The sequence below is a fragment of the Nicotiana sylvestris genome, chromosome 10, assembly GCF_000393655.2.
Source record: "Nicotiana sylvestris chromosome 10, ASM39365v2, whole genome shotgun sequence".
In the NCBI taxonomy this organism is placed as follows: domain Eukaryota; kingdom Viridiplantae; phylum Streptophyta; class Magnoliopsida; order Solanales; family Solanaceae; genus Nicotiana; species Nicotiana sylvestris.
The window spans coordinates 93,359,836-93,648,193 of record NC_091066.1 but is presented as its reverse complement, the minus strand read 5'-3'; the positions used below and the strand labels follow the sequence as shown (position 1 = coordinate 93,648,193).

The 288,358-nt window shown below is 38.9% G+C and overlaps 2 long non-coding RNA genes across 3 annotated transcripts; one reads left to right on the top strand and one right to left on the bottom strand.

Annotated features, from left to right (window-relative positions):
* Nucleotides 1-75,216: 75,216 nt before the first annotated feature.
* On the bottom strand, nt 75,217-245,237 carry LOC138880503 (uncharacterized). 2 transcript variants are annotated; one of them, XR_011403207.1, is made up of 3 exons: nt 245,191-245,237; nt 238,066-238,133; nt 75,217-75,496 (listed from the first exon to the last, which is right to left on the bottom strand). It is a non-coding gene; the product is annotated as an uncharacterized lncRNA (long non-coding RNA). The 2 variants fall into 2 exon arrangements; XR_011403208.1 differs by lacking the exon at nt 75,217-75,496 and adding an exon at nt 227,520-227,585.
* Nucleotides 245,238-272,085: 26,848 nt separating this feature from the next.
* Nucleotides 272,086-273,620, top strand: LOC104215529 (uncharacterized). Its single transcript, XR_708217.2, has 2 exons — nt 272,086-273,138; nt 273,294-273,620. It is a non-coding gene; the product is annotated as an uncharacterized lncRNA (long non-coding RNA).
* The last annotated feature ends 14,738 nt before the right edge of the window (nt 273,621-288,358 follow it).

Genomic DNA, 288,358 nt, shown 5'->3' with positions numbered 1-288,358 from the left:
AATAATCTTTCACAGGTCCATAACCCAATAAACAGAGTGCCCTCCAGGCATAAATTCTCAAATGGATGATATTACCAAAATCCTCATACTTGGTTTAAATTTCTAATTAATCAAGTGACTACATGTCACACTTATACAATATTCCTATGGGACAAGCTCCCACCATCTTCCGAAATAATTAACGGGTCTGCACATCCAAACCACCAGCTGCACTAACGCTGAAAAGTGATCAAGAATCCCTAACCAGGATGCAAAGCCTTTCTCACAGAACACCGACCTCAGGTGATACTGACGTCAATACCCATCTTACTCAAATTACTGAAACTCATATACAGCTCATCTGAGATCGTGACATCACAGTCATTGACCAAACTGCAACCTTGGTCCTTACTTCAAATTCCATACCACTCACTGCACCTCATGTGCCAATATACGATAGACGCGATTTCCATCACAACTATGGAACCGCCGATAGGCTAATACTTCATCACATAAGACTTTCCATTTAACTCACTTCAGGAGAACTATAGTAGCCTACAGGCGAATTTTCATAATCGTCGAATATGCCAATCTCTAAGTAGTTATCCAAGCCACCATAACACTTTCTGGGATCCGCCTACTCATAATAGGCCCTAACAAAAGAATGCTTCAGAATAACATCAATCACTGCGGCCGACAAGCCTCACATTCATAACTCGATTACGCTAAACGAACCGATCACTGGCACCAGTATACCAACTCAACTATGGCTAATCAGTCTACTTCCTTCCAATTTATCCTTGATTGCCTTAGAAATAATAATATCTCCCTTCAACACCTAACTTATTCCAACCGCACTCACCCCGAGTGACCTTAAATCATGAGACCATGCTGTCTCAAAAACCATGACCATTTCATGTCTCTCAATGCTACACCGCAAGTCAAAACATCATAGAACATTCTGTGTCTTTCTTCATAAGCTGCTTCAAAAGCTTGACTCTTAACTGTACTTATAGACTCAGAATCATCAGGCACCACACTTTGCCTCTTGAATTCACTAGGACCGCTATTGAGAGCCACCCAACTCTGACTTGGCCCCGAATGCAACCAACTCTACTGAATTTTATAACATATGAATACCCTCTCGATAAAGCACCCAGAGGGATCACTTCCCTCGAAGCCTGCACCTATACGAGGCATAAATCATGAATCTTCCCTCAAGTCTGAACATGAGCCAATAAGGCTAACCATAGCATGCATCCAACAATTCATTTACTCAAATTACCACTCATGGTCCTTTTCCGTAGCTGCAATAACCCACCAATACGCCAATAACCAGAATTCACGCAGGTAATAAACCGTGCAATCAGCTAATTAACAGCAAGCTCCCCAACTTGGCTCGAAGCCATAAATCACAACACATATACTCTATTGCTGTCGTAATATCATGGTGAGATTAAACTCACTCCATCATAAGCTCGTGGAAACGCGAATCATCTGGAATTTTAACTCTTCTGCAATTCTTGCATTTACTCACACAACAGTTAAGCCCACTCTCTAGGCGACTAATTTTTTTTTTTACTAAGTCCTAAATTTTTCAAAAATTTCGGCAAAGCCTCCTTTGTAATTGGTCTTATCCACCTGCCAGAGAATCACCAAAACCATCCTAACAACACATCCACAACTTGACAAAGCATCACAATGCATATCAATTACATAAATCTAAATTGATACATGGACATGCGTTGCACCTATTTGAATCATAACACATAGAAAATACCCTTCAACCCTCCATTATTGGGCTATTCAACCAAGTAGGAACATATTCTTCCTTTAATATTTTCGACCTTCAAGGTGGTCTCCTTGACTCAACGATTTCGTCATAATACATTTACGGAAGCGATCTCAGCTCCCAGACTTATCTAACTAGGAGACACGAAAAATATTCTTCACGCGCCCATAACTCGGGCTACTCAACAAATCACAATAAGAAACGAATCACTTAACAGTTCATCTACTATCCAGTAGGCTTCTTCGCCACTACCAAGTCGTACAAATACACCTCGCAACACTAACATACTCATCACGTGGATATCCAACCTCCATTCCGGCTAACAAGGACAATAATGAACATATGAGTTCAAAACACTTGCTTACAAAATCAGCACCTCGGTGCTCAAGCCATTGGCAAAGATTTGGCCTCAAGTCCTCCTGACTGGTCTAACTTCAAACTCACATAGATTACACCTCGCCCCTCGATCGGGGAATCAAAAGCCATCGAGACACATCTGATACTGAGCGCCCGTTGGTGCATACGATCACGCGGAATGAATTTCAAAAGTTTCTTTTCAAGCTGAATCGAGGACGCACGATAAGAATTCAAGAATGTGAAGTTTTCCTAAAGGTTCTGCAGCCTCCCGAGGATAAGTACAGACGTCTCCGTACCGATCCGCGAGACTCTACTAAACCGGCTCATGACTCGTGAGACCAAGTAACCTAGGCTCTGATACAAACTTGTCACGCCCCAAAATCCCAACCCGGTCGTGATGGCGCCTCTCGTGGAGACAAAGCCAGCCAACAACAAAACAATACATCTCTTTATAATTACTTAGCAGGAATAAGTCTAATTCGCAGATAATATAATCACAAGTGCGAAGTAAACATGATAGAATAATGGAAACCATCCCGACTCAACCCGAAATCGGGGTGTCACAAGCCACGAGCATCTAAAGATCTAAATACTAATACAAGACCAGCAATATACAGAATGGAATTTAGAATCAATGAAGAAATACGGTGTCGTGAACGCTGACGGTCACCTTGCTCAGCTACAATAGTATACCTTCAGTCCGCTAATAACCCGCTACCGGGTGAACAGTACCTGCAACTGCACGCGAGGTGCAGGGAGTAAAGTGAGTACTTCCAACTCAGTGGTAATAAGAGTAAATAATAACTGAGCGATAAGAAATCACGTAATAACACTTCATCATGCTATCTAAGACGGTACAACCCTTTTTGAAAACAGTAATTCCATGAAAATCCTTTATAAAATATCTGACTCAGTTTTAAACCTCTTTTGAAAATAATCTTTTTAACAGTTGCAAAATAATTCCAGCCATCGGTGTCACTATGCACAGAAACCCGCCCCTCGGGCAATATCTTCGTTCCTGGTCAGCCACTCGGGCCCCAACACTCAAGGATCAGATAGCACCAGCAAAAGCAGATAAATATCTCCAGAAATATCACAACGACAAATAATGAACAAATGCATGAATGCAATGCAATGCATATGATGGTACATTCCAGTACCCACTGCGGCGTGCAGCCCGAGCCATCCATATTTATTTATCGTCGACGGCGCTCACTGGGGGTGTGTACAGACTCCGGAGGGGCTCATACAGCCCAAGCGCAATATACTGGTCAGTCAATGTTACCTGACCGGTCAGCCAATGTTACCTGACCAATTTATATCCTACAGTGCCATTGTTACCACTGTTCCAAGTATATATTTCAGTGTCATTGTTACCACTGTTTCAAGTATATACAGCCCAAGCGCAATATACTGGTCAGTCAATGTTACCTGACTAGTTTATATCCTACAGTGCCATTGTTACCACTGTTCCAAGTATATATTTCAGTGTCATTGTTACCACTGTTTCAAGTATAACATACAGTGCCATTGTTATCACTGTTTCAGGTATATATATTACAGTGTCATTGTTACCACTGTTTCAAGTATATATATTACAGTGTCATTGTTACCACTATTTCAAGTATATATATTACAATGTCATTGTTACCACTGTTTCAAGTCACTTTATTATCAGTCCAGAAAATAATATAGTAAGCCCCTTGGGCATTTACAAAATCGAAATTTCCAGCCCGAAATGCATTTAAAATGTCATTTAAGTTTTCAAAACTTAGAAATACGGCTGCGTTTGCAAAACAGCATTTAAAACCTTGGACTGAAGTTAGATGATATGCAAATCATGCTAAGCATTAATATCAATCCTCGAAGGATTTTAAAAGTCGGCACAAGGCCCCAAACATGGCAATCAACCCAAATTATGATGATAACAAGAAATTTTAGTCAAATACGCAGTAAAATCAACAACCGGGACGGACCAAGTCACAATCCCCAATGGTGCTCTACCCCACGCTCATATCTGGCATGCAAGTCACCTCAATACAACACTATGATGTGCAAATCTGGAGTTTCAAACCCTCAGGATATCATTTACAAGTATTACTCACCTCTAACCGGCCGTAGACTAGTCCCCAATGCCCTTTCCTCTTGAATCGACCTCTTCGCGCATCGAATCTAGTCAAAACCACAACAAATACGTTACAATAGGCTAAGGGAATATAACCCAATCGAAAAGACTCGAAAAATGTCGAAAATCCCGAAATTAGCAGAACCCGAGCCCGGGACCACGTCTCAAAATTCAGAAATTTTTACATCAATACGACCCTTATCTCGCCACGAGTCTATACATACCAAATTCACAAAAATCGGCGTTCATTTGACCCCTCAAATCACCATTTAATTCTCTTAAGTTTCAAGCCCTAAACCACCATTTTTGTCCATAATTTACTTGAGTTTTCCGCTCTAATCCATGTATTTAACTTGGAAATAAGTAGAAACAATTCACCTTTGATGCTTGATGAAATCCCCCTTGAAATTCTCTCCAAAATAATCCAAGCCAAATGAAAGAAATGAAAGAAATAAGCCAAATTCGTGTTTAAAAGAATCTGCCCGTGCTTCGTCGAGTTGTACCTTGCACTTGTGCTATACAAGTTGTACATCCTATTAAAAATTTTCCTTGTCGGACACCTTTTGTTTAAACACCCATAACGTCTTGTATAAGTATCGAAATGACAAACGGATTGAAGATTTAGAAACTACACTCAAAGATCTTTAATTTGATAGGTTGTACACCATATAACTCTTTATATATCCCGATATATGATCTTCTAAAGTAGGCTTCCCGAATAAGAAAATTGCAGCAGAAATTTCTGCAGCTTTTTCTTTTCTTTTTGGTCCGAATTTCATTCCGTTAACCTTCCGAAATCCACCCGAGGCCCTCGGGACCTTAACCAATTATATCAACATGTCCCACAATATCATTCAAACTTGTCCCAACCTTCGAAACACCCAAAATAACATCAAAACATCAAATCATCATCGAATTCAAGCCTAAGTTTCCAAAAACTTCCGAAAATACACTTTCGATCAAAAACCCGACCAAACGATGTCCGAATGACCTGAAATTTTGCACACACATCACAAATAACATAAAACAGCTACAACAATTCTCGTAATTCCATTCTGACTCCCGGATCAAAATCTCACCTATCAACCGGAATTCGCCAAAATACTAATTTCGCCAATTCAAGCTAAATTCTACACCGGTCATCACAAAAATATTCCGGACACACTCCTAAGTCCCAAATCACCTAACGAAGCTATCCGAACCATAAAATTCACATTTCGAGCCCTCTAACACATAAGCCAATATCCGGTTGACTTTTCCAACTTAAGCTTCCTTAAAAGAGACTAAGTGTCTCAAACCTTACCAAAACTAGTCCGAATGACTTCAAATTTTGCACACAAGTCATATTCGACATTACGGACTTGCACCAACTTTCGGAATCGCATTCCGACCCCGATATCAAAATTTCCACTTCCGGTCGAATTTTCTCTAAAACCTTCAAATTTCTATATTTAGCCAAATGACTTCAAAATGACCTCCGGACATTCGAATTCACTTCCGATCGCGCTCCCAACTCCAGAATCACCATACGGAACTATTCCCAGACTCGGAATCCCAAACACACATCTATAACTCTGAAATGCCTTCCAACCCAAATTTATGAAATTCTTCTAAAATACTAACTTCCACAATATACGCCGAAATGCTCACGGGTTATCCAAAACCAAATCCGGACACACGCCCAAGTCCGAAATCATCATACGAACATGCTGGAACTTTCAGATCTCAATTCCGAGGTCGTTTACTCAAAATTCTAATCCTAGTTCATTTCTTCAATTTTAAGCTTTCAAAATGAGAATTTCCATTTAGATTTGACTCCAAACTTCCTGAATTTTAATTCTGACCATACACACAAGTCAATATACCTGAGATGAAGCCGCTCATGGCCTCAAACTGCTGAATGACGCGCCGGACACAGTGTCATTGTTACCACTGTTTCAAGTCACTTTATAATCAGTCCAGAAAATAATATAATAAGCCCCTTGGGCATTTACAAAACAGAAGTTCCCAGCCCGGAATACATTTAAAAATATCATTTAAGTTTTCAACACTTAGAATTATGGCTGAGTTTGCAAAACAGCATTTAAAACCTTGGACTGAAATTAAATGATATGCAAATCATGTTAAGCAGTAATATCAATCCTCGAAGGATTTTACAAATCGGCACAAGGCCCCAAACATGACATCAAGCCCAGTAATATTAATGAAGGATGTGTATCAATCACCAGTATAGTATAAACATCACACGGGGTGGACCAAGTCACAATCCCCAGTAGTATCCGACCCCGCACTCGCCTGGAGTTCGTGTCACGCCTCAATATAGCGTTACGATGTGAAAGTCCGGGGTTTCAAACCCTCAGAATAGCATTTACATCTATTACTCACCTCGAACCGGCTACTTCTTTAGCTGGCGACGCCTTTGCTCCTCGAATTGGCCTCCACGTGCGTCGAATCTCCAATCACTTCCCGTCAAAACCCCTTCAATTCCCGTCAAAAAGCTCTCAAGGTTGCTCAAAAATGGTGGAAAAATGGGTTGGGTTCGCGGATGAAATGTTAATATTTCGGGAGTACTGTTCACGGGTCACTATTCAGGACACTGTTCACCTGTCACTGTTAACGGGTCACTATTCACGATACTGTTCACTGGTCACTGTTCACCCGCGCGGTTACTGTTCACTGCTGCAGAAAATACAACAGCTTTTTATGAAATTTGCAGCACAGCCATTTTTTTCCTAAAATGTCTCTAACTCCATCATACGAACTCGTAATTAGACGATTCTTGTTCATATGAGTCACAAATAATAATACGAACACAACCCTTCAATCAAAACTCAATTCGGAGCTCGTTTGACCAGTTCAATACCCATTTCGCTCGTTAAACAATTAACTCACATTTCACGTCAAAAACCCAATCGCGACTTGATGAAATTAAACCAAAATTTCCATATCAGTCCTATAATTCATGATTTAAATTCTGGAAGTCTCGAAATCAAATTTGGATCTCTATAACTACAAATGAACCTTTAGATCAGTACATATATGCTCAAAACGGCAAAAATCTACCAAAAATGACCCGTTGGGCATCCGAAACACACCCGAGGCCAGTGGGACCTTAACCAATCATTCCCACATAATTCATAACATCATTAAGACCTGCTCCAATCATCAAAACACCTCAAACAATATCAAATTATCCAAAACTCATCGAATTCAAGCCTAAGTTTCCAAAACTTTCTGAACATACACTTTCAATCAAAAACCCGACCAAACGATGTCCGAATAACCTAAAATTTTGTACACACATCACAAATGACATAACAAAGCTACAACAACTCTCGAATTCCATTCCGACTCCCGGATCAAAATCTCACCTATCAACTCGAATCCGCCAAAATACTAACTTTGCCAATTCAAGCTTAATTCTACCTCAATCATCACAAAAATATTCCGGACACACTCCTAAGTCCCAAATCACCTAACGAAGCTATCCGAACCATAAAATTTACATTTCGAGCCCTCTAACACAAAAGTCAATATCCGATTGACTTTTCCAACTTATACTTCCTTAAGAGAGATTAAGTGTCTCAAACCTTACCAAAACTAGTCCGAATGACTTCAAATTTTGCACGCAAGTCACATTCGATATTACGGACTTGCACCAACTTTCAGAATCACATTCTGACCCCGATATCAAAATTTTCACTTCCGGTCGAATTTTCTCAAAAACCTTCAAATTCCTATATTTAGCCAAATGATTTCAAAATGACCTCCGGACATCCGAATTCACTTCCAATTGCGCTCCCAACTCCAGAATCACCATACAGAGCTATTCCCAGACTCGGAATCCCAAACGGACATCTATAACCCTGAAATGCCTTCCAACCCAAGTTTATGAAATTCTTCTAAAATACTAACTTCCACAATATATGCCGAAATGCTCATGGGTTATCCAAAACCAAATCCGTACATACGCCCAAGTCCAAAATCATCATTCGAAAATGCTGGAACTTTCAGATCCCAATTCCGAGGTCGTTTACTCAAAATTCCAATCTTAGCCATTTTCTTCAACTTAAGGTTGCCGCAACGAAAAGTTTCTTTCCAATTTGACTCCGAATTTCTTGAAATTCAATTCTGACCATAGGCACAAGTCAATATACCTAAAATGAAGTTGTTCATGACTTCCAACTACTGAACGATGCGCTAGAGCTTAAAACGACCGGTCGGGTCATTACACAAAAAATTCAATTTATATCCTAAAGGTTCAACTCAGATCCACAAAAGTTCAAGACAAATCCTAAAATATCAATTTATAAACTAAAATTCCAATACATTAACCTAAAGTTCAATTCATATCCTAAAGGTTCAACTTATATCCACAAAAGTTCAAGTCATATCCTAAAATTTCAATTTATATACTAAAATTCCAATACGTAAACCAAAATTTCAATTCATATCCTAAAGGTTCAACTCATATCCACAGAAGTTCAAGTCAAATCCTAAAATTTTAATTTATAAACTAAAATTCCAATACATAAACCAAAATTTCAATTCATATCCTAAAGGTTCAACTCATATCCACAAAAGTTCAAGTCAAATCCTAAAATTTCAATTTATAAACTAAACTTCCAATACATAAACAAAAATTTCAATTCATATCCGAAAGGTTCAACTCATATCCACAAAAGTTCAAGTCAAATCCTAAAATTTCAATTTATAAACTAAAATTTCAATAGAAAAACCAAAATTTCAATTCATATCCTAAAGGTTCAACTCATATCCACAAAAGTTCAAATCAAATCCTAAAATTTCAATTTATAATCTAAAATTCCAATACATAAACCAAAATTTCAATTCATATCCTAAAGGTTCAACTTATATCCACAAAAGTTCAAGTCATATCCTAAAATTTCAATTTATAAACTAAAATTCAAATACATAAACCAAAATTTTAATTCATATCCTAAAGGTTCAACTCATATCCACAAAAGTTCAAATCAAATCCTAAAATTTCAATTTATAAACTAAAATTCCAATACATAAACCAAAATTTCAATTCATATCCACAAAAGTTCAAGTCAAATCCTAAAATTTCAATTTATAAACTAAAATTCCAATACATAAACCAAAATTTCAATTCATATCTTAAAGGTTCAACTCATATCCACAAAAGTTCAAGTCATATCCTAAAATTTCAATTTATAAACTACAATTCCAATACACAAACTAAAATTCCATTACATAAACCAAAATTTCAATTCATATCCACAAAAGTTCAAGTCAAATCCTAAAATTTCAATTTATAAAGTAAAATTCCAATACATAAACCAAAATTTCAATTCATATCTTAAAGGTTCAACTCATATCCACAAAAGTTCAAGTCATATCCTAAAATTTCAATATATAAACTACAATTCCAATACACAAACCAAAATTTCAATTCATATCCTAAAGGTTCAACAAATATCCACAAAAGTTCAAGTCAAATTCTAAAATTCTAAAACTTCAATTTATAAACTAAAATTCCAAGACATAAACCAAAATTTCAATTCATATACTAAAGGTTCAACTCATATCCACAAAAATTCAAGTCAAATCCTATAATTTCAATTTAGAACCTAAAATTCCAATACATAAATTAAAATTTTAATTCATATCCTAAAGTTTCAACTCATATCTACAAAAGTTCAAGTCAAATCCTAAAATTTCAATTTATAAACTAAAATTCCAATACATAAACCAAAATTTCAATTCATATCCTAAAGGTTCAACTCATATCCACAAAAGTTCAAGTCAAATCCTAAAATTTCAATTTATAAACTAAAATTCCAATACATAAACCAAAATTTCAATTCATATCCTAAAGGTTCAACTCATATCCACAAAAGTTCAAGTCATATCCTAAAATTTCAATTTATAAACTAAAATTCCAATACATAAACCAAAATTTCAATTCATATCCTAAAGGTTCAACTCATATCCACAAAAGTTCAAGTCAAATCCTAAAATTTCAATTTATAAACTAAAATTCCAATACATAAACCAAAATTTCAATTCATATCCTAAAGGTTCAACTCATATCCACAAAAGTTCAAGTCAAATCCTAAAATTTCAATTTATAAACTAAAATTCCAATACATAAACCAAAATTTCAATTCATATCCTAAAGGTTCAACTCATATCCACAAAAGTTCAAGTCAAATCCTAAAATTTCAATTTATAAACTAAAATTCCAATACATAAACCAAAATTTCAATTCATATCCTAAAGGTTCAACTCATATCCACAAAAGTTCAAGTCAAATCCTAAAATTTCAATTTATAAACTAAAATTCCAATACATAAACCAAAATTTCAATTCATATCCTAAAGGTTCAACTCATATCCACAAAAGTTCAAGTCATATCCTAAAATTTCAATTTATAAACTAAAATTAGATAACGTGATTTCACGAAATATAACCCAATTCGACCCAAACCGGGGTGTCATAAGTCACGAGCATCTAAAGAGTTTAAATATGACTAAAAATCTAGTAATATATAGGATGGAATTTAGAATCCAAGGAATAGGTATGGTGCCACAAACGCAGGCGGCCACCTTGCTCAGCTATGATAGCAAAACATCAAATCAGCTAATATCCTGCTACCGGGTGATCAGTATCTGCAGCTGCACGCGAGGTGCAGGGAGTAAAGTGAGTACTCCAACTCAGTGAGTAATAAAAGTAAATAATAACTGAAAGCAAGAAATCACGTAAGACACTCCATCATGCTATATAGAACAGTACAACCCCTCTTTAGAAAAACAGTAAAACCGTAAAATCCTTTGGAAAACATCTGGGCTCAGTTAGAAACCTCTTTTGAAATTGATCTTTCAACAGTTGCCAAAAATACTTTCAAAACAATTTGTGACACTATGCACCGAAATACGCCCCTCGGTAAATATCTTCGTTCCTGGTCAGCCACTCGGGCTCAGTATCTCAGAACAGTATCAGCCTCTTGGGCTCAGAACAGTATGAAGAAACCAGTCAATGAAATAAGAGCACATAATTATTATGGTAGATAATGCAGATGAGGAATAAATGCATGAGTGCAATGCAATGCATATGATGGTACCCTCTGGTACCCACTGCGGCGTGCAGCTCGAGTCATCCATATTTATTTATCATCGACGGCGCTCACTGGGAGTGTGTACAGACTCCGGAGGGGCTCCTACAGCCCAAGCACAATATCTTGGTCAGTCATTGTTACCTGACCAGTCAGCCATTGTTACCTGACCAATTTACATCATACAGTGCCATTGTTACCACTATTTCAAGTCACATCATACAATGTCATTGCTACCACTGTTTCAAGTTACAACATACAGTGTCATTGTTACCACTGTTCAAGTTACATCACACAGTGTCATTGTTATCACTGTTTCAAGTTACAACATACAGTGTCATTGTTACCACTGTTCAAGTTACATCACACAGTGTCATTGTTATCACTGTTTCAAGTTACATCATACAATGTCATTGTTACCACTGTTCAAGTTACATCACACAATGTCATTGTTATCATTGTTTCAAATTTCTGCTCGGTCCAGAAAAACAATATAAGCCCCTTGGGCATTTATAAAACAGTAGTCCTCAGCCCGAAACAACACTAAAAATATCTTTTGAGTTTTCAAAACTTAGAGATATGGCTGAGTTCGCAAAACAGTATTCGAAACCTTGGTTTGAGACCGTATGATATGCAAATTATGCTAAAACAGTAATATCAAACCCCGAAGGATTCTACAAGTCGGCACAAGGACCCAAACATGGCAATCAGCCCAAATTATGATGATAACAAGTAATTTCAGTTAAATACGCAGTAAAATCAACAACCGGGACGGACCAAGTCACAATCCCCAATGGTGCTCTACCCCATGCTCATATCCGGCGTGCAAGTCACCTCAATACAGCACTATGATGTGCAAATCCGGGGTTTCAAACCCTCGGGATATCATTTACAAGTATTACTCACCTCTAGCTCGTTATGCCCTTGCCTCTCAAATTGGCCTCCTCGTGTGACGAATCTGCCAAAAATACACAAACATCGATGAAGTTCGATTTCTAAAAGACGGGGTTTTAACCCTACATATCTGAAATTCGCCCCTTAATGATATTATAATGATCCCATACAGTTATGTAACTTCAATCTACAATACAACACTCAATAGGGCCAATATTAGTACTAGATCCCATAAATTATGCCATTTAGGCATATTATCAAACATCTTGTAAGCATAAATATTTACACCTCTTAACTATAGCATTGGTTCCTCCAACTATCACCATCAACCAACAATTCATCCCACTATTATTCTTTAACAATTTATACTCCTAACATCACATGTGAGATCAACCATTCACTCCAAACCAACAAAAATTCCATCCAATAAACACCTTTGAATCCCTACCATATTCATGTATTTAAATTGGGAATTTATGGCTTCCAACCACCATACAATAAGTTGTAATACTTGATTCATACTCATATTCCCATAATATATCCATATATGTGAGTCTAAGGTGTAGGATTTACCTTTTGGAAGAAATCTTGCAAAACCCTTCTTTGAGTTCTTGAAGGAATTTCTTGAAAATCTAAGGATTTTCAAGATCAATCCATGTTAATATAAGTGTTTAGGAGTAGTAATCAACTCAAAGTACTCCAAAAATCTTACCTTGGATCATAGAAATAAAGAGTGGGACGAAATCCACTTGAGAGAGCAAGCCCTTGCTCCAAAAATGGCTTGGGAACTCTCTATTCCTGGTCTTGGGGTATTTAGGGGCCTGCTACTAGCGCGGCCGCGCATCTGGGCGTGCTAGTTTGCCCAGTGTTCTGTCTTGGGCGCGCATATTTTAGCGCGGGCGCACATCTGGGCGCGCTAGTGACACATGCCCAGTAAAATGGTGATAACTTTCTGTATACACCTCCAAATGACAAACGGTTTATTGCGTTGGAAAGTAGACTCAAAGGGAGTTAATTTGATAGGTTGTGAGTCACACAACTCCTTATATAGCGGGAGATATTATCGTCCAAAGTGAGGTCTTACGTGCACTCATTTACAACTTTCGTCTATTATGAAATTTTTCCAACTTCAAAAGTTTCCATTAGCCATTCGAAATCGCTCCGAAGCCCCCGGGACCTCAATCAAACACGCCAACATATCCCATACATTATTCGAACTTGTTCCAATCAACAAAACACCTAAAACAACATCAAAACCATCAATTCACATCGAATTCAAGCCTAAGGTTTTTCCAAAAACTTTCGAAACACGCATTGGATCAAAAACTCAACCTAACCACCTCCGAATGAAATAAAATTTTGCACACACACATCCCAAATCACATAACGAAGCTACAGCAACTCTTGGAATTCCATTCCGACTCCCGGATCAAAATATCACCTATCAACCGGAAATCGCCAAAATACTAACTTTGTCAATTCAAGCCTAATTCTACACCGGACCTCCAAAACCACTTCCGATCACGCTCCTAATTCACAATTCATCTCCCGGAGCTAACGGAGCCATCAAAATTTACATCCGAACCCTCTAACTCATAAGTCAATGCCCGGTTGAGTTTTCCAACTTAAGTCTTCTTAAAAGAGACTAAATGTCTCATTTCTTATCAAAATTGCTCCAAATAAATTATAATGCATCCAATACCAATAATGAAACATGAGGAAGCAGAAAATGGGAAGAACGGGGCAGTAACTCACGAGACGACGGGTCGGGTCATTACATTTATAATCTAAAATTCCAATACATAATCCAAAATTTTAATTCATATCCTAAAGGTTCAACTCATATCCACAAAAGTTCAAGTCAAATCCTAAACTTTCAATTTATAAACTAAAATATCAATACATAAACCAAAATTTCAATTCATATCCACAAAAGTTCAAGTCAAATCCTAAAGTTTCAATTTATAAACTAAAATTCCAATACATAAACCAAAATTTCAATTCATATCTAAAAGGTTCAACTCATATCCACAAAAATTCAAGTCATATCCTAAAATTTCAATTTATAAACTACAATTCCAATATACAAACCAAAATTTCAATTCATATCCTAAAGGTTCAACTCATATCCACAAAAGTTCAAGTCAAATTTTAAAATTCTAAAACTTCAATTTATAAACTAAAATTCCAAGACATAAACCAAAATTTCAATTCATATACTAAAGGTTCAACTCATATCCACAAAAATTCAAGTCAAATCCTATAATTTCAATTTAGAACCTAAAATTCCAATACATAAACCAAAATTTAAATTCGTATCCTAAAGGTTCAACTCATATCCACAAAAGTTCAAGTCAAATCTTAAAATTTCAATTTATCAACTAAAATTCCAATATACAAACCAAAATTTCAATTTATATCCTAAAGGTTCAACTCATATCCATAAAAGTTCAAGTCATATCCTAAAATTTCAATTTATAAACTAAAATTCCAATACATAAACAAAAATTTCAATTCATATCCTAAAGGTTCAACTCATATCCACAAAAGTTCAAGTCAAATCCTAAAATTTCAATTTATAAACTAAAATTCCAATACATTAACCAAAACTTCAATTCATATCCTAAAGGTTCAACTTATATGTCACGACCCAATTTTCTAACCCGGTCGTGATGGCGCCTCTCGTGAAGACAAGGCCAGCCAACTAACCCAAATCATATCTTTAACAATTATTAAACATAAATGAATAAATAAATACAGCTTAACGACAATAATAACCAGTGTTTAAAGCCCAACATAACCCGACCGGGGTGTCACAAGTCACGAGCATCTAAAGAAATCCTGAACACAACTACAGGGCCAATAATATACAAAATTAAATTTTGAAATTCTAAAGACAATGTCCGGTGCCGCGAACACTGGCGGTAACCTTGCTCAGTTACAATAGTAATACCTTCAACGAGCTAGTATCCCGCTACCGGGTGATCAATACCTGCAGCTGCACGCGAGATGCAGGGAGTAAAGTGAGTACTCCGATCCAGTGAGTAATAAAATTAACTACAGTCTGAAGATAAGAAATTCAGTAAATACACAAAGTAAGCTAAAATCCAAATATACAGCAACATGTGGAACTGAGCAACTAAACAACAGTATAAATACAAATACATGAATGCAATGCAATGCATATGATGGTATATTCCAGTACCCACTACGGCGTGCAGCCCGAGCCATCCATATTTATTTATCGTCAACGGCGCTCACTGGGGGTGTGTACAGACTCCGGAGGGGCTCCTACAGCCCAAGCACAATATCTTGGTCAGTCATTGTTACCTGACCGGTCAGCCCATTGTTACCTGACCAATTTACATAATACAGTGTCATTGTTACCACTGTTTCAAGTATATCATACAATGTCATTGTTACCACTATTTCAAGTATATCATACAGTGTCATTGGACTCCGGAGGGGCACCTACAGCCCAAGTGCAATATCTTGGTCAGTCATTGTTACCTGACTAGTCAGCCCATTGTTACCTGACCAATTTACATAATACAGTGCCATTGTTACCACTGTTTCAAGTCACTTTATAATCAGTCCAGAAAATAATATAATAAGCCCCTTGGGCATTTACAAAATAGAAGCTTCCAGCCCGAAATACATTTAAAATATCATTTGAGTTTTCAACACTTAGAATTACGGCTAAGTTTGCAAAACAGTAATTAAAACCTTGGGCTGAAATTAAATGTTATTAATTCCCGAAGGATTCTACAAGTCGGCACAAGGCCCCCAAACATGGCATTAAGACCAAATATCATCAATACATGTGCGTATCAGTCGCCAACATAATATAAGTATCAATACAATGTGCGAATCAGTCGCCAATATACTATAATTATCACTCGGGATGGACCAAGTCACAATCTCCAATCAGATACGACCCTGCACCTGCCATGGGATGCGTGTCATGCCTCAATATAGCGTTACGATGTGAAAGTCCGGGGTTTCAAACCCTCAGAACAACAGTTGCATCAATTACACAACTCGAACCGGCTACTTCTTTAGCTCGTGACGCCTTTGCCCCTCGAATTGGCCTCCACGTGCGTCGAATCTGCCCAAAATCGCAACGAATATGTCGCTTTATGCTAAAGGGACAATACCCAATCGAAAGCAATCGAAAAATATCGAAATTCACGAAAATTGCAAAAACCGAGCCCCGGGCCCACTTCTCAAAATGCAGAAATTTTTACATCAAAATGTTCCTTATATCGCCATGAGTCTATACATACCAAATTCACAAGAATCGGAATCTATTTGACCCCTCAAATCCCAAATTAAGAATTTCAATTTCAAGCCCTATTTTCTTACAATTTGGCTATATTTTCATGAATTGCAAGGATGATTGCACAATATAATCTTGTATTTAGTTCATAGGACTTACCTCCAATCACTTTCCGTCAAAACCCCTTCAATTCCCGTCCAAAAGCTCTCAAGGTTACTCAAAAATGGTGGAAAAATGGGTTGGGTTCGCGGATGAAATGTTAATATTTCGGAAGTACTGTTCACGGGTCACTATTCATGACATTGTTCACGGGTCACTATTCACCCGTCACTGTTCACCTCAAGCCAAAGTTAGAATAAACCCTTACCTCGAATGCTCCAAACTCAACTCACGCTTCTAGTATAGCTTTACCTCTTGATTCCTCCACCAATCTGCTCGAATCTAGTCATAAGTTACTTAATCACATTAATAATTACTAAATGAATCACTCCCCATGCATGAAAATAAATTTTACAAGGTTTTTCCCAAAATGGTCAAAAACACCCCCGGACCCACGTGGTCGAAACTCAAGGTTCGGACCAAAACCCGGTTACCCATTCTCCCACGAATCCAAATATATGATTTGTTTTGAAATCGGACCTCAAATTGAGGTCCAACTTCTCAGTTTGTAGAAAACCTAGGTTCTACCCAAAACACCCAATTTCCCCCATGAAAATCTTTGATTTGAATTTGAAATCATGCTAAAAGATGTCAAGGAATAAAGAAATTAAGTTAGAAATCACTCACCAATCGTTTTGGAGAAGAAAAGTTGTTTGGAAAAGCGCCTCTTAGGTTTTGGGTTTTTGAAAAGTGGAAAAAATGACTGAAAATCCCGAATTTATATATTTTTGCTGGGGGCTGGCGTGGACCGCGCAGAAATACACCGCTGCCGCGTGGCTGCCAGCGCGGACCGCACGGAAATGTACCGCGGCCGCGCCGAGGGAGGGAAGAAGTGGGCTCTCTGAACCCACCCAGCGCGGACCGCACTGATTGGTGTGCGGCCGCGCTGGTCGACTTGGCTACCGACCCTCTGAACCCCCACCACGCGGACCGCACAGAAAAGCACTGTGGCCGTGTGGCTGCCAGGGCGGACAGCGCGAAAATGGCCGCAGCCGCGCTAGGCCTGCAACACCTGAACATGCATTTTTTTAAGTCTAAGACCTCCCGGGCCCCACTCAAAACTCACCCGAGCCCTCGGGGCTCCAAACCAAACATACATATGATCTTAAAAACATCTTACGGTCTCATTTGTGCGATCAAATCGCCAAAATAACATCATATACATAGAATCAAGCCTCAAAACACATGATTTTCTTTCAACTTTCATAAAACTCAAATTCCCCATTTTAAGTCCGAAACACGTCACATGACGTCCGTTTTTAGCCAAACTTTACAGATAGTGCTTAAAACATATTTAAGACTCGTACCGGGCGTCGGAACAAAAATACGAGCCCGATACCATAGTGTTCTGATTAATTTCCTTCTTCATTTTCCTTAATTAATTTCAGAAAACAATTTCACACAAAATTTCATTTCTCGGGCTTGGGACCTAGGAATTTAATTCTGGGCACACGCCCAAGTCTCATATTTTTTTACGGACCCTCCAGGACCGTCGAATCACAGGTCCGGGTCCGTTTACCCAAAAATATTGACCGAAGTCAATATTATGCATGTTAATATAAAAATCCATCAAATTTTTCATATGATTCACATATTCTAACATAAAAACTTTCCGGCTACGCGCCCGAACTGCGCACACATCGAGGCAACTAAAAGCGAGGTTTTCAAGGCCTCGGAAGCGCGGAACAAGGAAGAACTACGGTGATGACCCTTTGGGTCGTCACATTCTCCACCTATAAAACAACCGTTCGTCCTCGAACGGACAAAATAAAGAAGTACCTAAGTCGGGAAATAGATTAGGATAACGGCCCCACATATCGAACTTGGACTCCCAGGTCGATGCCTCAGGAGGCTGACCTCTCCACTGAACACGCACCGAAGAAAAACTCTTCGACCTCAACTATCGAACCTGCCGGTCTAGAATAGCCACCGGCTCCTCCTCATATGACAGATCCTTGTCCAATTGGACAGTGCTGAAATCTAACACGTGCGATAGAACTCCGCGATACTTCCAGAGCATAGATACATGAAACACGGGATGCACAACTGACAAGCTAGGTGTGATGACCAGACCCGTTGTCTCATGAGTTACTGTCTCGTTCGTCCCATTTTCTTCTCCTCATGTTTCATTATCGGTATTGGGTGCATTAGAATTTATGTGGAGCGATTTTGATAAGAAATGAGACATTTAGTCTCTTTTAAGAAGGTTTAAGTTGGAAAAGTCAACCGAACGTTGACTTATGAGTTAAAGGGCTCGGATGTGAATTTCGACGGTTTGGTTAGTTTCGGCAGGTGATTTGTGACTTAGGAGCAGGACCGGAAGTAATTTTGGAGGTCCGGTGTTGAATTAGGCTTCAATTGGCGAAGTTAGTATTTTGGCGAATTCCGGTTGATAGGTGAGATTTTGATCCGGGTGTCGGAAAGAAATTTCGAGAGTTGTTGTAGCTTCATTGTGTCATTTGGGATATGTGTGCAAAATTTCAGGTCATTCGGACATCGATTGGTCCGGTTTTTGATCTAATGTGTGTTTTAGAAGTTTTAAAAGAACTTAGGCTTGAATTCGATATAATTTGATGATTTTGGCATTAGTTGAGGTGTTTTGACGATTGGAGCAAGTTTGGATAATGTTTTAAGACATGTTGGTGCTTTCACCCGCGCGGTTACTGTTCACTGCTGCAGAAAATACAGCAGCTTTTTATGAAATTTGCAGCACAACCATTTTTCACTTAAATGGCTCTAACTCCATCATACGAACTCAGAATTAGATGATTCTTGTTTATATGAGTCACAAATAATAATACGAACACAACCCTTCAATCGAAACTCAATTCAGAGCTCGTTTGCCCAGCTCTATACCCATTTCGCTTATTAAACAATTAACTCACATTTCACGTCAAAAACCCAATCGCGACTTGATGAAATTAAACCAAAATTTCTAGATTAGTCCTATAAGTCATGATTTAAATTCTGGAAGTCTTGAAATCAAATTTGGATCTCTAGAACTAAAAATGAACCTTTAGATCATTACATTTATGCTCAAAACGGCAAAAATCTTCCAAAAATGACCCGTTGGGCATCCGAAACACACCCGAGGCCAGTGGGACCTCAACCAATCATTCCCACATAATTCATAACATCATTAAGACCTGCTCCAACCATCAAAACACATCAAACAATATCAAATTATCCAGAACTCATCGAATTCAAGCCTAAGTTTCCAAAAATTTCCGAACATACACTTTCGATCAAAACCCTGACCAAACGATGTCCGAATAATCTGAAATTTTGTACACACATCACAAATGACATAACAAAGCTATAGAAACTCTCGGAATTCCATTCCGACTCCCGGATCAAAATCTCACCGATGAACCCGAATTCGCCAAAATACTAACTTTGCCAATTCAAGCTTAATTCTACCCCGGTCATCACAAAAATATTCCGGACACACTCCTAAGTCCCAAATCACCTAACGAAGCTATCCGAACCATAAAATTTGCATTTCGAGCCCTCTAACACATAAGTCAATATCCGGTTGACTTTTCTAACTTATGCTTCCTTAAGAGAGACTAAGTGTCTCAAACCTTACCAAAACTAGTCCGAATGACTTCAAATTTTGCACACAAGTCACATTCGATATTATGGACTTGCACCAACTTTCAAAATCGCATTCCGACCCCGATATCAAAATTTTTCACTTCCGGTCGAATTTTCTCAAAAACCTTCAAATTCCTATATTTAGCCAAATGACTTCAAAATGATCCCCGGACATCCGAATTCACTTTCGATTGCGCTCCCAACTCCAGAATCACCATACAGAGCTATTCCCAGACTCGGAATCCCAAACGGACATCTATAACTCTGAAATGCCTTCCAACCCAAGTTTATGAAATTCTTCTAACATACTAACTTCCACAATATACGCCGAAATGCTCACGGGTTATCCAAAGCCAAATCCGGACATACGCCCAAGTCCGAAATCATCATTCGAACATGCTGGAACTTTCAGATCCCAATTCCGAGGTCGTTTACTCAAAATTCCGATCTTAGCCATTTTCTTCAATTTAAGGTTGCCGCAATGAAAAGTTTCTTTCCAATTAGACTCCGAATTTGTTCAACTCATATCCACAAAAGTTCAAGTCATATCCTAAAATTTCAATTTATAAACTAAAATTCCAATACATAAACCAAAATTTCAATTCATATCCTAAAGGTTCAACTCATATCCACAAAAGTTCAAGTCATATCCTAAAATTTCAATTTATAAACTAAAATTCCAATACATAAACCAAAATTTCAATTCATATCCTAAAGGTTCAACTCATATCCACAAAAGTTCAAGTCAAATCCTAAAATTTCAATTTATAAACTAAAATTCCAATACATAAACCAAAATTTCAATTCATATCCTAAAGGTTCAACTCATATCCACAAAAGTTCAAGTCAAATCCTAAAATTTCAATTTATAAACTAAAATTCCAATACATAAACCAAAATTTCAATTCATATCCTAAAGGTTCAACTCATATCCACAAAAGTTCAAGTCAAATCCTAAAATTTCAATTTATAAACTAAAATTCCAATACATAAACCAAAATTTCAATTCATATCCTAAAGGTTCAACTCATATCCACAAAAGTTCAAGTCATATCCTAAAATTTCAATTTATAAACTAAAATTCCAATACATAAACCAAAATTTCAATTCATATCCTAAAGGTTCAACTCATATCCACAAAAGTTCAAGTCAAATCCTAAAATTTCAATTTATAAACTAAAATTCCAATACATAAACCAAAATTTCAATTCATATCCTAAAGGTTCAACTCATATCCACAAAAGTTCAAGTCAAATCCTAAAATTTCAATTTATAAACTAAAATTCCAATACATAAACCAAAATTTCAATTCATATCCTAAAGGTTCAACTCATATCCACAAAAGTTCAAGTCAAATCCTAAAATTTCAATTTATAAACTAAAATTCCAATACATAAACCAAAATTTCAATTCATATCCTAAAGGTTCAACTCATATCCACAAAAGTTCAAGTCATATCCTAAAATTTCAATTTATAAACTAAAATTCCAATACATAAACCAAAATTTCAATTCATATCCTAAAGGTTCAACTCATATCCACAAAATTTCAAGTCCAATCCTAAAATGTCAATTTATAAACTAAAATTTCAATACATAAACCAAAATTTCAATTCATATCCTAAAGGTTCAACTCATATCCACAAAATTTCAAGTCATATCCTAAAATTTCAAATTTATAAACTAAAATTCCAATACATAAGCCAAAATTTCAATTCATATCCTAAAGGTTCAACTCATATCCACAAAAGTTCAAGTCAAATCCTAAAATTTCAATTTATAAACTAAAATTCCAATACATAAACCAAAATTTCAATTCATATCCACAAAAGTTCAAGTCAAATCCTAAAATTTCAATTTATAAACTACAATTCCAATACACAAACCAAAATTTCAATTCATATCCTAAAGGTTCAACTCATATCCACAAAAGTTCAAGTCAAATCCTAAAATTTCAATTTATAAACTAAAATTCCAATATATAAACCAAAATTTCAATTCATATCCTAAAGGTTCAACTCATATCCACAAAATTTCAAGTCATATTGTGACGACCCGACCCGTCGTCTCATGAATTACTACTCCGTTTTCCCCATTTTCAGCTTCCTTATGCTTCATTATCCATATCTTGTGTAATCGAGTTGATTTGAAGTGGTTTTAATAAGAAATGAGACACTTCGTCTCTTTTAAGAAGCCGTAAGTTGGAAAAGTCAACCGGACGCTGACTTATGAGTTAGAGTGCTCGGAGGTGAATTCCGATGGTTCGGTTAGCTTCCGGAGATGATTTGTGATTTAGGAGCGTGATCGGAAGTGAGTTTGGAGGTTCGGTGTAGAAGTTAGCCTATTTTGGCGAAGTTAGGATTTTGGCGAAATCTAGTTGGTATGCGAGATTTTGATCGGAGGGTCGGAATGGAATTCCGAGAGTTTCTGTAGCTTCGTTATGTCATTTTGGACTTGTCTGCAAAATTTGAGGTCATTCGGACTAGTTTTCATGTGTTTTGGCATCGGTTGTGAAATTTTAAAATTAAATAAGTTCTTAGGCTTGAATCCATGCATAATTGGTGATTTTGATGATATGTGATGTGATTTGAGGCTTCGACTAAGTCCGTGATGTGTTTTCAGACTTGTTGGTGCTTTTGGTTGAGGTCCCGGGGGTCTCGGGTGTGTTTCGGGTGAGTTTTGAGCGAGTACGGACACCCCAGAACTTAGAAAAATGGAAAGGGGCAACAGTGGCGGCGCGGACCGCGCTCCTTCTCGCGCTGGGCGCGCGGCCGCGCAGGGGAAGAATCTGCAGGTCACTGGTCCTACTTCGAAGGTGTAACGACCCGAACCGTTGTTTCCTGTATTTACATCCCGTATTCCCCGTTAAATGCTTATTCATGTTTCAATATGTGTACTTGGTGAATTTGAGTCAATTCGGATCGAGTTTGGTATGAAATGGGACAATTAGCCTCTTTAAGGAAGAATTAGTTTGGAAAAAGTCAACCATACGTTGACTTATGAGTTAGAGGGCTCGGAATTGAATTCTGATGATTCGGTTAGTTTCGGGGGATGATTTAAGGCCTAGGAGCGCAATCAGAATTAATTTTGGAGGTCCGGTGAAGAAATTAGCTCATTTTAGCGAAGTTAGTATTTTGGCGATTTCCGGTTGATCGGTGAAATTTTTATCCGACGGTCGGAATGGAGTTCCAAGAATTTCTGTAGCTTCGTTATGCCATTTTGGATATGTGTGCAAAATTTCAAGTCATTCGGATATATTTTGGTCGAGTTTTGAATCGAAAGCGCGTTTTGGAAGTTTTAAAGGAACTTAGACTTGAATTCGGTGTAATTCGATAATTTTGGTATTAGTCGAGGTGTTTTGATAATTGGAACAAGTTTGAATAATATTATAAGATGTATTGGTATTTTTGGTTGAGGTCCCGAGGACCTCGGGATGATTTCGGATGGCTAACGGGAACTTTTGAAGTTGGAAATTTCATAATAGACGAAAGTTGTAAATGAGTGCGCACAAGGTCTCACTTTGAACGATAATATCTCTCGTTATATAAGGGGTTGTGTGAGCTACAACCTATTAAATTAAAGACTTTTGAGTCAAGTTTCTAACACAACAAACCGTTCGTCATTTGGAAGTGTATACAGGAAGTTATGACCATTTGACGGGTCAGGTGTCAGATCGCAAGAAGTATCGCGCGAAGTTGCGCGTTTCACGCGTCTGAGGCAGAATGCTCAGCAAAACGCACGAACAAACGCACGAACAACGCGCGAACTACGCGACTGAAGGTTTTTAAGTGCTCTAAAGACCGGAAATGAGAGGAATTGAGTCATTCTCAAGCCTAGGGCTTCCCCAACACCCCCAATTCGACCAAGGCACCCAATTGCACTCCTAAGGTAAGATTTTTGGAGTATTTTGAGTTGATTACTACTCCCAAACACTTATATTAACATGGATTGATCTTAAAAATCCTTAGATTTTCAAGAAATTCCTTCAAGAACTCAAAGAAGGGTTTTGCAAGATTTCTTCCAAAAGGTAAATCCTACACCTTAGACTCACATATATGGATATATTATGGAAATATGAGTATGAGTCAAGTATTACAACTTATTGTATGGTGGTTGGAAGCCATAAATTCCCTATTTAAATACATGAACATGGTAGGGATTTAGAGGTGTTTATTTGATGGAATTTTTGTTGGTTTGGGTGTGAATGGTTGATCACACATGTGATGTTAGGAGTATAAATTGTTAAAGAATAATAGTGTGATGAATTGTTGGTTAATGGTGATAGTTGGAGGAACCAATGCTATAGTTAAGAGGTGTAAATATTTATACCTACAAGATGTTTGATAATATGCCTAAATGGCATAATTTATGGGATCTAGTACTAATATTGGCCATATTGAGTGTTATATTGTAGATTGAAGTTACATAACTGTATGGGATCATTATAGTATCATTAAGGGGCGAATTTCAGATATGTATGGTTAAAACCCCGTCTTTTAGAAATCGAACTTCATCGAGGTTTGTGTGATTTTTGGCAGATTCGTCACACGAGGAGGCCAATTAGAGAGGCAAGGGCATAGCGAGCTAGAGGTGAGTAATAGATGTAAATGCTGTTCTGAGGGTTTGAAACCCCGGACTTTCACATCGTAACGCTATATTGAGGCGTGACACGCACTCCATGGCGAGTGCGGGGTCGGATACTATTGGGGATTGTGACTTGGTCCATCCCGTGTGATGTTTATACTATACTGGTGATTGATACACATACTTCATTGATATTACTGGGCTTGATGCCATGTTTGGGGCCTTGTGCCGATTTGTAAAATCCTTCGAGGATTGATATTACTGCTTAGCATGATTTGCATATCATTTAATTTCAGTCCAAGGTTTTAAATGTTGTTTTGTAAACTCAGCCATAATTCTAAGTGTTGAAAACTTAAATGATATTTTTAAATGTATTCCGGGCTGGGAACTTCTGTTTTGTAAATGCCCAAGGGGCTTATTATATTATTTTCTGGACTGATTATAAAGTGACTTGAAACAGTGGTAACAATGACACTGTGTGATATACTTGAAACAGTGGTAACAATGACACTGTGTGATATACTTGAAATAGTGGTAACAATGACACTGGATGATATACTTGAACGGTGGTAACAATGGCACTATATGATATAAATTGGTCAGGTAACAATGGCTGACCGATCAGGTAACAATAATTGACCAAGATATTGCGCTTGGGATATAGGAGCCCCTCCGGAGTCTGTACACACCCCCAGTGAGCGTCGTCGACGATAAATAAATAGGGATGGCTCGGGCTGCACGCCGCAGTGGGTACGGGAATGTACCATCATATGCATTGCATTGTATTCATATATTTGTATCTATACTATTGTTTAGCTGCTCAGTTCCATATGTTGCTGCATATTTGGATTTTAACTTACTTTGTGTATTTACTGGGTTTTCTTATCTTCGGACTATAGTTACTTTTATTACTCACTGGGTCGGAGTACTCACTTTACTCCCTGCACCTTGTGTGCAGATCTAGGGCAGTCTCAGGCACAGTAGATCCAGTTGATCAACGAATCCAGCATTTTGGGGAGTATCAACGTAGTTGTACGACGTTCGCAGCATTGATTTCTTTTGTCCTATCCTATCCTATCTTTTTTTTTCTTCCGCATTATCAGACTTTGGATACACTATGTATTAGAATGATATTCTGTACTCTAGAGGCTCAGATTCGTGACACCGGGTCCTAGTGAGATTATGTTGTGTATTTTGTTAAACTCTTCAGTACTTTGATCTTGAATTAATTAATATTTCCATCCGCTATTTTTGATAAATTGGGTTAAGTGTTGAATAATGGTCAGACTTGCCTAGTAGTGTGTTGGACGCCATCACGACCTGGATTTGGGTCGTGACAAGTTGGTATCAGAGCCTAGGTTACTTGGTCTCACGAGTCATGACCCGGTTTAGTAGAGTCTCACAGATCGGTATGGAGACGTCTGTATTTATCCTTGAGAGGCTGCAGAACCTTTAGGAAAACTTCATATTCTTAGAATTCTTGTCGTGCAACTTTGTTGATCCGAACACTAAAAAATTTCTATCATTCTATTTTCTCGCAGATGGCGAGGACTCGTGCTACTGGACGAGAGGGACGACCACCAGTGCCACCCACTGATGCCACCAGAGGCCGTGGATGCGGTCGTGGGCGTGACAGAGGTAGAGTAGCGCGGGCAGCACCCGTTAATCCACCAGCTGCCCCAGTTCCAGATCAGGCTCCAGCAGCTGTACCAGTTCACGCACCAGCTATGCCTATTGTGATTCCGGGTCTTTAGGAGACCTTGGCTCAGATTTTGACAGTTTGCACTGGCCTAGCTTAGGCGGTCTCAGCCACTACAGCCGCAACTACTTCACAGGCCAGGGAAGGCACCTAGACTCCTGTTAATCGCACAGCTAAGCAGGTTGTGCAGGGATTGCAGACACTGGAAGCTGTTCCAGCTCAGCCAGTTGCACCAGTTCAGAACATTGTGGTCCCAGCTATGCTAGACGATGAGTAGCGTCGTCTTGAGAGATTCAGCAGACTTGCACCTCCTCCTTTCAGTGGGGCTCAGGGCGAGGATGCCTAAGGTTTTCTTGACAAGTGTAGACGCATGCTACGGACAACAGGGATCTTGGAGACTAGCGGTGTATCCTTTACTACTTTTCAGTTCTCAGGTGCATCCTTCACTTGGTGGGAGGCATATGAGCGGCGTAGGCCGGTAGGTTCAGCGCCCTTGTCATGGAAGGAGTTCTGCACTCTCTTTCTGGAGAAGTGGGTACCGCGATCTCAGAGAGAGGAGTGGCGCAGGTAGTTTGAGTATCTTCGTCAGAGAGATATGACCGTATCTCAGTACGAGGTGAGGTTATCAGAGTTAGCTCGTTATGCTCCATGGATGGTCCCGACTGATCGGGAAAGGATTAGGAGGTTCGTGGATGGGCTCATTTATCCCATCCGTATCCTGATGGCTCGAGAGAGGATTCTGAGCCATACTTTTGAGGATGTAGTCGATATTGCCCGAGATATTGAGGCAGATCGTCGTCAGGAGAGAGAGGAGCGGGAGACAAAGAGGCCTCGTGGATCAGGTAGTTTTAGTGGTGCTCCGTCTAGGAGCCAGTTTCAGCAGAGCATGGGTCGTTCTTATAGGCCTCATCAGTCGGCTCGTTCCGAGTATCGAGGGGCATCTTCAGGCCGTGGTCATCAGGGATTTCAGCAAGGTCAATCTTCTTTGGGTGCCCTTCCAGCACATAGTTCATCACATGCTCCTTCAGTCCAGGGTTCTTCGGCACCGAGTGCATTAACTAGTCACTTTGGTGCGAGGGGTTCCCATCAGTTCCCTTATCCAGCGTCGGGTAGTTGTTACGAGTGTGGAGAGTTTGGTCACATGAAGAGGCATTGTCCTCGGCTTCGTGGCAGTCCGTCTCATCAGAGGGGCCAATCATCATCTTCTGCACCATTTACTTCAGCACCCACTCAGTCAGCTAGGGGTGAGGGTCAGACAGCTAGAGGTCGCCCCAGAGGGGGAGGTCGATCGGGCGGTGGTCAGGCTCGGTTTTATGCTATCCCAGACAGGTCATATGCTCTTGCATGAGATGCTGTTATCACAGGTATTATCTCAGTCTGCCACACAGATGACTCTGTCTTATTTGATCCCGGATCCACCTATTCTTATGTGTCTTCATATTTTGCTCGTCATTTGAGTATACCCCGGGAGTCTCTTGCTTTACCTGTTCATGTGTATACCCTGGTGGGCGATACTGTTATTGTGGATCATGTGTATCAGTCGTGTATTGTGAATATTAGGGGTCTGGAGACCCGAGTTGATCTATTGCTGTTGAGAATGGTAGATTTTGATATTATTCTGGGCATGGACTGGCTATCTGCGTGTCATGCTATTCTAGACTATCATGCTAAGACAGTTACTTTGGCTATTCCGGGTGTTCCGAGGATCGAGTGGCATGGTATGACTGATTATGTTCCTAGTAGAGTAATTTCTTTCTTGAAAGCCCAATGTATGGTTGGGAAAGGCTATTTATCATATTTGGCCTTCGTGCATGATGTGGGAGCTGAGACTTCCAGTATTGATTCTGTCCCAGTTGTGAGGGACTTTCCTGATGTATTTCCTGCAAACCTGCCGGGCATGCCGCCGGACCGGGATATTGATTTTGGTATTGACCTGGTGCCGGGCACTAAGCCCATTTCTATTCCGCCATACCGCATGGCACCAGCGGAGCTAAAAGAATTGAAAGAGTAGCTTCAGGAACTCTTAGAAAAGGGGTTTATTCGGCCTAGTGTGTCCCCGTGGGGTGCACCTGTGTTATTTGTGAAAAAGAAAGATGGCACAATGAGAATGTGCATTGATTATAGGCAGTTGAACAAGGTAACAGTGAAAAAAAGTATCCTTTGCCTCGCATTGATGACTTATTTGATCAGCTTCAGGGAGAGAGGGTGTTTTCTAAGATCGACCTTCATTCGGGTTATCACCAGTTGAAGATCAGGGATTCAGATATTCCTAAGACTACCTTCAGGACTAGATATGGCCACTATGAGTTTCTAGTCATGTCTTTTGGGCTGACCAATGCCCCAGCAACGTTCATGCATCTAATGAACAATGTATTTTGGCCGTATTTGGATTCGTTTGTCATTGTATTCATTGATGATATTCTGGTATACTCGCATAGCCAGGGGAGCACGCCCGACATTTGCGTATAGTGTTGTAGAGATTGAGGGAGGAGAAACTTTATGCTAAATTCTCCAAGTGTGAGTTTTGGCTAAGTTCTGTGGCATTCTTGGAACATATAGTGTCCAGCGAGGGTATTCAGGTTGATCCAAGGAAGATAGAAGCAGTGCAGAGTTGGTCTAGACCGTCCTCAGCCACAGAGATCCGGAGTTTTCTTGGGCTGGCAGGCTATTATCGCCGGTTTGTTCAGGGATTTTCATCCATCGCATCGCCCTTGACCAAGTTGACTCAGAAAGGTGCTCCATTTGTATGGTCAGACGAGTGCGAGGAGAGCTTTCAGAAGCTCAAGTCACTTTTGACCACAGCTCTAGTGGTTGTGTTACCATCAGCTGCAGGTTCATACATGATATATTGCGATGCTTCCAGAGTTGGGATTGGTTATGTGCTAATGCAGGAGGGTAGAGTTATTGCTTATGCTTCTCGTCAGTTGAAGCCCCATGAGAAGAACTATCCTGTTCATGATTTAGATTTGACTGCTATAGTTCATGCCTTGAAGATTTGAGGCACTATTTGTACGGCGTATCTTTTGAGGTATTCACTAATCATCGCAGTCTTCAGCATTTATTTAAGCAAAAAGATCTTAATTTGAGGCATCGGAGATGGCTTGAGTTACTTAAAGACTATGATATTACTATTCTGTATCATCCGGGTAAGGCCAATGTAGTGGCTGATGCTTTGAGCCGAAAGGCAATCAGTATGGGGAGTTTGGCTTACATTCCAGTTGGGGAGAGACCTCTTGCAGTTGATGTTTAGGCTTTGGCCAATTAGATGGTGCGGCTAGATATTTCTGAGCCTAGCTGAGTGTTGGCGAGTGTAATTTCTCGATCTTCCTTATATGATCGCATCAGAGAGCACCAGTATGATGATCCACATTTGCTTGACCTTAGAGATTGGCTTCAGCGAGGTGATGCCAGATATGTGGATATAGGTGATGATGGTGTATTGAGGATGCAGGGCCGTATTTGTGTGCCCGATATTGATGGGCTTAGGGATTTGATTCTTGAGGAGGCCCATAGTTCGTGGTATTCCATCCATCCGGGTGCCATGAAGATGTATCAGGACTTGAGACAACATTACTGGTGGAGGAGAATGAAGAAAGACATTGTGGGATATGTGGCTCAGTGTCTCAACTATCAACAGGTGAAATATGAGCATCAGAGGCCGGGCGGTTTGCTACAACAGATGGTTATTCCTGAGTGGAAATGGGAAAGAGTTACTATGGACTTCGTGACTGGTCTTCCTCGGACTTTGAAGAAGTTTGATTCGATTTGGGTCGTTGTGGATCGACTGACTAAGTCAGCGCATTTCATTCCAGTATGTACTACATACTGCTCGGAGCGGCTGGCGAGAATCTTTATTCAGGAGATTGTGCGGTTGCATGGTGTTTCAGCTTCCATCGTTTCGGATAGAGGTACTCAGTTCGCTTCTCAGTTTTGGAGGACTTTTCATCACGAGTTGGGTACTCAGGTGGAGCTGAGTTCAGCATTTCATCCTCAGACGGACGGACAATCCGAGCGTACTATTCAGATATTGGAGGATATGTTGAGTGCTTGTGTGATTGATTTTGGAGGTTCTTGGGTTGAATTTTTACCACTTGCAGAGTTTGCCTACAACAACAGCTATCAGTCCAGTATTCAGATGGCACCGTATGAGGCCTTATATGGGAGGCGGTGTAGATCTCCAGTTGGTTGGTTCGAGCCCGGCGAGGCTAGGTTGTTGGGGACGGATTTAGTCCAGGATGACTTAGAAAAGGTGAAGGTGATTCAGGAAAGACTTCGCACAGCTCAGTCGCGTCAGAAGAGTTATGCGGACCGGAAGGTCCGGGATGTGTCATTCATGGCGGGTGAGAAGGTTTTGCTAAAGGTTTCACCCATGAAGGGTGTTATGAGATTTGGAGAGAAAGGAAAGCTAAGTCCGCGATTTATTGGACCTTTTGAAATACTTAGGAAGGTTTGAGAGGTGGCCTATATACTTGCCTTGCCACCTAGTTTGTCGGGTGTTCACCCGGTATTCCATGTTTCTATCCTACGAAAGTATGTTGGGGACCCATCTCATATATTGGATTTCAGTACAGTACCGTTAGATGAAAATTTGACTTATAATGTGGAGCCAGTGGCTATTTTGAGTCAACAGGTTCAAAAATTGAGATCAAAAGATATAGCATCAGTAAAAGTACAGTGGAGAGGTCATCCCGTGGAGGAGGCTACTTGGGAGACCAAGCAGGAGATGTGGAGCAGGTACCCGCACCTATTTGAAACTCCAGGTATGTTTCTTAACTCGCTCGAGGACGAGCGTTTGTTTTAGTTGGGGAGAATGTAACGACCCGAACCGTCGTTTCCTGTATTTACGTCCCGTATTCCCCGTTAAATGCTTATTCATGTTTCAATATGTGTACTTGGTGAATTTGAGTCAATTCGGATCGAGTTTGGTATGAAATGGGATAATTAGTCTCTTTAAGGAAGAATTAGTTTGGAAAACGTCAACCGGACGTTGACTTGTGAGTTAGAGGGCTCGGAATTGAATTTCGATGATTCGGTTAGTTTCAGGGGATGATTTAAGGCCTAGGAGCGCAATCGGAATTAATTTTGGAGGTCCGGTGAAGAAATTAGCTCATTTTGGCGAAGTTAGTATTTTGGCGATTTCCGGTTGATAGGTGAAATTTTGATCCGATGGTCGGAATGGAGTTCCGAGAATTTCTGTAGCTTCGTTATGCCATTTTGGATATGTGTGCAAAATTTCAAGTCATTCGGACATATTTTGGTCGAGTTTTGATCGAAAGCGCGTTTTGGAAGTTTTAAAGGAACTTAGACTTGAATTCGGTGTAATTCGATAATTTTGGTATTAGTCGAGGTGTTTTGATAATTGGAACAAGTTTGAATAATATTATAAGATGTATTGGTATTTTTGGTTGAGGTCCCGATGGACCTCGGGATGATTTCGGATGGCTAACGGGAACTTTTGAAGTTGGAAATTTCATAATAGACGAAAGTTGTAAATGAGTGCGCACAAGGTCTCACTTTGAACGATAATATCTCTCGTTATATAAGGAGTTATGTGAGCTAAAACCTATTAAATTAAAGCCCTTTGAGTCTAGTTTCCAACGCAACAAACTGTTTGTCATTTGGAAGTGTATACAGGATGTTATGACCATTTCACGGGTCAGGTGTCAGAGCGCGCGAAGTATCACGCGAAGTCGCGTGTTTCGTGCCGAGGCAGAATGCTCAGCAAAACGTGCGAAAAAACGCGCGAACAATGCGCGAACTACGCGACTGAAGGTTTTTAAGTACTCTAAAGACCGGAAATGAGAGGAATTGAGTCATTCTCAAGCCTAGGGCTTCCCCAACACCCCCAATTCGACTAAGGCACCCAATTGCACTCCTAAGGTAAGATTTTTGGAGTATTTTGAGTTGATTACTATTCCCAAACACTTATATTAACATGGATTGATCTTAAAAATCCTTAGATTTTCAAGAAATTCCTTCAAGAACTCAAAGAAGGGTTTTGCAAGATTTCTTCCAAAAGGTAAATCCTACACCTTAGACTCACATATATGGATATATTATGGAAATATGAGTATGAGTCAAGTATTACAACTTATTGTATGGTGGTTGGAAGCCATAAATTCCCTATTTAAATACATGAACATGGTAGGGATTTAGAGGTGTTTATTTGATGGAATTTTTGTTGGTTTGGGTGTGAATGGTTGATCACACATGTGATGTTAGGAGTATAAATTGTTAAAGAATAATAGTGTGATGAATTGTTGGTTAATGGTGATAGTTGGAGGAACCAATGCTATAGTTAAGAGGTGTAAATATTTATACCTACAAGATGTTTGATAATATGCCTAAATGGCATAATTTATGGGATCTAGTACTAATATTGGCCATATTGAGTGTTATATTGTAGATTGAAGTTACATAACTGTATGGGATCATTATAGTATCATTAAGGGGCGAATTTCAGATACGTATGGTTAAAACCCCGTCTTTTAAAAATCGAACTTCATCGAGGTTTGTGTGATTTTTGGCAGATTCGTCACACGAGGAGGCCAATTAGAGAGGCAAGGGGTAGAGCACCGTTGGGGATTATGACTTGGTCCATCCCGGTTGTTGATTTTACTGCATATTTGACTGAAATTACTTGTTATAATCATAATTTGGGCTGATTGCCATGTTTGGGGCCTTGTGCCAACTTGTAGAATCCTTCGGGGATTGATATTACCGTTTTAGCATAATTTTCATATCATACGGTGTCTGACCAAGGTTTTGAATACTGTTTTGCAAACTCAGCCATATTTCTAAGTTTTGAAAACTCAAATGATATTTTAAGTGTTATTTCGAGTTGAGGACTACTGTTTTATAAATGCCCATGGGGCTTATGATGATTTTTGAATTGTGCATGGATTGGGCTGCGCGCCACAGCAGTATTTATACTGAGATGAGCATGGATCGGGCTGCACGCCGCAGCAGTGTATATATATTGGATCGGGCTGCACGTCGCAACAATGTATATATATTGGATCGGGCTGCACGTCGCAACAGTGTATATATATTGGATCGGGCTGCACGCCGCAACAGTGTATATATATTGGATCGGACTGCACGCCGCAGTAACATTGCGCTTGGGCTGTAGGAGCCCCTCCGGAGTCTGTACACACCCCCAGTGAGCGTCGTCGATGTTAAATGGATCGGACTGCATGCCGCGGTGGGTACCTAAGTGTACCGTCATATGCATTGCATTGCATTCATACATTTGTGCATTATTTGTTGTTTATGTCATTTCTTGAGATATTTATTTGTTGTTCTGAGATTGCCTAATCACTTTCAAAGTGGATAAGTTTGAGACAATGGTAACAATGACACTGTATAATGTATATGGGTCAGTTAACAGTGGCTGACCAGCGGTAAGAATATTGCCTGAAGGGCGAGTTATGAGTTCAATTAGACATACTTGCTTGTGCCCGAGAGGCTGACTTTTGTGCTAACTTGCACTACCTGTCCTGCATTTACTGGCTTAAATTGTTGGAAAAATGATATTTTCGAAAGTGATTTTAAACTGAGGCAGATATTTTCTAAGGAATTTTCCAGGACTTACTGTTTTCTCAAATGGTTGTGTTGCCCCATATTGCATGGTGGAGTGCTCTTACGTGGTTTCTTGCCTTCAGTTATTATTTACTCTTATTACTACTGAGTTGGAAGTACTCACTTTACTCCCTGCATCTCGCGTGCAGTTGCAGTATTGTTCGCCCGGTAGCGGCTTATTAGCGGATTGAAGATTTGTTATTGTAGCTGAGCCAGGTGACCGCTAGCATCCGTGGCACCGGATCTTCTCCCTTATTTTATGTTGTTCATATTAATTTCAGACTTTGTTTCCCATTTCCGGACTTGTAGTTCTTTAGTGAATTCTGTAGTAGCTCATGACTAGTGACACCCCGATGTCGTGCTGTGACGGGATGGTTCCCAGCTGTTATCGTTGTTTTCCGTGCTTTTGATTATGCTAATCATGTTTTAGCTTTATAGATGTTAAATAACTGTTAAAAAGAAGCGTTTGTTTTGTTGGTTGGCCTTGTCTTCACGAGAGGCGCCATCACGATCGGGTTTAGGATTTGGGTCATGACAAGTTGGTATCAGAGCCTAGGTTACTAGGTCTCATGAGTCATGAGTAGGTTTAGTAGAGTCTCGTGGATCGGTACGGAGACGTCTGTATTTATCCTCGAGAGGCAGCAGAACCTTTAGGAAAACTTCACATTCTTGAATTTTTATCGTGTGTTCTTGATTCAGCTTGAAAAGTAATTCTTGAAATTCCTTCCATGCGTTTGTATGCGCAAACGAGCGCTCAGTATCAGATGAGCCTTGATGGCTTGTGATTCCCTGATTGAGGGGCGAGACGTGATCGCTTTGAGTTTGATGTTGGGCAAGTCTGGACGACTTGAGGCCGGATCTTTGCTTATGGCTTGAGCACCAAGGTGCTGATTGTGCGAACTAGTGTTATAAACTTATATGTTCAGTATTGTCCATATTAGTGGGAATGATGGCTGGATAGTTACCTGAGGAGTATGATAGTACTGCGAGATCTATCTATATGGCTTGGAAGTGACGAGGAAGGTCTACTGGATGATAGATGAACTATTGAGTGTATGATTTCCATTGTGATAGGATGTGTAGTCCCAAGTTATGGGTGCGTGAAGAATCTTTTTATGTCTCCTATTTGGAGTGAAGTAAATTTCATGTTACAGTATGAGTTTAGACTCAGGAAGATTAAGTGATTGTGTAATGTGTATGGCAGTGGAAGGTATACAAAAAATATTAACTAAAGGTAAAGCTAGTGGGTAATTGGCTTATGAGGGGAATCTATTTGTCATACTAGTTAGATAAGTCTGGGAGCTGAGATCGCTTCTGTAAATGTATTATGACGAAATCGTTGAGTCCAGGAGACCACCTTGAAAGTCGAAAACATTAAAGAAAGAATATGTTCTTACTCGGTTGAATAGCCCAATAATGGAGGATTGAAAGGTATTTCTATGTGTTATGATTCAAATAGGTGCAACGCATGTCCATATATCAATTTTGATGGTATAATACATGTAATATTGGGATTAGTGTTGTTGATATACATTGTGATGCTTTGTCAAGTTGTGGACGTGTTGTTAGGATGGTTTTGGTGATTCTCTGGCAGGTGGATAGGCCCAATTACAAAGAAAACTCTGCCAAAATTTTTGAAATATTTGGGACTTAGTAAAATTTTGGTCGCCTAGAGAGTAGGCTTGACTGTTATGTGAGTGAATGCCAGAAAATGCAGAAGAGTTAAAATTCCAGATGATTTGTGTTTCCACAAGCTTATGAAAGAGTGAGTTTAATCTCACTATGGTATTATGACAGCAATGGAGTATATGCGTTATGAGTATAGTGTGTTGTGATATATGGCTTCGAGCCAAGTTGGGGAGCTTGCTATTGGTTAGTGGATTGTACGGTTATGTACTATGTTAGTTCCAATTTGATGCATGCTGGTGAATCAGTTCTGGTTGTGGAAATTGGGCCGAGAATGGCTAGAGTAAAAGAAAATTTTGACAAAGGTTATATTATGTTTCATGGGGTATGAGATTCACGAAATGTTTAGAGTTGCGGTTGGTAGAGAATGCTCGGTGCATGGAGCAAGAAGATGTTTGGTTGTATTGGAGTGAGGTCATACCCTGCAGTGTCAGAGTGCTAATGAGGCACGGGTGGTTTTGTTCGTTGGATCAGGTAAATTGCAGTTTGAATAAGAAGTAAATGACTCTAGAGAATGGTTTTATTATGTTCAAGATTCTACATGTAACAATAAGATGTCTTAAGGTTGTGTATGTGGTCAGAGACTGTGTTTTCACTAGAAAAGGTCAAGACTTGTGGTATTTTCATGTTAATTATGGGATCCTATGTATTAGTATCTGGAAAGTAAGGGTAACACACTTAGATTCGCAGGAAGTCCTTCATAGTAGAGTATTTTGGAATGTGGTGTTTCTTGGAATAATTGATAGAAGATTCAGTGGCTTATGGGTATTAGACAGTGTGGTCTTGTTCTCGGGTCTCGTTGTCATGACCTGAATTTTCCACCATCGGGTGTCGTGATGGCGCCTACTATCGGAGCTAAGCAAGCCAAATATATAAAATATTTTTCCTGCTTTCTTCCAAACAATATAATAAACCAGACAAAAATCTAAGCAGAAGACTTTAAATTTAAAGCAACTGAAAACCAAAAGTGCGGAAGTTTGAACCAAAATGCTACCCAGAGTCTGGTGTCACTAGCGCACGGACTACTACAGAATACTACAATCAATGTCTGAAGGGAAAATACATCATGTTTGTCTGATACAAGATAAACAAACAAAAAAAACATGGAAAAGGGACTTCGGCCTGTGAACGCCAGCTAGGCTACCTCGAGAGTCCCTGGACTGAAGATAGCTCCCAGAAGTCCTACTGCTGCGGTCCGTAAGCTGCTCCCTGATCTGTGCACAAAAATGCACAGAGTGTAGTATTAGCACAACCGACCCCATGTGCTGGTAAGTGCCTAGCCTAACCCTGGCGAAATAGTGACGAGGCTAGACAATACCTACCACAATTAACCTGTACAGATATATATATACAACAAGTGCAAGAAAACAAATAACAAGACAATACAAAGTAAAACTGGGAGGGGACATGCTATCGGGGAGTAACAGATAAAAATGAAATATCGGAAATAAACAGAAGAAACTTCGGTTTCCATGATATATATATATATATATAAATACATATATATATATATATATATACATAGTGGACGGCGTGCCACACGATCCCATAATATCATACATAAGTGGACGGCGTGCCACACGATCCCATAGTATAGTATATAAGTGGACGGCGTGCCACACGATTCCATAATATTATATATAAGTGGACGGCGTGCCACACGATCCCATAATATCATATATAAGTGGACGGCGTGCCACACGATCCCATAATATCATATATAAGTGGACGGCGTGCCACACGATCCCATAATATCATATATAAGTGGACGGCGTGCCACACGATCCCATAATATAGTTCATAATATCTGACTTCATATAGTAGACCCCTTCAGGGGAGAATAACAACTCAATACCTTTAACCCGGCAAGGGTACAGCTAACAGCCCAAAATATCCCGACAAGGGAGAATATATATATCAGTCTACACATCCCGGCAAGGGAGTATTCACAACACATTCTCCTTTTAAATCATTCTTCCTCAACCGTTCACATTATATGAAACTTATCAAATAAACAAGGAGCTTGTGTCACATTATTCGAATTAAAAGCAATCAAGACTCACGGTCATGCTAGACTCCGGTGCATAGATAACCGTCACCATGCCTATACACCGTACTCCACATTAGCAAGTAGCAAATATCATCCTAATCCTATTCCCTCAAGCCAAAGTTAGAACAAACACTTACCTCGAATGCTCCAAACTCAACTCACGCTTCTAGTATAGCTTTACCTCTTGATTCCACCACCAATCCGCTCGAATCTAGTCATAAGTTACTTAATCACATTAATAATTACTAAATGAATCATCCCCAATGCATGAAAATAGATTTTTCAAGGTTTTTCCCAAAAAGGTCAAAAATACCCCCGGACCCACGTGGTCGAAACTCGAGGTTCGGACCAAAACCCGGTTACCCATTCCCCCATGAATCCAAATATATGATTTGTTTTTAAATCGGACCCCAAATTGAGGTCCAACTTCTCAATTTGTAGAAAACCTAGGTTCTACCCAAAACACCCAATTTTCCCCATGAAAATCTTTGATTTGAAGTTGAAATTATGTTAAAAGATGTTAAGGAATAAAGAAATTAAGTTAGAAATCACTTACCAATCGTTTTGGAGAAGAAAAGTTGTTTGGAAAATCGCCTCTTAGGTTTTGGGTTTTTGAAAAGTGAAAAATGACTGAGATTTTCCGAACTTGTATACCTTTCTGAGGACCTGATGCGGACCGCACAAAAATGAGTTGCGGCCGCGCCGAGTGGGAGAAAAATTGGGGCTTCTCTGAACCCTTCCAGCGCGGACCGCACTGTTTTGGTGCACGGCCGTGCTGGTTGACCTGAAACCTAGCCCTCAGACTCATCCACGCGGACCGCACAGAGAGGCATCGCGGCCGCGCGAAAATGACAGCGGCCGCGCTGGTGTCTGCAACACCTGAACCTGCATTTTCTTAAGTCCAAGACCTCCCGGGCCCAATTCAAAACTCACCCGAGCCCTCGGGGCTCCAAACCAAATATGCACACAACCTTAAAGATATCCTACGGACTTACTCGTGCGATCAAATCGCCAAAATAACATCATATACATAGGATCAAGCCTCAAACACATGATTTTCTTTCTTCAATTTTCATAACTCAAATTCTCCATTTTTAGTACGAAACACGTCATATGACGTACGTTTTTAGCCAAACTTTACAGATAGTTCTTAACACATATTTAAGACTTGTACCGGGCGTCGTAACCAAAATACGAGCCCGATACCTATATTTTCTAACCCCTTTTTCATTTCAAATTTTCATATCAAATTTCGGAAAAACAATTTCTTTCAAAAATTCATTTCTCGGGCTTGGGACCTCAGAATTTGATTCTGGGAACACGCCCAAGTCCCATATTTTTCTACAGACCCTCCGGGACCGTCGAATCACAGGTCCGGGTCCGTTTACCCAAAATGTTGACCGAAGTCAATATTATGCATATTAATACCAAAATTCATCAAATGTTTCACATAATTCACATATTTAACATAAAAACTTTCCAGCTACGCGCCCGAACTGCGCACGCCAATCGAGGCAACTTAAAGCGAGGTTTTCAAGACCTCGAAAGTGCGGAACAAGGAAGAACTACGGTGATGACCCTTCGGGTCGTCACATTCTCCACCTCTAAAACAATCGTTCGTCCTCGAACGGACAAAAGAAAGAAGTACTTGAGTCGCGAAATAAATGGGGATAACGGATCCGCATATCGGACTCGGACTCCCAGGTCGATGCCTCAGGAGGCTGACCTCTCCACTGAACACGCACCAAAGGAAAACTCTTCGACCTCAACTGTCGAACCTGCCGGTCTAGAATAGACACTGGCTCCTCCTCGTATAATAGATCCTTGTCAAATTGGATAGTGCTGAAATCCAACACGTGCGATGGATCTCCGCGATACTTCCGGAGCATAGATACATGAAACACGGGATGCACAAATGACAAGCTAGGTGGCAAGGCAAGTCTATAAGCCACCTCTCCCACACGATCAAGAATCTCAAATGGACCGATGAACCTAGGTCTGAGCTTGCCCTTCTTCCCAAATCTCATCACGCCCTTCATAGGCAATACACGGAGCAATACCCGCTCACCGACCATGAAAGCAACATCTCTAACCTTGGGGGTCTGCATAACTCTTCTGTCTGGACTGAGCTGTACGAAGTCTATCCTGAATAATCCTGACCTTGTCCAAGGCCTCCTGAACCAGATCCGTACCCAATAATCGAGCCTCTCCCGGCTCAAACCATCCAACTGGAGACCGACATCGCCTACCATACAACGCCTCATACGGAGCCATCTAAATGTTGGACTGGTAGCTGTTGTTGTAGGCGAACTCTGCTAAAGGCAAAAACTGGTCCCACGATCCTCCAAAATCAATGACATAGGCTCGGAGCATGTCCTCAAGAATCTGAATAGTCCTCTCGGACTGACCGTCCGTATGGGGATGAAATGTTGTACTCAACTCAACCTGGGTGCCCAACTCTCGCTGAACCGCTCTCTAGAAATGCGAGATAAACTGCGTACCCCGATCCGAAATGATAGATAGCGGCACCCCATGAAGGCGAACAATCTCCCTGATATAAATCTCGGCTAACCTTTCGGACGAATAGGTGGCTGCAACAGGAACAAAATGCGCTGACTTGGTCAGCCTATCAACAATGACCCAAACTGCATCAAACTTTTTCCGAGTCATCGAGAGTCCAGTAACGAAATCCATCGTAATCCTCCCCCACTTCTACTCGGGAAGTGCAATCCTCTGAAATAGACCACCGGGTCTTTGATGCTCGTACTTAACCTGCTAACAATTCAAACACCGAGCCACGTGCGCAATGATGTCTTTCTTCATCTTACGCCACCAATAGTGCTGCCTCAGATCCTAATACATCTTTGCAGCGCCCGGGTGAATAGAATACTGAGAACTGTGGGCCTCCGCTAAGATCAACTCTCGAATCCCATCAACATTGGGCACACAAACTCGCCCCTGCAATCTCAATACACCATCATCATCTAAGGTTACTTTCTTGGCACCTCCACGTTGCACCGTGTCTCTCAAGACACACAAATGGGGGTCCTCAAACTGCCGCTCACGGATACACTCTAATAGCGAGGAATGAGCAACCGTGCAAGCTAACACTCTGTTAGGCTCAGAAATATCCAACCTCACAAGACGATTGGCCAAGTCTTGAACATCCAAAGCAAGCGATCTCTGGCTGACTGGAAGATAAGCAAGACTACCCATGCTGGCGGACTTCCTACTCAATGCATCAGCCACCACATTGGCCTTCCCCGGGTGGTATAAGATAGCAACATCATAATCCTTTAGCAACTCTAACCACCTCCTCTACCTCAAATTCAACTCTTTCTGCTTGAACAGATACTGAAGACTCTTGTGATCAGTGTAAACCTCACACGTCACGCCATATAAGTAATGCCTCCAGATCTTCAGGGCATGAACAATGGCTTCCAACTCGAGATCATGAACCGGGTAATTATTCTCGTGCATCTCAACTGCCTCGAAGCATAAGCAATGACCTTGCCTTCCTGCATCAACACTGCACCAAGCCCAATACGAGATGCATCACAATAGACCGTATATGGCCCTGAACCTGTGGGCAGAACCAATACCGGTGCCGTAGTCAAAGCCATCTTGAGCTTCTGGAAGCTCGCCTCACACTCGTCCGACCATCTGAACTGGGCACCCTTCTGGGTTAATCTGGTCATAGGGGCTGCAATGGATGAAAACCCCTCCACGAACCGATGGTAGTCACCTGCTAACCCCAGGAAACTCCGAATATCCGTAGCTGAAGCTGGTCGAGGCCAGTTCTTGACTGCCTCTATCTTCTTCGGGTCTACCTGAATACCTACTGCTGATACGACATGACCCAGGAATGCGACCGAACTCAACCAAAACTCGCACTTTGAGAACTTAGCATACAACTGACTATCCTTTAGGGTCTGAAGGACCATTCTGAGGTGCTGCTCATGCCCCTACTGACTGCGGGAGTATATAAGAATATCGTCAATGAAGACTATCACGAACAAGTCCAAATAAGGTCTGAACACTCGGTTCATCAACTCCATGAACTTTGCTGGGGCAAATGACATGAACAAAAACTCATAGTGCCCATACCGAGTGCGAAATGTTGTCTTAGGGACATCAGACACCCTAATCCTCAGCTGGTGGTAGCCAGATCTCAAATCTATCTTTGAAAACACCCTCGCACCCTGAAGCCGGTCGAATAAATCGTCAATCCTCGGCAGTGGATACTTATTCTTAATTGTAACCTTGTTCAATTGCTGGTAATCGATGCACATTCTCATCGAACCATCCTTTTTCTTAACAAACAACACTGACGCACCCCAAGGAGAAACACTAGGTCTAATGAAACCTTTCTCAAGCAAATCCTGCCGCTGTTCCTTTAACTCTTTCAACTCCGGCGGGGCCATACGATATGGCGGGATAGAAATGGGTTGAGTGCCCAGAGCCAAATCAATACAAAAGTCGATATCCCTATCGGGCTGCATACCCGGCAGGTCTAAAGGGAAAACCACAGAAAACTCCCGAACAATGGGCACAGAATCAATAGAAGGGGCCTTCGCGCTAAAATTGCGAACATACGCCAAGTAGGACAAACATCCCTTCTCGACCATACGCCGAGCTTTCACATACGAGATAACACTGCGGGTACAATGAACAAAAGTCCCTCTCCACTCTAAGCGGGGTAAACCCAGTAAGGATAAGGTCACGGTCTTGGCATGACAATCCAAGATCGCATGATACGGGGATAACCAATCCATCCCCAATATGACGTCGAAATCCACCATATCCAAGAGCAACAAGTCAACACGGGTCCCAAGACCCCTGAATACCACAACACATGAATGATGAACCCGGTCCACCACTATAGAATTCCCCACTGGCGTAGACACATATATAGGAATACTCAAGGCCTCACTAGGCATAACCAAATAGGGTGCAAAATAGGATGACACATATGAATACGTAGATCCGGGATCAAATAGCACAGAAGCATCCCTATCACATACCAGAATAGTACCTGTAATCACAACATCTGATGACTCAGCCTCTGGCCTGGCTGGCAAGGCATAACAACGGGGCTAGGCCCCACCTCCTTGAATCATATCCCTGGGACGATCTGCTGCTGGCTGACCCCTACCTCTAGCGGTCTGAGCTCCACCTTTAAGACCTCTACTTCCACCTCTATGTCCTCTACCGCCACTATTAGCTGGCTGGGCAGGCTGTGGGGCAACTGGTGCCTCGATCATCAGGCGAGAACCCTACTGTTGCGAGCTGCTAGAAGCTCGAGGGCAATATCTGGCAATTTGACTCATATCGCCGCAAGTATAACAAGCCCTCGGCTGCTAAGAATAACGAAGTAGTGGTGCACTGATCGGTGCTGACGGTGAACTGAAGAGCTGCTGGTCAGAATACTGCGGCTGAGAACCATGACCACCTGGTGTACCATGAGAAGCCTGGAGAGCTGACTGAAAGGGCCTCGAAGGATGGCCTCTACCATAAGAATCCCTACCTCCAGACGAGGTACCACTGAATCTACCCGAATGACGGGGCCTTTTATCAGACCCATGACCACCTCCCTAAGCAAGTGCCATCTCTATCCGGCGGGCACCATCTGCCGCTTCCTGAAATGAAATCTCACTACCGACACTCATGTCCATCTGAACACGGATCGGCTGGGCCAACCCATCAATAAACCTCCACACCCTCTCTCTATCGGTGGGGAGTATCACAATGGCATGACGAGCAAGATCAATGAACCGGGTCTCATACTGGGTGACCGCCATAGGACCCTGCTGGAGACGCTCAAACTGCCTGCGAAGAGCATCTCGCTGAGTAACTGGAAGAAACTTCCCCAGAAATAACTCTGAAAACTGATCCCAGGTCAATGATGGCGACCCTGCTGGCCTGGCTAAACAGAAATCCCTCCACCAAGTCTTGGCGGATCCTGCCAGGCGAAAAGTGGCGAAGTCGACCCCATTGGTCTCTACAATTCCCTAGAACCTTATGACAGCTGAATATGAAATCCTGAGCATTCTCTGAGGGGGTGCCACTATATGTGGTTGTGAAGAGCTTGGTGAAATGATCAAGCCTCCACAAAGCATCCGCGGACATAGCTGCACCATCGCTGGACTGAGCCGCAATACCTGGCTGGGCTGCCACAACTGGCTGAACTGCCACGGCTGGCTGAACTGCTGGAACCTGAGCCTGAGGAGCTACCGGCTCTGGAGTACGAGTATTGGGAGTCTGAATTCCTCCCCTAGCTTGAGATGTGGCTGGAGCTACGGGAAGCAAACCTGCTCTAGAAATGCCCTCCATAAAGCCTACTAGTCGGACCAAAGCGTCCTGAAGCACTGGAGTGGCTATAAAACCCTCTGGGACCTGATCTGGGCCCACTAGAACAGCTGGAGTCGGAACCTCCTCCTCAAAATCGACTTGAGGCTCCGTCGCCGGAAATGCTGCTCGGGGCTGAGCTCTGTCCCGGCCTCGACCTCTGGCACGGCCTTGGCCTCGCCCTGTGCCCCTAATAGGGGTTGTTGCTGGGGGCTCAGGCTGTTGCGCGGTAGAAGAGGAAGCACGTGTCCTCGCCATCTGCGAAACAATAGAGTGGAAAGACAATCAGTACTTGAGAAACAGAATCGCACGACAAGAATGAACAAGGTGAAGTTTTCCTAACTTAGTAGCCTCTGCGGGATAAATACAGACGTCTCCATACCGATCCCTCAGACTCTACTGAGCTTGTCCGTGAGTTGTGAGACCTAAGTAACCTAGGGCTCTGATACCAACATGTCACGACCCGAATTTCCCACCATCTGGTGTCGTGATGGCGCCTACTATCGGAGCTAAGCAAGCCAAATATATAAAACATTTTTCCTGCTTTCTTCCAAACAATATAATAAACCAGACAAAAATCTAAGCGGAAGACTTTAAATTTAAAGCAACTGAAAACCAAAAGTGCGGAAGTTTGAACCAAAATGCTACCCAGAGTCTGGTGTCACTAGCTCACGGACTACTACAAAATACTACAATCAATGTCTGAAGGGAAAATACATCATGTTTGTCTGATACAAGATAAACAAACAAAAAAAACATGGAAAAGGGACTTCGGCCTACGAACGCCAGCTAGGCTACCTCGAGAGTCCCTGGACTGAAGATAGCTCCCAGAAGTCCTACTGCTGCGGTCCGTAAGCTGCTCTCTGATCTGTGCACAAAAATGCACAGAGTGTAGCATCAGCACAACCGACCCCATGTGCTGGTAAGGGCCTGGCCTAACCCCGGCGAAGTAGTGACGAGGCTAGACAGTACCTACCACAATTAACCTGTACAGATATATATACAACAAGTGCAAGAAAACAAATAACAAGATAACACAAAGTAAAACTGGGAGGGGACATGCTATCGGGGAGTAACAGATAAAAATGAAATATCGGAAATAAACAGAAGAAACTTCGGTTTCCATGATATATATATATATATATAAATACATATATATATATATATATATATACATAGTGGACGGTGTGCCACACGATCCCATAATATCATACATAAGTGCATGGCGTGCCACACTATCCCATAGTATAGTATATAAGTGGACGGCGTGCCACACAATCCCATAATATTATATATAAGTGGACGGCGTGCCACACGATCCCATAATATCATATATAAGTGGACGGCATGCCACGCGAACTCATAATATCATATATAGGTGGACGGTGTGCCACACGATCCCATAATATCATATATAAGTGGATGGCATGCCACACGATCCCATGATATCATATATAAAGTGGACGGCGTGCCACACGATCCCATAATATCATATATAAGTGGACGACGTGCCACACGATCCCATAATATCATATATAAGTGCACGACGTGCCATACGATCCCATAATATCATATATAAGTGGACGGCGTGCCACACGATCCCATAATATCATATATAAGTGGACGGCGTGCCACACGATCCCATAATATAGTTCATAATATCTGACTTCATATAGTAGACCCCTTCAGGGGAGAATAACAACTCAATACCTTTAACCTGGCAAGGGGTACAGCTAACAACCCAAAATATCCCGACAAGGGAGAATATATATATCAGTCTACACATCCCGGCAAGGGAGTATTCACAACACATTCTCCTTTTAAATCATTCTTCCTCAACCGTTCACATTATATGAAACTTATCAAATAAACAAGGAGCTTGTGTCACATTATTCGAATTAAAAGCAATCAAGACTCACGGTCATGCTAGACTCCGGTGCATAGATAACCGTCACCATGCCTATACACCGTACTCCACATTAGCAAGTAGCAAATATCATCCTAATCCTATTCCCTCAAGCCAAAGTTAGAACAAACACTTACCTCGAATGCTCCAAACTCAACTCACGCTTCTAGTATAGCTTTACCTCTTGATTCCACCACCAATCCGCTATAATCTAGTCATAAGTTACTTAATCGCATTAATAATTACTAAATGAATCATCCCCAATGCATGAAAATAGATTTTTCAAGGTTTTTCCCAAAAAGGTCAAAAATACCCCCAGACCCACGTGGTCGAAACTCGATGTTCAGACAAAAACCCGGTTACCCATTCCCCCATGAATCCCAATATATGATTTGTTTTTAAATCAGACCCCAAATTGAGGTCCAACTTCTCAATTTGTAGAAAACCTAGGTTCTCCCCAAAACACCCAATTTTTCCCATGAAATTTTTTGATTTGAAGTTGAAATTATGTTAAAAGATGTTAAGGAATAAAGAAATTAAGTTAGGAATCACTTACCATTCGTTTTGGAGAAAAACAGTTGTTTGGAAAATCGCCTCTTAGGTTTTGGGTTTTTGAAAAATGAAAAAAATGACTGAGATTTTCCAAACTTGTATACCTTTCTGAGGACCTGGCGCGGACTGCACAAAAATGAGTTGCGGCCGCGCCGTGTGGGAGAAGAATTGGGGCTTCTCTGAACCGTTCCAGCGCGGACCGCACTGTTTTGGTGCGCGGCCGCGCTGGTTGACCTGAAACCCTAGCCCTCAGACTCAGCCACGCGGACCACACAGAAAGGCATCGCGACCGCACGGCTCCAGCGCGGACCGCGCGGAAATGACCGCGGCCACACTAGTGTCTGCAACACTTGAACCTGCATTTTCTTAAGTCCAAGACCTCCCGGGCCCCATTCAAAACTCAACCGAGCCCTCGGGGCTCCAAACCAAACATGCACACAACCTTAAACCCATCTTACGGACTTACTTGTAACGACCCGATCAGTCGTTTTGAGCTCCGGCGCGTCATTTAGCAGTTTGAGGCCATGAGCAGCTTCATCTTAGGTATATTGACTTGAGTGTATGGTCAGAATTAAAATTCTGGAAGTTTGGAGTCAAATCTAAATGGAAATTCTCATTTTGAAAGCTTAAAATTGAAGAAATGAACTAGGATTGGAATTTTGAGTAAAAGACCTCAGAATTGGGATCCGAAGGTTCCAGCAGGTTCGTATGATGATTTCGTACTTGGGCATATGCCCGGATCGGGTTTTGGATAACCCGAGAGCGTTTTGGCAACTATTGTGGAAGATAGCATTTTAGAAGAAATTGCATCACTTTGGCTTAAAATGCATTTCAGTGTTATTGATGTCCGTTTGGAATTCTGAGACTGGGAGTAGCTCCGTATGGTGATTCTGGATTTGGGAGCGTGATCGGAAGTGAATTCGGAGGTCCGTAGGTCATTTTGGAGTCGTTTGGCTAAATATAGAAATTTGAAGGTTTTTGAGAAAAATTCGACCGGAAGTGAAAATTTTGATATCGGGGTCGGAATGCGATTCCGAAAGTTGGGGCAAGTCCGTAATGTCGAATGTGACTTGTGTGCAAAATTTGAAGTCATTCCTGAATGATTTTGGTAAGGTTTGAGACACTTAGTCTCTTTTAAGGAAGCTTAAGTTGGAAAAGTCAACCGGATATTGACTTATGTGTTAGAGCGCTCGAAATGCGAATTTTATGATTCGGATAGCTTTGTTAGGTGATTTGGGACTTAGGAGTGTGTCCGGAATATTTTTGTGATGACCGGTGTAGAATTAAGCTTGAATCGGCAAAGTTAGTATTTTGGCGAATTCCGGTTGATAGGTAAGATTTTGATCCGAGGCTCGAAATGGAATTCCAAGAGTTTCTGTAGCTTCGTTATGTCATTTTGGACTTGTTTGCAAAATTTGAGATCATTCGGACTAGTTTTGACGTGTTTCGACATCGGATGTGAAAATTTGAAGTTTCAAAGATGATAGCTTTTGGGTCATTTTCCACCATTTTCAGTCATTTTGAGAGCTTTTGGACGGGGGTTGAAGGGAGTTTCAACTGAGATCGATTGGAGATAAGTTTTATGAGTTAAATACATGATTTTATTGAAGAATCATCCTTGAAATCCATAAAAACATAGCCAAATTATAAGAAATTAGGGCTTGAGATTGAAATTCTAAAATGAAGATTTGAGAGGTCATTTGAACTCCGATTTTGGTAAATTTTATATGTACGGACTCGTGGCGAGACGAGGAATCCGGTGATGTGACTTTTTGTAATTTTTCGAGAAGTGGGCCCGGGACTCGGGTTTTGCAAATTTCGTGATTTTCGATATTTTTCGAGTCTTTTCGATTGAGTTATATTTCCTTAGCCTAATGTAATATATTCCTTGTGGTTTTGGCAAGATTCGATGCGCGAGAAGGTCGATTCGAAAGGAAAGGGCATCGCGGAGTAGACTTTTGGCCGTCTTGAGGTGAGTAATAGATGTAAATAATGTTCTGAGGGTTTGAAACCCCGGGCTTTCACATCGTAACGCTATATTGAGGCATGACACGCCCTCTATGGAGAGTGCGGGGTCGGATACTATTGGGGATTGTGACTTGGTCCATTCCGTGTGATGTTTATACTATACTGGTGATTGATACACATACTTCATTGATATTACGGGGCTTGATGCCATGTTTGGGGCCTTGTGGCGATTTGTAAAATCCTTCGAGGATTGATATTACTGCTTAGCATGATTTGCATATCATTTAATTTCAGTCCAAGGTTTTAAATGCTGTTTTGCAAACTCAGCCATAATTCTAAGTTTTGAAATCTTAAATGATATTTTTAAATGTATTCTGGGCTGGGAACTTCTGTTTTGTAAATGCCCAAGGGGCTTATTATATTATTTTCTGGACTGATTATAAAGTGACTTGAAACAGTGGTAACAATGACACTGTTTGATATACTTGAAACAGTGGTAACAATGACACAGTGTGATATACTTGAAATAGTGGTAACAATGACACTGGATGATATACTTGAACAGTGGTAACAATGGCACTGTATGATATAAATTGGTCAGGTAGCAATGGATGACCGGTCAGGTAACAATGACTGACCAAGATATTGTGCTTGGACTGTAGGAGCCCCTCCGGAGTCTGTACACACCCCAGGTGAGCGCCGTCGACGATAAATAAATATGGATGGCTCTGGATGCACGCCGTAGTGGGTAATGGAATGTACCATCATATGCATTGCATTGCATTCATGTATTTCTATTTATACTGTTGTTTAGCTGCTCAGTTCCATATTTTGCTGTATATTTGGATTTTAGCTTACTTTGTGTATTTGCTGGATTTTCTTATCTTTGGACTGTAGTTACTTTTATTACTCACTGGGTCGGAGTACTCACTTTACTCCCTGCACCTTGTGTGCAGATCAAAGGCAGTCTCAGGCTCAGTAGATCTAGTTGATCAGCAGATCCAGCTTCTAGGAGTATCGAGGTAGCTGCACGGCATTCGCAGCCATTGATCTTCTCCCTCATATCCTATCTCTTTATTTCCGCATTATCAGACTTTTGATATACCGTGTATTAGGATGATATTCTGTATTCTAGAGGCTCAGATTCGTGACACCGGGTCCTAGTAAGATTATATTGTGTATTTTGTTAAATTCTTCAGTACTTTAATCTTGCTTAATTGATATTTCTTTCCGCTATTTTTGATAAATTGGGTTATGTGTTGAATAATGGTCGGGCTTGCCTAGTAGTGTGTTGGACGCCATCACGATCGGGATTTGGGTTGTGACAAGTTGGTATCAGAGCTTAGGTTACTTGGTCTCACGAGTCATGAGCCGGTTTAGTAGAGTCTCACGGATCGGTACAGAGATGTCTGTACTTATCCTCGAGAGGCTGCCGAACCTTTAAGAAAACTTCACATTCTTGAATTCTTATCGTGCGTCCTTGATTCAGCTTGAAAAGAAACTTTTGAAATTCCTTCCGCGTGATCGTATGCACCAACGGGCACTCAGTATCAGATGTGTCTCGATGGCTTTGATTCCCCGATCGAGGGGCGATGTGTAATCTCTGTGAGTTTGAAGTTAGACCAGTCTGGAGGACTTGAGGCCAAATCTTTGCCAATGGCTTGAGCACCGAGGTGCTGATTTTGTGAGCAAGTGTTTTGAACTCATATGTTCATTATTGTCCTTGTTAGCCGGAATGGCGGTTGGATATCCACGTGATGAGTATGTTAGTGTTGCGAGGTGTATTTGTACGACTTGGTAGTGGCGAAGAAGCCTACTGGATAGTAGATGAACTGTTAAGTGATTCGTTTCTTATTGTGATTTGTTGAGTAGCCCGAGTTATGGGCGCGTGAAGAATATTTTTCGTGTCTCCTAGTTAGATAAGTCTGGGAGCTGAGATCGCTTCCGTAAATGTATTATGACGAAATCGTTGAGTCAAGGAGACCACCTTGAAGGTCGAAAATATTAAAGGAAGAATATGTTCCTACTTGGTTGAATAGCCCAATAATGGAGGGTTGAAGGGTATTTTCTATGTGTTATGATTCAAATAGGTGCAACGCATGTCCATGTATCAATTTAGATTTATGTAATTGATATGCATTGTGATGCTTTGTCAAGTTGTGGATGTGTTGTTAGGATGGTTTTGGTGATTCTCTGGCAGGTGGATAGGACCAATTACAAAGGAGGCTCTGCCGAAATTTTTGAAAAATTTAGGACTTAAAAAAAAAAAATTGGTCGCCTAGAGAGTGGGCTTAACTGTTGTGTGAGTAAATGCAAGAATTGCAGAAGAGTTAAAATTCCAGATGATTCGTGTTTCCACGAGCTTATGATGGAGTGAGTTTAATCTCACCATGATATTACGACAACAATAGAGTATATGTGTTGTGATCCATGGCTTCGAGCCAAGTTGGGGAGCTTGCGGTTGATTAGCTGATTGAACGGTTTATTACCTGCGTGAATTCTAGTTATTGGCGTATTGGTGGGTTATTGCAGCTACGGAAAAGGACCATGAGTGGTAATTTGAGTAAATGAATTGTTGGATGCATGCTATGGTTAGCCTTATTGGCTCATATTTAGACTTGAGGGAAGATTCATGCTTTATGCCTCGTATAGGTGCAGGCTTCGAGGGAAGTGATTCCGTTGGGTGCTTTATCGAGATGGTATTCATATGTTATAAAATTCAGTAGAGTTGGTTGCATTCGGGGCCAAGTCAGAGCCGGGTGGCTCTCAATAGCGATCCTAGTGAATTCAAGAGGCAAAGTGTGGTGCCTCATGATTCTGAGTCTATAAGTACAGTTAAGAGTCAAGCTTTTGAAGCAGCTTATGAAGAAAGACACAGAATGTTCTATGATGTTTTGACTTGCGGTGTAGCATTGAGAGACATGAAATGGTCATGGTTTTTGAGACAGCATGGTCTCATGATTTAAGGTCACTCGGGGTGAGTGCGGTTGGAATAAGTTAGGTGTTGAAGGGAGATATTATTATTTCTAAGGCAATCAAGGATAAACTGGAAGGAAGTAGATTGATTAGCCATAGTTGAGTTGGCATATTAGTGTCAGTGATCGGTTCGTTCAGCGTGATCGAGTTATGCATGTGATTTGTGGCGGTGCGTGTGAGGCTTGTCGGCCGTAGTGATTGATGTTATTCTGAATCATTCTTCTATTAGGGCCTGTTATGAGTAGGCGGATCCCGGAAAGGGTTATGGCGGCTTGGACCACTACTTAGAGATTGGCATATTTGACGGTTATGAGAATTTGCCTGTATGTTGCTATAGTTCTCCTGAAGTGAGTTAAATGGAAGGTCTTATGTGATGAAGTATTAGCCTATCGTCGGTTCCAGAGTTGTGATGGAGATCGTGTCTATCGTATATCGGCACATGAGGTGCAGTGAGTGGTATGGAATTTGAAGTAAGGACCAAGGTCGCAGTTTGGTCAATGAATGTGATGTCAAGAGCTCGGATGAGCAGGAAAGGAGTTTCAGTGTTTTGAGTAAGATGGGTATTGGCGTCAGTATCACCTGAGATCGGTGTTCTGTGAGAAAGGCCTTGCATCCTGGTTAGGGATTCCTGATCGCTTTTCAGTGTTAGTGCAGCCGGTGGTTTGAATGTGTAGGCCTGTTAATTTTATTTCGGAAGATGGTGGGAGCTTGTCCCGCGAGAAGATTGTATAAGTGTGACATGTAGTCACTTGATTAATTAAAAATTTAAACCAAGTATGAGGATTTTGGTAATATCATCCATTTGAGAATTTATGCCTGGAGGGCACTCTGCTTATTGGGTTATAGACCTGTGAAATATTATTGGCCTAGCTTGGCACGATCAGGATCGACTTGAGGTCGGGGGATAGATTTAAATGTGGAAGTGAGCCTTACGTCAGGCCAGTTGTGTTTATTTCAGCAATGCGCTCTTTATGGAAGGATAGTCACGGTCTTATTTCGTGGTCAGATAATTCATGTAAAGATATATTGCGATGTATGAGTTGTGAGACGGCTTGGTAAATTCCTTATGTGTTGAGGTTCCGCTCAACGGTGATGTTATATGAGCAGGATGGCTCTTGAGACTTAGATCATGTATCGCACCTCAGTTGTGCTTGAGTTGTAACCTATAACGCTCTATGTTTCCTTGGGAATTGTATTATGCACCTTAGTGTGTTTATGACCGATATTCGGTATTTGGATGTGGTGAGCTATTCAGCTCGACGTGTATCTCCTTATGTGAGTCCTATATATGGATCGGGTGGCACGCCGCCATGGGTATGTTGTTTGGATCGGGTTACGCTCCGCAACAATGTGATGTTCAATTCATTTCCCATATTTGCTTTTATGTGTTCTGTTTCCCTATTTTCCGAGGAAGTCCATGTTAGTGTGCGAGTTGAGTAGTTCCTCCCAGAGTTCGCCTTCCTTTTGTATCGCGTTCGAATTGGTAGCCCACTGGCACATTGTGGCGTCTTGTGGGATTTTTGATTATGTCCGAGGTGACTTATTGCCTGAGCAGTTCGTACTGGGTGAGACGAGGTTACTAGATTTGGGGTCAGTGCAAACTGATTATATGAAGTATATTATAGAGCAAAGATCATTCTTTGGTTTGAGACAAGGTAATGGAACTTGTCAGGAGTATAGATCCAATGAATTGTTGATTCAACAGTTGATTATGAATTTTGCACATCTCTTCAGTCGTATCGGTGTTGTAAAAACTAGAGCAAGACCTATGTAGGTCATGAGATGCAATGGGAGCATCAAATTTGTGGAATTTCGACTATTATGTTTAAAGAATGTTATTGTGGTCCTATGAGTAAAGTGATGCAAAGTGTGAATTCAGCAAAGTTATGCAGCCATGTTGGGTACAACGTGTGGAGATTGATATGGTGGTCGTATGATGGAAACATGCTTAGCAGGAAATTCAGGATGTTGGAATTGGACCAAATGGCTTATTTGCTTGAATAAGGGAGTATACCTACAGAGTTGTCGAGCTAATGTGCTCAACTGAGTGGTGGTAGAACGGGAAGGTGCATGAGGTGTTAAACAAGTGATTTCAGACTACTTTAGTGTAGTTCTCAGCACGTTCGAGGACGAATGTATGTTTAAGTGGGGGAGATTGTAACGACCCGATCGGTCGTTTTGAGCTCTGGCGCGTCATTCAGCAGTTTGAGGCCATGAGCAGCTTCATCTCAGGTATATTGACTTGAGTGTATGGTCAAAATTGAAATTCAGGAAGTTTGGAGTCAAATCTAAATGGAAATTCTCATTTTGAAAGCTTAAAATTGAAGAAATGAACTAGGATTGGAATTTTGAGTAAAAGACCTCGGAATTGGGATCCGAAGGTTCCAGCAGGTTCGTATGATGATTTCGTACTTGGGCGTATGCCCGGATCGGGTTTTGGATAACCCGGGAGCGTTTTGGCAACTATTGTGGAAGATAGCATTTTAGAAGAAATTGCATCACTTTGGCTTAAAATGCATTTCAGTGTTATTGATGTCCGTTTGGAATTTTGAGACTGGGAGTAGCTCCGTATGGTGATTCTGGATTTGGGAGCGTGATCGGAAGTGAATTCGGAGGTCCGTAGGTCATTTTGGAGTCGTTTGGCTAAATATAGAAATTTGAAGGTTTTTGAGAAAATTCGACCGGAAGTGAAAATTTTGATATCGGGGTCTGAATGCGATTCCGAAAGTTGGGGCAAGTCTGTAATGTCGAATGTGACTTGTGTGCAAAATTTGAAGTCATTCCTGAATGATTTTGGTAAGGTTTGAGACAATTAGTCTCTTTTAAGGAAGCATAAGTTGGAAAAGTCAACCGGATATTGACTTATGTGTTAGAGCGCTCGAAATGCGAATTTTATGATTCGGATAGCTTTGTTAGGTGATTTGGGACTTAGGAGTGTGTCCGGAATATTTTTGTGATGACCGGTGTAGAATTAAGCTTGAATCGGCAAAGTTAGTATTTTGGCGAATTCCGGTTGATAGGTAAGATTTTGATCCGAGGCTCGAAATGGAATTCCAAGAGTTTCTGTAGCTTCGTTATGTCATTTTGGACTTGTCTGTAAAATTTGAGATCATTCGGACTAGTTTTGACGTGTTTCGACATCGGATGTGAAAATTTGAAGTTTCAAAGTTCATAGGCTTGAATCCGTGGTGAATTTAGTATTTTTGCGTTGTTTTTGGTGATTCGAAGGAACAACTAAGTTTGTGTCATATTATGGGACTTGTTAGTATACTTTGTTGGGATCCCATGAGGCTCAGACAAATTTTGGAAGAGTTTTTGGAAGATTTTTACCGTTTGAGCATAAATGTAATAATCTAAAGGTTCATTTTTAGTTCTAGAGATCCAAATTTTATTCCGAGACTTCCGAAATTTTGATAATGAATTATAGGACTGATCTGGAAATTTTGGTCTAATTTCATCAAGCCGCGATTAGGTTTTTGACGCGAAACATGAGTAATTGTTTAACGAGCGAAATGGATATCGTACTGGGCAAATAAGCTCCGAATTGAGTTTCGATTGAAGGGTTCTGTTCGTATTATTATTTGTGACTCATAGGAACAATAATCGTCTAATTCCGAGTTCGTATGATGGAGTTAGAGCCATTTTAGTGAAAAATGGTTGTGCTGCAATTTAAATTGGCTCCTGGTGCATTTTTTTAGTAGCAGTGAACAGTAACCCGCGCGTGAACAGTACCGCGCGGGTGAACAGTAATTGCGAAAAATCTAGGCAGTGAGTTTATATCCGATTTTGGGTCATTTTTCCACCATTTTCAGACATTTTGAGAGCTTTTGGACGGGGATTGAAGGGAGTTTCAACTGAGATCGATTGGAGGTAAGTTTTATGAGTTAAATACATGATTTTATTGAAGAATCATCCTTGAAATCCATGAAAACATAGCCAAATTATAAGAAATTAGGGTTTGAGATTGAAATTCTAAAATGAAGATTTGAGGGGTCATTTGAACTCCGATTTTGGTAAATTTTATATGTACGGACTCGTGGCGAGACGAGGAATCTGGTGATGTGACTTTCGTAATTTTTCGAGAAGTGGGCCCGGGGCTCGGGTTTTGCAAATTTCGTGATTTTCGATATTTTTCGAGTCTTTGCGATTGAGTTATATTCCCTTAGCCTAATGTAATATATTCCTTGTGGTTTTGGCAAGATTTGATGCGCGAGGAGGTCGATTCGAAAGGAAAGGGCATCGCGGAGTAGACTTTTGGCCGTCTTGAGGTGAGTAATAGATGTAAATACTGTTCTGAGGGTTTGAAACCCCGGACTTTCACATTGTAACGCTATATTGAGGCGTGACACGCCCTCCATGGCGAGTGCGGGGTCGGATACTATTGGGGATTGTGACTTGGTCCATCCCGTGTGATGTTTATACTATACTGGTGATTGATACACATACTTCATTGATATTACGGGGCTTGATGCCATGTTTGGGGCCTTGTGCCGATTTGTAAAATCCTTCGAGGATTGATATTACTGCTTAGCATGATTTGCATATCATTTAATTTCAGTCCAAGGTTTTAAATGCTGTTTTGCAAACTCAGCCATAATTCTAAGTGTTGAAAACTTAAATGATATTTTTAAATGTATTCCGGGCTGGGAACTTCTGTTTTGTAAATGCCCAAGGGGCTTATTATATTATTTTCTGGACTGATTATAAAGTGACTTGAAACAGTGGTAACAATGACACTGTGTGATATACTTGAAATAGTGGTAACAATGACACTGGATGATATACTTGAACAGTGGTAACAATGGCACTGTATGATATAAATTGGTCAGGTAACAATGGCTGACCGGTCAGGTAACAATGACTGACCAAGATATTGCGCTTGGGCTGTAGGAGCCCCTCCGGAGTCTGTACACACCCCCAGTGAGCGCCGTCGACGATAAATAAATATGGATGGCTCGGGCTGCACGCCGCAGTGGGTACTGGAATGTACCATCATATGCATTGCATTGCATTCATGTATTTCTATTTATACTGTTGTTTAGCTGCTCAGTTCCATATGTTGCTGTAGAATTAGATTTTAGCTTACTTTGTGTATTTGCTGGATTTTCTTATCTTCGGACTGTAGTTACTTTTATTACTCACTGGGTCGGAGTACTCACTTTACTCCCTGCACCTTGTGCGCAGATCCAGGGCAGTCTCAGGCTCAGTAGATCCAGTTGATCAGCAGATCCAGCTTCTGGGAGTATCGAGGTAGTTGCACGGCGTTCGCAGCCATTGATCTTCTCCCTCCTATCCTATCTCTTTATTTCCGCATTATCAGACTTTGGATATACCATGTATTAGGATGATATTCTGTATTCTAGAGGCTCAGATTCGTGACACCGGGTCCTAGTGAGATTATATTGTGTATTTTGTTAAATTCTTCAGTACTTTAATCTTGCTTAATTGATATTTCTTTTCGCTATTTTTGATAAATTGGGTTAAGTGTTGAATAATGGTCGGGCTTGCCTAGTAGTGTGCAACCTTAAAAACATCTTACGGACTTACTCGTGCGATCAAATCGCCAAAATAACATCATATACATAGGATCAAGCCTCAAACACATGATTTTCTTTCTTCAACTTTCATAACTCAAATTCTCCATTTTTAGTCCGAAACACGTCATATGACGTCCGTTTTTAGCCAAACTTTACAGATAGTGCTTAACACATATTTAAGACTTGTACCGGGCGTCGGAACCAAAATACGAGCCCGATACCTATATTTTCTAACCCCTTTTTCATTTCAAATTTTCATATCAAATTTCAGAAAAACAATTTCTTTCAAAAATTCATTTCTCGGGCTTGGGACCTCAGAATTTGATTCCGGGCACACGCCCAAGTCCCATATTTTTCTACGGACCCTCCGGGACCGTCGAATCACAGGTCCGGGTCCGTTTACCCAAAATGTTGACCGAAGTCAACATTATGCATATTAATACCAAAATTCATCAAATGTTTCACATAATTCACATATTGTCACGACCCAAAATCCCAACCCGATCGTGATGGCGTCTCTCGTGAGGACAAGGCCAGCCAATCAACAAAACAGTACATCTCTTTTATAATTACTTAGCAGGAATAAGTCTAAATCATGGGCAATAAAATCTTAAATGCGAAATAGACGTGATAGAACAAGGAAAATCATCCCAACTCAGCCCGAAATCGGGGTGTCACAAGTCATGAGCTACTACAGAATTTACTAATAGTTTACAAAATCTGGAATTATCATAAATAACAAAGATAAGGGAGAAAACGGGGTTGCGGACGTCAACAACTACCTCGTTACTCCTAGTCACCGCCTGGTCTGGAAAGAATCAGCGCTCAGGAGCGAACTCAGCTCTGCCTGTATCTGCACACATGGTGCAGGGAGTAATGTGAGTACTCCGACCCAGTGAGTAATAAAAATAAATAACGACTGAAAACATGAAATCTCATAACGGCACAATATAGCGCTATCCCAAGCAGTAAAATCAGTTATACAGTAAAATAGTGAGTATCAGATAATTCTTCTTTTAAAACAGTAAAGACAAATAATTTCCACAGTAAGGATAAATCAAAAGCTTGCCCCTCGGGCTCAATATGTAAATCTCAGTATAGTATCAGCCCCTCGGGCTCAGCCATTGTTACCTGACCAATTTATATCATACAGTGCCATTGTTACCACTGTTCAAGTATATCATCCAGTGTCATTGTTACCACTATTTCAAGTATATCACACAGTGTCATTGTTACCACTGTTTCAAGTATATCACACAGTGTCATTGTTACCACTGTTTCAAGTCACTTTATAATCAGTCCAGAAAATAATATAATAAGCCCCTTGGGCATTTACAAAACAGAAGTTCCCAGCCCGGAATACATTTAAAAATATCATTTAAGTTTTCAACACTTAGAATTATGGCTGAGTTTGCAAAACAGCATTTAAAACCTTGGACTGAAATTAAATGATATGCAAATCATGCTAAGCAGTAATATCAATCCTCGAAGGATTTTACAAATCGGCACAAGGCCCCAAACATGGCATCAAGCCCAGTAATATCAATGAAGTATGTGTATCAATCACCAGTATAGTATAAACATCACACAGGGTGGACCAAGTTACAATCCCCAGTAGTATCCGACCCCGTACTCGCCATGGAGTGCGTGTCACACCCCAATATAGCGTTACGATGTGAAAGTCCGGGGTTTTAAACCCTCAGAACAGCATTTACATCTATTACTCACCTCTAGCTCGCTATGCCCTTGCCTCTCTAATTGGCCTCCTCGTGTGACGAATCTGCCAAAAATCACACAAACCTCGATGAAGTTCGATTTCTAAAAGACGGGGTTTTAACCATACATATCTGAAATTCGCCCCTTAATGATACTATAATGATCCCATACAGTTATGTAACTTCAATCTACAATATAACACTCAATATGGCCAATATTAGTACTAGATCCCATAAATTATGCCATTTAGGCATATTATCAAACATCTTGTAGGTATAAATATTTACACCTCTTAACTATAGCATTGGTTCCTCCAACTATCACCATTAACCAACAATTCATCACACTATTATTCTTTAACAATTTATACTCCTAACATCACATGTGTGATCAACCATTCACACCCAAACCAACAAAAATTCCATCAAATAAACACCTCTAAATCCCTACCATGTTCATGTATTTAAATAGGGAATTTATGGCTTCCAACCACCATACAATAAGTTGTAATACTTGACTCATACTCATATTTCCATAATATATCCATATATGTGAGTCTAAGGTGTAGGATTTACCTTTTGGAAGAAATCTTGCAAAACCCTTCTTTGAGTTCTTGAAGGAATTTCTTGAAAATCTAAGGATTTTTAAGATCAATCCATGTTAATATAAGTGTTTGGGAGTAGTAATCAACTCAAAATACTCCAAAAATCTTACCTTAGGAGTGGAATTGGGTGCCTTGGTCGAATTGGGGGTGTTGGGGAAGCCCTAGGCTTGAGAATGACTCAATTCCTCTCATTTCCGGTCTTTAGAGTACTTAAAAACCTTCAGTCGCGTAGTTCGCCCGTTTGTTCGCGCGTTTTGCTGAGCATTCTGCCTCAGACGCGCGAAATGTGCGACTTCGCGCGATACTTCGCGCGATATTTCGCGCGCTCTGACACCTGACTCATGAAATGGTCATAACTTCCTGTATACACTTTCAAATGATGAACGGTTTGTTGCGTTGGAAACTAGACTTAAAGAGCTTTAATTTAATAGGTTGTAGCTCACACAACCCCTTATATAACGAGAGATATTATCGTTCAAAGTGAGGCCTTGTGCGCACTCATTTACAACTTTCGTCTATTATGAAATTTCCAACTTCAAAAGTTCCCGTTAGCCATCCGAAATCATCCCGAGGTCCTCGGGACCTCAACCAAAAATACTAATACATCTTATAATATTATTCAAACTTGGTCCAATTATCAAAACACCTCGACTATTACCAAAATTATCGAATTACACCGAATTCAAGTCTAAGTTCCTTTAAAACTTCCAAAACGTGCTTTCGATCAAAACTCAACCAAAATATGTCCGAATGACTTGAAATTTTGCACACATAGACAAAATGGCATAACGAAGCTACAGAAATTCTCGGATCTCCATTCCTACCGTCGGATCAAAATTTCACCTATCAACCGGAAATCGTCAAACTACTAACTTCGCCAAAATGAGCTAATTTCTTCACCGGGCCTCCAAAATTAATTCCGATGCGCTCCTAGGACTTAAATCATCCCCCGAAACTAACCGAATTATCAGAATTCAATTCCGAGCCCTCTAACTCACAAGTCAACGTCCGGTTAACTTTTCCAAACTAATTCTTCCTTAAAGAGACTAATTGTCTCATTTCATACCAAACTCAATCCTAATTGACTCAAATTCACCAAGTACACATATTGAAACATGAATAATCATTTAACGAGGAATACGGGATGTAAATACAGGAAACGACGGTTCGGGTCGTTACATTCTCCCCAACTAGAACGAACGCTCGCCCTCGAGCGAGTTAAGAAACATACCTGGAGTTTCAAATAGGTGCGGGTACCTGCTCCACATCTCCTGCTCGGTCTCCCAAGTAGCCTTCTCCATGGGACGACCTCTCCACTCTACTTTTACTGATGCTATATCTTTTGATCTCAATTTTTGAACCTGTCGACTCAAAATAGCCACTGGCTCCACATTATAAGTCAAATTTTCATCTAACGGTACTGTACTAAAATCCAATATATGAGATGGGTCCCCAACATACTTTCGGAGAATAGAAACATGGAATACTGGGTGAACACCCGACAAACTAGGTGGCAAGGAAAGCATATAGGCCACCTCTCCAACCTTCCTAAGTATTTCAAAAGGTCCAATAAATCGCGGACTTAGCTTTCCTTTTTTTCCAAATCTCATAACACCCTTCATGGGTGAAACCTCAGCAAAACCTTCTCACCCGCCATGAATGACACATCCCGGACCTTCCGGTCCGCATAACTCTTCTGACGTGACTGAGTTGTGCGAAGTCTTTCCTGAATCACCTTCACCTTTTCTAAGGCATCCTGGACCAAATCCGTCCCCAACAACCTAGCCTCGCCGGGCTCGAACCAACCAACTGGAGATCTACACCGCCTCCCATATAAGGCCTCATACGGTGTCATCTTAATATTGGACTGATAGCTGTTGTTGTAGGCAAACTCTGCAAGTGGTAAAAATTCAACCCAAGAACCTCCAAAATCAATCACACAAGCACGCAACATATCCTCCAATATCTGAATAGTACGCTCGGACTGTCCGTCCGTCTGAGGATGAAATGCTGAACTCAACTCCACCTGAGTGCCCAACTCGTGCTGAAAAGTCCTCCAAAACTGAGAAGTGAACTGAGTACCTCTATCCGAAATAATAGTAACTGTAATACCATGCAACCGCACAATCTCCTGAATAAAGATCCTAGCCAGCCACTCCGCAGAATATGTGGTACACACCAGAATGAAATGCGCTAACTTGGTCAGCCTATCCACAACGACCCAAATCGAATAAAAATTCTTCAAAGTCCGAGGAAGGCCACTCACGAAATCCATAGTAACTCTATCCCATTTCCACTCAGGAATAATCATCTGTTGAAGCAAACCGCCCGGTCTCTGATGCTCATATTTCACCTGCTGACAGTTGAGACACCGAGCCACATATCCCACAATGTCTTTCCTCATTCTCCTCCACCAGTAATGTTGTCTCAAGTCCTGATATATCTTCGCAACACCTGGATGGATGGAATACTGCGAACTGTGGGCCTCCTCAAGAATCAAATCTCTAAGACCATCAACATCGGGCACACAAATACGGCCCTACATCCTCAATACGCCATCATCACGTATAGTCACATCTTTGGCATTATCATGCTGAACTCTATCCTTAAGGACAAGCAAATGTGGATCATCATACTGGTGCTCTCTGATGTGATCATATAAGGAAGATCGAGAAACCACACTAGCCAATACCCGGCTAGGCTCAGAAATATCTAACCGCACCAACTGATTGGCCAAGGTCTGAACATCAACTGCAAGAGGCCTCTCCCCAACTGGGATGTAAGCCAAACTCCCCATATTGACTGCCTTTCGGCTCAATGCATCGGCCACTACATTGGCCTTTCCCGGATGATATAGAATGGTAATATCATAGTCTTTAAGTAACTCAAGCCATCTCCACTGCCTCAAATTAAGATCTTTTTGTTTAAATAAATGTTGAAGACTGCGATGATCAGTGAATACCTCACAAGATACGCCATATAAATAGTGCCTCCAAATTTTTAAGGCATGAACTATAACAACCACTCCAAATCATGAACAGGGTAGTTCTTCTCATGGGGCTTCAACTGACGAGAAACATAAACAATAACTCTACCCTCCTGCATTAGCACACAACCAATCCCAACTCTGGAAGCATCACAATATATTGTGTATGAACCTGTAGCTGATGGTAACACCAACACTGGAGTTGTGGTCAGAAGTGCCTTGAGCTTCTGAAAGCTCTCCTCACACTCGCCGGACCATACAAATGGGGCACCTTTCTGAGTCAACTTGGTCAAAGGCGATGCAATAGAAGAAAACCCCTGAACAAATCGGCGATAATAGCCTGCTAGCCCAAGAAAACTCCGAATCTCTGTGACTGAGGACGGTCTAGACCAACTCTGCACTACTTCTATCTTCCTTGGATCAACCTGTATACCCTCGCTGGACACTATGTGACCCAAAAATGCCACAGAACTTAGCCAAAATTCACATTTAGAGAATTTTGCATAAAACTTCTTCTCTCTCAATCTCTGCAACACCACACGCAAATGTTAGGCATGCTCCTTCTGGCTACGTGAATACACCAGGATATCATCAATGAATACAATAACAAATGCATCCAGATAAGGCTGAAATACATTGTTCATCAAATGCATGAACGCTGCTGGGGCATTGGTCAGCACGAAAGACATAACCAAAAATTCATAGTGACCATATCTAGACCTGAAAGCAGTCTTGGGAATATCCGACTCCTTGATTTTCAACTGGTGATAGCTCAAACGGAGATCAATCTTAGAAAATACCCTCGCTCCCTGAAGCTGATCAAATAAGTCATCAATGCGAGGCAAATGATACTTGTTCTTCACTGTTACCTTATTCAACTGCCTATAATCAATGCACATTCTCATTGTGCCATCTTTCTTCTTCACAAATAAAATAGGTGCACCCCACGGGGACACACTACGCCGAATGAACCCCTTATCTAAGAGTTCCTGAAGCTGCTTCTTCAATTCTTTCAGCTCTATTGGTGACATACGATATGGCGGAATAGAAATGGGTTGAGTGCCCGGCACTAAGTCAATGCCAAAATCAATATCCCTGTCCGGCGGCATGCCCGACAGGTCTGCAGGAAATACATCAGGAAAGTCCCTCACAACTGGGATAGAATCAATACTAAGAGTCTCAGCTCCAACATCCCGCACAAAAACCAAATATGATAGATAACCCTTCCCAACCATACGCTGGGCTTTCAAGAAAGAAATTACTCTGCTAGAGTCATAATCAGTCATGCCACGCCACTCGATCCTCGGAACACCCGGAATAGCCAAAGTAACTGTCTTAGCATGACAATATAGAATAGCATGATATGGAGATAGCCAATCCATGCCCAGAATAATATCAAAATCTACCATGCTCAACAGCAGTAGGTCAACTCGGGTCTCAAGACCCCCAATAATCACAGCACATGACCGATACACACGGTCCACAACAATAGTATCTCCCACCGGGGTAGACACATGAACAGGTAAAGTAAGAGACTCCCAGGGCATACCCAAATGACGGAAAAATATGAAGACACATAAGAATAGGTGGATCCCGGATAAAATAAGACAGAGGCATCTATGTGGCAGACTGAGATAATACCATAGTGAGATTAAACTCACTCCTTCATAATCTTATGGAAACACAATTCATCTAAAATTTTAACTCTTCCGTGTTTTCTTGCATTCACTCACCTAATAGTTAAGCCTACTCTATAGGGGACCAAATTTTACTAAGTACCAAATTTTTCAAAAATTTTGGCAAAGTCTCCTTTGTAATTGGGCCTATCCACCTGCCAGAGAATCACCAAAACCATCCTAACAACACATCCACAACTTGACAAAACATCATAACGTATATCAATTACATTAATATCAATATTACATGTATTATACTATCAAAATTGATACATGGATATGTATTGCACCTATTTGAATCATAACACATAGAAAATACCTTTCAATCCTCCATTATTGGGCTAGTCAACCGAGTAAGAACATATTCTTTCTTTAATGTTTTAGACCTTCGAGGTGGTCTCCTTGACTTAACGATTTCGTCATAATACATTTACAGAAGCGATCTCAGCTCCCAGACTTATCTAACTAGTATGACAAATAGCTTCCCCTCATAAGCCAATTACCCACTAGCTTTACCTTTGGTTAATATTTTTGTATACCTTCCACTGCCATACACATTACACCATCACTTAATATTTCTGAGTCTAAACTCATACCGTAACATGAAATTTACTTCACTTCAAATAGGAGGCATAAAAAGATCCTTCACGCACCCATAACTTGGGACTACACATCCTATCACAATGGAAATCATACACTCAATAGTTCATCTCTCATCCAATAGACCTTCTTCGTCACTTCCAAGTCATATAGATACATATCGCAGTACTATAATACTCCTCACGTAGCTATCCAACCATGATTCCCACTAATAGAGGTAATATCGAACATATAAGTTCAAAATACTTGCTCACACAATAAGCACCTCGGTGCTAAAGCCATTGGCAAAGATCCAGCCTCAAGCCCTCCAGACTGGCCTAACATCAAACTCAAAACGACCACGTCTCGCCCTTCGATCGGGGAATTACAAGCCATCAAGGCACATCTAATACTGAGCATTCGTTCGCGTATACGAATACGTGGAAGAAATTGTAAAAGTTACTTTTTCAAGCTGAATCAAGGACGCACGATAAGAATTCAAGAATATGAAGTTTTTCCTAAAGGTTCTGCAGCATCTCGAGGATAAATACAAACGTCTCCGTACCAATCCGCGAGACTCTACTAAACCAGCTCATGACTCGCGAGACCTAGTAACCTAGGCTCTGATACCAACTTGTCACGACCCAAAATCCCAACCCGGTCGTGATGGCGTCTCTCGTGAGGATAAGGCCAGCCAATCAACAAAACAGTACATCTCTTTATAATTACTTAGCAGGAATAAGTCTAAATCATGGGCAATAAAATCTTAAATGCGAAATAAACGTGATAGAACAAGGAAAATCATCCCAACTCAGCCCGAAATCGGGGTGTCACGAGTCATGAGCTACTACAGAGTTTACTAATATTTTACAAAGTCTGGAATTATCATAAATAACAAAGATAAGGGAGAAAATGGGGTTGCGGACGTCAACAACTACCTTGTTACTCCTAGTCACCACCTGGTCTGGAAAGAATCAGCGCTCAGGAGCGAACTCAGCTCTGCCTGTATCTGCACACATGGTGCAGAGAGTAATGTGAGTACTCCGACCCATTGAGTAATAAAAATAACTACAGTCCGAAGATAAGAAAATCCAGTAAATACACAAAGTAAGCTAAAATCTAAATATACAGCAACATATGGAACTGAACAGCTAAACAACAGTATAAAGGAAAATACATGAATGCAATGCAATGCATATGATGGTACAATCCAGTACCCACTGCGGCGTGCAGCCCGAGCTATCCATATTTATTTATTGTCGACGACGCTCACTGGGGGTGTGTACAGACTCCGGAGGGGCTCCTACAGCCCAAGCGCAATATCTTGGTCAGTCATTGTTACCTGACCGGACAGCCATTATTACCTGACCAATTTATATCATACAGTGCCATTGTTACCACCGTTCAAGTATATCATCCAGTGTCATTGTTACCACTATTTCAAGTATATCACACAGTGTCATTATTACCACTGTTTCAAGTATATCATACAGTGTTATTGTTACCACTGTTTCAAGTCACTTTATAATCAGTCCAGAAAATAATATAATAAGCCCCTTGGGCATTTACAAAACAGAAGTTCCCATCCCAGAATACATTTCAAAATATCATTTAAATTTTCAACACTTAGAATTATGGCTTAGTTTGCAAAACAGCATTTAAAACCTTGGATTGAAATTAAATGATATGCAAATCATGCTTAGCAGTAATATCAATCCTCGAAGGATTTTACAAATTGGCACAAGGCCCCAAACATGGCATCAAGCCCAGTAATATCAATGAAGTATGTGTATCAATCACCAGTATAGTATAAACATCACACGGGGTGGACCAAGTCACAATCCTCAGTAGTATCCGACCCCGCACTAGCCATGGAGTGCGTGTCACGCCTCAATATAGCGTTACGATGTGATAGTCCGGGGTTTCAAACCATCAGAACAGCATTTACATCTATTACTCACCTCTAGCTCGCTATGCCCTTGCCTCTCTAATTGGCCTCCTCGTGTGACGAATCTGCCAAAAATCACATAAACCTCGATGAAGTTCGATTTCTAAAAGACGGGGTTTTAACCATACATATCTGAAATTTGCCCCTTAATGATACTATAATGATCCCATACAGTTATGTAACTTCAATCTACAATATAACACTCAATATGGCCAATATTAGTACTAGATCCCATAAATTATGCCATTTAGGCATATTATCAAACATCTTGTAGGTATAAATATTTACACCTCTTAACTATAGCATTGGTTCCTCCAACTATCACCATTAACCAACAATTCATCACACTATTATTCTTTAACAATTTATACTCCTAACATCACATGTGTGATCAACCATTCACACCCAAACCAACAAAAATTCCATCAAATAAACACCTCTAAATCCCTACCATGTTCATGTATTTAAATAGGGAATTTATGGCTTCCAACCACCATACAATAAGTTGTAATACTTGACTCATACTCATATTTCCATAATATATCCATATATGTGAGTCTAAGGTGTAGGATTTACCTTTTGGAAGAAATCTTGCAAAACCCTTCTTTGAGTTCTTGAAGGAATTTCTTGAAAATCTAAGGATTTTTAAGATCAATCCATGTTAATATAAGTGTTTGGGAGTAGTAATCAACTCAAAATACTCCAAAAATCTTACCTTAGGAGTGGAATTGGGTGCCTTGGTCGAATTGGGGGTGTTGGGGAAGCCTTAGGCTTGAGAATGACTCAATTCCTCTCATTTCCGGTCTTTAGAGTACTTAAAAACCTTCAGTCGCGTAGTTCGCGCGTTGTTCACGCGTTTTGCTGAGCATTCTGCCTCAGACGCGCGAAATGCGTGACTTCGCGAGATACTTCGCGCGCTCTGACACCTGACCCGTGAAATGGTCATAACTTCCTGTATACACTTCCAAATGACGAATGGTTTGTTGCGTTGGAAACTAAACTCAAAGGGATTTAATTTAATTGGTTGTAGCTCACACAACTCCTTATATAACGAGAGATACTATCGTTCAAAATGAGGCCTTGTGCGCACTCATTTACAACTTTCGTCTATTATGAAATTTCCAACTTCAAAAGTGCCCGTTAGCCATCCGAAATTATCCCGAGGTCCTCCGGACCTCAACCAAAAATACTAATACATCTTATAATATTATTCAAACTTGTTCCAATTATCAAAACACCTCGACTAATACCAAAATTATCGAATTACACCGAATTCAAGTCTAAGTTCCTTTAAAACTTCCAAAACGCGCTTTCGATCAAAACTCGACCAAAATATGTCCGGATGACTTGAAATTTAGCACACATATCCAAAATGGCATAACGAAGCTACAAAAATTCTCGGAACTCCATTCCGACCGTCGGATCAAAATTTCACCTATCAACCGGAAATCGCCAAAATACTAACTTCGCCAAAATGAGCTAATTTCTTCACCGGACCTCCAAAATCAATTTCGATTGCGCTCCTAGGCCTTAAATCATCCCCCGAAACTAACCGAATCATTGGAATTCAATTCCGAGCCCTCTAACTCACAAGTCAACATCCGGTTGACTTTTCCAAACTAATTCTTCCTTAAAGAGACTAATTGTCCCATTTCATACCAAACTCGATCCGAACTGACTCAAATTCACCAAGTACACATATTGAAACATGAATAAGCATTTAATGGGGAATACAGGACATAAATTCAGGAAACGATGGTTCGGGTCGTTACACATATTCTAACATAAAAACTTTCCGGCTACGCGCCCAAACTGCCACGCCAATCGAGGCAACTAAAAGCGAGGTTTTCAAGGCCTCGAAAGTGCGGAACAAGGAAGAACTACGGTGATGACCCTTCGGGTCGTCACACTCGTGTAGTGAGCTTGGGTTGAGGAACTGAGGTTCTATAACAAGAGGGAATATCAAGTCACTGATGGATTAGAAGGGAAATTAGATAGATGAAATAGCTTGATAGTAGACTGAATCAGTATGGTAAGTATATGATTAATTCTTCGTATGTGTTCGAGGTAATGAGCCCTTACAAGTATTTTTGCAGCGATGCTCTTGGGTTTTGATGGCTTGCTTAGCTTGGTCGAGTTAGAAGGATTCAGTCCTGGCAGGTCTGATTTGTGCAAAGGGAAAATCGGAGAGTTCTTGATGGTTTCTATCGTGGTTGAAGAGGTGCCTTTTCTATGGATATGAGAGACATGTGATGTGTAGTGATTTTTTTCTTCTAGATAGGATCAATGGAAGTTCTTGACTAGTTGAGTGCATAAACGTTCCTGGTTCGGAAGGGAGGTGAAGTCCTCATGTTACCTTAGGATGATATGGTATATGCGATATGTTGTGAAGGATTGAGAATTGCATGTGTAAGGTTATGGTTCAGTTCTAAATGGAAATTCATAACATTCTTAGGTGGTACGGGCAACTTTGGGGTGAATGATCTTCAGATGATTGAGGAAATTGTATTTCTAATCATAGTGATTTGTAGAGGGTACATGTTTCAGAAAAAGAGCAATGTGATTAAGTTGATGGCACTTCAATAGTATTATGGCACTTTTAAGGCTGGATCTTTACTTGTTGGTATGTTAGATTTTGTATGTGATGTCAGAATTTAGACTGGTTGTCTTAGCGTCGGGAAATTTGTGAACTATTGTGCCATGGGCTATGCCGGAAATGCCACGGGTTAAGTGGCGAGGTGAGTTGGATTATGTTCTATCAGGTTTGCGTGGTATGTGTTTTTTGATTCACCGTGGGTGTAATGATTTGCTCTGGCTCCGGACATCAATTGATCGTGGTTGTCGATTTCAAGCATAGTCACTTGAGGCGTTTCATGTGGAGTAGTACATAGATAGGATTGTGCGTTGCAGCAAAGCTTTGTAAAAAAACATGACCTTGTCGGTCAAATCTGTGTGTCCTATTTCTATGATGTGAGACAGGGTCTCAGCCTTGTGTTGTGGCAGTACTAGTGAGTTTGAGGTACAACTCTCTCAGTTGAGTCATTTCCATGCTTTGGGTATGTTCGGACCGTTTCTTATGGGTGCGCGTATTACGCAAGTTGAGGCTTAGGCCTGTATTGAGGTGTCATATAACCAGAGAGGTGTGTTGGATTCGAGGTGATCGTTGGGGTCATTGATGAACACGAACAGATTTGATTTCGGCTTGTTAGAATAATAATATTGAGGTTCGACTCGAAAATCTGTTGTGGTATTAGTCAAAAGGGAAGTAGTTTCATAAGTGGTTGATCTGAGAGATGGTTATGGTTTGATGCGTGTCTCATTTATCGTTGGCAGTATATGAAAGTGTTGGAATAAGACTTCTGCTAATAAGGGATTTTCTATCGGTATTTGGTTGTTGTGGGCAACTGCTGTGAATAGAAGTCATCGTTTCGACTGCTTGGATTACACAGTAGAACATATGATTTCACTCGAGGATGCAGGTATGGTTTATCACAGCTGGTTCGAGACTATTCAAGGTATAGGTGTGATGTTTTGATCATATCGATGGTTTCAGAAGTAAAAAGGTAGTTCTATGATTTATGGGCTAGACTGGATTGTGTAATTTCGATTTAAATGTGTTATCGGAACTATATGAGATATAGTGATGTGGGATCACCCCCGGGTATATGCTTAGTAAGGTTACTCAGCTTTTGGTTGGCTTCTAGGGCAACTCTGGGTACGCTCGATGACGAGCATTTGTTTAAGTTAGGGAGAATGTGACGACCCGACCCGTCGTCTCATGAATTACTACTCCGTTTTCCCCATTTTCAGCTTCCTTATGCTTTATTATCCATATCTTGTGTAATCGAGTTGATTTGAAGTGGTTTTAATAAGAAATAAGACACTTAGTCTCTTTTAAGAAGTCTTAAGTTGGAAAAGTCAACCGGACGCTGACTTATGAGTTAGAGTGCTCGGAGGTGAATTCCGATGGTTCGGTTAGCTCCGGGAGATGATTTGTGATTTAGGAGCGTGATCGGAAGTGATTTTGGAGGTTCGGTGTAGAAGTTAGCCTATTTTGGCGAAGTTAGGATTTTGGCGAAATCCAGTTGGTATGCGAGATTTTGATCCGAGGGTCGGAATGGAATTCCGAGAGTTTCTGTAGCTTCGTTATGTCATTTTGGACTTGTCTGCAAAATTTGAGGTCATTCGGACTAGTTTTCATGTGTTTCGGCATCGGTTGTGAAATTTAAAAATTAAATAAGTTCTTAGGCTTGAATCCATGCATAATTGGTGATTTTGATGATATGTGATGTGATTTGAGGCCTCGACTAAGTCCGTGATGTGTTTTCAGACTTGTTGGTGCTTTTGGTTGAGGTCCTGGGGGCCTCGGGTTTGTTTTGGGTGAGTTTTGAGCGAGTACGGACACCCCGGAACTTAGAAAAATGGAGAGGGCAGCAGTGGCGGCGCGGACCGTGCTCCTTCTCGCGCTGGGCGCACGACCGCGCAGGGGAAGAATCTGCAGGTCACTGCTCCTATTTCGGAGGTTCATATCTTTTGATCTAGAAGTAAATTTGAGGTGATTTAAAAACAAAAGTTGTAGAGCTTTGAATCTAGTTTTCAGAAACATATTATAATAGGCATTTGGACATTTGTAGAGAAAGTTACGGCCTAAATAGTGAAGCCTGTCACTGCAGTCAAATTGCTGCACGGCCGCGACCATTTTTGTGCGGTCAGCACTCCCTGGGCGAGGACCGCGGTCATTTTTGTGCGGTCAGCACTGTCGGAATCCGAGGGGTACTCTATAAATATGAGATTTTGGGTTTTATTTGATATTTTGACCTATAGAGCTCGGATTTTAGCGATTTTTCGAAGGTTTATCAAGAAATTCATCGGGGTAAGTGATTCTAACTCAGATTTGGTTAGAGTACATGAATATACCATTGAATTCATCATTTAATAAGTGATTTGAGATGGAATTTGGGAAGAACTAGGGCTTGAGTTTTGAGATTCTAAATTGAGGATTTGAGGGATCATTTGAACTCCGATTTTTACATTCTTGTTATGTATGAACTCGTGGAAAGATGAGGAATCTAAATATGTAAAAATTTCTGAATTTCGAGAAGTGGGCCCGGGGCTCGGGTTTTGGTAATTTCGGAATTTGTGCCCGAATTTGATTGTTTTCTCTTGGGCTTTGTTCCCTTAGCATATTGTGATATATTCTCTCTATTTTTGGTTAGATACGACGCGCGTGGAGGCCGGGTTGAGGGGCAAAGGCGTTGCGGGCTAGAGATCTCACCGGTTCGAGGTGAGTAAATGATATCCTGAGGGTTTAAAACCCCGAATTTGCACATTATAGTGCTGTATTGAGGTGACTTGCACGCCGGATATGAGAGTGGGGTAGAGCACCGTTGGGGATTGTGACTTGGTCCGTCTGGTTGTTGATTTTACTGCATATTTGACTGAAATTACTTGTTATCATCATAATTTGGGCTGATTGCCATGTTTGGGGCCTTGTGCCAACTTGTAGAATCCTTCGGGGATTGATATTACTGTTTTAGCATAATTTGCATATCATACGGTCTCATACCAAGGTTTTGAATACTGTTTTGCAAACTCAGCCATATTTCTAAGTTTTGAAACTCAAATGATATTTTAAGTGTTATTTCGGGCTGAAGACTACTGTTTTATAAATGCCCATGGGGCTTATGAAGATTTTTGAATTGTGCATGGATCAGGCTGCGCGCCGCAGCAGTGTATATTTATTGGATCGGGCTGCGCGCCACAGCAATGTATATATATTAGATCGGGCTGCGCGCCGCAGCAGTGTATATATATTGGATCGGACTGCACCCTGCAGTAACATTGCGCTTGGACTGTAGGAGCCCATCCGGAGTCTGTACACGCCCCTAGTGAGCGCCATCGACGTTAAATGGATCGGATTGCACGCCGCAGTGGGTACCGAAGTGTACCGTCATATGCATTGCATTGCATTCATACATTTGTGCACTATTTGTTATTTATGTCATTTCTTGAGATATTTATTTGTTGTTCTGAGATTGTCTGATCACTTTCAAAGTGGATAAGTTTGAGACAGTAGTAACAGTGACACTGTATAATGTATATGTGTAACGACCCGAACGGTCGTTTTAAGCTCTAGCGCGTCGTTCAGCAGTTGGAAGTCATGAACAACTTCATTTTAGGTATATTGACTTGTACGTATGGTCAGAATTGAATTTCAAGAAATTCGTAGTCAAATTGGAAAGAAACTTTTCATTGCGGCAACCTTAAGTTGAAGAAAATGGCTAAGATCGGAATTTTGAGTAAACGACCTCGGAATTGGGATCTGAAAGTTCTAGCATGTTTGAATGATGATTTCGGACTTGGGCGTATGTCCGGATTTGGTTTTGGATAACCCGTGAGCATTCCGGCGTATATTGTGGAAGTTAGTATTTTAGAAGAATTTCATAAACTTGGGTTGGAAGGCATTTCAGAGTTATAGATGTCCGTTTGGGATTCCGAGTCTGGGAATAGCTCTGTATGGTGATTCTGGAGTTGGGAGCGCGATCGGAAGTGAATTCGGATGTCCGGAGGTCATTTTGAAGTCATTTGGCTAAATATAGGAATTTGAAGGTTTTTGAGAAAATTCGACCGGAAGTGAAAATTTTGATATCGGGGTCAGAATGCGATTCTGAAAGTTGGTGCAAGTCCGTAATATCGAATGTGACTTGTGTGCAAAATTTGAAGTCATTCGGACTAGTTTTGGTAAGGTTTGAGACACTTAGTCTCTCTTAAGGAAGCATAAGTTGGAAAAGTCAACCGGATATTGACTTATGTGTTAGAGGGCTCGAAATGCAAATTTTATGGTTCGGATAGCTTCGTTAGGTGATTTGGGACTTAGGAGTGTGTCCGGAATATTTTTGTGATGACCGGGGTAGAATTAAGCTTGAATTGGCAAAATTAGTATTTTGGCGAATTCCGGTTGATAGGTGAAGATTTAGATCTGGGAGTTGGAATGGAATTCCGAGAGTTGTTGTAGCTTTGTTATGTCATTTGTGATGTGTGTGCAAAATTTCAGGTTATTCGGACATTGTTTGGTCGGGTTTTTGATCGAAAGTGTATTTTCTGAAGTTTTTGGAAACTTAGGCTTGAATTCGATGAGTTTTGGATAATTTGATATTGTTTGAGGTGTTTTGATGATTGGAGCAGGTTTTAATGATGTTATGAATTATGTGGGCATGATTGGTTGAGGTCCCACTGGCCTCGGGTGTGTTTCGGATGCCCAACGGGTCATTTTTGGTAGATTTTTGTCGTTTTGAGCATAAATATAATGATCTAAAGGTTCATTTGTAGTTCTAGAGATCCAAATTTGATTTCGAGACTTCCAGAATTTAAATCATGAATTATAGGACTGATCTGGAAATTTTGGTTTAATTTCATCAAGTCGCGATTGAGTTTTTGATGTGAAATGTGAGTTAATTGTTTAACGAGCAAAATGGGTATTGAACTGGTCAAACGAGCTCCGAATTGAGTTTCGATAGAAGGGTTGTGTTCATATTATTATTTGTGACTCATAGGAACAAGAATCGTCTAATTACGAGTTTGTATGATGGAGTTAGAGCTATTTTAGTAAAAAAAATGGTTTTGCTGCAAATTTCCTAAAAAGCTGCTGTATTTTTTGTAGCAGTGAACAGTAACCGTGCGGGTGAACAGTGACCAGTACTTCCAAAATATTAACATTTCATCAGCGAACCCAACCCATTTTTCCACCATTTTTGAGCAACCTTGAGAGCTTTTGGACGGGAATTGAAGGGGTTTTGACGGGAAGTGATTGAAGGTAAGTCCTATGAACTAAATACATGATTATATTGTGCAATCATCCTTGAAATTCATGAAAATATAGCCAAATTGTAAGAAAATAGGGCTTAAAATTGAAATTCTAAATTTGGGATTTGAGGGGTCAAATGGACTCTGATTCTTGTGAATTTGGTATGTATAGACTCGTGGCGATATAAGGAACATTTTGATGTAAAAATTTCTATTGGGTATTGTCCCTTTAGCATATTGCGACATATTCGTTGGGCAGATTCGACGCACGTGGAGGCCAATTCGAGGGGCAAAGGTGTCGCGAGCTAAAGAAGTAGCCGGTTCGAGGTGAGTAATTGATGCAACTGTTGTTCTGAGGGTTTGAAACCCCGGATTTTCACATAGTAACGCTATATTGAGGCGTGACACACATCCCATGGCAAGTGCAGGGTGGTATATGATTGAGGATTGTGACTTGGTCCATCCCGAGTGATAATTATAGTATATTGGCGACTGATTCGCACATTGTATTGATACTTATAATATGTTGGCGACTGATACACACATGTATTGATGACATTTGGGCTCAATGCCACGTTTGGGGGCCTTGTGCCGACTTGTAGAGTCCTTAGTGGATTAATATCATTTAATTTCAGTCCAAGGTTTTTGTCACGACCCAAATCCCGGTCGTGATGGCGCCCAACACACTACTAGGCAAGTCCGACCATTATTCAACACTTAACCCAATATATCAAAAATAGCGGAAAGAAATATCAATTAAACAAGATTAAAGTACTGAAGAATTTAACAAAATACACAATATAATCTCACTGGGACCCGGTGTCACGAATTTGAGCCTCTAGAATACAGAATATCATCCTAATACATGGTATATCCAAAGTCTGATAATGCGGAAATAAAGAGATAGGATAGGAGGGAGAAGATCAATGGCTGCGAACGCCGTGCAGCTACCTCGATACTCCCAGAAGCTGGATCTGCTGATCAACTGGATCTACTGAGCCTGAGACTGCCTTGGATCTGCACACAAGGTGCAGGGAGTAAAGTGAGTACTCCGACCCAGTGAGTAATAAAAATAACTACAGTTCGAAGATAAGAAAATCCAGTAAATACACAAAGTAAGCTAAAATCCAAATATACATCAACATATGGAGCTGAGCAGCTAAACAACAGTATAAATAGAAATCCATGAATGCAATGCAATGTATATGATGGTACATTCCAGTACCCACTGCGGCATGCAGCCCGAGCCATCCATATTTATTTATCATCGACGGCGCTCACTGGGGGTGTGTACAGACTCCGGAGGGGCTCCTACAGCCCAAACGCAATATCTTGGTCAGTCATTGTTACCTGACCGGTCAGCCATTGTTACCTGACCAATTTATATCATACAGTGTCATTGTTACCACTGTTCAAGTATATCATCCAGTGTCATTGTTACCACTATTTCAAGTATATCACACAGTGTCATTGTTACCACTGTTTCAAGTATATCACACAGTGTCATTGTTACCACTGTTTCAAGTATATCACACAGTGTCATTGTTACCACTGTTTCAAGTCACTTTATAATCAGTCCAGAAAATAATATAATAAGCCCCTTGGGCATTTACAAAACAGAAGTTCCCAGCCCGGAATACATTTAAAAATATCATTTAAGTTTTCAACACTTAGAATTATGGCTGAGTTTGCAAAACAGCATTTAAAACCTTGGACTGAAATTAAATGATATGCAAATCATGCTAAGCAGTAATATCAATCCTCGAAGGATTTTACAAATCAGCACAAGGCCCCAAACATGGCATCAAGCCCCGTAATATCAATGAAGTATGTGTATCAGTCACCAGTATAGTATAAACATCACACGGGATGGACCAAGTCACAATCCCCAATAGTATCCGACCCCGTACTCTCCATGGAGTGCGTGTCACACCTCAATATAGTGTTACGATGTGAAAGTCCAGGGTTTTAAACCCTCAGAACAACATTTACATCTATTACTCACCTCTAACCGGCCGTAGACTAGTCCGCAATGCCCTTTCCTCTTGAATCGACCTCTTCGCGCGTCGAATCTAGTCAAAACCACAATGAATACGTCACAATAGGCTAAGGGAATATAACCCAATTGAAAAGACTCGAAAAATGTCGAAAATCCGGAAATTAGCAAACCCGAGCCCCGGGCCCACTTCTCGAAAAATTACGAAAGTCACATCACCGGATTCATCGTCTCGCCACGAGTCCGTACATATAAAATTTACCAAAATCGGAGTTCATTTGACCCCTCAAATCACCAAATCTTATTTTCAAATCCCTAGGCCTAAATCCTCAATTTTTCTACAATTTTCATGCTCAAATCCATACATAATTGATGTACTTAACTCAAAATAGGTGGGGATAACTTACCTTCACATTGATGATGAAAATCCCCTCTTGAAGCTCCCCAAAAATCGTCCATACTTTGAAGAAATGAAGAAAAGTGAGCTAAATCCGTGTATAAAAGAATCTGTCTGTGCTTCGTCGAGTTGTACCTTGCACTTGTGTTATACAAGTTGTACATCCTATTAAAATTGTTCCTTATCGGACACTTTCGGTTTAAACACCCATAACGTCTTGTATAAATATCCAAATGACAAACGGTTTGATTATTTAGAAACTAGACTCAAAGAGCTTTATTTTGATAGGTTGTATACCACATAACTCTTTATATATCCCGAGATATGAGCTTCTAAAGTGCATCGTAAATTCTGCCGAAATTGCTCCAGCAGCCCTTTTCGATCCATCGTAACTTTCTGAGATGATATCCAAATCGCAAATGGTTTAACTTCCCTAAAACTAGAATGTATGGGCTACAACTTTTGTGTTTTGCACTTTTTCAGATTTCTTATAGATTACAAGATATAAGCTTCCAAACTGGACTACTTGCAGTAGAATTTCTGCAATTTTCTGCAATTTTTCCTAAGTCCGAAATCACTTCGAGACACCTCTGAAACATTCCCAAGCCCTCGGGGCTCCAAACCAAATATTAACACTAACTCTAAAACATCACACAAACTTTCTCGAGCGATCAAATCGCCAAAATAACATCAAAATCAATGATTTGAGCCTTAAATTCAAGAATTCTTTCAAATTTCATAAACTTTCAAATTTTCCAATTTAAGGCCGATACCCGTCAAACAACGTCCGTTTGTAACCAAACTTTACAGGAAGCGCTTAACTAACATATATGACCTGTACCGGGCGTCGGAACCAAAATACGAGCCCGATACCATTACTTTCTGATCAAATTTCATTTTTATTTTCCTTAAACATTTTCAGAAAATAATTTCACGAAAAAATTCATTTCTCGGGCCTGGGACCTCGAAATTCGATTCCGGAAACATGTTCAACTCCCATATTTTTCTATGGACCTTTTAAGACCGAAAAATCACGGGTCCGGGTCCGTTTACCAAAAATGTTGACCAAAGTCAACTTTAACAATATTAAATATCAAAATTCTTCAAATTTTTCACATAATTCATATATTTCAACACAAAAATATTCCGGACACACTCCTAAGTCCCAAATAACCTAACGAAGCTATCCAAACCATAAAATTCGCATTTCGAATCCGATATCAAAATTTCCACTTCCGGCCAAATTTTCTCAAAAACCTTCAATTTTCCCTCTTTAGCCGAACGACTCCAAAATGACCTACGGACCTCCGAATTCACTTCTGATCACGCTCCCAAATCCAGAATCACCATAAGGAGCTACTCCCAATCTCAGAATCCCAAACGGACATCAATAACACTGAAATGTATTTTAAACCAAACTGATGCAATTTCTTCTAAAATGCTATCCTCTACAATAGGCGCCAAAACTCTCCCGGGTTATCCAAAACCCGATCCGGGTATACGCCCAAGTCCAAAATCATCATACGAACCTGCTGAAACCTTCAGATCCCAATTCCGAGGTCATTTACTCAAAATTCCAATCCTAGTTCATTTCTTCAATTTTAAGCTTTCAAAATGAGAATTTCCATTTAGATTTGACTCCAAACTTCCTGAATTTTAATTCTGACCATACACACAAGTCAATATACCTAAGATGAAGCCGCTCATGGCCTCAAATTGCTGAATGACGTACCGGAGCTCAAAAACGAACGGTCAGGTCGTTATAATCTCCCCCACTTAAACATACGTTCGTCCTCGAACGTGCTGAGAACTACACTGAAGTAGTCTGAAATCACTTGTTTAACACATCATGCACCTTCCCATGCTACCACTACTCCGTTGAGCACATTAGCTCGATAATTCTGTAGATATACTTATTTATTCAAGCAAATAAGCCATTAGGCCCAATTCCAACATCCTGAATTTCCCTGCCAAGCCTGTTTCCATCATACGACCACCATATCAATCTCCACACGCTGTACCCAAACATGACTGCATAACTTTGCTGAATTCACACTTTGCATCACTTTACTCATAGAACCACAATAACATTCTTTAAACATAATAGTCGGAATTTCATGAATCTGATGCTCCCATTGCATCTCATGATCTACACAGGTCTTGCTCTAGTTTATTTTATTATTATTATTATTATTATTATTATTTTTTACACCGATACGACTGAAGAGATGTGTCGAAATTCACAACCAACTACTGAATCAACAATTCATTAGATCTACACTTCTGACAAGTTCCATTACCTTGTCCCAAACCAAAGAATGATCTTTGCTCTATAATATACTTCATATAATCAGTTTGCACTGACCCCAAATCTAGTAACCTGGTCTCACCCAGTACGAACTAATCAGGCAATAAGCTACCTCAGACATAATCAAAAATCCCACAAGACGCCACAATGTGCCAGTATGCTATCAATTCGAACGCGATACAAAAGGAAGGCGAACTCTAGAAGGAACTACTCAACTCGCACACTAACATAGACTTCCTCAGAAAACAGGGAAACAAAACACACAAAAGCAAATATGGGCACTGAACTGAACATCGCATTGTTGCGGCGTGCAACCCGATCCAAACAACATACCCATGGCGGTGTGCCACCCGATCCACATATAGAACTCACATAAGGAGATATATGTTGAGCTAAAAAGTTCATCACATCAAAACACCGGATATCGGTCATAAACACACTAAGGTGCATAATACCATTCCCAAGGAAACATATAGCTCTATAGGCTACAAACTCAAGCACAACTGAGGTATGATACATGATCTAAGTCTCAAGAGCCATCTTGCTCATATAATATCACCGCTGAGCGGAACCTCAACACAAAAGGAATTTACCAAGCCGTCTCACAACTCATACGGCGCAATATATCTTTACATAAATTAGCTGACCACGAAATAAGACTGTGACTATCCTTTCATAAAGAGCGCATTGCTGAAATAAACACAACTGGCTTGACGTAAGGCTCACTTCTACATTTAAATCTATCCACCGACCTCAAGTCGATCCTGATCGTGCCAAGCTAGGCCAATAATCTTTCACAGGTCCATAACCCAATAAACAGAGTGCCCTCCAGGCATAAATTCTCAAATGGATGATATTACCAAAATCCTCATACTTGGTTTAAATTTCTAATTAATCAAGTGACTACATGTCACACTTATACAATATTCCTGTGGGACAAGCTCCCACCATCTTCCGAAATAATTAACGGGTCTGCACATCCAAACCACCGGCTGCACTAACGCTGAAAAGCGATCAAGAATCCCTAACCAGGATGCAAAGCCTTTCTCACAGAACACCGACCTCAGGTGATACTGACGTCAATACCCATCTTACTCAAAACACTGAAACTCATATACTGCTCATCCGAGATCGTGACATTATAGTCATTAACCAAACTGCAACCTTGGTCCTTACTTCAAATTCCATACCACTCACTGCACCTCACATGCCAATATACGATAGACGCGATTTCCATCACAACTCTTGAACCGCTGATAGGCTAATACTTCATCACATAAGACCTTCCATTTAACTCACTTAAGGAGAACTATAGCAACATACAGGCGAATTCTCATAACCGTCGAATATGCCAATCTCTAAGTAGTGGTCCAAGCCGCCATAACCCTTTCCGGGATCCGCCTACTCATAACAGGCCCTAACAGAAGAATGATTCAGAATAACATCAATCACTGCGGCCGACAAACATCAATCACTGCGGCCGACAAGCCTCACATGCATAACTCGATCACGCTGAACGAACCGATCACTGACACCAGTATACCAACTCAACTATGGCTAATCAATCTACTTCCTTCCAATTTATCCTTGATTGCCTTAGAAATAATAATATCTCCCTTTAACACCTAACTTATTTCAACCAAACTCACCCCGAGTGACCTTAAATCACGAGACCATGCTGTCTCAAATACCATGACCATTTCATGTCTCTCAAATGCTACACCGCAAGTCAAAACATCATAGAACATTCTGTGCCTTTCTTCATAAGCTGCTTCAAAAGCTTGACTCTTAACCGTACTTATAGACTCAAAATCATTAGGCACCACACTTTACCTCTTGAATTAACTAGGACCGCTATTGAGAGCCACCCAGCTCTGACTTGGCCCCGAATGCAACCAACTCTACTGAATTTTATAACATATGAATACCCTCTCGATAAAGCACCTAGAGGGATCACTTCCCTCGAAGCCTGCACCTATACGAGGCATAAATCATGAATCTTCCCTCAAGTCTGAACATGAGCCAATAAGGCTAACCATAGCATGCATCCAACAATTCATTTACTCAAATTACCACTCATGGTCCTTTTCCGTAGCTGCAATAACCCACCAATACGCCAATAACCAGAATTCACGCAGGTAATAAACCGTGCAATCAGCTAATCAACAGCAAGCTCCCCAACTTGGCTCGAAGCCATAGATCACAACACATATACTCTATTGTTGTCGTAATATCATGGTGAGATTAAACTCACTCCATCATAAGCTCGTGGAAACACGAATCATCTGGAATTTTAACTCTTCTGCAATTCTTGCATTTACTCACACAACAGTTAAGCCCACTCTCTAGGCGACCAATTTTTTTTTTTTTACTAAGTCCTAAATTTTTCAAAAATTTTGGCAGAGCCTCCTTTGTAATTGGTCCTATCCACCTGCCAGAGAATCACCAAAACCATCCTAACAACACATCCACAACTTGACAAAGCATCACAATGCATATCAATTACATAAATCTAAATTGATACATGGACATGCGTTGCACCTATTTGAATCATAACACATAGAAAATACCCTTCAACCCTCCATTATTGGGCTATTCAACCAAGTAGGAACATATTCTTTCTTTAATATTTTCGACCTTCAAGGTGGTCTCCTTGACTCAACGATTTCGTCATAATACATTTACGGAAGCGATCTCAGCTCCCAGACTTATCTAACTAGGAGACACGAAAAAATATTCTTCACGCGCCCATAACTCGGGCTACTCAACAGATCACAATAAGAAACGAATCACTTAACAGTTCATCTACTATCCAGTAGGCTTCTTCGCCACTACCAAGTCGTACAAATACACCTCGCAACACTAACATACTCATCACGTGGATATCCAACCGCCATTCCGGCTAACAAGGACAATAATGAACATATGAGTTCAAAACACTTGCTCACAAAATCAGCACCTCGGTGCTCAAGCCATTGGCAAAGATTTGGCCTCAAGTCCTCCAGACTGGTCTAACTTCAAACTCACAGAGATTACACCTCGCCCCTCGATCGGGGAATCAAAGCCATCGAGACACATCTGATACTGAGCGCCCGTTGGTGCATACGATCACGCGGAAGGAATTTCAAAAGTTTCTTTTCAAGCTGAATCAAGGACGCACGATAAGAATTCAAGAATGTGAAGTTTTCCTAAAGGTTCGGCAGCCTCTCGAGGATAAGTACAGACGTCTCCGTACCGATCCGCGAGACTCTACTAAACCGGCTCATGACTCGCCAGACCAAGTAACCTAGGCTCTGATACCAACTTGTCACGACCCAAATCCCGGTCGTGATGGCACCCAGCACACTACTAGGCAAGCCCGACCATTATTCAACACTTAACCCAATTTATCAAAAATAGCGGAAAGAAATATCAATTAAGCAAGATTAAAGTACTGAAGAATTTAACAAAATACACAATATAATCTCACTGGGACCCGGTGTCACGAATTTGAGCCTCTAGAATACAGAATATCATCCTAATACATGGTATATCCAAAGTCTGATAATGCGGAAATAAAGAGATAGGATAGGAGGGAGAAGATCAATATCTTGGTCAGTCATTGTTACCTGACCGGTCAGCCATTGTTACCTGACCAATTTATATCATACAGTGCCATTGTTACCACTGTTCAAGTATATCATCCAGTGTCATTGTTACCACTATTTCAAGTATATCACACAGTGTCATTGTTACCACTGTTTCAAGTCACTTTATAATCAGTCCAGAAAATAATATAATAAGCCCCTTGGGCATTTACAAAACAGAAGTTCCCAGCCCGGAATACATTTAAAAATATCATTTAAGTTTTCAACACTTAGAATTATGGCTGAGTTTGCAAAACAACATTTAAAACCTTGGACTGAAATTAAATGATATGCAAATCATGCTAAGCAGTAATATCAATCCTCGAAGGATTTTACAAATCGGCACAAGGCCCCAAACATGGCATCAAGCCCCGTAATATCAATGAAGTATGTGTATTAATCACTAGTATAGTATAAACATCACACGAGATGGACCAAGTCACAATCCCCAATAGTATCCGACCCCGTACTCGCCATGGAGTGCGTGTCACGCCTCAATATAGCGTTACAATGTGAAAGTCCGGGGATTCAAATCCTCATAACAGCATTTATATCTATTACTCACCTCTAACCGGCCGTAGACTAGTCCGCAATGCCCTTTCCTCTTGAATCGACCTCTTCACGCATCGAATCTAGTCAAAAGCACAACGAATGCGTCACAATAGGCTAAGAGAATATAACCCAATCGAAAATACTCGAAAAATGTCGAAAATCCCGAAATTAGCAAAACCCGAGCCCCGGGCCCACTTCTTGAAAAATTACGAAAGTCACATCACCGGATTCCTCGTCTCGCCACGAGTCCATACATATAAAATTTACCAAAATCGGAGTTCATTTGACCCCTCAAATCACCAAATCTTATTTTCAAATCCCTAGGCCAAAATCCTCAATTTTTCTACAATTTTCATGCTCAAATCCATACATAATTGATGTACCTAACTCAAAATAGGTGGGGATAACTTACCTTCACATTGATGATGAAAATCCCCTCTTGAAGCTCCCCAAAAATCGTCCATCCTTTGAAGAAATGAAGAAAAGTGAGCTAAATCCGTGTATAAAAGAATCTGTCTGTGCTTCGTCGAGTTGTACCTTGCACTTGTGCTATACAGGTTGTACATCCTATTAAAATTGTTCCTTGTCGGACACCTTCTGTTTAAACACCCATAACGTCTTGTATAAATATTCAAATGACAAACGGTTTGATGATTTAGAAACTAGACTCAAAGAGATTTAATTTGATAGGTTGCACACCACATAACTCTTTATATATCCCGAGATATGAGCTTCTAAAGTGCATCGTAAATTCTGCCGAAATTGCTCCAGCAGCCCTTTTCGATCCATCGTAACTTTCTAAGATGATATCCAAATCGAAAATGGTTTAACTTTCCGAAACCTAGAATGTATGGGCTACAACTTTTGTGTTTTGCACTTTTTCTGATTTCTTATAGATTACAAGATATGAGCTTCCAAACTGGACTACTCGTAGCCGAATTTCTGCAATTTTCTGCAATTTTTCCTAAGTCCGAAATCACTCCGAGACACCTCCGAAACACTCCCGAGCCCTCGGGGCTCCAAACCAAATATGAACACTAACTCTAAAACATCACACAAACTTGCTCGAGCGATCAAATCGCCAAAATAACATCAAAATCAATGATTTGAGCCTTAAATCCAAGAATTCTTTCAAATTTCATAAACTTTTAAATTTTCCAATTTAAGGCCGAAACCCGTCAAACAACGTCCGTTTGTAACCAAACTTTACAGGAAGTGCTTAACCAACATATATGACCTTTACCGGACATCGGAACCAAAATACGAGCCCGATACCATTACTTTCTGATCAAATTTCATTTTCATTTTCCTTAAACATTTTCAGAAAACAATTTCACATAAAAATTCATTTCTCGGGCCTGGGACCTCGAAATTCGATTCCGGAAACATGTTCAACTCCCATATTTTTCTATGGACCTTTCAAGACCAAAAAATCACGGGTCCGGGTACGTTTACCAAAAATGTTGACCAAAGTCAACTTTAACAATATTAAATATCAAAATTCTTCAAATTTTTCACATAATTCATATATTTCAACACAAAAATATTCCGGACACACTCCTATGTCCCAAATAACCTAACGAAGCTATCCAAACCATAAAATTCGCATTTCGAATCCGATATCAAAATTTCCACTTCCGGCCAAATTTTCTCAAAAACCTTCAATTTTCCCTCTTTAGCCGAACGACTCCAAAATGACCTACGGACCTCCGAATTCACTTCCGATCATGCTCCCAAATCCAAAATCACCATACGGAGCTACTCCCAATCTCGGAATCCCAAACGGACATCAAACTGAAATGCTATCTTTTAAACCAAACTGATGCAATTTCTTCTAAAATGCTATCTTCCACAATAGGCGCCAAAACGCTCCCGGGTTATCCAAAACCCGATACGGGCATACGCCCAAGTCCGAAATCATCATACGAACTTGCTGAAACCTTCGGATCCCATTTCCGAGGTCATTTACTCAAAATTCCAATCCTAGTTCATTTCTTCAATTTTAAGCTTTCAAAATGAGAATTTCAATTTAGATTTGAGTCCAAACTTCCTGAATTTTAATTCTGACCATACACACAAGTAAATATACCTGAGATGAAGCCGCTCATGGCCTCAAACTACTGAATGACGCGCCGGAGCTCAAAACAACCGGTCAGGTCGTTACAGTTTTAATTACTGTTTTGCAAACTTAGCCGTAATTCTAAGTGTTGAAAACTCAAATGACATTTTAAATGTGTTTCGGGCGGGAAACTTCTATTTTGTAAATGCCCAAGGGGCTTATTATATTATTTTCTGGACTGATTATAAAGTGACTTGAAACAATGGTAACAATGACACTGTATGATATACTCGAAACAGTGGTAACAATGACACTGTATGATATACTTGAAACAGTGGTAACAATGACACTGTATGATATACTTGAAACAGTGGTAACAATGAAACTGTATGATATACTTGAAACAGTTGTAACAATGGCACTGTATTATGTAAATTGGTCAGGTAACAATGGGTTGACCGGTCAGGTAACAATGACTGACCAAGATATTGCTCTTGGGCTGTACGAGTCCCTTCGGAGTCCAATGACACTGTATGATATACTTGAAACAGTGGTAAAAATGACACTGTATGATATACTTGAAACAGTGGTAACAATGGCACTGTATGATATACTTGAAACAGTGGTAACAATGGCACTGCATGATATATACTTGAAACAGTGGTAACAATGGCACTGTATGATGTAAATTGGTCAGGTAACAATGGGCTGACCGGTCAGGTAACAATGACTGACCAAGATATTGCGCTTGGGCTGTAGGATCCCCCCCGGAGTCTGTACACACCCCCAGTGAGCACCGTCGACGATATATAAATATGGATGGCTCGGGCTGCATGCCGCAGTGGGTACTGGAATGTACCATCATATGCATTGCATTGCATTCATGTATTTGTATTTATACTGTTGTTTAGCTGCTCAGTTCCATATGTTGCTGTATATTTGGATTTTAGCTTACTTTGTGTATTTACTGGATTTTCTTATCTTCGGACTGTAGTTACTTTTATTACTCACTGGGTCGGAGTACTCACTTTATTCCCTGCACCTCGCGTGCAGCTGCAGGTATTGATCACCCGGTAGCAGGATATTAGCTCATTGAAGGTATTACTATTGTAGCTGAGCAAGGTTACCGCCAGCGTTCGCGGCACCGGACATTGTCTTTAGAATTTCAGAATTTAATTTTGTATATTATTGGCCCTGTATTTGTGTTCAGGATATCTTTAGATGCTCGTGACTTGTGACACCCCGGTCGGGTTATGTTGGGCTTTAAACACTGGTTATTATTGTCGTTAAGCTGTATTTATTTATTCATTTAAGTTTAATAATTGTTAAAGATATGATTTGGGTTAGTTGGCTGGCCTTGTCTTCACGAGAGGCGCCATCACGACCGGGTTAGAAAATTGGGTCGTGACAATATGGGTCAGGTAACAGTGGCTGACCAGCGGTAAGAATATTGCCTGAAGGGCGAGTTATGAGTTCAATTAGACATACTTACTTGTGCCCGAGAGGTTGACTTTTGTGCTAACTTGCACTACCTGTCCTGCATTTACTGGCTTAAATTGTTGGAAAAATGATATTTTCGAAAGTGATTTTAAACCGAGGCAGATATTTTCTAAGGAATTTTCCAGGACTTATTGTTTTCTCAAATGGTTGTGTTGCCCCATATTGCATGGTGGAGTGCTCTTACGTGGTTTCTTGCCTTCAGTTATTATTTACTCTTATTACCACTGAGTTGGAAGTACTCACTTTACTCCCTGCATCTCGCGTGCAGTTGCAGGTATTGTTCACTCGGTAGCGGCTTATTAGAGGATTGAAGATTTGTTATTGTAGTTGAGCCAGGTGACCGCTAGCGTCCGTGGCACCAGATCTTCTCCCTTATTTTATGTTGTTCATATTAATTTCAGACTTTTTTTCCCATTTCCCGACTTGTAGTTCTTTAGTGAATTCTGTAGTAGCTCATGACTAGTGACACCCCGATGTCGGGCTGTGACGGGATGGTTCCCAGTTGTTATCGTTGTTTTCCGCACTTTTGATTATGCTAATCATGTTTTAGCTTTATAGATGTTAAATAACTGTTAAAAGAAGCGTTTGTTTTGTTGGCTGGCCTTGTCTTCACGAGAGTCGCCATCACGATCGGGTTTGGGATTTGGGTCGTGACACATATCCTAAAATTTCAAATTTATAAACTAAAATTCCAATACATAAGCAAAAAATTCAATTCATATCCTAAATGTTCAACTCATATCCACAAAAGTTCAAGTCAAATCCTAAAATTTCAATTTATAAACTAAAATTCCATTACATAAACCAAAATTTCAATTCATATCCACAAAAGTTCAAGCCAAATACTAAAATTTCAATTTATAAACTAAAATTTCAATACATAAACCAAAATTTCAATTCATATCTTAAAGGTTCCACTCATATCCAAAAAATTTCAAGTCATATCCAAAAATTTCAATTTATAAACTACAATTCCAATACACAAACTAAAATTCCATTACATAAACCAAAATTTCAATTCATATCCACAAAAGTTCAAGTCAAATCCTAAAATTTCAATTTATAAACTAAAATTCCAATACATAAACCAAAATTTCAATTCATATCTTAAAGGTTCAACTCATATCCACAAAAGTTCAAGTTATATCCTAAAATTTCAATTTATAAACTACAATTCCAATACACAAAAAAAAATTTCAATTCATATCCTAAAGGTTCAACTCATATCCACAAAAGTTCAAGTCAAATTCTAAAATTCTAAAACTTCAATTTATAAACTAAAATTCCAAGACATAAACCAAAATTTCAATTCATATACTAAAGGTTCAACTCATATCCACAAAAATTCAAGTCAAATCCTATAATTTCAATTTAGAAACTAAAATTCCAATACATAAATTAAAATTTCAATTCATATCCTAAAGGTTCAACTTGTATCCACAAAAGTTCAAGTCAAATCCTAAAATTTCAATTTATAAACTAAAATTCCAATACATAAACCAAAATTTAAATTCATATCCTAAATGTTCAACTCATATCTACAAAAGTTCAAGTCAAATCCTAAAAATTCAATTTATCAACTAAAATTCCAATACACAAACCAAAATTTCAATTTATATCCTAAAGGTTCAACTCATATCCACAAAAGTTCAAGTCAAATACTAAAATTTCAATTTATAAACTAAAACTCCAATACATTAACCAAAAGTTCAATTCATATCCTAAAGGTTCAACTCATATCCGCAAAAGTTCAAGTCATATCCTAAAAGTTCAATTTATATACTAAAATTCCAATACCTAAACCAAAATTTCAATTCATATCCTAAAGGTTCAACTCATATCCACAAAAGTTCAAGTCAAATCCTAAAATTTCAATTTATAAACTAAACTTCCAATACATAAACCAAAATTTCAATTCATATCTTAAAGGTTCAACTCATATCCACAAAAGTTCAAGTTATATCCTAAAATTTCAATTTATAAACTACAATTCCAATACACAAAAAAAAATTTCAATTCATATCCTAAAGGTTCAACTCATATCCACAAAAGTTCAAGTCAAATTCTAAAATTCTAAAACTTCAATTTATAAACTAAAATTCCAAGACATAAACCAAAATTTCAATTCATATACTAAAGGTTCAACTCATATCCACAAAAATTCAAGTCAAATCCTATAATTTCAATTTAGAAACTAAAATTCCAATACATAAATTAAAATTTCAATTCATATCCTAAAGGTTCAACTTGTATCCACAAAAGTTCAAGTCAAATCCTAAAATTTCAATTTATAAACTAAAATTCCAATACATAAACCAAAATTTAAATTCATATCCTAAATGTTCAACTCATATCTACAAAAGTTCAAGTCAAATCTTAAAAATTCAATTTATCAACTAAAATTCCAATACACAAACCAAAATTTCAATTTATATCCTAAAGGTTCAACTCATATCCACAAAAGTTCAAGTCAAATACTAAAATTTCAATTTATAAACTAAAACTCCAATACATTAACCAAAAGTTCAATTCATATCCTAAAGGTTCAACTCATATCCACAAAAGTTCAAGTCATATCCTAAAATTTCAATTTATATACTAAAATTCCAATACATAAACCAAAATTTCAATTCATATCCTAAAGGTTCAACTCATATCCACAAAAGTTCAAATCAAATCCTAAAATTTCAATTTATAAACTAAACTTCCAATACATAAACAAAAATTTCAATTCATATCCTAAAGGTTCAACTCATATCCACAAAAGTTCAAATCAAATCCTAAAATTTCAATTTATAAACTAAAATTCCAATACATAAACCAAAATTTCAATTCATATCCTAAAGGTTCAACTCATATCCACAAAAGTTCAAGTCAAATCCTAAAATTTCAATTTATAAACTAAAATTCCAATACATAAACCAAAATTTCAATTCATATCCTAAAGGTTCAACTCATATCCACAAAAGTTCAAGTCATATCCTAAAATTTCAATTTATAAACTAAAATTCCAATACATAAACCAAAATTTCAATTCATATCCTAAAGGTTCAACTCATATCCACAAAAGTTCAAGTCAAATCCTAAAATTTCAATTTATAAACTAAAATTTCAATACATAAACCAAAATTTCAATTCATATCCTAAAGGTTCAACTCATATCCACAAAAGTTCAAGTCATATTCTAAAATTTCAATTTATAAACTAAAATCCAATACATAAACCAAAATTTCAATTCATATCCTAAAGGTTCAACTCATATCCACAAAAGTTCAAGTCAAATCCTAAAATTTCAATTTATAAACTAAAATTCCAATATATAAACCAAAATTTCAATTCATATCCTAAAGGTTCAACTCATATCCACAAAAGTTCAAGTCAAATCCTAAAATATAAATTTATCAATCAATTCTAATACACAAACCAAAATTTCAATTCATTTCCTAAAGGTTCAACTCATATCCACAAAAGTTCAAGTCAAATCCTAAAATTTCAATTTATAAACTAAATTTCCAATATATAAAGTAAAATTTCAAGTCATATCCTAAAGGTTCAACTCATATCCACAAAAGTTCAACTCAAATCCTAAAATTTCAATTTATAAACTAAAATTCCAATAAAAACCCAAAATTTCAATTCATATCTTAAAGGTTCAACTCATATCCACAAAAGTTCAAGTTATATCCTAAAATTTCAATTTATAAACTACAATTCCAATACACAAACCAAAATTTCAATTCATATCCTATAGGTTCAACTCATATCCACAAATGTTCAAGTCAAATTCTAAAATTCTAAAACTTCAATTTATAAACTAAAATTCCAAGACATAAACCAAAATTTCAATTCATATACTAATGGTTCAACTCATATCCACAAAAATTCAAGTCAAATCCTATAATTTCAATTTAGAAACTAAAATTCCAATACATAAATTAAAATTTCAATTCATATCCTAAAGGTTCAACTTGTATCCACAAAAGTTCAAGTCAAATCCTAAAATTTCAATTTATAAACTAATATTCCAATACATAAACCAAAATTTAAATTCATATCCTAAATGTTCAACTCGTATCTACAAAAGTTCAAGTCAAATCCTAAAAATTCAATTTATCAACTAAAATTCCAATACACAAACCAAAATTTCAATTTATATCCTAAAGGTTCAACTCATATCCACAAAAGTTCAAGTCAAATACTAAAATTTCAATTTATAAACTAAAACTCCAATACATTAACCAAAAGTTCAATTCATATCCTAAAGGTTCAACTTATATCCACAAAAGTTCAAGTCATATCCTAAAAGTTCAATTTTTATACTAAAATTCCAATACATAAACCAAAATTTCAATTCATATCCTAAAGGTTCAACTTATATCCGCAAAAGTTCAAGTCATATCCTAAAAGTTCAATTTATATACTAAAATTCCAATACCTAAACCAAAATTTCAATTCATATCCTAAAGGTTCAACTCATATCCACAAAAGTTCAAGTCAAATCCTAAAATTTCAATTTATAAACTAAACTTCCAATACATAAACCAAAATTTCAATTCATATCCTAAAGGTTCAACTCATATCCACAAAAGTTAAAATCAAATCCTAAAATATCAATTTATAAACTAAAATTCCAATACATAAACAAAAATTTCAATTCATATCCTAAAGGTTCAACTTATATCCACCAAAGTACAAGTCATATCCTAAAATTTCAATTTATAAACTAAAATTCCAATACATAATCCAAAATTTCAATTCATATCTTAAAGGTTCAACTCATATCCATAAATGTTCAAGTCAAATCCTAAAATTTCAATTTATAAACTAAAATTTCAATACATAAACCAAAATTTCAATTCATATCATAAAGGTTCACTCATATCCACAAAAGTTCAAGTCAAATCCAAAAATTTCAATTTATAAACTAAAATTCCAATACATAAACCAAAATTTCAATTCATATCCTAAAGGTTCAACTCGTATCCATAAAAGTTCCAGTCAAATCCTAAAATTTCAATTTATAAACTAAAATTCCAATACATAAACCAAAATTTCAATTCATATCCACAAAAGTTCAAGTCAAATCCTAAAATTTCAAATTATAAACTACAATTCCAATACACAAACCAAAATTTCAATTGATATCCTAAAGGTTCAACTCATATCCACAAAAGTTCAAGTCAAATCCTAAAATTTCAATTTATAAACTAAAATTCCAATATATAAACCAAAATTTCAATTCATATCCTAAAGGTTCAACTCATATCCACAAAAGTTCAAGTCAAATCCTAAAATTTCAATTTATCAAACAATTCTAATACACAAACCAAAATTTCAATTCATATCCTAAAGGTTCAACTCATATCCACAAAAGTTCAAGTCAAATCCTAAAATTTCAATTTATAAACTAAATTTCCAATATATAAATTAAAATTTCAAGTCATATCCTAAAGGTTCAACTCATATCCACAAAAGTTCAACTCAAATCTTAAAATTTCAATTTATAAACTAAAATTCCAATACAAAAACCAAAATTTCAATTCTTTTCTTAAAGGTTCAACTCATATTCACAAAAGTTCAAGTTATATCCTAAAATTTCAATTTATAAACTACAATTCTAATACACAAACCAAAATTTCAATTCATATCCTAAAGGTTCAACTCATATCCACAAATGTTTAAGTCAAATTCTAAAATTCTAAAACTTCAATTTATAAACTAAAATTCCAAGACATAAACCAAAATTTTAATTCATATACCAAAGGTTCAACTCATATCCACAAAAATTCAAGTCAAATCCTAAAATTTCAATTTATAAACTAAAATTCCAATACATAAACCAAAATTTCAATTCATATCCTAAAGGTTCAACTCATATCCACAAAAGTTCAAGTCAAATCCTAAAATTTCAATTTATAAACTAAAATTCCAATACATAAACCAAAATTTCAATTCATATCCTAAAGGTTCAACTCATATCCACAAAAGTTCAAGTCAAATCCTAAAATTTCAATTTATAAACTAAAATTCCAATACATAAACCAAAATTTCAATTCATATCCTAAAGGTTCAACTCATATCCACAAAAGTTCAAGTCAAATCCTAAAATTTCAATTTATAAACTAAAATTCCAATACATAAACCAAAATTTCAATTCATATCCTAAAGGTTCAACTCATATCCACAAAAGTTCAAGTCATATCCTAAAATTTCAATTTATAAACTAAAATTCCAATACATAAACCAAAATTTCAATTCATATCCTAAAGGTTCAACTCATATCCACAAAAGTTCAAGTCAAATCCTAAAATTTCAATTTATAAACTAAAATTCCAATACATAAACCAAAATTTCAATTCATATCCTAAAGGTTCAACTCATATCCACAAAAGTTCAAGTCAAATCCTAAAATTTCAATTTATAAACTAAAATTCCAATACATAAACCAAAATTTCAATTCATATCCTAAAGGTTCAACTCATATCCACAAAAGTTCAAGTCAAATCCTAAAATTTCAATTTATAAACTAAAATTCCAATACATAAACCAAAATTTCAATTCATATCCTAAAGGTTCAACTCATATCCACAAAAGTTCAAGTCAAATCCTAAAATTTCAATTTATAAACTAAAATTCCAATACATAAACAAAAATTTCAATTCATATCCTAAAGGTTCAACTTATATCCACAAAAGTACAAGTCATATCCTAAAATTTCAATTTATAAACTAAAATTCCAATACATAATCCAAAATTTCAATTCATATCTTAAAGGTTCAACTCATATCCATAAATGTTCAAGTCAAATCCTAAAATTTCAATTTATAAACTAAAATTTCAATACATAAACCAAAATTTCAATTCATATCCTAAAGGTTCACTCATATCCACAAAAGTTCAAGTCATATCCTAAAATTTCAATTTATAAACTAAAATTCCAATACATAAACCAAAATTTCAATTCATATCCTAAAGGTTCAACTCGTATCCATAAAAGTTCCAGTCAAATCCTAAAATTTCAATTTATAAACTAAAATTCCAATACATAAACCAAAATTTCAATTCATATCCACAAAAGTTCAAGTCAAATCCTAAAATTTCAAATTATAAACTACAATTCCAATACACAAACCAAAATTTCAATTGATATCCTAAAGGTTCAACTCATATCCACAAAAGTTCAAGTCAAATCCTAAAATTTCAATTTATAAACTAAAATTCCAATATATAAACCAAAATTTCAATTCATATCCTAAAGGTTCAACTCATATCCACAAAAGTTCAAGTCAAATCCTAAAATTTCAATTTATCAATCAATTCTAATACACAAACCAAAATTTCAATTCATATCCTAAAGGTTCAACTCATATCCACAAAAGTTCAAGTCAAATCTTAAAATTTCAATTTATAAACTAAATTTCCAATATATAAATTAAAATTTCAAGTCATATCCTAAAGGTTCAACTCATATCCACAAAAGTTCAACTCAAATCCTATAATTTCAATTTATAAACTAAAATTCCAATACATAAACCAAAATTTCAATTCATATCCACAAAAGTTCATGTCAAATCCTAAAATTTCAATTTATAAACTACAATTACAATACACAAACCAAAATTTCAATTCATATCCTAAAGGTTCAACTCATATCCACAAAAGTTCAAGTCAAATCCTAAAATTTCAATTTATAAACTAAAATTCCAATATATAAACCAAAATTTCAATTCATATCCTAAAGGTTCAACTCATATCCATAAAAGTTCAAGTTAAATCCTAAAATTTTAATTTATCAAATAAATTCTAATACAAAAACCAAAATTTCAATTCATATCCTAAAGGTTCAACTCATATCCACAAAAGTTCAAGTCGAATTGTGACGACCCAGCCCGTCGTCTCATGAGTTACCGCTCCGTTTTTCCCATTTTCAGCTTCCTTATGTTTCATTATCCATATCTTGTGTAATCGAGTTGATTTGAAGTGATTTTAATAAGAAATAAGACATTTAGTCTCTTTTAAGAAGGCTTAAGTTGGAGAAATCAACCGGATGTTGACTTATGTGTTAGAAGGTTCGGATGTGAGTTCCGATGGTTCAGTTAGCTTCGGGAGGTGATTTGTGACTTAGGAGGGTGATCAAACATGGTTTTGGAGGTACGATGTAGAATTAGGCTTGAATTGGCGAAGTTAGTATTTTGGCGAATTCCGGTTTATAGGTGAGATTTTGATCCAAGGGTCGGAATGGAATTCCGAGAGTTTCTGTAGTTTCGTTATGTCATTTGGACTTGTCTGCAAAATTTGAGGTCATTCGGATGTGGTTTGGTTGGGTTTTTGATCAAAAATGGAATTTGGAAGTTCTTGAGATTCATAGGCTTGAATTCGATGTGATTTGATGATATTTGGTGTTAGTCGAAGTGTTTTGATGATTGGAACGAGATTGAATAATGTTTAGGATGCGTTAGTACTTTTGGTTGAGGTCCCGGGGACCTCGGGTATGTTTCGGGTGAGTTTTGAGCGAGTACGGACACCCCGGAACTTAGAAAAATGGAGGGAGCAACAGTTGTGGCGTGGACCGTGCTCCTTTTCGCGCTGGGCGTGCTGACCAGCGCTGACCGCGTCAAAATGGCCGCGCCCGCGGTCACTGAAGACTGCAGGTTGCTGGTTCTACTTCGGAAGCTCATATCTTTTGATCCACAAGGGATGTTGAGGTGATTCAAAAACGAAAGTTGTAGCCCTTCGTGTCTAGTTTCCAGAAAGTTATGGCCAAAAATACTGAAGCCTGTCACTGCAGTCAAAAAGCTGCGCGGCCGCAGTCATTTTTGCGCGGACCCCGCTGATTTTGCGCGGACCGCGGTCATTTGTATGCGGTCAGCGGTGTCGGAATCCGAAGGGTACTATATATATACGAGGTTTTGAGTTTTATTTAATGTTTTGACCTAGAGAGCTCGGATTTTGGTGATTTTTCGAATGTTTTTCAAGGAACTCATCGGGGTAAGTGATTTTAACTCAGATTTGGCTAGAATACATGAATCTATCACTGAATTCATCATCTAATTCGTGATTTGAGATGGAATTTGGGAAGAAAAATTGTGAAACCTTTCAAAAGTGTAAAATGATGATTTGATGGACCAAATGGTATCGGAATTGGATAATTTTGGTATGGTTAGACTCGTAAGGCATGAGGATTCTAAAAATGTAAATTTTACCCGATTCCAAGACGTGGGCCCGGGGTTCGGGTTTTGCTAATTTCGAGATTCTTGATATTTTTTGATTGTTTTCGATTGGGTATTGTCCCCTTAGCATATTGTGATGTATTCTCTCTGATTTTGGTTAGATTCGACACGCGTGGAGGCCGATTGGAGGGGAAAAGGCGTCGCGAGCTAGAGATTTCACCGGTTCGAGGTGAGTAATGATTGTAAATAATGTCCTGAGGGTTTGAAACTCCGGATTGCACATCGTAGTGCTATATTGAGGCAAGATATGCGCTGGATGTTGAGCGTGGTGTCTTTTACTACTGGGTGTTGTGACTTGGTCCATCCCGATTGATGATTTTACCGAATATTTGGCTGAAATTTATTTGTTATCATCATGATTTGGGCTGATTGCCATATTTGGGCTTCGTGCCAGCTAATTGAACCCTTCAGAGATTTTTTTTATCATTGTTTCCTCATTGTTTGACTTATTACTTGAACTCAGTCCTGTTTATATATGTTGTTTTACAAACTCAGCCACATTTACTCAAACTTGAAACTTAAATGATATTTCTAAATGATGTTTTGGCTGAGAACTACTGTTTTACTAATGCCCGAGGGGCTTGTGATGAGTTTCGGACTGAGTGAGGCCGAGGGCCATATGTGAGGATATATTGAGAGACATGAGGCCGAGGGCCTGAGATACTTTATATGCTGATGTGAGGATATGCTGAGTGATGATGCCACGAGGTGGCTTGATCTAGCGCTTGGGCCGTAAGGGGCCCCTCCAGAGTCTGCACACCCGTAGTGAGTGCGGGTACCCATGTGATGTGAAACAGTGGTAACAATGACACTGTATGATGCAATTTGGTCAGGTAACAATGGCTGACCATTATGCTGAGTGATGATTTGAAACAGTGGTAACAATGACACTATATGATGCAATTGGGTCAGGTAACAATGGCTGATACTATGCCGAGCGATTGATACTGTGCCCGAGGGGCAGATTTTTTTACTTGTTATTTACCTACTAAATCGCCTGTTTTACTTGTTTTCAAAAGGAATACCATTTGATTTCTTCACTGACTTGCTACTTTAAGTGATTTTTACTGCTCGATATGGAATTGCTTTGTGCCTTTATGTATTTTCATACTTTCAGCCATTATTTGTAATTATTACTCACTGAGTCGGAGTACTCACATTACTCCCTGCACCATGTGTGCAGATTCGGGCATCGCAGAGTCCATTCCTGAGCGTTGATTTCTTCCAGGCTAGGCAGTGATTTGGGGTTACGAGGTAGCTGTTGACGTCCGCAGCCCCTTGTCTCTCTTTATCCTCTATCATTTATGTTTCCTTTAGACTGTTATATCGGACTTCATACTTTCTAGACCTATAGCAGATTCTGTAGTAGCTGATGACTTGTGACACCCCGGTTTGGGCTGTGTCGGGATGGTTTCTACCGCTATTTTCGTTAAATTCCGCAATTTATGAAGATTATAATATATGTTATTACTGTTTATGAAACTTAACTGTTTACAAAAGGTGTTTTGTTTGGTCTGGCTGGCCTTGTCTTTACGAGAGGCGCCATCACGACCGGGTTTGGAAATTGGGTCGTGACAAGTTGGTATCAGAGCCTAGGTTACTTAGGTCTCACGAGTCATGAGCAGGTTTAGTAGAGTCTTGCGGATCGGTACAGAGACGTCTGTATTTATCCTCGAGAGGCTGCAGAACCTTTAGGAAAAAAAAAATCATATTCTTGAAACTCTTGTCGTGCGAACTTATTGGTCCGAGTACTAAACTTCTGATATCCCATTCTCTCACAGATGGTGAGGACGCGAGCTACCGGACGAGGTGGACGAACCGCAATGCCACCCACTGAGGCCACCAGAGGCCGTGGGCACGGTCGTGGATGTGGTAGAGGTAGAGCAGTGAGGGCAGCACCTATTGATGCACTGGCTGCCCCGGCTCCGGGTCAGGCTCCCACTATGGATGCTCCAGCAGCACCAGTTCAGGCACCAGTTATGCCTATCATGGTTCCGGGTCTTCAGGAGGCCTTGGCACAGATCTTGTCAGTTTGCACTGGCCTGGCTCAGGTAGTTTCAGCCACTACAGCAGAAGCTACTTCACAGGCTGGGGGAGGCAATCAAATCCCCGCTGCTCGCACACCTGAGCAGGTAGTGCAGGGACTACAGACACCGGGGGCACCTCCAGCTCAGCCGGTTACACCAGCTCAGGAGTTTAATGTGCCAGTTATGCCGGATGACGAGCAGCGTCGTCTTGAGAGGTTTGGTAGACTCCAGCCTCCGTCATTCAGTGGTACCGAGGGCGAGGATGCCCAGGGTTTTCTTGATAAGTGTCAGCAGATGCTCCGTACAGCCGGGATTCTTGAGACTAATGGTGTGGCATTTACCACATTTCAGTTTACTGGGGCTGCCTTCACATGGTGGGAGGCGTATGAGAGACGTAGGCCTGTTGGAGCAGCGCCCCTTACTTGGCAGTAGTTCTCCACTCTTTTCTTGGAGAAGTATATGCCGCAGTCCCGCAGAGAGGAGCTGCGTAGACAGTTTGAGTGGTTGCGACTGGGGGATATGATTGTGTCACAGTATGAGTCGAGGTTTTCTGAGTTGGCTCGTCATGCCATCTGGATGGTTCCGACAGATCATGAGAGGATCAGGAGATTTGTTGATGGCCTCAACTATCACCTCCGTATTCTTATGACCCGAGAGAGGGTGTTGGGTACTATATTCGAGGAGGTGGTCGATATCGCTTGTAAGATTGAGACGGTTCGCCGTCAGGATTGGGAGGAGAGGGAGGCCAAGAGTCCTCGAGGATCTGGAAGTTACAGTGGTGCTTCTTCGAGGGGCCAGTTTCAACATGGTAGAGGCCGTTCTTTCAGGCATGCTCAGTCAGCCCGCCCAGAGTATCGCGGGGCATCTTCGGGTCATGGTCATCATGGATTTCAGCGGCGCCAGTCATCACTCAGTGCCCTTCCAGCCTAGAGTTCGTCTCATGCCCCGTTAGCTCAGGGTTCTTCTATGCCGAGTGCATCAGCTGGTCACTCCGGTGCGAGGGGTTCCCTTCAGTCCCCTTCTCCAGCACCTAGGAGTTGTTATGAGTGTGGAGAGTTTGGACATGTATGGAGGCAGTGTCCTCATCGTATGGCTAGTTCATCTCAGCAGAGGGGTCAGCCCTCGACTTCTGCTCCAGTTACTTCACCACTCGCCCAGCCAGCTAGGGATGGAGGTCAGGCAGCCAGGGGTCGCCCCAGAGGGGGAGGTCGATCAGGGGGCGGTCATTCTATGCACTTCCTGGCAGACCAGATGCTATTGCTTTAGATGCTGTCATTACAGGTATTGTTTCAGTCTGCCACAGAGATGCCTCTGTATTATTTGATCCTGGTTCCACCTTTTCTTATGTGTCATCATACTTTGCTCATTATTTAGGTACGCCCCGTGAGCTTCTTGCTTTACCTGTTCATGTATCTACCCTAGTGGGCGATACCGTTGTTGTAAACCGTGTGTACCGGTCATGTGTGGTGACTATTGGGGGTCTGGAGACCCGAGTGGATCTATTGCTATTGAGCATTGTGGATGTTGATGTCATTTTGGGCATGGATTGGCTATCTCCGTGTCGTGCTATTCTAGACTGTCATGCTAAGACTGTCACATTGGCTATACCGGGTGTACCGCGAATCGAGTGGCATGGTGTGACTGATTATATCCCTAGTAGAGTGATCTCTTTCTTGAAGTCCCAGCGTATGGTTGAGAAGGGTTGTCTTTCATATCTAGCATTGGTGAGGGATGTTGGAGCTGAGACTCCTAGTCTTGATTCTGTCCCAGTCGTGAGGGATTTTCCCAATGTTTTTCCTGTAGACCTACCGGGCGTGCCACCGGACAGGGATATTGATTTTTGTATTGGCCTGGTGCCGTACACTCAGCCAATTTCTATTCCGCCGTATCGTATCGCTGCATCAGAGTTGAAGGAATTGAAAGAACAACTCCAGGAACTCCTAGATAAGGGGTTCATTCGGCCTAGTGTGTCCCCTTGGGGTGCACCGGTTTTGTTTGTAAAGAAGAAGCATGGCACAATGAGAATGTGCATTGATTATTGGTAATTGAACAAAGTAACGATCAAGAACAAGTATCCTTTGCCTCGCATTGATGATTTATTTGATCAGCTTCAAGGAGCGAGGGTGTTCTCCAAGATTGATCTCCGTTCGGGATATCACCAGTTGAAGATCAGAGATTCAGATATTCTTAAGACAGCTTTCAGGACCAGATATGGTCATTATGAGTTTCTCGTTATGTCCTTCGGGCTAACCAATGCCCCAGCAGCATTCATGCATAGTGTATTTCGGCCTTATCTGGATTCGTTCGTTATTGTATTCATTGATAATGTTCTGGTGTACTCGCGTAGTCAGGAGGAGCACGCGGAGCATTTGAGAGTTGTGTTGCAGAGATTGAGGGAGGAGAAACTTTATGCAAAATTCTCCAAGTGTGAGTTCTGGCTCAATTCAGTGGCTTTCTTGGGGCACGTGGTGTCCAGTGAGGGTATACAGGTTGATTCGAAGAAGATAGAGGCGGTTCAGAGTTGGCCTAGACCGTCCTCAGCCACAGAGATTCGTAGCTTTCTTGGGTTAGCAGGCTATTATCGCCGGTTTGTTCAGGGATTTTCATCCATTGCATCGCCCTTGACCAAGTTGACTCAAAAGGGTGTTCCATTCGTATGGTCGGACGAGTGTGAGGAGAGCTTTCAGAAGCTCAAGACAGCCTTGACCACAGCTCCAGTACTGGTTTTGCCATCAGCTTCGGGTTCATATACTGTGTATTGTGATGCTTCAAGAGTTGGGATTGGCTGTGTGTTGATGCAGGAGGGTAGGGTTATTGCTTATGCTTCTCGGCAGTTGAAGCCCCATGAGAAGAACTACCCCGTTATTGATTTGGAGTTGGCTGCCATAGTTCACGCATTGAAGATTTGGAGGCATTACTTGTATGGCGTATCTTGTGAGGTGTTCACTGATCATCGCAGTCTTCAGCATTTGTTCAAGCAGAAGGACCTTAATTTGAGGCAACCGAGATGGTTGGAATTGCTTAAGGATTATGATATCACTATTTTGTACCATCCGGGAAAGGCCAATGTAGTGGCCGATGCTTTGAGCCAAAAGGCAGTGAGTATGGGGAGTTTGGAATATATTCCAGTTGGGGAGAGACCTCTTGCAGTTGATGTTCAAGCCTTGGCCAATCGGTTCGTGAGGTTGGATATTTCAGAGCCCAATCGGGTGTTGGCTTGTGTGGTTTCTCGGTCTTCTTTATATGATCGCATCAGAGAGCGCCAGTATGATGATCCGCATTTGCTTGTCCTTAGGGATAGAGTCCAGCACGATGATGCTAGAGATGTGACCGTCGGTGATGATGGTGTGTTGAGGATGCAGGGCCGGATTTGTGTGCCCAATCTGGATGGGCTTAGAGAGCTGATTCTGGAGGAGGCCCATAGCTCGCGGTATTCCATTCATCCGGGTGCCGCGAAGATGTATCAAGATTTGAGGCAACACTACTGGTGGAGAAGAATGAAGAAAGATATTGTGGGATTTGTAGCTCGGTGTCTCAACTGTCAGCAGGTGAAGTATGAGCATCAGAGATCGGGCGACTTGTTTCAACAGATGGTTATTCCCGAGTGGAAGTGGGAGAGAATCACTATGGACTTTGTGGTTGGACTTCCTCGGACTTTGAAGAAGTTCGATGCTATTTGGGTGATTGTGGATCGGCTGACCAAGTCTGCGCACTTCATTCCTGTGTGTACTACCTATTCTTCAGAGCGGTTGGCAGGGATTTTTATCTAGGAGATTGTTCGGTTGCATGGCGTTCCTGTTTCCATCATCTCAGATAGAGGTACTCAGTTTACTTCGCAGTTTTGGAGAGCCGTGCAGAGAGAGTTGGGTACTCAGGTGGAGTTGAGCACCGCGTTTCATCCTCAGACGGACGGGCAGTCCGAGCGTACTATTCAAATATTGGAGGACATGTTGCGTGCTTGTGTTATTGACTTTGGAGGTTCATGAGATAAGTTTCTACCACTTGCAGAGTTTGCCTACAACAACAACTACCAGTCGAGTATTCAGATGGCTCCATATGAGGCTTTGTACGGGAGGCAGTGTAGATCTCCGGTTGGTTGGTTCGAGCCCGGCGAGGCTAGACTATTGGGGACAAATTTGGTTCAGGATGCCATAGAGAAGGTGAAGGTGATCCAGGAGAGGCTTCGTACAGCGCAGTCACGTCAGAAGAGTTATGCGGACCGAAAGGTTCGAGATGTGTCCTACATGGTCGGTGAGAAGGTCTTGCTGAAGGTTTCACCCATGAAGGGTGTTATGAGATTTGGGAAGAAAGGCAAGTTGAGTCCTCGGTACATTGGGCCTTTCGAGGTGCTTTGGAGGATTGGGGAGGTGGCTTATGAGCTTGCTTTGCCACCTAGCCTGTCGAGTGTGCATCCGGTATTTCATGTTTCTATACTCCGGAAGTATATTGGGGATCCGTTTCATGTTTTGGACTATAATAGGTTCAGTTGGATGATGATTTGTCCTTTGATGTGGAGCCAGTAGCTATTTTGGGCCGGGTTCGGAAGTTGAGGTCAAAGGATATAGCTTCAGTGAAGGTGGAGTGGAGAGGTCGGCCCGTGGAGGGGGCTACCTGGGAGGCCGAGCGGGAGATACGGAGCAGATATCCTCATTTGTTTGAGGCTTCAGGTATGTTTCTTGACTCGTTCGAGGACGAACGTTTGTTTAAGTTGGGGAGGATGTGACGACCCCGCCCGTCGTCTCGTGAGTTACCGCTCCGTTTTCCCCATTTTCAGCTTCCTTATGTTTCATTATCCATATCTTGTGTAATCTAGTTGATTTGAAGTGATTTTAATAAGAAATAAGACATTTAGTCTCTTTTAAGAAGGCTTAAGTTGGAGAAATCAACCGGATGTTGACATTAGAGGGTTAGGATGTGAGTTCTGATGGTTCAGTTAGCTTCGGGAGGTGATTTGTGACTTAGGAGGGTGATCAAACGTGGTTTTGGAGGTACGGTGTAGAATTAGGCTTGAATTGGCGAAGTTAGTATTTTGGCGAATTCCGGTTGATAGGTGAGATTTTGATCCAAGGGTCAGAATGGAATTCCGAGAGTTTTTGTAGTTTCGTTATATCATTTTGGACTTGTCTGCAAAATTTGATGTCATTCGGACGTGGTTTGGTTGGGTTTTTGATCAAAAATGGAATTTGGAAGTTCTTGAGATTCATAGGCTTGAATTCGATGTGATTTGATGATTTTTGGTGTTAGTCGAGGTGTTTTGATGATTGGAACGAGATTGAATAATGTTTAGGATGCGTTAGTACTTTTGGTTGAGGTCTCGGGGACCTCGAGTATGTTTCGGGTGAGTTTTGAGCGAGTACGGACACCCCGGAACTTAGAAAAATGGAGGGAGCAGCAGTTGTGGCGCGGACCGCGCTCCTTTTCGCGCTGGGCGCGCTGACCAGTGCTGACCGCATCAAAATGGCCGCGCCCACGGTCACTGAAGACTACAGGTTGCTAGTTCTACTTCGGAAGCTCATATCTTTTAATCCACAAGGAAAGTTGAGGTGATATAAAAACGAAAGTTTTAGCCCTCTGTGTCTAGTTTCCAGAAAGGTAAAGATATCGCAATTTGGACACTTGTAGAGAAAGTTATTGCCAAAATACTGAAGCCTGTCACTGCAGTCAAAAAGCTGCGCGGCCGCAGCCATTTTTGCGCGGACCCCGCTGATTTTGCGCGGACCGTGGTCATTTGTATGCGGTCAGCGGTGTCGGAATCCAAAGGGTACTATATAAATACGAGGTTTTGAGTTTTATTTAATGTTTTGACCTAGAGAGCTCGGATTTTGGTGATTTTTCGAAGGTTTTTCAAGGAACTCATCGGGGTAAGTGATTTTAACTCAGATTTGGCTAGAATACATGAATCTATCACTGAATTCATCATTTAATTCGTGATTTGAGATGGAATTTGGGAAGAAAAATTGTGAAACCTTTCAAAAGTGTAAAATGATGATTTGAAGGACCAAATGGTATCGGAATTGGATAATTTTGGTATGGTTAGACTCGTGAGGGCATGAGGATTCTAAAAATGTAAATTTTACCCGATTCCAAGACGTGGGCCCGGGGCTCAGGTTTTGCTAATTTCGAGATTCTTGATATTTTTCGATTGTTTTCGATTGGGTATTGTCCCCTTAGCATATTGTGATGTATTCGCTTTGATTTTGGTTAGATTCGACACGCGTGGAGGCCGATTGGAGGGGCAAAGGCGTCGCGAGCTAGAGATTTCACCGGTTCGAGGTGAGTAATGATTGTAAATGATGTCCTGAGGGTTTGAAACCCCGGATTGCACATCGTAGTGCTATATTGAGGCAAGATACGCGCTGTATGATGAGCGTGGTGTCTTTTACTACTGGGTGTTGTGACTTGGTCCATCCCGATTGATGATTTTACCGAATATTTGACTGAAATTTATTTGTTATCATCATGATTTGGGCTGATTGCCATATTTGGGCTTCGTGCCAGCTAATTGAACCCTTCGGATATTTTTTTTATCATTGTTTCCTCACTGTTTGACTTATTACTTGAACTCAATCCTGTTTATATCTACTGTTTTACAAACTCAGCCACTTTTACTCAGACTTGAAACTTAAATGATATTTCTAAATGATGTTTTGGCTGAGAACTACTGTTTTACTAATGCCCGAGGGGCTTGTGATGAGTTTCGGACTGAGTGAGGCCGAGGGCCATATGTGAGGATATATTGAGAGACATGAGGCCGAGGGCCTGAGATACTTCATATGCTGATGTGAGGATATGCTGAGTGATGATGCCATGAGGTGGCTTGATCTAGCGCTTGGGCCGTAAGGGGCCCCTCCGGAGTTTGCACACCCACAGTGAGCGCGGGTACCCATTTGATGTGAAACAGTGATAACAATGACACTGTATGATGCAATTTGGTCAGGTAACAATGGCTGACCATTATGCTGAGTGATGATTTGAAATAGTGGTAACAATGACACTGTATGATGCAATTGGGTCAGGTAACAATGGCTGATACTATGCTGAGCGATTGATACTGTGCCCGAGGGGCGGATTTTTTTTTACTTATTATTTACCTGTTAAATCGCCTGTTTTACTTGTTTTCAAAAGGAATACCATTTGATTTCTTCACTGACTTGCTGCTTTAAGTGATTTTTACTGCTCGATATGGAATTGCTTTGTGCCTTTATGTGTTTTCATACTTTCAGCCATTATTTGTAATTATTACTCACTGAGTCGGAGTACTCATATTACTCCCTGCACCATGTGTGCAGATTCAAGCATCGCAGAGTCCATTCCTGAGCGTTGATTCCTTCAAGGCTAGGCAGTGATTTGGGGTTACGAGGTAGCTGTTGACGCCCGCAGCCCCTTGTCTCTCTTATCCTCTATCATTTATGTTTCCTTCAGACTATTGTATCGGACTTCGTACTTTGTAGACCTATAGCAGATTCTGTAGTAGCTCATGACTTGTGACACAGCGGTTTGGGCTGTGTCGGGATGGTTTCTACCGCTATTTTTGTTAAATTCCGCAATTTATGAAGATTATAATATATGTTATTACTGTTTATGAAACTTAACTGTTTACAAAAGGTGTTTTGTTTGGTCTGGCTGGCCTTGTCTTCGCGAGAGGCGCCATCACGGCCGGGTTTGGAAATTGGGTCGTGACACAAATCCTAAAATTTCAATTTATAAACAAAAATTCCAATACATTAACCAAAATTTCAATTCAAATCCTAAAGGTTCAACTTATATCCACAAAAGTTCAACTCATATACTAAAATTTTAATTTATAAACTACAATTCCAATACACAAACCAAAATTTCAATTCATATTCTAAAGGTTCAACTCATATCCACAAAAGTTCAAGTCAAATCCTAAAATTTCAATTTATAAACTAAAATTCCAATATATAAACCAAAATTTCAATTAGTATATTAAAGGTTCAACTCATATCCACGAAAGTTCAAGTCATATCCTAAAATTTCAATTTATAGACTAAAATTCCAATACATAAACCAAAATTTCAATTCATATCCTAAAGATTCAACTCACATCCACAAAAGTTCAAGTCAAATCCTAAAATTTCAATTTATAAACAAAAATTCCAATGCATAAACAAAAATTTCAATTCATATCCTAAAGGTTCAACTCATATCCACAAAAGTTCAAGTCAAATCCTAAAATTTCAATTTATAAACTAAAATTCCAATACATAAACCAAAATTTCAATTCATATCCTAAAGGTTCAACTCATATCCACAAAAGTTCAAGTCAAATCCTAAAATTTCAATTTATAAACTAAAATTCCAATACATAAACCAAAATTTCAATTCATATCCTAAAGGTTCAACTCATATCCACAAAAGTTCAAGTCAAATCCTAAAATTTCAATTTATAAACTAAAATTCCAATACATAAACCAAAATTTCAATTCATATCCTAAAGGTTCAACTCATATCCACAAAAGTTCAAGTCAAATCCTAAAATTTCAATTTATAAACTAAAATTCCAATACATAAACCAAAATTTCAATTCATATCCTAAAGGTTCAACTCATATCCACAAAAGTTCAAGTCATATCCTAAAATTTCAATTTATAAACTAAAATTCCAATACATAAACCAAAATTTCAATTCATATCCTAAAGGTTCAACTCATATCCACAAAAGTTCAAGTCAAATCCTAAAATTTCAATTTATAAACTAAAATTCCAATACATAAACCAAAATTTCAATTCATATCCTAAAGGTTCAACTCATATCCACAAAAGTTCAAGTCAAATCCTAAAATTTGAATTTACAAACTAAAATTCCAATACATGAACCAAAATTTCAATTCATATCCTAAAGGTTCAACTCATTGTAATGACCCGACCGGTCGTTTTGAGCTCCGACGCGTCATTCAGCAGTTTGAGGCCATGAGCGGCTTCATCTCAGGTATATTGACTTGTGTGTATGGTCAGAATTAAAATTCAGGAAGTTTGGAGTCAAATCTAAATGGAAATTCTCATTTTGAAAGCTTAAAATTGAAGAAATGAACTAGGATTGGAATTTTGAGTAAAGGACCTCGGAATTGGGATCCGAAGGTTCCAACAGGTTCGTATGATGATTTTGGACTTGGGCGTATGCCCTGATCGGATTTTGGATAACCCGGAAGCGTTTTGGCGCCTATTGTGGAAGATAGCATTTTAGAAGAAATTGCATCAGTTTGGCTTAAAATGCATTTCAGTGTAATTGTTGTCCGTTTGGGATTCCGAGACTGGGAGTAGCTCCGTATGGTGATTCTGGATTTGGGAGCGCGATCGGAAGTGAATTCGGAGGTCCGTAGGTCATTTTGGAGTCGTTCAGCTAAAGATAGAAAATTGAAGGTTTTTGAGAAAATTTGGCCGGAATTGGAAATTTTGATATCGGATTCGAAATGCGAATTTTATGGTTTGTATAGCTTCGTTAGGTTATTTGGGACTTAGGAGTGTGTCCGGAATATCTTTGTGTTGAAATATATGAATTATGGGAAAAATTTGAAAACTTTTGATATTTAATATTGTTAAAGTTGACTATGGTCAACATTTTTGGTAAACGGACCCGGACCCGTGATTTTTCCGTCTCGAAAGGTCCATAGAAAAATATGGGAGTTGAACGTGTTTCCGGAATCGAATTCCGAGGTCCCAGGCCCGAGAAATGAATTTTTTCGTGAAATTGTTTTCTGAAATGTTTAAGAAAAATGAAAATGAAATTTGATCAGAAAGTAATGGTATCGGGCTCGTATTTTGGTTCTGATGCCCGGTACAGGTCATATATGTTGGTTAAGCGCTTTCTGTAAAGTTTGGTTACAAACGGACGTTGTTTGACGGGTTTCGGCCTTAAATTGGAAAATTTGAAAGTTTATGAAATTTGAAAGAATTCTTGGATTTAAGGCTCAAATCATTGATTTTGATGTTATTTTGGCGATTTGATCACTCGAGCAAGTTCGTGTGATGTTTTAGAGTCAGTGTTCATATTTGGTTTGGAGCCCCGAGGGTTCGGGAGTGTTTCAGAGGTGTCTCAGAGTGATTTCGGACTTAGGAAAAATTGCAGAAAATTCTGCTGTGCCCAGAAAATTTTAGGTGCGAGTAGTCTAGTTTTGAAGCTCATATATTGTAATCTATAAGAAATCTGAAAAAGTGCAAAACACGAAAGTTGTAGCCCATACATTCTAGTTTTCGGAAAGTTAAACCATTCGCGATTTGGATATGATCTCAGAAAGTTACGATGGATCGAATAGGGCTGCTGGAGCAATTTTGGAAAAATTACGATGCAATTTAGAAGCTCATATCTCGGGATATATAAAGGGTTATATGGTTTACAACCTATCAAATTAAAGATCTTTGAGTCTAGTTTCTAAATCTTCAAACCGTTTGTCATTTGGATATTTATACAAGACGTTATGGGTGTTTAAACAGAAGGTGTCCGACAAAGAACAATTTTAATAGGAGGTACAACTTTTATAGCACAAGTGCAAGGTACAACTCGACGAAGCACAGACAGATTCTTTTATACACGGATTTAGCTCACTTTTCTTCATTTCTTCAAAGTATGGACGATTTTTGGGGAGCTTCAAGAGGATATTTTGCATCATCAATGTGAAGGTAAGTTATCCCCACCTATTTTGAGTTAAGTACATCAATTATATATGGATTTGAGCATGAAAATTGTAGAAAAATTGAGGATTTAGGCATAGGGATTTGAAAATAAGATTTGGTGATTTGAGGGGTCAAATGAACTCCGATTTTGGTAAATTTTATGTGTACGGACTCGTGGCGAGACGAGGAATCTGGTGATGTTACTTTCGTAAATTTTCGAGAACTGGGCCCGAGGCTCGGGTTTTGCAAATTTCGTGATTTTCGATATTTTTCGAGTCTTTTCGATTGGGTTATATTCCCTTAGCCTATTGTAATATATTCCTTGTGGTTTTGGCAAGATTCGATGAGCGAGGAGGTCGATTCGAAAGGAAAGGGCATCGCGGAGTAGACTTTTGGCCATCTTGAGGTGAGTAATAGATGTAAATGCTGTTCTGAGGGTTTGAAACCCCGGACTTTCACATCGTAACGCTATATTGAGGCGTGACACGCACTCCATGGCGAGTGCGGGGTCGGATACTATTGTATATTTACTGGATTTTCTTATCTATGGACTGTAGTTACTTTTATTACTCACTGGGTCGAAGTACTCACTTTACTCCCTGCACCTTATGTACAGATCTAGGGCAGTCTCAGGCTCAGTAGATCCAGTTGATCAGCAGATCCAGCCTCTGGGAGAATCGAGGTAGCTGCACGGCATTCGCAACCATTGATCTTTTCCCTCCTATCCTATCTCTTTATTTCCGCATTATCGGACTTTGGATATACCGTGCATTAGGATGATATTCTGTATTCTAGAGGCTTAGATTCGTGACACCGGGTCCTAGTGAGATTATATTGTGTATTTTGTTAAAATCTTCAGTACTTTAATCTTGCTTAATTTATATTTCTTTCCGCTATTTTTGATAAATTGGGTTAAGTGTTGAATAATGGTCGGACTTGCCTAGTAATGTGCTGGGCGCCATCACGACCGGGATTTGGGTCGCGACACTCATATCCACAAAAGTTAAAGTCAAATCCTAAAATTTTAATTTATAAACTAAAATTCCAATACATAAACCAAAACTTCAATTCATATCCTAAAGGTTCAACTTATATCCACAAAGTTCAAGTCATATCCTAAAATTTCAATTTATATACTAAAATTCCAATACATAAACCAAAATTTCAACTCATATCCTAAAGGTTCAACTCATATCCACAAAAGTTCAAGTCAAATCCTAAAATTTCAATTTATAAACTAAAATTCCATTACATAACCCAAAATTTCAATTCATATCCACAAAAGTTCAAGTCAAATCCTAAAATTTCAATTTATAAACTAAAATTCCAATACATAAACCAAAATTTCAATTCATATCCTAAAGGTTCAACTCATATCCACAAAAGTTCAAGTCAAATCCTAAAATTTCAATTTATAAACTAAAATTCCAATACATAAACCAAAATTTCAATTCATATCCTAAAGGTTCAACTCATATCCACAAAAGTTCAAGTCAAATCCTAAAATTTCAATTTATAAACTAAAATTCCAATACATAAACCAAAATTTCAATTCATATCCTAAAGGTTCAACTCATATCCACAAAAGTTCAAGTCATATCCTAAAATTTCAATTTATAAACTAAAATTCCAATACATAAACCAAAATTTCAATTCATATCCTAAAGGTTCAACTCATATCCACAAAAGTTCAAGTCAAATCCTAAAATTTCAATTTATAAACTAAAATTCCAATACATAAACCAAAATTTCAATTCATATCCTAAAGGTTCAACTCATATCCACAAAAGTTCAAGTCATATCCTAAAATTTCAATTTATAAACTAAAATTCCAATACATAAACCAAAATTTCAATTCATATCCTAAAGGTTCAACTCATATCCACAAAAGTTCAAGTCAAATCCTAAAATTTCAATTTATAAACTAAAATTCCAATACATAAACCAAAATTTCAATTCATATCCTAAAGGTTCAACTCATATCCACAAAAGTTCAAGTCAAATCCTAAAATTTCAATTTATAAACTAAAATTCCAATACATAAACCAAAATTTCAATTCATATCCTAAAGGTTCAACTCATATCCACAAAAGTTCAAGTCAAATCCTAAAATTTCAATTTATAAACTAAAATTCCAATACATAAACCAAAATTTCAATTCATATCCTAAAGGTTCAACTCATATCCACAAAAGTTCAAGTCAAATCCTAAAATTTCAATTTATAAACTAAAATTCCAATACATAAACCAAAATTTCAATTCATATCCTAAAGGTTCAACTCATATCCACAAAAGTTCAAGTCATATCCTAAAATTTCAATTTATAAACTAAAATTCCAATACATAAACCAAAATTTCAATTCATATCCTAAAGGTTCAACTCATATCCACAAAAGTTCAAGTCAAATCCTAAAATTTCAATTTATAAACTAAAATTCCAATACATAAACCAAAATTTCAATTCATATCCTAAAGGTTCAACTCATATCCACAAAAGTTCAAGTCATATCCTAAAATTTCAATTTATAAACTAAAATTCCAATACATAAACCAAAATTTCAATTAATATCCTAAAGGTTCAACTCATATCCACAAAAGTTCATGTCAAATCCTAAAATTTCAATTTATAAACTAAAATTCCAATACATAAACCAAAATTTCAACTCATATCTACAAAAGTTCAAGTCAAATCCTAAAATTTCAATACATAAACCAAAATTTCAATTCATATCCTAAAGGTTCAACTCATATCCACAAAAGTTCAAGTCATATCTTAAAATTTCAATTTATAAACTAAAATTCCAATACAAAAACCAAAAATTTCAATTCATTTCCTAAAGGTTCAACTCATTTCCACAAAAGTTCAAGTCAAATCCTAAAATTTCAATTTATAAACTAAAATTCCAATACATAAACCAAAATTTCAATTCATATCCACAAAAGTTCAAGTCAAATCCTAAAATTTCAATTTATAAACTAAAATTCCAATACATAAACCAAAATTTCAATTCATATCCTAAAGGTTCAACTCATATCCACAAAATTTCAAGTCAAATCCTAAAATTTCAATTTATAAACTAAAATTCCAATACATATGCCAAAATTTCAATTCATATCCTAAAGGTTCAACTCATATCCACAAAAGTTTAAGTCAAATCCTAAAATTTCAATTTATTAACTAAAATTCCATTACATAAATCAAAATTTCAATTCATATCCACAAAAGTTCAAATCAAATCCTAAAGTTTCAATTTATAAACTAAAATTCCAAAACATAAACCAAAATTTCAATTCATATCTTAAAGGTTCAACTCATATCCACAAAAGTTCAAGTCATATCCTAAAATTTCAATTTATAGACTAAAATTCCAATATATAAACCAAATATTCAATTCATATCCTAAAGGTTCAACTCATATCCACAAAAGTTCAAGTTAAATTCTAAAATTTCAATTTATAAACTACAATTCCATTACACAAACCAAAATTCAATTCATATCCTAAAGGTTCAACTCATATCCACAAAAGATCAAGTCAAATCCTAAAATTTCAATTTATAAACTAAAATTCCAATATATAAACCAAAATTTCAATTCATATCCTAAAGGTTCAACTCATATCCACAAAATTTCAAGTCATATCCTAATATTTCAAAATTATAAACTAAAATTCCAATACATAAGCCAAAATTTCAATTCAGATCCTAAAGGTTCAACTCATATCCACAAAAGTTCAAGTCAAATCCTAAAATTTCAATTTATAAACTAAAATTCCATTACATAAACCAAAATTTCAATTCATATCCACAAAGGTTCAAGTGAAATCCTAAAATTTCAATTTATAAACTAAAATTCCAATACATAAACCATAATATCAATTCATATCTTAAAGGTTCAACTCATATCCACAAAAGTTCAAGTCATATCCTAAAATTTTAATTTATAGACTAAAATTCCAATACATAAACCAAAAATTCAATTCAAATCCTAAAGGTTCAACTCATATCCACAAAAGTTCAAGTCAAATCCTAAAATTTCAATTTATAAACTAAAATTCCAATATATAAATTAAAATTTCAAGTCATATCCTAAAGGTTCAACTCATATCCACAAAAGTTCAAGTCCAATCTTAAAATTTCAATTTATAAACTACAATAACAATACACAAACAAAAATTTCAATTCATATCCTAAAAGTTCTATCTTATCCACAAAAGTTCAAGTCAAATCCTAAAATTTCAATTTATAAACTAAAATTCCAATATATAAACCAAAATTTCAATTCATATCTTAAAGGTTCAACTCATATCTACAAAAGTTCATGTCATATCCTAAAATTTCAATTTATAAACTAAAACTCCAATTTATTAACTAAAATTCCATTACATAAACCAAAATTTCAATTCATATCCACAAAAGTTCAAGTCAAATCCTAAAGTTTCAATTTATAAACTAAAATTCCAAAACATAAACCAAAATTTCAATTCATATCCTAAAGGTTCAACTCATATCCACAAAAGTTCAAGTCAAATCCTAAAATTTCAATTTTTAAATTAAAATTCCAATACATAAACCAAAATTTCAATTCATATCCTAAAGGTTCAACTCATATCCACAAAAGTTCAAGTCACATCCTAAAATTTCAATTTATAAACTAAAATAACAATACATAAACCAAAATTCCAATTCATATCCTAAAGGTGCAACTTTTAGGGTTTCTGCTCTTCAAAAAATTTCTTCCCCAAATTAGTATGTACATGTCACGCCCCGAACTTGGGTCCTGGACATAACACGGCACTCGGTGCCTGACTACATGTGACCGAGCGAACCAACTGGCTGGCTGAATCAATATGTGGTATCATAACATACTGAATGCGGAAGATAAACTAACACATGCTGATATACTGAAAGTTTGGATGATATAAATCAAAATGCGGAAATACTAATAAAATTCTAAAACATATTTGTAGCCAACATAGCTTAATTGAAAAGCCCGTGACTTTGTCTAACTGTTACTCTAGTCTATGAAGCCTCTATAAAGTACTGAAAACACTGACTGTAACAAAAAGTACTAAAGACTGTAAGGTAATGAAAATGCCCCGAAAGAATTGGGATCACCAAATAGCTGGTACGAGAATCCTAGCGCTCGGAATCATCAACCTGTAAATCATTACCTGCATTGTGAAATGCAGGCCCCGGGCAAAAGGGACGTCAATACATTTGAATTGTACTGGTATGTAAAGCAACTGAAAGAAAGAATTATAAATGCTGAAACTGAAATTAAGCTGATAACTGAGATTTTATAATTGATAACTGAAATGATAACTATTGAAACTGAAATTGAAATGATAACTGATAACTGAACTGATATCTGATAGCTGAACTGGTAACTGATAACTAATAGCTGAACTGATAACTGATAACTAAACTGATAACTAGCAACTAAAATGGTAACTAATAAGTGAACTGAACAAAGGAAATAAGGATATGAATACTCCCTCTCCTGAATGATGAACAACCTGTTTATCTGAATAATAAACTGTGACCTCAGACCCAATATATATATGTGTGCACAAACTGCGGCCTCGGGCCCAAGTATACGTATACATAACTGCGACCTCAGGTCTAAAATGCATAAAGAATAAACTGCGGCCTCTGGCCCAAAGATGCATAAATCATAAACTGCGGCCTCAGGCCCAAAGATGCATAAAGCATTGGCTGCGGCCTCAGGCCCAAATACAGGTGTTCAACATTCAGGGATTTTATCAGGAACTGAGAATCATACTGCAATACATAATAGTGAAATACTGAATCACGCTGAGTTACATGATACTGGAATACTGGGTCATACTGAGTACATAATACTGGAATACTGAATCATACTAAGCTACATAATACAGGAATACTGAATAGGACTTGAATGAGATATGTATTCTTGAACTGATTATGAACACCGAAACTTCAACTGTTTATGACATGTTGAGTAAGCCATACTGAGACTTAGGGACATCAAACCCAAGTCTATATTGAATACGAACTGAGCTCACAACGTTCGGAATGAAAGTCATGAACGAGTTATGAAGCTAGAGAATAGAAGCTCTACAACTATTCAAGGAACTAGGCTTAACTATATTTCTGAGGCAATTGATACGTCGTAAAAGAAACGTAGTGTAGGGAGGATCATTAACATTCCCAAACATAAGAAGTTAGCCTCACATACCTCAATGTTGCCCCTTAGTGATACTACAATGATCCACAACACTAAGAACCTTCAATCTACAATAGCAATATCCAATGGAACCAATATTAGTAACAAATTCCATAACTTAAGCCATTTAGGCATATTATCAAACACCTTGTAGGCATAAACCTCTACATCTCATCACCATATAATTAGTTCATCTAATTACCACCATTCATCAACAATTTATCCTACCATCATGATTAACCAATTTATAACTTTCAACATCACGTATATGACCATCCATTCACACCCAACCAACAAATCCTATCAAATAATCACCCTTAAATCCCTACCATGATCATGTATTTAAATTGGAAATTTATGGCTTCCAATCACCATACCATAAGTTGTAATACTTGATTTATACTCATGATTCCATAATAACACCATATATGTAAGTCTAAGGGTGTAGGATTACCTCTTGTAGACCAAATCTTGAAAGACAACTTTTGGGGTGTTCTTGAGATTTTGAAGAAATCCTATGAAACCCAATCAAAATCATGTTGTAACTAGTGATTGAGAAGTGAAATCACCATGAAAACACACTTAAAAACTCACCTTAGGTGTGCAATTGGATGTCTTGGTCGAGTTGGGGTGTAGAGGAAACCCTAAGCTTGAGAAGTGACTCAATTTTTATTTTTTCCGGCCTTTAAAGTATTTAAAACCTTCAGTCGCATAGTTCGCTCGTTGTTCGCACGTTTGTTCGCGCGTTTTGCTGAGCATTCTGCCTCAGACGGGCGAAATGCGGGACTTCACGCGATACTTCGCGCGCTCTGACATCTGACCAGTGAAATGGTCATAACTTTCTGTATACACCTCCAAATGACAAACGGTTTGTTGTGTTGGAAACTAGACTCAAAGGGTTTTAATTTGATAGGTTATTCATCACACAACTCGTTATAGAACCGGAGATATGATCGTTCAAAGTGAGGTCATGTGCGTATTCATTCACAGCTTTAGTCCATTTTGAAATTTTCCAACTTGGCTTAGACTTAGGCCTCTCCTTAGACCCCAATTCACCTCTAACATAACTTATACACTTATTAACATAACCACTCAATTACCATCATGCTAATACTCGTTTAATGCATCCACAACCGATTCAAATTACGGGGTATTACATAAATAGTCCTTGTCCGTACACAGCTGATTCAGATTTACTGAGTATTACATTACCCATACTCATCCCGATAGGGCTTCACATGTCTAAAAGATCACATTAATAGTCATCTAACACATCCACAACTAATCCAGATTTATGGGGTGTTACATTATCTCCCCCTTGGGATCATTCGTCCTCGAATGATTATTCTGGTTGTATCTTAGATAACCCTGGACCATAAATGGGTCTAGTGGGAACATGAACTTTCCTTAACACGTGCATACTAAACTGAATGAATACACGATCACTGAACTGATGAGGTACTGAATTGAATAGGTACTAGAATAAATGACTACTAAACTTACTAAACACTGAAAGACATGGAGATTTTAATATAAGGCATGAATGAGAAGGTTAGATAACTTCGACATTTCTCCAAAATACCTACCAGCTAACCAAGCATAACACTAGCTCCATAGGGCATAATAATATGCATAACATGAAACATATACATGAATACTGAACTGGCACGAATAATCGAGTGCTGAACTGACGTGAATATCTACTCACTGAACTCACATCAATACCTGAGTATTAAGCTGTCATGTAACGACCCGACCGGTCGTTTTGAGCTCCGGCGCGTCATTCAGCAGTTTGAGGCCATGAGCGGCTTCATCTCAGGTATATTGACTTGTGTGTATGGTCAGAATTAAAATTCAGGAAGTTTGGAGTCAAATCTAAATGGAAATTCTCATTTTGAAAGCTTAAAATTGAAGAAATGAACTAGGATTAGAATTTTGAGTAAACGACCTTGGAATTGGGATCTGAAAGTTTCAGCATATTCGTATGATGATTTCGGACTTGGGCGTATGTCCGGATTTGGTTTTGGGTAACCCATGAGCATTTCAGCGTATATTATGAAAGTTAGTACTTTAGAAGAATTTCATAAATTTGGGTTGGAAGGCATTTCAGTGTTATAGATGTCCGTTTGGGATTTCGAGTCTGGGAATAGCTCCGTATGGTGATTCTGGAGATGGGAGCGCGATCGGAAGTGAATTCGGATGTCCGGAGGTCATTTTGAAGTCATTTGGCTAAATATAGAAATTTGAAGGTTTTTGAGAAAATTCGACCGGAAGTGGAAATTTTGATATCGGGGTCGGAATGCGGTTCCGAAAGATGGGGCAAGTCCATAATGTCGAATGTGACTTGTGTGCAAAATTTGAAGTCATTCCGGAATGATTTTGGTAAGGTTTGAGACACTTAGTCTCTTTTAAGGAAGCTCAAGTTGGAAAAGTCAACCGAATATTGACTTATGTGTTAGAGAGCTCGAAATGCGAATTTTATGGTTCGGATAGCTTCGTTAGGTAATTTGGGACTTAGGAGTGTATCCGGAATTGTAACGACACGACTTGTCGTTTTAAGAATTAACGCCTCGTTCAACGACTTAAGATCTCGACCAGCTTCGTAATATGTATTATGACTCGCATGTGAGGTCGAGTTTAGTTTTCAGAAGATTCGGAGTTAAATATAAAGAATATTTTGAGGCTTAAGTTGGAAAAAAGTCAACCGGATGTTGACTTATGTGTTAGAGGGTTCGGATGTGAGTTCTGATGGTTTGGTTAGCTTCGGAAGGTGATTTGTGACTTAGGAGAGTGATCGGAAGTGGTTTTGGAGGTACGGTATAGAATTAGGCTTGAATTGGCGAAGTTAGTATTTTGGCGAATTCCGGTTGATAGGTGAGATTTTGATCCGAGGGTCGGAATGGAATTCTGAGAGTTTCTATAGCTTCGTTATGTGATTTTGGACTCGTCTGCAAAACTTGAGGTCATTCGGACTAGTTTTCATGTGTTTCGGCATCGGTTGTGAAAATTGAAAATTAAATAAGTTCTTAGGCTTGAATCCATGCATAATTGGTGATTTTGATGATATGTGATGTGATTTGAGGCCTCGACTAAGTCCGTTATGTGTTTTCAGACTTGTTGGTGCTTTTGGTTAAGGTCCCGGGGGCCTCGGGTGAGTTTTGAGCGAGTACGGACACCCTGGAACTTAGAAAATGGAGAGGGAAGCAGTGTCGGCGCGGACCGCACTCCTTCTCGCGCTGGGCGCACGACCGCGCAGGGGAAGAATCTGTAGGTCACTGGTCCTACTTCGTAAGCTCATATCTTTTGATCTACAAGGAATTTTGAGGTGATTCAAAAACGAAAGTTGTAGAGCTTTGAATCTAGTTTTCAGAAACATATTATAATAGGATTTGGACATTTGTAGAGAAAGTTACGGCCTAAATAGTGAAGCCTGTCACTGCAGTCAAATTGCTGCATGGCCGCGACCATTATTGTGCGGTCAGCACTCCCTGGGCGCGGACCGCGGTCATTTTTGTGTGGTCAGCACTGTCGGAATCCGAGGGGTACTCTATAAATACGAGATTTTGGGTTTTATTTGATATTTTGACCTATAGAGCTCGGATTTTGGTGATTTTTCGAAGGTTTTTTAAGAAATTGGTCGGGGTAAGTGATTCTAACTCAGATTTGGTTAGAGTACATGAATCTATCACTGAATTCATCATTTAATTCGTGATTTGAGATGGAATTTGGGAAGAAAATTTTGGAACCTTTCATAAATGTAAAATGATGATATGAAGGACCAAATGGTATCGGAATTGGATAATTTTGGTATGGTTGGACTCGTGGTTGAATGGGTGTTCATATTTTGCTACTTTCGTCGGATTCTGAGACATGGGCCCCATGGGCAATTTTGAGTTAAATTTCGGATTTTAATGGAAAATGTAGAAATTCATATGTAATTAATTCTTATAATTTTTATTGACTGGATTGAATTGTTTATGACTAGATTTGAGAATTTCGGACACGAATTCGCGAGGCAAAGGCTTGAGTTGGCCGTGAAAGTTCAAGGTAAGTGTTTGTTCTAACTTTGGCTTGAGGGAATAGGATTAGGATGTTATTTGCTACTTGCTAATGTGGAGTACGGTGTATAGGCATGGTAACAGTTATCTATGCACCGGAGTCTAGCATGACGGTGGGTCTTAATTGCTTTTAATTCGAATAATGTGACACAATCTCCTTGTCTACTTGATGAGTTTCATATAATGTGAACGATTGAGGTAGAATTGTGATTGGTGTACTTTTGGAGCGTTAGCTCGAACATGAATGTGTTAGTTGAGGAAGGAGTGATTTAAAAAGAGAATGTGTTGTGAGTACTCCCTTGCCGGGATGTGTAGACTGATATATGTACTCTCCCTTGTCGGGATATTTTGGGCTGTTAGTTGTACCCTTGTTGGGTTAAAGGTATTGAGTTGTTATCCTCCCCTGAAGGGGCCTACTATATAAAGTCAGATATTATATATGATATTATGGGATCGTGTGGCACGTCGTCCACTTATATATGCTATTATGGGATCGTGTGGCACGCCGTCCACTTATATATGATATTATGGGATCGTGTGGCACGTCGTCCACTTATATATGATATTATGGGATCGTGTGGCACGCCGTCCACTTATATATGATATTATGGGATCGTGTGGCACGCCGTCCACTTATATATGATATTATGGGATCGTGCACGAAGGGTGATGACGTGTACTTTCTGTTTGTTGTGTTTACTTGTTATTGACAATTCAAGTGTATTAACTGTTTAGGTCACTTTACTGTTGTAATCCGTTGTGTTGGAATCCATAGTGTTTACAATACTTTGCCTTACTATTTTAATATGTTCAATACTTCAAATTTCAAGAATTGTTACATTCTTAGCTCAATTGATTTCTCGACTAAAGTTTCCTTAAACCGTTTGAGGTTGTACTTTACTTAAAAAGGAATTTCTACTATGTTTTGATTTATTAATTTTTCGTATTAAAGGTAATGATTCCTTCGATATTGTACTTTAATTGAAAATGGTATTTTCTTTATCAAATGATTTCTAAAAATAACTTCATCTTTTCTTGTTGATTTCCTAATTGGGTTGGAAGTTGTACTCCACTTTATGTTAAGTGAATGAGGCTCCTTGAACATTCTTAATTGTACTGGGTTATGGAACCTATGAGCTGAGTAACATGAGAATATTGTTGTGCAATGTGAGACAGAAATATGTGGGCACAAGGTGCCGGGGAAAATATTATGGTTTTATTTAATAGCACGTGAGCTGTCCGTGCGGTTGTGACATAAATGTGGGCACGAGGTGCTGTGAAATTTCGAAAGTGGGCGGAGACCTATATTATTTATGATAATGATATGAGGTGTCACAAGGTGACCTTTACTCGAAAGAGTTATATTCGAAAGATGCTTATATGAAAGATATCTATTTGAAGGAAATATATTCAAAATATATTTATTGAAAAACATATTATCTCAGAGATTATTACTTGAAGGATTTATAGGCGAAAGATTTATATTTGAAGGACTTGATTAATTGATTGCACTTGTATTTATTATTGGTTGAGAAACATTTATGGTGTTCTTGTTGCCTGCTATTTATCTCATTGGTTGATCATTGTTGCCATTGTTGTTACTTGCTTCCTATTATTTTTGTACGCTATATGGCACATGTTTATTCGGTAGTCTGGTCCTAGCCTCGTCACTACTTCGCTGAGGTTAGGCTAGGCACTTACCAGCACATGGGGCCGGTTGTGCTGATACTACACTTCTGTACATTTTTTTGTACAGATCCAGGTATTTGATCAATAGTAGTTGTTCGTTGCAGTGGAGACTCGAGATAAACCCACTACAGCCTTCGCGGTCCTCGGAGTCACCTTCAATTGTACTTATTTCCATATGTTCCTTTTGTTCAGAACAATGATGTACTTATTGTGTATAACTCTTAGAAAAAAAACTTATGACTTGTACTACTGGTTTTGAGAATTGTATTTTGTTCAGAGTAATTTAATTTAAAGTTAATGAATACCCATATTATTACAGTAAATGTTAGGCTTACCTAGTTTAGAAACTAGGTGCCATCACGACTTCTTTGGAGGGATTTTTGGGTCGTGACAAGTTGGTATCAGAGCTCTAGGTTCATAGGTGATACAAGTCATAAGCGAGTTTAGTATAGTCTTGTAGATCGGTACGGAGACGTCTGTACTTATCTTCGAGAGGCTACAGAACTAGTAGGAAAAATTTCCACTTCATTCATTCCTTATCGTGCAACATTTATTCAGCTTAAAACATATATCTTATGTTCTTTTGCATCCACTCATGTATGGAATTGCGCACTACGCCAATGGTTTGTGATACCGTAAAAGGTTATAAGAGAGCCAGGGGTACTCAACCATTGTTACCACGTGTCGTTCAGAATTGAAGATATGGAAGCGCAAAAAGATCTTTCAGTTGTGCGCATGGGGGTGCATCAGATTCTGACATTTGGTTGATAAGTAATATCTTAAGAGGGCTTAATTAGTTGCCTAATCATCATAATCGTGGCATGGTCACGAGGTGGATGTAGATCCGAAGATAGTTGGTGGTATTAGAGATAATGTGGTTTGTATGGGATTTCTATTTGGCGGAGGGTACGTATTAGCAAGCCAAGACACTGGAGGAAGCAAGTTTAATTGTCATGAGGATGACATGCGCCAAATAAATAGCTTGAGGTGTCTTATGACCGGTGTCGTACGAGCGATAAAGGTTAGTATTGTGAATCATCGGAATGTTTCATATGGCTTCGTGCTAAGTGAAGGGAGTCCACTATCAACGATCAAATTGTGGGGTCATGTGTCATATCAGTTTTGGCCTGAGATGTATTTATGTGGTATTCAAAGGTTCTCTGAAACTTGTATATGAGTAAGAGCTGAGATTTGTATAGGAAGATGTTGGGACTTTCGATATTCCTGTGTCCATAATAATTCTACATTTTGGTATTAGCAGGAACATGGAAACAATTTCAGAATACTCGTAGTGCTCCAATTAATCAGGGCACTCTCATGGGACAGTCATCTTTTAATGCACCACTGGCATATAATTCCTTCAATGGTTATCCTAGTTATCCGACACAGACTCAGAATGAGAAGCCAAACTGTAGATGAGTTGTTATGAATGTGGTGATACTAGGAACATCATGAGAAATTGTCCCAGACTTGGGAGAAACCTACTTTAGTAGAACAGTCAATCCACACACTCCATTATAGTTACTAATCTACATACACTACAAGTTAGAGATAGAGGACGAGCGGGTAGATGGCGCCTAAGAGGTGGAGGCCCGACCCATTGATATAATTGTTATGGTATGGCTGAGGCCACTACACCAAATGGTGTCGTTACAGGTACGATTTCGATTGTTATAAAAAGGATACTTTTCCTTAATTTGATTTGGTTCTAAAAATTAAGGCGAGTCCTCCTATTATGCTCCACTTATGGGTGAGCTTCGTAATTTTGTGACCCACTTTTAAGTTTATTCCTGTTGGGAGATTTGATGATGTTGGCCCGTGTATATCATTTTATTTCGTACACTATTAAGCGCTATAAGTCCAAGAAAAAAAATTACTTTCTATTACTCATTACAGTGGATTTGATGTGATTTCGGAATAATTGATTTCAATTTTTATGAATTGTACGCCCTATTGGTATGGGGGTTCATTCTGTGTTGTGATGTTTATCGGAATTTATGAGAAGAAAGAAAAGATATGGAAAAAATTCAGTTGGCACAATGTGCAATTACTTGTGATGCAGAGTTGAGGACGAGATCCTCACAATTTTTTTTATATGATGTGAAATATTTAAAACGGGCTACAAGCTACGGTGGAAGTTATATAAGGACGAGGTCCTTGTGGTGAAAAATTTATATGTTTAAATTCTCCCTTTGTGAAATTTAAATTTGTACTATAGTATTAACAGGTAGTCATGCCTGTTGGGCTTATTTGATAAAAAAAATTTATGTGATTCTAAGCACATTTAGCCATAATTGTGTTGTAACTATTGAGTTTTGACCTACGAGGTGAGTGCCCAGGTGGCGTTAAATGTGATTCGTTGATTTGGATAAATAATGATGAGGTTTTCATGCCTCGCGATTGGTTGTCAGTGTTGTGGAAAAAAAATTGAATTGAAATGAGATTTTGGTTAACATGAGGTTAATTGACGATTTTGTAATTGATTGTGAACAACTAATGAGATCAGAGATGTGGTTAAGGTCATACATATGATGCGTTTTATGTCAAAATATCATTGTGATAATGTCATGCTTGTAATGCTGAGATTAGTGTTATTGATATATACATTGTGGTGCTTTGTTGTGTTGTAGATGTGTTGTTAGGAGTTGTTTTGGTGTTACTCTGACAGGTGGATAGGCCCAATTACAGGGGAGGCTCTGCCGAAATTTCTGAAAATTTTGGGAGTTAGAAACATTTGGGACATTAAGATATGCGAAGAAAGGGATAAGTTACATTATGTGTTTGAGAGCGGACTCTACTTAGGGTGAATGACCCGAAGTGGTGGAGTGTGGAACAACCGTTAAGCGCTATTAAAAGGTTGATGCGTGCGTAGGCACGAGTTGCTATAGCCAGGTAAGACTAAGATCGTGTGATGATGTGAAAAAAAATCGGACCTTTTTGAAAATGTTCGGAGTGTAAGAAATTTGCTCTTAAAGTTTACAAATACGAGTAAGAGAAATAGCCTCAATTGAAATGGTATTGTCAAACTTATTTGAATGTGGTAATGTGGTATCAACAACGAGCATATGTATAAAAGTAGAAACATCAATTTAATGTCCTCAGAATAATTCTTGGCACGTTCGAGGACGAACGTCTGTTTTAAGAGGGGGAGAATGTAACGACCCGACTTGTCGTTTTAAGAATTAATGCCTCGTTCAACGACTTAAGATCTCGACCAGCTTCGTAATATGTATTATGACTCGCATGTGAGGTCGAGTTTGGTTTTCGGAAGATTCGGAGTTAAATATAAAGAATATTTTGAGGCTTAAGTTGGAAAAAGTCAACCGGATGTTGACTTATGTGTTAGAGGGTTCGGATGTAAGTTCTGATGGTTTGGTTAGCTTCGGAAGGTGATTTGTGACTTAGGAGAGTGATCGGAAGTGGTTTTGGAGGTACGGTATAGAATTAGGCTTGAATTGGCGAAGTTAGTATTTTGGCGAATTCCGGTTGATAGGTGAGATTTTGATCCGAGGGTCGGAATGGAATTCTGAGAGTTTCTGTAGCTTCGTTATGTCATTTTGGACTCGTCTGCAAAACTTGAGGTCATTCGGACTAGTTTTCATGTGTTTCGGCATCAGTTGTGAAATTTAAAAATTAAATAAGTTCTTAGGCTTGAATCCATGCATAATAGATGATTTTGATGATATGTGATGTGATTTGAGGTCTCGACTAAGTCCGTGATGTGTTTTCAGACTCGTTGGTGCTTTTGGTTGAGGTCCCGGGGGTCTCGGGTGAGTTTTGAGCGAGTACGGACACTCCGGAACTTAGAAAAATGGAGAGGGCAGCAGTGGCGGCGCGAACCGCGCTCCTTATCGCGCTGGGCGCGCGGCCGCGTAGGGGAAGAATCTGCAGGTCACTGGTCCTACTTCGGTATCTCATATCTTTTGATCTACAAGGAATTTTGAGGTGATTCAAAAAAGAAAGTTGTAGAGCTTTGAATCTAGTTTTCAGAAACATATTATAATAGGCATTTGGACATTTGTAGAGAAAGTTACGGCCTAAATAGTGAAGCCTGTCACTGCAGTCAAATTGCTGCGCGGCCGCGACCATTTTTGTGCGGTGAGCACTCCCTGGGCGCGGACCGCGGTCATTTTTGTGCGGTAAGCACTGTCGGAATCCAAGGGGTACTCTATAAATACGAGATTTTGGGTTTTATTTGATATTTTGACCTATAGAGCTCGGATTTTGGCGATTTTTCAAAGGTTTTTTAAGAAATTGGTCGGGGTAAGTGATTCTAACTCAGATTTGGTTAGAGTACATGAATCTATTACTGAATTCATCATTTAATTCGTGATTTGAGATGGAATTTGGGAAGAAAATTTTGGAACCTTTCAAAAATGTAAAATGATGATATGAAGGACCAAATGGTATCGGAATTGGATAATTTTGGTATGGTTGGACTCGTGGTTGAATGGGTGTTCATATTTTTCTACTTTCGTCGGATTCTGAGACGTGGGCCCCACGGGCAATTTTGAGTTAAATTTCGGATTTTAATGGAAAATGTAGAAATTCATATGTAATTAATTCTTATAATTTTTATTGACTGGATTGAATTGTTTATGACTAGATTTGAGAATTTCGGACACGAATTCGCGAGGCAAAGGCTTGAGTTGGCCGTGAAAATTCGAGGTAAGTGTTTGTTCTAACTTTCGCTTGAGGGAATAGGATTAGGATGTTATTTGCTACTTGCTAATGTGGAGTACGGTGTATAGGCATAGTGACAGTTATCTATGCACCGGAGTCTAGCATGACTGTGGGTCTTAATTGCTTATAATTCGAATAATATGACACAATCTCCTTGTTTACTTGATGAGTTTCATATAATGTGAACGATTGAGGTAGAATCGTGATTGGTGTACCTTTGGAGTGTTAGCTCGAACATGAATGTGTTAGTTGAGGAAGAAGTGATTTAAAAAGAGAATGTGTTGTGAGTACTCCCTTGCCGGGATGTGTAGACTGATATATGTACTCTCCCTTGTCGGGATATTTTGGGCTGTTAGCTGTACCCTTGTCGGGTTAAAGGTATTGAGTTGTTATCCTCCTCTGAAGGGGCCTACTATATAAAGTCAGATATTATATATGATATTATGGGATCGTGTGGCACGCCGTCCACTTATATATGATATTATGGGATCGTGTGGCACGCCGTCCACTTATATATGATATTATGGGATCGTGTGGCACGCCGTCCACTTATATATGATATTATGGGATCGTGTGGCACGCCGTCCACTTATATATGATATTATGGGATCGTGTGGCACGCCGTCCACTTATATATGATATTATGGGATCGTGTGGCACGCCGTCCACTTATATATGATATTATGGGATCGTGTGGCACGCCGTCCACTTATATATGATATTATGGGATCGTGCACGAAGGGTGATGACGTGTACTTTCTGTTTGCTGTGTTTACTTGTTATTGACAATTCAAGTGTATTAACTGTTTAGATCACTTTACTGTTGTAATCCGTTGTGTTGGAATCCATAGTGTTTACAATACTTTGCCTTATTATTTTAATATGTTCAATACTTCAAATTTCAAGAATTGTTACATTCTTAGCTCAATTGATTTCTCGACTAAAGTTTCCTTAAACCGTTTGAGGTTGTACTTTACTTAAAAAGGAATTTCTACTATGTTTTGATTTATTAATTTTTCGTATTAAAGGTAATGATTCCTTCGATATTGTACTTTAATTGAAAATGGTATTTTCTTTATCAAATGATTTCTAAAAATAACTTCATCTTTTCTTGTTGATTTCCTAATTGGGTTGGAAGTTGTACTCTACTTTATGTTAAGTGAATGAGGCTCCTTGAACATTCTTAATTGTACTGGGTTATGGAACCTATGAGCTGAGTAACATGAGAATATTGTTGTGCAATGTGAGACAGAAATATGTGGGCACAAGGTGCCGGGGACAATATTATGGTTTTATTTAATGACAAGGGAGCTGTCCGTGCGGTTGTGACATAAATGTGGGCACGAGGTACTGTGAAATTTCGAAAGTGGGCTGAGACCTATATTATTTATGATAATGATATGAGGTGTCACAAGGTGACCTTTACTCGAAAGAGTTATATTCGAAAGATGCTTATATGAAATATATCTATTTGAAGGAAATATATTCAAAATATATTTATTGAAAAACATATTATCTTAGAGATTATTACTTGAAGGATTTATAGGCGAAAGATTTATATTTGAAGGACTTGATTAATTGATTGCACTTATATTTATTATTGGTTGAGAAATATTTATGGTGTTCTTGTTGCCTGCTATTTATCTCATTGGTTGATCATTGTTGCCATCGTTGTTACTTGCTCCTATTATTTTTGTACGCTATATGGCACAGGTTTATTCGGTAGTCTGGTCCTAGTCTCGTCACTACTTCGCTGAGGTTAGGCTAGGCACTTACCAGCACATGGGGTCGGTTGTGCTGATACTACACTTCTGTGCTTTTTGTGTATAGATCCAGGTATTTGATCAATAGTAGCTGTTCATTGCAGTGGAGACTCGAGATAAACCCACTACAGCCTTCGCGGTCCTCGGAGTCACCTTCAATTATACTTATTTCCATATGTTCCTTTTGTTCGGAACAGTGATGTACTTATTGTGTATAACTCTTAGAAAAAAAAAACTTATGACTTGTACTACCAGTTTTGGGAATTGTATTTTGTTCAGAGTAATTTAATTTAAAGTTAATGAATACCCATATTATTACAGTAAATGTTAGGCTTACCTAGTTTAGAAACTAGGTGCCATCACGACTTCTTTGGAGGGATTTTTGGGTTGTGACAGGAATATTTTTGTGATGACCGGTGTAGAATTAAGCTTGAATTGGCAAAAAGAGTTGATGTAGCTTCGTTATGTCATTTTGGACTTGTCTGCAAAATTTGAGGTCATTCGGACGTGGTTTGGGTAAGTTTTTGATCAAAAAATGGAATTTGGAAGTTCGTGAGATTCATAGGCTTGAATCCGATGATGATTTGATGTTTTGATGTTATTTTGGGTGTTTCGAAGGTTGGGACAAGTTTGAATGATATTGTGGGACATGTTGATATAATTGGTTAAGGTCCCGAGGGCCTCGGGTGGATTTCGAAAGGTTAACGGAATGAAATTCGGACCAAAAAGAAAAGAAAAAGCTGCAGAAATTTCTGCTGCAATTTTCTGCAGAAGGTCTTTGGACTGCAATCGTAGAGCGTATTTCGGAAGCCTATATCTTTTGATATACAAGGAATTTTGAAATGATTCAAAAACAAAATTTGTATCCCTTAGTATCTAGTTTCCATAAAGCTAAATAAATAGTAATTTGGACATTCTTAGAGAAAGTTATGATTGATTAAAGATGACTGGTGGAGCAGTTTCTCCAGAAATTTTCTGATTTCATGGAGCCGATTTAGAAGCTCATATCTCGGGATATATAAAGAGTTATATGGTATACAACCTATCAAATTAAAGATCTTTGAGTCTAGTTTCTAGATCTTCAAACCGTTTGTCATTTGAATATTTATACAAGACGTTATGGGTGTTTAAACAGAAGGTGTCCGACAAGGAACAATTTTAATAGGATGTACAACTTGTATAGCACAAGTGCAGGGTACAACACGACGAAGCACGGGCAGATTCTTTTAAACACGGATTTGGCTTATTTCTTTCATTCCTTTCATTTGGCTTGGATTATTTTGGAGAGAATTTCAAGGGGGATTTCATCAAGCATCAAAGGTGAGTTGTTTCTACTTATTTTCAAGTTATATACATGGATTAGAGCTGAAAACTCAAGTAATTTATGGACAAAAATGGTGGTTTAGGGCTTGAAACTTAAGAGAATTAAATGGTGATTTGAGGGGTCAAATGAACTCTGATTTTTGTGAATTTGGTATGTATTGACTCGTGGCGAGATAAGGGTCGTATTGATGTAAAAATTCCTGAATTTCGAGATGTGGGCCCGGGACTCGGGTTTTGCTAATTTCGGGATTTTCGACATTTTTCAAGTCTTTTCGATTGGGTTATATTCCCTTAGCCTATTGTAACATATTCGTTGTGGTTTTGACTAGATTCGACGCGCGAAGAGATCGATTCAAGAGGAAAGGGCATTGCGGACTAGTCTACGGCTGGTTAAAGGTGAGTAATAGATGTAAATGCTATTCTGAGGTTTTGAAACCCCGGACTTTCACATCGTAACGCTATATTGAGGCGTGAAACGCACTTCATGGTGAGTGCGGGGTCGGATACTATTGGGGATTGTGACTTGGTCCATCCCGTGTGATGTTTATACTATACTGGTGATTGATACACACACTTTATTAATAATACTGGGCTTGATGCCATGTTTGGGGCCTTGTGCCGATTTGTAAAATCCTTCGAGGATTGATATTACTGCTTAGCATGATTTGCATATCATTTAATTTCAGTCCAAGGTTTTAAATGCTGTTTTGCAAACTCAGCCATAATTCTAAGTGTTGAAAACTTAAATGATATTTTTAAATGTATTCCGGGCTGGGAACTTCTGTTTTGTAAATGCCCAAGGGGCTTATTATATTATTTTCTGGACTGATTATAAAGTGACTTGAAACAGTGGTAACAATGACACTGTGTGATATACTTGAAATAGTGGTAACAATGACACTGTGTGATATACTTGAAATAGTGGTAACAATGACACTGGATGATATACTTGAACAGTGGTAACAATGGCACTGTATGATATAAATTGGTCAGGTAACAATGGCTGACCGGTCAGGTAACAATGACTGACCAAGATATTGTGCTTGGGGTGTAGGAGCCCCTCCGGATTCTGTACACAACCCCAGTGAGCGCCGTCGACGATAAATAAATATGGATGGCTCGGGCTGTACGCCGTAGTGGGTACTGGAATGTACCATCATATGCATTGCATTGCATTCATGTATTTGTATTTATACTGGTGTTTAGCTGCTCAGTTCTATATGTTGTTGTATATTTGGATTTTAGCTTACTTTGTGTATTTACTGGATTTTCTTATCTTCGGACTGTAGTTACTTTTATTACTCACTGGGTCGGGGTACTCACTTTACTCCCTGCACCTTGTGTGCAGATCCAGGGCAGTCTCAGGCTCAGTAGATCCAGTTGATCAGCAGATCCAGCCTCTGGGAGTATCGAGGTTGATCCAGTTTATCAGACTTTGGATATACCATGTATTAGGATGATATTCTGTATTCTAGAGGCTCAGATTCGTGACACCGGGTCCTAGTGAGATTATAATGTGTATTTTGTTAAAATCTTCAGTACTTTAATCTTGTTTAGTTGATATTTTTTTCCGCTATTTTTGATAAATTGGGTTAAGTGTTGAATATGGTCGGGCTTGCCTAGTAGTGTGTTGGGCGCCATCACGACCGGGATTTGGGTCGTGACAAAGTTGGTATCAGAGCCTAGGTTACTTGGTCTCACGAGTCATGAGCCAGTTTAGTAGTCTCGCGGATCGGTACGGAGACGTCTGTACTTATCCTCGGGAGGCTGCAGAACCTTTAAGAAAACTTCACATTCTTGAATTCTTATCGTGCGTCCTCGATTCAGCTTGAAAAGAAACTTTTGAAATTCCTTCCGCGTGATCGTATGCACCAACATGCGCTCAGTGTCAGATGTGTCTCGATGGATTTTGATTCCCCGATCGAGGGGCGAGGTGTAATCTCTGTGAGTTTGAAGTTAGACCAGTCAGGAGGACTTGAGGCCAAATCTTTGCCAATGGCTTGAGCACCGAGGTGCTGATTTTGTGAGCAAGTGTTTTGAACTCATATGTTCATTATTGTCCTTATTAGCCGGAATGGCAGTTGGATATCCACGTGATGAGTATGTTAGTGTTGCGAGGTGTATTTGTACAACTTAGTAGTGGCGAAGAAGCCTACTGGATAGTAGATGAACTGTTAAGTGATTCGTTTCTTATTGTGATTTGTTGAGTAGCTCGAGTTATGGGCACGTGAAGAATATTTTTCGTGTCTCCTAGTTAGATAAGTCTGAGAGCTGAGATCGCTTCCGTAAATGTATTATGACGAAATCGTTGAGTCAAGGAGACCACCTCGAAGGTCGAAAATATTAAAGGAAGAATATGTTCCTACTTGATTGAATAGCCCAATAATGGAGGGTTGAAGGGTATTTTCTATGTGTTATGATTCAAATAGGTGCAACGCATGTCCATGTATCAATTTAGATTTATGTAATTGATATGCATTGTGATGCTTTGTCAAGTTGTGGATGTGTTGTTAGGATGGTTTTGGTGATTCTCTGGCAGGTGGATAGGACCAATTACAAAGGAGGCTCTGCCGAAAATTTTGAAAAATTTAGGACTTAGTAAGTAGGCTTAGCTGTTGTATGAGTAAATGCAAGAATTGTAGAAGAGTTAAAATTCCAGATGATTCGTGTTTCCACGAGCTTATGATGGAGTGAGTTTAATCTCACCATGATATTACGACAGCAATAGAGTATGTGTTGTGATCTATGGCTTCGAGCCAAGTTGGGGAGCTTGTTGTTGATTAGCTGATTGCATGGTTTATTACCTGCGTGAATTCTGGTTATTGGCGTATTGGTGGGTTATTACAGCTACGAAAAAGGACCATGAGTGGTAATTTGAGTAAATGAATTGTTGGATGCATGCTATGGTTAGCCTTATTGGCTCATGTTCAGACTTGAGGGAAGATTCATGATTTATGCCTCGTATAGGTGCAGGCTTCGAGGGAAGTGATCCCTCTGGGTGCTTTATCGAGAGGGTATTCATATGTTATAAAATTCAGTAGAGTTGGTTGCATTCGGGGCCAAGTCAGAGCTGGGTGGCTCTCAATAGCGGTCCTAGTTAATTCAAGAGGTAAAGTGTGGTGCCTAATGATTTTGAGTCTATAAGTACGGTTAAGAGTCAAGCTTTTGAAGCAGCTTATGAAGAAAGGCACAGAATGTTCTATGATGTTTTGACTTGCGGTGTAGCATTTGAGAGACATGAAATGGTCATGGTATTTGAGACAGCATGGTCTCGTGATTTAAGGTCACTCGGGGTGAGTTTGGTTGAAATAAGTTAGGTGTTAAAGGGAGATATTATTATTTCTAAGGCAATCAAGGATAAATTGGAAGGAAGTAGATTGATTAGCCATAGTTGAGTTGGTATACTGGTGTCAGTGATCGGTTCGTTCAGCGTGATCGAGTTATGCATGTGAGGCTTGTCGGCCGCAGTGATTGATGTTATTCTGAAGCATTCTTTTGTTAGGGCCTATTATGAGTAGGCGGATCCCAGAAAGTGTTATGGTGGCTTGGACAACTACTTAGAGATTGGCATATTCGACGATTATGAGGATTCGCCTGTATGCTGCTATAGTTCTCCTGAAGTGAGTTAAATGGAAAGTCTTATGTGATGAAGTATTAGCCTATCGGCGGTTCCAGAGTTGTGATGGAAATCGCGTCTATCGTATATTGGCACGTGAGGTGCAGTGAGTGGTATGGAATTTGAAGTAAGGACCAAGGTTGCAGTTTGGTCAATGACTGTGATGTCACGATCTCGGATGAGCAGTATATGAGTTTCAGTGTTTTGAGTAAGATGGGTATTGACGTCAGTATCACCTGAGGTCGGTGTTCTGTGAGAAAGGCTTTGCATCCTGGTTAGGGATTCTTGATCGCTTTTCAGCGTTAGTGCAGCCGGTGGTTTGGATGTGCAGACCCGTTAATTATTTCGGAAGATGGTGGGAGCTTGTCCCACAGGAATATTGTATAAGTGTGACATGTAGTCACTTGATTAATTAGAAATTTAAACCAAGTATGAGGATTTTGGTAATATCATCCATTTGAGAATTTATGCCTGGAGGGCACTCTGTTTATTGGGTTATGGACCTGTGAAAGATTATTGGCCTAGCTTGGCACGATCAGGATCGACTTGAGGTCGGTGGATAGATTTAAATGTGGAAGTGAGCCTTACGTCAGGCCAGTTGTGTTTATTTCAGCAATGCGCTCTTTATGGAAGGATAGTCGCAGTCTTATTTCGTGGTCAGTTAATTCATGTAAAGATATATTGCACCGTATGAGTTGTGAGACGGCTTGGTAAATTCCTTATGTGTTGAGGTTCCGCTCAGCGGTGATGTTATATGAGCAGGATGAGACTTAGATCATGTATCGCACCTCAGTTGTGCTTGAGTTTGTAGCCTATAGCGCTATATGTTTCCTTGGGAATGATATTATGCACCTTAGTGTGTTTATGACCGATGTTCGGTATTTTGATATGATGAGCTATTCAACTCGACGTATATCTCCTTATGTGAGTTCTATATGTGGATCGGGTAGCACACCGCCATGGGTATGTTGTTTGGATCGGGTTGCACGCCGCAACAGTGTGATGTTCAGTTTAGTGCCCATATTTGCTTTTGTGTGTTCTGTTTCCCTGTTTTCTGAGGAAGTCTATGTTAGTGTGCGAGTTGAGTAGTTCCTTCTAGAGTTCGCCTTCCTTTTGTATCGCGTTCGAATTGATAGCATACTGGCACATTGTGGCGTCTTGTGGGATTTTTGATTATGTCTGAGGTGGCTTATTGCCTGAGCAGTTCGTACTGGGTGAGACGAGGTTACTAGATTTGGGGTCAGTGCAAACTGATTATATGAAGTATATTATAGAGCAAAGATCATTCTTTGGTTTGGGACAAGGTAATGGAACTTGTCAGGAGTGTAGATCCAATGAATTATTGATTCAGCAGTTGGTTGTGAATTTCGGCACATCTCTTTAGTCGTATCGGTGTTGAAAAAAAATATATAAAATAAAAAAACTAGAGCAAGACCTGTGTAGATCATGAGATGTAATGGGAGCATCAGATTCGTGGAATTTCGACCATTATGTTTAAAAAATGTTATTGTGGTTCTATGAGTAAGTGATGCAAAGTGTGAATTCAGCAAAGTTATGCAGTCATGTTTGGGTACAGCGTGTGGAGATTGATATGGTGGTCGTATGATGGAAACACGCTTGGCAGGGAAATTCAGCAAAGTTATTTGCTTGTATATCTACAGAATTATCGAGCTAATGTGCTCAACGGAGTAGTGGTAGCATGGGAAGGTGCATGATGTGTTAAACAAGTGATTTTGGACTACTTCAGTGTAGTTCTCAACAAGTTCGAGGATGAACGTATGTTTAAGTGGGGGAGATTGTAACGATCCGACCGGTCGTTTTGAGCTCCGGCGTGTCATTCAGCAGTTTGAGGCCATGAGCGGCTTCATCTCATGTATATTGACTTGTGTGTATGGTCAGAATTAAAATTCAGGAAGTTTGGAGTCAAATCTAAATGAAAATTCTCATTTTGAAAGCTTAAAATTGAAGAAATGAACTAGGATTAGAATTTTGAGTAAACGACCTTGGAATTAGGATCTGAAAGTTCCAGCATGTTCGTATGATGATTTCGGACTTGGGCGTATATCCGGATTTGGTTTTGGGTAACCCATGAGCATTTCAGCGTATATTATGAAAGTTAGTACTTTAAAAGAATTTCATAAATTTGGGTTGGAAGGCATTTCAGTGTTATAGATGTCCGTTTGGGATTTCGAGTCTAGGAATAGCTCCGTATGGTGATTCTGGAGTTGGGAGCGCGATCGGAAGTGAATTCGGATGTCCGGAGGTCATTTTGAAGTCATTTGCTAAATATAGAAATTTGAAGGTTTTTGAGAAAATTCGACCGGAAGTGGAAATTTTGATATCGGGGTCAGAATGCTGTTCCGAAAGATGGGGCAAGTCCATAATGTCGAATGTGACTTGTGTGCAAAATTTGAAGTCATTCCGGAATGATTTTGGTAAGGTTTGAGACACTTAGTCTCTTTTAAGGAAGCTCAAGTTGGAAAAGTCAACTGATTATTGACTTATGTGTTAGAGAGCTCGAAATGCGAATTTTATGGTTCGGATAGCTTCGTTAGGTGATTTGGGACTTAGGAGTGTATCCGGAATATTTTTGTGATGACCGGTGTAGAATTAAGCTTGAATTGGCAAAGTTAGTATTTTGGCGAATTCCGGTTGATAGGTGAGATTTTTGATCCGAGGGTAGGAATGGAATTCCGAGAGTTGCTATAGCTTCGTTATGTCATTTTGGACTTGTCTGCAAAATTTGAGGTCATTCAGTCGTGGTTTGGTTGAGTTTTTGATCAAAAAATAGAATTTGGAAGTTCGTGAGATTCATAGGCTTGAATCCGATGATGATTTGATGTTTTGATGTTATTTTGGGTGTTTCGAAGGTTGGGACAAGTTTGAATGATATTGTGGGACATGTTGATATAATTGGTTAAGGTCCCGAGGGCCTCGGGTGGATTTCGGAAGGTTAACGGAATGAAATTCGGACCAAAAAGAAAAGAAAAAGCTGCAGAAATTTCTGCTGCAATTTTCTGCAGAAGGTCTTTGGACTGCAATCGTAGAGCGTACTTCGGAGGCCTATATCTTTTGATATACAAGGAATTGTGAGATGATTCAAAAACAAAATTTGTATCCCTTTGTATCTAGTTTCCAGAAAGCTAAAGAAATAGTAATTTAGACATATGTAGAGAAAGTTATGATTGATTAAAGATAACAGGTGGAGCAGTTTCTCCAAAAATTTTCTGATTTTATGGAGCCGATTTAGAAGCTCATATCTCGGGATATATAAAGAGTTATATGGTGTACAACCTATCAAATTAAAGATCTTTGAGTCTAGTTTCTAAATCTTCAAACCGTTTGTCATTTGGATATTTATACAAGACGTTATGGGTGTTTAAACAGAAGGTGTCCGACAAGGAACAATTTTAATAGGATGTACAACTTGTATAGCACAAGTGCAAGGTACAACTCGACGAAGCACAGGCAGATTCTTTTATACACGGATTTAGCTTATTTCTTTCATTTCTTTCATTTGGCTTGGATTATTTTGGAGAGAATTTCAAGGGGGATTTCATCAAGCATCAAAGGTGAGTTGTTTCTACTTATTTCCAAGTTAAATACATGGATTAGAGCTGAAAACTCAAGTAATTTATGGACAAAAATGGTGGTTTAGGGCTTGAAACTTAAGAGAATTAAATGGTGATTTGAGGGGTCAAATGAACTCCGATTTTTGTGAATTTGGTATGTATAGACTCGTGGCGAGATAAGGGTCGTATTGATGTAAAAATTTCTGAATTTCGAGACGTGGGCCCGGGGCTCGGGTTTTGCTAATTTCGGGATTTTCGACATTTTTCGAGTCTTTTCGATTGGGTTATATTCCCTTAGCCTATTGTAAAATATTCGTTGCAGTTTTGACTAGATTCGACGCGCGAAGAGATCGATTCAAGAGGAAAGGGCATTGCGGACTAGTCTACGGCCGGTAAAAGGTGAGTCATAGATGTAAATGCTATTCTGAGGATTTGAAACCCCGGACTTTCACATAGTAACACTATATTGAGGCGTGAAATGCACTCCATGGTGAGTGCAGGGTCGAAAACTATTGGGGATTGTGACTTGGTCCATCCCGTGTGATGTTTATACTATACTGGTGATTGATACACACACTTTATTGATATTACCGGGCTCGATGCCATGTTTGGGGCCTTGTGCCAATTTGTAAAATCCTTCGAGGATTGATATTACTGCTTAGCATGATTTGCATATCATTTAATTTCAGTCCAAGGTTTTAAATGCTGTTTTGCAAACTCAACCATAATTCTAAGTGTTGAAAACTTAAATGATATTTTTAAATGTATTCCAGGCTGGGAACTTCTGTTTTGTAAATGCCCAAGGGGCTTATTATATTATTTTCTGGACTGATTATAAAGTGACTTGAAACAGTGGTAACAATGACACTGTGTGATATACTTGAAATAGTGGTAACAATGACACTGTGTGATATACTTGAAACAGTGGTAACAATGACACTGTGTGATATACTTGAAATAGTGGTAACAATGACACTGGATGATATACTTGAACAGTGGTAACAATGGCACTGTATGATATAAATTGGTCAGGTAACAATGGCTGACCGGTCAGGTAACAATGACTGACCAAGATATTGCGCTTGGGCTGTAGGAGCCCCTCCGGAGTCTGTACACACCCCCAGTGAGCGCCGTCGACGATAAATAAATATGGATGGCTCGGGCTGCACGCCGCAGTGGGTACTGGAATGTACCATCATATGCATTGCATTGCATTCATGTATTTGTATTTATACTGGTGTTTAGCTGCTCAGTTCCATATGTTGATGTATATTTGGATTTTAGCTTACTTTGTGTATTTACTGGATTTTCTTATCTTCGGACTGTAGTTACTTTTATTACTCACTGGGTCGGAGTGCTCACTTTACTCCCTGCACCTTGTGTGCAGATCCAGGGCAGTCTCAGGCTCAGTAGATCCAGTTGATCAGCAGATCCAGCCTCTGGGAGTATCGAGGTAGCTGCACGGCATTCGCAACCATTGATCTTCTCCCCCCTATCCTATCTCTTTATTTCCGCATTATCAGACTTTGGATATACCATGTATTAGGATGATATTCTGTATTCTAGAGGCTCAGATTCGTGACATCGGGTCCTAGTGAGATTATATTGTGTATTTTGTTAAAATCTTCAGTACTTTAATCTTGCTTAATTGATATTTTTTTTCCCGCTATTTTTGATAAATTGGGTTAAGTGTTGAATATGGTCGGGCTTGCCTAGTAGTGTGTTGGGCGCCATCACGACCGGGATTTGGGTTGTGACATGTCATGAATATCTGAGTACTGGACTGACATGAGTATCTGAGTACTGAACTGACTTGAATGTTCTAACGTGAGATCTGAATACTGAAAACATAAATGTCGTGACATGAGATTTGAATACTTCGAAACTTGAATATTATAACATGAAACGTGAAATACTGGTGTACAACCGCTAATTATGGTTGAAATTCTAACTCATAAGCTACTTACACGATCCTTCATAGGATCCTATATGGGCTGATGTATGTGGGATTGAGCTTTCCTTTCTTTCCAAATCTTATAACACCTTTCATAGGCGAAACTTTTAGAAACACCCAATCATCAACTTGAAACTCTAGGTCTCTATGTTGCATATTCAAATAGGACCTTTGACAACTCTGAGCTGTCTACAAATGCTATTGAATCAACTTGACTTTCTCCATAGACAGATACACCAAATCTGGTCCCCGCAACTCTGCTTCGCCAACTTCGAACCAACTAATTGGCAATCTACACCTTCGCCCATAAAAATCATACTTTCAAAATGAGCGAGATAATCCTATTATAAGGTCCATATTTACCATCTCCACTAATGGATGTGTGTGTTCTGAACTTGGTTTTCTGTTTCTCGACTTTCACTTGCTGACAATTTAAACACTTGGCCACAAGGTCTGCAACTTTCTTTTTCATGTCATTCCACCAATAAATCTTCTTAAGATCATGATACATCTTTTGGAAGCCTAGGTGGATAGAATACCTGAAAAATTGGGCTTATAACATCTTCCTCCCTCGCTAAGTCCATCTGTGGTTGGAACACACAATTTATCTTGGTACCTCAAAGTGCCATCATCTCCCCCTTGTTCAAAAGCCATCATCTTAAGCATGTGAATCCTCTATTTCAGCTACAACAAGTAGGGATCATCAAACCATTTATACTTCACTTCGGCTACTAAGGAGGAATAGGTCATGTTCTAGACAATAACTCCACTATCTTTGGTGTCTGAAAGTCGAACTCCTACCTTGGCTAAGCAGTGAACTTCTTTCAACATAGTTCTCTTGTCTACCTTATTCTTGAGCACTTCCTGAAAACACTTATAGAATTGTTGTGAGCTAAGTCTATACTCCGAAAATTAGAGTCTCATGCGATGGCACTACCCTCGTGATACATAACTGGGCATGATTTTTTTTATAGCCTTTCTGTGATCACTTTATCATCAATAACTAAGCTCGGTGATCATTCTACTCACTTTGTGTTTCTTACACATGCTAGACATAATTCCTGTGGTAATTATACAGTTTTCCCTCATTACCGAACTGATTTTCTTTTTCATATCCCATGCTAACTATTCGAGTTTCAGATCTCCAACTGGACTTACTGAAAATTTTCACATCACCCCTTAGACCACATGTCTTATACTTGTGGATCCTTCTCTTTTTGCTGGGATCCAAATAACTTTCCTTATTTTCTGCAATTCTTTGCACTCTACGTCAATGACGACTCATCTTCCAACTTACTTCTGAAAAATCTTTCTTACTAGGAAAAACTAAATTATTCACTTAATGGAAAGCTAATGTATTCACAGCTATCATATACAATGTTAATAATTTAATGCTCACACTGTCAATCCTGGAGAAACCACATTACGATAATTCCTAAAGGCTATTCTTCTATAGTTTGTGCTCTCACTGCTAGCTAATATTTTTTTCTCACTGCTGCTGAATTTCGAGTTTAACTTAAACTCTTTGGTTTCTAATACACGTTCGGTATTTCAAACTGTCATCCACTCACTAGAGTAAACCTGGCTAAGTGAATCAAATTGTACCCCTACTAGCTCTGCTGAAAGTGCTAATTCACTGTATCAACTCAAAACTTACTTACTATTCTTTTACTAACCACCTGCTAGCATCATATTTTCTTCTCCTGCTTTGAATAACTAAAGTGAAGCATAAGGTTACTCCTAAATTCCCTCATCATCTGACCATATTCTTTTGCCGCATACTATCATTCTTTTTGAACTATGTACATGGATCACACTTAGGGAAATTCATCTGTCTTAAACAAAATTAGAATATGTAACCCCAAACTTTCTATATAATATAAAATCATATCATACTATAAACATCCCGGGTAATCACTTAGTCACATAACTTAAGGGGAATTGTCATATCCTTTATCTCACAATAATAGCTGCTTCTTATAGCAATTCACTAACGTGGTACTTTCTAATTCTGATTTGAATAAATTTAAACAACTTAAAATCATTCCCTGAAATTCACTATTGGCTGCTCTTAGTTCTCATTGCATACATCATATCTTATAGTCATTTGCATGAGTTGTACGAAATCACATCTTTGGTAATAACAAACGTTTCTGACTCCTAGGTATTTTACCCTTAGACTCTTTTCTGTCCAAAACTATAGTGACCAATGTTGGGGTCTAACATCCAAACTATCAGCATCCAACTTGTGGCTCCATTTCCAAGAATTAAAAGAAATTGTTCTCTAAGGTAAAACGCATACGAATACACTACCATGCACAAACTTATCCTTCAAAGTATACCATCATTTGATAAATCACTTCTTGCACCATCCGATGAGTCTTGGTCGTAATCCAGACCTAAAGTATGCAAAGGTTTCGCTATAATCACTATTACTTATATTTTCTTTGAGCATCCATATGCATCACCGTATACTCACAAGTCTCCAGAATTTGATACACTGAAAATTGGATATTTGGTAAACATATAACTGAATACTAGCATACTGAATAACCATAAATTTGCTAACTGAAAGACTGTTAACTGGTAACTGAGGTAAACTAATAGCCATGAGACATGATAACTGCTTTGGTACTTTCTGATAAGGTTATGCTATAATCTGTACTTCTATCCATTGCATCCCACTTTCAACATCTCCTCAAATCTCATTTGTTACCTACATGTATTCCATAGTAATACCACAATAGGCAAATCATCCTTTCTAGAACCTTATACCTTTCTTGCGCGTCGCTTGGGTATAATATGTTTGGAATTCGATAGGAAAAGAAGGTTAACTATTGCTCTAAGCTTCATGGCACGATCTAGAGTAGAAAGAGATGAGACAATCCTGAATGTCTTGGTAGTTAACCATTTATATGAGTGGCCGGCACACACATATAAAGGAAACTCCACTAGACACGGCTTTATAGACTCCCTAGGACACTTGAACCTAGTGCTCTGATACCAAGCTTTGTCACGCCCCGAACCTGGGCCTAGACATAACACGACACTCGGTGCCTGACTACATGTGACCGAGCGAACCAACTGGATGGCTGAATCAACATGTGGTATCATAACATACTAAATGCGGAAGATAAACTAACACATGCTGATATACTGAAAGTCTGGATGATATAAATCAAAGTGCGGAAATACTAATACAATTCTAAAACATATTTGTAGCCAACATAGCTTAATATGAAAAGCCTGTGACTTTTTCTAACTGTTACTCTAGTCTATGAAGCCTCTAAAAAGTACTGAAAACACTGACTGTAACAAAAAAATATTGAAGACTGTAAGGTAATGAAAATGCCCCGAAAGAACTGGGATCACCAAATAGCTGGTACGAGAATCCTAGCGCTCGGAATCATCAACCTGTAAATCATTACCTGCATTGTGAAATGCAGGCCCCGGGCAAAAGGGACGTCAGTACATTTGAATTGTACTGGTATGTAAAGCAACTGAAAGAAAGAATTATAAATGCTGAAACTATAATTAGTTCATCTAATTACCACCATTGATCAACAATTTATCCTACCATCATGATTAACCAATTTATAACTTTCAACATCACGTATATGACCGGATCCCTACCATGATCATGTAACATCACCCAACCAACAAATCCTATCAAGTAATCACCCTTAAATCCCTACCATGATCATGTATTTAAATTGGAAATTTATAGCTTCCAATCACCATACCATAAGTTGTAATACTTGATTTATACTCATGATTCCATAATAACACCATATATGTAAGTCTAAGGGTGTAGGATTACCTCTTGTAGACCAAATCTTGAAAGACAACTTTTGGGGTGTTCTTGAGATTTTGAAGAAATCCTATGAAACCCAATCAAAATCATGTTGTAACTAGTGATTGAGAAGTGAAATCACCATGAAAACACACTTAAAAACTCACCTTAGGTGTGCAATTGGATGTCTTGGTCGAGTTGGGGTGTAGAGGAAACCCTAAGCTTGAGAAGTGACTCAATTTCTATTATTTCCGGCTTTTAAAGTATTTAAAACCTTCAGTTACATAGTTTGCGCGTTGTTCACGCGTTTGTTCGCGCGTTTTGCTGAGCATTCTGCCTCAGACGCGCGAAATGCGCGACTTCGCGCGATACTTCGCGCGCTCTGACACCTGACCAGTGAAATGGTCATAACTTTCTGTATACATCTCCAAAGGGCTTTAATTTGATTGGTTATTCATCACACAACTCGTTATATAACCGGAGATATGATCGTCCAAAATGAGGTCATATGCGTATTCATTCACAGCTTTAGTTCATTTTGAAATTTTCCAACTTGGCTTAGACTTAGGCCTCTCCTTAGACCCCAATTCACCTCTAACATAACTTATACACTTATTAACATAACCACTCAATTACCATCATGCTAATACTCGTTTAATACATCCACAACCGATTCAAATTACGGGGTATTACATAAATAGTCCTTGTCCGTACACCGCTGATTCATATTTACGGAGTATTACATTACCCATACTCATCTCGATAGGGCTTCACATGTCTAAAAGATCACATTAATATTCATCTAACACATCCACAACTAATCCGAATTTATGGGGTGTTACAGTACAACTAAATATTTTGGACTAAATGTATTAACGAAAGCCGTTGCTTGTTCCATAATTTGCTGGGATGGGAAGTATAGATAGAAAGGTAGAAAAGGAGGCGTCGGCTCTGAAATGATGGAAGATTGAATCATTCCTTCTAAGAACCCTAAAAATTGCAAATAATATATAACTGTGAACCCTAACATAGTTGAGCTAACTTTGAACCCTAACATGGCGAAATTAACTTTGAACCCTAACATGGAGAAATTAACTTTGAACTCTAACATGGTTGAACAAATAATATTTAACTTTGAACCCTAACATGGAGAAATTAAACAAAATTAGTGTATTTCGAAAAAAAACAAAGAAAAGAGAGAGAAACCTACATTGGGAATAGAGGTCGCCGGCGGTGGAGCTACTGCCGTCGGTGGTCGTCAGTGGCGTGGGTGGCGTCGTTGCTGCTGGGAGTCGGAGGGGGGGAGGGTTTGAGTGTGCGAGAGAAAAGAGAGATTTTGGGGAAATTTTTTGAAAGAATGGGAGAGGAAACCCGGTTTTGACACTAGAATTAAAAATAGCGACCAACTTTGGTCGCTAATTTGGTAGCTAAATAAGTTTTGACTTTTTTACCAAAATAGCGACCAAAGTTTGTCTCTATCTTTTGACCGTTTGACCAAAATAGCGACCAAAGTTGGTCGCTGTTTCTAAAAAAAATTAAATTACTTTTAATTCAATTTAAAATTATGTACATATATGTGACGACCCGACCCGTCGTCTCGTGAGTTACCGCCCCATTTTACCCATTTCCTATTTCTTTATGCTTCATTATCAGTGTTGGGTGTGAACGAGTTGATTCGAAAAGGTTTTGAAAGGAATTGAGACACTTAGTCTCTTTTAAGAAGGCTTAAGTTGAAAAAGTCAACCGAACGTTGACTTATGAGTTAGAGGGATCGGATGTGAATTCTGACGGTTCGGTTAGCTCCGTGAGATGATTTGTGACTTAGGAGTGTGATCGGAAGTAATTTTGGAGTCCGGTAGAATTAGGCTTGAATTGGCGAAATTAGTATTTTGGCGAATTCCGGTTGATAGGTGAGATTTTGATCTGAGGGTCGGAACTGCTGTAGCTTCGTTATGTCATTTGTGATGTGTGTGCAAAATTTCAGGTCATTCGGACATGGTTTGGTTGGGTTTTTGATCGAATGCGTGTTTTGGAAGTTTTAAAAGAACTTAGGCTTGAATTCGATGTAATTCGATTACTTTTGTGATGATCTCTTCCTTGTTCCGCGCTTTTGAGGCCTTGAAAACCACGCTTTTAGTTGCCTCGATTGGCATGCGCAGTTCGGGCGCGTAGCCGGAGAGTTTTTATGTTAGAATATGTGAATTATGTGAAACATTTGATGAATTTTGGTATTAATATGCAAAATGTTGACTTCGGTCATTTAGGTATACAAGTTCGGAAAATCTCAGTCATTTTTCACTTTTCAAAAACCCAAAACCTAAGAGGCGATTTTCCAAACAACTTTTCTTCTCCAAAATGATTGGTAAGTTATTTCTAACTTAATTTCTTTATTCCTTAACATCTTTTAACATAATTTCAACTTCAAATCAAAGATTTTCAGGGGTGAAATTGGGTGTTTTGGGTAAAACCTAGGTTTTCTACAAATTGAGAAGTTGGACCTCAATTTGGGGTCCGATTTAAAAAAAATCATATATTTGGATTCATGGGGGAATAGGTAACCGGGTTTTGGTCCGAACCTCGAGTTTCGACCACGTGGGTCCTGGGGTATTTTTGACCTTTTTGGGAAAAACCTTGAAAAATCTATTTTCATGCATTGGGGATGATTCATTTAGTAATTATTAATGTGATTAAGTAACTTATGACTAGACTCGAGCGGATTGGTGGTGAATTAAGAGGTAAAGCTATACTAGAAGCGTGAGTTGAGTTTGGAGCATTCGAGGTAAGTGTTTGTTCTAACTTTGGCTTGAGGGAATAGGATTAAAGTGTTGTTTGCTATTTGCTAATTGTTGAGTACGGTGTATAGGCATGGTGACGAGTATCTATACACCGGAGTCTAGCAAGACCGTGAGTCTTATTTGTGTTTATTCGGATTTTGTGATATCTCTTCCTTGTTAAATTGATAAATTTCATATGATGTGAAGAGTTTGAGGAAGAATTATGATTTGTACATTATTGGAGCATTGGCTCGAGTATATTATAAAGCGTGAAAGTATATGAAATGATTGAACCCATTTGGAGCGTTGGCTCAGGTGGTAAAGTGAGATAAGAGGCAAAAGTGAAAGAAAGAGAAAGAATTAACGAATTGTTCCCTAGCCGGGATGTTTGCCCTTTTGTTGATTATCTCCCTTGCCGGGATGCTGAGATTATTGATATTGTTACCTTGCTGGGCTTTGAATGTTTAATTGTGCTCCCTTGCCGGGATTTAGCTGTTTAATTGCATTCCCTTGCCGGGATTTCCTATAATTATTTGTTCACTCCCTTGCCCCTTTGTTTGTGATTGTTGTTAGGTGATGAAGAGCGATAGAACACGAAGGGTGATGCCGTGCATTGTTTGTTATTGTGAGGAAAGAGTGTAAAAGCACGAAGGGTCATTCCGTGCCATGTTTTGAATAATTATGCACGAAGGGTCATTCCGTGCCATGTTTTGAATAATTATGCACGAAGGGTCATTCCGTGCCATGTTTTGAATGATTATGCACGAAGGGTCATTTCGTGCCATGTTTTGAATATTATGCACGAAGGGTCATTCCGTGCCATGTTTTGAATATTATGCACGAAGGGTCATTCCGTGCCATGTTTTGAACATATATGCACGAAGGGTCATTCCGTGCTTTGATATGAGAGTTTATGTGAGGAAGAGCGCGAAGGTTAATGTCGTGTACCTTATATGATTGTTTTGGTGAGAACGAGAGTAAAAGCACGAAGGTTAATGCCGTGCAACTGTCGATTAACCTGTTCTCCTTAACTGTTGCTATTGTACAATTTCACTTCTCTATTTGTTGACTTTATATCTGAACTGCTACACCCCCATAGCATGTTCCCTCCTCTCTCTTAGCTGTTTAAATTCTGTGTATTCCCTTTTATTGCATATATCTGCACAAGTTGTTTTTGGTAGGCTCCGTCTAGCCTCGTCACTACTTCGCTGGGGTTAGGTCGGACACTTACCAGCACATGGGGTCGGTTGTGCTGATGCTACACTCTGTGCATCTTTTTGCACAGATCCAGGAGCAGCTTTTGGATCTCAGCAGTAGGATTTGATCGGGAGCTGACTTCAGTCCAGGGACTTTTGAGGTAGCCTATCTGACGTCCGCAGGCCGGAGTCCCTTCCTATTTTACTTAGATTGTTTCCTTTTTGTATCGTAACAAAGCATTGTATCTTTTATTCAAACCTTGTTTGTAGTACTCTCTAGTAGTTCGTGAGTTAGTAACACCAGACTCTGGGTAGAGATGTATTTAGACTTTCGCATTCGATTTTCGTTATCTAAGTTTAAAGACTTCCGCTTTTATTTAATTGTCTTGTTTTATTTATATTGTTGCGAAAGTTATCACCAATGTATTAATACTTGGCTGGCCTAGTTCCAATAGTAGGCGCTATCACGACTCCCGATGGTGGAAAATCCGGGTTGTGACAATTTTAGTGTTAGTTGAGGTGTTTTGATGATTGGAGCAAGTTTGGATGATGTTTTAAGACAAGTTGGCATATTTGGTTTGAGTCCCGAGGGGCTCGGATGAGTTTCGAAATGGTTTCGGGCCATTTTTAGGCCAATTTAACTTGCTGGATTTTTGACAGCAAGGTTTGAAAAATTTGATGCGAGGAGCATAATTTGGAAGCTTATATTCCGTAATCTATAAGGAATCAGAAAATATATAAAACATGAAAGTTGTAGCCTTGTATTCTAGTTTCCAGAAATATAAACTATTTGTCATTTGGATATTTGTACAGAAAGTTATGATCGATTGAATAAGGGGTGGTAAAGCTATTTTGAAATTTCCCAGAAATTTCTGATGCGAGGAGGCTAATTTGGAAGCTTATATCTCGAAATATATATGGAATCGGAAAACGTATAAAACGGGAAAGGTGTAGCCCTTGCATTCTAGTTTCCATAATTATAAACGATTTGTCATTCGGACATTTGTACAGAAAGTTATAATCAATTGAATAAGGGTTAGTAAAGCTGTTTTGAAATTTCCTAGAAATTTCTGATGCGAGGAGGCTAATTTGGAAGCTTATATCTCGAAATATATATGGAATCGGAAAATATACAAAACACGAAAGTTGTAGCCCTTATATTCTAGTTTCCAGAAATTTAAACCATTTGTCATTCAGACATTTGTACAGAAAGTTATGATCGATTGAATATGGCTGGTAAAGCTGTCTCTGGTGGACTTTTAGTGACAAAACTGGACTTTTAGTGACGGGCGGACAGAAACTTAAGGACCAAAAATGCTGATTTCTTCATTTTCATTTTGGGATTTTTGGAGCTCGGTTCTTGGGCGATTTTGAGGTGTTCTTCACGATTTTAACTCAAGTAAGTGTCCTATACTCGAAAGTGTTTATATTACACAAATCCATGGTTATTTTCATCGTTTAATTCGGATTTAAATGGAAGAAATCAAGATTTTTGCAAAATCTTCCAAAAATGAAAAATTAAGATTTGGAGGTCGAGTTGTTGTCGGAATTTGATAATTTTGGTATGGCTGAACTCATATCGGAATGGGTTGTCGGATTTTATAAGTTTCGACAGATTCCGAGATGCGGGCCCCACATGCGAATTTTGAGTGCAATTTCGGATTTTTAATGAAAAGTGTAAAATTTCATATGGAATTAATTCCTATAATTTTTATTGATTGAATTGAATTATTGTGGCTAGATTCGAGGCATTCGGAGGTCGATTTGAGAGGGAAAGGCATTGTGGAGTAGTATTTTGCTCGGGTTTTTGTTAATTTCGAGAATTTTGGTATATTTTGATTGTTTTGATTGGGCTTTGTTCCCTTATCATATTATGACATATTCGTTCTGATTTTGGATAGATTCGACGCATGTGGAGGCCAATTCGAGGGGCAAAGGCGTCGCGAGCTAAAGAAGTAGCCGGTTCGAGGTGAGTAATTGATGTAAATGATGTCCCGAGGGTTTGAAACCCCGGAATTTCACATCGTAACGCTATATTGAGGTGAGTTGCACACCGGATAACAGGCGTGGGGTAGAGCACCATTGGGGATTGTGACTTGGTCCGTCACGAGAGATGTTTTTACCGTGTTTTCTACTTGAACAAAATTGAGAATCATCCTTACTTGGATTTAACTGTTACATTTGGGCTTCTTGCCAACTATTTGAATCCTTCAGGGATTGACATCACTGTTTTCGCATACATGCATATCATTTGATCTCAGTCCAAGGTTTTTAAATACTGTTTTGCAAACTCAGCCATCTTTCTAAGATTTGAAAACTTAAATGGTATTTTTAGATGATATTTCGGGCTGAGAACTACTGTTTTACAAATGCCCAAGGGGCTTATGATGATTTCTAGACTGAGCATGGATCGGGCTGCGCGCCGCAGCAGTGTTATATTGATATTGAGGCCGAGAGCCTAGTTGATTACATTGATATTGAGGCCGAGAGCCTGGGTGATTATACTGAGATTGATATGAGGCCGAGGGCCTAGATTTGATGCCACGAGATGGCTTGATATTGCGCTTGGGCTGTAGGAGCCCCTCTAGAGTCTTTACACACCCCCAGTGAGTGTCGTCGACGATAAATAAATGGATGGCTCGGGCTGCACGCCGCAGTGGGTACTAGAGTGTACCATCATATTCATTGCATTGCACTCATGCATTTGTTTTTATCTGTTATACCTGTCTCAGTATTTGGTACTCTGACTTAAATGACTTGTTGTTTCACTATTTGTTGTTCTAAACATTCAGTTATAGTTTACTTTGTATTTTTCCATGATTTCTTATTCTCAGCCTTTATTTATGTTTATTACTCACTGGCTCGGAGTAATCACATTACTCCCTGCACCTTGTGTGCAGATCCAGGTACACTACAGGCTGAGTAAGGATTTGTTTAGTTGAGCAGCAGTATTCGGGAGTATCGAGGTAGCTGCATGGCGTTCGCAGCCTTGATCTCTCCCATCTATCTCTATCTTTTATTCCGTATTTTTCCTAGACAGACTTGTAATAGGTGGATATTCTGTATTTGAGGCTCATATTTATGACACCGGATTCTATTGGGCTATGGTGTGGTATTTTAGTTGAATTTCCGCAGATTTTATTATTAATTATACAATTGAAAGTGATGACTTAGTAAATTCTCTGTGATATTTATCTATAATCTGAATAAGAATTTGGGATAATGTTGTTGAATGGTCGGGCTTGCCTAGCAGTGTGTTGGGCGTCATCATGACCGGGGTTGGGGTCGTGACAATATATATATATGGATATGAGTAGGTTATAAGTTGATGAATCAATTTACAAGTGTATCAATACCTAAAAGAACCCGTCCCTGTATTCCAAGCGCTTCATGTTCTTATATATATATATATATAGAGAGAGAGAGAGATTATATACTATATACTATATTATACTATATATATCGAATATACCTTGATATATAATACATTATACTATATATATAGTATAGAGTATTATATAATACACTATACTATACACTTAGTATATTGTAACAACCCGACCGGTCGTTTTGAGCTGTTGCACTTCGCTCGCTAGTTCTTGGGCATTACTTGCCCCATGTGGTGTATTATGACTTATTTAAATCATTGGTGTTGGGTTTCAGGTTAATCAGAATGAATTTGGACGAACAGTTCTCAGTTGAAGCTTGAAATTTGAAAGGTTTGACCAAAATTTGACTTATGTGTATTTGATCTCGGATTGGAATTTTTATGATTTGGTTATCTCCATTAGGTGATTTGTGACTTAGGAGTGTGATCGGAATTGGTTTTGGAGGTCCGGTGTAGAATTAGGCTTGAATTGGCGAAGTTAGTATTTCGGCGAATTCCGGTTGATAGGCGAGATTTTGATATAGTAGTCAGAATGAAATTCCGAGAGTTACTGTAGCTTTATTATGTCATTTGTAATGTGTGTGCGAAATTTCAGGTTATTCGGACATCGTTTGGTTAGGTTTTTGATCGAAAGAGTATTTCGGAAGTTTTTTGAAAACTTAGGCTTGAATTCGATCAGTTTTGGGTAATTTGGTGTTGTTTGAGGTGTTTTGATGATTTGAGCAGGTTTGAATGATGTTATGAATTATGTTGGCATTTTTAGTCGGGGTCCCATGAGGCTCGGATAAGTTTTGGAAGATTTTTTGGAAGATTTTGTCGTTTTGAGCATAAGCATGTAATGATCCAAAGGTCCTTATTTAGTTCTAGAGATCGAAATTTGATTTCGAGACTTCCAGAATTTTGATAATGAATTATAGGATTGATCTGGAAAGTTTGGTCTAATTTCATCAAGTCGCGATTGGGTTTTTGACACGAAACATGAGTTAATTATTTAACGTCTAAAATGGGTATTGAACTAACCAAATTAGCTTCGAATTGAGTTTCGACTGAAGGGATATGTTCTTATCATTATTTGTGACTCATAGGAACAAGAATCATCGAATTCTGAGGTCTCAGGCCCGAGAAATGAATTTTTGAGTAAAATTGTTTTCTGAAAATTTTAAGGAAAATGGAAATGAAATTTAATTAGAAAGTGATGATATCGGGCCCGTATTTTGGTTCCGGCGCCTGGTACAGGTCTTATATATGGTTTAAGCACTTTTTGTAAATTTTTGTTGAAACTGGACGTCGTTTGATGTGTTTCGGACTCAAAATGGGAAAATTGATGTTTTATGAAATTTGAAAGAATTCTTGGATTTTAAAGCTTAATTCATGGTATATGACATTATTTTGGCGATTTGATCGCACGGTTAAGTTCGTAGGATGTTGTTGAGTTAGTGTATATGTTTGGTTAGGAGCCCCGAGAGCTCGGGAGTGTTTCAGAGGTGTCTCGGAGTTATTTCGGACTTAGGGAAAATTGCAGAAACAGTACCGTGTATAGTACCCCATGAACAGTACCGTATACAGTACCGTGAATAGTACCTCGTGAACAATACCGTGTACAGTACCCCGTGAACAGTACCGTACGCATGAACAGTGTCACACGACATTTTCTGGACAGATTCAAGCTCTGAAAATGGGACTCGTCCCATTTTTCATTTTTACCAACTTGGAGCTGGGGGAGAGGCGATTTTCGGGAGATTTTCAGAGAAATCAACGGGGTAAGTGTTCTTAACTTAATTTTAGTTAGATTACCCGAATCTATTACTAGTTTTGGCATTTAATTGGTGATTTTAGTTAGGAAAATCTTGAAAACCCTCTTGGTTTAATTTGAAGATTTGAGGGTCGAGTTGATGTCAGATTTTAGTAAAATTTGTATAGTTGGACTCGTGGTTGGATGAGGTTTCATATTTCATAACTTTTGTTGGGTTCCGAGATGTGGGCCCCACGGGCGAATTCTAAGTGCAATTTCGGATTTTTAATGGAAAATGTAGAATTTCATATGGAATTAATTCCTATAATTTTTATTAACTGAATCAAATTATTGTGGCTAGATTCGAGGCAATCAGAGGTCGATTTGAGAGACAAAGGCATCGCGAGCTAGAGGATTAGCCGGTTCGAGGTGAGCAACGATTGTCAATGATGTCCTGAGGGTTTGAAACCCTGGATTGCACATCGTAGTGCTATATTGAGGTGAAACACGCGCTGGATGATGAGTGCGGGGTCCTTTACTACAGGGGATTGTGACTTGGTCCATCCCATATTGATGATTTTACTGCATATTTGATTGAAACTGATTTGTTATCATCATGATTTGGGCTGATTGCCGTATTTGGGCTTCGAGCCAATTATTTGAACCCTTCGGGGATATTTATCACTATTTCCTCACTGTTTTGACTTATATTTAAACTCAGTCCTATTGATGATTATTGTTTTACAAACTCAGCCACTTTTATACAGATTTGAAACTCAAATGATATTTCTAAATGATATTTTGGGCTGAGAACTACTGTTTTACAAATGCCCAAGGGGCTTGTGATGATTTGTAGACTGAGTGAGGCCGAGGGCCATATGTGAGGATATGCTGAGTGATATGAGGCCAAGGGCCTGAGTTACTATTTATGCCACGCGGTGGCTTGAGTGATGCGAGGCCGAGTGATATGAGGCCGAGGGCCTGAGATACATTATATGCCACGTGGTGGCTTGAGTGATGTGAGGATATGCTGATTGATGATGCTACGAGGTGGCTTGATATAGCGATTTGGCCGTAAGGGGCCCCTCCGGAGTCTGCACACCCACAATGAGCGCCGGTACCCATTGTTTTAAGTGATTGATACTATGCCAGAGGGGCTGATATGAGTGATTGTGAGGTAGCCCGAGGGGCTGATACTATTCTGAGAGTGAGCCCGAGGGGCTGTTACTATTCTGGTATTGATCCTGAGGGCCTGGCACTAAACTGATATTGAGCCCGAGGGGCTGGTTCTGTTGATATTATGACCGAGGGGCAGTTTGTTGTACATGTTTTTCCCAAGGGGCTGTTTACATTTCTATCATTTTTGTTACTCACTTGTAAACTACTTGCTTTACTTGTTGGAAAAAAAGAAGGGATTTTCACTTGATTTCTCACTACTTTACTGTTTAAAGTAATTTTTCATCTTCAGTATGGAATGCCTTGTGTTTTTGCGTGATTTCTTACCTTCAGTCTTTATTTATTATTATTACTTATAGAGTCGGAGTACTCACATTACTCCCTGCACCTTGTATGCAGAATCAGGTATGTTTTTGCTGATCGGAGGCAGAGTCATCAGGGTTTAGCAAGGTAGTTACTGGCGTTCGCAGCACTACTTTTCTCTCTCCTTATTTCATTAGTTTGCATTTGTACACTCCATGTTTTTAGTTGTATTTATACCCTAGTAGATGCTTGTGACTTGTGAAACCCCGGTTAGGGCTGTGTCGGGCTGGGTTTTTGCATTTATCTATATTTTCCGCTATTTGGTATTATTAAACCATGTTGTACTATAATTTTGTTAAATAACTGTTTAAAAGGATGAATTGGGTTAGACTGGCTGGCCTTGTCTTCAAGAGAGGCTCCATCACGACCAGGTTCGGGATTTGGGTTGTGACAAGTTGGTATCAGAGCCTAGGTTACATAGGTCTCACGAGTCATGAGCAGGTTTAGTAGAGTCTCGCGGATAGGTACGGAGACATCTATATTTATCCTCGAGAGGCTGCAGAACCTTTAGGAAAACTTCACATTCTTGAATTCTTATCGTGCGTCCTTTGATTCAGCTTGAAATGTAACTCTTTGAAATCCTTCCACGCGTTCGTATGCTCGCATGAGCGCTCAGTATCAGATGTGCCTTGATGGTTTGTGATTTCCAGATCGAGGGGCGAGGTGTGATCTCTGTAAGTCGATGTTGGGCCAGTCTGAAGGACTTGAGGCCAGATCTTTTCCTGTGGCTTGAGCACCGAGGTGCTGATTGTGTGAGCAAGTGGTTTGAACTTATATGTTCGGTATTGTCCCTATTAGTGGAAGTGACGGTTGAGTAACAATGTGATGAGTATGTTAGTACTGTGAGATGTATTCATTTGGAAACGACAAGAAGGGTCTGCTGGAGGATAGAAGAGCTATTAGGTGCTTGAATTCCATCTTGATTCGAGGTATAGCCCCGAGTTATAGGCGTGTGAAGAATCTTTTCATGTTTCCTAGTTGTGAGTGAATTAAAAAAAAAATCATGTTGCGGTATGAGTTCAGACTCAAGAAGACTAAGTGACTGCGTATAGTTTATGATGGTGGAAGGTATACATAAATGTTAGTTAAGGGGAAGCAGGTGGGTTATCTCCTGCAAAATGTTCTAGAGTTGTGTGATCTTTATGTTGTCTGTTAGAAGATCCCATTTACAAGTGAAATATATATGTGAATTTAATTTGGGTCGCTTAAGAGAGTGGGTTTAATTGTTATGAGAGTAAATACGAGATTTGTAGAAGATCTGAAGTACCAGATGGTCTGTGTTTCACGAGCTTATGAAGGATTGAGTTAATCTCACTATGGTATTATGGAAGCAATAAAGCGTATGTGTTATGATTTATGGTGCGTGATTGACCTATGGCTTTGAGCCAAGTGGGGTAGTCCGCTATGGAATAGTTGATTGCATGGTTATGTGCTCTAATGGTCCCAGTTCGAGGCGTATTTGTAAATCAGTTGTGGCTCGAGTAAAGGAAATTTCAATAAAGGCTATGTTATGCTTTATGGGTGTACGAGCATCGGAGAATGACTTGAGTTGTGGTTGGTAACGAATGCCCGGTGCATAGAGCAGGAAGTTGCTTGGTTATATTGGAATGAGGTCACATGTTGCAGTGTCGGAGTGCAAATGAAGCACAGGTTGTTCGGTTCGTTTAATCAATCTAACTGCGGTTTGAGTAGAGTGGATGCCTCTAGAGAATGGTCTTATTGTGTTCAAAATTGTACATGCATTAATTGGAGGCTTTCAAGTTGTACTTATGGATATAAACTGAGATTTCCTTGGAAGATGTCAAGACTTCTGGTGTTTTCCATATTAATTGTGGGATTCTATGTATCAGTATCAGGAGGTAATGGATTTAGATCCGCAGGAAGTTTTTCAGAGCAAATTATTTCGAATGTGGTGCTTTTGGGAATATTTAAGAGAGAATATCAAGTTGAATCGATATAGTAAGGATATGATTAATTCCTGGTGTGTGTTCGAGGTAATAAGTTCTTTCAAGTATTTTGCGGCGATGCTCTTAGGTTTTGATGGCTTTTTTAGCTTGATTGAGTTAAGAGGATTCAGTCCTGACAGGTCTGATTTGTGCAAAGGGAATTCGGAGAGTTCTTGATGGTTTCATTGCGGTTTGGAGATGTATATTTTCTATGGGCATGTGTAGCATGGGATGTATAGTGATTTTCTTCTAGATGGGACCAATGGAAAGCTCTTGACTGATTGAGTATGTAGATGTTTGTGGCTCGGAAAGGATATGAATTTCTCATGGTTATCCTAGAGTGGTACAGTTTATACGGTATGTTGGGTAAGACTGAGATTTGCATGTGTAATGCCACAGTTCAGATTTGAATGGAAGGTCATAAATTCTTAGGCAGCACGGGCAATTTCAGATAATTAGAGAAATAAACTTCAGATGATTTGAGAAGGGATCTCCAGGTGATTAAGGAAATGGTAATGCTAATTAAGGTGATTTGACGAGGGTATATGTTACAGAAAGAGTCAATGTGATTGAGTTGATGGTACCTCGGTAGTATTGCAGTACTTCTCGTCAAGTTAGCTGCTAATTTTCGGGCTTTCTTGGCAGCACTAAAGAATCTTAGAGTATCTCTCGTGGGGTGATTGGGTACTAGAGGTGAGTTATATATGAGAGTGGCGAAATTGGGATCAGATATGGTAATTCATGTATTTTATGGACTTGGAGATTAGGAGTTCTCATATACAGGTTAGATTGTGGTTGTGGATGGCAAAATGTGGGTAAGTTAGTCAGATATTAGTATATGCTATGATTCAGTCATTGTGGACTTTCGAAGGATTATTTATCTGTTGTTTGTAACTGGAGTTGATGTATGGTCCATTGGTAGACCTATATGGGATATGTGTCCGGCATCGAGACGGTTTTGTTGACTTCGAGTTGCTGTTGGTGAAGGATGTGTTGATTTGGTTGTTTTGAGCTATTAGCAATTATGGGGATCTATGCGTTACCTTTTAGTATTGTGAGACATAACGGTCTGTTGGTTATAGGTACCTATGGTGCGGTTCTATCGGAGTTTCATAATGGAAGTCGAGCGGGAAGAGTAATTGTGTTGGATTAGATTAGATCGTTGGGATCATCAATGAATACAACAGATTCGATTTCAGCATGTTGGAAGGATAATATCGAGGTTTGGCTCAGAAATTTGCTTTGGTATTTGCCAAAAAAAAAGTGGCTTCATGAATGGTTGATCAGGGAAGTGGTTATGGCTTATTGCGTGTTTCATTATCATTTGCAGTATATGGAAGTGCTGGAATGAGACTTTAGTTGATAAGAGGTTGTCTACCTGTATTCGGCTGTTGCGTACAACTGCTATGAATGTAATTTATCTCTACATATGTTTGAGTTATGTGGTATGTCATATAATTGCACCTGATGATGCAGGTATGGGTGAATACAGCTTGTTCGGACTTATTCAAAGTATAGATGTGAGATTCTGATCTTATAGATGATTTCATAAGTGGAAATGTGGTTCTAAGGTTTATGTGCTAGGTTGGATTGTGAAAGTTCAGTTACATTGTGTTATCGAACCTATATGAGATAGGGTGATGTAGGATCACCCCTGGGTATATGCATGGTAAAGTTATTTAGCTATTGGTTGGCTTTTAGAACAACTCTGAGTACGTTTGAGGACGAACGTATATTTAAGTGGGGGAGGATGTAACAACCCGACCGGTTGTTTTGAGCTGTTGCACTTCGCTCGCTAGTTCTTGGGCATTACTTGCCCCATGTGGTGTATTATGACTTATGTAAATCATTGGTGTTGGGTTTCAGGTTAATCAAAATGAATTTGGAAGAACAGTTCTCATTTGAAGCTTGAAATTTGAAAGGTTTGAAAAAAATTTGACTTATGTGTATTTGATCTCGGATTGGAATTTTTATGATTTGGTTAGCTCCGTTAGGTGATTTGTGACTTAGGAGTGTGATCAGAATTGGTTTTGGAGGTCCGGTATAGAATTAGGCTTGTATTGGCGAAGTTAGTATTTCGGCGAATTCCGGTTGATAGGAGAGATTTTGATATATTAGTCAGAATGGAATTCCGAGAGTTACTGCAGCTTCATTATGTCATTTGTGATGTGTGTGCGAAATTTCAGGTTATTCGGACATCGTTTGGTCGGGTTTTTTTATCGAAAGAGTATTTCGGAAATTTTTGAAAACTTAGGCTTGAATTCGATGAGTTTTGGGTAATTTGATGTTGTTTGAGGTGTTTTGATGATTTGAGCAGGTTTGAATGGTATTATGAATTATGTTGGCATTTTTGGTATGGGTCCCATGAGGCTCGGATAAGTTTTGGAAGAGATTTTGGAAGATTTTGCCGTTTTGAGCATAAGCATGTAATGATCCAAAGGTCCATTTTTAGTTCTAGAGATCAAAATTTAATTTCGAGACTTCCAGAATTTTGATAATGAATTATAGGACTGATATGGAAAGTTTGGTCTAATTTCATCAAGTCGCAATTGGGTTTTTGACACGAAACATGAGTTAATTATTTAACGACTGAAATGGGTATTGAAGTAACCAAATGAGCTTCGAATTGAGTTTCGACTGAAGGGCTATGTTCTTATCATTATTTGTGACTCATAGGAACAAGAATCATCGAATTCTGAGGTCCCAGGTCCGAGAAATGAATTTTTGAGTAAAATTGTTTTCTGAAAATATTTAAGGAAAATGGAAATGAAATTTGATTAGAAAGTGATGATATCGGGCTCGTATTTTGGTTCCGGCGCCCGGTACAAGTCTTATATATGGTTTAAGCACTTTATGTAATTTTTGGTTGAAAACAGACGTCGTTTGATGTGTTTTGGACTCAAAATGGAAAAATTGATGTTTTATGAAATTTGAAAGAATTCTTGGATTTTAAAGCTTAATTCATGGTATATGACGATTTGATCGCACGGTTAAGTTCGTAGGATGTTGTTGAGTTAGTGTATGTGTTTGTTTAGGAGCCCCGAGGGCTCGGGAGTGTTTCAGAGGTGTCTCGAAGTGATTCCAGACTTAGGGAAAATTGCAGAAAATTGCAGAAACAGTACCGTGTACAGTACCCTATGAATAGTACCTTATACAGTACCATGAATAGTACCTCGTGAATAGTACAGTGAACAGTACCGTACACGTGAACAACACGACATTTTCTGGACAGATTCAAGCTCTGATTTTTCATTTTTACCAAATTGGAGCTCGGGGAGAGGTGATTTTCGGGAGATTTTCAGAGAAAACAATGGGGTAAGTGTTCTTAACTTAATTTTGGTTAGATTACCCGAATCTATTACTAGTTTTGGCATTTAATTGGTGATTTTAGTTGGGAAAATCTTGAAAACCCTCTAAGTTTAATTTGAATATTTGAGGGTCGAGTTGATGTCAGATTTTAGTAAAATTTGTATGGTTGGACTCGTGGTTGGATGAGGTTTCATATTTCGTAACTTTTGTCAGGTTCCGAGATGTGGGCCCCACGGGCGAATTTTAAGTGCAATTTCGGATTTTTAATGGAAAATGTAGAATTTCATATGGAATTAATTCCTATAATTTTTATTAACTGAATCGAATTATTGTGGCTAGATTCGAGGCAATCGGAGGTCGATTTGAGAGACAAAGTCATCGCGAGCTAGAGGATTAGCCGGTTCGAGGTGAGTAATGATTGTAAATAATGTCCTGAGGGTTTGAAACCCTGGATTGCACATCGTAGTGCTATATTGAGGTGAAACACGCGTTGGATGATGAGTGCAGAGTCTTTTACTACTGGGGATTGTGACTTGGTCCATCCCATATTGATGATTTTACTGCATATTTGATTGGAACTGATTTGTTATCATAATGATTTGGGCTGATTGCCGTATTTGGGCTTCGAGCCAATTATTTGAACCCTTTGGGGATTTTTATCACTATTTCCTCATTGTTTTGACTTATATTTAAACTCAGTCATATTGATGATTATTGTTTTACAAACTCAGCCACTTTTATACAGATTTGAAACTCAAATGATATTTCTAAATGATATTTTGGGCTGAGAACTACTGTTTTACAAATGCCCAAGGGGCTTGTGATGATTTGTAGACTGAGTGAGCCCGAGGGCCATATGTGAGGATATGCTGAGTGATATGAGGCCGAGGGCCTGAGTTACTATTTATGCCACACGGTGGCTTGAGTTGTGAGGCCGAGTGATATGAGGCCGAGGGCCTGAGATACTTTATATGCCACGCGGTGGCTTGAGTGATGTGAGGATATGCAGAGTGATGATGCCGTGAGGTGGCTTGATATAGCGCTTGGGCTGTAAGGGGCCCATCCGGAGTCTGCACACCCACAGTGAGCGCGGGTACCCATTGTTCTGAGTGATTGATACTATGCCCGATGGGTTGATATAAGTGATTGTGAGGTAGCCCGAGGGGTTGATACTATTCTGAGGGTGAGCCCGAGGGGTTGTTATTATTCTGGTATTGAGCCCGAGGGCCTGACACTAAACTGATATTGAGCTCGAGGGGCTAGTTCTATTGATATTATGACCGAGGGGTGGTTTGTTGTACATGTTTTTCCCGAGGGACTGTTTACATTTCTATCATTTTTGTTACTCACTAGTAAACTACTTGCTTTACTTGTTGGAAAAAAAAGAAGGGATTTTCACTTGATTTCTCACTACTTTACTGTTTAAAGTGATTTTACTGCTTCAGTATGGAATACCTTGTGTTTTTGCGTGATTTCTTGCCTTCAGTCTTTATTTATTATTATTACTCACTGAGTCGGAGTACTCACATTACTCCCTGCACCTTGTGTGCAGATTCAGGTATGTTTTGGCTGATCGGAGGCAGAGTCATCAGGGTTTAGCAAGGTAGCTGCCGGCGTTCGCAGCACTGCTTTTCTCTCTCCTTATTTCATTAGTCTGTATTTGTACACTCCAGGCTTTTAGTTGTATTTATACCCTAGTAGATGCTCGTGACTTGTGACTCCCCGGTTAGGGCTGTGTCTGGCTGGGTTTCTGCATTTTATCTATATTTTCCGCTATTTGGTATTATTAAACCACGTTGTACTCTAATTGTGTTAAATAACTGTTTAAAAGGATGAATTGGGTTAGACTGGCTGGCCTTGTCTTCACGAGAGGCGCCATCACGACCAGGTTCGGGATTTGGGTCGTGACATATATATAATACACTTAGTATATATATACTATACTATACTATGCACTAAGTATTAGTGCATTAGCTAATATTATATCGAATATAGCTTATATATATATATATATATATATATATATATATATATAGTATATAGTATATAAGTGTGATGACCCAAAATGTCATCTTTAATTTAAATAATTATCTCGGTATTTTAAGACCTTGAAAAGTGCTATCAATAAATCCTTGACGTGCGTGCGTAGTCCGTATAATTTTTCGAAAGGTTCTTATGTGAAAAATGGATTAAATTGTGAACTAGAGCTTTAAAACTCAACTGAGTTGACTTCGGTCAATATTTTGAGCAAACTAACCCAGATAAAAGCTTTGACAATTCCGGTAGTTCCGTATCATGATTTGGGACTTGGTTATATGCCCGAAATCGAATTTGGAGGTCCCTAGATCAAATTATCGCCATTTAACGGAATCTAGAAATCTAAGGCTAAAGATTTCTTAAGTGACCGGAGATTTGACTTTTTGATATTGGGGTCGAAATCCGGTTCAAAATTTTTTCGTAGCTTCGTTATGTCATTTATGACTTGTGTGCAAATTTGAAGTCAATCGGATTTGATTTGGTAGGTTTTTGCATCGAATATAGAAGTTGTACATTCCTAGTTTTATTAAGCTTGAATTGGGGTGTGATTCCTGATTTTAGCATTATTTGATGCGATTTGAGGTTTCGACTAAGTCCGTATCATGTTTTAGGACTGGTTGATGCATTTTGTTGAAGTTCCGAGGGACTCGGGTGGATAAACAAAAAGCTGCTGAATTTTTCTCTTTGGACAGTTGCTGATTTTTCTACAGCATGTGAACAGTATCCATGAATAGTGACTGTAAACAGTACTCGTGAATAGTACCCCGTGAACAGTGCCGGTGAACAGTACCCCGTGAATAGTGTAGTGAACAGTACCCAAAGCGTGAATAGTGCCCCCGACATTTTCTGGGCAGATTCTTAAGTTCTGAAAATGGGACTCTTCCCATTTTCCATTTTTATCAAATTGGAGCTCGGGGAGAGACGATTTTCGGGCGATTTTCAGAGAAAACAACGGGGTAAGTATTTTTAACTTAATTTTGGTTAGATTACCCGAATCTATTACTAGTTTTGGCATTAAATATGTGAATTTAATTGGAAGAGTTTGAAAACCCTCTCGGATAGATTTGAGGATTTGAAGGTCGAAATATTATCGAAATTTAGTAATTTTGGTATGGTTAGACTCGGGGTTGGATGAGATTTCATATTTTGCAACTTTCGTCGAATTCCGAGACGTGGGCCCCACGAGCATATTTTTAGTGCAATTTCGGATTTTGAATAGAAAATGTAGAATTTCATATGGAATTAATTCCTATAATTTTTATTGACTGAATCGAATTGTTTATGACTAGATTTGAGAATTCCAGGCACGAATTCGCGAGGCAAAGGCTTGTTGGAATTTTGAATTGGTTGCAAAGCGAGGTAAGTGTTTGGTCTAACCTTAGCTTGAGGGATTAGGAGTTGTGTCCTATTTGTTATGTGTTATTTGTTGAGTACGACGTATAGGCATGGTGACGAGTATCTATACGTTGGTGTCAAGCATGCCTGTGAGTCTTATACTTTCATTAATGTGACTCCGTTTCGTATTGTATATGCTCTATATGATAATTTCTATTGAGGAATATGACTTGTGGAAGTATTATTGTTAATTAAACATTGTAGAGCATTGGCTCAAGTTGAGAATTGAATTGTTGAACATTGTAGAGCATTGGCTCAAGTTGAGAATTGAATAGTTGAACATTGTAGAGCATTGGCTCAAGTTGAGAATTGAATTGTTGAACATCGTAGAGCATTGGCTCAAGTTGTGAATTGAGTTGTTAAGTAAATGTGAAAGAAGAAAGGAGAGAGAGAGAATCATGATATTGTCTCCCTTGCCGGGATGTTATTGTTTTGATGTTGTTTTCCTTGCGGGGATTTGATTGTGGTACTATTGTTCCCTTTTCGGGATTTTATTGTGATTTCGTTTATTTCCTTGCCCTTATTCCTTGTGCTTGTTGTTTGGGTGAGGAAGAGTGTTAAAGCACGAAGGGTTATGCCGTGTATGATTTGTTGAGGAAGAGTGTTAAAGCACGAAGGGTGATGCCGTGCAACACGATATACAATTTCGTACCGATTATATTGACTTTATGGTAAGGATGAGAGTATAAGCGCGAAGGGTGATGCCGTGCAGTTTATATTGATTCTTATGGTGAGGACGAGAGTAAAAGCACGAAGGGTGATGCCGTGCACTTGTCCTTGATTTTTCCTAATTCTAATTGAGTTATGTTGTCCTTTACGTTTATTATTGATTTTCTGTTGTTACTTGATTTTATTTCGATGTTATAGATTCCCTTACCCTTATTTCTTGTGATTGTTGCTTGGGTGAGGAAGAGTGTAAATCACGAAGAATGATGCCGTGTATTGTTTTGGTGAGAGAGTGTTAAAGCACGAAGGGTGATGCCGTGCACTTTCTATTTGCTATGTTTACTTGTTATTAACAATTCAAGTGTATTAACTATTTAGATCCCTTTACTGTTGTGGTCCTTTGTGTTGGAATCCATAGTGTTTACAATACCTCGCCTTATTTTTTTTATATGTTCAATACTTCAAATTTCAGAATTTGTTACATTTTTAACTCAATTGATTTCTCAATTAAATTTTTCTTAAACCGTTTGAGGTTGTACTTTACTTAAAAAGGAATTTCTACTATATTTTGATTTATTGATTTCTCGTATTAAAGGTAATGTTTCATTCGATATTGTACTTTAATTGAAAAGGGTATTTTCTTTATCAAATGATTTCTAAAAATAACTTCATCTTTTCTTGTTAGTTTCCTAGTTGGGTTAGAAAATGTACTCTACTTTATGTTAAGTGAATGAGGCTCTTTGAACATTCTTAATTATCTTGGGTTATGGAACCTATGAACTGAGTAACATGAGGATATTGTTGTGCAATGTGAGGCAGAAATATGTGGGTACGTGGTGCCGGGGAAAATATTATGTTTTTATTTAATGGCACATGAGTTGTCCTTACGATTGTGATATAAATATGGGCACGAGGTGTCGTGAAACTATGAAAGTGGGCGGACACCTATATTATTTATGATTATGAAATGAGGCGTCACAAGGTGAACTTTACTCGAAAGAATTATATTCGAAAGATGCTTATTTGAAAGATATTTATTTAAAGGAAATATATTCATTGAAAAGCATATTATCTTAGAGATTTATATTTGAAGGACTTGATTAATTGATTGCAATTGTATATTTTATTTGTTGAGAAACATTTACGGTGTTCTTGTTGCCTGCTATCTATATCACTGTGTAACAATCCGACCGGTCGTTTTGAGCTTTTGTACTTTGATCGCCTGTTCTAGGGAATGACTTGCCCCGTGTAACGTATTATGATTGATGTAGATCATTGGTTTTGGTTTTCAGGAAAAATCGGAATGAATTTGAAGGAACAGTCTCAGTTGAAAGCTTTGAATTTGAAATGTTGACTAAGAGTTGAGTTATTTGTATATGAGCTCGGATTGGAAATTTTATGATTTGGACAGTTTTGTTGGGTGATTTATGACTTAGAAGTGCAATCGGAATGCATTTTGGAAGTCCGTGGAAGGATTTGGCTTAAACTGGCAAAGTTAATATTTTGGCGGATTCCGGTGGATAGGTGAGATTTTGATCCGAGGGTCGGAATGGAAGTCCGATAGTTTTTGTAGCATCATTATGTCATTTGTGATGTGTGTGCAAAATTTTAGGTTATTCGGACATCGCTTGGTCGGGTTTTTGATCGAAAGTGTATTTCGGAAGTTTTTGGAAACTTGGGCTTGAATTCGATGATTTTTGGATAATTTGATGTTGTTTGAAGTGTTTTGATGATTGGAACAGGTTTGAATGATGTTTTGAATTATGTTGGCATGTTTGGTCGGGGTCCCATGAGGCTAGGATAAGTTTTGGAAGAGTGTTTGGAAGATTTTTGCCGTTTTGAGCATAAGCATGTAATGATCCAAAGGTCCATTTTTAGTTCTAGAGATCGAAATTTGATTTTGAGACTTCCGAAATTTTGATAATGAATTATAGGACTGATCTGAAAATTTTGGTCTAATTTCATCAAGTCGCGATTGGGTATTTGATACGAAACATGAGTTAATTATTTAACGAGCGAAATGGGTATTGAACTAAGCAAATGAGCTCTGAATTGAGTTTCGACTGAAGGGCTATGTTCGTATTATTATTTGTGACTCATAGGAACAAGAATCATCAAATTCTGAGTTTGTATGATGGAGTTAGAGCCTTTTTAGTGAAAAGAAAAGTTGCTGTAATTTTCTGGGCAGTTTCTGCATTTTTCCCACGTGTGAACAGTAACCACACCTGTGTGAACAGTATCCATGTACAGTACCACGTACATAAAACATGAACAGTATCAGTGTATAGTATATATGAACAGTACCGCGTGAACAGTACCCAAACGTGTGAACAGTGCCCCGACATTTTCTGGGCAGATTCTTAAGTTCTGAAAATGGGACTCGTCCCATTTTCCATTTTTATCAAATTGGAGCTCAGGGAGAGGCAATTTTTGGGAGATTTTCAGAGAAAACAACGGGGTAAATGTTCTTAACTTAATTTTTGTTAGATTACCCGAATCTATTACTAGTTTTGGCATTTAATTGGTGATTTTAGTTGGGAAAATCTTGAAAACCCTCTTGGTTTAATTTGAAGATTTGAGGGTCGAGTTGTTGTCGGATTTTATTAAAATTGGTATGGTTGGACTCGTGGTTGGATGAGGTTTTATATTCCATAATTTTTGTCGGGTTCCGAGACGTGGGCCTCACGGGCGAATTTTGAGTGCAATTTCAGATTTTTAATGGAAAATGTAGAATTTCATATGGAATTAATTCCTATAATTTTTATTAACTGAATCGAATTATTGTGGCTAAGGCATTCGGAGGTCGATTTGAGAGACAAAGGCATTGCGAGCTAGAGGATTAGCCGGTTTGAGGTAAGTAATGATTGTAAATACTGTCCTGAGGGTTTGAAACCCCAGATTATACGTCGTTGTGTTACTTTGAGGTGACTTGCACGCTGGATGACGAGCGTGGGGTAGAGCACCGCTGGGGATTGTGACCTAGTCCACCCCGAACGAATATTTTAATGCGTATTTGATAGTTAATTGTTTGACATTATTATATTTTTGGGTTGTATGCCATGTTTGGGGCCTTGAGCCGACTTGTTGAGACCCTTAGGGGCATTTTTACTATCTTTCCTCACTCTATTTGTTTGAAAGCATATTCTCAGTCATGTTTTACCTATTTACTGCTCAAATCTGGCTTTATCACTATATTCTTAAAATGTGGAAATTGTTTTGGGCTGAGTTCCCTGTTTTACTGAGATAGATCGAGGGTCTGATTGTGAGATTGATGACTGAGATAGACTGAGAGACTGATGGTGAGGTTAATGACTCAGAGAGGCCGAGGGCCTAGTTGTGAGGATTATATATCTATGGATCGGGTTGCACGCCGCAGCAATGTATATATATATGTATATGGATCGGGCTGCATGCCGCAACAATACTTATATGGATCGAGCTACGCACCGCAGCAATATAGTGCTTGGGCTGTAGGAGCCCCTCCGGAGTCTGTACACCCCCAGTGAGCACAGTTGACTATTTATATGGATCGGGCTGTGCGCCACAGCGATGCATAGATCGGGCTGTACGCCGCAGTAGTTACTTTGATTTCAGATATTGTGAGAGATATATACTGTCACGACCCCAACCCCGGTCATGATGGCGCCCAACACACTGCTAGGCAAGCCCGACCATTCGACAACATTATCCCAAATTCTTATTCAGATTATAGATAAATATCACACCATAGCCCAACAGAATCCGGTGTCACGAATATGAGCCTCTAATACAGAATATCCACATATTACAAGTCTATCTAGGAAAAATACGGAATAAAAGATAGAGATAGGGGGAGAGATCAAGGCTGCGAACGCCATGTAGCTACCTCAATACTCCCGGATACTGCCTGCTCAGCTAAATAATTCATCACTTAGCCTGTGGTGTACCTTGATCTGCACGCAAGGTGCAGGGAGTAATGTGAGTACTCCGACCCAGTGAGTAATAAACATAAATAAAGGCTGAGAATAAGAAATCATGAAAAAATACAAAGTAAACTATAACTGGCAGTTTAGAACAACAAATAGTGAAGCAACAAGTCAATTAAATCAGAGTACCAAATACTGAGATAGGTATAACCGATAAAAACAAATGCATGAGTGCAATGCAATGCATATGATGGTACACTTTAGTACCCACTGCGGTGTGCAGCCCTAGCCATCCATTTATTTATCATCGACGACGCTCACTGGGGTGTGTGTAGACTCCGGAGGGGCTCCTACAGCCCAAGCGCAATATCAAGCTATCTCGTGGCATCAAATCTAGGCCCTCGGCCTCATATCAATCTCAGTATAATCACCCAGGCTCTAAGCCTCAATATCAATGTAATCAACCAGGCTCTCGGCCTCAATATCAATATAACACTGTTGCGGCGCGTAGCCCGATCCATGCTCAGTCCAGAAATCACCATAAGCCCCTTGGGCATTTGTAAAACAGTAGTTCTCAGCCCGAAATATCATTTAGAAATATCGTTTAAGTTTTCAAATCTTAGAAAGATGGCTGAGTTTGCAAAACAGTATTTAAAACCTTGGACTGAGGTCAAATGATATGCAAAATATGTGAAAGCAGTGATATCAATCCCTAAAGGATTCAAATAATTGGCAAGAAGCCCAATTGTAACAATTAAATCCAAGTAAGGATGATTCTCAATTTAGTTCAAGTAGAAAAAACGGTAAAAACATCTCTCGGGAAAGACCAAGTCACAATCCCCAACGGTGCTCTACCCCACGCCCGTTATCCGGCATGCAAGTCACCTCAATATAGCGTTACGATGTGAAATTCCGTGGTTTCAAACCCTCAGGACATCATTTACATCAATTACCTACCTCAAGACGGTCAAAGTCTAGCTCGCTATGCCCTTGCCTCTAAAATTACCCTCCTCGTGCGACGAATCTGCCCAAAATCACAACGAATATGTCGCATTATGCTAAAGAGACAATACCCAATCGAAAGCAATCGAAAAATATCAAAATTCACGAATTTGACAAAACCCGAGCCCCGGGCCCACGTCTCAAAAAAATCAAAAAATTAACATCACCGGATTCCTTGTCTCGCCACGAGTCTAACCACACAAATTTTATCAAAATCCGACATCAGATTGGCTTTCAAATCTTAAAAATTCATCTTTAGGGAATTTTAGAAAATCATCCATTTCTCTTCAAATATCAATAATCTAAAGCCAAAAATGAAGATTTATTCATGGAATATAATCACAACAGAGTCAAGAACACTTACCCCAAGAATTCCCATAACTTCCCGCTCAAAATTGCCCAGAATCCGAGCTTGAAAGTCCAAAAAATGAAAGAAAATCGGACTACTCTTTCTCTACATTGTCCAAAATTTTCGGTTACTGTTCACGCGTGTTACAATTTTCGGGTACTGTAGACTGGGTATTGTACACAGTACAGTTCACTGGGTATTATTTCTGCAATTTTCTCCAATTTTCCTAAGTCCGAAATCACTCCGAGACACCTCCGAAACACTCCCGAGTCCTCGGGGCTCCTAACCAAACACATACACTAACTCAACAACATCCTACGAACTTAACCGTGCGATCAAATCGCCAAAATAATGTCATATACCACGAATTAAGCTTTAAAATCCAAGAATTCTTTCAAATTTCATAAAACATCAAATTTTTCATTTTGAGTCTGAAACACGTCAAACGACGCCCGTTTTCAACCAAACTTTACAGAAAGTGCTTAAACCATATATAAGACCTGTACTGGGCGCTAAAACCAAAATACGGGCCAGATTCCATCACTTTCTAATCAAATTTCATTCCATTTTCCTTAAATATTTTCAGAAAGCAATTTTACTCAAAAATTCATTTCTCGGGCCTAGGACCTCGGAATTTGATGATTCTTGTTCCTATGAGTCAAAAATAATAATACAAACGTAGCCCTTCAGTCGAAACTCAATTCAGAGCTCATTTGCTCAGTTCAATACCCATTTCGCTCGTTAAACAATTAACTCATGTTTCGCGTCAAAGCCCAATCGCGACTTGATGAAATTAGACCAAACTTTCCAGATCACTCCTATAATTTATTATCAAAATCCCGGAAGTCTCAAAATCAAATTTCAATCTCTAGAACTAAAAATGGACCTTTGGATCATTACATGCTCATAATCGAAACGCCAAAATCTTCCAAAAAGTCTTCCAAAATATATCCGAGCCTCATGGTGCCCCGACCAAACATGCCAACATAACTCATAGCATCATTCAAAACTGTTCCAATAATTAAACACCTCAAACAACATCAAATTACCCAAAACTCATCGAATTCAAGCCTAAGTTTCCAAAAACTTCCGAAATACACTTTCGATCAAAAACCCGACCAAATGATGTCCGAATAACCTGAAATTTTGCACACACATTAGAAATGACATAACGAAGCTACAGAAACTCTCACAATTCCATTCCGACTGTCGGATCAAAATCTCACCTATCAACCGGACATCGCCAAAATACTAACTTTGCCAATTCAAGCCTAATTCTACACCGAACCTCCAAAACCACTTCCGATCACACTCCTAAGTCACAAATCACCTCCTGGAGCTAACCTAACCGTCAGATCTCACATCCGAGCCCTCTAACTCATAAGTCAACATCCGGTTGACTTTTCCAACTTAAGCTTTCTTAAAAGAGACTAAGTGTCTCATTTCTTATCAAAACCACTCCAAACCAACTCGATCACATAAGATACGGATAATAAAGCATAAAGAAGCTGAGAATGGAAAAAACGGAGCGGTAACCTATGAGACGACGGGTCGGGTCGTCACATCCTCCCCAACTTAAACAAACGCTCGTCCTCGAGCGTACCCAGAGTTGTCCTAGAAGCCAACCAATAGCTGAACGACTTTACCAAGAATATACCCATGGGTGATACCACACTACCCTATCTCGCATAGGTCCGATAACACAACATAGCTGAAATTTCATAATCCATCTAGTCCATAAACCATAGAACCACACTGCACCTTCCGAAATCATACACAAGATTAGAACTTCACATCTATACTCAGAATAAGCCCGAACCAGCTGTAATAACCCATACCTGCAACATCAGGTGCAATTATCTGATATACCACATAACTCAAACACTCGAAACGATAATTTCTATTCACAGTAGCTGCACATAATAATCGAATATCGATAGGAAACCTCTTAACAACTAAAGCCTCATTCCAACACTTTCACATACTGCCAATGATAAAGGAAACACGCAATAAATCATAACCATTTCCTATGTCAACCATTCATGAAGTCATTTCTCTCCTGGTAATTACCATAGCAAATTTTGAACCGAACCTCAATATTTACCCATCACACATACTGAAATCGAATCCGTTCGCATTCATTAATGATTTCAATGATCTCTTCTGACCAAACACACTACTCAGGTGACATGACACATCAATACATGCCTAAGCCACAACTTGCATAATACGTGCACCAATAAGAAACGGTCCGAACATACTCAATTCATGAAAATGACTCAACTGAGAGAGCTGTACCTCAAACTCACCAGTACTACCATAACACAAGGCTGAGACCCTGTCTTACATTATAGAAACAGGGCACACAAATTTGACCTGCAATGTCATGTTTCCATACAGCTTTGTTGCAACGCATGTTCCTATCGAAATACTACTCCACAGGAAACACCTCAAGTCACTATGCTTGAAATGGACAACCATGCTCAATTGATGTCTGGAGCCAAAGCAAATCATTACACCCATGGTGAAACAAATAACACACACCATGCAAACCTGATAGAACATAATCGGTACGTTATTCACCGAGAAACACCCAATTACTCATCCCGCTCGACTTCCACTACTACAACTCCTATCGAAGCTAGACGTCTAGACCCCGGCACCAAATTAATACTAAAATCAACAACCTCGTCCAACGACATGCCTAGCCATATGAAACTCATTTGAAAAGTCCCCCAACACCGGAATTGAATTAATGATAGCAACCTTTGCAATGACATCCATCACGAATGCCCAATTAAGAAAGCAATCCTTCCCAACCATCCACTGGTCCTTTTAAATATAAACCACTCAGCTAGAACATAATCCAATGCACTTCATCACTCAACCCGTGGCATTTTTGGTATTGCCCGTAGCGCAATAGTTCAGAATCACTCAACACTAAGACAACCAGAGTTAATTCCGACATAACATCCAAAATCTAACATTCCAGCAAACAAAGATCCACTCGAGCCTCCAAATCCCGATTGCCGCTAAACGGTGCCGAATACACACGATCCACCACCATAACCTAGCCTGTGCATGAGAACTCCCAGTCACCAACTCCATATGACACACAAATCATCATACCTGATTCCAGTTTCCACCGTGCAAATACATGCACACCTCTAATACCCAATCATTCCACGATAGATACTCAAAATTTCCCTGTGCTACCAAGCAAACCCAAATACCACCAGTGGACCCACCAAGAACATGCTGCAATACTACCAAAATATCATCAGTTTAATCATATTACCTTTTTCTGAGACCTACACTCTCATCAAATCATTTGCAATTAGCAATACCATTTCCTTAATCATCTGAAGATCGTTCACCCTAATCATCTGAAGCTCATTTCTCTAATCACCTAAAGCTGCCCGTACCGCCTAAGAATGTTATGAATTTCCATTCAGAACTGAACTGTAACCTTACACATGCAAATCTCAACCCTTCACAACATATCGCATATACCATACCATCCTAAGGTAACATGAGGACTTCACCTCCTTTCCGAACCATGAACGTTTACGTACTCAACTAGTCAAGAACTTCCATTGATCCCATCTAGAAGAAAAATCATTACACATCCCATGCTCTGCATGACATACATATGTCTTGTTCAAATTATTACAATACCGATACGACGGATGAGATCTGTATAAATTCATAACATTGCCGAATCAACAATTCATTGGGTGTATACTTCTGGCAAATACTATCACCTCATTCTGAACCAAACAATGGTCTTAACCCCTTAATTTACTTCATATACTTAGATTGCACTGATCTCGAATTCAATGATCTCGTCTCACCCATTACGAACTGCTCAGGCAATAAGCCACCCTAGACATAATCAAAAGCCGCATATGATGCCCCAATATGCCAACAGGCTACCAATTCAAACGTGATACAAAAAAAGAAAACGAACTCTGGAAGGAATTACCAATCCCACGCACTAATGCGGACTTTCCTTAGGAAACAGGAAGCAAGGCATACAAAATAGTATATAGAAAACTATACTCAACATCCCACTGTTGCAAACTTCATACTTGGTTTACATCTTTAATCAATCAAGTGATCACATGCCACACTTATATAATCTTCCTGTGGGACACACTCCCACAACCTACCACAACAATATCTGGAGCATACATCCAAACCACCGGTCGCACAAACGCTAAAGAGCGATCAAGGATTATTAACCAGGACACAAAACCCTTTTTACAAAACACCGATCTTAGGTGACGCTGAAGACAATACCAACTTACCGTAAACATCGAAACTTATCTCCTACTCATCCGAGCTCATGACATCTTGTCAAAAAATTTCCTTCACTCGTGCCATTTTCGGCCCAATTTTTAACAACCAGAACTGATTCACCAACATGCATCAAATCGGAACTAACATAGTACATAACCGTACAATCTGCTAACCAATAACAAGCTCCCCAACTTGGCTCGAAGCCATAGATCACAACATACCATACTCATAACGCATATACTCCATTGTTGCCTCAATAACATAGTGAGATTAAACTCGATCCTTCATAAGCTTGTGGAAACATGAATCATCTAAAATTTTAACTCTACTGCAATTCTTGCATTCACTCACACAACAGTTATGCCCACTCTTTAGGAAATCCAATTTAGATTTCAACACATTTTATTCACTTGCAATTGAGGTCTTCTAATAGATAACATAAGGATAACACAACTTTAGAACACCCCGCAGGAGATGATCCACCTGCTTTACCCCCAACTAACATTTCTGCATACCTTCCACCGCTATAAGCATTACGTAGTCACTTGATCTTCCTGAGTCTGTACTCATACCGCAACATGAAATTTACTTCACTCCCAACTAGGAGACATAAAAAGACTCTTCACACGCCCATAACTCGGGCTATAACTTAAATCACGATGGACTTCAAGCATCTATTAGTTCTTCCATCATTCAGCAGACCCTTCTCGTCGCTTCTAAATCATATAGATACGCCTCGCAGTACTAACATACTCATCACATAGCCACAACCATCATTTGAACTAACAGGGACACTACCGAACATATAAGTTCAAAAACACTTGTTCATACAATCAGCACCTCGGCGCTCCCATCATAGGCAAAGATCCAACCTCAAGTCTTCCAGACTGGCCCACCATAAACTCACAGAGATAACACCTCGCCCCTCGATTGGGGAATCACAAGCCATCAAGGCACATCTATTACTGAGTGCTTGTTCGCGCATACGAACACGTGGAAGGAATTGTAAGAGTCACTTTTTTAAGCTGAATCAAATACGCACGATAAGAATTCAAGAATATGAAGTCTTTCCTAAAGGTTCTACAGCATCTCGAGGATAAATATAGACGTCTCCGTACCGATCCGCGAGACTCTACTAAACCAGCTCATGACTCACGAGACCAATTAACCTAGGCTCTGATACCAACTTGTCATGACCCCAACCCCGATCATGATGGTGCCCAACACACTGCTAGGAAAGCCCGACCATTCAACAACATCATCCCAAATTCTTATTCAGATTATAGATAAATATCACACCATAGCCCAACAGAATCCGGTGTCACAAATATGAGCCTCTAATACAGAATATCCACCTATTACAAGTCTGTCTAGGAAAAATACGGAATAAAAGAAATAAAGGGGAGAGATCAAGGCTGTGAATGCCATGCAGCTACTTTAATACTCCTGGATACTGCCTGCTCAGCCAAACAATTCCTCACTTAGCCTGTGGTGTACCTGGATCTGCACGCAAGGTGCAGGGAGTAATGTGAGTACTCCGACCCAGTGAGTAATAAAAATAAATAAATGTTGAGAATAAGAAATCATGGAAAAATACAAAGTAAACTATAACTGCCAGTTTAGAACAACAAATAGTGAAGCAACAAGTCAATTAAATCAGAGTACCAAATACTGAGACAGGTATAACCGATAAAACCAAATGCATGAGTGCAATGTAATGCATATGATGGTACACTCTAGTACCCACTACGGCGTGCAGCCCGAGCCATCCATTTATTTATCGTCGACGACGCTCACTGGGGGTGTGTGCAGACTCCGGAAGGGATCCTACAGCCCAAGCGCAATATCAAGCCATCTCATGGCATCAAATCTAGGCCCTCGGCCTCATATCAATCTCAGTATAATCACCCAGGCTCTCGGCCTCAATATCAATGTAATCAACCAGGCTCTCGGCCTCAATATCAATATAACACTGCTGCGGCGCGCAGCCCGATCCATGCTCAGTCCAGAAATCATCATAAGCCCATTGGGCATTTGTAAAACAGTAGTTCTCAGCCCGAAATATCATTTAGAAATATCATTTAAGTTTTCAAATCTTAGAAAGATGGCTGAGTTTGCAAAACAGTATTTGAAACCTTGGACTGAGGTCAAATGATATGCAAAATATGCGAAAGCAGTGATATCAATCCCTGAAGGATTCAAATAATTGGCAAGAAACCCAAATGTAACAATTAAATCCAAGTAAGGATGATTCCCAATTTAGTTCAAGTAGAAAACACGGTAAAAACATCTCTCGGGATGGACCAAATCACAATCCCTAACGGTGCTCTACCCCACGCCAATTATCCGGCGTGCAAGTCACCTCAATATAGCGTTACGATGTGAAATTCCGGGGTTTCAAACCCTCAGGACATCATTTACATAAATTACTCACCTCAAGACGGTCAAAGTCTAGCTCGCTATGCCCTTGCCTCTCAAATTACCCTCCTGGTGCGACGAATCTGCCCAAAATCACAACGAATATGTTGCATTATGCTAAAGAGACAATACCCAATCGAAAGCAATCGAAAAATATCAAAATTTACGAATTTGATAAAACTCGAGCCCCGGGCCCACATCTCGAAAAATCAGAAAATTAACATCACCGGATTCCTTGTCTTGCCACGAGTCTAACCATACAAATTTTACCAAAATCCGATATCGGATTGGCTTTCAAATCTTAAAAATTCATCTTTAGGGAATTTTAGAAAGACATTCATTTCTCTTCAAATATCAATAATCTAAAGCCAAAAATGAAGATTTATTCATGGAATATAATCACAACAGAGTCAAGAACACTTACCCCAAGAATTCCCATAACTTCTCGCTCAAAATTGCCCAGAATCCGAGCTTGAAAGTCCAAAAAATGAAAGAAAATCGGACTACTCTTTCTCTACACTGTCCACAATTTTTGGTTACTGTTCACGCATGTTACTGTACACGAACTGTTCACGGGGTACTGTTCACGGTACTGTACCAGGGGGTACTATTTCTACAATTTTCTCCAATTTTCCTAAATCCGAAATCACTCCGAGACACCTCCGAAACATTCCTGAGTCCTCGGGGCTCCTAACCAAACACATACACTAACTCAACAACATCCTACGAACTTAACCGTGCGATCAAATCGCCAAAATAACGTCTTATACCATGAATTAAGCTTTAAAATCCAAGAATTCTTTCAAATTTCATAAAACATCAAATTTTCTATTTTGAGTCCGAAACATGTCAAACGACGTCCTTTTTCAACTAAACTTTACAGAAAGTGCTTAAACCATATATAAGACCTGTACCGTGCACCAAAACCAAAATACGGGCCCGATACCATCACTTTCTAATCAAATTTTATTCCATTTTCTTTAAATATTTTCAGAAAGCAATTTTACTCAAAAATTCATTTTTCTGGCCTGGGACCTCGGAATTCGATGATTCTTGTTCCTATGAGTCACAAATAATAATACGAACATAGCCCTTTAGTCAAAACTCAATTCGGAGCTCATTTGCTTAGTTCAATACCCATTTCGCTCGTTAAACAATTAACTCATGTTTCACGTCAAAACCCATCGCGACTTGATGAAATTATACCAAACTTTCCAGATCACTCCTATAATTCATTATCAAAATTTAGGAAGTATCAAAATCAAATTTCAATCTCTAGAACTAAAAATGGACCTTTGGATCATTACATGCTCATAATCGAAATGCCAAAATCTTCCAAAAACTCTTCCAAAACATATCCGAGCCTCATGGGGCCCCGCCAAACATGCCAACATAACTCATAACATCATTCAAAACTGTTTCAATCGTCAAAACACCTCAAACAACATCAAATTACCCAAAACTCATCGAATTCAAGCCTAAGTTTCCAAAAACTTCCGAAATACACTTTCGATCACAAACCCGACCAAATGATGTCCGAATAACCTGAAATTTTGCACACACATCAGAAATGACATAACGAAGCTATAACAACTCTTAGAATTCCATTCCAACCCCAGGATCAAAATCTCACCTATCAATTGGAATTCACTAAAATACTGACTTCGCCAATTCAAGCCTAATTCTACACCGGACCTCCAAAACCACTTCCGATCACACTCCTAAGTCACAAATCACCTCTCGGAGCTAAAAAAACCATCAAAATTCACATCCGATCCCTCTAACTCATAAGTCAATGTCCGGTTGACTTTTCCAACTTAATCCTTCTTAAAAGAGACTAAGTGTCTCATTTCTTATCAAAACCACTCCAAACCAATTCGATCACATAAGATACAGATAATAAAGCATAAAGAAACTGAGAATGGAAAAAACAGAGTGGTAACCTATGAGACAACGGGTCGGGTCGTCACATATACGGATCGGGCTGCATGTCGCAACGGTTACTATATGGTAACAATTGAGCGTGAATGCTGAGTGCGAGTACTGATTGGTAAGAGTTGAGTCACGAGTGATAGAGAGGCTAGCCCGAGGGGCGATAGATATATACATGCATATGAGTGATGTTTTTTCCTGAGAGGCCTGTTTATGGAGTTATTGATTTCACTCCTGTTTAAAGTGAATTTCTATCGAATATGTTGATTTATCGACTGTTTTCACTCATCTTTATATTGAGCCTATGTCGGAAAGTTGAAGAAATATTTTAAAACACTTTTATTTAAACTGGGGTTTATGAGATGTTTAGAAATTAATCACTGATTTGGCATTGGTTATTTCCTTTGAGATTTTTAAGTTATGAAGTGTTTATGATTACTGTTTTGTCCGAGGGGCTGTTTTACAAACTATGTTTTGCCCGAGGGGCCGATTATGGCTTTAATCTCTATTATTATCTTAAATGGTATTGAACCCCTACCGAAACTGCTAGAAAGTATTTCAAAATGATTTTTACTAAAAGCTGGATTTTAAAAGGGAAGATTGACTCGTATTATGATTTGAAGGCCTATTGTGTTTATTGAGCCTAACGAGAATGTGGATTCATTGTTTCCTACTGCTCAGCCTTTATTTACTCTTATTACTTACTGGGTTGGAGTACTCACATTACTCCCTGCACCTCGCGTGCAGATTCAGGTATATCGAAACCTGGTAGCATGTGTTGATAGCTCAGCCGCAGAGTCGTCAGAGTTAGCAAGGTGGTTGCATGACGTTCGCAACACCACTTCCTTCCCCTCATTGTTGTTTCTGTATTTAGTACATTTTTAGACTTTTGTTGTATTCAAACATTGATAGTTGCTCATGACTAGTGACACCCCAATGTCAGACTGGTATTTTATTCCGCACTGTTATTCTAGGATTTTATTATGAAACATTATTTAATTTAAAGACTTAAAAATGACTCTTAATGCTTAAAGGGTTAAGGTGAGTGTTGTGTCGGCTGGCCTTGTCTTCACGAGAGGCGCCATCACGACCGGGCCGGTTTGGGGTCGTGACACACTGGTTGATCATTGTTGCCATCATTGTTATTTGCTTCGTATTATTTTTGTACGCCATAACCCACATGTTTATTTGGTAGTCTGGTCCTAGCCTCGTCACTACTTTGCCGAGGTTAGGCTAGGCACTTACCAGCACATGGGGTAGGTTGTGCTGATACTACACTCTGCACTGTGTGCAGATACTGATACCAGAGTGCTTGGACTGCAGTGAGGGTGCTGTCTTCAGCCCACACAGGCGACACGAGGTAGTCCTGCAGACGTCCGCGGGCCTTGGCGTCACCTCCTATATTTTCCTTTATCCTGTTTCCTTTATTCATTTCAGAAACAATGTATATTTTATCTTTCAGATTTTGTATGTAGTATTCTTAGACCGTCTGTGAAACTGTGATACCAAATTCTGGGTAGAGTTGTATTTAGAACTCCGCAATTTTGTATTAAGATAAATTGTCAGATTTTTTGTCACAACCCAATTCCCGAACCTGGTCGCGATGGCGCCTCTCACGAAGACAAGGCCAGCCATTCAACCCAATTCATCCTTTTAAGACAATTAATTAACACAATTATAGTATATACATGGTTTAATAATATCTAATAGCGGAAAGTATAGATAAAATACGGAAATCCAACCCAACTCAGCCCTAACCGGGGTGTCACAAGTCACGAGCATCTATAAAAATGAAATTTCCACATTACGGTCTAGAAATACACTGAACAAGAATAATGAATAACATAGAGAGAAAGTGGTGCTGCGAACGCTCGCAGTCACCTTGCTAAAACCTCTACAATGCCGCTTTCACGCAGCCAATACCAGCTACTGGGTGAATAAATACCTGCAACTGCATGCGAGGTGCAGAGACTAAAGTGAGTACTCCAACTCAGTGAGTAATAAATATAAATAATGACTGAAGGTAAGAAAACACGTTAAGGCACACAACATTCTATACAGAAGCAGTGAAATCATTTAAAATAACAATTCAGTGAAATATCATGTGAAATTTCTTTTAAACCAGTAAAACAGGTAATTTAGCAGTAAAATGACAAGTAGAAATCTGCCCCTCGGGCTCAATATCAACACAACAAGTAGAAATTTGCCCCTCGGGCTCAGTAATAAAATAACAAGTAGAAATCTGCCCCTCGGGCTCAGTATTAAAATAACAAGTAGAAATCTGCCCCTCGGGCTCAGTATTAAAATAACAAGTAGAAATCTGCCCCTCAGGCTTAATATTAAAATAACAAGTAGAAATCTGCCCCTCGGGATCAGTATCAAAATAATAATTAGAAATCTGCCCCTCGGGCACAGTATCAAAATAATAAGTAGAAATCTGCCCCTCGGGCTCAGTATCTCAGAACAGTATCAGCCCCTCAGGCTCAGAACAATATGAAGCAACCAGTCAATGAAATAAGAGTACATAATTGTTATGGAAGATAATGCAGATAAGGAATAAATGCCTGAGTGCAATGCAATGCAATGCATATGATGGTACACTCTATGCATGAGTGCAATGCAATGCATATGATGGTACTCTCTAGTACCCACTGCGGCGTGCAGCCCGAGCCATCCATTTTATTTAACGTCAACGATGCTCACTGGGGGTGTGTGCAGACTCCAGAGGGGCTCCTACAGCCCAAGCGCAATATCAAGCCATCTCGTGGCATCAAATCTAGGCCCTCGGCCTCATATCAATATCAGTATAATCACACAGGCTTTCGGCCTCCATATCAATGTAATCAACCAGGCCATTAGCCTTAATATCAATGTAACACTTCTACGGCGCGCAGCCCGATCCATGCTCAGTCCAGAAATCATCATAATCCCCTTGGGCAATTGTAAAACAGTAGTTCTCAGCCGAAATATCATTTAAAAATACCATTTAAGTTTTCAAATCTTAGAAAGATGGTTGGGTTTGCAAAACAGTATTTAAAACCTTGGACTGAGATCAAATGATATGCAAAATATGCGAAAAAACAGTGATATCTCCCTGAAGTATTCAAATAATTGGCAAGAAGCCCAAATGCAACAATCAAATCTAAGTAAGGATGATCCTCAATTTAGTTCAAGTATAAAACACGGTAAAAACATCTCTCGGGACGTACAAAGTCGCAATCCCCAATGGTGCTCTACCCCACGCCCGTTATCCGGTGTGCAAGTTACCTCAATATAGCGTTATGATGTGAAATTCCGGGGTTTCAAACCCTCAGGACATCATTTACATCAATTACTCACCTCGAACTAGCCCGGAAAGCTACTCTGCAACACGCTTTCCCTCTCGAATTCGTCCAAAGCTTCCAATCTAGTCAAAATAATTCAATATACTCAATGCAAGTCGTAGGAATTAATCCCGTATGAATTTACACATTTTCATACAAGGTACACATACTGTATGTTCGTCATAACAAGGGGATTCTTCAAGAGTTAAAGTTAGCCATGCATACCTCAAATTCGCCCCTTAATAACACTACCATGATCCAATACACTTAAGCAACTTCAATCTACAATACAATATTAATTGAGACCAATATTAGTAACAAATTCCATAACTTATGCCATTTAGGCATATTATCAAACATCTTGTAGACATAGATATTTACATCTCATAACTATAGTATTGGTTAATCCAATCATCACCATTAACCAACAATTCATTACACCATCATTCCCAACCAATTTATAACTTCTAACAACATATGTATGACCTTCCATTCACACCCAACCAACAAATCCTATCAAATAATCACCTTTAAATCCCTACCATGGTCACGTCTTTAAATTGGGAATTTATGTCTTCCAATAACCATACCATAAGTTGTAATACTTGATTCATACTCATAATTCCATAATAACTCCATATATGTAAGATTAAGGTGTAGGATTACCTCTTGTAGACCAAATCTTGAAAGATAACTTTGGGGTGTTCTTGAGATTTTGACGAAATTCTTTAAAACCCAATCAAAATCATGTTGTAACTAGTGATTGAGAAGTGAAATCACCATGAAAACACACTTAAAAACTCACCTTAGGTGTGCAATTGGATGCCTTGGTCGAGTTGGAGGTGTAGAGGAAGCCCTAAGCTTGAGAAATGACTCAAATTCTTTTATTTCCGGTCTTTAGGATATTTAAAACCTTTCAGGCACGCGAGCTCGCGCGCGGGGGGCAGAATACTCAGCATAATGCGCGACTTCGCGCTAATGTTCGCGCTAGAGATGCCTGCCCAGTAAGATGGTCATAACTTTCTGTATACACCTCCAAATGACAAACAGTTTATTGCGTTAGAAACTAGACTCAAAGGGCTTTAATTTGATAGGCTATGAATTAGACAACTCCTTATAGAACTGGAGATATGAGCGTTCAAAGTGAGGTCTTGTGCATACTCATTTGCAACTTTCATCTATAATGAAAATTTTCAACTTGGCTCGGACTTAAGCCTCTCCTTAGACCCCAAATCACCTATAATATGCCTCGTACACTTATTATCATATCCAATTGATATCCATTATATTAATAATCCTCGTTCGCAGACAGAGTAATATAATTAGCGCCAATCAACTTTCTTAATAGCGCTTAAGTACTTCAAAAAATTTTTTCGGGGTGTTACATTCTCCCCCACTTAGGATCATTCGTCCTTGAATGAGAATTAGAGTCCGCTCCCAAATTTTTACTAAGTCCCAAATTTTTCAAAAATTTCGGCAGAGTCTCCTTTGTAATTGGGCCTATCCACCTGTTAGAGAATCACCAAAACCATCCTAACATCACATCCACAACTCGACAAAGCATCACAATGTATATCAACAAAAATAATCTCAATATTACATGCATTATATTATCAAAATTGATACATGCACATGAGTTGCACCTATTTGAATCGTAACACATAGAAAATACCTTTTGATCCACCATTATTGGGCTATTCAACCAAGTAAGAACATTTTCTTTCCGTAACATTATCGACCCCCAAGGTGGGCTCCTCGACTAATAGATTTCGTCATAATACATTTACAGAAGCGATCTCAACTCCCGGACTTATCTAACTAGTATGACAATTAGATTTCCCTCATAAGCCAATTACCCCTTAACTTTACCTTTAGTAGTTTCCCGCCAGAATGATACACAAAGGATTTTTAACTACCTTCTTAGACATAGATACATGAAAACACAAAACACATGGAGAAAAATAATAGGGAGACATCATACTCATAGTTTGGCATATTCCCTTCAGGATTTCGTAAGGCCCGATGTAACTATACATACTTTACCCGTATTAGAAATTCACATAACATCCTTATGGAGAAAATATTGAGAATAACCCGTTCACTTTCTTCAACTCTAAATATCCACGCTAAACATCTGAACTAAACCTTTGCCGACCTTCAACAATTTCTCTAAGATGTTCTGGTACAAAAAAATGATGATAAAATTTCATGTCCCATATATTTGATCACTGGGTAATGCTTCTCCTTTGATATGTTTGAACCTTCAAATCCCTAATTCACCTATCACACATGCATACCCGAGGGTAGTCCTACGTCATCCTATACCATATAGGCCTGACGACACCACATAACTAAAAATTACTAATTTGGCCTTAGCCCATAAACCTTGAAATCAAACTTCCAACATCTAGAAATTTCCTTTCAAGACCTGAATTTTACGTCAACACACTGTATGAATTAGAGCAAGTTATATTAAGCTTTAACCATAATCCCAAATATAATTACACAATATACTACGCAACTCGCATACTCGCAACGCCATTTCCGATCACAATAACTGCTCAAAACCAACCAATACTAGTATAAAACTCCATTCTCCATAAAGTCTCGTTCCCAAAATCTTCGTACACTCCTGATTACCAAATCTACCATAATCACATCCCATAGTACTCATTCTAGGTTCAATGACCTTACATCACCAAACACAACTATTCCAGTTATTCCGATGTAATCCTGCCTTTTCGGCTTAGAACATTATTTAAATCCAACTCATCAAACTCTGTGAGAAGGCCATCTATATGTGTATGCGCCTAATTTTCTCAAATTGCCCTGATTTGGAAATATCATAGCATGAATAGGAAGAAAACCATTAATCTATAATTGAACGGGGAATTGCAATTTCCACATAACTCACGTGCTAACAATAGCACCCGCACGGACAACTCACGTGCCAACAATAAAATACGCACGGACAACTCATGTGCCATTAATATAATCTGCCCGGTATAGTCTCAGACCTCCAGTTTCAACATTTTATATGGGAGCATTCAAACAGGTATACATTTTCATGCTGAGTAAGATAAGACTTTCATGTTCCTGGACTGGTATAAGTGACATGCTAAAGTGTAAGCATGTACCAAGTATGTTATCATAGCTCAAATCGAAAAAACATTTCATCACTGAGGCATTTATCAAGTTCGTTCAGGGATTTTAACCCCTTCGCAGCCTCAAACATACCCAAAATAGCTCACACAATGTTACAGATAAGAAACATTGCAGCTTAAAGCTTAATAGTAAATTCTAAGCTTGTTATAGCCCAAACATTTTCATGATCATGAATAGTTGCCCGGTGCTCGCACATGGGTTCGAACCTCACATATATGCACACTCACAACACATAGTTATCACAATCAATTAATGCAACTAGTACCTCCACTGAGTTCAAATAAAATTCTCACATCAAACATGCCGCGAATCCCGGTTATTATACTTCTGGGAACTCTCAGTCTCCAAATTCATAGATCACATAAATCACAGTATCTGATCACAATTCCAGCACTCGAATGACTAAAACATTCCTCATGCACGACCATCCAACTAGGAATACTTCCATAATTCTTCTGTACCCCATAATAATAATTCAAATATCAACAGTCTATCAACCAGGTGAGTACCGCAATACTAATGAGCATCCATAAGTAAAAACACAATACACTTTCTGAGATGCACATCATTCTCAGGGATTACCGGGTAGTTGATAACATTCACCTAAATATCTGAAATGGGCCATGATGTCCAAAATTTATGATACTCCATTCAAGAATGAACTGCCACCCTTTACATGAAACTCTTAATCTCACACAATATACCATGTCTACCACGCCATCATATGACAAGCACAAGAATCTCATTATCAATTCCGATTTACCAGCAAATTACCTACCGGTTAGTTAGAAACCTTCCAATGGCTCCCACCCCAGGGCAAGTCATAATACACAACATGTGCCTCACATCGGTAGAAAATGTCCGGCTCACACCATGGTAGAAACCATTAAGAATACCTTAAAATTTATTTACACATAATCAAAATATCAAATATGGATTCCTCTAACTCGACCAAGCCACGTAGGCTGCCAAACCCATGAATGTTGTCACCCAAAACCTATGTAGAGAATCATCTCATAATAAGTAAACCAAAAACTGATCATATCCATTATCGTTTGGATCCTGCTTACCACCAAGCTATATCACTTTGTTTTCTCTCCGATTTACCCTCAGGTCGACACTCTTACTTGACGTACACCAGTAATGTTACCCAAAGCTCACTACCAGATATCCCAACATAAAATCACATTGCCATAAGGCCCATAAGCCATGATATTCTTCTTAAGCACCCCTTAAGTATCACAACCCAAAACGCCCACTCTAAAAGTACCTTATGAATTTAAAAATCATTCTTTTACCTCCCTTGTACTGGAATACAGAATCCATAGTCATATAGAAGTATCGCAAGTTTTGATATTATCTCAATGTAAATAATTGATTATTGCGGTATACAAATCCAAACAATTTTCAATTGCCATATATACATTTTTGAATCCATTAGAACTCTCTCAAGAGTCGTCTACTCTGCTCAGTTTAAATTGTAACACCCAAATGGCCAAAAAACACCTGCCACATTAACGCAAAACACCTAAAGAAGTAACCGTGTCTTAACATTATCAATCAAGTTCGTACTTCATGTGCATTACATTCTTCAAAATAACCACTTAATCATTCCATGATTTTCATATCTTCATAAAGTATAACATACCTCGTATCCAGAAATTTCTTACTCAAGTCATCTTCGACCCCAATCTCCTCGAATCACAATCAATTCACAAGTATGCCTCAAACCAAAATCAACATAATGCATAACCATGTAATTAATTCATCGATAGCAGACTCCCCCACTTGGCTCTAAGCATTAAATCAAAACATTTGATAACTTACAATGCCCATACTCTATTACTGCCATAATACTATAGTGAGATTCAGTCAAATTCTTCCCAATTTATATAACACAGTTTATATGGTATCTCAATTCGTCTACTAACCTCGCCTTCATTCTCGTGACGGTCAGGTGAACTCTCTTGACTAATTCAAATTCAAATCTCAATGCATCTACCGTACTGGTAGTAAATAAAATTTTCCACACAATATTATAATGATCGCACATACATAGTTTACCCTGCAGGTGATAACCCACATGCTTATCTTCAAATTGACGTCTCTTTATAACCTTTCACAGCCACAACTACTATGCCATCACTTAATCTTTCTGAGTTTGACTCATCAACAATAAATGAATTATTATTATTTTTTTATCTCTCGAGAAACTCTTCTCTTCATGTTCAAACCTTCCAAACGCATTCCCGAGTCGCATCATAATCATTATTTATTCATCCAACCGCTTGTCGAGCCACAAATTTTAACTCATAAAGACACTACCGGACACATAAGTCCAAATGTACAAATTCACACCACTGAAGCTACCGAGCCTAAGCTGCAGTCGAAACCCAGCCTCAAGTCTTCTAGACTGGCCCATTACCGAAACACTGAATACACATATCGAATCTCGTTCGTAGAATCACAAGTCGGCAATGCACAGCTGATACCGAGCGCTCATGTGCGCATACGAACACGTGGAAGGAATTTCAAGAGTTACATTTCAAGTTGACTCAATGGCGCATGATAAGAATTCAAGAGTGTGAAAATTTTCCTAAAGGTTTTGTAGCCTCTCGAAGATAAGTACAGACGTCTCCGTACGGATCCGCAAGACTCTACTAAACCTGCTCATGACTTGGAGACCTATATAACCTAGGCTCTGATACCAACTTGTCACGACCTAATTCCCGAACCTGGTCGTGATGGCGCCTCTCATGAAGACAAGGACAGCCATTCAACCCAATTTATCCTTTTAAGACAATTAATTAACACAATTATAGTATAAACATGGTTTAATAATATCTAATAGCGGAAAGTATAGATAAAATGCGGAAATCCAACCCATCTCAGCCCTAACCGGGGTGTCACAAGTCACAAGCATCTATAAGAATGAAATTTCCACATTACGGTCTAGAAATACACTGAACAAGAATAATGAATAACATAGAGAGACAGTGGTGCTGCGAACGCTGGTCACCTCGCTAAAAAATCTACAACGCTGCCGTCACGCAGCCAATACCAGCTACCGGGTGAATAAATACCTGCAACTGCACGCGAGGTGCACGGAGTAAAGTGAGTACTCCAACTCGGTGAGTAATAAATATAAATAATGACTGAAGGTAAGAAAACACGTCAAGGCACACAACATTCTATACAAAAGCAGTGAAGTCATTTAAAATAACAATTCAGTGAAATATCATGTGAAATTTCTTTTAAACCAGTAAAACAGGTAATTTAGCAGTAAAATGACAAGTAGAAATCTGCCCCTCGGGCTCAATATCAACACAACAAGTAGAATGTGCCCCTCGGGCTCAGTATTAAAATAACAAGTAGAAATATAACAAGTAGAAATCTGCCCCTCAGGCTCAGTATCAAAATAATAATTAGAAATCTGCCCCTCGGGCTCAGTATCAAAATTATAAGTAGAAATCTGCCCCTCGGGCTCAGTATCTCAGAACAGTATCAGCCCCTCAGGCTCAGAACAGTATGAAGCAACCAGTCAATGAAATAAGAGCACATAATTGTTATGGCAGATAATGCAGATAAGGAATAAATGCTTGAGTGTAATGCAATGCATATGATGGTACACTCTATGCATGAGTGCAATGCAATGCATATGATGGTACTCTCTAGTACCCACTGCGGCGTGCAGCCCGAGCCATCCATTTTATTTATTGTCGACGGCGCTCATTGGGGGTATGTACAGACTTCGGAGGGGCTCCTACAGCCCAAGCGCGATATCAAGCCATCTCGTGGCATCAAATCTAGGCCCTCGGCCTCATATCAAAATCAGTATAATCACCCAGGCTTTTGACCTCGATATCAATGTAATCAACCAGGCCCTCAACTCAATATCAATGTAACACTGCTGCGGCGCGCAGCCCGATCCATGCTTAGTCCAGAAATCATCATAAGACCCTTGGGCATTTGTAAAACAGTAGTTCTCAGCCCGAAATATCATTTAAAAATACCATTTAAGTTTTCAAATCTTAGAAAGATGGTTGAGTTTGCAAAACAGTATTTAAAACCTTGGACTGAGATCAAATGATATGCAAAATATGTGAAAACAGTGATATCAATCCCTGAAGGATTCAAATAATTGGCAAGAAGCCCAAATGCAACAATCAAATCTAAGTAAGGATGATCCTCAATTTAGTTCAAGTAGAAAACACGGTAAAAACATCTCTCGGGACGGACCAAGTCGCAATCCCCAATGGTGCTCTACCCCACGCCCGTTATCCGGCGTGCAAGTCTCCTCAATATAGCGTTATGATGTGAAATTCCTGGGTTTCAAATCCTCAGGACATCATTTACATCAATTACTCACCTCGAACTAGCCCGGAAAGCTACTCTGCAACACGCTTGCCCTCTCGAATTCGTCCGAAGCTTCCAATCTAGTCAAAATAATTCAATATACTCAATGCAAGTTGTAGGAATTAATCCCATATGAATTTACACATTTTCATACAAGGTACACATACCGTATGTTCGTCATAACAAGGGGATTCTTCAAGAGTTAAAGTTAGCCATGCATACCTCAAATTCGCCCCTTAATAATACTACCATGATCCAATACACTTAAGCAACTTCAATCTACAATACAATATTAAATGAGACCAATATTAGTAACGAATTCCATAACTTATGCCATTTAGGCATATTATCAAACATCTTGTAGGCATAGATATTTAAATCTCATAACTATTGTATTGGTTCATCCAATCATCACCATTAACCAACAATTCATTCCATCATCATTCCCAACCAATTTATAACTTCCAACAACATATGTATGACCTTCCATTCACACCCAACCAAAAAATCCTATCAAATAATCACTTTTAAATCCCTAATATAGTCACGTATTTAAATTGGGAATTTATGTCTTCCAATAACCATACCATAAGTTGTAATACTTGATTCATACTCATAATTCCATAATAACTCCATATATGTAAGTCTAAGGTGTAGGATTACCTCTTGTAGACCAAATCTTGAAAGATAACTTTGGGGTGTTCTCGAGATTTTGACGAAATCCTATGAAACCGAATCAAAATCATGTTGTAACTAGTGATTGAGAAGTGAAATCACCATGAAAACACACTTAAAAACTCACCATAGTGTGCAATTGGATGCCTTGGTCGAGTTGGGGGTGTAGAGGAAGCCCTAATCTTGAGAAATGACTCAAATTCTCTTATTTCCGGTCTTTAGGATATTTAAAACCTTCCAGGCGCGCGATCACGCGTCCCTGTTCGCGCGCGGGAGGCAGCATACTCAGCATAATGCGCGACTTCGCGCTAATGTTCGCGCTAGAGACGCCTTCCAAGTAAAATGGTCATAACTTTCTGTATACACCTCCAAACGACAAACGGTTTGTTGAGTTGGAAACTAGACTCATAGGGCTTTAATATGATAGGATATGCATCAGACAACTCCTTATATAACTGGAGATATGATCGTTCAAAGTGAGGTCTTGTGCATACTCATTTACAACTTTCATCTATAATGAAAATTTTCAACTTGGCTCGGACTTAAGCCTCTCCTTAGACCCCAAATCACCTATAATATGCCTCGTACACTTATTATCATATCTAATTGATATCCATTATATTAATAGTCCTCATTCGCAGACAGAGTAATATAATTAGCGCCCGTCAACTTTCTTAATAGCGCTTAAGTACTTCCAAATGTTTTTTGGGGTGTTACATTTTGTCTTCCGCTTAATTATTTTTCGTTATTTGCATGATATCTACTCATTATTGATAATGGTTTAAACTGGAAAAGGTTAAGTAATTAGGATAATTTGGCTTGCCTAGCTTTCACCAGTAGGCGCCATCACGACTCTCGAAGGTGTGAAACCCGGGTCGTGGCAATAAGCTACATATATATATATATATATATATATATATATATATGTCGCGACCCCAACCCCGGTCATGATGGCGCCCAACACACTGCTAGGCAAGCCCGACCATTCAACAACATTATCCCAAATTCTTATTCAGATTATAGATAAATATCACAGAGAATTTACTAAGTCATTTCATTCAAGTGTATAATTAATAATAAAATCTGCGGAAGTTCAATTAAAATACCACACCATAGCCCAATAGAATCCGGTGTCACGAATATGAGCCTCTAATACAGAATATCCACCTATTACAAGTCTGTCTAGGAAAAATGCGGAATAAAAGATAGATATAGAGGGGAGAGATCAAGGTTGCGAATGCCATGCAACTACCTCAATACTCCCGGATACTGCTGTTTAGCTAAACAAATCCTCACTCAGCCTGTGTTGTACCTGGATCTGCACGCAAGGTGTAGGGAGTAATGTGAGTACTCCGACCCAGTGAGTAATAAACATAAATAAAGGCTGAGAATAAGAAATCATGGAAAAATACAAAGTAAACTATAACTGGCAGTTTAGAACAACAAATAGTGAAGCAACAAGTCAATTAAATCAGAGTACCAAATACTGAGACAGGTATAACCGATAAAAACAAATGCATGAGTGCAATGTAATGCATATGATGGTACCCTCTAGTACCCGCTGTGGCGTGCAGCCCGAGCCATCCATTTATTTATCGTCGACGGCGCTCACTGGGGGTGTGTACAGACTCCGGAGGGGCTCCTACAGCCCAAGCGCAATATCAAGCCATCTCGTGGCATCAAATCTAGGCCCTCGGCCTCATATCAATCTCAGTATAATCAACCAGGCTCTCGGCCTCAATATCAATGTACTCAACCAGGCTCTCGGCCTCAATATCAATGTAATACTGCTGCGGCGCGCAGCCCGATCCATGCTCAGTCCAGAAACCATCATAAGCCCCTTGGGCATTTGTAAAACAGTAGTACTCATCCCGAAATATCATTTAGAAATATCATTTAAGTTTTTAAATCTTAGAAAGATGGCTGAGTTTGAAAAACAATATTTAAAACCTTGGACTGAGGTCAAATGATATGTAAAATATGCGAAAACAGTGATATCAATCCCTGAAGGATTCAAATAATTGGCAAGAAGAACAAATGTAACAATTAAATCTAAGTAAGGATGATTCTCAATTTAGTTCAAGTAGAAAACACGGTACAAACATCTCTCGGGATGGACCAAGTCATAATCCCCAATGGTGCTCTACCCCACGCCCGTTATCCGGCATGCAAGTCACCTCAATATAGTGTTACGATGTGAAATTCCGGGGTTTCAATCCCTCATCACATCATTTACATCAATTACTCACCTCAAGAAGGTTAAAGTCTAGCTCGCTATGCCCTTTCCTCTCAAATTACCCTCATCGTGCGACGAATCTGCCCAAAATCACAACGAATATATCACATTATGCTAAAGCGACAATACCCAATTGAAAGCAATTGGAAAATATTAAAATTCACAAATTCGACAAAACCCGAGCCCCGGGCCCACGTCTCGAAAACTCAGAAAATTATCATCACCAGATTCCTTGTCTCGCCACGAGTCTATACATACCAAGAACTCCCAAATCCGAGTTCAAATGACCCATCAAATCCTAATTGTTTGGTTTCAAAATTCAAGCCCTAGTTCTTGATTTGTAGGCTTATATTTCATGAATATCTAGGTGGAATTCACAATAAAAACGAGTTCTAAGTCCAAGAAACTCTCCTCAAGTCGTTCCCCCTTGAATTCCTCTTTAATCTCCACCAAGAAGCTCTCAAAATGATCAACCATGGAGGAAAAATGACCCAAAATCGCGGATGAAGTGTTTTATAAACTCACTGCCCAGAATTTTTCGGAAGTATTGTTCACGCGTGCGGTTGCTGTTCATGCGTGTGGTCACTGTTCACCCGCGCGGTTACTGTTCATACGCGGTTCCTGTTCACGCTGCTAAAAAAAAATACAGCAGTAGCCAAAGAAATTGCAGCACTTTTCTTTTTACTAAAATGGCTCTAAATCTATCATACGAACTCGGAATTCAATGATTCTTGTTCCTATGAGTCATAAATAATGATACGAACATAATCCTTCAATCAAAACTCAATTCGGAGCTCGTTTGCTCAGTGCGATATCCATTTTGCTCGTTAAACAATTAACTCATGTTTCGTGTCAAAAACACAATCGCGACTTGATGAAATTAGACCAAACTTTCCAGATCACTCCTATAATTCATTATTTAAATTCTGGAAATCTCAAAATAAAATTTCGATCTCTAGAACTAAAAATGGACCTTTGGATCATTACATGCTTATGCTCAAACGACAAAAATCTTCCAAAAACTCTTCCAAAACTTATCCGAGCCTCATGGGACCCCGACCAAACATGCCAACATAATTCATAACAATTCAAACCTCTTCCAATCATCAAAACACCTCAGAAAACATCAAATTACCCAAAACTCATCGAATTCAACCCTAATTTTCTAAAAACTTCCGAAATACACTTTCGATCAAAAACCCAACCAAACCACGTCCGAATGACCTGAAATTTTGCACACATATCCCAAATCACCTAATGAAGCTACAACAACTCTCTGAATTCCATTCCAACTCTCGGATCAAAACCTCACCTATCAACTGGAATTCGCCAAAATACTAACTTCGCCAATTCAAGCCTAATTCTACACCGGACCTCCAAAATTACTTCCGATCACACTCCTAAGTCACAAAACATCCCCCGAAGCTAACTGAATCATCAGGATTCAAATCCAAGATCTCTAACACATAAGTCAATGTCCGGTTAACTTTTCCAAAACAAACCTTCCTTAAAGAGACCAAGTGTCTCATTTCCTACTAAAACCAATCCAAATCAACTCGTTCACACCCAACACTGATAATGAAGCATAAAGAAATAGGAAATGGCGAAAATGGAGCGGTAACTCACGAGACGACGGGCCGGGTTGTCACATCCTCCCCAACTTAAACAAACGCTCGTCCTCAAGCAATTCAAGAAACATACCTGAAGCCTCAAACATGTGAGGATATCTGCTCCGCATCTTCCGCTCGGTCTCCCAGGTAGCTTTCTCCACGGGCCGACCTCTCCACTGCACTTTTACAGAAGATATATCCTTTGACCTCAATTTCGGAACCTGACGACCCAAAATAGCCACTGGCTCCACATCATAGGTCAAATCACCATCCAACTGAACCGTGCTGAAATCCAAAACATGGGATGGGTCCCCAACATACTTACGGAGCATAGAAACATGAAATACAGGATGCACACTCGACAAGCTGGGTGGAAAAGTAAGCATATAGGCCACCTCCTCAATCCTCCTAAGTACCTCAAAAGGTCCAATGAATCGTGGACTCAACTTTCCTTTCTTTCCAAATCTCATAACACCCTTCATGGGCGAAACCTTCAGCAAGACCTTCTCACCAACCATGTAGGACACATCTCGAACTTTCCGGTCCGCATAACTCTTCTAACGCGACTGCGCTGTACGAAGCCTCTCCTGAATCACCTTCACCTTCTCTAAGGAATCATGAACCAAATCTGTCCCCAATAGCCTAGCCTCGCCGGGCTCGAACCAACCAACTGGAGATCTACACCGCCTCCCATACAAAGCCTCAAACGGTGGCATCTGAATGCTGGACTGATAGCTGTTGTTGTAGGCAAACTCTGCAAGCGGCAGAAACTCATCCCAAGAACCTCCGAAATCAATCATACAGGCACGCAACATATCCTCCAATATCTAAATAGTACGCTCGGACTGTCCGTCCGTCTGAGGATGAAATGTTGTGCTCAACTCCACCTCGGTACCCAACTCTCGCTGAAAATTCCTCCAAAATTGGGAAGTAAACTGAGTACCTCTATCTAAGATAATGGAAACTGGAACACCGTGCAATCGCACAATCTCTCAGATAAAATATCCCTGCCAACCGCTCCGAAGAATAAGTAATACACACCGGAATGAAGTGTGCGGACTTGGTCAGCCGATCCACAATCACCCAAATAGAATCAAATTTCTTCAAAGTCCGAGGAAGACCACTCACAAAATCCATGGTAACTCTCTCCCACTTCCATTCTGGGATAATCATCCGCTGAAGCAAACCACCCGGTCTCTGATGCTCATATTTCACCTGCTGACAGTTGAGACACCGAGCTACATAACCTACAATATCTTTCTTCATTCTTCTCCACCAATAGTGCTGTCTCAAGTCCTGATACATCTTCGCGGCACCCGGATGAATAGAATACTGCGAGTTGTGGGCCTCCTCCAGAATTAACTCTCTAAGCCCATCTATAATGGGCACACATATACGGCCATGTATCCTTAATACGCCATCATCATTTATAGTCACATCCCTGGCATCATCATGCTGAACTCTGTCCTTAAGGACAAGCAAATGTGGATCATCATACTAGCATTCTCTGATGCGATCATATAAGGAAGACCGAGAAACCACACAAGCCAACACCCGACTGGGCTCAGAAATGTCCAGTCTCACAAACCGATTAGCCAAGGTTTGAACATCAACTGCAAAGGGCCTCTCCCCAACTGGAATGTACGCCAAACTCCCCATACTGACTGCCTTTCTGCTCAAGGCATCTGCCACTACATTGGCCCTTCCCGGATGATACAAAATAGTGATGTCATAATCTTTTAGCAACTCAAGCCACCTTCGCTGCCTCAAATTAAGGTCTTTCTGCTTAAAACAAATGCTAAAGACTGCGATGATTACTGAATACCTCGCAAGATACGCCATATAAATAGTGCCTCCAAATCTTCAAGGCATGAACTATGGCATCCAACTCTAGGTCATGAATAGGGTAGTTCTTCTCATGGGGCTTTAACTGACGAGAAGCATAGGCAATAACTTTACCCTCCTGCATCAACACACAGCCAGTCCCAACTCTCGAAGCATCACAATATACAGTATATGAACCTGTAGCTGATGGTAAAACCAATACTGGAGCTGTGGTCAAAACTATCTTGAGCTTCTGAAAGCTCTCCTCACACTCGTCTGACCATAGAAATGGAGCACCTTTCTGAGTAAACTTGGTCAAGGGCGACGCAATGGATGAAAACCCCTGAACAAACCGGCGATAATAGCCTGCTAATCCGAGAAAACTACGGATCTCTGTGGCAGAGGACGGTCAAGACCAACTCTGCACTGCTTCTATCTTCTTTGGATCAACCTAAATACTCTCGCTGACACTATATGTCCCAAGAATGCCACAGAACTTATCCAAAATTCACACTTGGAGAATTTTGCATAAAGCATCTCCTCCCTCAATCTCTACAACACTACACGCAAATGCTTGGCGTGCTCCTCCTGGCTATGCGAGTACACCAGAATGTCATCAATAAATACAATAACAAAAGAATCCAGATAAGGCCGAAATACACCGTTCATCAAATGCATGAACGCTGCTGGGGCATTGGTCAGCCCTAAAGACATGACTAGAAACTCATAGTGACCATATCTAGTCCTGAAAGCTGTCTTAAGAATATCCGAGTCCCTGATTTTTAACTGGTGATAGCCCGAACGGAGATCAATTTTTGAAACCACCCTCGCTCCCTTAAGCTGATCAAATAAGTCATCAATGTGAGGCAAAGGATAATTGTTCTTCATTGTTACCTTATTTAACTGCCTGTAGTCAATGAACATTCTCATTGTGCCATCTTTCTTCTTCACAAACAGAACTGGCACACCCCACGGTGACACACTAGGCCGAATGAACCCCTTGTCTAGGAGCTCCTGAAGCTGCTCCTTCAATTCTTTCAACTCTGCTGGTGCCATACGATATGGCGGAATAGAAATGGGTTGGGTTCCCAGCACCAAGTCAATGCCAAAATCGATATCCCTGTCCGGCGGCATGCCCGACAGGTCTACAAGAAATACATCAGGAAAATCCCTCACAACTGGGACAAAATCAATACTAGGAGTCTCAGCTTCAACATCTCGCAAAAAAGCTAGATATGATAGACAACCCTTCCCAACCATACGTTGGGCTTTCAAGAAGGAAATTACTCTGCTAGGAACATAATCGGTCATAACATGCCACTCGATCCTCGGAACACCGTGAATAGCCAAAGTAACTGTCTTAGCATGACAGTCTAGAATAGTATGACACGGAGATAGCCAATCCATGCCCAGAATAACATCAAAATCTACCATTCTCAACAGCAATAAATCAACTCGGGTCTCCAGACCCCCAGTAGTCACAACAAGACCGATACACGTGGTCTACAATAATAGTATCGCCTACCGGGGTAGATACATGCACAGGTAAAGCAAGACACCCTCGGGTCTTACCCAAATGATGAGCAAAATATGAGGACACATAAGAATAGGTGGATCCGGGTTCGAATAATACAGAGGCATCTCTGTGGCAGACTGGAACAATACATGTAATGACAGCATCTGAAGCAATAACATCTGTCCTATCTGGAATAGCATAAAAACAAGCCTGGCCACCGCCTGATCGACCTCCCCCTCTAGGACGACCCCTGGATGCCTGACCTCCACCCCTAGCTGACTGGGCGGGTGCTGAAGAAAGTGGAGCAAAAGACGAAGGTTGGCCCCTCTGCTGAAACTGACCACCACGAAGTCGAGGACACTGCATCTTTATATGACCAAACTCTCCGCACTCATAGCAACTACCAGGTACTGGAGAAGGGAACTGGAGGGAACCCCTCGCACCTGAATGACCAGCCGATGCACTCGGCGCAGACGAACCCTGAGCTGAAGGGGCATAGGATGAGCTTTGAGCTAGGAGAGCGTTAAGTAAAGATTGGCCCAGCTGAAATTCCTAATGACCACGGTCTGAAGATGTCCTACTATACTCTAGACAAGCAGACTGAGGAGGTCTGAAGGAACGACCTCTACCACGCTGGAACTGGCCCCTAGACGGAGCACCACTGAAACTGCCTGAACCTCTGGGCCTCTTGGCCTCCCTCTCCTCTATCTCTCTGCGGCGAACTGTCTTAATATCACGAGCAATGTCAACCACACCCTTGAATGAAACACCCAATACTCTCTCTCTAGTCATCAAAATGCGGAGAGAGTAGTTAATACCATCCACAAATCTCTGGATTTTCTCACGATCTGTCAGAATCATCCAAGTAGCATGACAAGCCAACTGTGAAAATCTCATCTCATACCGGGTCACGGACATATCTCCCTGAGTCATCCACTCAAACTGCCTACGCAGCTCCTTTCTGCGGGACTGAGGTACATACTTCTCCAGAAATAGAGTGGAGAACTGCTGCCAAGTAAGGGGCGCTGCACCAACAGGTCTACGCCTCTCAAAATCTTCCCTCCAGGTAAATGCAGCTCCCTGGAACTGAAATGTAGTAAAAGATACACCACTCGACTCCAAAATCCCTGCGGTGCAAAACATACTCTGCACCACTTGTCGAGAGTATGCTCCAGCCTTCGATTTGGCACGCAGCTTGAAGCATACTCTGCACCACTGAATGTCGGAGGCTGGAGCCTACCAAATCTCTTGAGAAAATGCTGCTCATCGTTTGGCATAGCTGGGACCACAAGGTTCTGAACTGGTGCAACCAGCTGAGCTGGAACAGCTTCTGGTGTCTGCAATCTCTGCACAACCTGCACAGTTGTGCCATTAACAGGAGTCTGGGTGCCTTCCCTGGCCTGTGAAGTAGCTGTGGCTGTAGTCGCTGAGCCTGAGCTAGGCCAGTGCAAACTGTCAAAATCTGAGCCAAGGTCTCCTGATGACCCGGAATCACAATAGGCATAGCTGGTGCTGAACTGGTACAGCTGCTGGAGCCTGATCTGGAACTGGGGAAGCTGGTGGATTAACAGGTGCTCCCCGCGCTACTCTACCTCTGCCACGCCAACGACCGCGTCCACGGCCTCTGGTGGCATTAATGGGTGGCACTAGTGGTCGTCCGCCTCGTCCAGTAGCGCGAGTCCTCGCCATCTACGAGAGAATAGAATGATAGAAATTTTTAGTGTTCGGATCAACAAAGTCGCACGACAAGAATTTCAAGAATATGAAGTTTTCCTAAAGGTTCTGCAGCCTCTCGAGGATAAATACAGACGTCTCTGTACCGATCCGCGAGACTCTACTAAACCGGCTCACAACTCGCGAGACCAATTAACCTAGGCTCTGATACCAACTTGTCGCGACCCCAACCCCGGTCATGATGGCGCCCAACACACTCCTAGGCAAGCCCGACCATTCAACAACATTATCCCAAATTCTTATTCAGATTATAGATAAATATCACAGAGAATTTACTATGTCATTTCATTCAAGTGTATAATTAATAATAAAATCTGCGGAAGTTCAATTAAAATACCATACCATAGCCCAATAGAATCCTGTGTCATGAATATGAGCCTCCAATACAGAATATCCACCTATTACAAGTCTTTCTAGGAAAAATGTGGAATAAAAGATAGAGATAGAGGGGAGAGATCAAGCGCAATATCAAGCCATCTCGTGGCATCAAATCTAGGCCCTCGGCCTGATACCAATCTTAGTTTAATCAACCAGGCTCTCGGCCTCAATATCAATGTACTCAACCAGGCTTTCGGCCTCAATATCAATGTAATACTGCTGCGGCGGGCAGCCCGATCCATGCTCAGTCCAGAAACCATCATTAGCCCCTTGGCCATTTGTAAAACAGTAGTTCTCAGCCCGAAATATCATTTAGAAATATCATTTAAGTTTTTAAATCTTAGAAAGATGGCTGAGTTTGTAAAACAGTATTTAAAACCTTGGACTGATGTCAAATGATATGCAAAATATGCGAAAGCAGTGATATCAATCCCTGAATGATTCAAATAATTGGCAAGAAGACCAAATGTAACAATTAAATCCAAGTAAGGATGATTCTCAATTTAGTTCAAGTAGAAAACACGGTACAAACATCTCTCGGGACGGACCAAGTCACAATCCCTAATGGTGCTCTACCCCACACCCGTTATTCGACGTGCAAGTCACCTCAATATAGCGTTAAGATGTGAAATTCCGGGGTTTCAAACCCTCAGGACATCATTTACATCAATTACTCACCTCAAGACGGTCAAAGTCTAGCTTGCTATGCCCTTGCCTCTCAAATTACCCTCCTTGTGCGACGAATCTGCCCAAAATAACAACGAATATGTTGCATTATGCTAAAGAGATACCCAATCGAAAAATATCAAAATTCACGAATTTGACAAAATCCGAGCCCCGGGCCCACGTCTCAAAAACTCAGAAAATTACCATCACCGGATTCCTTGTCTCGCCACGAGTCTATACATACCAAGAAATCCCAAATCCGAGTTCAAATGACCCATCAAATCCTAATTGTTTTGTTTCAAAATTCAAGCCCTAGTTCTTGATTTGTAGGCTTATATTTCATGAATCTTTAGGTGGAATTCACAATAAAAACGAGTTCTAAGTCCAAGAAACTTACCTCAAGTCGTTATCCCTTGAATCCCTCTTTAATCTCCACCAAGAAGCTCTCAAAATGATCAACCATGGAGGAAAAATGACCCAAAATCGCGGATGAAGTGTTTTATAAACTCACTGCCCAGAATTTTTCGGAAGTATTGTTCACACGTGTGGTTGCTGTTCACGCGCATGGTCAGTATTCACCCGCGCGGTTACTATTCATGTGCGGTTACTATTCACGCTGCTAAAAAAATACAGCAGCAGTCAAAGAAATTGCAGCACTTTTCTTTTTACTAAAATGGCTCTAACTCAATCATGCGAACTCGAAATTCGATGATTCTTGTTCCTATGAGTCACAAATAATGATACAAAAATAGTCCTTCAATCAAAACTCAATTTGAAGCTCGTTTGCTTAGTGCGATATCCATTTCGCTTGTTAAACAATTAACTCATGTTTCGTGTCAAAAACCCAATCGTGACTTGATGAAATTAGACCAAACTTTCCAGATCACTCCTATAATTCATTATTTAAATTCTGGAAATCTCAAAATAAAATTTCGATCTCTAGAACTAAAAATGGATCTTTGGATCATTACATGCTTATGCTCAAACGACAAAATTCTTCCAAAAACTCTTCCAAAACTTATCCGAGCCTCATGGGACCCCGACCAAACATGCCAACATAATTCATAACATTATTCAAACCTCTTCCAATCATTAAAACACCTCAAACAACATCAAATTACCCAAAACTCATCAAATTCAAGCCTAATTTTCTAAAAACTTCCGAAATACACTTTTGATCAAAAACCCGACCAAACTATGTCCGAATGACCTGAAATTTTGCACACTTATCCCAAATTAACTGACGAAGCTACAGAATCTCTCGGAATTCCATTCCGACTCTCGGATCAAAATCTCTGTTATCAACCGGAATTCGCCAAAATACTAACTTCGCCAATTCAAGCCTAATTCTACACCAGACCTCTAAAATTACTTCCGATCACACTCCTAAGTCACAAATCATCCCCCAAAGCTAACCGAATCATCGGGATTCAAATTTGAGCCCTCTAACACATAAGTCAATATCAGGTTGACTTTTCCAAAACAAACCTTCCTTAAAGAGACTAAGTGTCTCATTTCCTACTAAAACCAATCCAAATCAACTCGTTCACACCGAACACTGATAATGAAGTATAAAGAAAGAGGAAATGGGGAAAAAGGGGCGGTAGCTCACGAGACGATGGGCCGGGTCATCACAATATAAGCTATATATATATACATATATATATAAGAACATGAAGCGCTCGGAACACAGGGATAGGTTCTTTTAGGTATTGATACACTTGTAAATTGATTTATCGATATATATATACATATATTAATTGATATAAGTGAGATGTTTTAATTCATTGTTAATATATATATATATATATATATATATATATATATATATATATCGATAAATCAATTTACAAGTGTATCAATACCTAAAAGAACCTATCCCTGTGTTCCGAGCGCTTCATGTTCTTATATATATATATATATATATATATATATATATATAGAGAGAGAGAGAGAGAAAGCTTATATACTATATACTATATTATACTATATATATTGAATATACTTTGATATATAATAAACTATACTATATATATAGTATAGTGTATTATATATACACTTAGTATATATAATACACTTAGTATATATATACTATACTATACTATGCATTAGGTATTAGTGCATTAGCTAATATTATATCGAATATAGCTTATATATATATATATATATATACATATATTAATTGATATAAGTTGAGACGTTTTAATTCATTGTTAATATATATATATATATATATATATATATATATATATGCATATGAGTGAGTTATAAGTCGATAAATCAATTTACAAGTGTATCAATACCTAAAAGAACACGTCCCTGTGTTCCGAGAGCTTTATATTCTTATATATATATATATATATATATATAGAGAGAGAGAGAGAGAGAAAGAGAGAGAGAGAAAGAGAGTTACACCCCAAGTTTTCATATGTGAGAGTACGTTGTAAGTCATTGATGTAAGCTCGGAAATGAGATTATATTTGGAAGAAAATAAAGTAAGTTAATCATGTTACCTTGGAGGTTACAAATATTTAAGATCATGAATAACGAGTACCAAGAGGGTTGGAAATCTTAGAAGCTAAACCAATTGAAGAAAATAAGTTTCGTCAAAAGTCGACAAGTTTGGAATGTTATAACATGTACTTTGGGGTGAGACTAGGGTTCTTAACATGATAAGGAGGTTATTCTATGAGTTATTTTAGTCGTATGATATTCATTTTCTACATTTTGAAGGCAAGCAAGTTGTGGAACAAGAGTTGGCAAAGGTCATCACAAGTTACATTCATAAATTTGCTGAAATTTAGGTCAAATGTATCTGAGAATTTCTCCAAATATACTTGGTATAATGGGGTGTTCTACTTACCAAATTTAAGATCTACGAGTCTAGTTTCTAACGCATTAAACCGTTCATCAATTCGACATCAGAGTAGAGAGATATTCGCGTTTTCGCGAGACCGCGCAAGCAGCTCCCAATGGGACCCACTTAGGCGGTGGTTGACCTACTTCAATTTATAAACGATTTGGACGCCTATTTTTGCTCATTTTTCAACTACAATTCGTCTCCAAACTTCTCCTAACCCTCCTAAACATATACCACAAGGGTTTGAAGTGATTCCAAAGTGATTACACCATATTTCAACATCAAAACTTAGTTCTAGTGAAGAACAACACCTCTTTGAGGTTGTGTTGTCATTGAGGATTATTGTGGGCTGTATTTGGATGAAATTCCAAGTTGTTTCTGCTGTATAAGGTGAGCATAACAGCCTACTAAATGTGTTTAATCTTGCTTGTATGTTGGTTAAGTTGTTAGGATGATAAACTACAAGATAATACTTGGATTAGCTTAAGTCACTTCTATGGTGTTGTATTGCTATTGAGTGTTGTTGTAAATTGAATATAACTTGGATTTTGACTTGAAGTTACTGTATAAGGTATGTATGTTGTTATCTTGCTTGTTTCTAAGGTTATCTTGATGTTTATTAAGTTAAATGGATGGTCTAGACATGAACTAGTGAATAAAGTTGCTAATTGATGATAGTTGAAGTTGTGGATTATTTTCGTTGTTATAAATATATGGTTTAAGGATGGAATCATTGATTAATGACTTCATTATCAAGTTAATGATACTTTTATGTTGAAGTAAGAAGTCTATAAGGATTGATAAGGGGGATACGGATTCCAATCTGAGCTTGCCGCTCGTCGTAATGTAGTTGTGACTTGTTGTGGTTATATGGTGTCTTGATATTGATAATTATGTATTGATGAATTTCTCTGGTAATTATTGTTGGTATATAGTATTGGAGGAGGCCCTTGTTACAAGGGAGATGCTGCCCAAATTTACGTAAACGAGCTACTAGCTTAAGTCATGGACTTAGCCTTTGCTCAACACTGATTTTGAATCTCCTTATACTATGATAGATTGAGTTGACTTGTTTGAAGAGTTGCTTGGAAGTGATTAAGGACTCAACGGATTTAAGGTATGTTAAGGCACTTTCTTCTTTCTTTTGGCATGATCTAAAATGAAATGAACATAAACGATACGCTATTTCATAATGACTCTACTCCTAGCAACTAAGGTTGTCCATGTTGTTCTTTCCTTATAAAATTATTCTAAACAAGTGTGTATGATCCTTAAATCCTACTAAGGTTCATATTGATGGTAGGGATGTCCATAATGTTCTTAAGTCACTCCAAAAGGTTTAGAATGTGATTCCATGAGTTGAGCATGCATTATATATATGTATCTATTTTACTCTACCAAGCCGCGCTATAGTCAGCCGGGTACGGAACCTATTGTGCAACCACTGATAAGTTGGTTTACCAAGCTCCACGTGGCCGGGTACGATTCTACCGAGCCTTATGATGGCCGGGTACATTTTTACTAAGTCCTCTTTGAGGCCGGGTACGATATGATGATGATGATGCCCACAGAGGCGAATGTTTTAAAAAGGTTCATGTATATATATGTATTATGCATTTCATGTCAGTAGCCCCCAAAGGTACTCAGATGTTACAAGTTGTATCTCCTCTATCTCTCCTTACATTACTGTTCTTGTTTATGCTTTCCTGCCTAACATACTCGGTACTTTATTCGTACTGACGTCCCTTTTGCCTGGGGACGCTGCATTTCATGCCCGCAGGTCCCGATTGATAGGTTGACAGTCCTCCTAGTAGGCTATCAGCTCAGCGAAGGTGTTGGTGCACTCCACTTGCTCCGGAGTTGCCTATTTGGTCAGTATGCTTTGGATATGTATTGATTGATATGGCGGGGCCCTGTCCCGACCTTTATGATTTTATGTACTCTTAGAGGCTTGTAGACATATGTCAGGTGTATGGATAATTGTATGGCCTTGTCGGCCTATGTTTCGAGTTTACTAATGGTCATGTCGGCCTTATAGGCCCGTATGTCACATATATTAGTTTGTATATCATGTTGGGTCTTCATATGTTGAGTATTCCCTTATGTTTTATTCTTGTTATCTCATGACGGGTTTTCTGGCTCATTTACTCATGATAACATGATAAGAAAGATATGTTACGTTGGTACTCGGTTGAGTAAGGCACCGGGTGCCCGTCGCGGCTCTTTCAGTTTGGGTCGTGACAGAAGTGGTATCAGAGCAGTTCTGTCCTAGGGAGTCTACAAGCCGTGTATAGTAGAGTCTTGTTTATGGGTGTGTTGTGCACCACACTTATAAGCAGGAGGCTACAGAGAATTTAGGTCTGTTACTCTTTCTTCTTACTCTAGATCGTGCAGTAGAGCTCAGTTGTAAGAATTCAAACTCCTAAATTCGACTTTAGTCGTAATACAATGATACCTACATCCACAACGATAGTTGGTACGAGATTGCATGTGGATGTTGAAGAGTTGAGTCAGAGGAACTCGATTTCACATCATGCTTATGATGAGTAAATGTGAGGTCTTCAAGAGATCATGTGTGTACTATGATGTGTATACTTCTTAATAAGGAGCCTTAAGGCATGTATATCTATTCACGAATATGGTCAAAATCTATGAGGAATTCATAAGCTAGATACAAGTTTTAACAAGTAAAAGAAGTAAGGTGAAGAGGGGTACGAGGCACCCAAATAATGAAGATTATCAATATTTTCAAATCAGGCAAAGAAATATAAGCATTTTGGTACCTTCATCAATGACAGAGGTAAGTACAATTGGCCACACCAATCTCAGTTATGTTTTATGGGAGCTAACAGATATTATTTAAGAGAAAGATGGGATATCAGGATCCAGTTGGAGTTAGCGTAACCCAAAAATTGTGGATGGGTTGTTATCATTAACTAACGTTTACGAAATATGGTGCAAATGTGGTAATAGATCTCCTTATAAGACACCTAGATGGTGAACTCTAGAGTAGTACAATCGTATACGAATACTGGAATATTCAAAAATTTCAGAAGATAGGCAGTGGGATCCTAGAAGGGACAAATAATTACCTTAGTATGACTCTAGCCCCGAGTAAAAAAAAGAATGTTAGGCATTCCCAAGAGCCAGTGAGATGAAGATAGGGGAGCTTATAGGGAAAGAACTTTTTGTTGAAGTTTTCAGAATAAAGTGATAGACAAAAAAAATATTATCCGGAGAATAAGAAGTAAATAAATGAAGCATCATGAGTAAGATATGATATATGGGTGATAACAGTAAATCAAAATATGACACGATGAAAGAGTCTATAGTCAAATGAAGGAAAATACAAGAGGTGACAAGCCTTAAGGCAATAAAAGAGTATAAGCCATAAAGTCATATTCTTATTTCGAGAAATGAGATGGTGACTTCAACGTGATTACCAGGAGGAAAGGTTAGACCCCAGAGTAATAAAAATTAGTATGAGTTGGTGAACAAGATAAAATCGAACATGAATTAGGGACCGGAGGATTTGATAATGGTCGACATCGTGAGAATTTCAAAGATCGTGCTCCAACAATAATAGAATAGACAATAGATGAATAACCTTTAAAGGTTACTTAGGAAGTCGCTTACCTAAAGCAAGCACTCTGAGCAGAGTTAATCTTAAGGGACTAAGTGTGCCAGTTACCGTAGGTGTCACCTTCGTGCGTAAGAAATTTAGTTATCCCTGGTATAGAAGGTTACCATGAGGTGATTAAGGTTCATTGATAATGTGAAAAGACGCCGAATATGAAAAGGTAAAACAACTATAGGTAGATCGTCGTAGTACTAAATCTTAGTACTCCCCTAAAGGGGGGAATATGGTGTGTTATGATATTAAGTCGGAGTTAAGCGGTTCAATTAACTATGGAATGGTAAAGAAAGAATGTGGTAAAAAGGAGAAAGGGATGATGTTGCATTTATTCAGTTCCTGCAGATATGTTGCGACTCCAGAACCTTATACAAGCACGACACCGGAGAGAGGCAGTAAAAGTTTCCGGCCAGGATGTTATTGATAAATAAGTGTGAATGGACACTTGATACATCAGGAGCTAGTGGCGAGAGATAAGTTAAGACAAAGGATATATCCCAAGAGGGATTATGCAGAATATATATATATATATATATATATATATATATATATATATATATATATGAGAATGGACCAACGAGTAATTAGTAGTTGATTCAGGAAGAGCCCAGTTATGGCTAGACAAGAGGTCACAGATAAATCAATAGATCATGCAAGATAAATGTAGTGAATCGCAGCATAGTGAATTCAGTCTCGCAGATACGAGATCGCAATCATTTGAAAAAATTTCAGATATGAGTTGAGGCAATTAAAGGTACCATTTTTAAGGTTTATTAAAATAAGAGAGAGTGCCACTAAGGAGACAATAAAAATTTGAGCTTAGAAGTAACCCTACGAGCAGAAAGGCATAAATTTATGCAACTATGGATTATTATGGGCGAGTAAGAATAACGAAAATCACCTTCGTGTGTACGATATATCAAGCTCGCAACTTTACAAGAGCCAGAAGGTCTCCCTATGTACTACAATGAAAGACTAGCTGAGGAAATAAGAAAGAAGGTTTCCATCTAAGCATAGTGAGCTAAAGAGTAAATTATCCTGTAACAACAATCTCACTACAATATTGGATACACTACATAAGAAAGTGGCACCTATTATGGCTAATGAATGGTTAAAAAAAAGGCATCAAAGGTGATGTTTGAGATCATATGAGGTACAGAAAATTATAGTATTCGTGGGCAAAAAGACAAGCCAAGTATTCATGCAACAAGTGATAGAACGACCAGCAAAAGTAATTGCTTACATTTAAGGACAACTGAGAAGGCACAAAAGGAAATTTATGGTGCTATCAAGTTAAAGGAAGGTTGGGAGTAGTATAAATAGATCGGTGTAGGTCCTAAGGTAAAGTATTGTAGAGCAACAAGGTTTTAGGTAGATAGGAGTAAGGATATGAAAAGATGAGTGAGAAGGTGACGAGAATATGTATGTCCTCGGGATTAAACCCATCAAAACAAGGGAGCTGATGATTTCCATATGAATAAAAAACTCTATACAGCCTGAATGAACCCAGAGGAGTCTAAGACTAGGTGCATTTAGAAGAGATGGAATGTTGCCCTGGCGGTAGAATAAGGGTGTAATTGTGATAGATAAGAGGATGATTCTTAGGCCTTTGATTGAGTAATGATTTAACGAGAAAGGGATTTCATTAATTGCACGGGATTAGAATACCCCCATAAGATGAATCGCGTTGGGATGCAATGAAATACGGTTATTGAAGTATAGTATTATCCCTAGGTGGATCAGGAAAATCACTTCATATGTTCCCCGATAAGATGTGAGCCCTAGTGACAGTGTATTACGTAAGAGGTTGCAAGTTATCAGTGATAGATTATAGATCAACATTAAGGTGAATAAACAATAGATGGGTACAAGTTCCAAAGTTCGAGATGAGATTTGTTTGTTATTCTTAGATGAATAATAATGAGGAAGCACTAAAGGACTTAGATTTATATATATAGGATAAGCAGCGAGAGAGTAACCTGGAGTTGGGTAGCAAACCTCGGTAATACTAAACCGAAGTAAGTTTTATGGTATAGTATAACCTACCTAGATGTAGTAAATCCATAAGGATAGATATACAAGGCTATGAAACAAGAGATAGAAATAGTCTTAAGTTCGATGAAGTACCAAGCGAAAGACATCAGTACACCTATAGATGCCTAGAGGGACAGCTTGTCATAATTCTGTATATGTTCATAAAGTGAGGCTTAGAGAATGGCTAAAAGATGGAGGAAAAAGAGAATACGACTCGCTAGGCGGTCATACAAGGACACAGTCATACATACTGCATGACATAAGGTAGAAAATGTTACGATGTTGGAAGAATTCCAACCACATGTCATGGTGTGACAAAGAGACCTAAAAGGGGGGAATGCCCAAGCGTTTAGATTTATTCACAAAACAGTGGATTAGATGGAAAGATGAGCATTAAAGTATTCGTAAGAGCTATAGTTTATAAAACTGATAAGCGCATCAATCAACATTCGAGGACAAATGTTCCAAAGGGGGGAATAATGTTACACCCCAAGTTTTCATATGTGAGAGTACGTCGTAAGTCATTGATGTAAGCTCGAAAATGAGATTATATTTGGAAGCAAATAAAGTAAGTTAATCATGTTACCTTGGAGTTTACAAATATTTAAGATCATGAATAACGAGTACCAAGAGGGTTAGAAATCTTAGAAGCTAAACCAATTGAAGAAAATAAGTTTCGTCAAAAGTCGACAAGTTTGGAATGTCATAACATGTACTTTGGGGTAAGACTAGGGTTCTTAACATGATAAGGAGGTTATTATATAAATTATTCTAGTCGTATGATAATCATTTTTTACATTTTGAAGACAAGCAAGTTGTGGAACAAGAGTTAGCAAAGGTCATCACAAGTTACATTCATAAATTTGCTGAAATTTAGGTCAAATATATCTGAGAATTTTTCCAAATATACTTGGAATAATGGGGTGTTCTACCTACCAAATTTAAGATCTATGAGTCTAGTTTCTAACGTATTAAACCGTTTGCCAATACAACATCGGAGTAGAGAGATATTCGCATTTTCGCGAGACCGCGCAAGCAGCTCCCTATGGGACCCACTTAGGCGGTGGTTGACCTACTTCAATTTATAAACGATTTGGACGCCTATTTTTGCTCATTTTTCAACTACAATTCGTCTCCAAACTTCTCCTAACCCTCCTAAACATATACCACAAGGGTTTGAAGTGATTCCAAAGTGATTACACCATATTTCAACATCAAAACTTAGTTCTAGTGAAGAACAACACCTCTTTGAGGTTGTGTTGTCATTGAGGATTATTGTGGGCTGTATTTGGATGAAATTCCAAGTTGTTTCTGCTGTATAAGGTGAGCATAACAGCCTACTAAATGTGTTTAATCTTGCTTGTATGTTGGTTAAGTTGTTAGGATGATAAACTACAAGATAATACTTGGATTAGCTTAAGTCACTTCTATGGTGTTGTATTGCTATTGAGTGTTGTTGTAAATTGAATATAACTTGGATTTTGACTTGAAGTTACTGTATAAGGTATGTATGTTGTTATCTTGCTTGTTTCTAAGGTTATCTTGATGTTTATTAAGTTAAATGGATGGTCTAGACATGAACTAGTGAATAAAGTTGCTAATTGATGATAGTTGAAGTTGTGGATTATTTTCGTTGTTATAAATATATGGTTTAAGGATGGAATCATTGATTAATGACTTCATTATCAAGTTAATGATACTTTTATGTTGAAGTAAGAAGTATATAAGGATTGATAAGGGGGATACGGATTCCAATCTGAGCTTGCCGCTCGTCGTAATGTAGTTGTGACTTGTTGTGGTTATATGGTGTCTTGATATTGATAATTATGTATTTATGGATTGCTATGGTAATTGTTGTTGGTATATGGTATTGGAGGAGGCCCTTGTTACAAGGGAGATGCTGCCCAAATTTACGTAAACGAGCTACTAGCTTAAGTTATAGACTTAGCCTTTGCTCAGCACTGATTTTGAATCTCCTTATACTATGATAGATTGAGTTGACTTGTTTGAAGAGTTGCTTGGAAGGGATTAAGGACTCAACGGGTTTAAGGTATGTTAAGGCACTTTCTTCTTTCTTTTGGCATGGTCTAAAATGAAATGAACATAAACGATACGCTATTTCATAATGACTCTACTCCTAGCAACTAAGGTTGTCCATGTTGTTCTTTCCTTATAAAATTATTCTAAACAAGTGTGTATGATCCTTAAATCCTACTAAGGTTCATATTGATGGTAGGGATGTCCATAATGTTCTTAAGTCACTCCAAAAGGTTTAGAATGTGATTCCCTGAGTTGAGCATGCATTATATATATGTATCTATTTTACTCTCCTATTTGCCCAAAGAATGCTCCTTACGAATGACGGTCGTGCTCGTCTTGGACTTGGCGGTGCCCTTTGGGTCGGCCATGCTCATGCGATGCCGGCGTCAATAAGGAATGCTACCTGGTTGATCCTGCCAGTAGTCATATGCTTGTCTCAAAGATTAAGCCATGCATGTGTAATGTCATGGGCTGCTTTCCAGACATGCCCCATGACCCCTTGGCCGCGCCCCATGGCGGCCTAGCAAGCCTCACAATGCCTAGCGCCATGGTCGGCCCCGTGGTCTTGGCTGCGCCAAGTGACAAGCGCGCATGTGCCTCTGTCGCCCCACCGATGCCTCTCGCCAGCGCCCAAGGGCTGGCCAATGACAACAGCGCCGCGCGCCCTGACAATGCCGCGCGCGCAGATCCTGATGCCTCGCCAGCGCCCAGCTGCAGGCCCATTCCAACAGCGCCTCGCGCACAGACCCTGATGCCAAGCACCAGTGCCCAGCCTCAGGCCAGCACATCAAGTGTCGCGCGCGCCCACAGCAACGCGCGCGCAGACCCTGACCCGCAAGACAAAGATGCTGCCATCGGACTTAGTTTTTCCTTGTAATAATCTAAGTCCTTTTCATTGTAATCATAGGCTAGTTTACATCATTTTCATTTCAGTGTGCTTCTACAGCTTTATTAGGACTAGTCTTGTAATGTTGGTTTATTTTTTTTAAGCATTATTAAGGGGGACCAAACAATCAAACATTTCAATCAGCATTTTCTGGTGTCTCTCCCCCTCGACACCACATCATTGTAATCATCATTTTCAGTCATCAATAAAATCATCATCAGCATTCAAAACCCAATTCTCTCTCAGCTTCCGCAATTGCTCACGACATTGGTTTTCCCGCACGGCACTGACAATCTAGTCTAGCGTGCGGCGAGGACCTCATTGGCGGACAGCAACCGCACTGACATCGGTTGCTTAGCCTTACGTTGCCCTTCCAAAGATCATCAGGAAGGCGTTGCGTAACAGTTGGTATCAGAGCCTAGGCTCGACATCGGACGAGGGAAAACATTTGCCATCATCACCATTTCTGACCATGGTGAATCATGGGGAGCGTCTAGCATCCCTAGAAGAGACGGTTGACCGATTACGACCCATCGTAGAAACGGTGCCTGATCAAAGCAACAACCTAGTGCAAAGGTTGGACGACCTGGACCGCCGAATGCGGCAGGCCGAAAATGACATTGCAAACATCAGTCGTGACTCCGACGAGGACCGACAAACGGCAGCCATCGAAACTGCCAATATTCATGGCAAATTTGAGGACCTCCAACAGGAGCGTGCCGACGATTTAGCCCATCAGCAACATGAGGCAGACAGACTAACTGCCATGCAGCAAACCATAAACGACTTGACTGACAAGCTCAACGTTGTCAATGCTGCCTTACAGAGCCTACTTCGAGAAGGCGACCATCACATCAGGGGTGCAGCAAACCTCACCCCCATTCCACAAAAGCTTAAGATACCGGAGCCAAAGCCATACGACGGATCCCGGGATGCTAAAGAAGTGGAAAACTTCATCTTCGACATCGAACAATACTTCGATGCCGTGGGCCATTTGGAGGAATCCAAAAAGGTAGCGACTGCTGCCATGTATCTTCAGGGCGATGCCAAACTTTGGTGGCGGGTCAAACACGAAGCCATCAAGGCCGGTGAAGATACTCTTCAGACATGGGACGAATTGAAGGTAGCCATACGCCTGCAGTTCTTTCCCGAAAATGTGGAATACAATTCCAGGAGAAAGCTACGGGACCTCCGCCACACCAGATCAGTGAGGGAGTACGTGCGCGAATTCTCCGCACTCATGCTAAACATACGCGACATGGGGGACAAAGACAAACTCTTCGCATTCATAGAAGGTTTGAAACCTCATGCCCGTATGGAACTACAGCGACAACGGGTAGACACCCTGCCCAAGGCCATTCAAGCTGCAGAATGCCTTGGCGACTATCATTTGGGAACTCAGAATGACAGGCCCCAGCCGTCTGTCCGAGGGGGATCCAACGGGCACCATCCCAGCAATGGTGGCCCAAGCAAAAGTGGGGGAGATCGGAGTGCATCCAAAACTAAGACTCCTCCCTCCAACAGCAACAGTGCTGCATCCATCAACAACAATCAGGGGAGAAAGCCTCCCTCAGAATGCCGTCATTGCGGCGGGGCACATTGGAACAATGAATGCCCAAACATCAAGGTCAATGCTCATCAGACTGTCGAGGATGAGACAGATGCATCAGACACATCTGAAGACAACCAGGTAGGCGCCTTCAATGCAATTGTTGGCTCTATCCCTCATGCCTTAGCGGGGACCAGTGCATGTCCTCCTAAGAAAACATCAGTCCCGATCACCAGGAAAGGGAAAGAAAAGATGGACGAAGGACCTCCTAAGCAAGCGAGGACCCTAATGTTCGTCGAATTGAAAGTGAACGGCAAGCCCCTTCACGCATTGATAGACACGGGTGCCACCCATAACTACTTGTCATCAACGCAAGTAGAGCGCCTAGGTCTTGTGGTACAAAAGAGCAAAGGCCGCGTCAAGGCTATCAACTCACCACCTCAGACATTGGGTGGAACAGCTACAAATGTCCCAGTGAAACTTGGCCCATACAAAGGAAGCATCGACCTGCGCATCGCAATCATAGATGACTTCGACATCATAGTGGGTTTGGAGTTCATGAGGCAAACCAACACCATTCCAGTACCATTTGCCAACATGCTCCTGATGATGGGAGAAAACGGGGCCAAGCCCTGCACCATACCATGCTTTCCCATAAAGATGGCCGCTGAAAACATCTCGGCCATGCAGTTGGAGAAGGTAGTCAACAGACATGAACCTCAGGTTCAGGCTACCCTTCGCAGCAACAATCAGCCATCATGTCATCGGCCTCAAAAGACTGGTGACGCTCATCATCGTGTGAAGACTTGTCAGCCATGCCACAAGGACAAGTCGGATCACTCATCACAGCCGGGACCCTCGCAGCCATCACATGTCCCTCAGAGACCATGGGAAAGTGTTTCCCTCAGATTCATCACGGGATTGCCCCAAGTCGGCAATCTTGCATCCATCATGGTTGTCATAGATCAGTTCTCAGACTATGCAACTTTCATAGCAGCCCCGCAAAACATCTCAGCAGAAGATACAGCTCGACTCTTCTTCTCGCACATTGTCAAACATTGGGGCCTGCCCAAAAACATTGTTAGTAGGCGCGACTCACGCTTCACTAGCAACTTTTGGACCCATCTCTTCAGGTGCTTTGGGTCAACATTGAGTCACAACACAGACATCCATCCACCATCGGATGGCCAGACAGACCGGTTCGATGACATGCTGGAGGAATATCTCCGCAACTTCGCAACCGGATCACAGAAGCATTGGGTGAAGCTCCTGGATGCTGCTCAACTGTGTTTCAATTCTCAAAAGGACCATCATACAAACAAGAGCCCTTTTGAAATTGTTACCGGACAGCAACCGCTTCTCCCGCAAACGGTGAATGCATCAACCATGCCGAAATCTCCTCGAGCTGCCAACTTCTCGAGTGAATGGGAGCGCAACATGGGGATAGTGCGGAGCTATCTCATCAAAGCCCAAGAGAGGGCAAAACGGTTCACCGAACAGAAGCTTTGCTTTGCCCAACATCAACCAGGGGACAAAGTAATGCTATGCATCCCAAAGCGGTACTTGTTTGCAGAAAGGACCCATGACCCTCGCCTGCAACAAAAATACATCGGGCCCCTGCCCATTGAAAAACGCATTGGGAAGTCCACATACCAGGTAAAAACTCCATCCTGGTGGAAGATCCATCCAGTCTTCCATGTCAGCCGCATGCAATCATTGCTTCGCTACAACAGCAAGCTCAAAGAACAGAGGGGCGCAGACCTCCCATCCAACAACCATCAGAATCATCATCATCATCATCATCATCATAAGGCTCCGAGGACGGCGCCAACTCAGGTGGGGGAGAATGTCATGGGCTGCTTTCCAGACATGCCCCATGACCCCTTGGCCGCGCCCCATGGCGGCCTAGCAAGCCTCACAATGCCTAGCGCCATGGTCGGCCCCGTGGTCTTGGCTGCGCCAAGTGACAAGCGCGCATGTGCCTCTGTCGCCCCACCGATGCCTCTCGCCAGCGCCCAAGGGCTGGCCAATGACAACAGCGCCGCGCGCCCTGACAATGCCGCGCGCGCAGATCCTGATGCCTCGCCAGCGCCCAGCTGCAGGCCCATTCCAACAGCGCCTCGCGCACAGACCCTGATGCCAAGCACCAGTGCCCAGCCTCAGGCCAGCACATCAAGTGTCGCGCGCGCCCACAGCAACGCGCGCGCAGACCCTGACCCGCAAGACAAAGATGCTGCCATCGGACTTAGTTTTTCCTTGTAATAATCTAAGTCCTTTTCATTGTAATCATAGGCTAGTTTACATCATTTTCATTTCAGTGTGCTTCTACAGCTTTATTAGGACTAGTCTTGTAATGTTGGTTTATTTTTTTTAAGCATTATTAAGGGGGACCAAACAATCAAACATTTCAATCAGCATTTTCTGGTGTCTCTCCCCCTCGACACCACATCATTGTAATCATCATTTTCAGTCATCAATAAAATCATCATCAGCATTCAAAACCCAATTCTCTCTCAGCTTCCGCAATTGCTCACGACATTGGTTTTCCCGCACGGCACTGACAATCTAGTCTAGCGTGCGGCGAGGACCTCATTGGCGGACAGCAACCGCACTGACATCGGTTGCTTAGCCTTACGTTGCCCTTCCAAAGATCATCAGGAAGGCGTTGCGTAACAGTAAGTATGAACAAATTCAGACTGTGAAACTGCGAATGGCTCATTAAATCAGTTATAGTTTGTTTGATGGTATCTACTACTCGGATAACCGTAGTAATTCTAGAGCTAATACGTGCAACAAACCCCGACTTCTGGAAGGGATGCATTTATTAGATAAAAGGTCGACGCGGGCTTTGCCCGTTGCTGCGATGATTCATGATAACTCGACGGATCGCACGGCCATCGTGCCGGCGACGCATCATTCAAATTTGCCTATTTGGTCAGTATGCTTTGGATATGTATTTATTGGTATGGCGAGACCCTGTCCCGACCTTTATGATTTGATGTACTCTTAGAGGCTTGTAGACAGATGTCAGGTATATGGATAATTGTATGGCCTTGTCGGCCTATGTTTCGAGTTTACTAATGGTCATGTCAGCCTTATAGGCCCGTATGTCACATATATTAGTTTGTATATCATGTTGGGTCTTCATATGTTGAGTATTCCCTTATGTTTTATTCTTGTTATCTCATGACGGTTTTTCTGGCTCATTTACTCATGATAACATGATAAAAAAGATATGTTACGTTGGTACTCGGTTGAATAAGGCAACGGGTGCCCGTCGCGGCCCTTTCGGTTTGGGTCGTGATAGAGAGCTTATATACTATATACTATATTATACTATATATATCGGATATACCTTGATGTATAATAAACTATACTATATATATAGTATAGTGTATTATATATACACTTAGTATATATAATACACTTAGTATATATATACTATACTATACTATGCACTAAGTATTAGTGCATTAGCTAATATTATATCGAATATAGCTTATATAAATAAATATATATATATACATATATTAATTGATATAAGTTGAGACGTTTTAATTCATTGTTAATATATGTATATATATATATATATATATATGCATAATAGTGGATTATAAGTCGATAAATTAATTTACAAGTGTATCAATACATAAAAGAACCCGTCCCAACGTTCTGAGCGCTTCATGTTCTTATATATATATATATAAATTGATATAAGTTGAGACGTTTTAATTCATTGTTAATATATATATATATATATATATATATATATATATATATATATATATATATATATATATGCATATGAGTGGGTTATAAGTCGATAAATCAATTTACAAGTGTATCAATACCTAAAAGAACCCGTCCCTGTGTTTCGAGCGCTTCATGTTATTATATATATATATATATATATATATATATATATAGAGAGAGAGAGAGAGAGAGAGAACTTATATACTATATACCATATTATACTATATATATCGAATATACCATGATGTATAATAAACTATACTATATATATAGTATAGTGTATTATATAATACACTTAGTATATATATACTATACTATACTATGCACTAAGTATTAGTGCATTAGCTAATATTATATCGAATATAGCTATATATATATATATATATATATATACATATATTAATTGATATATATTAAGACCTTTTAATTCATTGTTAATATATATATATATATATATATATATATATACAAAAGTGATTTTTAATTTTGACCATTGTTGGCCTGAAAAGAGACCAACTTTGGTCACTAAATATACATAAATTTAAATTAGCGACCAAAGTTGTTCGCTAAATTTAAATCAGATTTATTTATATTTTAAGTAATATTTAAAATAATAATATAATTGTTAAGCATTAGAATTGGGTCCCAGATTAGCGATCAAAATTGGTCGCTAAATTTGAATTATATTTTTTATATATTTTATAATTTTTTAAAATAAAAATATAATTATTAAAATTTTATAACTGGGTCCCATTTTTGGTGACCAAAGTTGGTCGCTATCTGCTTACCCCTTAATTAGCGACCAACTTTGTAACGACCCGACCGGTCGTTTTGAACTTTTGCACTTTGATCGCCAGTCTTCGGGCATGACTTGCCCCGTGTATATATTATGCCTTATGTAAATCAATTGTTTTGGTTTTCAGGGTAATCGGAATGAAGTTGGAAGAACAGTCCTCAGTTTGAAGCCTTAAATTTGAAAGGTTTGACCAAAATTTGACTTATGTGTATTTGATCTCGGATGGAAATTTTTATGATTTGGTTAGCTCCGTTAGGTGATTTGGGACTTAGGAGCGTGATCGGAATGCATTTTGGAAGTCCGTGGAAGGATTAAGCTTGGATTGGCGAAATTGATATTTCGGCGATTTCTAGTTGATAGGTGAGATTTTGATATAAAGGTCGGAATGAAATTCCGAGAGTTGCAGTAGCTTCGTTATGTCAGTTATGACTTGTGTTCAAAATTTGGGGTGAATCGGACCTGATTTGATATGTTTCGGCGTTGTTTGTGGAATTTGAAATTTCTAAGTTCTTAACCTTGAATCCGAAGTTGATTTGGTGTTTTGATATTGTTTTGAGTGATTCGAAATCTCGATAAGGTGTTAATGATGTTATGGGAGGTGTTGGTATGTTTGGATTGAGGTTTGAGGACCTTGGGTGTGTTTCGGGTGAGTTTTGAGCGAGTCCGGACATTCCTGAACTTAGAAATTGGATGGGCGCGGAAGTTTTAGTGCTGGGCGCGGTGGTTTAATGTTGGGCACGGAAAATGGTCGCGGTCCGCGGTCATGAAGATCTACAGATCATCGGTCCAACTTCGGAAGCTCATATCATTTAATCCAAAAGGAATTTTGAGATGATTCAAAATCGAAAGTTGTAGCTCTTCGTGTCTAGTTTCCAGAAAGATAAAGATATCGCAATTTGGGCATCTGTAGAAAAGGTTATGGCCAAAATACTAAAGCCTGTCACTGCAGAGGAAGGCCTGTGCGGCCGCGGTTGTGTTTGCGCGGACCGCACTGGCTTGCGCGGACCGCAGTCGTTTTGGTGCGGCCCGCAGAGGCTGGAACCTGAGGGGTACCCTATAAATACGTGGTTTTGGGTTTTATTTAATATTTTGACCTAGAGAGCTCGGATTTTGGCGATTTTTCGAAGGTTTTCAAGAAATTCATCGGGGTAAGTGATTTTAACTAAGATTTGACTAGAATACATGAATCTATCACTAAATTCATCATTTAATTCGTGATTTGGGATGGAATTTAGGAAGAAAATTGTGAAACCTTCCAAAAATATAAAATGATGAGTTGAAGGACCAAAAGGTATCGGAATTGGATAATTTTGGTATGGTTAGACTCGTGAGGATATGAGGATTCTGAAAATGTAAATTTTACTCAATTCCGAGACGTGGACCCGGGGCTCGAGTTATGCTAATTTCGGGATTTTTGATATTTTTCGAATGTTTTCGCTTGGGCTATGTTCCCTTAGCATGTTGTGACCTATTCGTGCTGATTTTGGATAGATTCCACGCGCGTGGAGGCCAATTTTAGAGGCAAGGGCATAGCGAGCTAGAGTTTTGGCCAGTTTGATGTGAGTAATTGTCACGACCCAAAAATCCCTCCGAAGGAGTCGTGATGGCACCTAGTCTCTAAACTAGGTAAGCCTAAAATTTACTGAAATAACATTGATATTTATTAACTTCAAATGAAATTTCACTAAACAATTTACAATTTCCAAAACCGGTAGTACAAGTCATAAGCCTTTCTAGGAGTAGTCATACAACATAATTACATCACTATTCCGAAACAAAGGGAACAAATGGAAATAAGTACAATTGAAGATGACTCTGAGGACTACGAATGCTACAGCAGGTTTACCTTGAGTCTCCACCGCAATGAATAGCTACTATCGATCAAATACCTGGATCTGTACACAAAAATGTACAGAAGTGTAGTATCAGCACAACCGACCTCATGTGCTGGTAAGTGCCTAGCCTAACCTCGGCGAAGTAGTGACGAGGCTAGGACCAGGCTACCAAATAAACATGTGCAATATAGTGTACAAAAATAATACGAAGCAGGTACCGATGATGGAAACAATGATCAACCAATGATATAAAAAGCAGGTAACAAGGATACCATAAATGTTTCTCAACAATTAATAAATACAAGTGCAATCATCTAATCAAGTCCTTCAAATATAAATCTTTCACCAATTAATCCTTCAAGTAATAATCTTTAAGATAATATGCTTTTCAATAAATATCTTTTGAATATATTTCCTTCAAATAAATCTCTTTCAAATAAGCATCTTTCGAATATAATTCTTTCGAGTAAAGGTCATCTTGTGACACCTCATTTCATAATCATAATTAATATAGGTCTCAACCCACTTTTCTATTTTTCACGACATTTCGTGCCCGTATTTATATCACAACCGCACGGACAACTCACGTGTCATTAAATAAAATCATAATATTTTTCCCTGGTACCTCGTGCCTATATCATAATCTGTCATTAATAAAAATCATCATATTTTTCTCGGCACCTTGTGCCCACATGTCTCTGTCTCACATTTCGCAACAACATTCTCATGTTACTCAATTCATAGGGTCCATAATCCAATACAATTAAAAATGTTCAAAGAGCCTCATTTACTTAATATAACGTAGAGTACAACTTCCAACCCAACTAGAAAATAAACAAGAAAAGATGAAGTTATTTTTAGAAATCGTTTGAATAAAGAAAATACCCTTTTTAATTAAAGTACAATTGTTGAAAATTTAAGTATTGAAAGCTTTATATAAATGCGGCGAGATATTGAAAACAATATGGCTTACAACACAAGATATCACAACACAGTAAAGGACTCTAAACAGTTAATACACTTGAAATGTTAATAACAAAAAAAAAACACAACAAATAGAAAGTGCACAGCATCACCCTTCGTGCTTTTACTCTCATCCTCACCATACACGGCATCACCCTTCGTGCTTTACACTCTTCTTCACCATACACGGCATCACCCTTCGTGCTTTACACTCTTCCTCACCCAAGGAACATTCACAAAGCAATCCAGGCAAGGAAGTCAATAATATCAGGTATTAACAAGAAACCAATAAAAGAATATAAGGAAAGCCATAATTCAATTATCAACAAGAATCAGGAAAATAAAGAACAAGTGCACGGCATCACCCTTCGTGCTTTTACTCTCGTCCTCACCATAAAAATCAATATATTCTGCACGGCATCACCCTTCGTGCTTTTACTCTCATCCTCACCATAAAATCAATATAATCGGCACGGAATTGTACATCGTGCGACACGACATCACCCTTCATGCTTTAACACTCTTTCCTCACCATATGAATAATATAAATGTGCACGGCATCACCCTTTGTGCTTTATCGCTCTTCCTCACCCAAGCAACAATCACAAAGCAATTTGGGCAAGGCAAAATCAAAAATATCACAATTTGAGCCAATGCTCTATAATGTTCAACAATTCAATTCTCAACTTGAGCCAATGCTCTGTAATGTTCAACAATTCAATCCCAGCAAGGGAACAATAGTACAACAATCAAATCCCGGCAAGGGAAACAACATCAAAACAATAACATCCCGGCAAGGGAAACAACATCAAAACAATAATATCCCGGCAAGGGAAACAACATCAAAACAATAACATCCCGGCAAGGGAACAACATCAAAACAATAATATCCCGGCAAGGGAAACAACATCAAAACAATAATACTTCCACAAGTCATATTCCTCAATAGAAATTATCATATAGAGCATATACACTACGAAACGGAGTCAGGTTAATCAAAGTATAAGACTCACGGGCATGCTTGACACCAACGTATAGATACTCTTCACCATGCCTATACGTTGTACTCTACAATTAACATGTAATAAATAAGACACAATTCCTAATCCCTCAAGCTAAGGTTAGACCAAACACTTACCTCGCTTGGCAACCAATTCAAAATTCCAACAAGTCTTTGCCTCGCGAATTCGTGCCCAAAATTCTCAAATCTAGTCATAAACAATTCGATTCTGTCAATAAAAATTATAGGAATTAATTCCACATGAAATTCTACATTTTCCATTAAAATCCGAAATTGCACTAAAAATTTGCCCATGGGGCCCATGTCTCGGAACCCGCCAAAAATTACGGAATATGAAACCTCATCCAACCACGAGTCTAACCATACCAAAATTACTAAATTTCAATAACATTTTGACCCTCAAATCCTCAAATCTATCCGAGAGAGTTTTCAAACTCTTTCAACTAAATTCACAGATTTAGTATCAAAACTAGTAATAGATTCGGGTAATCTAACCAAAATTAAGTTAAGAACACTTACCCCGTTGTTTTCTCTGAAAATCTGCCGAAAATCGCCTCTTCCCGAGCTCCAATTTGACAAAAAAGGAAAATTAAGAATCTGCCCAGAAAAAGTCGGGGCCACTGTTCACACGTTCGGGTACTGTTCACGAGGTACTGTATACAGTACTGTTCACAGGGTACTTTTCACGGGGTGCTGTTCACGGTACTGTTCACGATGCTGTAAAAAAACAGCAGCTTCCCAAAAAGAGTTTCAGCAGTTTTTCTACCCGTTGACCTTCCGAAATCCACCCGAGGCCCTCGGGACTTAAACAAAATACACCAACAAATCCTAAAACATGATGCGGAGTTAGTCGAAACCTCAAATCGCATCAAATAATGCTAAAACCGTAAATCACATCCCAATTCAAGCCTAATGAAACTAAGAATATCCAACTTCTATATTTGATGCAAAAACCTATCAAATCAAGTCCGGTTGACTTCAAATTTTGCACACAAGTCATAAATGACATAACGAAGCTATAAAAATTTTCAGAACTGGATTCCGATACCGATATCAAAAAGTCAACTCTCCGGTCAAAATTAAGAAATCTTTATCCTTAGATTTCTAGATTCCGTTAAATGGCGATAATTTGATCTAGGAACCTCCAGATTCATTTTCGGGCATATGACCAAGTCCCAAGTCATGATACGGAACTACCGGAATGGTCAAAACTTTTATCCAGGTTCGTTTGCTCAAAATGTTGACCGAAGTCAACTCAGTTGAGTTTTAAAGCTCTAGTTCCCAATTTAGTCCATTTTTCACATAAAAACCTTCCGGAAAATTATACGGATTGCGCACGCAAGTCGAGGAATTATTGATACCGCTTTTCAAGGTCTTACAAATACTGAGATGGTTATTTAATTTAAAGATGACATTTTGGGTCATCACATTCTCCACCTCTAAAACAAACGTTCGTCCTCGAACGTACTAAGAATTATTCTCAAGTTACCAAATTGATGATTTTACTTTTACACAATTATTCGCGGTTGATCCCACATTATCGCATTCGACATAAGTCCGACAACACAATTTCAATTGAGTTCATTTCCTTTATCCATATTCGTAAACTTCAAGACCAAATTGCTTACACTCTAATCATTTCTAGAAAGGTCCGATTTTTACGTCAACACACGATATTAGTCCAGACTGGCTATAGCAACTCGTGCCTACGCACCCATCAAATACGGGTTATTACATTCTCCCCCACTTAGGGTCATTCATCCTTGAATGAGATGTAGAGTCCGTCTTCAAACACATAATGTAACTTATCTCTTTCTTTGCACATCTCAATATCCCAAATTTTTCTAACTCCCATATTTTTCAGAAATTTCGGCAGAGTCTCCCCTGTAATTAGGCCTATCCACCTGTCAGAGTAACACCCAAACAACTCCTAACCACATGTCCACAACCCAACAACGCACCACAAAGTATATATCAATAACACTAATCTCCGCATTACAAGCACGCCATTATCACAATGATATCTTGACATAAAATGTATCATATTGTCACGACCCAAATCCCGGTCGTGATGGCGCCCAGCACACTACTAGGCAAGCCCGACCATTATTCAACACTTAACCCAATTTATCGAAAATAGCGGAAAGAAATATCAATTAAGCAAGATTAAAGTACTGAAGATTTTAACAAAATACACAATATAATCTTACTAGGACCCGATGTCACGAATCTGAGCCTCTAGAATACAGAATATCATCCTAATACATGGTATATCCAAAGTCTGATAATGCGGAAATAAAGAGATAGGATAGGAGGGAGAAGATCAATGGCTGCGAACGCCGTGCAGCTACCTCGATACTCCCAGAGGCTGGATCTGCTGATCAACTGGATCTACTGAGCCTGAGACTGCCCTGGATCTGCACACAAGGTGCAGGGAGTAAAGTGAGTACTCCGACCCAGTGAGTAATAAAAGTAACTACAGTCCGAAGATAAGAAAATCCAGTAAATACACAAAGTAAGCTAAAATCCAAATATACAGCAACATATGGAACTGAGCAGCTAAACACCAGTATAAATACAAATACATGAATGCAATGCAATGCATATGATGGTACATTCCAGTACCCACTGCGGCGTTCAGCCCGAGCCATCCATATTTATTTATCATCGACGGCGCTCACTTGGGGTGTGTACAGACTCCGGAGGGGCTCCTACAGCCCAAGCGCAATATCTTGGTCAGTCATTGTTACCTGATCGGTCAGCCATTGTTACCTGACCAATTTATATCACACAGTTCCATTGTTACCACTGTTCAAGTATATCACACAGTGTCATTGTTACCACTATTTCAAGTATATCACACAGTGTCATTGTTACCACTGTTTCAAGTATATCACACAGTGTCATTGTTACCACTGTTTCAAGTATATCACACAGTGTCATTATTACCACTGTTTCAAGTCACTTTATAATCAGTCCCGAAAATCTTATAATAAGCCCCTTGGGCATTTACAAAACAGAAGTTCCCAGCCCGGAATACATTTAAAAATATCATTTAAGTTTTCAATACTTAGAATTATGGCTGAGTTTGCAAAACAGCATCTAAAACCTTGGACTGAAATTAAATGATATGCAAATCATGCTAAGCAGTAATATCAATCCTCGAAGGATTTTACAAATCGGCACAACGCCCCAAACATGGCATCAAGCCCAGTAATATCAATGAAGTATGTGTATCAATCACCAGTATAGTATAAACATCACACGGGATGGACCAAGTCACAATCTCCAATAGTGTCTGACCCAGCACTCGCCATGGAGTGCGTGTCACGCCTCAATATAGCTTTATGATGTGAAAGTTCGGGGTTTCAAACCCTCAGAACAGCATTTACATCTATTACTCACCTCTAACCGGCCGTAGACTAGTCCACAATGCCCTTTCCTCTTGAATCGACCTCTTCGTGCTTCGAATCTAGTCAAAACCACAACTAATACATTACAATAGGCTAAGGGAATATAACCCAATCGAAAAGACTCGAAAAATGTTGAAAATCCCGAAATTAGCAAAACCCGAGCCCCGGGCCCACGTCTCGAAATTCAGAAATTTTTACATCAATACGACCCTTATCTTTCCATGAGTCTATACATACCAAATTCACAAAAATCGGAGTTCATTTGACCCCTCAAATCACCATTTAATTCTCTTAAGTTTCAAGTCCTAAACCACCATTTTTATCCATAAATTACTTGAGTTTTCAGCTCTAATCCATGTATTTAACTTGGAAATTAGTAGAAACAACTCACCTTTGATGCTTGATGAAATCCCCCTTGAAATTCTCTCCAAAATAATCCATGCCAAATGAAAGAAATGAAAGAAATAAGCCAAATCCGTGTTTAAAAGAATCTGCCCGTGCTTCGTCGAGTTGTACCTTGCACTTGTGCTATACAAGTTGTACATCCTATTAAAATTGTTCCTTGTCGGATACCTTCTGTTTAAACACCCATAACGTCTTGTATAAATATCCAAATGACAAACGGTTTGACGATTTAGAAACTAGACTCAAAGATCTTTAATTTGATAGGTTGTACACCATATAACTCTTTATATATCCCGAGATATGAGCTTCTTAATCGGCTCCATGAAATCAGAAACTCAATTCGGAGCTCGTTTGCCCAGTTCAATACCCATTTCGCTCGTTAAACAATTAACTCACATTTCATGTCAAAAACTCAATCGCGACTTGATGAAATTAAACCAAAATTTCCAGATCAGTCCTATAATTCATGATTTAAATTCTGGAAGACTCGAAATCAAATTTAGATCTCTAGAACTTAAAATGGACCCTTGGATCATTACATGTTTATGCTCAAAACGGCAAAAATCTTCCAAAACTCTTCCAAAACTTATCCGAGCCTCATGGGACCCCGACCAAAAATGCCAACATAATTCATAACATCATTAAAACCTGCTCAAATCATCAAAATACCTCAAACAACATCAAATTACCCAAAACTCATCGAATTCAAGCCTAAGTTTCCAAAAACTTCCGAAAATACACTTTCGATCAAAAACACAACCAAACGAAGTCCGAATGACCTGAAATTTTGCACACAAGTCACATTCGACATTACGGACTTGCCCCATATTTCGGAACCGCATTCCGACCCCGATATCAAAATTTCCACTTCCGGTCGAATTTTCTCAAAAACCTTCAAATTTCTATATTTAGCCAAATGACTTCAAAATGACCTCCGGACATCCGAATTCACTTCCGATCGCGCTCCCAACTCCAGAATCACCATACGGATCTATTCCTACACTCGAAATCCCAAACGGACATCTATAACACTGAAATGCCTTCCAACCCAAATTTATGAAATTCTTCTAAAGTACTAAAGTTCACAATATACGCCGAAATGCTCACGGGTTACCCAAAACCAAATCCGGACATACGCCCAAGTCCGAAATCATCATACGAACATGCTGGAACTTTCAGATCCCAATTCCGAGGTCGTTTACTCAAAATTCTAATCCTAGTTCATTTCTTCAATTTTAAGCTTTCAAAATGAGAATTTCCATTTAGATTTGACTCCAAACTTCCTGAATTTTAATTCTGACCATACACACAAGTCAATATACCTGAGATGAAGCCGCTCATGGCCTCAAACTGCTGAATGACGCGCCGGAGCTCAAAACGTCCGGTCGGATCGTTACAATCTCTCCCACTTAAACATACGTTCATCCTCGAACGTGCTGAGAACTACACTGAAGTAGTCCAAAATCACTTGTTTAACACATCATGCACCTTCCCATGCTACCACTACTCCGTTGAGCACATTAGCTCGATAATTCTGTAGATATACTTATTTATTCAAGCAAATAAGCCATTAGGCCCAATTCCAACATCCTGAATTTCCCTGCCAAGCCTGTTTCCATCATACGACCACCATATCAATCTCCACACGCTGTACCCAAACATGACTGCATAACTTTGCTGAATTCACACTTTGCATCACTTACTCATAGAACCACAATAACATTCTTTAAACATAATTGTCGAAATTCCATGAATCTGATGCTCCCATTGCATCTCATGATCTACACAGGTCTTGCTCTAGTTTTTTAATATATATATATATATATATATATATTTTTCAACACTGATACGACTGAAGAGATGTGCCGAAATTCACAACCAATTGCTGAATCAACAATTTATTGGATCTACACTTCTAACAAGTTCCATTACCTTGTCCCAAACCAAAGAATGATCTTTGCTCTATAATATACTTCATATAATCAGTTTGCACTGACCCAAAATCTAGTAACCTCGTCTCACCCAGTACAAACTGCTCAGGCAATAAGCCACCTCAGACATAATCAAAAATCCCACAAGGCGCCACAATGTGCCAGTATGCTATCAATTTGAACGCGATACAAAAGGAAGGTGAACTCTAGAAGGAACTACTCAACTCGCACACTAACATAGACTTCCTCAGAAAATAGGGAAACATAACACACAAAAGCAAATATGGGCACTGAACTGAACATCACACTGTTGCGGCATGCAACCCGATCCACACAATATACCCATGGCGGTGTGCCACCCGATCCACATATAGAACTCACATAAGGAGATATACGTCGAGCTGAATAGCTCATCACATCAAAATACCGAACATCGGTCATAAACACACTAAGGTGCATAATATCATTCCCAAGGAAACATATAGCGCTATAGGCTACAAACTCAAGCACAACTGAGGTGCGATACATGATCTAAGTCTCATCCTGCTCATATAACATCACCGCTGAGCGGAACCTCAACACATAAGGAATTTACCAAGCCGTCTCACAACTCATACGGTGCAATATATCTTTACATGAATTAACTGACCACGAAATAAGACTGCGACTATCCTTCCATAAAGAGCGCATTGCTGAAATAAACACAACTGGCCTGACGTAAGGCTCACTTCCACATTTAAATCTATCCACCGACCTCAAGTCGATCCTGATCGTGCCAAGCTAGGCCAATAATCTTTCACAGGTCCATAACCCAATAAACAGAGTGCCCTCCAGGCATAAATTCTCAAATGGATGATATTACCAAAATCCTCATACTTGGTTTAAATTTCTAATTAATCAAGTGACTACATGTCACACTTATACAATATTCCTGTGGGACAAGCTCCCACCATCTTTTGAAATAATTAACGGGTCTGCACATCCAAACCACCGGCTGCACTAACGCTGAAAAGCGAACAAGAATCCCTAATCAGGATGCAAAGCCTTTCTCACAAAACACCGACCTCAGGTGATACTGACGTCAATACCCATCTTTCTCAAAACACTGAAACTCATATACTGCTCATCCGAGATCGTGACATCACAGTCATTGACCAAACTGCAACCTTCGTCCTTACTTCAAATTCCATACCACTCACTGCACCTCACGTGCCAATATACGATAGACGCGATTTCCATCATAACTCTGGAACCGCCGATAGGCTAATACTTCATCACATAAGACTTTCCATTTAACTCACTTCAGGAGAACTATAGCAGCATACAGGCGAATCCTCATAATCGTCGAATATGCCAATCTCTAAGTAGTTGTCCAAGCCACCATAACACTTTCTGGGATCCGCCTACTCATAATAGGCCCTAACAAAAGAATGCTTCAGAATAACATCAATCACTGCGGCCGACAAGCCTCACATGCATAACTCGATCACGCTGAACGAACCGATCACTGACACCAGTATACCAACTCAACTATGGCTAATCAATCTACTTCCTTCCAATTTATCCTTGATTGCCTTAGAAATAATAATATCTCCCTTTAACACCTAACTTATTTCAACCAAACTCACCCCGAGTGACCTTAAATCACGAGACCATGCTGTCTCAAATACCATGACCATTTCATGTCTCTCAAATGCTACACCGCAAGTCAAAACATCATAGAACATTCTGTGCCTTTCTTCATAAGCTGCTTCAAAAGCTTGACTCTTAACCGTACTTATAGACTCAAAATCATTAGGCACCACACTTTACCTCTTGAATTAACTAGGACCGCTATTGAGAGCCACCCAGCTCTGACTTGGCCCCGAATGCAACCAACTCTACTGAATTTTATAACATATGAATACCCTCTCGATAAAGCACCTAGAGGGATCACTTCCCTCGAAGCCTGCACCTATACGAGGCATAAATCATGAATCTTCCCTCAAGTCTGAACATGAGCCAATAAGGCTAACCATAGCATGCATCCAACAATTCATTTACTCAAATTACCACTCATGGTCCTTTTCCGTAGCTGCAATAACCCACCAATACGCCAATAACCAGAATTCACGCAGGTAATAAACCGTGCAATCAGCTAATCAACAGCAAGCTCCCCAACTTGGCTCGAAGCCATAGATCATAACACATATACTCTATTGTTGTCGTAATATCATGGTGAGATTAAACTCATTCCATCATAAGCTCGTGGAAACACGAATCATCTGGAATTTTAACTCTTCTGCAATTCTTGCATTTACTCACACAACAGCTAAGCCCACTTACTAAGTCCTAAATTTTTCAAAAATTTCGGCAGAGCCTCCTTTGTAATTGGTCCTATCCACCTGCCAGATAATCACCAAAACCATCCTAACAACACATCCACAACTTGACAAAGCATCACAATGCATATCAATTACATAAATCTAAATTGATACATGGACATGCGTTGCACCTATTTGAATCATAACACATAGAAAATACCCTTCAACCCTCCATTATTGGGCTATTCAACCAAGTAGGAACATATTCTTCCTTTAATATTTTCGACCTTCAAGGTGGTCTCCTTGACTCAACGATTTCGTCATAATACATTTACGGAAGCGATCTCAGCTCCCAGACTTATCTAACTAGGAGACACGAAAAATATTCTTCACGCGCCCATAACTCGGGCTACTCAACAAATCACAATAAGAAACGAATCACTTAACAGTTCATCTACTATCCAGTAGGCTTCTTCGCCACACCAAGTCGTACAAATACACCTCGCAACACCTACATACTCATCACGTGGATATCCAACCACCATTCCGGCTAACAAGGACAATAATGAACATATGAGTTCAAAACACTTGCTCACAAAATCAGCACATCGGTGCTCAAGCCATTGGCAAAGATTGGCCTCAAGTCCTCCTGACTGGTCTAACTTCAAACTCACAGAGATTACACCTCGCCCCTCGATCGGGGAATCAAAATCCATCGAGACACATCTGATACTAAGCGCGCGTTGGTGCATACGATCACACAGAAGGAATTTCAAAAGTTTCTTTTCAAGCTGAATCGAGGACGCATGATAAGAATTCAAGAATGTGAAGTTTTCCTAAAGGTTCTGCAGCCTCCCGAGCATAAGTACAGATGTCTCTGTACCGATCCGCGAGACTCTACTAAACCGGCTCATGACTCGTGAGACCAAGTAACCCAGGCTCTGATACCAACTTTGTCACGACCCAAATCCCGGTCGTGATGGCGCCCAGCACACTACTAGGCAAGCCCGACCATTATTCAACACTTAACACAATTTATCAAAAATAGCGGAAAAAAATATCAATTAAGCAAGATTAAAGTACTAAAGATTTTAACAAAATACACAATATAATCTCACTAGGACCCGGTGTCACGAATCTTAGCCTCTAGAATACAGAATATCATCCTAATACATGGTATATCCAAAGTCTGATAATGCGGAAATAAAAAGATATGATAGGAGGGAGAAGATCAATGGCTGCGAACGCCGTGCAGCTACCTCGATACTCCAGAGGCTGGATCTGCTGATCAACTGGATCTACTAAGCCTGAGACTGCCCTGGATCTGCACACAAGGTGCAGGGAGTAAAGTGAGTACTCTGACCCAGTGAGTAATAAAAGTAACTACAGTCCGAAGATAAGAAAATCCAGTAAATACACAAAGTAAGCTAAAATCCAAATATACAACAACATATGGAACTGAGCAGCTAAACACCAGTATAAATACAAATACATGAATGCAATGCAATGCATATGATGGTACATTCCAGTACCCACTGTGGCGTATAGCCCGAGCCATCCATATTTATTTATCGTCTACGACGTTCACTGGGGTTGTGTACAGACTCCGGAGGGGCTCCTACAGCCCAAGCGCAATATCTTGGTCAGTCATTGTTACCTGACCGGTCAGCCATTGTTACCTGACCAATTTATATCATACAGTGCCATTGTTACCACTGTTCAAGTATATCATCCAGTGTCATTGTTACCACTATTTCAAGTATATCACACAGTGTCATTGTTACCACTGTTTCAAGTATATCACACAGTGTCATTGTTACCACTGTTTCAAGTATATCACACAGTGTCATTGTTACCACTGTTTCAAGTCACTTTATAATCAGTCCAGAAAATAATATAATAAGCCCCTTGGGCATTTACAAAACAGAAGTTCCCAGCCCGGAATACATTTAAAAATATCATTTAAGTTTTCAACACTTAGAATTATGGCTGAGTTTGCAAAACAACATTTAAAACCTTGGACTGAAATTAAATGATATGCAAATCATGCTAAGCAGTAATATCAATCCTCGAAGGATTTTACAAATCGGCACAAGGCCCCAAACATGGCATCAAGCCCAGTAATATCAATGAAGTATGTGTATCAATCACCAGTATAGTATAAACATCACACGAGATGGACCAAGTCACAATCTCCAATAGTATCCAACCCCGCACTCACCATGGAGAGCGTGTCACGCCTCAATATAGCTTTACGATGTGAAAGTCCGGGGTTTCAAACCCTCAGAACAACATTTACATCTATTACTCACCTCTAACCGGCCGTAGACTAGTCCACAATGCCCTTTCCTCTTGAATCGACCTCTTCGTGCTTCGAATCTAGTCAAAACCACAACGAATACGTTACAATAGGCTAAGGGAATAAAACCCAATCGAAAAGACTCAAAAAATGTCAAAATCCCGAAATTAGCAAAACCGAGCACCGGGCCCACGTCTCGAAATTCAGAAATTTTTACATCAATACGACCCTTATCTCGCCACGAGTCTATACATACCAAATTCAGAAAAATCGGAGTTTATTTGACCGCTCAAATAACCATTTAATTCTCTTAAGTTTCAAGCCCTAAACCACCATTTTTGTTCATAAATTACTTGAGTTTTCAGCTCTAATCCATGTATTTAACTTGGAAATAAGTAGAAACAACTCACCTTTGATGCTTGATGAAATCCCCTTGAAATTCTCTCCAAAATAATCCAAGCCAAATGAAAGAAATGAAAGAAATAAGCCAAATCCGTGTTTAAAAGATTCTGCCCGTGCTTCGTCGAGTTGTACCTTGCACTTGTTCTATACAAGTTGTACATTCTATTAAAATTGTTCCTTATCGGACACCATCTGTTTATACACCCATAACGTCTTGTATAAATATCCAAATGACAAACGGTTTGAAGATTTAGAAACTAGACTCAAAGATCTTTAATTTTATAGGTTGTACACCATATAACTCTTTATATATCCCGAGATATGAGCTTCTAAAACGGCTCCATGAAATCAGAATTTTTTTGGAGAAACTGCTCCACCAGTCATCTTCATTCAATCATAACTTTCTCTACGAATGTCCAAATTACAATTTCTTTAACATTCTAGAAACTATATACAAAGGGATACAAATTTCGTTTTTGAATCATCTCAAAATTTCTTATAGATCAAAAGATATAGGTCTCCGAAGTATGCTCCACGACTGCACATTGCTGTCCAAAGACAGCTTAGCAGCAAAAATTGCAGCAGCTTTTATTTTCACTAAAAAGGCTCTAACTCCATCATACGAACTCGGAATTAGACGATTCTTGTTCCTATGAGTCCCAAATAATAATACGAACACAACCCCTCAATAGAAACTCAATTCGGAGCTCGTTTGCCCAGTTCAATAACTATTTCGCTCGTTAAACAATTAACTCACATTTCACGTCAAAAACCCAATCGCGACTAGATGAAATTAAACCAAAATTTCCAGATCAGTCCTATAATTAATTATTTTAATTCTGGAAGTCTCAAAATCAAATTTGGATCTCTAGAACTAAAAATAGACCCTTGGATCATTACAAGCTTATGCTCAAAATGGCAAAACTCTTCCAAAAACTCTTCCAAAACTTATCCGAGCCTCATGGGACCCCGACCAAAAATGCCAACATAATTTATAACATCATTAAAACCTGCTCAAATCATCAAAATACCTCAAACAACATCAAATTAATCAAAACTCATCGAATTCAAGCCTAAGTTTCCAAAAACGTCCGAAAATACACTTTTGATCAAAAACCCGACCAAACGATGTCCGAATGACCTGAAATTTTGCACACAAGTCACATTCGACATTACGGACTTGCCCCATATTTCGGAACCGCATTCCGACCCCGATATCAAAATTTCCACTTCCGGTCGAATTTTCTCAAAAACCTTCAAATTTCTATATTTAGCCAAATGACTTCAAAATGACCTCCGTACATCCGAATTCACTTCCGATCGCGCTCCCAACTCCAGAATCACCATACGGATCTATTCCCAGACTCGGAATCACAAACGGACATCTATAAAACTGAAATGCCTTCCAACCCAAAATTTATGAAATTCTTCTAAAGTACTAACTTTCACAATATACGCCGAAATGCTCACGGGTTACCCAAAACCAAATCCGGACATACGCCCAAGTTCGAAATCATCATACAAACATGCTGGAACTTTCAGATCCCAATTCTGAGGTCGTTTACTCAAAATTCTAATCCTAGTTGATTTCTTCAATTTTAAGCTTTCAAAATGAGAATTTCCATTTAGATTTGACTCCAAACTTCCTGAATTTTAATTCTGACCATACACACAAGTCAATATACCTGAAATGAAGCCGCTCATGGCCTCAAACTGCTGAATGACGCGCCGGAGCTCAAAACGACCGGTCGGGTCGTTACAATCTCCCCCACTTAAACATACGTTCGTCCTCGAACGTGCTGAGAACTACACTGAAGTAGTCCACAATCACTTGTTTAACTCATCATGCACCTTCCCATGCTACCACTACTCCGTTGAGCACATTAGCTCGATAATTCTATAGATATACTTATTTATTCAAGCAAATAAGCCATTAGGCCCAATTCCAACATCCTGAATTTCCATGCCAAGCCTGTTTCCATCATACGACCACCATATCAATCTCCACATGTTGTACCCAAACATGACTGCATAACTTTGCTGAATTCACACTTTGCATCACTTACTCATAGAACCACAATAACATTCTTTAAACATAATGGTCGAAATTACATGAATCTGATGCTCCCATTGCATCTCATGATCTACACAGGTCTTGCTCTAGTTTTTTTTTTTATATATTTTTTTTCAACACCGATACGACCGAAGAGATGTGCCGAAATTCACAACCAATTGCTGAATCAACAATTCATTGGATCTACACTCCTGACAAGTTCCATTACCTTGTCCCAAACCAAAGAATGATCTTTGCTCTATAATATAGTTCATATAATCAGTTTGCACAGACCCCAAATCTAGTAACCTCGTCTCACCCAGCACGAACTGCTCAGGCAATAAGCCACCTCAGATATAATCAAAAATCCCACAAGGCACCACAATGTGCCAGTATGCTATCAATTTGAACGCGATACAGAAAGAAGGCGAACTCTAGAAGGAACTACTCAACTCGCACACTAACATAGACTTCCTCAGAAAACAGGGAAACAGAACACACAAAAGAAAATATGGGCACTGAACTGAACATCACACTGTTGCGGCGTGCAACCCGATCCAAACAACATACCCATGGCGGTGTGCCACCCGATCCACATATAGAACTCACATAAGGAGATATACGTCGAGCTGAATAGCTCATCACATCAAAATACCGAACATCGGTCATAAACACACTAAGGTGCATAATATCATTCCCAAGGAAACATATAGCGCTATAGGCTACAAACTCAAGCACAACTGAGGTGCGATACATGATCTAAGTCTCATCCTGCTCATATAACATCACCGCTGAGCGGAACCTCAACACATAAGGAATTTACCAAGCCGTCTCACAACTCATACGGTGCAATATATCTTTACATGAATTAACTGACCACGAAATAAGACTGCGACTATCCTTCCATAAAGAGCGCATTGCTGAAATAAACACAACTGGCCTGACGTAAGGCTCACTTCCACATTTAAATCTATCCACCGACCTCAAGTCGATCCTGATCGTGCCAAGCTAGGCCAATAATCTTTCACAGGTCCATAACCCAATAAACAGAGTGCCCTCCAGGCATAAATTCTCAAATGGATGATATTACCAAAATCCTCATACTTGGTTTAAATTTCTAATTAATCAAGTGACTACATGTCACACTTATACAATATTCCTGTGGGACAAGCTCCCACCATCTTCCGAAATAATTAACGGGTCTGCACATCCAAACCACCGGCTGCACTAACGCTGAAAAGCGATCAAGAATCCCTAACCAGGATGCAAAGCCTTTCTCACAGAACACCGACCTCAGGTGATACTGACGTCAATACCCATCTTACTCAAAACACTGAAACTCATATACTGCTCATCCGAGATCGTGACATCACAGTCATTGACCAAACTGCAACCTTGGTCCTTACTTCAAATTCCATACCACTCACTGCACCTCACGTGCCAATATACGATAGACGCGATTTCCATCACAACTCTGGAACCGCCGATAGGCTAATACTTCATCACATAAGACTTTCCATTTAACTCACTTCAGGAGAACTATAGCAGCATACATGCGAATCCTCATAATCGTCGAATATGCCAATCTCTAAGTAGTTGTCCAAGCCACCATAACACTTTCTGGGGTCCGCCTACTCATAATAGGCCCTAACAAAAGCATGCTTCAGAATAACATCAATCACTGCGGCCGACAAGCCTCACATGCATAACTCGATCATGCTGGACGAACCGATCACTGACACCAGTATACCAACTCAACTATGGCTAATCAATCTACTTCCTTCCAATTTATCCTTGATTGCCTTAGAAATAATAATATCTCCCTTTAACACATAACTTATTTCAACCAACTCACCCCAAGTGACCTTAAATCACGAGACCATGCTGTCTCAAATACCATGACCATTTCATGTCTCTCAAATGCTACACCGCAAGTCAAAACATCATAGAACATTCTGTGCCTTTCTTCATAAGCTACTTCAAAAGCTTGACTCTTAAACGTACTTATAGACTCAAAATCATTAGGCACCACACTTTACCTCTTGAATTAACTAGGACCGCTATCGAGAGACACCCAGCTCTTACTTGGCCCCGAATGCAACCAACTCTTCTGAATTTTATAACATATGAATACCCTCTCGATAAAGCACCCAGAGGGATCACTTCCCTCGAAGCCTGCAGCTATACGAGGCATAAATCATGAATCTTCCATCAAGTCTTAACATGAGCCAATAAGGCTAACCATAGCATACATCCAACAATTCATTTACTCAAATTACCAGTCATGGTCCTTTTTCGTAGCTGCAATAACCCACCAATACGCCAATAACCAGAATTCACGCAAGTAATAAACCGTGCAATCAGCTAATCAACAGCAAGCTCCCCAACTTGGCTCGAAGCCATAGATCCTATCCACCTGCCAGAGAATCACCAAAATCATCCTAACAACACATCCACAACTTGACAAAGCATCACAATGCATATCAATTACATAAATCTAAATTGATACATGGACATGCGTTGCACCTATTTGAATCATAACACATAGAAAATACCCTTCAACCCTCCATTATTGGGCTATTCAACCAAGTAGGAACATATTCTTCCTTTAATATTTTCGACCTTCAAGGTGGTCTCCTTGACTCAACGATTTCGTCATAATACATTTACGGAAGCGATCTCAGCTCCCAGACTTATCTAACTAGGAGACACGAAAAATATTCTTCACGCGCCCATAACTCGGGCTACTCAACAAATCACAATAAGAAACGAATCACTTAACAGTTCATCTACTATCCAGTAGGCTTCTTCGCCACTACCAAGTCGTACAAATACACCTCGCAACACTAACATACTCATCACGTGGATATCCAACCGCCATTCCGGCTAACAAGGACAATAATGAACATATGAGTTCAAAACACTTGCTCACAAAATCAGCACCTCGGTACTCAAGCCATTGGCAAAGATTTGGCCTCAAGTCCTCCTAACTGGTCTAACTTCAAACTCACAGAGATTACACCTCGCCCCTCGATCGGGGAATCAAAAGCCATCGAGACACATCTGATACTGAGCGCCCGTTGTTGCATACGATCACGCAGAAGGAATTTCAAAAGTTTCTTTTCAAGCTGAATCGAGGACGCACGATAAGAATTCAAGAATGTGAAGTTTTCCTAAAGGTTCTGCATCCTCCCTCGGATAAGTACAGACGTCTCCGTACCGACCCACGAGACTCTACTAAACCGGCTCATGACTCGTGAGACCAAGTAACCGAGGCTCTGATACCAACTTTGTCACTATCCAAATCCCGGCCGTGATGGCGCCCAACACACTACTAGGCAAGCCCGACCATTATTCAACACTTAACCCAATTTATCAAAAATAGCGGAAAGAAATATCAATTAAGCAAGATTAAAGTACTGAAGATTTTAACAAAATACACAATATAATCTCACTAGGACCCGGTGTCACGAATCTGAGCCTCTAGAATACAGAATATCATCCTAATACACGGTATATCCAAAGTCCGATAATGCGGAAATAAAGAGATAGGATAGGAGGGAGAAGATCAATGGCTGCGAACGCCGTGCAGCTACCTCGATACTCCCAGAGGCTGGATCTGCTGATCAACTGGATCTACTGAGCCTGAGACTGCCCTGGATCTGCACACAAGGTGCAGGGAGTAAAGTGAGTACTCCGACCCAGTGAGTAATAAAAGTAACTACAGTCCGAAGATAAGAAAATCCAGTAAATACACAAAGTAAGCTAAAATCCAAATATACAGCAACATATGGAACTGAGCAGCTAAACACCAGTATAAATACAAATACATGAATGCAATGCAATGCATATGATGGTACATTCCAGTACCCACTGCGGCGTGCAGCCCGAGCCATCCATATTTATTTATCGTCGACGGCGCTCACTGGGGGTGTGTACAGACTCCGGAGGGGCTCCTACAGCCCAAGCGCAATATCTTGGTCAGTCATTGTTACCTGACCGGTCAGCCATTGTTACCTGACCAATTTATATCATACAGTGCCATTGTTACCACTGTTCAAGTATATCATCCAGTGTCATTGTTACCACTATTTCAAGTATATAACACACTGTCATTGTTACCACTGTTTCAAGTATATCACATAGTGTCATTGTTACCACTGTTTCAAGTATATCACACAGTGTCATTATTACCACTGTTTCAAGTCACTTTATAATCAGTCCAGAAAATAATATAATAAGCCCCTTGGGCATTTACAAAACAGAAGTTCCCAGCCCGGAATACATTTAAAAATATCATTTAAGTTTTCAACACTTAGAATTATGGTTGAGTTTGCAAAACAACATTTAAAACCTTGGACTAAAATTAAATGATATGCAAATCATGCTAAGTAGTAATATCAATCCTCGAAGGATTTTACAAATCGGCACAAGGCCCCAAACATGGCATCAAGCCCAGTAATATCAATGAAGTATGTGTATCAATCACCAATATAGTATAAACATCACACGGGATGGACCAAGTCACAATCTCCAATAGTATCCGACCCCGTACTCGCCATGGAGTGCGTGTCACGCCTCAATATAGCTTTACGATGTGAAAGTCTGGGGTTTCAAACCCTCAAAATAGCATTTACATCTATTACTCACCTCTAACCGGCTGTAGACTAGTCCGCAATGCCCTTTCCTCTTGAATCGACCTCTTCGCGCGTCGAATCTAGTAAAAACTACAACGAATACATTACAATAGGCTAAGGGAATATAACCCAATCGAAAAGACTCGAAAAATGTCGAAAATCCCGAAATTAGCAAAACCCGAGCCCCGGGCCCACATCTCGAAATTCAGAAATTTTTACATCAATACGACCCTTATCTCTCCACGAGTCTATACATACCAAATTCACAAAAATCGGAGTTCATTTGACCCCTCAAATCACCATTTAATTCTCTTAAGTTTCAAGCCCTAAACCACCATTTTTGTCCATAAATTACTTGAGTTTTCAGCTCTAATCCATGTATTTAACTTGGAAATAAGTAGAAACAACTCACCTTTGATGCTTGATGAAATCCCCCTTGAAATTCTCTCCAAAATAATCCAAGCCAAATGAAAGAAATGAAAGAAATAAGCCAAATCCGTGTTTAAAAGAAGCTTCGTCGAGTTGTACCTTGCACTTGTTTTATACAAGTTGTACATCCTATTAAAATTGTTCCTTATCGGACACCTTCTATTTAAACACCCATAACGTCTTGTATAAATATCAAAATGACAAACGGTTTGAAGATTTAGAAACTAGACTCAAAGATCTTTAATTTTATAGGTTGTACACCATATAACTCTTTATATATCCCGAGATATGAGCTTCTAAATCGGCTCCATGAAATCAGAAAATTTCTGGAGAAACTGCTCCACCAGTCATCTTCAATCAATCATAACTTTCTCTACGAATGTCCAAATTACAGTTTCTTTAGCTTTCTGGAAACTAGATACAAAGGGATTCAACTTTCGTGTTTGAATCATCTCAAAATTTCTTGTAGATCAAAAGATATAGGTCTCCGAAGTACGCTCCACGACTGCACATTGCTGTCCAAAGACAGCTTAGCAGTAGAAATTGCAGCAGCTTTTATTTTCACTAAAAAGGTTCTAACTCCATCATACAAACTCGGAATTAGACGATTCTTGTTCCAATGAGTCACAAATAATAATACGAACACAACCCTTCAATCGAAACTCAATTCGGAGCTTGTTTGCCCAGTTCAATACCTATTTCGCTCGTTAAAAAATTAACTCACATTTCACGTCAAAAACCCAATCGCGACTAGATGAAATTAAACCAAAATTTCCAAATCAGTCCTATAATTCATGATTTTAATTCTGGAAGTCTCAAAATCAAATTTGGATCTCTATAACTAAAAATAGACCCTTGGATCATTACATGCTTATGCTCAAAACGGCAAAAATCTTCCAAAAACTCTTCCAAAACTTATCCGAGCCTCATGGGACCCCGACCAAAAATGCCAACATAATTCATAACATTATTAAAACCTGATCAAATCATCAAAACACCTCAAACAACATCAAATTACCCAAAACTCATCGAATTCAAGCCTAAGTTTCCAAAAACTTCCGAAAATACACTTTCGATCAAAAACCCGACCAAACGATGTCCGAATGACCTGAAATTTTGCTCACAAGTCACATTCGACATTACGAATTTGCCCCATATTTTGCAACCGCATTCCGACCCCGATATTAAAATTTCCACTTCCGGCCGAATTTTCTAAAAAACCTTCAAATTTCTATATTTAGCCAAATGATTTCAAAATGACCTCCGGACATCCGAATTCACTTCCGATCGCGCTCCCAACTCCAGAATCACCATACGGATCTATTCCCAGACTCGGAATCCCAAACGGACATCTATAACACTGAAATGCCTTCCAACCCAAATTTATGAAATTCTTCTAAAGTACTAACTTTCACAATATACGCCGAAATGCTCACGGGTTACCCAAAACCAAATCCGGACATACGCCCAAGTCCGAAATCATCATACGAACATGCTGGAACTTTCAGATCCCAATTCCGAGGGCGTTTACTCAAAATTCTAATCCTTGTTCATTTCTTCAATTTTAAGCTTTCAAAATGAGAATTTCCATTTATATTTGACTCCAAACTTCCTGAATTTTAATTCTGACCATACACACAAGTCAATATACCTCAGATGAAGCCACTCATGGCCTCAAACTGCTGAATGACGCGCCGGAGCTCAAAACGACCGGTCGGGTCGTTACAAGTAATATCAATCCTCGAAGGATTTTACAAATCGGCACAAGGCCCCAAACATGGAATCAAGCCCCGTAATATCAATGAAGTATGTGTATCAATCACTAGTATAGTATAAACATCACATGGGATGGACCAAGTCACAATCCCCAATCGTATCCGACCCCGCACTCGCCATGGAGTGTGTGTCACGCCTCAATATAGTGCTACGATGTGAAAGTCCGGGGTTTCAAACCCTCAGAACAACATTTACATCTATTACTCACCTCAAGACGGCCAAAAGTCTACTCCGCGATGCCCTTTCCTTTCGAATCGACCTCCTCGCGCGTCGAATCTTGCCAAAACCACAAGGAATATATTACAATAAGCTAAGGGAATATAACCCAATCGAAAAGACTCGAAAAATATCAAAAATCACGAAATTTGAAAAATTTCTGAGCCCCGGGCCCACTTCTCGAAAAATTACAAAAATCACATCACCAGATTCCTCGTCTCTCCACGAGTCCGTACATATAAAATTTACAAAAATCGGAGTTCATTTGACCCCTCAAATCACCAAATCTTATTTTCAAATCCCTAGGCCTAAATCCTCAATTTTTCTACAATTTTCATGCTTAAATCCATACATAATTGATGTACTTAACTCAAAATAGGTGGGGATAACTTACCTTCGCATTGATGATGAAAATCCCCTCTTGAAGCTCCCCAAAAATCGTCCATACTATGAAGAAATGAAGAAAAGTGAGCTAAATCCGTGTATAAAAGAATCTGCCTGTGCTTCGTCGAGTTGTACCTTGAACTTGTGCTATACAAATTGTACATCCTATTAAAATTGTTCCTTGTCGGACACCTTCTGTTTAAACACCCATAACGTCTTGTATAAATATCCAAATGACAAACGGTTTGAAGATTTAAAAACTAAATATCCAAATGACAAACGGTTTGAAGATTTAAAAACTAGACTCAAAGATCTTTAATTTGATAGGTTGTACACCATATAACTCTTTATATATCCCGAGATATGAGCTTCTAAAGTGTATCGTAAAATCTGCTGAAATTGCTCCAGCAGGCCCTTTCGATCCATCGTAACTTTCTGAGATGATATCCAAATCGCGAAAGGTTTAACTTTCCGAAAACTAGAATGTATGGGCTACAACTTTCGTTTTTTGCACTTTTTCGGATTTCTTATAGATTACAAGATATGAGCTTCCAAAATAGACTACTCGCACCTAAAATTTTCTGGGTACAACAGAATTTTCTTCAATTTTCTGCAATTTTTCCTAAGTCCGAAATCACTCCGAGACACCTCCGAAACACTCCTGACCTCTCGGGGCTCCAAACCAAATATGAACACTGACTTTAAAACATCACACGAACTTGCTCGAGCGATTAAATCGCCAAAATAACATCAAAATCAATGATTTGAGGCTTAAATCCAAGAATTCTTTCAAATTTCATAAACTTTCAAATTTTTCAATTTAAGGCCGAAACTCGTCAAACAACGTCCGTTTGTAAGCAAACTTTACAGGAAGCGCTTAACCAATATATATGACCTGTACCGGGCGTCGGAACCAAAATACGAGCCCGATACCATTACTTTCTGATCAAATTTCATTTTCATTTTCCTTAAACATTTTCAGAAAAAAATTTCACGAAAAAAAATTTATTTCTCGGGCCTGGGACCTCGGAATTCGATTCCGGAAACACGTTCAACTCCCATATTTTTCTATGGACCTTTAGAGACCGAAAAATCACGGGTACGGGTCTATTTACCAAAAATGTTGACCAAAGTCAACTTTAACAATATTAAATATCAAAATTTTTCAAATTTTTCCCATAATTCATATATTTCAACACAAAGATATTTCGGACACACTCCTAAGTTCCAAATAACCTAACGAAGCTATCCAAACCATAAAATTCGCATTTCGAATCCGATATCAAAATTTCCACATCCGGCCAAATTTTCTCAAAAACCTTCAATTTTCCATCTTTAGCCGGACGACTCCAAAATGACCTGCGGACCTCCGAATTCACTTCCGATTGCGCTCCCAAATCCAGAATCACCATACGGAGCTACTCCCAGTCTCGGAATCCCAAACAGACATCAATAACACTGAAATGCATTTTAAACCAAACTGATGCAATTTCTTCTAAAATGCTATCTTCCACAATAGGCGCCAAAACGCTCCCGGATTATCCAATACCCGATCCGGGCAAACGCCAAAGTACGAAATCATCATACGAACCTGCTGGAACCTTTGGATCCCAATTCCGAGGTCTTTTACTCAAAATTCCAATCCTAGTTCATTTCTTCAATTTTAAGCTTTCAAAATGAGAATTTCCATTTAGATTTGACTCCAAACATCCTGAATTTTAATTCTGACCATACACTTAAGTCAATATGCCTGAGATGAAGCTGCTCATGGCCTGAAACTGCTGAATGACGCGCCGGAGCTCAAAACGACCAATCGGGTCGTGACAATCTCCCGCACTTAAACATACGTTCGTCCTCGAACGTGCTGAGAACTACACTAAAGTAGTCTGAAATCACTTGTTTAACACCTCATGCACCTTCCCGTGCTACCACCACTCAGTTGAGCACATTAGCTCGACAACTCTGTAGGTATACTCCCTTATTCAAGCAAATAAGCCATTAGGTCCAATTCCAACATCCTGAATTTCCTGCCAAGCCTGTTTCCATCATACGACCACCATATCAATCTCCACACGTTGTACCCAACATGGATGCATAACTTTGCTAAATTCACACTTTGCATCACTTTACTCATAGGACCACAATAACATTCTTTAAACATAATAGTCGAAATTCTACAAATCTGATGCTCCCATTGCATCTCATGACCTACATAGGTCTTGCTCTAGTTTTTACAACACCGATACGACTGAAGAGATGTGCCGAAATTCATAATCAACTGTTGAATCAATAATTCATTGGATCTATACTCCTGACAAGTTCCATTACCTTGTCTCAAACCAAAGAATGATCTTTGCTCTATAATATACTTCATATAATCAGTTTGCACTGACCCTAAATCTAGTAACCTCGTCTCAACCAGTACGAACTGCTCAGGCAATAAGCCACCTCAGACATAATCAAAAATCCCACAAGACACCACAATGTGCCAGTATGCTATCAATTCGAATGCGATACAAAAGGAAGGCGAACTCTAGAAGGAACTACTCAACTCGCACACTAACATAGACTTCCTCAGAAAACAGGGAAACAGAACACACAAAAGCAATATGGGCACTGAACTGAACATCACACTGTTGCGGCGTGCAACCTGATCCAAACAACATACCCATGGCGGTGTGCCACCCGATCCACATATAGAACTTACATAAGGAGATATACGTCGAGCTGAATAGCTCATCACATCAAAATACCGAATATCGGTCATAAACACACTAAGGTGCATAATATCATTCCCAGGAAACATATAGCGCTATAGGCTACAAACTCAAGCACAACTGAAGTGCGATACTTAATCTAAGTCTCATCCTGCTCATATAACATCACCGCTAAGCGGAACCTCAGCACATAAGGAATTTACTAAGCCGTCTCACAACTCACACGGTGCAATATATCTTTACATGAATTAACTGACCACGAAATAAGACCGCGACTATCCTTCCATAAAGAGCGCATTGCTGAAATAAACACAACTGGCCTGACGTAAGGCTCACTTCCACATTTAAATCTATCCACCGACCTCAAGTCGATCCTGATCGTGCCAAGCTAGGCCAATAATCTTTCACAGGTCCATAACCCAATAAACAGAGTGCCCTCCAGGCATAAATTCTCAAATGGATGATATTACCAAAATCCTCATACTTGGTTTAAATTTCTAATTAATCAAGTGACTACATGTCACACTTATACAATATTCCTGTGGGACAAGCTCCCACCATCTTCCGAAATAATTAACGGGTCTGCACATCCAAACCACCGGCTGCACTAACGCTGAAAAGCGATCAAGAATCCCTAACCAGGATGCAAAGCCTTTCTCACAGAACACCGACCTCAGGTGATACTGACGTCAATACCCATCTTACTCAAAACACTGAAACTCATATACTGCTCATCCGAGATCGTGACATCACAGTCATTGACCAAACTGCAACCTTGGTCCTTACTTCAAATTCCATACCACTCACTGCACCTCATTTGCCGATATACGATAGACACGATCTTCATCACAACTCTGGAACCGACGATAGGCTAATACTTCATCACATAAGACCTTGCATTTAACTCACTTCAGGAGAACTATAGCAATATACAGGCGAATTCTCATAACCGTCAAATATGCCAATCTCTAAGTAGTGGTCCAAGCCGCTATAACCCTTTCTGGGATCCGCCTACTTATAACAGGCCCTAACAGAAGAATGATTCAGAATAACATCAATCACTACGGCTGACAAGCCTCACACACACCGCCACAAATCACATGCATAACTCGATCACGCTGAACGAACCGATCACTGACACCAATATGCCAACTCAACTATGGCTAATCAATCTACTTCCTTCCAGTTTATCCTTGATTGCCTTAGAAATAATAATATCTCCCTTCAACACCTAACTTATTCCAACCGCACTCACCCCGAGTTACCTTAAATCATGAGACCATACTGTCTCAAAAACAATGACCATTTCATGTCTCTCAATGCTACACTATAAGTCAAAACATCATAGAACATTCTGTGTCTTTCTTCATAAGCTGCTTCAAAAGCATGACTCTTAACTGTACTTATAGACTCAAAATCATCAGGCACCACACTTTGCCTCTTTAATTCACTAGGACCGCTATTGAGAGCCACCCAGCTCTGACTTGGCCCCGAATGCAACCAACTCTACTGAATTTTATAACATATGAATACTATCTCGATAAAGCACCCAACGGAATCACTTCCCTCGAAGCCTGCACCTATACGAGGCATAAATCATGAATCTTCCCTCAAGTCTAAATATGAGCCAATAAGGCTAACCATAGCATGCATCCAACAATTCATTTACTCAAATTACCACTCATGGTCCTTTTCCGTAGCTGCAATAACCCACCAATACGCCAATAACCAGAATTCACGCATGTAATAAATCGTGCAATCAGCTAATCAACAGCAAGCTCCCCAACTTGGCTCGAAGCCATAGATGACAACACATATACTCTATTGCCGTCGTAATATCATGGTGAGATTAAACTCACTCCATCATAAGCTCGTGGAAACACGAATCATCTGGAATTTAAACTCTTCTGCAATTCTGGCATTTACTAACACAACAGTTAATCCCACTCTCTAGGCGACCAATTTCTTTTTTTTTTACTAAGTCCTAAATTTTTCAAAAATTTCGGCAGAGCCTCCTTTGCAATTGGTCCTATCCACCTGCCAAAGAATCACCAAAACCATCCTAACAACACATCCACAACTTGACAAAGCATCATAATGCATATCAATTACATAAATCTAAATTGATACATGGACATGCGTTGCACCTATTTGAATCATAACACATAGAAAATACCCTTCAACCCTCCATTATTGGGCTATTCAACCAAGTAGGAACATATTCTTCCTTTAATATTTTCGACCTTCAAGGTGGTCTCCTTGACTCAACGATTTCGTCATAATACATTTACGGAAGCGATCTCAGCTCCCAGACTTATCTAACTAGGAGACACGAAAAATATTCTTCACGCGCCCATAACTCGGGCTACTCAACAAATCACAATAAGAAACGAATCACTTAACAGTTCATCTACTATCCAGTAGGCTTCTTCGCCACTACCAAGTCGTACAAATACACCTCGCAACACTAACATACTCATCACGTGGATATCCAACCGCCATTCCGGCTAACAAGGACAATAATGAACATATGAGTTCAAAACACTTGCTCACAAAATCAGCACCTCGGTGCTCAAGCCATTGGCAAAGATTTGGCCTCAAGTCCTCCAGACTGGTCTAACTTCAAACTCACAGAGATTACACTCGCCCCTCGATCGGGGAATCAAAAGCCATCGAGACACATCTGATACTGAGCGCCCGTTGGTGCATACGATCACGCCGAAGGAATTTCAAAAGTTTCTTTTCAAGCTGAATCAAGGACGCACGATAAGAATTCAAGAATGTGAAGTTTTACTAAAGGTTCGGCAGCCTCTCGAGGATAAGTACAGATGTCTCCGTACCGATCCGCGAGACTCTACTAAACTGGCTCATGACTCGTGATACCAAGTAACCTAGGCTCTGATACCAACTTGTCGCGACCCAAATCCCGGTCGTGATGGCGCCCAACACACTACTAGGCAAGCCCGACCATTATTCAACACTTAATCCAATTTATCAAAAGTAGCGGAAAAAAATATCAATTAAGCAAGTATATCATCCAGTGTCATTGTTACCACTATTTCAAGTATATCACACAGTGTCATTGTTACCACTGTTTCAAGTATATCACACAGTGTCATTGTTACCACTGTTTCAAGCATATCACACAATGTCATTGTTACCACTGTTTCAAGTCACTTTATAATCAGTCCATAAATAATATAGTAAGTCCCTTGGGCATTTACAATACAGAAGTTCCCAGCCCGGAATACATTTAAAAATATCATTTAAGTTTTCAACACTTAGAATTATGGCTGAATTTGCAAAACAGCATTTAAAACCTTGGACTGAAATTAAATGATATGCAAATCATACTAAGCAGTAATATCAATCCTCGAAGCATTTTACAAATCAGCACAAGGCCCCAAACATGGCATCAAGCCCCACAATATCAATGAAGTATGTGTATCAATCACCAGTATAGTATAAACATCACACGGGATGGACCAAGTCACAATCCCCAATCGTATCCGACCCCACACTCGCCATGGAGTGCGTGTCACGCCTCAATATAGCATTACGATGTGAAAGTCCGGGGTTTCAAACCCTCAGAACAGCATTTACATCTATTACTCACCTCAAGACGGCCAAAAGTCTACTCCGCGATGCCATTTCCTTTTGAATCGACCTCCTCGCGTGGCGAATCTTGCCAATACCACAAGGAATATATTACAATAGGCTAAGGTAATATAACCCAATCGAAAAGACTCGAAAAATATCGAAAATCATGAAATTTGCATATACCGAGCCCCGAGCCCACTTCTCGAAAAATTACGAAAGTCACATCATCGGATTCCTCGTCTCACCACGAGTCCGTACATATAAAGTTTACCAAAATCGGAGTTCATTTGACCCCTCAAATCACCAAATCTTATTTTCAAATCCCTAGGCCTAAATCCTCAATTTTTCTACAATTTTCATGCTCAAATCCATACATAATTGATGTACTTAACTCAAAATAGGTGGGGATAACTTACCTTCACATTGATGATGAAAATCCCCTCTTGAAGCTCCCCAAAAATCGTCCATACTTTAAAGAAATGAAGAAAAATGAGCTAAATCCGTGTATAAAAGAATCTGTCTGTGCTTCGTCGAGTTGTACCTTGCACTTGTGCTATACAAGCTGTACATCCTATTAAAATTGTTCCTTGTCGGACACCTTCTCTTTAAACACCCATAACGTCTTGTATAAATATCCAAATGATAAACGGTTTGAAGATTTTGAAACTAGACTCAAAGATCTTTAATATGATAGGTTGTACACGATATAACTCTTTATATATCCCACGATATGAGCTTCTAAATTGCATCGTAAATTTTGCCGAAATTGCTCCAGCAGCCCTTTTCAATCCATCGTAACATCCTGAGATGATATCCAAATCGTGAATGGTTTAACTTTACGAAAACTAGAATGTATGGGCTGCAAATTTCATGTTTTGCATGTTTTCTGATTTGTTATAGATTACAAGATATGAGCTTCCAAACTGGACTACTCGCACCTAAAATTTTCTGGACACAGCAGAATTTTCTGCAATTTTTCCTAAGTCCGAAATCACTCCGAGACACCTCCGAAACACTCCCGAGCCCTCGGGGCTCAAAACCAAATATGAACACTGACTCAAAAACATCACACGAACTTGCTCGAGCGATCAAATCGCCAAAATAATATCAAAATCAATGATTTGAGCCTTAAATCCAAAAATTCTTTCAAATTTCATAAACTTTCAAATTTTCCAATTTAAGGTCGAAACCCGTCAAACAACGTCCGTTTGTAACCAAACTTTACAAGAAGCTCTTAACCAACATATATGACCTGTACCGGGCGTCGGAACCAAAATACGAGCCCGATACCATTACTTTCTGATCAAAATTCATTTTCATTTTCCTTAAACATTTTCAGAAAACAATTTCACGAAAAAAATTCATTTCTCGGGCCTGGGACCTCGGAATTAGATTTCGGAAACACGTTCAACTCCCATATTTTTCTATGGACCTTTCGAGACCGAAAAATAACAGGTCCGGGTCTGTTTACCAAAAATGTTGACCAAAGTCAACTTTAACAATATTAAATATCAAAATTTTTCAAATTTTTCCCATAATTCATTTATTTCAACACAAAGATATTCCGGACACACTCCTAAGTCCCAAATAACCTAACGAAGCTATCCAAACCATAAAATTCGCATTTCGAATCCGATATCAAAATTTCCACTTCCGGCCAAATTTTCTGAAAAACCTTCAATTTTCCATCTTTAGCCGAACTGCTCCAAAATGACCTACGGACCTCCGAATTCACTTCCTATCGCGCTCCCAAATACAGAATCACCATACGGAGCTAATCCCAGTCTCGAAATCGCAAACGGACATCAATAACACTGAAATACATTTTAAACCAAAACTGATGCAATTTCTTCTAAAATGCTATCTTCCACAATAGGCGTCAAAACGCTCTCGGATTATCCAAAACCCGATCCGGGCATACGCCCAAGTACGAAATCATCATACGAACCTGCTGGATCCTTCGGATCCCAATTCCGAGGTCTTTTACTCAAAATTCCAATCCTAGTTCATTTCTTCAATTTTAAGCTTTCAAAATGAGAATTTCCATTTAGATTTGACTCCAAACTTCCTGAATTTTAATTCAGACCATACACTCAAGTCAATATACCTGAGATGAAGCTGCTCATGGCCTCAAACTGCTGAATGATGCGCCGGAGCTCAAAACGACCGATCGGGTCGTTACACATATGTATGACCATAACCACATCTCTGGTCTTAATGGTTGTTCATAATAGATTACAACATCGCCAATTAACCTCATGTTAACAAAATTTCGTTTCAAACCTCCAAATTACTAACAACAAGGCATGGAGATCTTATAATTACTTACCCGAAGTAACGAGTCACAATTTAACACCACTTTTATCTCACCTTGTAGGCTAAAATTCAATAGTTACAATACAATTTTGGCAAATTATGCACAGAAATATTCATGCAAGAATTTTCAAATAAGCCTAATAGGCATGACTCCCTACAAGTGCTACAGCACAAATTTTAATTTCATAAGAGGAGAATTTAAACACATAAAATTTTCACCACCAGGACCTCGTCCTTATATAACATCCACTGCAGCTTGTAGCCCGGTTTAAATATTTCATATCATATAAAAATGTGAGGATCTCATCCTCAACTCTGAATCACAAGTATTTTGCACATTGTGCCAACTAAAATTCTCCATTTCCTTTCTTCCTTATTTCAAATAAATTCGGTTAAACAAAATCACAACATACAATGATCCCTCTTGCCGATAGGGCATATAATTTACAATGGAAATCAATTATTTAGAAATTACATCAAACTCATTGAATTGATTAACAAGAGTCACTTTTAGCCTCACAACTATTTTTAATGACCAACACATAATGATAGACATAGCTATCTCCATATAATCTCCCAATAGAAGTATTCACATATGTAGATTTAAGAATTACGAAGCCCACTCGTAAGTGGAGCACAATAGGAGAACTTTCCTCGATACTCAAAACCGAATCAAGTTAAGGAAATTTTGAATTTATAATAATTTGAGACCGTACTTATAATGATACTGTCTGGTGTAGCAACCTCAGCCATACCATAGAAAATATATCAACGGACTGGGTCTCCACCTCTAGGAGTCTCACCTCCACCTCTAATATCCTGACCTCTACGTATGGTTGGTCATGTAAGTGGAGTAGTAACTGCAATGGGGCATGTAGCCTGAGTGCTTTGACGAAATATGTCTCTCACAAGTCTAGGATAATTTCTCAAGATGTTCCTAGTATCACCATTTTTATAACAACCTATCCGTAGTTCGACTGCTCATACTAAGTCTATACCTGATAACTTAAATAACCATTGCAGGAAATTTCATGCCACTAGTACATTAAAAGATGATTTCCCCACGTAAGTGCCCTGATTAACTGGAGCACTATGAGTATTCTGAAATTGTTTCCATGTCCCTGCTGATACTGAAATGTAGAATTATTAAGGACGCGGGAATACCAAAAGTCCCATCATCATTCCTTTCAAATATCAGCTCTTAATCATATACAAGTTTTGACAAACCTTTCAATACCACATATATACAGCTCAAGACAAAACCAATATAACACATGACCCACAATTTGAGCGTTGATAGGAAACTCCCCTCACTTAGCACGAAGCCATATGAAACATTTTGATGATTCACAATACTAAACTTTATCGCTCGTACGACACCGGTCATAAGACACCTCAAGTTATTTATTTGGCGCATGTCATCCTCGTGACAGTTAAACTCGCATCTTCCAGTGTTTCGGCTTGCTAGTAAATACCATTCGCTAAATAGAAATCCTATACGAAACACATAATCTCTAATACGACCAACTATTTTTAGACCTACATCCAGATGTGATGATTAGGCAACCAATTAAACCTTCTTAAGATATTACTTATCAACCAAATGTCAGAATCTGATGCACCCCCATGCGCACAACTGAAAGATCACTTTGCGCTTCCATATCTTCAATTCTGAACGACACGTGTTAACAATGGTTGAGTAGCCCTGGCTCTCTTATAACCTTTTAAGGTATCACAAACCATTAGCGTAGTGCACAATTCCATACATTAGTGGATGCAAAAGAACATAAGATATATGCTTCAAGCTGAATAAATGTCGCACGATAAGGCGTGAATGAAGTGGAAATTTTTCTTACTAGTCCTGTAGCCTCTCAAAGATAAGTACAGACGTCTCCGTACCGATCCGCAAGACTCTACTAAACTCGCTTATGACTTGTAGCACCTATGAACCTAGAGCTCTGATACCAACTTGTCACGACCCAAAAATCCCTCCAAAGGAGTCATGATGGCACCTAATCTCTAAACTAGGTAAGCCTAAAATTTACTGAAATAACATTGATATTTATTAACTTCAAATGAAATTTCTCTAAACAATTTACAATTTCCAAAACCGGTAGTACAAGTCATAAGCCTTTCTAGGAGTAGTCATACAACATAATTACATCACTATTCCGAAACAAAGGGAACAAATGGAAATACGTACAATTGAAGATGACTCTGAGGACTACGAATGCTGCAGCATGTTTACCTTGAGTCTCCACCGCAACGAATAGCTACTATCGATCAAATACCTGGATCTGTACACAAAAATGTACAAAAATGTAGTATCAGCACAACCGACCCCATGTGCTGGTAAGTGCCTAGCCTAACCTCGGCGAAGTAGTGACGAGGCTAGGACCAGACTACCAAATAAACCTGTGCAATATAGCGTACAAAAATAATACGAAGCAGGTACCGATGATGGCAACAATGATCAACCAATGATATAAAAAGCAGGTAACAAGAATACCATAAATGTTTCTCAACAATTAATAAATACAAGTGCAATCATCTAATCAAGTCCTTCAAATATAAATCTTTCACCTATAAATCCTTCAAGTAATAATCTTTAAGATAATATGCTTTTCAATAAATATCTTTTGAATATATTTCCTTCAAATAAATCTCTTTCAAATAAGCATCTTTCGAATATAATTCTTTCGAGTAAAGGTCATCTTGTGACACCTCATTTCATAATCATAATTAATATAGGTCTCAACCCACTTTCATATTTTTCACGACATTTCGTGCCCATATTTATATCACAACCGCACGGACAAATCACGTGCTATTAAATAAAACCATAATATTTTCCCTGGTACCTCGTGCCTATATCATAATCTGTCATTAATAAAAATCATCATATTTTTCTCGGCACCTTGTGCCCACATGTCTCCGTCTCACATTTCGCAACAACATTCTCATGTTACTCAATTCATAGGGTCCATAACCCAATACAATTAAAAATGTTCAAAGAGCCTCATTTAGTTAATATAAAGTAGAGTACAACTTCCAACCCAACTAGAAAATAAACATGAAAAGATGAAGTTAGTTTTAGAAATCGTTTGAATAAAGAAAATACCCTTTTTAATTAAAGTACAATTGTTGAAAATTTAAGTATTGAAAGCTTTATATAAATGCGGCGAGATATTGAAAACAATATGGCTTACAACACAAGGTATCACAACACAGTAAAGAACTCTAAACAGTTAATACACTTGAAATGTTAATAACCAAAAAAAACACAACAAATAGAAAGTGCACAGCATCACCCTTCGTGCATTTACTCCCGTCCTCACCATACACGGCATCACCCTTCGTGCTTTACACTCTTCCTCACCCAAGGAACATTCACAAAGCAATCCAAGCAAGGAAGTTAATAATATCAGGTATAAACAAGAAACCAATAAAGGAATATAAGGAAAGCCATAATTCAATTATCAACAAGAATCATGAAAATAAAGGACAAGTGCACGGCATCACCCTTCGTGCTTTTACTCTCGTCCTCACCATAAAAATCAATATAATCTGCACGACATCACTCTTCGTGCTTTTACTCTCATCCTCACCATAAAATCAATATAACCGGCACGGAATTGTACATCGTGGGACACGGCATCACCTTTCATGCTTTAACACTCTTTCCTCACCATATGAATAATATAAATGTGCACGGCATCACCTTTCGCTCTTTATCGCTCTTCCTCACCCAAGCAACAATCATAAAGCAATTTGGGCAAGGCAAAATCAAAAATATCACAATTTGAGCAAATGCTCTATAATGTTCAACAATTCAATTCTCAACTTGAGCCAATGCTCTATAATGTTCAACAATTCAATCCCGGCAAGGGAACAATAGTACAACAATCTCGGCAAGGGAAACAACATCAAAACAATAACATCCCGGCAAGGGAAACAACATCAAAACAATAATATCCCGGCAAGGGAAACAACATCAAAATAATAACATCCCGGCAAGGGAACAACATCAAAACAATAATATCCCGGCAAGGGAAACAACATCAAAACAATAATACTTCCACAAGTCATATTCCTCAATAAAAATTATCATATAGAGCATATACACTACGAAACAGAGTCAGGTTAATCAAAGTATAAGACTCACGGGCATGCTTGACACCAACGTATAGATACTCATCACCATGCCTATATGTCGTACTCCACAATTAACATGTAACAAATAAGACACAATTCCTAATCCCTCAAGCTAAGGTTAGACCAAACACTTACCTCGCTTGGCAACCAATTCAAAATTCCAACAAGTCTTTGCCTCGCGAATTCGTGCCCTAAATTCTCAAATCTAGTCATAAACAATTCGATTCAGTCAATAAAAATTATAGGAATTAATTCCATACGAAATTCTACATTTTCCATTAAAATCCAAAATTGCACTAAAAATTTTCCCGTGGGGGCCACGTCTTGGAACCCGCCAAAAATTACGGAATATGAAACCTCATCTAACTACGAGTCTAACCATACCAAAATTACTAAATTTCGATAACATTTTGACCCTCAAATCCTCAAATCTATCCGAGAGAGTTTTCAAACTCTTCCAACTAAATTCACAGATTTAGTATCAAAACTAGTGATAGATTCGGGTAATCTAACAAAAATTAAGTAATGAACACTTACCCCGTTGTTTTCTCTAAAAATATCCCGAAAATCGCCTCTTCCCGAGCTCCAATTTGACAAAAATGGAAAATGGGACAAAGTCCCATTTTCAGAAATTAAGAATCTGCCCAGAAAATGTCGAGGGCACTGTTCACGAGTTCGGGTACTGTTCACGGGGTACTGTACACAGTACTGGTCACGAGGTACTGTTCATAAGGTACTGTACACAGTACTGTTCACGATGCTGTAAAAAAATATCAGCTTCCCAAAGAGAATTTCAGCAGCTTTTTCTACCTGTTGACCTTCTGAAATCCACCCGAGGCCCTCGGGACTTCAACAAAAGACACCAACAAGTCCTAAAACATGATGCAGACTTAGTCGAAACCTCAAATCGCATCAAATAATGCTAAAACCGTGAATCACATCCCAATTCAAGCCTAATGAAACTAAGAACGTCCAACTTCTATATTCGATGCAAAAACCTATCAAATCAAGTCTGATTGACTTCAAATTTTGCACACAAGTCATAAATGACATAACGAAGCTATAAAAAATTTTAGAACTGGATTCCGATCCCGATATCAAAAAGTAAACTCTCCGGTCAAACTTAAGAAATCTTTAGCCTTAGATTTCTAGATTCCGTTAAATGGCGATAATTTGATCTAGGGACCTCCAGATTTGTTTTTGGGCATATGACCAAGTCCAAAGTCACGATACAGAACTACCGGAATGATCAAAACTTTTATCCGGGTTCGTTTGCTCAAATTGTTGACCGAAGTCAACTAGTTGAGTTTTAAAGCTCTAGTTCCCAATTTAGTCCATTTTTCACATAAAAACCTTTCGGAAAATTATACGGATTGCGCACGCAAGTCGAGGAATTAATGATACTGCTTTTCAAGGTCTTAAAAATACCGAGATGGTTATTTAATTTAAAGATTACATTTTAGGTCATCACATTCTCCACCTCTAAAACAAACGTTCGTCCTCGAACGTACTAAGAATTATTCTCAAGTTACCAAATTGATGATTTTACTTTTACACAATTATTCGTGGTTGATCCCATATTATCGCATTCGACATATGTCCGACAAAACCATTTCAATTGAGATTATTTCTTTATCCATATTCGTAAACTTCAAGACCAAATTGCTTACACTCTAATCATTTCTAGAAAGGTCCGATTTTTACGTCAACACACGATATTAGTCCAGACTAGCTATAGCAACTCGTGCCTACGCACCCATCAAATACAGGGTACTATATTCTCCCCCACTTAGGGTCATTTATCCTTGAATGAGAAGTAGAGTCCGTCTTCAAACACATAATGTAACTTATCTCTTTCTTTGCACATCTCAATATCCCAAATTTTTCTAACTCCCAAATTTTTCAGAAATTTCGGCAGAGTCCCCCCTGTAATTGGGCCTATCCACCTGTCAGAGTAACACCCAAACAACTCCTAACCACATGTCCACAACCTAACAACGCACCATAAAGTATATATCAATAACACTAATCTCTGCATTACAAGCACGCCATTATCACAATGATATCTTGACATAAAATGTATCATATGTATGACCATAACCACATCTCTAGTCTTAATGGTTGTTCATAATAGATTACAACATCGCCAATTAACCTCATGTTAACAAAATTTCGTTTCAAACCTCCAGATTACTAACAACAAGGCATGAAGATCTTATAATTACGTACCCGCAGTAACGAGTCACAATTTAACGCCACTTTGCTCTCACCTTGTAGGCTAAAATTCAATAGTTACAATACAATTTTGGCAAATTATGCACAAAAATATTCATGCAAGAATTTTCAAATAAGCCTAATAGGCATGACTCCCTACAAGTGCTACAACACAAATTTTAATTTCACAAGAGGAGAATTTAAACACATAAAATTTTCACCACCAGGACCTCGTCCTTATATAACATCCACCACAGCTTGTAGCCCGGTTTAAATATTTCATATCATATAAAAATGTGAGGATCTCATCGTCAACTCTGAATCACAAGTATTTTGCACATTGTGCCAACTAAAATTCTCCATTTCCTTTCTTCCCTCTTTCAAATAAATTCGGTTAAACAAAATCACAACATACAGTGATCCCTCTTGCCGGTAGGGCATATAATTTACAATGGAAATCAATTATTTAGAAATTACATCAAACTCATTGAATTGATTAACAAGAGTCACTTTTAGCCTCACAACTATTTTTAGTGACCAACACATAATGATAGACATAGCTATCTCCATATAATCTCCCAACAGAATTATTCACATATGTAGATTCAAGAATTACGAAGCTCACTCATAAATGGAACACAATAGGAGAACTTTCCTCGATACTCAAAACCGAATCAAGTTAAGGAAATTTTGACTTTATAATAATTCGAGACCGTACTTATAATGATATCGTCTGGTGTAGCAACCTAAGCCATACCATAGAAAATATATCAACGGACTGGGTCTCCACCTCTAGGAGTCTCAACTCCACCTCTAATATCCTGACCTCTACGTATGGTTGGTCATGTAAGTGGAGTAGTAACTGCAATGGGGCACGTATCCTGAGTGCTTTGACGAAATATGTCTCTCACAAGTCTAGGATAATTTCTCAAGATGTTCCTAGTATCACAATTTTCATAACAACCCATCCACAGTTCGACTGCTCATACTAAGTCTATACCGGATAACTTAAATAACCATTGCAGGAAATTTCATGCCACTGGTACATTAAAAGATGATTGCCCCACGTAAGTGCCCTGATTAACTGGAGCACTATGAGTATTCTGAAATCATTTCTATGTCCCTGTTGATACTGAAATGTAGAATTATTAAGGATGCGGGAATACCAAAAGTCCCATCATCATTCCTTTCAAATATCAGCTCTTAATCATATACAAGTTTTGACAAACCTTTCAATACCACATATATACAGCTCAAGACAAAACTAATATAACACATGACCCCACAATTTGAGCGTTGATAGGAAACTCCCCTCACTTAGCACGAAGCCATATGAAACATTCCGATGATTCACAATACTAACCTTTATCGCTCGTACGACACCGGTCATAAGACACCTCAAGCTATTTATTTGGCGCATGTCATCCTCGTGACAGTTAAACTCGCATCTTCTAGTGTCTCGGCTTGCTAGTAAATATCATTCGCTAAATAGAAATCCCATACGAAATACATAATCTCTAATATGACCAACTCTTTTTAGATCTACATCCACATGTGATGATTAGGCAACTAATTAAACCTTCTTAAGATATTACTTATCTACCAAATATCAGAATCTGATGCACCCCCATGCGCACAACTGAAAGATCTTGTTGCGCTTCCATATCTTCAATTTTGAACGACACGTGTTAACAATGGTTGAGTAGCCCTGGCTCTCTTATAACCTTTTACGGTATCCCAAACCATTGGCGTAGTGTGGAATTCCATACATTAGTGGATGCAAAAGAACATAAGATATATGTTTCAAGCTGAATAAATGTCGCACGATAAGGAGTGAATGAAGTGGAAATGTTTTCTACTAGTTCTGTAGCCTCTCAAAGATAAGTACAGACGTCTCCGTACTGATCCGCAAGACTCTACTAAACTCGCTTATGACTTGTAGCACCTATGAACCTAGAGCTCTGATACCAACTTGTCACGACCAAAAAATCCATCCGAAGGAGTCATGATGGCACCTAGTGTCTAAACTAGGTAAGCCTAAAATTTACTGAAATAACATTGATATTTATTAATTTCAAATGAAATTTCTCTAAACAATTTACAATTTCCAAAACCGGTAGTACAAGTCATAAGCCTTTCTAGGAGTAGTCATACAACATAATTACATCACTATTTCGAAACAAAGGGAACAAATGGAAATAAGTACAATTGATGGTGACTCTGAGGACTACGAACGTTGCAGCAGGTTTACCTTGAGTCTCCACCGCAACGAATCGCTACTATCGATCAAATACCTGGATCTGTACACAAAAATGTACAGAAGTGTAGTATCAGCACAACCGACCCCATGTGCTGGTAAGTGCCTAGCCTAACCTCGGTGAAGTAGTGACGAGGCTAGGACCAGACTACTAAATAAACCTGTGCAATATAGCATACAAAAATAATACGAAGTAGGTACCGACGATGGCAACAATGATCAACCAATGATATAAAAAGCAGGTAACAAGAATACCATAAATGTTTCTCAACAATTAATAAATACAAGTGCAATCATTTAATCAAGTCCTTCAAATATAAATCTTTCACCTATAAATCCTTCAAGTAATAATCTTTAAGATAATATGCTTTTCAATAAATATCTTTTGAATATATTTCCTTCAAATAAATCTATTTCAAATAAGCATCTTTCAAATATAATTCTTTCGAGTAAAGGTCATCTTGTGACACCTCATTTCATAATCATAATTAATATAGGTCTCAACCCACTTTCATATTTTTCACGACATTTCGTGCCCATATTTATATCACAACCGCACAGACAACTCACATGCTGTTAAATAAAATCATAATATTTTCCCTGGTATGTCGTGCCTATATAATAATCTGTCATTAATAAAAATCATCATATTTTTCTCTGCACCTTGTGCCCATATGTCTCTGTCTCACATTTCGCAACAACATTCTCATGTTACTCAATTCATAGGGTCCATAACCCAATACAATTAAAAATGTTCAAAGAGCCTCATTTAGTTAATATAAAATAGAGTACAACTTCCAACCCAACTAGAAAATAAACAAGAAAATATGAAGTTATTTATATAAATCGTTTGAATAAAGAAAATACCCTTTTTAATTAAAGTACAATTGTTGAAAATTTAAGTATTGAAAGCTTTATATAAATGCGGCGAGATATTGAAAATAATGTGGCTTAAAACACAAGGTATCACAACGCAGTAAAGGACTCTAAAGAGTTAATACACTTGAAATGTTAATAACCAAAAAAAAACACAACAAATAGAAAGTACACAGCATCACCCTTCGTGCTTTTACTCTCGTCCTCACCATACACGGCATCACCCTTCGTGCTTTACACTCTTCCTCACCATACACGGCATCACCCTTCATGCTTTACACTCTTCCTCACCCAAGGAACATTCACAAAGCAATCCAAGCAAGGAAGTCAATAATATCAGGTATAAACAAGAAATCAATAAAGGAATATAAGGAAAGCCATAATTCAATTATCAACAAGAATCATGAAAATAAAGGACAAGTGCACGGCATCACCCTTCATGCTTTTACTCTCGTCCTCACCATAAAAATCAATATAATCTGCACGGCATCACCCTTCGTGCTTTTACTCTCATCCTCACCATAAAATCAATATAATCGGCACGAAATTGTACATCGTGCGACACAGCATCACCCTTCATGCTTTAATACTCTTTCCTCACCATATGAATAATATAAATGTGCACGGCATCACCCTTCGTTCTTTATCGCTCTTCCTCACCCAAGCAACAATCACAAAGCAATTTGGGCAAGGCAAAATCAAAAATATCACAATTTGAGCCAATGCTCTATAATGTTCAACAATTCAATTCTCAACTTGAGCCAATGCTATATAATGTTCAACAATTCAGTCCTGGCAAGGGAAACAACATCAAAACAATAACATCCCGGCAAGGGAAACAACATCAAAACAATAATATCCCGGCAAGGGAAACAACATCAAAACAATAACATCCCGGAAAGGGAACAACATCAAAACAATAATATCCCGGCAAGGGAAACAACATTAAAACAATAATACTTCCACAAGTCATATTCCTCAATAGAAATTATCATATAGAGCATATACACTACGAAACAGAGTCAGGTTAATCAAAGTATAAGACTCACGGGTATGCTTGACACCAACGTATAGATACTCATCACCATCCCTATACGTCGTACTCCACAATTAACATGTAACAAATAAGACACAATTCCTAATCCCTCAAGCTAAGGTTAGACCAAACACTTACCTCGCTTGGCAACCAATTAAAAATTCCAACAAGTCTTTGCCTCGCGAATTCGTACCCGAAATTCTCAAATCTAGTCATAAACAATTCGATTCAGTCAATTAAAATTATAGGAATTAATTCCATATGAAATTCTACATTTTCCATTAAAATCCAAAATTGCACTAAAAATTTGCCTGTGGGGCCCACGTCTCGGAACCCGCCAAAAATTACGGAATATGAAACCTCATCCAACCACGAGTCTAACCATAAAAAAATTACTAAATTTCGATAACATTTTGACCCTCAAATCCTCAAATCTATCCGAGAGAGTTTTCAAACTCTTCCAACTAAATTCACAGATTTAGTATCAAAACTAGTAATAGATTTGGGTAATCTAACCAAAATTAAGTTAAGAACACTTACCTCATTGTTTTCTCTGAAAATCTCCCGAAAATCGCCTCTTCCGAGCTCCAATTTGACAAAAATGGAAAATGGGACAAAAGTCCCATTTTCAGAAATTAAGAATCTGCTCAGAAAATGTCGGGGCCACTGTTCACGCGTTCGGGGTACTGTTCACAGGGTACTGTTCACGATGCTGTAAAAAACAACAGCTTTCCAAAGAGAATTTCAGCAACTTTTCTACCCGTTGACCTTCCGAAATCCACCCGAGACCCTCAGGACTTCAACAAAATACACCAACAAGTCCTAAAACATGATGCAGACTTAGTCAAAACCCTAAATCGCATCAAACAATGCTAAAACCATGAATCACATCCCAATTCAAGCCTAATGAAACTAAGAACGTCCAACTTCTATATTCGATGCAAAAACCTATCAAATCAAGTCCGATTGACTTAAAATTTTGCACACAAGTCATAAATGACATAACGAAGCTATAAAAATTTTTAGAACTGGATTCCGATCCCGATATCAAAAAGTCAACTCTCCGGTCAAACTTAAGAAATCTTTAGCCTTAGATTTCTAGATTCCGTTAAATGGCGATAATTTGATCTAGGGACCTCCAGATTCGTTTTCGGGCATATGACCAAGTCCCAAGTCACAATACAGAACTACCGGAATGGTCAAAACTTTTATCCGGATTCGTTTGCTCAAAATGTTGACCAAAGTCAACTTAGTTGAGTTTTAAAGCTCTAGTTCCCAATTTAGTCCATTTTTCACATAAAAACCTTCCGGAAAATTATACGGATTGCGCACGCAAGTCGAAGAATTATTGATACCGCTTTTCAAGTTCTTAAAAATACTGAGATGGTTATTTAATTTAAAGATGACATTTTGGGTCATCACAGTAATGATTTTAAATGATGTCCTGAGAGTTTGAAATCCCGGATTTGCACAACGTAGTGCTATACTAAGTTGAGATACACGATGTGTGACGAGCATGAGGTTCAATGCTATGGGGATTGTGACTTGGTCCATCCCGAATGATATTTTACTACATTTTTGATTGAGACATATACTTTATTATTGTGAATTGGGCTTGTTGCCATGCTTGGGGCCTTGTGCCGACCTGTAGAACCCTTAGGGGAGTTTTGACTGGTTTTCCTCACTTATTTTGTTAAAGAATTTATATCCTCAGTAATGTTTCCAATTGTTTAAGAATGATATAAACCCAATTTTTTTTTTGAAATGTTAATCATAAATAGAAAGAGATATGAGGGTTGAGATCCCAACTGTACATTATGCCCGAGAGGCTGTGATTATTAAATGACTGAGAGGGGTCGAGGACCCAATAGTGAGGATATTTTATATGATATGGATCGGGCTACATGCCGCAACAATTACTTATATGGATCGGGCTGCACGCCGCAGCAATTATATAGCGCTTGGGCTGAAGGAGCCCTTCCGGAGTCTGCACACCCCCAGTGAGTGCAGTCGACTATTGTTATTATGGATCGGGATGTACGCCACAGCGATATACGGATAGAGCTGCATGCCGCAGTGGTATATATATTTATTGATTCGGTTATCGTGAGAAGTATATGAATTGAGAATTGAGGATAAGAACGAATAAATGAGCTGAAATACTTGAGGAGCTAATTTATACTGATTATATCTGTTTTACCTGGTTTAAAGAATTTCACATGATTCCTCATTCACTGCTGCTTAAATGATTTTACTGTTTTGATATAGAACTGCTTAGTGCCTTTACGTGATTTCATACTGTCAGCCATTATTTATTGTTATTACTCACTGGGTCGGAGTACTTACATTACTCCCTGCACCATGTGAGCTTTCCTGTTGTTCTGTTTTCATCGGAGTTATCGAGGTAGCTGCATGGCGTTCGCAGACCCGATTTCTCCTTATATCTCCAGTTATTATTCCGCATTTTAGAGATATTTTTATATTAGATTGTTGAAACCTTGTATTAGAGGCTCAGACTTGTGACACCGGATCAGTGGGCTGTTTTACAGAGATTTTTCGTGATTATGGTTTCCGCACATTTCATCTGTTAAAAATTCATACTTCTATTTATATTAAATTGGTATTAAATCCCGATAATTTGTATTGAATTATAAAGAAAGAGATTGCGAGATGTTAATTGGTCGGGCTTTGCCTAGCATTGTGTTAGGCGCCATCACGGTCGGGGTTGGGGTCGTGAAAAGTTGGTATTAGAGCCTAGGTTACATAGGTCTCACAAGTCATGAGCAGGTTTAGTAGAGTCTCGCGGATCGGTATGGAGACGTCTGTATTTATCCTCGAGAGACTGCAGAACCTTTAGGAAAACTTCATATTCTTGAATTCTTATCGTGCATCCTTGATTCAGCTTGAAAAATAACTCTTGAAATTTCTTCCACGCGTTCGTATGCGCGCATGAGCACTCAGTATCAAATGTGCATCGATGGCTTGTGATTCCCTTATCGAGGGGAAAGATGTGATCTCTGTGAGTTGGTTGGGCCAGTCTAGAGGACTTGAGGTCGGATATTTGCCTATAGCTTGAGCACCGAGGTGCTAATTGCGTGAGCAAGTATTTTTGAACGTATATGTTTGGTATTGTCCCTACTAGTGGAACTGACGGCTGGATAACTATATGATGAGTATGTTGGTACTGCGAGATGTATCCATGTGATTTGGAGGTGACGGGAAGGGTCTGCTAGAGGATAGAAGAACTATTAGGTGCTTGAATTCCATCTTGATTCGAGGTATATCCCCGAGTTATGGGCGCATGAAGAATCTTTTCATGTCTCCTAGTTGGAGTGAAGTAAATTTTATGTTGCGGCATGAGTTCGGGCTTAGGAAAATTAAGTGACTGTGTAATGTCTATGACGGTGGAAGGTATACGAAAATGTTATATTGACGCGAAGCAGGCGGGTTGTCTCCTGCGGTGTTCTGAGATTTGTGTGATCCTTATGCTGCCTGTTGGAAAATCTCCTTCACAAGTGAAACATATGTGCTTAAATGTAAATTTGGGTCACTTGATAGAGTGGGCTTAACTGTTACGAGAGTGAATGCGAGATTTGCATAGAGTTAAAGTACCCGATGGTCGGTGTTCCAAGAGCTTATGAAAGACTGAGTATAATCTCACTATGGTATTATGGAAGCAATAAAGTATACGTGTTATAAGTTATGGTGCGTGTTTTGATCTATGGCTTTGAGCCAAGTGGGGGAGTCCGCTATTGAATAGTTGATTGCACGGTTATGTGCTCTAATGGTTCCAGTTTGAGGCGTATTTGTGAATCAGTTATGGCTCGAGTAAAGGAAATTTCAATAAAGGTTATGTTATGCTTTATGGGTGTACGAGAATCGGGGAATGACTTGAGTTGTGGTTGGTAAAGAATGCTCGGTGCATAGGGCAGGAAGTTGCTTGGTTATATCGAAATGAGGTCACATTCTGCAGTGTCGGAGCACAAATGAAGCACAGGTTGTTCGGTTCGATTAATCCATCTAACTGCAGTTTGAGTAGAGTGGATGCCTCTAGAAAATGGTCCTATAGTATTCAAAATTTTACATGTAACAATTGGATATTTTCAAGTTGTATGTGTGGTTAGGAACCGAGTTTTCCTTGGAAGACGTCAAGACTTTTGGTGTTTTCTATATTAATTGTGGGATTCTATGTATTGATATTAGGAGGTAACAGATTTAGATCCACAGGAAGTCCTTCAGAGCGAAGTATTTCGAATGTAGTGCTTTTGGGAGTATTTAAGAGAGAATATCAAGATGAAAATGAATCAGAAGGAAATTTAGATAGATGGGGTAGCTTGATAGTAGGTTGGATCAGTATGGCAAGGATATGATTAGTTCCTTGGGTGTGTACGGGGTAATGAGTTCCTACAGGTATTTTGCGGCAATGCTCTTTGGTTTTGATGGCTTGCGTAGCTTGGTCGAGTTAGAAGATTCAGTCCTGGAAGGTCTGGTTTGTGCAAGGGGAACTCGGAGCGTCCTTGATGGTTTCTACCTTGGTTGGAGATGTATATTTTCTATGGTCATGAGGAGCATGTGAGGAATAGTGGTTCTTTGCTAGATGGGATCAATGGAAAGTTTTTGGCTAGTGGAATGCACAGTGGCTTGCAGTTCGGAAGGGATATGCAGTTCTCATGGTTATCCTAGAATGGTATTGTCACGACCCGGAATTCCCACCCTCGGGGTCGTGATGGCACCTACTAATAGGAGCTAGGCAAGCAAACTTAAATTACCTTCCGTTTAACACACATTCTTTTCCATAATTATCAACATGTAATAAAGGCAACATAATTTAAAAAATTCAAGCGGAAGTCTTAACTTATATAAAAACTGATAGAAATGCGGAATGATAAACATAATCCTCTACCCAAGATTGGTGTCACAATGCTCGTGAACTTCTAAGATTTAATAAATACAATCGTCTGAAAGAAAATTTTAAACTGTTTGTTTCGGTACAAAAGATAACAAACTGAATAAATAGAGAGACTCTGGGCCTGCGGACGTCAGCAAGGCTACCTCGATGTCTCTGGACTGAAGTCAGCTCCCGATCTAATCCTACTGCTGAGGTCCAAAAGCTGCTCCTGGATCTATGCAAAAAGATGCACAGAGTGTAGCATCAGCACAACCGACCCCATGTGCTGGTGAGTGCCTGGCCTAACCCCGGCGAAGTAGTGACGAGGCTAGATAGGACCTACCAAAAACAACCTATGCAGATATATGCAATAAAAGAAAATATAGAGAATTTAAACAGCTAAGATGGGGGGGAGCATGCTATGGGGAGCTAACAGTTTCAAATAGAAATCCTCAATAACAGAAAGAACACAGCCAGAATGTCAACAAGAATCAAAAGTCAACAATTTACACGGCATCACCCTTTTGTGCTTTTACTCTCGTCCTCACCAAAATAATACACGGCATCACCCTTCGTGTTTTATGCTCTTCCTCACCCAAACAACAATCACAAGGAAAATAGGGTAAGGAAATCTATAACCTCGAAGTAAATCAAATAAGAACAAGTAATGAAAGAAACAATATAACTCGGATATCAACAGAGAATCAGAAAGCAAAAAATACACGGCATCACCCTTCGTGCTTTTACTCTCTTTCCTCACCATATAATCAATAAAATCGCACGGAATGGTACATCGTGCGGCACGGCATCACCCTTCGTGCTTTTACTCCCTTTCCTCACTATATAATCAATAAAATCCGCACGGAATCACCCTTCGTGCTTTACACTCTTTCTTCACAATAGTAAACAATGCACGACATCACCCTTCGTGCTTTATCACTCTTCCTCACCCAATCAACAGTCACAAACAAGGGGAAATGGAGTAGACAAATAATGATAGAAATCCCGGTAAGGGAATACAAATAAACAGCTAACTCCCGGCAAGAGAGCATAATTAAGCAGTTAAAAACCCGGCAAGGGAACAATATCAATAATCTCAGCATCCCGGCAAGGGAGATAGTCAACAAAGCAACAAGCATCCCGGCAAGGGAGTAGTTCAATAATTCTTTCTCTTTCTTTTACTTTTACCTCTTATATCACTTTACCACCTAAGCCAACGCTCCAAAGGGGTTCAATCATTTCATATACTTTCACGCTTTATGATATACTCGAGCCAATGCTCCAAAAATGTAAAAATCATAATTCTTCCTCAAACTCTTCACATTATATGAAATTTATCAATTTAACAAGGAAGAGGTATCACAAAATCTGAATAAACACAAATAAGACTCACGGTCATGCTAGACTCCGGTGTATAGATACTCGTCACCATGCCTATACACCGTACTCAACAATTAGCAAATAGCAAACAACACTCTAATCCTATTCCCTCAAGCCAAAGTTAGAACAAACACTTACCTCGGTCCAAAGAATAGCAATCAACCCTCAAATACCGCCTTTCCTTTATAATCCGACTCCGAAACAACGATATCTAGGCATAATTAATTCAATAATATCAATAAAGACTCGATAACAAAATCCCATAGCTTAGATATGAAGTTCCTAGCATTCTTCCAAAAATACCAAATTTCGACCCCGAGCCCACATGGTCCAAACACGAGGCTCGGACCAAAACCCGATTACCCAAAACCCCACGAGTTCAAATATATAATTTATTTTAAGATCCGACCCCAAATTAAGGTTGAATAACTCCAAATTCCCAAAAGCCTAACTCTACCCAAAACCCCTAATTTCTACTCTAAATTACATGTTTTAGGCCAAGAAATTCAATAGATGTTGATGAAAATGGAAGAGAATAAGTTAAAGATTACTAACCCAAGAGTTTATGGTGAAAGAATGCTTCAAAGATCACCCTAGAACTTTGGAGAAGAAAGAGTTTGTGAAATTTTGTAAGAATCTCGTAAGGCTACTGTTCTGGATTTTAAAATTTAACTGGGCGAATTTGGCCTATACGATCGCGGACAAAGAAGTGCGATCGCATAGAGTAAATGGGATAGGGCTCTGCGATCGCGAATGACACTATGCGATCGCATAAAGGAAATAATGAAGGTTGGCTAACACACTGCGATCGTAGAGGAAATAATGCGATCGCGTAGAGCAAAATATTGGACCTCTCATACTAACACTATGCGATCGTGGGAGGAACTATGCGATCGCATAGAACAAACTAAAACCCAGAAAATTTACACTATGCGATGGCGGACATAGCTATGCGATCACATAGCACAAAAGACTGGACACCAGTAGACATCAGTTCTGCACTTTTTCTAAGTCTAAAACCATTCCGAAACACATCCGAAACACACCCAAGCCCCTCGGAGCTCCTAACCAAACACATGCACTAACTCAACAACATTATACGAACTTATCCGTGCGATTAAATCGCCTAAATAACTTCAAAAACAATGAATCAAACCTCAAAATCAAGAGTTTTTCTCAAACTTCATCAAGTTTCAAATTTTGGAATTCAAGCCCGAATCATGTCAAACGACTTCCGATTTCAACCAAATTTCACAGAAAGCGCTTAAACCACATATAAGACCTGTACCGGGTGCCGGAACAAAAATACGGGCCCGATATCAATGCTTTCTAATTCATTTTTATTTCAAATTTTCATATTAAATTTCAGAAAACAATTTCTTTTAAAAATTCATTTCTCTGGCTCGGGACCTCGAATTTCGATTCCGGGCATACGATCGAGTCCCATATTTTTCTACGGACCCTACGAGATCGTCAAAATCTGGGTCCGGATCCGTTTATCCAAAATGTTGACCAAAGTAAACTTTAACTATTTTAAAGCCACAATTTATCAAATTTTACATAATTTAACACATAAGCTTTTCTGGCTACGTGCCCGGACTGCGCACGCAAATCGAGGCAACAAAAGGTGAGGTTTTCAAGGCCTCAGAAGCACGGAAAAAGGGAGAAAACCGGTGATGACCCTTTGGGTCGTCACAAGTATGGGTTATGCAGTATGTTGTAAATGATTGGGAATTGTGTGCGTGAGGTTGCGGTTCAATTTTGAACAAAAAGTCATATAAATCTTAGGCAGCACGGGCAATTTCAGATAATTAGAGGAACGAGCTTCAGATAATTAGAGGAAGGGTCTTTGGATGATTAAGGAATTGTATTGCTAATTTGGGGTGATTGGACGAGGGCATATGTTTTAGAAAGGGAAATGTGATTAAGTTGGTGATACTTTGGTAGTATTGCGGCATTTTCTGGTTAGAACGACTGTTGATACTCGTGTTTGCTTGGTGGCACAGAAGAATTCTAGATTATCTCTCGTGGAATGATTGAGTATTCGAGGTGTAGTATGCATTCAGATGGCGGAATTTGAACCAGATATGTGGATTCATGGGCCATATGGAGTTAGAGACGGGAAGTTCTCATATTCAGGCTATGTGGAGGTTGTGGGTCGTGTGTATCGGTACTGTTTAGTGACTATCGGGGTTTGGAGACAAGAGCGGATCTTTTGTTGCTTGGTATGTTAGATTTTGGATGTGATATTGGGTTCAGACTGGTTGTCTCCATATTGTGTCATTCTGGACTATTTCACTAAGGCGACATTGTTGGCTATGCCGAAAATGCCACAGATTGAGTGGCGAGGTCCGTAGGATTATGCCCTAGTGGAATGATGTTATATTTCGAAGGCCCAGCGAGCGACTGGGAAGGATTATCTTCCTTATTTGGGCTTTCATGATGGATGTTAGTGTAGAGGCTCCTACCATTGATTTAGTTCCGCTGGTGAGGGACTTTTCGGGTATATTTCTTGTGGCCGGGCATGTCGTCGGGCAAGGTTGTTTATTTCGGTATTGATTTGATACCAGACACTATATCGTATGGCACCGACAGAGTTAAAGGAGTTGAAGAGCAACTCTAGGATTTTTGTGATAAGGAGCTCGTTGCAGGTCAATGTGGATGCATGTTCTAATTTGAGCCGACTTGGTTGGCTCTGAATTGTACTGTTGAGGGGTGTATTGATTCAATTGTTATTAAGCTTATTAGTAATATGGGGAGATCTATGAGTTACCTTTCTGTGTTGTGAGATGTTATGATTTGTTGGTTATAGGTACATATGGTGCGGTTCTATTAGGGTATCGTAGTGGAAGTCGAGCGGGAAGAGTAATTGGGTGTTGCTCGGTGAATGGCGTATCGGTTATGTCCTTTCGGGTTTGCATGCTGTATGTTATTTATTTTACCGTGAGTATGATGAATTGCTTTGGTTCCAGATATCAAATTGTGCGTGGTTGTCGATTTCGAGCTAGTGACTTAAGGTGTTTAATGTGGGACAGTATTGGATAGGATCGCACATCGTAGCGAAGTTATGTGGAGGTATGACCTTGCGGGTTAGACTCGTGTGTTTTGTTCCTATGATTTGAGATGGGTTCTCAGCCTTGTGTTGTGGTGGTACCGGTGAGCTTGAGGTACAACTCTTTCATTTGAGTCATTTTCATGATTTGAGTCATTTTCATGATTTGAGTACGTTTAGACTGTTGCGTATTGATGCGTGTATTGTGCAAGTTGTGGCTTAGGCCTGTATGGATGTGTCATGTCACCAGAGTAATGTGTTGGATTAGAGGAGATCGTTGGGGATCATTAATAAATACGAACAGATGTGATTTCAGCATGTTGGAAGGATAGTATCGAGCTTCAGTTCGGAAATTTGTGGTGGTATTTGCCAAGGAAGAAGTGGCTTCATTAATGGTTGATATGGAAAATGGTTATGGCTTACCGCGTGTCTTAGTGATCATTGGCAGTATATGAAAGTGTTGCGATGAGACTTTAGTTGATAAGATTTTTTCTATCGGTATGCGAATGTTGTGTGCAGCTGCTGTGGTTAGAAGTTATCAATACAAGTATTGAGTTATGTGGTATATCATGTGATTGCACCGGAGATAGCATATATGATTTGTTACCGCTTGTTCGGACTTATTCACATTATAAATGTGAAATTCTGATCGTGTCGATGATTTTAGAAGAGGAAATGTGGTTCTATAGTTCATGGACTAGGATGGATTGTGAAATGTCTGTTATATTGAGTTATCGAACCTATGCGAGATAGGGTGACGTGGGATCACCCCCGGGCATGTGCATGGTGAATTTATTCAGTAATTGGTTGGCTTTTGGAACAACTCTTGGCACGTTCGAGGACGAACGTATGTTTAAGTGGGAGGATGTAACGACCCGACCGGTCGTTTTGAACTTTTGCACTTTGATCGTCAGTCTTCGGGCATGACTTGCCCCGTATATACATTATGCCTTATGTAAATCGTTGGTTTTGGTTTTCAGGGTAATCGGAATGAATTTGGAAGAACAGTTCTTAGTTTGAAGCCTTAAATTTGAAAGGTTTGACCAAATTTTGACTTATGTGTATTTGATCTCAGATGGGAATTTTTATGATTTGGTTAGCTCCCTTAGGTGATTTGGGACTTAGGAGCATGATCGGAATGCATTTTGAAAGTCCGTGTAAGGTTTAAGCTTGGATTGGCGAAATAGATATTTCGGCGATTTCCGGTTGATAGGTGAGATTTTGATATAAAGGTCGGAATGAAATTCCGAGAGTTGCAGTAGCTTAGTTATGTCATTTATGACTTGTGTACAAAATTTTGGGTCAATCGGACCTGATTTGATAAGTTTCGGCATTGTTTGTGGAATTTGAAATTTCTAAGTTCTTAAGCTTGAATCCTAAGTTCATTTGGTGTTTTGAGTGATTCGAAAACTCGACAAGGTGTTAATGATGTTATGGGAGGTGTTGGTATGTTTGGGTTGAGGTTTGAGGGCCTCGGGTGTGTTTCGGGTGAGTTTTGAGCGAGTCTGGACATTCCTGAACTTAGAAATTGGATGGGGGCAGAAGTTTTAGTGCTGGGAGCGGTGAATTTAGTGCTGGGCACGGTGGTTTAGTGTTGGGCGCGGAAAATGGTCGCGGTCCGCGGTCATGAAGATCTGCAGATCGTCGGTCCAACTTCGGAAGCTCATATCCTTTGATCCAAAAGGAATTTTGAGATGATTCAAAAACGAAAGTTCTCTTCGTGTCTAGTTTCCAGAAAGGTAAAGATATTGCAATTTGGACATCTGTAGAAAAGGTTATGGCCAAAATACTAAAGCCTGTCACTGCAGAGGAAGGCCTGTGCGGCCGCGGTTGTGTTTGCGCGGACCGCGGTCGTTTTGGTGCGGCCCGTGGAGGCTGGAACCTGAGGGGTACCCTATAAATACGAGATTTTGTGTTTTATTTAATATTTTGACCTAAAGAGCTTAGATTTTGGCGATTTTTCGAAGGTTTTTCATGAAATTCATCGGGGTAAGTGATTTTAACTCAGATTTGACTAGAATACATGAATCTATCACTGAATTTATCATTTAATTCGTGATTTGGGATGGAATTTGGGAAGAAAATTGTGAAACCTTCCAAAAATGTAAAATGATGAGTTGAAGGACCAAAAGGTATCGGAATTGGATAATTTTGGTATGGTTAGACTCGTGAGGATATGAGGATTCTGAAAATGTAAATTTTACTCGATTCCGAGACATGGACCCGGGGCTCGATTTATGCTAATTTCGGAATTTTTGATATTTTTCGAATATTGTTCATTGGGCTATGTTCTCTTAGCATATTGTGACCTATTAGTTCTGATTTTGGAAAGATTCGACGCGTGTGGAGGCCAATTTTGAGAGGCAAGGGCATAACGAGCTAGAGTTTTGGCCAGTTTGAGGTGAGTAATAATTTTAAATGATGTCCTGAGGGTTTGAAACCCCGGATTTGCACAACGTAGTGCTATACTAAGTTAAGATACACGATGTGTGACGAGTGTGAGGTTCAATGCTATGGGGATTGTGACTTGGTCCATCCCGAATGATATTTTACTACATTTTTGATTGAGACATATACTTTATTATTGTGAATTGGGTTGTTGCCATGCTTGGGGACTTGTGCCAACCTGTAGAACCCTTAGGGGCTTTTTGACTGGTTTTCCTCACTTATTTTGTTAAAGAATTTATATCCTCAATAATGTTTCCAATTGTTTAAGAATGATATGAACCAGATTTGTTTTGAAATGTTAATCATAAATAGAAAGAGATATGAGGGCTGAGATCCCAGTCGTACATTATGCCCGAGAGGTTGTGATTATTAAATGCTGAGAGAGGTCGAGGACCCAATAGTGAGGATATTTTATATGATATGGATCGGGCTGCACGCCGCAACAATTACTTATATGGATCGGGCTGCACGCCGCAAAAATTATATAGCGCTTGGGCTGAAGGAGCCCCTCTAGAGTCTGCATACCCCCAGTGAGCGCAGTCGACTATTATTATTATGGATCGGGCTGTACGTCACAGCGATATACGGATTGGGCTGCACGCCGCAGCGGTATATATATTTATTGATTCGGTTATCGTGAGAAGTATATGAATTGAGAACTGAGGATAAGAACGAATAAATGAGCTGAAATGTTTGAGGAGCTGATTTATACTGATTATATCCGTTTTACCTGGTTTAAAGAATTTCACATGATTCCTCATTCACTGCTGCTTAAATGATTTTACTGTTTTGATATAGAACTGCTTAGTGCCTTTACGTGATTTCATACTGTCAGCCATTATTTATTGTTATTACTCACTGGGTCGGAGTACTTACATTACTCCCTGCACCATGTGAGCTTTCCTGTTGTTCTGTTTACATTGGAGTTATCGAGGTAGCTGCATGGAGTTCGCAGATCCGATTTCTCCTTATATCTCCAGTTATTATTCCGCATTTTAGAGATATTTTTATATTAGATTGTTGAAACCTTGTATTAGAGGCTCAGACTTGTGACACCGGATCAGTGGGCTGTTTTACAGAGATTTTTCGTGATTATGGTTTCCGCACATTTCATCTGTTAAAAATTCATACTTCTATTTATATTAAATTGGTATTAAATCCCGAAAATTGGTATTGAATTATAAAGAAAGAGATTGCGAGATGTTAATTGGTTGGGCTTGCCTAGCATTGTGTTGGGCGCCATCACGGCCGGGGTTGGGGTCGTGACCAACTTTGGTTGCTAATTTTAAATTATATTTATTTATATTTTATAATTTTTTTAAATAATATTATAATTATTATAGTTTTATACGTGGGTCCCCCTGTAGCAACCAACGTTGGTCGCTAATCTCAGTATACCTTTGACCAAGCAAGTCTGACCAGTCCGGTCAATATTTTGACGAAATTAGCGACCAAGTAGCGACCAACCTTGGTCGCTAATCTATATCAAATAATTATTTTATTATTTTCGCCAATTTAGCGACCAACTTTGGTGGCTTTTCTTGACAGACCAACTTTGGTCGCTAAAGTTTGGTCGCTTTTTTCCCGAATTGTAGTAGTAATTTATGATTACTACATGCCAAATTGTCTAAGGAAAGCAACAAATAGATAAAAATAACACCAAGTGGCAAAGTCAAAACAAACAAGTACAAACAAATAGGAACACCCCACCCCACACTTAAAAAAATGCATTGTCCCTAATGCAAAGCAATAGAAACAAGGGTAAAAAAAGGTGACTCTGTGAGGCTCTCGGCTAATCACCAGCACCCTCGAAGGTGCACATATACTGCTCATCATTAGATGGCACTATGTTCACATCCTCATCAGGTTGGCAACCACCTCTCTTAGCTAGACCCAACCACTACTACAGGGGTATAATCCTGCTGAAGCTTAGCCAAGTCAACCTCCCCCCTCTCAGCATGAATGTGCATATCAGCAAACATGAGTTGCAATGTCTCCTCAACACAAACCATCCTCTAGTCTATCATAGCAGCAATCGCAAGAGGGTCAATCATGAAAGTAACATCGAAGGCCTTAATAGGCCGTGAGACTGGAATCACTGATCATAGTGATACTCCTCATCTACATGATGCGTCCTTGATAGTCGAGTGGTCATACTCGGGTAAAAAAGTCGACAAGCTCCAAAAGGTCGCACTCTAGCCATGCGCTCCACCATAACCTTCCCGAGATCAAACTCCATCCGGGTCAAGAACGCATAGATCAAATAAACCTTCACTCGTGACACATCCGCTTTACTTGCAGTACGCATTATCTTTGCATCGATCAAAGGCAACAAAACCTTGGTTGGGCGTTGAAAAGTTCCCTTTTTCATGTCTTTATGGCATTCATTTGCATATCTCGTCCAAGTAGCAACAGAATTAGCTTTACATAGTTGGTGGCGGATATCCGGATAGTCAGGCCGACGAAGAAACCTCTGAAATAGCTTGTGAGAATACACTGTTGTTAGACCACCTAAGAATTATCAGTAGTTCAAATATTGTTCTGTTTCTTTGAGTCCTAGTTTAGTGATGTAGGAGTCTTCTCAAGGTTATCTCTTTGTAATAATACTCATCTATATGATGTACTATAAATACTATATGAATGGAATACATAGTTGAGTGTTTCCAACTATTAAACTTTATTTGTATACCGACCTTTACATGGTATCAGACGCCAATCCTAATCATGCCAGATAATTCCTCTACCTCTACCAGCCTACCCATTGTTTCCCAATCAACGCTGCCCCATCTCCTCCCTCTAATCCTCTTCAATATGCCCATCACTTTATCTCTATAAAATTGACACCCAAAAATTACCTTTTCTGGAAGACTCAACTTCTTACATATTTGAGAGGCCAAAACCTTCAAGATTATATTGATGGCACAAAGCCTTTTCTTCCATCCTTAATCCAAATTGTTGGATCTGAAAATTTTCAGTCAAATCCGATCCATACCCTGTGGGTTCATCAAGATCAACTCATCATGAGCCTTTTGATCTCCTCTCTTTTTGAAGAGACCATACCCATAGTCATTGTCCTAACCTCGTCAAAAGATATTTTGGATGCACTTGAAGCCGCGTTGTCGCCTCCTTCCAACACGCGAATCCTTAACATTCATATGCAACTCCAAAATCTTAAGCAAGCTGTCTCTCAGTCACCCGATATCTCCAAAAGGCCAAACTTTTATCTGATGAACTAGCTGCAGTTGGCCGTCCCCTTTCCCTCTCTGATTTCAATATCTATATCTTCAAAGGGCTTCGTCCGGAATTCAAATACAGTGTTACCACATTATCTGCTAGACCCGAGCCTGTGACCTAATCTAAACCCCATAGCTTCCTTTTGAATCATGAGTTTAACAATGGAAACACCATCTCTACTTTCTCCATTGCAGCAATCTCGACATAACTACTATAACAACTATTCCAAGCCTCCTATCAACAATAATTCATCCTGGAAGGCTGATAATAGATCCCGTTGTCAAATATGTAATGGCACAAACCATTTGGCCCCAACTTGTTTCTAGCGCTACAATCACTCCACTAATCCCTCTGCTCATCTCTCTCATCAAGCTCCCATACCTCTTACATAGAATTGGTTTCCCGACTATTACTCTAGATATGTCAAAATTCAACCACTACAAAGCGTACAAGGGTTCTGATCAATTACAAGTAGGTAACGGTCAAGGTTTGCAAATCCATAACACTGGTATATCTTCTTTCTCTATTTCACCTCATCGCAAATTCAATCTCAACAATATTCTTCATGTACCTTCGATAACTAAAAAACTTCTATCTATTTAGAAATATGCACTTGATAATAATGTCTTCTTTGAGTTTCACCCTTATCACTTTATTATCAAGGATCGAGCAACAAAGACTCCAATTCTTTCCAGATCGAGTAACGCTGGTCTCTACAACTTGCTTCTCAAGCACCGCCCTCCATTCCGCCTTCGTCTTGGTCATCCACACCAAAGAGTTCTTTATCAAGTTATCCACAAGCATCAACTTCCCGTCTCTAATTCATCTAGTGGTTTGTGTAGTGCTTGCCAACTTGGCAAGTCACACAAATTGTCGCTTCCTTATCGAGTTAATAAAAGTTCTTCCATTTTACAGCTTATTTTTGCGGACGTTTGGCGTCCCTCTCCCCTTTTTTATCTTCTGATGGTCACAAATATTTGCTTGTATTCAGTGGTGATTTCTCTGGTTATACATGGAGTTATCCGTTTTTTCTAAAATCTGATGTTGCAAAGATATTTGATCAATTTAGACTCCTAATTGAAAGGCTATTCAATGCAAAAATAAAAACTATCCAAACTAATGAGGGAGGGGAATTTTTACTATTATCAACAATTTGCGCTAGACTTGGAATTTTACATAGACTTGCCTCTCCGTACGCATATAAACAGCAGGGAAAAGTAGAGTGTAAGTATCGCCATATTGTTGAAGTTGGATTAAGCATAATGGCTCATAGCTCAACACCATCCAAATTCTGGCATTTTGCCTTTGAAACTGCAGTTTACCTAATTAATTGGCTTCCTACTCAGATTAACCTTGGCAAATCTCCCTTTGAACTAATTTTTGGAACTACTCCTTATTATCTCTTCCTAAAAACATTTGGTTGCTTATGCTTTCCTTAATTAAGGCCATATAACAAGCATAAAATAACCTACAGAAGCCAGCCTTGTGTGTTCCTTGATAGGAGTTCTGGTCGAATATATATTGCTAGACACGTTCAATTTGATGAAAGTGTCTTCCCATTTAAGTCAATACTTGGTCAACCTCCAGCCTATCCTTCCAAATCTCAACCATGGTTTTTTGCTCCTTGTATAGTTGAATCTTCTACTGGTCCTCTATCACCTCTTTATACTACTGGAACATCATCAACAATTGTCCTCGCGACCCCAAAATGTCCAAGTAGTTCTCCAACAACAGCTACTACTCTTGGAAATCCTAGTCATACTCCAAGTTACTCTCCAAATCATATCACTAAGCAACCATCATCTAGATCTCCCCATCCAGTCCCTTTCGTTGTTGACCTTAACTCATATTCTCTTTTGTCTCCACCCGCTTCTCTTACATTGCCATCACCTCATTTCCAAGAGCACAGAAACTCACTGAACGAACTCATCACATGCAACTAAGGCATATGCCTTCCTCTGCTCATTCAACCATCCTCTCCATCCATTCACCTGAATCACCCCCAACTGAAGAACCTACCTATTTTACCGAGGCTCAAAAATTCAAGGAGTGGTAAGAAGCCATGAATGCTGAGATGACAACCCTGTTCAATAATAAAACCCGGTCCTTAGTTCCTTCTACACCCTCAATGAACATTTTAGGGTGCAAGTGGTTCTTTCGCATTAAGAGAGATTCATTTGGGGCCCTCCAACGCTACAAGGCTCGTTTGGTCACAAAAGAATTTCGCCAAGTTGAAGGCCCTGATTTTTATGACGCATTCAGTGCAGTGGTAAAACCTATAATGATTAGAGTTATCCTTTCCTTAGCTGTCTCTAACAGCTGGCCATTAAGGCAATTGGATGTCCAAAATACCTTCTTACATGTTGATCTTCAAGAGGAAGTGTTCATGGAACAACCTCAAGGATTTGCTCATCCTCAACTCCCTCACTGTGTTTGTAAGCTTCACAAGTCACTCTACGAGCTTAAACAAGCTCCAAGGACGTGGTACACCAAGCTTCAACAATTTCTAATATTTATTGGCTTCTCTCCCTCTAAAACAGACGTATCTCTCTTCATTTATAACTCTCATGGATTCCTTGGTTATCTGTTAGTGTATGTGGACGACATTGTCTTGACAGGGAACAACTCCAAGTTTCTTGATCAGATTGTGGAGCAACTTGGGGCTACATTTTCCATAAGAGACCTTGGTCAACTAAGCTACTTTCATGGAGTCCAGGTTGTTTGCAACTCCGACGATCTTCAATTGTCCCAAGAGCAATATATTAATAATTTACTGGACAAAGCTAGAATGAGAACATGCAAGCCTCTTCATACTCCATTGACTACAATAGTAAAGCTCTTCAACAATCACTACTAGAAATCCGGAAAAAAAGCAACCAAAATTTAGCGACCAAAATTGGTCTGTGGGAAAAAGCGACCAAAGTTGGTCACTAAACTAGCGAAAATAATAAAATAAATAAAAGAAACAAAATAGCGACCAAGGTTGGTCGCTACTTGGTTGCTATATTAGTCAAAATGTTGACTGGACGGGTCAGACTTTCTTGGTCAAACATTTACTGAGATTAGTGACCAATGTTGGTCGCTAAAGTGGGACCCACCTACAAAATTTTAATAATTATATTAGTATTTTTAAAAAATTATAAAATATAAATATATATAATATAAAAATGGCGACCAACGTTGGTCGCTACTTAAAGGGTAAGCAGATACCGACCAACTTTGGTCGCTTAAATGGGGCCCAGTTATACAATTTTAATAATTATATTATTAATTTAAATATTATATGAAATATAATTAAATCTGATTTAAATATAGTGACCAACTTTGGTCGCTAAACTAAATTCTTGAATAAATAGCGACCAAAGTTGGTCTCTATTCAGGTCAACAATGGTCAAAATTAAAAATCACTTTTGTATTTACTATCTAAATAATATAAATATAAGCCGTTAATACTTTTGTAATACAAGGGATGAATAGTACTACGAATCGTGCGTCTCTCTCTCTCTCTCTCTATCTCTCTCTCTCTCTCTCTATATATATATATATATATATATATAATATTTACTTACGCTATATTATGCACTGAATATAAGTCTATTAGGTAATATTATATCGAATATAGCTTACATATATAATATATATATATACTTACGCTATATTATGCACTAAGTATAAGTGTATTAGGTAATACTGTATCGAATATAGCTTATATATATATATAATATATATACTTATGCTATATTATGCACTAAGTATAAGTGTATTAGGTAATACTGTATCGAATATAGCTTATATATATATAATATATATACTTACGCTATACTATGCACTAAGTATAAGTGTATTAGGTAATATTGTATCGAATATAGCTTATATATATAATATATATAATATATATACTTACGCTATACTAGGCACTGAGTATAAGTGTATTAGGTAGTACAGTATCGAATATAGTTTTTATATATATATATATATATATATATATATATATAATATATATACTTACGCTATACTATGCACTAAGTATAAGTGTATTAGGTAGTATTATATCGAACATAGCTTATATATAATATATATATATATATATATATATACTTACGCTATACTATGCACTGAGTATTAGTGTATTAGGTCATACTGTATCGAATATAGCTTATATATATAATATATATATACTTACGCTATACTATGCACTGTGTATAAGTGTATTAGGTCATACTCTATCGAATATAGCTTATATATATATATAATATATATACTTACGTTATACTATGCACTAAGTATAAGTGTATTAGGTAATATTGTATCAAATATAGCTTATATATATAATATATACTTACGCTATACTATGCACTGAGTATAAGTGTATTAGGTCATACTGTATAGAATATAGCTTATATATATATATATATATATATATATATATATATATATATATATATATATATTATATACTTACGCTATACTATGCACTAAGTATAAGTGTATTAGGTAATACTGTATCGAATATAGCTTATATATATATATATATATATATATATATATATATATATATATATATATATACTTACGTTATACTATGCACTAAGTATAAGTGTATTAGGTAGTATTATATCGAATATATATATAGCTTAAATTGAATTAAAATCCTAAATTTATACTACATATATATATATATATATAATTTTAAATTGAATTAAGAGTAATATAATTTTTTTAGAAATAGCGACCATCTTTGGTCGCTATTTTTAAAAATTCAAAACTGATTTACCTACCAAAATAGCGAACACTTGTGGTCGCTATTTTTAATTCCAGAGTGTCAAAACCGGGATCCCCTCCCATTCTTTCTAAAAATTTCCCAAAATCTCTTTTTTTTTCTCACACTCAACCCCCCCCCCTTCCAACTCCCAGCACCAGAGGCCCCACCCACGCCACCAACGACCACCGCCCAGCTGCCGCCGCCCCGTCGTCGTCGCCTCTGCTGCTGTTGCATCTCTCTCCTTCTCCACCTCCTAAAAATTCTAGGTTATAATTACAATTTATATCTTTTGTGTAAGATTATAATGTTTTGTTTATTAGCTATGAATTAGTTTCAAATGACTAGTGTTTCAATTGATTATTTAACATTGTATTTTATAGAAACCTAGGGTTTAGGTTGTATTTAACATTATTTAACATTTTATAAAAATCTAGAGTTTATAGAAATCTAGGATATAAATTGAAACTTTTAGGATATGAGTTGAATTTTTAAGATATGAATTGAAACTTTTAGGATATGAGTTGAATTTTTAGGATATAAAGAGAAATTTTAGGATATGACTTGAACTTTTGTGGATATGAATTAAACCTTTAGGATATAAATTGAACTTTTAGTTTATGTTTAAACTCGTAGGATAAGAATTGATGAACTTTTAGTTTTTAGGTTTTGTTCTTGTGAATTGAACTTGTACGATATAAATTGAAGCTTTTATGTATGACTTGAACTTTTTACGATATGAGTTGAAACTTTTAGGATATGAGTTGAACTTTTAGGAAATAAATTGAACCTTTAGGATATGTATTGAACCTTTAGGATATGACTTGAAGTTTTAGTTTATGTTTAAACTCGTAAGATATGAATATAACTTTTAGTTTTTAGGTTTTGTTCTTGTGAATTGAACTTGTAGGATATAAATTGAAGCTTTTATGTATGACTTGAACTTTTTAGGATATGAATTGAAACTTTTAGGATATGAGTTGAACTTTTAGGAAATAAATTGAACCTTTAGCATATGTATTGAACCTTTAGGATATGACTTGAACTTTTAGTTTATGTTTAAACTCGTAGGATATGAATATAACTTTTAGTTTTTAGGTTTTGTTCTTGTGAATTGAACTTGTAGGATATAAATTGAAACTTTTAGGATATGAGTTGAATTTTTAGGATATAAATAGAAATTTTAGGATATGACTTGAACTTTTGTGGATATGAATTGAACCTTTAGGATATAAATTGAACTTTTAGTTTATGTTTAAACTCGTAGGATAAGAATTGATGAACTTTTAGTTTTTAGGTTTTGTTCTTGTGAATTGAACTTGTACGATATAAATTGAAGCTTTTATGTATGACTTGAACTTTTTAGGATATGAATTGAAACTTTTAGGATATGAGTTTAACTTTTGGGAAATAAATTGAACCTTTAGAATATGTATTGAACCTTTAGGATATGACTTGAAGTTTTAGTTTATGTTTAAACTCGTAAGATATGAATATAACTTTTAGTTTTTAGGTTTTGTTCTTGTGAATTGAACTTGTAGGATATAAATTGAAGCTTTTATGTATGACTTGAACTTTTTAGGATATGAATTGAAACTTTTAGGATATGAGTTGAACTTTTAGGAAATAAATTGAACCTTTAGCATATGTATTGAACCTTTAGGATATGACTTGAACTTTTAGTTTATGTTTAAACTCGTAGGATATGAATATAACTTTTAGTTTTTAGGTTTTGTTCTTGTGAATTGAACTTGTAGGATATAAATTGAAACTTTTAGGATATGAGTTGAATTTTTAGGATATAAATAGAAATTTTAGGATATGACTTGAACTTTTGTGGATATGAATTGAACCTTTAGGATATAAATTGAACTTTTAGTTTATGTTTAAACTCGTAGGATAAGAATTGATGAACTTTTAGTTTTTAGGTTTTGTTCTTGTGAATTGAACTTGTACGATATAAATTGAAGCTTTTATGTATGACTTGAACTTTTTAGGATATGAATTGAAACTTTTAGGATATGAGTTGAACTTTTAGGAAATAAATTGAACCTTTAGCATATGTATTGAACCTTTAGGATATGACTTGAACTTTTAGTTTATGTTTAAACTCGTAGGATATGAATATAACTTTTAGTTTTTAGGTTTTGTTCTTGTGAATTGAACTTGTAGGATATAAATTGAAACTTTTAGGATATGAGTTGAATTTTTAGGATATAAATAGAAATTTTAGGATATGACTTGAACTTTTGTGGATATGAATTGAACCTTTAGGATATAAATTGAACTTTTAGTTTATGTTTAAACTCGTAGGATAAGAATTGATGAACTTTTAGTTTTTAGGTTTTGTTCTTGTGAATTGAACTTGTACGATATAAATTGAAGCTTTTATGTATGACTTGAACTTTTTAGGATATGAATTGAAACTTTTAGGATATGAGTTGAACTTTTGGGAAATAAATTGAACCTTTAGGATATGTATTGAACCTTTAGGATATGACTTGAAGTTTGAGTTTATGTTTAAACTCGTAAGATATGAATATAACTGTTGGTTTTCAGGTTTTGTTCTTCTGAATTGAACTTGTAGGATATAAATTGAAGCTTTTTTGTATGACTTGAACTTATTAGGATATGAATTGAAACTTTTAGGATATGAGTTGAACTTTTAGGAAATAAATTGAACCTTTAACATATGTATTGAACCTTTAGGATATGACTTGAACTTTTAGTTTATGTTTAAACTCGTAGGATATAAATATAACTTTTAGTTTTTAGGTTTTGTTCTTGTGAATTGAATTTTTAGGATATGAATTGAATTTTTAGGATATAAATAGAAATTTTAGGATATGACTTGAACTTTTGTGGATATGAATTGAACCTTTAGGATATAAATTGAACTTTTAGTTTATGTTTAAACTCGTAGGATAAGAATTAATGAACTTTAGTTTTTAGGTTTTGTTCTTGTGAATTGAACTTGTACGATATAAATTGAAGCTTTTATGTATGACTTGAACTTTTTATGATATGAATTGAAACTTTTAGGATATGAGTTGAACTTTTGGGAAATAAATTGAACCTTTAGGATATGTATTGAACCTTTAGGATATGACTTGAAGTTTGAGTTTATGTTTAAACTCGTAAGATATGAATATAACTGTTGGTTTTCAGGTTTTGTTCTTCTGAATTGAACTTGTAGGATATAAATTGAAGCTTTTTTGTATGACTTGAACTTATTAGGATATGAATTGAAACTTTTAGGATATGAGTTGAACTTTTAGGAAATAAATTGAACCTTTAACATATGTATTGAACCTTTAGGATTTGACTTGAACTTTTAGTTTATGTTTAAACTCGTAGGATATAAATATAACTTTTAGTTTTTAGGTTTTATTCTTGTGAATTGAATTTTTAGGATATGAATAGAAACTTTTAGGATATGAGTTGAATTTTTAGGATATAAATAGAAATTTTAGGATATGACTTGAACTTTTGTGGATATGAATTAAACCTTTAGGATATAAATTGAACTTTTAGTTTATGTTTAAACTCGTAGGATAAGAATTGATGAACTTTTAGTTTTTAGGTTTTGTTCTTGTGAATTGAACTTGTACGATATAAATTGAAGCTTTTATGTATGACTTGAACTTTTTACGATATGAGTTGAAACTTTTAGGATATGAGTTGAACTTTTAGGAAATAAATTGAACCTTTAGGATATGTATTGAACCTTTAGGATATGACTTGAAGTTTTAGTTTATGTTTAAACTCGTAAGATATGAATATAACTTTTAGTTTTTAGGTTTTGTTCTTGTGAATTGAACTTGTAGGATATAAATTGAAGCTTTTATGTATGACTTGAACTTTTTAGGATATGAATTGAAACTTTTAGGATATGAGTTGAACTTTTAGGAAATAAATTGAACCTTTAGCATATGTATTGAACCTTTAGGATATGACTTGAACTTTTAGTTTATGTTTAAACTCGTAGGATATGAATATAACTTTTAGTTTTTAGGTTTTGTTCTTGTGAATTGAACTTGTAGGATATAAATTGAAACTTTTAGGATATGAGTTGAATTTTTAGGATATAAATAGAAATTTTAGGATATGACTTGAACTTTTGTGGATATGAATTGAACCTTTAGGATATAAATTGAACTTTTAGTTTATGTTTAAACTCGTAGGATAAGAATTGATGAACTTTTAGTTTTTAGGTTTTGTTCTTGTGAATTGAACTTGTACGATATAAATTGAAGCTTTTATGTATGACTTGAACTTTTTAGGATATGAATTGAAACTTTTAGGATATGAGTTTAACTTTTGGGAAATAAATTGAACCTTTAGAATATGTATTGAACCTTTAGGATATGACTTGAAGTTTTAGTTTATGTTTAAACTCGTAAGATATGAATATAACTTTTAGTTTTTAGGTTTTGTTCTTGTGAATTGAACTTGTAGGATATAAATTGAAGCTTTTATGTATGACTTGAACTTTTTAGGATATGAATTGAAACTTTTAGGATATGAGTTGAACTTTTAGGAAATAAATTGAACCTTTAGCATATGTATTGAACCTTTAGGATATGACTTGAACTTTTAGTTTATGTTTAAACTCGTAGGATATGAATATAACTTTTAGTTTTTAGGTTTTGTTCTTGTGAATTGAACTTGTAGGATATAAATTGAAACTTTTAGGATATGAGTTGAATTTTTAGGATATAAATAGAAATTTTAGGATATGACTTGAACTTTTGTGGATATGAATTGAACCTTTAGGATATAAATTGAACTTTTAGTTTATGTTTAAACTCGTAGGATAAGAATTGATGAACTTTTAGTTTTTAGGTTTTGTTCTTGTGAATTGAACTTGTACGATATAAATTGAAGCTTTTATGTATGACTTGAACTTTTTAGGATATGAATTGAAACTTTTAGGATATGAGTTGAACTTTTAGGAAATAAATTGAACCTTTAGCATATGTATTGAACCTTTAGGATATGACTTGAACTTTTAGTTTATGTTTAAACTCGTAGGATATGAATATAACTTTTAGTTTTTAGGTTTTGTTCTTGTGAATTGAACTTGTAGGATATAAATTGAAACTTTTAGGATATGAGTTGAATTTTTAGGATATAAATAGAAATTTTAGGATATGACTTGAACTTTTGTGGATATGAATTGAACCTTTAGGATATAAATTGAACTTTTAGTTTATGTTTAAACTCGTAGGATAAGAATTGATGAACTTTTAGTTTTTAGGTTTTGTTCTTGTGAATTGAACTTGTACGATATAAATTGAAGCTTTTATGTATGACTTGAACTTTTTAGGATATGAATTGAAACTTTTAGGATATGAGTTGAACTTTTGGGAAATAAATTGATCCTTTAGGATATGTATTGAACCTTTAGGATATGACTTGAAGTTTGAGTTTATGTTTAAACTCGTAAGATATGAATATAACTGTTGGTTTTCAGGTTTTGTTCTTCTGAATTGAACTTGTAGGATATAAATTGAAACTTTTTAGGATATGAATTGAAACTTTTAGGATATGAGTTGAACTTTTAGGAAATAAATTGAACCTTTAGCATATGTATTGAACCTTTAGGATATGACTTGAACTTTTAGTTTATGTTTAAACTCGTAGGATATGAATATAACTTTTAGTTTTTAGGTTTTGTTCTTGTGAATTGAATTTTTAGGATATGAATTGAAACTTTTAGGATATGAGTTGAATTTTTAGGATATAAATAGAAATTTTAGGATATGACTTGAACTTTTGTGGATATGAATTAAACCTTTAGGATATAAATTGAACTTTTAGTTTATGTTTAAACTCGTAGGATAAGAATTGATGAACTTTTAGTTTTTAGGTTTTGTTCTTGTGAATTGAACTTGTACGATATAAATTGAAACTTTTATGTATGACTTGAACTTTTTACGATATGAGTTGAAACTTTTAGGATATGAGTTGAACTTTTAGGAAATAAATTGAACCTTTAGGATATGTATTGAACCTTTAGGATATGACTTGAAGTTTTAGTTTATGTTTAAACTCGTAAGATATGAATATAACTTTTAGTTTTTAGGTTTTGTTCTTGTGAATTGAACTTGTAGGATATAAATTGAAGCTTTTATGTATGACTTGAACTTTTTAGGATATGAATTGAAACTTTTAGGATATGAGTTGAACTTTTAGGAAATAAATTGAACCTTTAGCATATGTATTGAACCTTTAGGATATGACTTGAACTTTTAGTTTATGTTTAAACTCGTAGGATATGAATATAACTTTTAGTTTTTAGGTTTTGTTCTTGTGAATTGAACTTGTAGGATATAAATTGAAACTTTTAGGATATGAGTTGAATTTTTAGGATATAAATAGAAATTTTAGGATATGACTTGAACTTTTGTGGATATGAATTGAACCTTTAGGATATAAATTGAACTTTTAGTTTATGTTTAAACTCGTAGGATAAGAATTGATGAACTTTTAGTTTTTAGGTTTTGTTCTTGTGAATTGAACTTGTACGATATAAATTGAAATTTTACGATATGACTTGAACTTTTTACGATATGAGTTGAACCTTTAGGATATGACTTGAACTTTTGTGGATATGAATTGAAGGTTTAGGATATGAATTGAACTTTTAGTTTATGTTTTGGAATTTTAGATTGCCGGAGGATTATTAGAAGAGGTTGATGACGTTATTAGACATGCAATAGAACTTCCACCAAGAATAACTAAGACAAGGTACCTGGCAAAGTGTGCCTTTAATTGTTCTTCTTATTAGCGACAATGATGATGAGAAGGCAATGGCATGTGTTTCAAATAGTGATGGTGTAGGTAGGAATTTAGTATTTTCTAAGTAGATAAAAGAAGATCTTATAGAGTAATTATGTACTTCATTTTCCATGAGGAAAAGAAGTTTAATTGAGAGTGACAAGGTTGATGAAGACGGAATGTATTCCGTTGGTCATGGCAGTTCCCATAGAATGGGGATCATAAGACTCTATGATGACAGAGATTATAAGAAGTTTTGTTCTAAATTTTCTTTCAAGTCTGATCCGTACAATCTTAATGTGATATTGGTGATATTTCTTCGGATTCAGACAACGATTTGACTGACAAAAGTATGGAATGCTCTTAAAAAGAATTAAAGGTAAAATCTTTTCAGCATCCTTCTCTACCAAGAAAAAGATTTTACCTTTAATTCTTTTTAAGAGCATTTCCATACTTTTGTCGGTCAAATCATTGTCTGAATCCGAAGAAATAACACCAATATCATATTAAGCTTGTACGGATCAGACTTGGAGGAAAGTTTAGAACAAAACTTCCTATAATCTTTGTCATCATAGAGTCTTATGATCCCCGCTTTATGGCAACTGCCATGACCAATGGAAAACATTCCGTCTTCATCAACGTTGTCACTATCAATCAAACTTCTTTTCCTCTTGGAAAGTGAAGTAGAGAATTCCTCTATAACCTCTTTTATCTACTTAGGAAATGTTTAATCCTACCTATACCATCACTATTTTGAAACACATGTCGTTGCCTTCTCATTATCATTGTAGCTATAGAGATCAACAATTGATCAAAGACACACCCTGTCAGGTACTGTATCCAAGTTATTCTCTGTATCCAAGTTCATCCCGAGTAATAGTACCACGAGGATAATCACCAAAGCCACCAGACAGCTTTATGATGCCAATGAAGCAATATGAGCTATTCAATGAAACTCGTATTGTAAAGAAGAAGAAAGAGACTGATTCAGAAAGGAGGGTCGAGCCTCGACTATATACATGTAAGTTTTTTACGTTTCATTAAGTATTTTGATTTACTTTTATATAAATTTTGAAATACTAATTCAATATATATAATTTTTCATATAGGTTCGCTTCACATGCAGCTGACGTGGGGGAATTCATACGCAGTCAACCACCTAATGAATCGGGCGAGGCAATCCAACTTTCGGACGAGGATGCTGAAAGAACACTCCTTGAGTACTTTATATACTTTGAACTAGACAAAAAAATTTAGTTCTATTGTGTTAGTTCTTTTTAGTTCGAATGGGCTTGTAATAAGCGTTAACTTAGTTTTGTTAGCTTAATGTGTTAGTTCTATTGATTGTTGCTTTTAATTGTTGTTGTTGTTGTTGCTGGCATAAAATGCCTGTTTAGGATGTTTGGTAAGCTGGCAGGTGGTGTAGCTGCCAAAACAGGCAGTTTCTGCCAAAAATATACCAAGAAAAGCGACCAACTTTGGTCTCTATTTGGTCGCATTTCACTATAAAAAAAATAATTTTCTGGGCAATAGCGACCAACCTTGGTTGCTACCTGCCCAGATTTCTATTAAAAAATAAAATTTCTGGAAATATAGCGACCAATTTGGTCGCTTATCTTTAAAAAAAATTAAATTCTTGAATTTAGCGACCAACTTTGGTCTCTATTGTCCAGATTTTAAAATATAATATTTGGATTAGAGACCAAAGTTGGTCGCTTTCTAATGATTAATGATAAATTAAAAACAATGTATTTCATATGTAGAGACCAACTTTGGTCGCCAAATTTATATTATTAAATTAATATAGCGACCAAAGTTGGTCACTAAAGTCAAAATCAGAATATTTGGTCCTTTTACCTTAGAGACCAAAGTTGGTCGCTAATTAACGACCAACTTTGGTCCCTAAAATAAAGGGACCAGCAATATTGCGGCCAGCCATGTTTGGTCGCTTTTTGTGGTCGCTTTTTGTGGTCGCTTTTTACTGAATTTCTAGTAGTGAATTACAGTCCAGCCTTTAGTGATCTCACTCTTTACAGATATGTAGTTGGAGCTCTTCAATATCTAACTCTCATGAGGCTAGATATAGCTTTTATGGTCAACAAGGCCTATCAATTCATGCACTCTCCATCTCATAATCAATGGACAACTATGAAAAGAGTACTTCATTATCTTCAACACATATAAAATTGTGACGACCCGACCAGTCGTCTTAAGAATTTACGCCCCGATCCCCCTATTAACTGCTTTTCCCAAGTTTATTTCTGCTATTTTGATTTTTCTGAATGTTTCTTTGAGTTTCGGAGAGCTTAAGTGTTGGAAAGTTGACCGTAGTTGGAACAGTATGAAGACAACCTCGGAATGAAAATCTGATGGTTCCGTTAGCTCCATTGGGTGATTTCAGCCTTAGGAGCATGTTCAGATTGTGTTTTGGAGGTCCGTAGCTAATTTAGGCTTGGAATGCCGAAAGTCGAATTTTGAAATTTTTCGGTTCGAAAGTGAGATTTTGATCTGAGGGTCAGAATGGAATTCCAGAAGTTGGAGTAGCTACGTATTGTTGATTGTGACATGTGCGGAAAATTTCAGGTCATTCGAACGAGGTTTGATAGACTTTTTGATCGAAAGCGTATTTCTAGAGTTTTGGAGTTCTTAGGCTTGAATCTGTGGTTGATTCGTCATTTCGATGTTGTTTTAGGTGTTTTAAGGATTGGTATAATTTTGGACAGTGGTATTAGACTTGTTGGTGCCTTCGGTTAAGGTCTCGGGGGCCTCGAGATGATTTCGGATGGTTGACAGAAGAATTTTGGAATTTGCAGCTTCAACTGGTTTTCTGTCATAACCGCACCAGCGGTTTGGGTTTCACAGGAGTGGCGCCGTAGAAGTGGCTAAGTGGCTGCAGAAGCGAGTTTGGGCCAAGCTCCAAGTTTTCGCAGATGCGGCTGGGTTTTCACAAATGCAGTGTCGCGGATGCGGCCAAGCGACCGCAGATGCGAATCCAGCCCGTTAAGTGACTTTTTACATCTGCGATGCATTTGTCTGCAGGTGCATGACTGCAGGTGCACTCCCTTGACCGCAGATGCGGTAATAGCTGGGCAGAAATAAGAAATTTCGAGGGTTTAGTTTCAAAAGTTCGAAATTCGATTTGGAGCTCGGGAGAGGGCGATTTTGAGAGGAAATTGAAGAGGAGATTGTTGGGTAACAATTCTTTAACCCTTTCTAATTTTATTCCATCAATCTATAGTTAGTTTTATCATTTAATTTCGGATTGGAGATGAAAATTGGGGAAAAGTTGGAAGAAAGTTCTTAGACCTAGAATTCAACTTTTGATTGGGAATTTGACCTTAGATTTTGATAATTTTGGTACGCATGAACTCGTAAGAGTATGAGAATTCTGAAATATAAATTTTACCCGATTCCGAGATTTGGGCTCGAGGGGCATTTTGGTTATTTTACCTAATTTCGCGTATTAGCTTAGAAATTCTTTGTAGAATCAGTTACTTGAAGTGTTATTTACATTATGCAATTGAATTGAATAGATTTGGGACATTTGGAATCGAGTACTCGTGGCAAGAACATGGTCTCGGGTTGATTATTGAGCCGGTTCGAGGTAAGTGGCTTGTCTAACCTTGTGTGGGGGACCTTCCCCTTAGGATTTGGTATGTTTGATATTTGAAATGCCTTGTACGAGAGGTGACGAGTGCGTACTTGAGCTAATTGTCGAAAATCTGGTTTTCTTTAGGTAACTTCGATTGTGTTCCTTTTCCTGTTTCATTTTACTTGCAATTTAAACCAACTATTATCTTAGAAAAAGCATGTCTAATTGACTTAACTGTTTATTTGCTTAAACTGCCTTAATTGAATTATATGAAGCATGTTAGATTAGAATTACCTATTTAATTGATACGAAATTGAGCTTAATTGAGTATTCTTGTGTTGCCGCTGTGTGTTTTACTTTGGGACTACGGGACAACATCTCGGGAGATTCCCTATACGTATTTATGATTTGAACTAAGGTGCGGGATACCAAGAGATCCATGGCACGTATATTGAGGATACCGAGAGATCCTCGGGATACCAAGAGATCCCTGGCATATATTGAGTGTACTAAGAGATCCTCAGGATACTGAGAGATCTCTGGTTATTTCCTTGTGATTGTTTTTGCCTCTGTTTCAGTTATTGAATTCCTTGT